Below are 288,358 nucleotides of genomic sequence, written 5' to 3'. Positions count from 1 at the left end.
TGGTCTAACCGAGTAGAACGTTATGAGAATACAAGTCACTCCCGAAAACACCATAGGCGATGTATTCAATATAAAGAATAACTGAAAGTCATGGAAAAAATCTTTTTTTTTTTAAATTAGAGTAATTTATTTGTTGATCGAAGCGTAGTTTTGAATACGGTGAAAATTTCCACGTGGAAAATAATGCGTCGGTGAAATTTTGGCACGTATGAAATCGTGATTGTCATATAATTCCAATTGTTATTCTGTAATTATCTATTTAGCAAGCGACGAATGTGGATTATGTTGACTTACATACTTAGATAATAGATGTACGTAAAGGTTATTTACTGGCGGTGTGTTTAAAAAAAACACGATCGTTCAAGCATTTCTTCTGTTAACTCGCAGAATACGTGATATGCTAGTTTATTCGTATAATGTTTTTTTTCTGTACGTTATTTGTGTGGAGGTATTTTATAAATAAATATAGGATTTCGGTATTTGCAGAACTTAATGCAAGATAACGTATAGAATAAATAAGTTTTTTATTCTCTGAAGACGTTTATATTTTATCTTTTAGATGTAAATATACGTTTATTCATTAAAATTCAGTACGAAGTGATAATGAATTAATACTTGATTTAATTTTGGTTCAATGCCAGATCATTTTATCATGTATCCCATTGATACATGTGCGTGTGTGTATATATATATATATATATATATATATAATTGGAAATGTGATTAACCGATGGGATCTCCCGTGCATTGAACTCAATGCTAGTACTACATGTATAGCACACTACCGGTTTATGAATGTATAAATACTGTTCGTATATAGATATGTTGTCGGTTTTGACCTTTTTGTGTGAAGATACCTTAGTTAACATTGTATCTCTCTAACTGTGGTTGAACAATTTGTCGTGCCAAGATTTTTCTACTTGTTACTGTAGCTAACTTAAACTTTATACGATAACCGGACACCGCGGACAGTTGTGCCAAACATTCAAATCGGTCGGTCATAACTAGTACAAGTTTTTATTTCTCATTATCAACATAGTATATGTTACGTTACGAACAGAAATTTTCGTTCGTTTTAGCGCCGTGTAAATTAATTCGATCGTTTTTGGCCGTTGTATAAATACAATAAGCAAGTACGATTAACAGAGTTTAAATCCGACTGCTTTATGAGATTTGATAATCGAAGTAAAATTTGTAAAAATGTGCTGTCATTAATAGAATATTACAATGCCATTTTTCGGTCATATAAACCGATTAGAATTAAAAAAAGTGAAAAGTTATAATGAAATAAACGATTTCGCTGTTTGATAGCTTACAATTACAATTATTATAAATAATTATTACAATTTGACTGCTAATTCCAATTTTTTGTTTTCCAGACCGATATTCCTTCAAAAAAATAAAATAAAATAAAATATTCATCCTGATAAAAGATCCTGACTTCTTTTGTTACAAATACTTTTATCATCCTGAATGTAGGAAGTTGTGAACAAATTCCCCCTTCTCTTCAGTTTTTCATATCTTACTATAATTAAAATAGCGGTTTTAGATTCGAAACAGAATCTTTGTATACACGTACACAGAATATTTTCAAATTAGTTTTATAAAAGCGACCTTTAATGATGAAAAAAGTAAATAGTTACAGAAATGTTTGGTATGTATAACACCTAATACACTATATCTTCAAATTTCATTTACTAATGTAGATTTTGCCGTGTTTCATTTTACGGTAGTTGTCCTACCTGTAATCAATTTCCTGCCAAATCCTATGAAGCACGTCTTGATCTACGGTGGGAAATGTTTGTGTTTATCCGTTGCCGCAGCTCCGTGTCATATTGCTGGAAAATAAGCTCTGTGCCCATATCCTGTAGTAATTGTGGCGTTAGATTATATTGAAGCATGTCCAGGTACAATACGCCAGTTACAGTTGACTCGGCAAAAAAGAAAGGACCGTAAATTTTGTGACAGCTTATAGCACAAAAAACATTTACCTTAGACTTGTACATGTTGTGTGAAGTGGATTCCTGTTACCCCATATCCGAACATTATGTCGATTCTCTTTACCGCTGATATGGAAGGTTCCTTCGTCACTGAACACAATTTTATTAAGATAATTTATCTTCAGTCTAATTTTGTTTAACATGTTTACGTGAAAGTCGGTTTGTTTTTCTTTATCACCTTCACTTAAAGCTTGTATCGGTTATAATTTATACGGTTTAAATGACAGTCGATTATGCAGTAGCACCCTCCATACTGTAACCCTAAGAATATTCAACTTAATCTAAGTTGGGGTGTTCCGTCGATTACCTGATCTACGAATGAATCTCTGCCGCTTCAGATACTGAAGGTCTGTTCTGACTACGTGTTGCACAACCTGTATCGATGAAACGACTACCGTGCAATAATACCTTTGAGATGGTTGCTTGCGATATTTTGTCATCAATTGTCTCCGAACGTTCTCTGAGCACGTTCTCACCGGTATACGACTCCATGTTGAGTGATGGAATTATTCAATCGTTTTCCTATTATGAAAATTGGTGAAATACAGTTAAAAAATATGAAATAAATCGAAAACGATAGCTCTGTAAATTTAACCGATCGATAATTTTTCAAGAAATTCTCATGCATGAATGATGTGACATCGTAGTATCTTTCTGACAAATCGACATTCGCAATATACAGATTAGATAGCTTGTTTCAGTGTTTCTCTCATTTATTCTGTTGATTACGTACTAAATTATTACTTCTGTACGGAATATAATTAAATTTAGCAAATTAGGAAACATTCTGATTCAGTAATTTAGGAGAGAAAGCTATTATTGAAAATAAGCTGTTATTCCGACCGCGCGATTATTCATAACTGTTGTTTGTAGATCCTCTAGTATACACGAATTTTTTATTCCGTTAAATTTGTGAAAAAATGTACATTTTTATAAAAATAGATTTTTAGTCGCTGTCCATAGTTTTTGCGTTGAATGAAATTACGCTTACCGGGTAACCGGTGTGCGGATTTAAGAGACTAGATAATTCAATTTTGATGTTTTTTTCTCTCCTTTAGTACGACATTGTTCGGGAAATAATAAAATGAAATAAATTATTGTACGTTGTGAAAATTTTTTTAGGAATTCAGCTAAGCAGTAAAAAAAAATTATTTCTCGTATTATAAATTTCCAACACGGGACTACCTTTGAGGGAAACGGGTTTTATCGTAACTCTTTTGTAGAAACTAAGCATATATTCCAAAAAAATTTTCGAAAACGATAGGCTATAAGAAAAATCAAATGACAAAAATTCGTAAATTAAAATTTAAAAGATTTTGTAATTGTCGAACGATGAAAAAATATTGTATGTACAATTTAAATTATTATTGTTATTAAATATTATTTAAATATTGTATACGTATCAACTTCGACCCCTTGACCTTTAAATGTCGTTGTAATGTAATTGAAATGAAGAAAAAACGCAATCTTTATTCAGATAGTGCAGAAAATTACTTAGGAAATGATAAAAATCAAGTAGAAAGTATATTTTTAAGTAAGTTTTTTCTTAATTTATGCTTAGCATGAAATTGCATCAACCACCTTCGGGATCGAGTGAATTGCTTCTAAATATATTCTTTTTTTTTGAAGAAGAAGAAGTTAAAGAATTCAGTAAACTAGGAAACTTTTTGGAAATATTTACATTAATTTAAGTGAAATGTGAAAAACAATTGGTGGTATACGATATTTCGATCTCTGGAATCTTAATCCAGATGCAAAAACGAACTTTATTAAAAAATATTATAAGATTGTAAATGTAAATATTATAATTAATGTAATATAATATTATAATATTATGTAATATTATAATGTAACGGAATTGACAGACTACGTTTTAAGTTATCTTATTTATATAAGTTATCTATTTAGATATGTTAGAAAAAAATAAATTATCTAGTTATCTTATTTAAAATTCTCCTTCATTCTTTATTTTAATTACGTTAAATTTTATGCAGTCATTTAATTTTGTTACGCCGATGCTTCGAGAAAAAGAGCAATTAGAAAACTATTAACTTTTTTAACCGATCTCACTACTACCTATGCGAGCATCGTAATGCTAAGACCGAAAGTTTTTTTCATAAATCGGTAGGTTACGATACAAATGAACTTATCGGTAGAATTTTAAGAAATTATTCTTCGTAATTTCTACATGATATGAGATTCCGGTATCGGCAAACGTGGGCGACTGGAAACGAAAAGTACTCTTACTTGAAACCTTGATATAGATTTACTTTCTTCATTTTTATTAAGTATTTTAGGTATACATATCTTGATTTCATGTACATCATCTTTCGTCCCGGTGTTATAATACAGTTAATACGGTATAACCTTGTAAGCAATTTAAAAATGGATTATACGGGTTTAAGTGCTCACAAAACATTTGTACTATTTATTATACCTTTGAAATGGATACCGGGTGAGAAATTCATCGTCTTTACGACTAAAATTTTATTATAACGGTAGACAAAATTATTTTATTCTTTTAAAGTTTCTTGAGCTCCACGTACATAGATTTTCCCTGGCTGTTCGCAAGCTTTTTCTAAATTGTTTCTTTTTAACTAACATCAATAAAAGCAGATTCTCCAGCAACCAGTATGAATTTTTTCTCGTAATTGCTTAGTATTCGATTATTGGAAAATAATTTTCTTAAATATTCACGTGAGAATTCAAGAAAAATAAATAATCTTTAGCTTATACTAGGTTATAGTTTTATTACGTTTTTTTGTTCGGATTCTTTTATTATCAAGCTGCACGTTTTTTGCCTTCTTTTGAAAACGATTTTCTTTGACGGGGTGAATATTAAACGATTGAAAATAAAACCGTAAAATTAAAAAATATATATATATGATTTTTGTAGTAAACATTTTAACTCGTTATACGGACGTAAGAATTTGTAAAACAATATAGCAAGATAACATCTTGAAGTATAGCGCTAAAAATGTAATAGTTTTTGTGCTGATTATTCTTTAATATATCTGATGGGTATGTTGTCGCGCTTATCATGATCTTTTTTTCAGGTTTACCGACAAAAAGTTAATGAATATTTGAAAACTATAAAATTAAAGCTCTAACAAATAATTATCTTTTCTAAGTAAGTCCACCCGTATTGCACTCGCTGTTAACGCTTATATTTTCGTTGAACTATCGTTACGCGCGCGTTTGTGTTATGTACATGCAACCACATTTCCTTTATTGCATGTATAATTCTAAAGGTTAGCGTGCATTAAATGTTTTTATTTAAGTAATTATTTTGCAATATTTAAATGCGGAAATGATTTTCTTCTTTGTGCTATTAAATTAGTTGTAGTATTAAAAGGTTTCTAAAAAAACCTAAAAAAGAAATGTAAATTTTTATTTATTCTGTCATCTTTTCGTAATATCATTAGTAAAGGACGGGTAAATTTTGGCTCTTTGTAATTTATTTTTTTGTATCGTTCAAGAACTGTGAACTTATATGTTCCCCGATGAAAATTTTTTAAATTAGGTCTAGGCTGATCCTAAAAGAAACGGTTTAAAAGGACATGGAAGTCCTATCTCGCCGATGTTAATTTTCACGAATTCAATGTATCTTTTTACAAGAACTGCAATACATAGGATGATTGTTTTTATTTTATTTTGTAGAATGGTTCTTTCACAACATTTTAATGTACTTTTTTTTTTATGAATTACTTTTAACAATTTTTACAAATTTTTTAGTGGAACCTGAAATTTTTGCAGTTCACTAATTTTATGCAATTACGTTTTTTACATTCCAGATTTGATAATATTGCCGTGTTACATTACGTGCGTATTGCCAATAAATAAAGATGTGTGCAAAAGTTCATCTTCCTAAATTGAATAGATCCAGAGAAAAAGTACATTTTATTAAAAAAAACTCAATTTTTCAGAAAACGAGGTTAAAGATATTTTTTATTTTACTTACTTATATATATGGTTTTTTTAAAATCTAAAACATTCCAGGCCCATATACCACTTTTATCATCACTTAGTGTACCTTCTAGTTTTCTTTTCGCCTGTCTTTTGTTTTTTGGGCTTATTTTTGCAAACTCATTCACCACTAGTTCAGTATTCCTATTACGTTCTTTGTCGACTTCCATCGTTGCTGCTGTCACATGGCAACTAACACTTTTACCTAATTGTTGAAACACTTTACATTTAATTATATTACCTTTATTGTAACACCCAACAGCCTTAAAAACGTTCCATTTCAAGGAATGTGGTCTTTGGCAGCCTTGTCCGCACAACACCGTTTACACTCTGAGTGCACCCATGCAGATATTCTTTTAAAGATTCTTTGTGTGATATATCCTTATATATTGGTTTTATTTCTGTCACAACTGCTGTAGGAACACTGTGTTCATGATTGTAAGTATCTCCAGTAATTTCAGCCTTGTCGTACTTAACAGCAGCTGTCAATGTCGGACGGGCATAGACCATGTGTTGGTCGACTGAAATTGAAAATACATAGCCCAAATGGAATGTTGCATTCTGCGTATAGCCTGTTCATAGTAGGTTTGAATTTTGTCTGTGACTGCATCTGTGAACCGGACAGGTACGTACACTTTTTACATGCCGGGAAATTTTCAAAAACTTCAAATATAATATTTATACCTCATTTCCAAATTCTTCTTTACAACTAAACTTATCATAAATGAAATCTATCATGTAGATTTTTGGAAGAACTTCTGGCAAATAGTGAAGAATTAGTTTGATAGTGACGCCTTAGATTCTAATTTTTCTTGATTAAGTTTTCTTATTTCTACAAATTTTATTTCTTTTGTATGCTCTTGGAGTATTATAACGAGGGATTCAAACTGATTATAAAACTAAATTTCCTTCAGTTTATAAAACAAACTAAAAAACTAAAACAATATCTTTTTTTTGTCTTCAGTCAAACTGGTTTGATGGTGACTGGTTTGATGCAGCTCTCCTAGATTCCCTATCTAGTGCTAGTCATTTCTAGCACAGTTCCCCACGCGCTTCGCGTGGGGAACTCCCACCGTTCCCTGGAACTGGAAAACACGAAACCGGTTTCATACAAATTCCTACATCTTTCATCTTTAAAACAGTAAGCTATTTGTTTTGCTAAAGCTTAATTTTACGTTTAAATTTAAGACCATAGTTTGGTTTTATCGATATTTTGTGCGAATATTTCCACTCTTATTACAATTCATAAGAGGTATTCCCGTCAAAAAATTGATAAAAAATAAAAATAAAAAATAAAATGTTCTAATCTCGAAGATACAATCAACCTTATAAAATGAGATAACGTTAGCTCACATTCGGTAGCAATTATTTAATAGACCTTTTCTTCGTAGTCCTTTTCTTAGTTTTATCAAGACAGGCTTTCTCGGCCTGATTGAATGATTTTTTTTATTCTGGATGTGGATGTTTTAGGATTATTATAATATAATTGCCAATAATTTAGGTAAAGATTTAAACTAAAATGTAGTAATTGCTTCTTTAATTTTGAGTTTAGTTTGTGAAGTCCGCATCACTTAAACGTTAGTGACTCCTGTATATGTTTATTTGTATTTGGCATCGAATTCGCCGAATGTAGAAAAAAGAGTTGAAAACATATTTTTCAATTATATTTTGGGAGTCCATTTTTTTAATAAGTCACTTTAATCTTTTTATAGTCATTTTATTCATCAGTTTGGCAGTTTTTGGGTTTAGCCTTTTTCATTAAGTTTTCATAACGATTTCTACAATGGTGGGCCTTACACTGGATAAGATCAACTTTAATAATCGGGTTTTAATTAGATTGCAGGATGATTTAATAATAATACTGAGATAAAAAATTAATTATTATTTAATTAAGAAAAAATAATTTACATTTGCAAAAATATGTAGTATAATTAGGGAGAAAAACATTTGATGACTCTGATTCGAAAACCGATAGCAGTTGTTATGAAAGTAGTTTCTTTCTTCTTTAGTTTTTATTATTACTTCTATTATATGGGTGAAATATTATCAATTTGCTAGCGTATCTTTAAGGTTAATGCTTTTAAATGCATGGATAATCAGTTTTATACGGATCACATTAATAGCTTGTCTGTCTTTCTTCTGTTAGATCATTTAACAGTGTAGTGTGATTGATATAAGATCATTAGTAAAGTTTTTTTTTACGTCATTGTTTATCAGCTTCCTCCACTGTTATCCTATGTATGACGTTTTACCGTATCTTAGATAAGTGGCTTTAAAGTTTGTTTTTAAATTAGACAAATTCTCTTGTATTATATTCAATTTAAAATTATTAATTTTGTCTGTACGGATATCAACGAAACTTCACTTTTTAATAATCAGGGTTTTTTTTATTTCTAAAGGCGACTCGATATTTTATATATACATATTATTTATTTTATGTCGAATAATTACTTATTCTTGTGTTGTAAATACTAATTACACCGAGGATGAACTTCAGAAGTAACGGTTTACTTTTGAAAAAATTAAATACTTGAATCGATTTACTGTGAAACGTGATTTATTAGCGATCGGAGTGTAACTAAGAAAGTTGGGATTCTATGCACGTATTCTACTTAAACATAAAATACCCGGTGATTAAAAAAGAACGTCATAACTTCAAAAGCATATAAGAATTTATTTAGATTTACAGATTCGGCTCTCCTAGTCATTAGTACCGAATTCGACCACAGCGCTGTTAAAAAAGGGTAAATTTATTGGTGCGGGACGTGCTCGCTATGCGTTTAGTTTCACGATTTGCAGTTAGCGACTATAGTTCAACGCAATTTTCGTACAGAGTACGGTAGCGAGCCTGCTAGTAGGCAATAACTTGTTCTTGGCACCAAACTTTCGTCGAAACATGTTGTATTAAACGTACAAAATCACCAGGACGCCCACGCGTCCCTGAAGCTGTTGTGGGACAACTCGGAGAAAGCTTTGCACGTAGTCCGAAGAAATCGCCTCACTACCGCCTACAAGTCCGAGATTTTCTTGATACTCGATTCCCAGGTCGGTGGATCGATCGTGAAGGTCTAATCGCTTGACCACCTTGCTCCCCAGATTTGACCCCTCTAGATTTTTTCTTGAGGAGTTTCATTGAAGATCGGGTTTACACCACCTTGTCTGCTAATCTGGTTGAACTAAGACTTCGAATTAACCCTGCAGCTGCAAAGATAACGCTCGACTTCCTGGCTAGTCTGAAATGAAATCGACTTCAGGTTTGGTGTATGTCGCATTACAAATGGAAGCCATATCGAATCAAAGTGAATGCTAGGTGACAAATTTGATGTGTTTTTCTATGAATGAGACTTCAATGGAACCTGTAAGTTATTTCAATAAATTTTTATGTAATTTTGAAGTTGTGTTGTTCTTTTGAATCAACCGGTTTATGTACACCAAATCTACCTTCAAAAAATAATGTTAATTTTTTCTTTCGTTTTTCTAAAACGTTTTTTTTTTTAATTTTCGAAAACTAACCGATCTTAGATAATTGTTAAATGCAAACGGTTTATTTGGTAGAATATTAAAATTAACTTGAGATGAAAACAATAGCACAGATAAGACAACTACCCGCATTTCCAGATCTATGAAAACCATCGTACGATTCCAAACCCCTTAATGTTCATCGCATACTTGGTTATGAAACATTTAAACGAAGCGACAACCTTCTCATCCTTATAATAAGAGATAATTGTGTAGCGATGAGTTTTATCGTCTTCTATATTTGCATTTCTTAGAAAAAGTTGTCGATCAGCTATTGGGTTTTAGTTATTGATAACGTTTTCTCTAAGATGTTTTTCCACAACTTACGATTTACTATTTGTTATTTTTCAACATGGACATTTTGTCAAGATATTCTAGAAGCGCCGACTTACATTATTATTTAATTTATTAAATATTAAATTAAATTAACAGCAAGTCCCGTTAACTCTTAAATTGTTTACAGATTTTATCTTTCATTACGTTAAAAAGTTTTTTATATATTGTTAACGTATTCAGCAGCGCAAGATAATTCACGTCGCAAAATTATTATTCACATCTCAAAATTAGACTGTTGATTAGCTGTAACTGCCAACTCAATGAAATTTTTACTTACTAGTACGAAGTAAAGGAAGTATTGTGATTGCGAAAAATTTCGGTCTTCAGATTTCAACGAATATCCATTTTGATCATCCCTGAATCAATTTTGACTAATTTCGGATTATTGTAACATCTAGTCCAAAATTCAAAAAAATTGGTTTTTGGACTTTTCCTTAACTGCAGCAATAAGCCCTCATCGAGAGCTTTTCAATTCTATATGATAAGTGGTATTTAGTTTCATTGTTACCAGAGTTATAAACAAATAAAATTTTAATTAATGAAATATTTTGATCGTACAAGAGGAAGGTACATCGGCTCGAATTCGACTTCATTTCATTTTTTTTAACTTTTTTTTTTAATTTAAATATATTGATTACGGACATTTACATTTTACATGATAAACGTCCATGGTTACATTTACATTTACGGTTACATTTTTACTGATAATAAAATCCGGAATCGGCCCCCTAAAATATTCCTGTGCATTATTGAACCTTCGTACAATAAGGAAAGTAAGGAATGAAGTATTATCTCCTTCGCCGAACCAATTATACTGTTGCGATCATCGAGCCGTGTCCAACGAAATGCAGGTGGTTTTTAACTTCTACTAGCGACCAGCTCCTCCACATTTTTCACCAAATAACTTTTTTACTATGTAGAAGCATTTAATAAGAGCGGCTTTGAGGAAAAAACCCTTTTGTCAAAGTAAATTGTTATTTGGAAGTTTTAATGTAAAAATCAATTCGACATAATTAATTTAATCGATTATTTTAATAAACATAAATACAAATTCAAAACTTTCTTCCTAATTCCCCCGAAACTTCGCAACGATAACTTATGTAACGATCTGCCGACAGCATCTGACCTTTATTATAAATAAAATTCTCAAAAAAATAATTTTTTAAATTACTGGATTAAGAACAATATTTATTTTGACCTATTCGATTAAAGTTTGGTGAATTAGACTATCTTTCTTGCGTACTCTTATTAGCAACCGTATGCAGGAAACACGATTTTCCATCGAAGTGAATAATGGATTATAATACTTTATAAAATTGTAACAGATAAATGTTTTATAACTATTATTGCATTTTATTGTCGTATTAAGCTGAAATTCAACACGTTGAGCTCAGAACAACACAACCGTTAGCATCCAAGTTACGGCTTCTGCTACTGTTTCCATATATATTGACTTATTATTGAAAAGAAACAATACATTTAGTATAATTGTTGCGGTATTTATTTATTTAAATTAATTTTTTTTGTTCAGTATTTATGAATATGATTGTAAATTATAAAAAACAAATTGATGTGGACACCACATCACTTCCTTGTACGCCTATTAAATTACATATACACGTTTTTTAGGTACATAAAATTTTATTTCACTAATAACTTCTGATATTTTCATATTTTATTATTATTATTGTATATTTTTTTTTGTAATTTGTAATTTGTTTAAAATCAGAGGTTAATTTATTAATAAATCAATATACTTGTATTTAAATTAATAAAAAAAAATAAATAAATCTGATGTGGTCATCACATGTCTTCCTGGTACGTCTATTAAATTACAAATACACAATTTTTGCTGCACTTCATTATAATCTTATTTCATTTGAAAGTGAGATACGATCCTCCAATTCTTTAATAAAGTGGACAGTTACAGAATTGCATTGTGGTGGACATCGCATTGCATCAAATTTTTTTGTGGCGTCTGTATCAGCATTTCATATCAGTTTATATATTAATTTCGTTTCACGTCGCTCAATAAGTTATCTGGTGTAACTGAGAACGTGTCAGATCCGTAACCAGGCACACGTCGGTTCGAATTCGACTTCATATACATATTTTTTTTAACCTTTTTTAATTTAAATATATTGATTTATTAATAATTATTAAACTCTGTAAAATTTTTTTTTTTTATTTAAATTGGAAAGTACATAAAATTTTATTACACTAATAACTTCTGATTATTTTTCATAATTTTTTCTCAATCTGAAGTTAATAAATCAATATATTTAAATTAAAGAAAAAATGAGTTAAAAAAAAGAATAAGAAGTCTGATTCGAACCGATGTGCCCTTCCCCTTGTAAGATCCAAATTTTCATTATTTAAAATTTTATTTGGCTATAACTCTGGAACGAAAGAAAATAAGTACCACTTATGATATATCACTGAAAAGCTCTAAATGATGGCTTATTACTACAGTTAAGAAAAAGTCCAGAATCCAAATTTTGTTTGGATTTTAAAATTTTTTGGAAACTTTTGGTCCAGTCGATTGCAATGAAAAGGGAACGTGCATCACTAGATGTTAACAATAGTCCAAAATCCAAAATTTCTACATTTTACGACTAATCGTTTTTGATTTATGCGAGATACATTCACACAGATGTCACGCCAAAAGTAGTCAAAATGGTTTGAGGGATGGTTAAAATGGATATTTCCGTTGATTATAATACTTCGTAAAAATGAAAGTGAGAAATTCTCATATTTTCTTATAATTTAAGTAGATTTTTTGCCAATAAAATTAAATAATAAAAGAGTGTAATAAATAAAAAGAATCCGATGTACAAAATAATGCACTATGCACAACGGTCTCCACTTAGTCCGGGGAGACCGTGAAGATGCTAAATACTAAATAAATAAAAGTATAATAAAAAAGAAAAAAAAAAGAAAGAAAAAATGTTAGCTTCGGCGAATACTATTTTAGCACATCAATATTATTTCGGTGAATATTATTTAGCACATAAATAAAGATGAAAAAAGTTGAGATTTCAAGAATTATTTTTTTTTTTTAAATTAATTTTATCATTTACTGAGCAATAAATATTTTTTCCTGTAAAGGAAAATCAAATAATTTAATTTTAAATAAACCGGCGGGAATATATTTTTTACGCACGGTACGTCTAAATATTATGATACATGAAAATACGTTATTCTTTGTCGTTATAGTAGTTAACAGGTTTACGTAGAAGACATTTGTAACCTTGTATTGGTAAGTTAGAATTTTTTGGTGTATGTTTCATTAATAGGGGCGCCACCCTGACTTGTCAGTATTAATGTTTCTGGATAATTCGTTCAGATTTTTTCAAAGAGTCTCAATAGAAGATTATGCCTTTCAAATAGAAGTATTAAAAACAAAAAAACCGGAATTTTAACAACTTAATCAATAGTTCATTCAAATCAAGACTTCAGATCAATAATTTCATTAAAAAAGAAACAGTCGTAATTCGAAAACATAATGTAACCTATTTATTAAATAACACGTTTTATTGCATATAACATTTTTTATCTAACAACTTCTAAGCAGATGTTATTGTGTAAATGGTATTATATTTACATCGTTGACCATAACTTACTTTTATTCTTTTAAAAAAATAAAGCAAACCGAATAAAAATTAAACAAAATTGCAGATACTCGTTGTCAGATGAAATTAAACTGAATGACCTTCATCTTCATTCATATTATGTAACTTCATCGTGTGCAATATTTCGTAGCAGATTTAATAATGAAACTGATTAACGTGTTTGTTTTTTTGTTTTTTTTAAACATTGTTTTATACTGAATTATTTTTTAGGGTAAAGAATACAATAAAACTAATATTTTATTCGTGCTAAAGATAATAAAATTTAAAAAAAATTATATTCTACCAATACTCGTAAATGTAATATGTGAATTATAAATTTTGTCGAAAAAATAAAACTAAAAACATGCCATCCCGTTTACTGAAACGATTAAGAAAAAAAACAAAAATTATTTATTGCAACAATTTTAACCGTCGAAAAGTGAGATTAAATGATTTTTTTCTTTTGAAATTTAATTTTCTGATTTTTAGATTAATATAATAAAATACATACGCAAAGGGGAAAGAGTTGGACTGTGTACAGAGGGCTTTGTTCTCGTCTGATTATTACGTAGGAGGAAAATTACGTAGAACATCAAGTAAATAATTATGTAAAAAAAAATATTCTGCTCAAAATTTTGAGATAACCGAACTTAAATAGTGTCGATGCCGTACAAAATTTCATAAAAATTTATTAATCCGGTCTGAAAGCCAAATATTATTATTATTATTATCTTCCACTCCGGAATGAAATCTCTCAAATACATAACTACCTTTACATAATAATATAATGGAATCATCTAATTAGTTCAAGAGTGTGGCAAAACGAAAAAACGAAAGTGAGTTCCAGAAACGACAAAAAAGAACTTTTTCTTTTTTGTCGTTGTTAATTAAAACCGTCTATGGCGGTTTTAATTAAACAGAACACCATCAGAAAGTATTTTACTTACCTACGGGGCATTAAATTAAGCGATAAAATTTACCACCTCTCCTTCGAATAAAATTTTAAGATAGTCTAGTAAAAATTCGGCCCCCCTACCTCTATAAGATCCATGGGACCAATAAATCAAACTCCTTATCCATTTATTCTGACCAGTTGCGGCCAGAATAATCGCATAGTGCTTCATATGCAGAAATCACTGAAAATTTAATCCAAATGGGTCAATTTAGACTCATCAAGCAAGAAACCAGTACATAATATGTACATCCTTTCAGAATTTTTCAATTCTAAAATTTTTGTTTATTAGTGGGGGATCATGAAACATCATGATAATTTTATATATAAACTCCAACATCCAAACTAGCGTATTTTCTTTATATTTTTATACCATATATATATAATTATACAGCTGGGAAAGTAAAGATTATATTAAATAAATAAAAATATATTCTTAAAATAACAATTTTACTTCTATGATTTTATACAATAAATAACAACATACTTTATTATTACTGTTATCATTTAATATATTCAACATAAGCGTTACATTTTTCTTATTAATTGTTTGATTTTGAAACATTGATATTTGGCCCGTGCATTTTTTGAAAATTATACTTTGCTAGAAAGATAACAGTGGTGCTTTGTTACAGCACTTCATTATTAGAAAATTTAATTTTGATGGGATATTGTCACCTTATTCAAACACAAAATAAATTGTATTCGTAATATATATATATATATACATATATATACATATATACATATATATATATATGTATTCGTAATATATATATATATATATATATATATATATATATACGTATTTTTTTCGTAAAGCCGTACGCGGAATACCTAACGGTAAATAATATTGTCCTCATGATCGATGTATAGCGCTATAGCAGAGCTATAACTGTAGAATGGAAGTATTTTAATCAGTCCAATTTGAGTATATGTGGTTTTCATCGGATCTTGACGTTATGACACCTAAGGAACCCAAAAACCAAATGGAAATTTTCCGGATTTTCGTATGTACGTGTGTGTGTTTGGTATCACACTCTAGAATCCCTATCTCCAGAACTGCTGGACCGATTTTTACCAAATTTGGTCAGATTATTTCTATATGTGGAGGATTAATGCAATTAAATTTTCAACGTAAAAATCAAGGGGGTGAGTGTGTAGAGCAAGGTCATCCTCAGTATCTCAATATTTCGTCTAATTAAGGTCTTATTTTTCTTAGGCACATTTGTTGTGCAAAAAAATTTGGAAAATCGCACCCCACCAAAAAAAAAAAAATGCTCTAAACTAGTGGCTAAGTGGATACACTATGTCAGTAGTTACCCCTGTCACCACAAGGTGATTTAGTGAAGCACAGCTGCACAAAAATATTATCCTACCCTATTAAAGAGCATTTGTCTGTCTGTCTGTGTGCGCGCGCGTGTGGTTCTGTCCCCCTTATCTTAGCACCGGAAGTACCACCGATCACGAGCGGAAAATCCCGATCGTTAGTACTTGCCTCGTGGAGGTCAGGTGTTTCTTGTTGTATTATTATATATTGATATATATGCCAAATATATATTAATAATATTTTTTTATTTTTGCGATTGATTTTCTTCACAAAATAATGAACTATAACCAAAAAGTAGGCGCAGAATGTATCTACCACTAGCGGAAAATCCTGATTCGTTAGTATCGATTTCTAGAGTTAAATTTATAATTTAACTTATTATATCGATTTTATCATTCAAAAATAAATGAGGTAATCAATTTTGCACACTTAATAATCACATTCCGAGACGCTGCTCGCCAGGAGAACCCGCCCGAAGGGCCTAGCTGCGAAGTAATGTAGCAGTACTTAATTATTTATTGTGCAGCTAGTATTTAAATAAAATAATTATTTTAAATAAGTTATGTAAGGCGTGCATCATAAAAAAGCCCCATGACGGGAAAGTCCCATAAGTGAGTTGTGAATTTTTTTTTGAAGAAAATATTCAGTTAGGAAATGGATTTGATAAATTCAAAGATTGGAATTTTAAAAAAATAAATAAAACCCCATCATTTATTATATTGCATCTTTTGTTTATTAAATGAGATTCTGATGTTTTGTCATTGCTGTTATTCATAAATGTGGTTTATATCACTTATTCATCAATATGGATCACTCTAGGTGGTAATGGTCAACAAGTAGGTTATGCGGTAAACAGTTTGTATAATAACAGATTAGAGCTACATAATGCATTAATGCCATTCCATACATTTTGACTGATACAGTAGTTTCAGTAAAATCTACATCCACGACGCCTCTTCATCATTTTATTTCGATAAAAATCGAAATTCGTAGAAAAATTTATCGAAACGACGGTCAGATTCCGGAATACCCTTTATTTTTACAAAAAAAGTCATGAGGGTTTTAAAAATCGTTTAATAGAATAGGTATTCAAGAGATCAAATCTTTGTTGCTGTTAGTTATTTTTTTATAACCGAATAAATTTTACTTCTCCGAAAAACTGAAAATCAGTAGTTTTGTTTACATTTCACTCAAAAAGAGAACAAAAAACTAAATGGCAAGTGTTGTATCTTTTATTTTTCACAGAAAAGATTAATAATTTTGACGGTGTAGTTAAGTTTTTCGGATATTATTTTTGTTAAAATTACTGTTTTCAAAAAAATAATCCTTTGCCATGTTATATTGCGCTTAGAATAATAAATTCTTCGAAATATTTTCACGCCAGAAAATTGAACTACTATTTTGCTTGGCATTTCTCCTGCCACCACCCCATTTGGGTCGCCCTAAAGCATAAGACCTAATTTCTGTGTCGCAAACAGCTACTGAGCCTTGAAACAGTTTAGCGACCAGCGTCCTAAATAGCTCCTAGAGCTTTCCTGACAGCGTGAACGGACTAAACACGGTGCCAAACATCACCGGCTTACGTGTCCCAACCGCTCACTTGCCATATATTTACTAAAATGGGAGGCGCACCCCGTCAACTACTAAAAATATATATATGACATCTATAAATTAAAATTTACTTTGTTTAGACAGCAATTAGCTGCCACACCTAGGTCGCTGAATGCCAGCAAGTACCTGTTTACCATATTAAAGCGCTTGGAGCCTTAATTGGCTGCTGGTCAGCCATATATATCTCTAGGTTAGCTTCACTGAGCAGTGCGGTAAGAGTCTTTTCCTTTAGGTAAATTACTAATGTAGGTTGAACGTAGCAACCGCATCAAGAAACTCCCACACGGTCCGAAAACGATGCTCTCACCACATTGACTCGCCGCTTGTGAGTGGCCAATTTTCCCCTTGACATCTAAGTTTCAGGGTGGCCCGTTCTCTGACCCCCCCCCCCCCCAAGAGCAGGCCAGTCAAACATCAGGTGTTCATTTGACTGGACCTTCCCGCAGACGCACAGTTCATCAGCTGCCAGGCGGAACCACAAAAGTATTGGTTTAAATTAACATGTTTGGTGAGCACCCGGGCACCCGTTGCCCTTAAAAACGAGCTCACGGCATACCATCCTTCCAGATCCTGTAAAAACTTATACAAGGATCTTTCCTTAGTCTTGGTGTCCGATTCCAGCTGCCATGCTTCCACCGTGAGGCTCTGCAGCCTCTTCCGCAGGCGGGAGATGGGCAACTGAACGAAATTTAGATCCGGTGCACTGTGATCACCCGTTTCGCTCCGGTACTGGCCCGGTTCGAAACCTGCATCCCAAATACCTCGGCCCTTCCGACCTCTTCGCAATCTCCACATGTCTGCTCGAACCTTTACCACTAAATCGATTGGGAGAGCCTTTTCCAATAGCCTCGTAGGAGGTTGTTTTAAAAATACCAGTGTATACAGTTAAGACTCTGCGCTGGGCACTTCTTAAATTTTGAACAAGTGCTCTATTCTTATCCAATCTTTGCACCCTAACGGGCGCCGCGTATGAAGTCTTGCTTTCGAGGACACCTCGTTGAACTATAATCCGGTTTCATGTCGTTGTGCAAATAATCCGATCTTCAAAGAGATACAACAGTCGGGTTTTCTACGCGTATACTATTGGTCATCGCATCAACACGAAACCGCACACGAATGTGATTCCACACGATGTTATATTTGTCATTTTTTTGGATCGTTCGATACTATGAACTAACTTTTCCCCGACAGTTTCTCATCCTTGCAAAGCCGTAATTTAAATAATAATCGACCTTGAAAATGGCAACCCTTTGGATCGCTCGTTTAATGAACCGTTGTCCAACGGTGTGGGGTTACCTTCGTCGATACCGGAAGTCATTCTTTTAAGTTTGTTCCATTTTCCCGTTCCGCCCATCGACTCGCAGATCTTAGCATTTTTATCTCTTATTACGTTGAACATTTACATTTTGTCGGAATGTTATTATTTTAATTGCCGATTAAAAAAAGGACATTAACTATTATACTTATTCATTTAAACTTAATGTTTTATATTAAATTATCCAATTTTTATCTGAAATTAAAACATGATATTTGCATATAAAGCCCGTTTAAAAGTTCACATTCAATGAATTTCTAAAAAAAAATTACACGAATTTACACGTCATAAAATTTAAGATTTACTTTGTTATTAATAAATGTAAAAATGATACAACGTACTGAATTATACGATGGGAAAAAACTGTTCGAATCGAATTATGTGTCCTGCCAAACAAAAATACTCAAGAAAAAAATTTCTTTGTCGTATAATGGTTTCTCATGCAAAATATTCTTTAATTTTGTATATATTATTATTATGTTATTTTGTATATGTATATGGTATTATATTTACATCGTTGACCATAACTTACTTTTATTCTTTTAAAAAAATAAAGCAAACCGAATAAAAATTAAACAAAATTGCAGATACTCGTTGTCAGATGAAATTAAACTGAATGACCTTCATCTTCATTCATATTATGTAACTTCATCGTGTGCAATATTTCGTAGCAGATTTAATAATGAAACTGATTAACGTGTTTGTTTTTTTGTTTTTTTTAAACATTGTTTTATACTGAATTATTTTTTAGGGTAAAGAATACAATAAAACTAATATTTTATTCGTGCTAAAGATAATAAAATTTAAAAAAAATTATATTCTACCAATACTCGTAAATGTAATATGTGAATTATAAATTTTGTCGAAAAAATAAAACTAAAAACATGCCATCCCGTTTACTGAAACGATTAAGAAAAAAAACAAAAATTATTTATTGCAACAATTTTAACCGTCGAAAAGTGAGATTAAATGATTTTTTTCTTTTGAAATTTAATTTTCTGATTTTTAGATTAATATAATAAAATACATACGCAAAGGGGAAAGAGTTGGACTGTGTACAGAGGGCTTTGTTCTCGTCTGATTATTACGTAGGAGGAAAATTACGTAGAACATCAAGTAAATAATTATGTAAAAAAAAATATTCTGCTCAAAATTTTGAGATAACCGAACTTAAATAGTGTCGATGCCGTACAAAATTTCATAAAAATTTATTAATCCGGTCTGAAAGCCAAATATTATTATTATTATTATCTTCCACTCCGGAATGAAATCTCTCAAATACATAACTACCTTTACATAATAATATAATGGAATCATCTAATTAGTTCAAGAGTGTGGCAAAACGAAAAAACGAAAGTGAGTTCCAGAAACGACAAAAAAGAACTTTTTCTTTTTTGTCGTTGTTAATTAAAACCGTCTATGGCGGTTTTAATTAAACAGAACACCATCAGAAAGTATTTTACTTACCTACGGGGCATTAAATTAAGCGATAAAATTTACCACCTCTCCTTCGAATAAAATTTTAAGATAGTCTAGTAAAAATTCGGCCCCCCTACCTCTATAAGATCCATGGGACCAATAAATCAAACTCCTTATCCATTTATTCTGACCAGTTGCGGCCAGAATAATCGCATAGTGCTTCATATGCAGAAATCACTGAAAATTTAATCCAAATGGGTCAATTTAGACTCATCAAGCAAGAAACCAGTACATAATATGTACATCCTTTCAGAATTTTTCAATTCTAAAATTTTTGTTTATTAGTGGGGGATCATGAAACATCATGATAATTTTATATATAAACTCCAACATCCAAACTAGCGTATTTTCTTTATATTTTTATACCATATATATATAATTATACAGCTGGGAAAGTAAAGATTATATTAAATAAATAAAAATATATTCTTAAAATAACAATTTTACTTCTATGATTTTATACAATAAATAACAACATACTTTATTATTACTGTTATCATTTAATATATTCAACATAAGCGTTACATTTTTCTTATTAATTGTTTGATTTTGAAACATTGATATTTGGCCCGTGCATTTTTTGAAAATTATACTTTGCTAGAAAGATAACAGTGGTGCTTTGTTACAGCACTTCATTATTAGAAAATTTAATTTTGATGGGATATTGTCACCTTATTCAAACACAAAATAAATTGTATTCGTAATATATATATATATATACATATATATACATATATACATATATATATATATGTATTCGTAATATATATATATATATATATATATATATATATATATATACGTATTTTTTTCGTAAAGCCGTACGCGGAATACCTAACGGTAAATAATATTGTCCTCATGATCGATGTATAGCGCTATAGCAGAGCTATAACTGTAGAATGGAAGTATTTTAATCAGTCCAATTTGAGTATATGTGGTTTTCATCGGATCTTGACGTTATGACACCTAAGGAACCCAAAAACCAAATGGAAATTTTCCGGATTTTCGTATGTACGTGTGTGTGTTTGGTATCACACTCTAGAATCCCTATCTCCAGAACTGCTGGACCGATTTTTACCAAATTTGGTCAGATTATTTCTATATGTGGAGGATTAATGCAATTAAATTTTCAACGTAAAAATCAAGGGGGTGAGTGTGTAGAGCAAGGTCATCCTCAGTATCTCAATATTTCGTCTAATTAAGGTCTTATTTTTCTTAGGCACATTTGTTGTGCAAAAAAATTTGGAAAATCGCACCCCACCAAAAAAAAAAAAATGCTCTAAACTAGTGGCTAAGTGGATACACTATGTCAGTAGTTACCCCTGTCACCACAAGGTGATTTAGTGAAGCACAGCTGCACAAAAATATTATCCTACCCTATTAAAGAGCATTTGTCTGTCTGTCTGTGTGCGCGCGCGTGTGGTTCTGTCCCCCTTATCTTAGCACCGGAAGTACCACCGATCACGAGCGGAAAATCCCGATCGTTAGTACTTGCCTCGTGGAGGTCAGGTGTTTCTTGTTGTATTATTATATATTGATATATATGCCAAATATATATTAATAATATTTTTTTATTTTTGCGATTGATTTTCTTCACAAAATAATGAACTATAACCAAAAAGTAGGCGCAGAATGTATCTACCACTAGCGGAAAATCCTGATTCGTTAGTATCGATTTCTAGAGTTAAATTTATAATTTAACTTATTATATCGATTTTATCATTCAAAAATAAATGAGGTAATCAATTTTGCACACTTAATAATCACATTCCGAGACGCTGCTCGCCAGGAGAACCCGCCCGAAGGGCCTAGCTGCGAAGTAATGTAGCAGTACTTAATTATTTATTGTGCAGCTAGTATTTAAATAAAATAATTATTTTAAATAAGTTATGTAAGGCGTGCATCATAAAAAAGCCCCATGACGGGAAAGTCCCATAAGTGAGTTGTGAATTTTTTTTTGAAGAAAATATTCAGTTAGGAAATGGATTTGATAAATTCAAAGATTGGAATTTTAAAAAAATAAATAAAACCCCATCATTTATTATATTGCATCTTTTGTTTATTAAATGAGATTCTGATGTTTTGTCATTGCTGTTATTCATAAATGTGGTTTATATCACTTATTCATCAATATGGATCACTCTAGGTGGTAATGGTCAACAAGTAGGTTATGCGGTAAACAGTTTGTATAATAACAGATTAGAGCTACATAATGCATTAATGCCATTCCATACATTTTGACTGATACAGTAGTTTCAGTAAAATCTACATCCACGACGCCTCTTCATCATTTTATTTCGATAAAAATCGAAATTCGTAGAAAAATTTATCGAAACGACGGTCAGATTCCGGAATACCCTTTATTTTTACAAAAAAAGTCATGAGGGTTTTAAAAATCGTTTAATAGAATAGGTATTCAAGAGATCAAATCTTTGTTGCTGTTAGTTATTTTTTTATAACCGAATAAATTTTACTTCTCCGAAAAACTGAAAATCAGTAGTTTTGTTTACATTTCACTCAAAAAGAGAACAAAAAACTAAATGGCAAGTGTTGTATCTTTTATTTTTCACAGAAAAGATTAATAATTTTGACGGTGTAGTTAAGTTTTTCGGATATTATTTTTGTTAAAATTACTGTTTTCAAAAAAATAATCCTTTGCCATGTTATATTGCGCTTAGAATAATAAATTCTTCGAAATATTTTCACGCCAGAAAATTGAACTACTATTTTGCTTGGCATTTCTCCTGCCACCACCCCATTTGGGTCGCCCTAAAGCATAAGACCTAATTTCTGTGTCGCAAACAGCTACTGAGCCTTGAAACAGTTTAGCGACCAGCGTCCTAAATAGCTCCTAGAGCTTTCCTGACAGCGTGAACGGACTAAACACGGTGCCAAACATCACCGGCTTACGTGTCCCAACCGCTCACTTGCCATATATTTACTAAAATGGGAGGCGCACCCCGTCAACTACTAAAAATATATATATGACATCTATAAATTAAAATTTACTTTGTTTAGACAGCAATTAGCTGCCACACCTAGGTCGCTGAATGCCAGCAAGTACCTGTTTACCATATTAAAGCGCTTGGAGCCTTAATTGGCTGCTGGTCAGCCATATATATCTCTAGGTTAGCTTCACTGAGCAGTGCGGTAAGAGTCTTTTCCTTTAGGTAAATTACTAATGTAGGTTGAACGTAGCAACCGCATCAAGAAACTCCCACACGGTCCGAAAACGATGCTCTCACCACATTGACTCGCCGCTTGTGAGTGGCCAATTTTCCCCTTGACATCTAAGTTTCAGGGTGGCCCGTTCTCTGACCCCCCCCCCCCCCCAAGAGCAGGCCAGTCAAACATCAGGTGTTCATTTGACTGGACCTTCCCGCAGACGCACAGTTCATCAGCTGCCAGGCGGAACCACAAAAGTATTGGTTTAAATTAACATGTTTGGTGAGCACCCGGGCACCCGTTGCCCTTAAAAACGAGCTCACGGCATACCATCCTTCCAGATCCTGTAAAAACTTATACAAGGATCTTTCCTTAGTCTTGGTGTCCGATTCCAGCTGCCATGCTTCCACCGTGAGGCTCTGCAGCCTCTTCCGCAGGCGGGAGATGGGCAACTGAACGAAATTTAGATCCGGTGCACTGTGATCACCCGTTTCGCTCCGGTACTGGCCCGGTTCGAAACCTGCATCCCAAATACCTCGGCCCTTCCGACCTCTTCGCAATCTCCACATGTCTGCTCGAACCTTTACCACTAAATCGATTGGGAGAGCCTTTTCCAATAGCCTCGTAGGAGGTTGTTTTAAAAATACCAGTGTATACAGTTAAGACTCTGCGCTGGGCACTTCTTAAATTTTGAACAAGTGCTCTATTCTTATCCAATCTTTGCACCCTAACGGGCGCCGCGTATGAAGTCTTGCTTTCGAGGACACCTCGTTGAACTATAATCCGGTTTCATGTCGTTGTGCAAATAATCCGATCTTCAAAGAGATACAACAGTCGGGTTTTCTACGCGTATACTATTGGTCATCGCATCAACACGAAACCGCACACGAATGTGATTCCACACGATGTTATATTTGTCATTTTTTTGGATCGTTCGATACTATGAACTAACTTTTCCCCGACAGTTTCTCATCCTTGCAAAGCCGTAATTTAAATAATAATCGACCTTGAAAATGGCAACCCTTTGGATCGCTCGTTTAATGAACCGTTGTCCAACGGTGTGGGGTTACCTTCGTCGATACCGGAAGTCATTCTTTTAAGTTTGTTCCATTTTCCCGTTCCGCCCATCGACTCGCAGATCTTAGCATTTTTATCTCTTATTACGTTGAACATTTACATTTTGTCGGAATGTTATTATTTTAATTGCCGATTAAAAAAAGGACATTAACTATTATACTTATTCATTTAAACTTAATGTTTTATATTAAATTATCCAATTTTTATCTGAAATTAAAACATGATATTTGCATATAAAGCCCGTTTAAAAGTTCACATTCAATGAATTTCTAAAAAAAAATTACACGAATTTACACGTCATAAAATTAAGTAAATAATAAAGATAAAATTCTTAACATGCAGCCAGAACTGATAACAGCAAAATATACAGATATAAACAGTGCCTTATACAAAAACCACTACAAAAGAACATTAACAATTAATTTGATGCAGTGTAGTAGTTGATGAATTGTATTTGCTTTTTAAGAATTCCAACCCCGTTTATCTAAAAACATATGTTAAGAGCCGCATTCGGTACGCCAAGACGTTATGCGAGTTATAAAATTTTGATGAATTCAGAGTTTTAACTGTTAAACTCTTATACTCGTATATAAAAAAAAACTAATACATATAAATAAAAATAGAAACCTTTTTACCCGTTATACGGTATTTGCCCGTACAAGTTACGTCTATATTTCATTTAAGCGGTTTCTCGTGCAGATATGTGTGGTTACAGTTCACTTTTAACAGTTACGGAATTAATAAATTTGAAGCCATTTTGTTTTTAATCCACTAATAGAATGTATTTTCTCAGGTTAAGCGGTTAATCTCGCCTCAAATCATTAACCACTGAAACGTCGATAAACTACCTATTATATTTTGCGTCTATTTCTTATCTGTTACTTATTGATAGCGTTCAAACTTATGTTTTGCTGGCAATACTTAAATATTTAAGATTTACTTTGTTATTAATAAATGTAAAAATGATACAACGTACTGAATTATACGATGGGAAAAAACTGTTCGAATCGAATTATGTGTCCTGCCAAACAAAAATACTCAAGAAAAAAATTTCTTTGTCGTATAATGGTTTCTCATGCAAAATATTCTTTAATTTTGTATATGTTAAAGATGAAGCTTTTAATGTTACCGAACGCTGGTAACCTGCATCACATCATGCCTCCGCTTTTTATTGTGGGAACTCTTCTATGACCGTATTATATGTAATTTATATTTAACCTATGGGAAATGTCACTCGATATCGAATAAATACTTAGTGATAAATATATAGTACAAAATTCTATATAAAAGTTATGTTGATTGTATCTTAAAGTATATAAGTAAATAAATAAAGTATATAAATAATTTATTTTCATAAATTATTATAACTCGTTTCCTTTAGTAATAAATTAAAACGTGTAGTTAAAATAGAATCCGATTACAAAATTAATATCGTGCTTATATTAATATTATAAAAGAGAATAATTGTATTTTAATAAGAGTTTACTGTAAATAAATTCAACCTGTAACAACTAATAAGAAACTTCGTCTTTTTCACTCGAATAAAAATAGTCCTTTATTTTACAATGATATTCAGAGATAATTTAATTATATTACAGATTCTAAATTACTAAACGGGGATTACGTATCATTAAACATTTACCGGCATAAAATAATACTCTATGAAAAAGAAAAGAAAAAGGATTGGAATTTTTCCTCGTACTCTGCAAAATACTCGTATTTCCAATGTATAATTAAAATAATAAGATTTTCTTTATTACTTTTTTAATATCTTTGTATTTTAAACACATATAATCTTGATATACGATGAATCACTTACCCCGTAAATTTGCAAAGCAATATCTTTATTTCATACTTTACTAATAATAATCGTTAAAAGATTTTCATCTTGTTAAAGCTACATCTTAAGATAAATCTTAAGTGTTTTTACAAAATATAGGCTTACTAAAATTTCTATTCTTGGTTACGAATTTTATAACTATTAACAACTTTAAAAAGCGATTTCATATTTTTAAATGAACCAAAATTAAAGTGAGTATTTGTAACTTATTGTTATTATTAAAAAGTACAAACACAAACTTTGTTCTCTAGAAAAAATTTCAGGATATTTCATTTTAATTGTTGATCGGCTCAGACCGTGATAACTTCTGGTACAAGAGAGTATAAGCTACGAAGATCGGCTGACATGTATTGCAAGTTGGAACGTAACGGGTGGACAAAATATCGCAGGTGCTGTCATCTAGCAGTTTCATTCCTCGACTATTAATAACATTCTATAACTCGTTACCCGCGCCATCTTATTTTCTGTCAGTCGCTGTTGTTATGGATTCGAGTACAGCTGCTTCATCAACGCGTCTAAAACAACGGGTAGCGACTGACATTTAACAGCGGAAAAAGTGGACGCCAGTGTTACGTCGTCTAAGAACTACGTTTACGGTGATGAAGTTGTCGATCGAAGTACTGCTTGTAGATAAACTATAAAAGTTCGATATTCATCGACGATGAATATCGAAGCGGTTGACCGGTTTCTGCGATCGATGACAAGCACCAAAAGGAGGTGGGTTAATCGATTCAAAAAATGATCGTCGCATCATATAACCAATTCCATTCAGATAAGCGTAACGAAAGAACGAATAGGAAAACTTTATTGCACGGGCCATCGTAAAATCTGTAAAGGGCAAATAACAACGACAGGAAGTATGTGAGAACAAGTTCTGAAACGTTACCGCTCGTATATGACGAGGGAGGGAGATGACTTCCTTTTGATTATTGTGATGGGAACAGAAACTGCGGTGCAGCATTACGATTCGGAAGAAATACGGGAGAGCGTGGAATACCGGTACTTATGATTGGCCACAATAAAAAAAAAAAAATACTTTTCAGCACGCCGGAAGGCGGAGGTAGATTTCACCGATGCTAAGTAGGGGATAAAAAAGATTTCCACCTTAAAGTTAAGAAAAAATTCAAATCTACACAATACAACAATGGTTGCATGTGAAAAAAAGTTTCACATGTTTACGACAAGCCCTATCTTCTAACAATTCCAAAAAATCCCTTGGTTGGTGATCCCTTGGCGTAAGAGTTGGTAATATCAAAACTTGTTTCAGAAAAACGTTTTAGGTAATGTTTAGAGGACTAACGACCACTTTAAACCGATTCGATTGTGCCTATTAAGGGAGGTATGATTTGTTTTGGTCTTCGAAACCCCATTTTTCCACTCCCTGGGCCACGGTTGGTGATATAAAAAAACTTTACTTATATAAGTTTTAGGCCCTTATCCAAAGAATAGTAGGAACTTAAAACGAATTCGATATTTTACTTAATAAGAAGGTTATGGCGATATTTTGTTTTTTCGAAAAAGCTCTCCTCTATTTCCATCCTATGGTCCGATTTTTCCCATTAACGAAATCGATCGAGATTTTGGGTGGTTATTATATTTTATGTATCAATTTGAAAGTGTATATACACAAGAAAGTGTATATATTCATATATATTCATATATACACTTTAGATATGTTTATATATATATATATATATATATATAAACATATCATATATATATGATATGAATAAAACATATATATATATGTTTTGAAATTTTCCGGAAATCGAATCATGGTAGCCATTACAATAGATAGCTTTTCATGAAATCTACCTAAGAATCAAAACGCAACTCTGCAAAAAAAAATCTCTTCACATTGTTCTAAGGTTCCAAACACGTAGTTCTATGCCGCTAACATTTACCCCCTAACGTCAACCCATTTGTATAAATTTTACGTGGTATTAGCGGGGAACAGTTAACGGAAAGTGCCCGAATTGGAAATCGTACTTAAATGTAAAGCAAAGGAAGAAAATCTACAGCTGCAATGTAGAAATTTCATATTTGTGAAAACGAAATGTGGAATACTGTTGAATGAATTGGTGGTTGATTTTTTTTTTTAAGAACTGTTGAACATTATGCTGCCTACTGTAATGAATTAAGAGTTTTCAGGTTTATAACAAAAAATATTTTTTTTTAATCGCACACAAAAACACACACCTGTTTGTAAATTGTATTACAGTTACATGTTGCACATAAAATTGTTACAAAAAAATTCCAATATCGCTAGCCAGCAGCTTATGGATTCGTTGAAGAAATGAACTAACATATTGGTAATTTTTTTGCTTAGCATGCTTCTTCCTATTTTAATTAAGTTTTGTATGATTGACTAAAAACTGTTCTCTAATTTTACACTAATGATCTCCTTGGAATCTTGAGAGAATTAGTTTAAAATAGGTGGTAGTTTTTTCTATTGTAACGCTCACCGAGTTTGCTGATAGCATACGATTACGTAGCGACAAGCAGTCGCACCAAAAATTCTCGCTTTATAGCTCCGCCTTTCTATTATTGTATAATTTTTATAACTACGGTATGCAGGATAGAATTTGAGATTTAAGTTTAAAATCTTAAAATTAAATGTAAAATACATTTTATTATATTTTAATTTAGTCAGATTAATTGTGTATAAAATTATTATTGTTAAGATGTCCGATCCTGATTTTTAACTATATCGTTTTCACTCGCCGTTCAAGTACTCACTCCGTATAAATTAAAAGGTTTTGATGGTATGTTTTTAGTTTTGTTCGGTCCTATTTTATAATAATAATGTTATCGAATTTTAACCGCAGTTTGTCATGGACCACAAAATTTTAGAATTGATTTAACGTTTTTACACTATTTTTTTCATAATTTTCAATTTTATAGGTTGTAAATATTTATTTTTGTATTTCTATTGTCAGCTGCTAATCTTTGGGGCTTATTTAATAAAATAAATTCTTTTTTTTTCACCGATCTAATGGGGTATTGTGATATGATTAATGTGGTTTGAGGAAGTTGCTCAAAACGTACATTTTGTTGTGGATAGATTACGTTACGTAGCTTACTGACAGGCAATTATTTATCTCTCTGGTTCATGAGTTCACGAGTAGAGGAAGGAAAGAGAGAGAGCGAGAGAGAGAGAGAGAGAGCAAGAGAGCGTGCGTGCGTATGTGTGTGTGTGTGTGAGTGTTTACGTGTTTGCGCATGCATTTGTAAATTCATGACAGCTATTGAAGTACAGAATTTGGATTGCTAGCGTACTTATTTTATTTTTTGTAACAAGTATACATTACTCATTAATGAACGTATAACTTTTTTTTAAATTTCTAAATCCCTGTTTCTTTCGGATTCTCTTAAGAACGGCTGGACCGTTATGATAATGAAACTAGTAGTGCTATTTTAATTTTAATTTTATTGGAGACTATAATCGGTGTAATTTTAAGATTTTTTTATTTTATGGGGGCGTTTTTCATCTTAAAATAGTCAGACGAATCCCCAAAGTCCTTGTTCGATTACTGTTTCGCAATTCTGTAGTTGTATTTCACCATTTAATTTTGCACATTTACTACCGAATTGTATCCCGTTCTGATGGTTCTTCATCGTATCATATAGATTCCATTCTCCAAATTCTCTTTTGGTGCAGTTACATAAATTCCCTTCAAGACTGTGACTTACTACTATCCAATGATTGCAAGTTATCAAGTTAAGCTGGCATTCCTAATATATTATGACCTCCGTAGGGGAAGACACCCGACCTGTAACGATCCCGGTCGTCACACCACCCCCTCCGTTCCTTAATAAGTCTCTAATGAAAACATATCCTATTTCTCTCTGCTATGGTCCGCTTTCGGGAGCCAGGTCAATGCCCTGCACCTTCCCACAACCCTACCATACCACAAACCGCAACACAGAATTCTCAACACATCCATTTTATCCTAAAAGCGAATATCTCAGCTAACCAGAGCTCGATGCTAAAACGTCTATCTTGGCGACATAAGCACGCATTCGGCCCGTAGCCACCGTTATTGGTATTGCATCTATACATCTGTAACGGCATCAGACCTCCCCAGCGATCCTCCGTAGGACTATGAATGTAAGGAAGCCTAACTTTTTCCACTAACTATGTTCTATCCCCTTTCGATTTTCCAATTAACTTGCAGATAAGAACCAGAATTCATCCTCGTAAGCTCTGTTAACTACTTTGGTGCATTCAGCTTCGTACCTGGAAAACAGACATATGAGACATGGCGCACGTCATCATTGGCCCGGACACAAGCCTAAATTAATTAAATCAAATCTGGCCAACCTATCTCGAAAAACACCAGGTCCAGAAAGAAGCTGTGTAATATACCGATCGGGTAAGCTATATGATTAGGTTTACTGTACTCCACTCGGCCTGGTTTTTTCAGTTTTCTCGTAAATCAAAGGTCGACCCGATAACATCACCCTGATTCACATCAACGTGAAAGGCGTCATCCAACACCTGACACTGAGGACATAATGCCGAATCCATCAGGCCGAACTGAGCCATCCTGCTCCTAAAAGTAATGAGCCTAGAAAGAAACAGCGTCACTTGGATATTTCCAAGAGGCATCCCGCAAACTTCTAACATGGGGAAGAGACCATGAATATAACGCCCATTTACTGTCTCATCCCATCTGGCCTGCCACAAATGAAAGCCATGTTGTTCGATCTCCCTCATTTTCTCTCCGAAGTCAACTCACCAGACTTCTTAGAAACATAACCCTGCTTTCTCTCAGATGTAAGAACGTCTATTGGTTTCACACCTGCGATTTCCTCACGAAAGATAGTTCGATAATCTCCAATCATTTTCAATAAAAAAAGGCGTTGGGCTCTCGTCAAAATATCCCGATAGCTCATACATTTTAGCTTATCCGGCCACACCGGCGAAGCATACAACATAATTGCCTCACTTACGCCCTTGCAAAGGATACTCATGGTCTTAAAATGAAGACCCCAATCAGGATTGACTGCTCGTCGAATACCAAAGAAAGCAATATAAGCCTTTCCCGCGACGTATTTCAAGCGCTCCTTAAAACAGAAATTCTCATCAAGGTACACCCCGAAGTACTAATGAACCTGAACATATTTTATTCATTGGTCTGACATCGACAAGCGGGCTTGCCGCGTCACAGCCAAACGGCCTAAGAGGAGCAGCATCATCGTAGTCTGTACGGAGTTTTTGTGTTGATAATTCATTTTGTTTTGATAATCACACAACTCGAGTATCTGACACGCTTCATTAGCTCTGAATCCGACCTCCCTCCGCGAACGTCCTTCGAGCAGCAGGAACCCGTTTTCGGCATAAGCCACCACGCAGCACCCGCTAAGCAACATCAGCCGCAGAAGAAAATCGAACTCTATTGCCCACAACAGTGCACCCAACACACAGCCTTGAGGGCAACCCTTCGACATGTAATGTTTTACCCACTTCATGATTTCCTTGCGAAGCAACACATCCCGATGACTGAAGTAACTGCGCAAAACACGCAACTCGCTTTCAGTTCATTGCTCCTTTGCAGTAGATAAATAGCAGAAGGCAACCACAGGTTGTTAAATGCTCCGAAAATGTCAAGGAAAATGCCCAAGACATATTCCGCTTCGCTAGACCCTAAATATCGCATTCTCCATACCCTTACCGGGGCGGAAGCCACGTTCATCCATCAATAACTGATGCAATGCGGAGCCTGGCCGTAAGTAATCCACAAAAACATCTTCCAGTCCGCTCGCATGTGCAGATACTACCCTGTTGAACTGGGAAATTACATTGGTAACAATCACTCAAGCTACCAAGGAACTCAAAAGCAATCAATCGATCAGGATTGAAAATAATCAATCGACTATCACTTGAGCAATCGTCAACCACCTTCCAGCCACAAACACTGGCAGAAAGAAACCTACAGTGGTGACGTCGATGTTAGTTCCGCCAAATAATCGACGACTATCCCCATACCAGCATATGTGGACAGCATTAAAAACATCCAAACCATACTGGGCAATGAACCATTCAATCAACTCACCGCTATCATTGATAAGACAGCTATGCCACAAAAAGGAATTAGCGTTCACAGCTGCACCAATAATAATAGGACTTGAACCAAAGAATATCAGGATCTTGTCCCAAACCTCAAGATGACGGACGATCAGCAGGGTCTCTATACTGAAAATATGAACTTGCAACATACAGGTGCAAATCCCGAACATCCACCCGAACAACCACATGATGATTATCTGACAGCTGCTGCAAGAAGACAGAATCAAACTTCCGTCTTCACAGAACAGCGGAAGCTATCAGTACCGAGATAAAACTTCTTCCAACCAACAAAACCTGGCAGATCAACCGACACAACATAAGGATGCTGTAACAAAACAACATCAAGCGTTTTCTGCAAAACAACTTCACCTAATTTAATCTGAACAATATAGGCACCCTGTGCATTAAGCTGACCAAATCTAACCATCCAGTGAATTAAAATAAATCTCTTCAGTTCTCTGGTAACAACCACAACCTTTATTATCGACAGAGTGCCTGTGATCTAATCTCAGCCTCTTTCAGTTAACAAAAGACGGAACCTCCGACTTCTTCGGTCGGTTCTCGCGCTTATCCCCCTAACCACCACAATGAGCACAAAAAGCCGGCGGATCACAGATTTTGGCCCTATGACCAAACCGTCAACACTTGAAACACCGTTGGACGTCCATGTACTCTACCCTTCAGGATGAAAAGTCCAGAAATAGCCTATCCTCTGCACAAAACTCTTCAGAAGAGTTTAACACCTCAGCGTAACGCTTACGCTGAGGTTGCACTGGCTGAGAAACAACAGCGGGGATAGAAACTACCCGCTATGCGAGTGCGGGTGTCTCCCTCACCACAACCTCTAACCTCCGCGGGCTTGGAAGGAATTGCCTCATAACCCTCAGCCACGGCTGAAACTACTGCCTTAAATTCTTTAAGTCTGGGGATCACCCTACTTTGGACACTCTCGGAAGCGCTTCTGGCGTTCTCCAAAAAAGTCATCAACTGATCGTATTGGTAATTAAATATTCCCAACAGGCGTACAGAACCACCGGCCTTGTCAATAGATTTCACAAATTCACAGTATCTTTACCGTTGCACAATATCTTTACCACCACGAGAAGAGGTCCTGACCTGTGATTCTCTTCCCCAGAAGAGATAGACGAATCACCAAGCCTTAACTCGGGCATTTCGCTAGTCTTAACTCGTTCGGGCTTAATTTTCTTTTTGTCCGATACAGACATCTCGCGACTCGCTCTCTAGGGAACTATCTACCACTTAACAAAATGCGACTACTGCCCGCAGCGAATTACGGACAGCCGGAGGTCTATAAATCCTTCTGTCTTTCGCACCTCTTAGCCGCTGTTGGATCGGCTACGCAAGAACTTGGCCGAGTAAGCAATCGCGCAATACCACTGATTGTAGCACGCACCCAAGGGGTGTAAGCAGACCAACAGTCGTTGACACTCCTTCGCTACGCACCCTTCAGAACCTGAACAACAAATAGCAATTAGCTTGAAGAATTTGCTATTTGCAAATAGCAAATAGCTTGAAGAGTCCTCGATGAGGCGGGTGCACGTCCAAACCTAACCCAAAGACCACAAACCTTATCCGGTTCACAAAGAAGAACAAATGATGAGTCTTGTTCGAACACATAATGCGGATGTTGTAAAAACTTAGCACTGACCAATTTTTTTGACACTAGTGACGGTACACATTCGGCCACTAAATGTAACGACAGTTAGAAAAAGCTCAATACAACTACAAACGCTGGACGCATCAGGAGGAACCAGAGTATTGTCTCGAAGAACGTCTCGATTGCTGAAAACTATATAACACATTCAGCTCATTCTCTGTACAATCACGCTTCTGCATCTGAAATAAGGTAGATGGCCTTTACAAATTATTAAAAACCTAAAAATATACCTGTAGGTCCCAAAAGATAACTTAGTATTAAGAATAGATTCACTGGAAGAAACAATGTTAATAACCTTAAGGGGCATCTTCCCTGCCCCTGCCTGGAAGAAAACCATACTGATCGTCCAATAACAACGTTCTAGAATTCAATCTATTAGTAATACGAAGATACAATACCTTCTCAAAAATCTTTCCAATAACTGGCAGGTTAAAGGCTTGTAAGAGGAGCTTACAGTGGGTACAATATCATTGTACCTGTTTAGAGATAATCTGTTTTATTTGCTGTACCGTATATATTACCGGGCTATATTACCGCATTACGAAGTTAATTCAGCTAATAAATAGTATTCGGTTACATAATGAATTGAGTTGTAAGCGTTCATTCATTTGTTTGCGATTTACCTCATTGTATGCGGGCATTTCTTTTTATTGTATGCATTAAAAGTATATTGCGTTAAATTACTTTGTATCACTGTGCCTTTCTTTCTCCCGCTTTTTACCTCTACCATTTAAAGCAGTGTGCATTTGTGTTAGATCTGTTCTGTTAATACAGAAAAGATTCGGTGTAGATACTTGACTGTATTTATTTCTTCATTTGACATGACTATAAGTCTGTCACCGTCAGTTTATTTATCCGATACTGTCACGGCGAACTGTGATTATTATTGTTAATAATAATAATATTACATCCCTGCCGTTAAGTCACATTAGAGAAAGTACAGTATTTATTATTTCATATTTACTGCGATTATAAATTACATGTATAAGGAAGTAAAGTATCGTATATATAAATGTGTATCGCGTTCACGATTTATGAACAATATCCTCTTAACAGGTTTATTACTTTGATAGGTTGTTTATCTTAAATATAATTGCGAGTTATTTTTTCTCTCTGTAAAGTTTAGCACAAAGAGAGAAAATTGCGATTTTTTAGATAATTAAAATTTAACGACTGCATCGGCCTTGACAAGATGAATGCAAAATGTACAGAATATTTCTTCAGTTTTATAATAATGACAAATTGACAATTTTTAAGTTATTTTGCTTGCTGTTTTGTGTGTAGAAATCTTTTTTTTATTACCCAACATCAAAATAATATATAAGCTTCTCAATTCGACCTGTATGATTTAAGTATAAATACTTGCTAGGCAAAAAAGTCACTTTCCTCAATTTAATAATAAAAAAGGTTCTTTCATTAAACGTCTTTAAACCGCTTTATCCGTAATGACGGTTGCAAAAATAGCCTGTTCGTTGTACGTAGATTTTAAAGTTTCACATTGATAGTGTAATTATAAAACTTTAATCAATCCGTACAGAATTAGACAGCTTTTGTTTTTATTTAGAATCCAATGAAATAAGTAAAACAAGAAATTGTCTGCGAGTAATAACCGATATTACAATATTAAACTCTTACCTACAACCCGTCGTGGCGACAAATGTATCGGATGCTGTCCTTTGAATTTTTGTCATACGTAGTAAGCTATTTTTATTCCGTACGAAAACATTTTAATCTATCATTTTTTAGTCATTTTCGTTGTGTTAGTGACCGTTCAAAAGTTTCGTATGAAGTAGAACTATTGAACGAATGAATAAAAGGAGTCTGCATTCATTCGCTGTTCCACAAACTTTACGTTTTAATGAATACTCAAATGAGCGTGAAACTCGCGCTGTAGGCAGACAATTTGATGTAGTAGAGACCTGCATTCTTTAAGCCGAAAGAAAGAAAAATAATTTCTGGTAGTCGTTGAAAGAGAGCATATAGGCTGAAAAACGCGAAATATTCGCAGATAAAATAAAACCTTTTAGCGCTTATATGAAAGAATACATGCACGTCAGTTTGGATACGCGTTTTGTACAGAAATATGTCAGATGAAATCCCTGGAAATCACCGATGAATTAAATATCGGAGGGACGTATTTATAGCTAGTCGAAACAGAGTTCCCCGATTTCTTTGCCGACGTAGTTTATTCTATTCGAACAAGGATGACGGTAGCACAACGGCCACCATAAACTTACGAAGATCAAGTGACAAAGTTTCAGAGATATTGTATCATAAATTTACAAAAAAGTAAAAATTATTCCTAGATCGAATCGGGAAAGCGGAGCAGATACCTGTGACCTTCAAAATTCCATCGACAGCAATTGAAAGTTAGATGCAAAGAGTATTCAGTTATGAACGGCCAATTATGAAAAATAACGCCCATCTGTGATTCCGACAATACTTTTGGACGGGAAAAATTAGCACGCCCCTCCCCGTATGTTATTTTCAAAATGAAAACATCTACTGAAAGATAAAAAATTTCCACCCGATATTTTCATACGAGCACAAGAATAGGGATGGATGAATTATGAATTGGTACTTGACCGGATTAGTGCGTCGACCAGGAGCTTTATTACCAGAATCTGCTATACTTATAATGAATAGTTTTAGGGGTCATACGACCGACCGATGATGAAAAGGTGGAGACTGAGTGCTATATGTATATAAAACCTGGTGAAATGACTTCTATGCTTCAACCCCCAGATATTTGTGTAAACCAACCATTTAAAACCGAACACCGTAAACACTACACGAATAGGATGATCGACACGACACATGAGATTACATCATCCTGTAAAATAAAGAAACCGATTTGTGAGTGGGGATTACTGCGACGAGGTCAGAAATATCGGTCGAAAAATCGTTCAAGAAATGTATTTTGATCGCTTTTGATGGAAGAAGGACGGTTATTTGTGTTTAAACTGTAATTTTACGGATGACAGAAAATCGATCACCGATGACAATAATTAAGGTAAATATCTACTATAATTTCTACGCTTTTAATTATTTAGTATGGACCGATTTACTGACATTATGCAAATAACAAATATTCAATCTTATATGGTGATTTTTTTTATTGGAATGAAAACAGAATAACAATATTATTTTTACTTTTTTCACTTTTCCAAACCTGGGTGCGCGTGATACGTGGGAGTGGTATATATGGTAATTAAAATCAAAATTAAAAAAATAATATTACCATCTACAGAGTAATAATATTTTTCCAGGAGATTTCGTATACATCGTTAAAGAGCTTTAATCGTTGAAAGAGAGAGAGAGAGTGAGAGCGAGGGATCGAAAGCTTATTGTGAAGCGGTGCATTTTCAACTGCCTCATTCTTTGTTTGGGATTCGTCAATTGATTGACATGTATTTGCATATTGTATTTATGAAACTATGAATTAGTATTGATTTTTGATAAATTACATTTTATAAAAAATTCTATCAAAAAGTTGTATTACTTCTACGGTAAAGTTGTAAAATTTCTATCAAAAGTTGTATCAAAAAAATTTATTTGATATAACTTCAAACAGCCGGTAAGGTTCGATTTTTTCAGTTTTCTAATTATGGCAGACGAATCTCTAGAGGTCGAATCGATGATCACCGTAATACCTTCCTAACTCTTAAATTTCCCTAGATAACTATTCCGAAGGTTATTATGGAATATGCATACGCATATTAAATCGTGTTTTACATCTTACCGTTTTTCAATATTCGACTAAACCTCCGTAGTGTATATAGCTGTGTTGGTGTTTACCGTTTTAATAATGGTTACGTTTCTTTGTTTGTACGATGTTGCTTTCTGGATAAATTATACTTCAGATCATACTCCGTTTTACAGTCTTTTTTCGTGTCTAACCATTTTTAGTGGAATCAGATCTACCTCAATACCGCTTTAATATTTTCATTCTCTTTTTTGTTATGATGTACCTACCTGATTCTCCAATTTCCCTGCACCGGACCGACAATTGAAGATCCCTTAAAAATTAACGGTATTTTTTTTTTTTTGTAAGTAGAGATGATATTATCATTGAAATCATTTAAGTTCCAGGAATTGAAGTTGATGTAGATTCGGTTGTCGTTTACAGGGACATGTTACGAATAGGTTTCGTTGTATGTTGATTGTCTACCTTTATCTCTGTCGTTTAGATTAAAGCACGGATGATAGAAATTAGAATACATTTATTTTCTATTACTTGCTGTAACCGAAACTGTTATAGGTGATCTGAAAGGCGACACGGATAACTCTCGTAATCGCACGGCCATTCCGAAGAAAAACAAGCGTGCCATGTCGAGCATAACGTGGGACTAATGTTGTATACGGTAGTTCGGTATGGATATTTCTGCGTAACGTATACTTGTACAATACATTTCTGTAAAGATTTTCACAGAATTCAGGCGTTAGTTAACGAGCAGCTTTTGGTGTACGGATGTGAGGGCGACACGTGAGAATTATTCTCACTTTAAAATTTTCTCCTGTATAAGCTTCTGCTGTCTTACAACATGTGCAGGCGCGTTGAAATTAACAGATACCCGGAAGGAATCCTTTCCGGCGTATATTCTACAATAATTTATGTGGTAATTAAAATCGATTAAGTAATACTAAACATAGATTAACTTGCGTAAAATAAGTATTAAAACAAATTAAGGATGAATACATCCGTGCTTAATTTAATTCTGAAAGTTACTTTACTCTTCTACACTCAATAAACGGTGTACTCAATAAGTGCGGTGCTGGTGGTAAATTTCCTACGATATTTTAATAACGAACAAAACGACGGGGTGGCTTGTAAATTTTGAGTTTTCGTCAGCGGATGATCCAGTTTAAGTTTGTCCATTAGCAGTCAGTTAAATTTCCTAGGTTCTACCCACCGGGTTGGTCTAGTGGTGAATGCGTCTTCCCAAATCAGATGATTTGGAAGTCGAGAGTTCCAGCGTTCAAGTCCTAGTAAAGACAGTTATTTTATACGGATTTGAATACTAGATCGTAGATACCGGTGTTCTTTGGTCACATCTCAGGAATGGTCGAACTGAGACGATACAAGAATACACATCATTTGTACTTATATATATCATCCTCATTCATCCTCTGAAGTAGAATTACCTGAAATACGGAAATTACCTGAACGGAGGCTAAACAGAAAAATAAAATTTCCTAGGTTCTGTTCTATTTTGACTCTGTTACAGTCACGGCCGAACGCGTTTTCTGTTTTTTTTATGGAATTTTGCACAGATTCTTCTGATTTTATGTGGAAATTTGTAACGATTTTTTATTATAAAATTTCACTTTTATAGTCGAGGTGACTGAACGTAATGAGAGAGGTTTCCCGTCATCAAATCGCGATCCTTTGCACAAGAGCGAATACGCGGTCACTCCTCTATTTCTGATGTCATCCACCATTTCTAACGCCATATTATTCTCAGCGGCTACGCGTTAAATACTTTCCGTCTTCTTCGTGGCAACTTTTCGTAAACATAAAATTTGTCTCCGAGACCGTTCTCCCCGCTACTGTACATTATCGTGCTTTTCCCTGCACGTTATTAAAAATAATTTACCTTACGTTGGTTTACCATCAGTTTATGTTATAGTTTTAACTGGAACATCATAATTTTTTCCAATCTTTGCTTGGAAAAGGGGATGCAGCGGAAGTCTCCATCGATACTTAAGATCGGTCCTGCTCGGAATCCCTGAGATCAGTGATATCGCCAAGGTATAAGATATTTACGGCATCGGTTTTGTTTTTTCTTGCTTGACGTCGACAGTTTAGTTTAGTTTCGTACTCTTTAATTTTATTAATTAAATTTCGTTATAGAGCTGTATTTGTTGAATTCAATATAAAATAAGCGACAGTGTTCTGTCGTTCACAGAATTGCAAATAAAATAAAAAAAACTACCCTAAAAAATCGTAGGAAGGTATTAGAATTTTTTAGTCTTTCAGCAAATATTTTTTTAATTCATTTACTCGATTTTATGAAAGAAATACAAATATGGAAATACAGGTTTCTCGGTGAGTTCATTTGTACGCGCGTGAAATAACGGATGTCTTTCAGATTATTAAATCGACGTTCCATCGGTTACAAATAACGCATTTATCGGTAAAATGACAAGGAATTTATTTCTTTAAAGATGTCAGCATTATTTATAACGTAAATTTTCGACGCCGTATTTGTTTCTTTATGTTTTCAGTATCTTATTGCGAACACGTTTTCAATATCGAATTTTTAGTTTATCGTTTCTGGGACTTACATGTTTAGGAAACGTTGTTGTAACGACTGCCCGTCACTATTCTATAAATCAACAGTCAGTAGATTTCTTTGTTTTTACAATACTTCCTTTATAATTTTTTTGATAAATGAAATAGAATCCGTTCTTTACAAGATAGAATTTTTGTTTGCGTTCTGAGCTTAAAATTGTAAGCTTTTTCAGATTCAATTTTTTTTTTTGAATCGTATGTAAAAAGACTTAACTCTTATTTTTTATTAAAACATAATTTTAGATTACTACTAAAAATTGAAAATTTATTTTTGAATAAACTTGTGACTGAATAATTGTATTACCGTAACAGTATATGATGATGGTGGTCCGGAAGTAGCCGGTTTTGACGGATAGCTATTTATAAATTTGACGTGTTTCATATCGGAATTAATTATTTTTGTATCCGTTTTATTTTTTTTTCAAAATCGTAGTGTAGAGTATATGACATCGCGACAGAGATTCAAACTAGTACCCCACATATTGGCGGTATTTTGCGCGGTAGATGTTAAATAATAACATTTTTGAAATCAATAAAATGTTAGAATATCTTGGAAATTTTGTTTTAATTTTACACAATCTGTTTTCTGTTGTTTTTATTTAATTTATATTTCTGACTAATAGATTTTACTTCTATCACTGTTAATTTATTGCTCTATTTATTCCCCCTTTGTTATTATTGTTGTTTGCCGTCTTAATTTATCTTTTTACTACTTTTCCGCAAAATAGCACGGCGTGTTATGTTCGTATATTTTGGATCAACCTATGTAGTTATATACCTAAAAAAAAAGTTCGATTACAATCAGCACTTTGTAGTAATTAAAGTTATACTACTCTTTTAAACGTGTTTTGGGTCATAGTTACACAGTTGTTAGCAGTAAATTATAGGTTTTATAAAATGTTTTATTTTAATTTAATAATTATCGTTATTATCTTTAGGTCAGTCGTTTATATGTTAATTAGTTTTCTTTATGCTCGTCATATGTAATCATTTTATTTTATATAATATTTAACCGTGCTTGTATTGTGTATTTATTTTACGCTGTACTTAATTTTATATCCGTAGACAGTGTAAATAGATTATGTCGGTGTTATATAAATGCTAATTGGAACAAAGTATCGAACGGCGATTTTGGCCAATTGCCCTGTCGACGAACGTTAAAATTTCACCCTTATCGTTCTATGTTTTACGAATTATTTTATTTTTGTAGTAATAATAGTAATAATAATATTAAATATCCTTCCCCTTTATTAATGTATTTCCAATTGTTCAACGGTTTAATCGTAATTTTTCGCTCTAGATAAATTTTTATTTAATATCGTATCAGATTTTACTTTCCGACCGTTGTAACAAAGGGAAAGTACGATTACCGGTAAACATTACCTTTTTTTAATTTCTCAACGTTTTAAGATTCTCTGATCACAAAATTACAACAAAAAACCCTTCCAAATTTCTTTACGAATGGACTTTCGGGTTAATGAGTGCAGAATTATTTGTAATAAATTCCTGAAAATTAATAGTCTAAAAAGTATTGAGCCTTTTGCATACGAAATAGCATTAGCGTATTCTGGCAAAAGTCGAGGTAGACCGGCATGTAAGCTGCTAATGACCTAAACATTCATTACCAAACAGTTTTAAACCGTTTTAAGAAAGCCGAATACAAAAGAAAAAGCTCGACCGTTGGGTGCCGCATGATCTGACTCAGAAAAAAGTAACGAGATTGAGCCGTTTCTGAAGCGGAGTTGATCACGAGTGATGAAAATCGGATAACCTACAACAGTGTACGTAAAAGTTCGTGGTCGAAGCGAGAAGAAGCCGCACGGTCTGTGGCAAAGCCCACACTAACGCCCAGTAAGGTTGTGCTGTGCGTTTGATGGGATTGGAAGGACATCGTGCATCACGGGCTGCTGTCCGCCTGGTAAAACGATAAACTCAGACCTATACCGTCGACGATCAGCACGGTTGCATCTAGCACTTCAAAAGAAACGGCCTGAACTGGTCCACTGAAAAGATCGTATACCATGCGGAAAACGTCAGACCTCATACATCATGAACTACCCGTCGGAGATCGAGCGAACTTGACTGGGAGGTTTTAATTCATCCACAGTATAGCCTGGACCTCGTACCGGCAGAGAAACATCTGTTTTGGTTTCTGCAGAACTCTCGAAATGGTGCTAAGGTATTTTTAAAATATGCCCATGAAACCACGTTTCACAATTTTTTGACCAGAAACCCAAAAGTTCTATAGAGACGAGATTATGGTGTTGCTGGAAAAATGGCAGAAAGTCATCGAAAAAGATTGTGTATGATGGTCCTCGTTACAGAAGTTATTGCAGCTGTGATTGCAGTTATGGAAAAATCTAGTCCTGCAGCATCTCGAAATAAAAATGTCTTCTTACTGTGTTTATTTAAAAAAAAGAAAGGGCCATAAATCTTTGTAAACGAAACGGGTTTACGAAATGTTTTTTGTACTTCTAAGAACCTATCGTCTTCCATATCGTTGACAAAATCCTAACGTTTTCTTTCGTCACGTTTACCGGTTGTAATCATTATGGCTCAAATGCAAGACATCGTCTAACCTACTCCAAATAGTCATATGAGGGATCACAAGTTTTTGACTAGCGCAACGAGTGTACTTTTCGTGTTTCACTGGAATTCATGAGTTTTTCTCTGAACTGCGTGATCGCCCTCTACTCTTCCTCTTACATAAACACTTGAAGCAGTTGTTTATATATCAGCGACAAATGTTCTTAGTCGATAGTGGATCGACCCTGAAACGCTATCGAAACGCACGCTAAATCTGTATTACCGCCTCTTGTCTTGCTAAATTGTAGAATATAAATGTCTTCTGTTGCGTAGACGTCACGTTTACGACGTACGTTTGAGCGCTAGTATTGCAATCTGGCGGCCGGTATTTTTCTATAATTCTAGGACGCCCACTTTCAAATGGTGCAAATTTTATTCATTAATCATGCGTGGTTTTACAGACGTATAGTTTTGAAATCATGTCATTAGTTTTCACACACGCTGTGTTTTACTCTTCAATAGGAGGTTCTAAGAATTAATTTTGGAAAGAAACGGTTGTAAAAATTCACAAAGCCACTCGCAAACTTTAAATATGACGATTGGTTTTTTTTTAATTGTATGGAATTTTTTAATTTTAAAGTAGTATTAATTAAAAATTGTAAAACATCGTGTTACAGATTGATAATTTTTTTACTGGACTACGGGAAAAAAAGATGATCAAAGATTCCATGCAGCAAAATAGTATACGTAACAGACCTTGAAAATGTCTGTGGATATTTTACGAACAATGTTTCCTGGCGGGTTGAATGTCAGCATTAATAGAACTAAAGATCTTTATAAATTACTTAAGTGTGTGCGATTTCTTTTTGTGGGGGCCATTCAGAAGCAAAAGTTAATGAAAAGAAACCTAGTTTTCGTCGGATTTATTCATTTCGCAGACAGAAATCGAGAAAAAGGTTGAATGTCTTCTTATATACAATGCAAATAACGGTATAAAACGTATTATGAGAAATACAAATACAAAACTTTCGTTTTATATTTACATTTTTCTATTCAAATAATCGTTGAAAATTACAGAATGATTTCTGCTTGATATCTTATGTGCAGACGTATACATACATGCTAGCACACTTATCTTATGTACATTCTTGAAATGTAAATAATAAAAAAACCTTTTCATAAAAAACATCTGAGCGAGAGAGAGTGGGGGAGAGAGAGAATGAGTGAGATGCGAATGAACAGTACCTAGATACAGGTTATCCTGTAAAGAAAGAGATTTGCTTTTGCTCTTTCATTTTGTTTTATTTTAAACCCCCCCCCCCCCACATCACACCGTTTAACTTAATCGACTTTCTTATTTCTTCCTATTCTTAATTCCCTTAGTTTTTTCCCTAAAATTTAATCATTGTTCAGTGAAAGGAGAAAAAGTCAAGCAGAACTGGTAAAGCCCACAAGAATTCCCCATTTTTAAGATGATTTGGCTAGCTTTCTTCTCGTCGAAGAATATATTTTTAAAAATCCGGCAAAAGATTACATAACTCATCCGGTTTAACCCCCTTGACAGATTTTCATTTCAAATATTCCATAGTGTTTTAAGAATTAAAGCAATATTTAGTGTTCAACTGTGAAAAAGTTAAAACTTTTAGAAAAATAAATTTGGGTCTTATTTGATCCCTTGATCAAATTCCGTTTTCACTTTAAAAACTATGCAGTATTAAAAGTATAACTGAGAAAAAAATCAAAATTCTTACTAAGAATGCTTGGGTCCCAGCTATTTCATATAACAGCCGTAGTTTGAAAAACAAAGTATACATTGATACTAGGTTTTTCATTTTTTTAAATTTAAAAAAAAGAATGTAAAAGATTTTTAAATTACGGTCTGTTAGTTCTTTTGTTGTCTTGGGTTTATTTAAGTTGATTTATTGGAATAATTATTTACTTTAGGAATTGGCCTATTCCTATTTGGGTGGTATTCAACGAGATTAACAAAAAAAAAAAAAAAAATGGGTACCTGGTGTTCTCTTAGCCGATGGAAAAGCAGACCGAAATTGGGATATAATGTATATTAAACCAAATTATAATTTTTTTTTGTCGACGGATTTTCAAGATGTCAGGTGGAAACTGTTTAGTAGTAATGTTGAACCCACCGGTTTGGTCTAGTGGTGAACTCCCAAATCAGCTGATTTGGAAGTCAAAAGTTCCAGCGTTCAAGTCCTGGTAAAGGCAGTTACTTTTATGCGGATTTGAATCCTAGATTGTGGATATCAGTGTTCTTTGGTGGTTGGGTTTCAATTAACCACACATCTCAGGAATGCTCGAACTAAGACTGTACTACACTCCATTCATACATATCATCCTCATTCATCCTCTGAATTATTATCCGAACGGCAATTTCTGGAGGCTAAGCAGGAAAAAGAAAAAGTGGTAATGTTGAATATCGTCCTCCCCTAAATCCGATCGACTTAAAACTTTGAAATTTTAAATAACTTAATAAATACATTCTTATATTAAGGCTCAATTTTCTTTGACCACTTAAAAAACGTAAAAAAAAATAAAATATCAGAAACTACTCCTGCCCCTTTTTTTAATTTTTTCCAAAATTTAATGCTGTCAATGCACCATATAAACGTTTTTCGAGCCATTTTCGAAGAACATTTGTTGAGTCAATCCGGATGTATTAATCAAAATGGAGGAAAAACACGTATACATACGTACTTTTCCTTCCGGAAATTTCTGTACATTTTTTTGAACTAAGGTGAGTCTTGAGACGTTCGCAAAAACCGCGATACCCAAAATGTTAACCGAACGTTATACTTTTCTTTTAATCTTCATATGCTGATGATCTGAGGTTTGTATGAAACCTTCGGTGTTAGAGAAAAGCACGGTGATCGCGCTTCCGCGAATCGGTTAATTTGATAATAGAGGGTTGTAAGGTAGGTGGTCGTAGTGGGAAGAGAACACACGAAGGCGCTAGCAGATTCTGTAAATACACTGATGGAATTTGGCCGAGGCATTTGCATCGGTGACATCATGACACAGGCCAAATTGCTGACTGTGCTGTTTTATCAAATTTGAAGGGTCTGAAAGACGACCTCCTGTAAAGCACATCAGGACTATGAACGGAGGGGGTGGTGTGAAGACCAGGATCGCCACAAGGCAGGTGTTTTGTTTTTCCCTAGGGGCTGAGAATTCAGCAGCAGCAGCAATAATAGAGGTATAGCCAGGAATGTATAAAAATACCTTACAATTGATTAAAGCAGATAAGTATTATCTTTTAATTCGATTTTTAAACATTTTGACCAGGAATTCCATGTCTTGTTTTTTCTTTTCTTTCTCACGATGCAAAAACTGCAATAGTTATTTAAAATAACTATTGCAGTCCATATTATTTGTCCTGTTTACCTTTACCTAAATTCGTACCCTATTCTCGTCGGATCTAAATTTAGACTTTTTTGTGTCTGAGATTTAAACTATAACTGAAAATTGATGTTATTTTTGTTAATTATAAGCCGGAAGTTATTAAAACTTGAAACAATAGATTTGCAGTCTACTGTTATTTATTACCTTGATTTCCAGATGCTGTGTACCGCACAAGTGTTGTTTTCTGAAAAATGTGGTATTAGAATTTATTAATTGGTGAGCATGTGGCTCTCTGGTTAAAGAGAATTCAAATTTTATGCGTAAATCGCATAAAGTGGAAGAATCGCATGACAGTGCGCAGGAAGCATTTTGGAGCTGTGGCTCAGAAGGCGCTTCGTCATATGTCAAAAAGAACGTGGAGGCGTACATCTCTGCGTTCAATACGATCTGCACTCGCAGATCCAATGGATATTCCTAAGTACAAATGTATATGTGTTCAAAATTTGTACTACACAATTTGTAGTCCACAAAAAATACATCGTGGGATTACAAATTTGTAGTCCACAGCGTATTTGTCTAGGGGTACGGGAACTTCTCGGGCATTCTGTGGATACAAACGAAAAAGAGAGGAGGCAATTAATGCAAATAGTATAATAAGAAAAATAACTTAATTATATTTATATAATTAAGTTATTTTGACCGGGTATAAATACCCGGTCAAAATTGTGTATTACGTCAGTATTAATCAGTATTACGTCAAAATTGCCGACGAATTGTGTCGGCTGTTTAAAAAAGATTGACGAATTGTACTTTTCTTTTGCTTATGCACTGGCTACCCTATCCAGTTTTAAAAAATATATTAATTCAATCCAAAATATACAGACTTCCTAAGAGATACTGAAATTATAAACATAATTTACTACTACAAATTTATATATTCTCATATTTGAACTCGCTTGAATTTGTTTACTTGTTCATACTTGAATATATTTACTTGATATCTTCTTTACTTGAACATATCAAGTAAAAAACCAGGCCAGCATACGTACTTATATCTTTTCGGAATTTTTCAATGCTAAAATACTTTATATAATATATTGTATTGTTATGCTGTGTAGAGCTATAAACTCGGGAAAATAAAAATGATACTTTTCAATATTTTTTGAATACGTGAAGTTAACGCCATATTTAATTTATATTAGTAATTAATACCCCCTTTGGCTTCTAAAATTAGAAATTTATAGAAAAAATTAATATTTTTTAGGTTTTCCTTCGAGTTTATCCTTTTTTGATTCTTTGTACGAAGTAAAGGAAGAATTGCGATCGAGAAAAATTTCAGATTTTTTATTTTTTATTTTTAAACAGAAATATCCCTTTTCACCATCCCTGAATCCATTTTGACTAGTTTCGGCGTGATGTCTGTACGTATGTATGTATCTCGCATAACTCAACAATTAGCCGTATGGTGTTGAAATTTTGGATTTAGAACTGTTGTAACACCTACTTGTGCACCTTTCCTTTTGATTGCAATCGAATTCACCAAAAAAGTCTAAAAAAAGCTTAAAATCCAAAACATTTGGATTTTGGAGTTTTTTTTTTTAACTGCAGTAATAAGCCCTCATTGAGAGCTTTTCAACGATATATCATAAGTGGTACTTATTTTCATTGGTTCCAGAGTTACAGCCAAATAAAATTTTAATTAATGATATATTTTCTTACAAGGGGAAGCCTTTCTTATACTTTTTCCTTTATACTTTTATACTTTTTTCCTTTTCTTATACTTTCTTAGGAAGGGGAATTCGGTTCGAATTCGACTTCATCTCCTTTTCTTTAACTTAAATATATTGATTTAATTATAATTTAAATATATTGATTTATTTAAATAATTTAAATATATTGATTTATTTAAATAATTTAAATATATTGATTTATTAATAATTATTAATCTCCGATTGTAAAAAAAATTTTACAATAAAACTATTTATTTTTAGCATAAGTTAAAAATAAATTTTATGTTAATCAACAGCGGGTATTTTTTTCAGCTTGTATGTGTTAAAAATAAAATGAACAGTTGAAATCAACATTTGATATCATCGTCGTTTATACTGTAATTTAATAGTCATAAACATGGAACAGTTTAAACGGTGCCAGGTTTAATATGTTTTTTATAAACAATAAACTAACGTTGCGAGAACACATGTATTGTATTCTGGTGATGATTATGCAATGCACATACTGTGTAGATAGGCAAAGATTTTTAAGTACTACTTGTTTGAAGTACATTCTGTATGTGTAAATACTTATTGTGATTGCGAGTGGTATAAAACGAAAATAATAAAACAAGGGAATGTAAAAAAAAAGAACAATCAATATCGGGACTACGTCTCGGCCTTTCATCCTTAGGTCTCGGGTTCGAATCCTGGTTAGGCATGGCATTTTTTCATACGCTAAAAATTTGTTCTAGGCCAACTACCTTAGCAGTTGAATCCGTAATAAAAAAAATTACAACTATAGAATAGCAAATAAAAATTAAAAAATTTATCTTTTTCAATGCGATATGTAATAATAATAATATCAAATAAAAGAAATTAAATTCTATGAACATTTGGTCTCTATTTTCTGTGGGTTTACATTGTGTACGATACGTACAAAACATAAAAGAAAGAATGACGAATACAGTGCCAACAAGTAATGAATGAACTCTTGTAGTAATAGTAAATGTTATTGAAAAGATTTAAATATATTTAAAAATTGTTTTAAGATTTAATTTAGTATATATTTTTCTTTTTTTAATAAATGTCTTGCATTAATTTATGAAATGCAATTTATTAGAATGAATATAAAAATCCTAAGGCACTTGAGTATAAAATGATATATATATGTAATAAAAAAAGAGAGAAGGCCAAAGATAATTTTTTGAAATTGTTATTTTTAGTGCTGGTAGTATATTTTGGAAGTATTAATGTAGTAAGTTTTAAGACAGTGGCCTAATAATGTTATCAGTTATGTATGTGGTGGAAGGGGGAAATAACTATAAACCGCTTTGCCACTGTGCGGTGCAAAATTTCCCTTTTGTTTTAAAAATTTCCCCGTACCTAACTAGGGTTTGCTGTTTGTTTCAGTGCCTGGCAGTGCGCATGGCCACGAGTGGAGAGTGCATCGTAGTGGTGTTGGTGTCTAACACGGCCAGTAATGGGCAAAAAGGGCCGCAAGACTCGATGGCGTCGGTTACCCATAGGCGGTAAGTACAATCGCCCGTGTGTGTTTGTGTTAAAAAAAATTAAATCTTTTAATTTGTGTTACATAAGAAAAAAATATGTCTTTATTTATTACATCTTCGTTTTTCGGTATCGGTGACTGGATATACCATCATTACATGTGTTCGATTTTAATTCGGTTTTGTTATTCTATCGATTACAAATATTAATATCCATAATAAATCGGTCGATTTATGTTTATAAAACAATTTTAAGTGTTGTGGTTTATTATGTGCTTTTTACGTGATTAAAAATATGTATTATGAAATATAATTACGTATACCTGCGTATTTCATTTTATATTAATTGTGCGTTGTATACGATTGTGTTACATACAAACGACTGATAACAGTTGATACATAGGGATTAAAAATCAAGCAACACTTTCTCTACGCGTATCCACACGTTCCTACTTGAATTTTCCTGTAATTTATGAACCTACTGGTTATTATTTATTAATTTTTTTATTAATAAAACATCAATTTCTGCGGTTACACAAATTAACATAGTTTTTTCGTGAGAAGTACTGGCGATAATAATGTACAATGCACTTTTTAGAAGGATTTTAATTACTTGAATTATTTAAAAAAATTTTTTTTTCAAAATTTAGTAATTAAATTTTTAACGCTTTATATACCAAAATAATTTCAACTTTAATTTGTATTATATGTTAATTATTAGCATCTGACTTTTAATTGTAATTAATTATTACAAAAACTCGAGTTTATGTTAAATATTTTGACATGGGTTTATTTTATTTAAAAAACAAATTATAATCCCCTTCTCCTCCCCAAGTCAGGTAATTAAATTATTAATTATGATCGTCTATTAATTATCTTATTGTAATTACCTCTTATTATTATTTAAATATAATTATATTTAAAGCCCGTACATTTCTATGTTCTGTGAGTCGCCTTTCATATAGTAAACTATTATTATTGTTATAATAGTACGAGTAGGAAAGTTAAAATTGTGTTATCAGTATAACTATTGTAAAATTATTCTGTTGTTGAAGGAAATATATATTTCGGATGTGAAATAATAGGAACTTAACAATAATTTATTAATAAAGATAAAATAAAATTTATTACTTCCGTTTTTGTTTTTAGAAAAAAACTTTTAAGCGATTTATCCTCTATATAAGTAATTAACTGTTTTTTTATTTTTTTTTACAATAAAAAATTTTATGTATAAGTATACATAACATTTTAGTAATAAAATAAATATTTAATTTTAAATCTTTAATTTCTGGTCGATTAAAAAATAACTAATTAAAAAGATTTTCCTTGTGTAATTTTTAAATACGAATCTAGTTGGAACAGTCGGATGTCGAAAAAATGAATCGGTCAATCGATAATGAATTACATTTCTCCATTGGTTCAATTGATTTATACTGTATTTTTTATTATTATTTAATATTTAAAAATAAGAAAATAACATTTTTTGATCGTACTGGTACGATGAACGTTTATTTAAGATATCGATTGAAATAAAAGCCCTAGTGCACGTACTTTTGTCGTTTTCATTTTAAATATTTACGGATTAGAATGTATGTTAGGTGCACCTAGTATCAAGCTTCTCCCGCGATTTCTTCGTTCGTAAATTGTATGTACGTAGATTAAAAAAAAAAACATAAAACATTCTTAAAAAATGATTATTTTGGATATTCATGCATCTCAATTTTTATATTGTAACGGTAATTAAATTTTACATGCTAAACTTTCTTACATAATAAATTAATATCAATACTTCAGTTAATTGTAATATTACAATTAATTTTTTTGGGGGAAGAATACTCTCCCTGATATATAAACTATTAAATTATTACGTAATTCCAAAAAAATAACATCGATTTACAAAAAAACTGTTTTTTCCATTTAAACACTTAAAAAGTAAAATTTTCTCATTCGTGACGTAATTTAAAAATTAATTACGCAAAAATGTTAGTTTATTATTATCTCTATCACCGGAGTCTTAATATTTCTATTAATAATTGTTATTTTCTGGAAAACAACTGTTATATTAATGAAATATTGAACCCTCAAATAATTTTTATTTTCAAATTAAAAAAAAAAAATTGCTTCCTGTACTATTAATATTATATCTTTATTTACGTAACAATAATTATATTAGATAATTAAATAAAATATCGATCCGTGTTATCAATTACTTTAAGAGATCGCTAGGTTAAACGTCGATAACGTTTTTAATAAGTACTAACTAACTTTTCGTGATAACTCGGTTCGTAATCTATTAATAACATGTATTATATAAACAGCGATAAAGACAAAATTATGTATCTGCATTTCGTTTTACTGTTAGCTGTAATTAGGAATTCATTTATTTATTTTTATTGTTTGTATTATTTAAGCGGTTATTCATAGCCGAACCGATCTAGTTGTTTATTTTTTAAATTTTATTAAATTGTTTTATTATAAATGCCGGTACATTACTCCTGAATAGATACGGCTAATAATTGCAATACATTTGCATAATACAGTTGTATTTATTATGAAAAATATACCCCTTCTTGCGAGATTTTGTAACTTATAAATTTTTCAATATATAATAAAAAAAGAAATCGGTGAAGTGATTTCGGGTTTACATGTGATGTGGATAGACCATTGTGCATACACCAACGTGCTGCGTTTGCGTTCGCGTAGTATTTGCAGCCTGCAATAAAGCGGGAACATCGTTGTATATAGAGGTGTATAGAGAAACAAGAGGTGGGCGTTGATCCGTTCTGATGAAATGTTGCGTTTTTTGAGCAACATCTAGGGGTTTTTTTTTTTAGTAAATAATTTCCTTAATTCAAATGCAAATTCGTGATTTGTTTTGTTATTAAGGTAGCAATTAGTATTAATAAATTAAATGTGTAAAATTGACTAATATACTACTCCATTATCTCCCCCCCCCCCACCGGTGCGCGAGCATACACATACATACATTAGTAAATTAAGAGATTACGCTTATTTGAAGAACTTTTTATTCTCTTAATAACTTTAAAAATTTTAATCTTGATTCATATTGACATGTATATATATATATATATATATATATATATATATATATATATATATATATATATATATATATATATATATATATAGAGTGTATGGGCACACCCATTTTTATTTGTTGACATTTATTCTTATATCGGTCATTGGTGCTATTAGATTATTATTAAAATTCAATAGAGAGATGGTGTATAAGTAAAACTATGAGAATTGGGAATCATGTTACAGCAGCTTTTATTATCTTACGCTTTTTTATTTTTTAATACATAATTAACAGTATGTTTGTAAGTTTATAAGTAAATAATTTTTTTCCATGAAGACATTACAAAGATAGATTTTAATCTAACCGTGGCCAGAAGAAGAATCTAAAATTTGAGTTATCTTTAACTTTAGTATTTTTAAATATTGGACGGACGGTGTTCACAGTTTCAACAAAAACGATATCTAGGTGTCACATTTTCGCTTTCTTCATTGTTAATTGTTCAGTATTCAGCAGATTATATTAATAGAGATAGCACATTTAATATAAATAAATAATATTGGCAGTGAAAGAAAAAAAAATCTTTCATTAATAGATGAGGGAAGTTTCGGTCAACATTTCGAAAATTAAATTGTTTCATTAAATGCAGTAGAAAATTTAAGATGATTGAATATTTATTAATTATAAATGGATGCTTAAACCTAATGGAACCCAAACAAAATATATGTTTATAGAAATGTGTACTCGAGTATGTGTTTGTGTATGTTTATACAGTGGACCGCGTAGAATAATATGTGGCCCATCTGGGTGCTTTAGGTATAATTCTCATAATATAATAATTCTCATACCAAAAAATAAATAGACCTGAGGTAGAGAAGCATTTGCTAAATTTCATTCTTCTATGTTCAACGGTTAAAAAGTAAAAAGTAATGTAACTGGTCCCGTACTTTAGAACATATATATCTGATAAATAATTTATAACCTGAACATATATATATATATATATATATATATAATTTATAACCTGAAATCCCTGATAATGACTTAATTACCTAAACTATACATACTAGCCTTTAGTTTTTGTGCCATTACTTAATATTGTAAATCGATTTTTACTTCCTTGTACGAAGTAAAGGAAGTATTGTAATCGCGAAAAATTTCGGTTTTCAAATTTCAACAGAAATATCATTTTGACTAGTTTCGGCGTGACGTCTGTACGTACGTATGTATCTCGCATAATTCAAAAACGATTAGCCTAGAATGTTGAAATTTTGGATTTAGGACTGTTGTAGCATCTAGTAGTGCACCTCCCCTTTTAATTGCAATCGATATGACAAAAAATTCCCAAAATCCCCAAAAAATTCGATTTTGGACTTTCTTAACTGCAATAATAAGCTCTCAACAGCTTTTCATTGGTTCCAGAGTTATAGCCAAATAAAATTTTAATTGATGAAATATTTAGATGTTACAAGAGGAAGGCACATCGGTTCGAATCCGACTTCATTTCCTTTTTTTTAATTTAAATATATTGATTTATTAATAATTATTAACCTCTGTAAAAAAAAAAATACAATAAATAATAATTTTTCAATAACAATTAGTGAAATTTTTATGTGAATATCTAATCTGTGAATTACTGTATTATTCAACTTCTCTAAATATAATAAATGTGTTATTGGTATTATATAACAATAGTAGCAGGGTAAATTGAACTTTTTTAAATGTGCAATACCTAATTTGGCCTCGGTTAAATTTGTATATAAAAAAGTCTTTTATATAAAAAAAATTCCCAATAAAATTATTTGACTAAAATCACCATACTTGATTAATAAAAGTGGTGTCTAATGAATTTTTGTTTAAATCTAGACAATCGTATTCTAATGTATAACTGAACGACAATCGGTTACATTATACCAATTTTTGAAATCACCTTGATCAGAAAATATCTGTGACGATTTTTCTCCATCTCGTTTTTTATATTTTGATGTATGTGTTTTTTGCGAATGGGTTTTTTTTCTAAGTAAAACATGGTTATAGTATTTTTAGAAAAAAATATTAAACTGGTGGCGTCTGAAGTCGTGATGGCAAACTAGCATGATAATATGCTCATGTTGAGTTACTATCTTTAAATGTAGAAATCCAATGAAATGTATATAAATAATATATATATGTGTAGAGAAAAGCTATTTTAATATTTTTCTGGTCGATGGCATATCATTTTCAAAAAAAATTTTGATTTTTCGAGTAGAGAGAAATCATTTAAATTTAAAAAAGCAATTTAAAAAATCATAACTTGTTACAAAAAGTGAATATAAAAATTATAAAACGCGTAAACCGAGATCTTTTTAAACTTAAATTTTCGAATTTTTATGAAACGAAAATACATAAAAATTATTATTTATATTTATTTTATTTATAAATAAATAAAAATTGTGTACTATTTAAAAAAAAATATTCTTGGCAATTTTGTTTTCATCGTTTGTTTATAATCTGTGTACTCTTAATGTTGCTCGACCGACTCAACTTACATCTAGAACTTTAATCTCGTTTGTTCCCTTTATCTCATCTGTCTAGCTGTCTAGTGGAAACAATAAATGTTGACTTAGTTACTCGTAATTTGAAGCCGCACTAAGTTCAGTGAATTCTGCATTTTTTCCCTAGTAGTTTAGATTTTCTTGTCTCTAGAGGTAATAGTGATGTCAGCGGATACTTCTTTTCACCGGCGGAGTGATTCCATCTACTGTCCTATTAATAGCCACCGAGAAGAGCGTGACAGATCCCTGCAGAACTTCATTTTTCATTTCAAAGACTAATCAGCCCTAACACGGATCGTCCGTTTTCGCAGAAAATTAGCTGCAAAGTTCAACATAACGCCTGTTAACACCGTTCTATAATAAGACAAAGATTATCCTCTCTTTCCAAACCATTTCGTAAGTCTTTTTAATGTCTTAAGATCATTGCAAGGAAAGGCTCCTTAGAGACAAATGCCTCGCAGACATCCATCTGTATAGATACAAGTTGATCCATGATAGATCTCTTTGTCTGGACCGGTGTTGGTATGGGGAGAACATAATTCCTTCCAGATGCCATTTCAGTTTGCTACTTATCATCTTTTCCATCACCTTAAGACAATTCGACGGTAGTTCTCTGCCGAAATGAAGTCACGGTTGGGCGTAGGCAGAGATGACTACAGCCTCCCTCCAGACATCCGGAAACACTCCTTCCTTCCTTAGAGGCGATGGAGACCTTCATCTGGGAGCTGCCGTATGAAAATATAATATTCCATCAAACCCGGGCTAGAAGACTTTAAATTTGTAAGTACATTCCGTAATTCGTTCAAGATTAGAAGGGAGCATTCACCTCCCGGTTGAGGCTATTATCCCGGTGAAGCATGTACTCATACCTGAATACACCTATGATTTTATGGAATAAATAAAATTCATAATTATTACTGCTACCACCGTTAAATAAATATACTTTTAGATTTTCAAACATTGATATTTGAGTAGTAAACGTTTTCCTTCTCTAGCAAGATGACCGTGTGCATCCCTTATGATTTAAAATATAATTTTGATTGGATATTGTTTCCTTTTGCAAATTATGAAGGAAGAAGTTTGCTATCTTAAAATAAGTGTCTCTCCTATATTGATTTGCGAGTATAATAAACAAAGACATGACGTTCAGCTAGGGTTTACTATTCTTCGAAACTACTGAAAAAAATCTTCCCCAGTTTTGATATTCATATCTTAACAACTGTCCCAACAAATTCTTTTGAGTTTGAACATAAATCTTGAATCTGTGGAAAAAAAAAACATTGTACAACTAACTGTCCTTAAATGTTGCAGTTTTTTATTTGTTTGTTCTCTATTGTGTTAGTTAATGTTTGTTTATGGTTGTTAAAAGGAATTTTGAGCTTTCAAATAATAATCTGTGTCAGTATATAACAAATATAATTTAGAATTTAGTTGTTATTTTGCAGCTTATAGTACAAATGGTATGATGAGGTAATTATTATTTTATTTTTTTCTTGTACAATAGTTGAGTGAGGTTTTAAAGTTAAAATCAGTTATATTAACGTTACGAAACTAACTCTCGGTTATTCTGTTTAAAATTAATTAACTGCATTTAATGAAATAATTTTTTTTGTTGTTTCGTTTGATTCCGTAATTTTCCCCCGGTTTCTTTTTATGTTACATTTATTGTTATTCTCTATTTTTTTTATCGTTGCACCCGAATCGATTAGTTAGCTGTTCTTTTTTATTATAGCGATATTACCCGATCGCCAATTTAAAAGTTGGCATGGCTTAGCCCAACTTCGTTTAACTTTGACGTTCTAACACGATCGGTTTTTGTGCTAGTCGTGGTTTCTGCCGTTGGCAATTTTACTTTTACTTAACTCGGCAACCTTTTATATTTATAGAAGACTCTGTTTTTTGTTGATCGTGTTAGGTGTAGTTTTAGTAAACTTGTTTGAAGACAGTCCTCTTACCGATTAATCATCCTTTTTTAATCTACTTTTTTAAACCTGTTAAATTTAATTTTGTTCTTGTTAGTTTTCGAACCCCTAAAGCCACCGGGTTGGTCTAGTGGTGAACGCGTCTTCCCAAATCAGCTGATTTGGAAATCGAGAGTTCCAGAGTTCAAGTCCTAGTAAGGTCAGTTATTTTTACACGGATTTGAATAGTAGATCGTGGATACCGGTGTTCTTTGGTGGTTGGGTTTCAATTAACCACACATCTCAGAAATGGTCGAACTGAGACTGTACAAGACTACACTTCATTTACACTCATACATATCATCCTCTGAAGTATTATCTGAACGGTAGTTACCGGAGACTAAACAGGAAAAGAGAGAAAAAAAAAGTTTCGAATGCCTAATGTAATGTAATGTTGTAATAATTATGTAAAATGGATAACTGATTGAAATTTATTGACAGTCTAATTAAAAAGATATATGTGTGTGTGTGTGTGAGCGTGTATAATATATATATAGTCGCTTGTTTGCGGCTCGATTAGGATATTCAGAAATTGACAATTAAAAAAAAAAAGTTTATATAATTACAATTTATTAGTTTAAAAACATAAGTAAAACCAGACAGATCAATAATAATAATAATAATAGTACGATAATCATAAAAAGTAATAATCACAACCACAATAATAATCAAAATAATAATGACAAAGCAAGCAAAAATAATAATAATTAACAGTGATTACATTCAAAACAGAATTTAAGTAATCGTCGGGATTTATTTACTAGTAGTTAAGTATAATTCAGTCACATTGACAAAAGATATTAGCATGGACGCTAGTCCTAACACTTTTAACCGCTAGTCTTGTATTAACAATAGTAGTACAGTGTATAAGACAGGTATAAAGTTGTTTTACTGCAAATACCTTTGCTGTTCTCAAATAAAAATACCCTGATAATTTATGAAAGAAATTTAGTTCATTATCTCTTTCATTTACAGTCTAACAGTAACTCACCGAACGATTTTTTATTTTCGTGTACTGTCTGCACGGGACTTACTTGTGACGTCATCTTAATCTCGTCGAATATAATTCACACTAGAGAAAGATTCGCTCCTTCACTGTCCTCCTCGCAGAATACTCTCTGACTGACATCTCGCAGACTCGCATCATGTCGTCTCGCTTAGAGTAATTTCAACTTGTCTTCCCCGGAATATTTGTACTCCTATCCTCTTTCCTGCCGGATCGGACCCAACTCGAAGGGTGAAAATGATCGTCCGACCTCACTCATTCCCATGGAATCCCTACCCTGGACCGATAACTCTTCTCACGGAAAAACATTTGTTTAGGTGTGTCAGCGAGTAGTATTATAAAAGACGATTGTTAAACAGGCTTGTTAGCTTTACTGAAAGGGTTTCGTTTAGCCCCTTTCTGGATTTCTACCATTATTATATTATTTCCTATTACTTTCCTATTAATTGGCAGGAATTCGTTACTAGGTCCGTTACAATCTATATTTGATTTTTTAGATTCTCATTTCGTATTATTCTATCGATCTTTTCAGATTTTTAATGGATCGTACCGATTACTTGTATGTCTTTGCCTACGTGATACAGTATGTTTAATATATTAATTTCCGATAGAGAAGGGAAGTGTTATTTAATGGTTTACACTGTCTGCTTTTTTACGGCTGTGAGGCATATAAAACGCCGGATGTTTAAGAGGCATATATCAGAATCACCTTCTTTGGTAGTAATGATGTTCTTTATCTATTTAATGAATTTTAGTAAAGCTGAATATCCCTTGCGTTTACTAGACTTACAATTTCGATTTGTAACGTTATATTCGGCTCTATAAAGAAACCGCTTTATTCCGCACATGACCCGGTTGGATTAGCACAGTTGTTATTTGGCATTGAATGAATATATCGATTTTTGAAGTAATATTCTCGTGCCAAATCTCCTGTAAGCGGTTAAACAATTTTACAGTGGATTAACCGATACATATTTTGTCGGTTCATTTGTTTATTTACTAATTAAGATTTTTATTAAACTATTATGAAATAAATTTGAAAACAGTATCACGGTCTAGAGCCCTTTACAAAAATTGTATTTAAAATCTAAACCTAGACGGTCCTTTCTATTGTTAAACAACGATTTTCAGTAGACGGTGCGAAAAATGTACACACGTAAATAAAAAAAAAAAAAAAAAAACAATTAAATTAAAACGGAATAAATGATGTTGAAAAAGTATTAATTGAAATTTATTATTAACACGGTGATCCCCGGGTTCGAATTTCCCGCTCAGTTATGGCAATTTTTCATAAACTACAAATTTTGAGAGATTTGAAATCTCTCAAGATCTTCTTTGTTTTTGTAAGCTTCTGTGGTGAATTGATTCATCAATTAAAAATGAATAAATGAAAAAAAATCACTACTTAGGATACAATGTAAAAAAAAAAATATTTCTGTCAAGTGTTATTAAGCTTGTCTTGTTTTCGTTTTTTATTTACGTTTTATTGCGTATAGATGGAAAGTAAATTTTTTTTTCTTATTGAATTAATTCATAACTTCACCGTAGAAGATTTGAAGGTTTTACGTGGGATCATGGAAATGGAATTTTGTTGCTTATGAAAGTTGTCGTGCCTGAACGAGATCGAACCGGCGAGCCCGATTGAAAGGCGCTACTACTCCACCACGGAGAATTTGATCAATTATGCGTCAAACATTAACATCGATTGACATAATGGGAATTAAAATCCACTGATAATTAATATATTTGTTTCGTATCGTGAAATTTTCGGTTGCATGTGATAAAACACATTAAGGGACAAATGCTATATATGAAATCTGTCGTTGTGTAATCGTACTTTTATTAGAAGATAAAACTTTTCGGAACGCGCTGAAGCGAGTTTGATTAATGTTCTAAAGTTACTAGTTAGTTACCCTACGCGGATACCGTCTGTTCCTATTTTTATACTATTTCTTCCTTAAATATAGATTTTGCATATTACTGGGAAAATAAATTTTTGAAAAAAAAACTACAAATGAATCATATAAAAAGTGTTTCTCGTTTTAATTCGGTATTTTCGATTGGATTTATATTAATAAACTTTTAAAACGCCGATCCGCACCGATTACGCATTAAAATTTTACGATGTAGAATAATACTTAGCTTTCTTACGTATTGAATATAATGCATTTAATGAGATGTGCTAAGCCCCAGATGCGAATCGAACCCCCAGCCGAAAGATGTATATGTCACCAATCGATTGCCGGTTTTAAGTGCAGTCTGTATTCCTGTCTAATGGTTTTATCTTGAATTATTTACTACCATATCCTTATTTACACGCTTCACGTATTAAAATTGGTTTTCATTTTCATATTTATCCCTTTTGACATTTAATACTTTAAAATAAGTTCTTCCAACATATATTATTTTATTTTAACAAAAATTAGGTGGGCTTATCTTTTCCCCCGAGGCACTCGAGCTTCAGGTTTATCGAGAAACCACCAGCCACCGGCAAGGAAACGAGATTATCCGGGTAGATAAGGAGTTCTCTTCACCCTTAGTACCGAAAAATGATAAAAAAGAAACGATGAAGGAAAGGGGAAAGACCGATAAAATACTACCGATCCTCTGAGGAATCGTAGAAAAAATTCTTACTAAGATGAGGGCATTTTTCCCAAGGTTTGGGTGCAGTCCATTACCGACCTAAGATTTTGTATCGATCTGCTTAAATATGTTGTACTACAAAAAATATTTTAACATTATAAACTAAAGAGCCACCGAGAACAGATACCAGGATTCGTAAAGGAACGATGTCGCCTATCCTTCGTAATAGTGTATAGTATTTGGAAATATTCGACCGATCTATAACCGTTGTTCACGGATTTTATTCGATCGACTTGAGCCTTTTCATTTCGTATCATTATCGATCGATTTAATCGTTAATTTTCTCCTGTGAAACTAAATTCTGACTCTTTTCTACTTTTCATATATCTTTATTTATCCTCAAATTTTAAAAACGCTACAAATATTTTTTTTTTATAGATTTATTTCTGTTCCTGTTAGTGTACTTATAAATTGTATTGATATGATACATTCTGATGCGATTATTTAACCGATAATTGTTCGATTTATTTTATTTCTGTACAGGAAAATTTCTGTCCGGGCCTGTAGATATTGAAAATTCTATATTTTTTAAATGAAATCCTTTCACTTTCAGATGAATCACTTATAGATACGGTGGAAGAACAGTTTTCATGTTAGCGATCTTTTCATATTCTAGTTTATTCGTCGATGAGCATTCGTTATATCCTTTATGTAGTTTTTAATTTAATAAACAGCTTACGTCGTTTAATAATTTACGTCAGCTTACGTCGAATCCATGTATTTTCATTAATAATTATAAACTTAAACCGGATAACCTTTAATTTAAATTGTACAAATAGAATTTCGATTTCAAAGAAATAAGAATAATCTTATTATTTGATGTAAATAGTTATTTTTAAATATAATGCAAAGTACACGATTATCAGTCGACGATTACTTTTGTTTTGTTGTAATAAATTTGGACGCGTAACTTGAAATTTATCCAAACACGATATATGCATTTGAACGATCTGTGTAACCAGTAGAAATTGTTAGGGAAATGTACCGATCGTGTCCTAATCTAATCAGTATTCCATTCTAATCAGTACACATACATTGATCCTAGTAGCGTATTATATATTACAATCTTTTCTAGTTTTATTATAATTTTATAAATATGTAAAATGTATTTTTGTTTTTTGATTTGGCAGTAATTTTAGAGAAATTTTTTTAAACGTTGCGAAAATCTGACAAGGTTGTAGTATTTTATTGCTGTTTGTTATATTATTTATTCTTATACAGTAGAAGGTGATTTTAAGTGAAAAGTTACCTAAGATTTTTTTTTAATTGGGGTAATTTACGATGAAGTTATATTGTAAAATTATCATTAACCAAAGTTATAAAAATTCAATAATTTTTTTTCTGCTCTCCACCTTCAAAATCAACTTGAAAGAAATTTTTTTATTTATTTTACATTTACTATGTTAAATTGAAGAAACTCTAAACAAAATTCCACGATATAAACTTTATTACTATTAAATAAATCCAAGAAGTCTTGAAAAATTCAAAAAACTATATTTTTAAACTTTTATCGGTCCCCCCCACCCATAGTATTTCTCCCAAAGTAATTTCTTAAGGCATTGCATTACTATTATGTCTAGAATGGTATTAGAAAAAATTTGGTTAAAAATATGCAATAAATAAAAAGGTGGTACCGTTTCCGGCTTGTAAGGAAGGGGACATTTTGGGACATTTTAAAAAATAACATACGCATGCACGCGTATACTAGGTGTAATATAAATTGAGGTTATGTTTGCAAAATTTTGAGAAGCTTGATTCTCAAAACCCCCCTCACCTTCTTACAGATATTCACTCCAAAATTTAAAAATTGACCTTTATACACGAGTCTCTGTACAATATTTCGTAAAAATCGCTTTATTCAGTCGAAAGTTCACAACTCCAACAGCATATCCATAAAACACGCCAACATACGTACGAATATTACGCTCACTTTTTCTGTTTTTTGGGATCTGGGGGTCATGTAAATTCGAGAAATGCAAAAACCCCATACCCAATTTTTTGACCGATCACCGTATTTTGCTTTTTGCGGCACAGCTCTAGAACTATAATGCCGGGAAAGTAAATATTAAGAACATAAATGTTTTCACATCTTTTTGGATTATATTTACATAATTCTATGCGTAAATTTACATGGATTTCATCGATATGTCATCATTTTAAGTATTAGCTGTAATTTTACGGTGAATTTTTAGAATTGAATTTATTCCTAGCCCCTTGAATTTTCTGTAATAATAATAATAGTAATGTATACTGCATGATTCTTTTCCTTGTTAATTTCAGTTAAAGCGATACGTTCAATGTAATAAAAAAAGATATGTTGTGCGCGCGCGTGTGTATATTTACACACGTGCGTGTGCACGCATACTACATACATAGTGCCGTAAATATTTTTAATACTGCAGCTTTGTTTTCCCGGGATCGGTTATTATTAGACAGGTATACCGCTGTTCATCGTTAGCTGTCAGTACGTCATAATACGCACTCCTTACTTTACGGCCGACCTTCCGCCAATTAATCGCTTACTTCACATTACCGTACGCCCAATTGTCTTGTTTTAGGATGTAATTGTTTTGTAAACAGTCCGTATTTTTGTATATCTGCTTATAGATTTTTCTGAATTTCAACTATCGGTGGACATGTTTTTACAAAATAATATCACAGATAATCTTACGTAATTATTTAATAGAGCTAGGTATTTAACGATCTGGGGAGAGCGGGTTTCCCTAAAACCATTTAAACTAACCGATTTGAGTATTAGTACAACAATTTTAAAACTGATATCTCGACATTAAAATAAAGTAAACAAACAGTATTAATACTTCAAAATACTGTTTCATCAGGATCAAGGAATTTTAAAACGATTGTTAGATGATAAAGATAGTTTTGAAAAAAAATGTTACATCTGCGTGGACGTATTGCAAGTGTAACTCAAGTAAGGAATGTTTACTTAGATAATTTGATTTGTGTGTTATTTTCTGCCCTTCCTAGCATTGTCACTACTTTCGAAAGTGATACGTTTCGGATACCTCAATTCTCAAATGTAATACTCTTTTGAGAATAGAGATAACTCCGAAACGCGTCAACTACGAATATTAAAGTGACAATGCTAGGCAGGGCAAAAAATAACACTCAGCTCAATCACGATAGTCCTAGCCGAAATAATAAAATATTGTGAAATTTTTAATTTATTTAAATAATTACAATAGTGTACTAGTACAATAATAACATTTTTGTCAGTCACAAAAAAAGGTAATTTTTTGACTGACAAAAAGCTATAAAAACTACAAAACAAAATTTGATGTGGACACCACATGACTTCCTTATACGCCTATTAAATTATATATACTCATTTTTAAAGGTACATAAGATTTTATTTCATTAATAACTTCTGATATTTTTTCATATCTTTTTTTATTGTTATTATTTATAGTAAAAGTTTTTTATAATCGGAAGTTAATAATTATTAATAAATCAATATATTTAAATTAAAAAAAGAAGATGAAATATGATTAGAACCGAAGTGCCTTCCTCTTGTAATATCCAAATATTTCATTAATTAAAAATTTATTCCGCTATAACTCTGGAACCAATGAAAATAAGTACCACTTATGATATATCGACAAAAAGCTCTCAATGAGGGCTTATTGCTGCTGTTAAGAAAAAGTCCAAATCTTTTGGATTTTGGGCTTTTTTAGATACTTTTGGTCCAGTCGATCGCAATCAAAAGAGGTGTGAGGTGCGCAACTATTGGTACAACAGTCCTAAATCCAAATTTTCAACATCCTACGGCTAATCGTTTTTCAGTTATGCAGGATACATACGTGCGTACAGACGTCACGCTGAAAATAGTCAACATGGATTCAGGGGTGGTCAAAATGGATATTTCTGTTGAAATCTGGAAACCGAAATTTTTCGCTATTATAATACTTCCTTTACTTCGTATAAGGAAGTAAAAAAGATTCTAAACTAATGTATCACGAACTCTCCTGAATTACAACTCTTATATAAGGCAATTCCCACGATCTTAACTATTTATGTATTGTGAAATATCATATACGATAACCCATATATATTTTCTAAGGTTACGAATTTTTTTGCCGATAATATTTCTCTTTTCTTTTGATGGATAATATTTCTTTGGAAAATTGACTGTTTGTTAACATAAATTAGACGAAGACTCATAAAGTTAGGTATCAAATATTTTTATTTTAGCACATCATTTCTTTCTTTTTGGACATTGCGCAGCTGCCGGCATAGATTCCAAATTGACCGTATTTTAGGTGATGATGTGCGCGAAATTAACGAACTTTTTTATTTCGTAAAATCTGTTCTACTTTTGCCCGCATATATTTTTTCATATTTTTAATTAACGATCAATTTTCGTATATAAACAGATTGTATGTGCGCGCTTTTTTTTCTTCCGTTCAGTTTTCTTGGAATTTCATAACTGCTTCGGATTCGGATAAAGACTCAACAATTATTAAAAGAAGGTGCTTTTCATTTTTAAACATACTTTTTTTATCATCGGAAAGTTGAAGAAAAAGCTGATCGAAGTGTAAAAAAGTACGAACAGATTTTTTCGAAATCTAAAAATATTTGATTTCAGATTTTTAAAAATCTTTAAAATAGTAGAATCGACGGGCCCGTCGATTCTTAAAATAGAATCTATAGAATCGACGGGCCTAGTCCTACCTCGTAGGAAAGTATGTAAATATGGGGGTCAAATTTTATGTATGTTTAGTATTAAAATTTTAACTAGTTTTGTTCTAACAACGCATGCTCTTGCCCATTCTCAACTGTTTTTTATTATATTTATTCTCTTGGGCTTTTGTTTTTCAATTTGTATATAAGTCAATTTTCATGTTGTAAAAAGATATTTCTGTAAGGAGTGATTTCGATTTTTCCTAAATTAGCTGGATGTCATTTTATGTGGAACTTAATGAATGTTGTTATTCGTAACTTTAGCTGATAATGACAGACTTGATTGTTTTTTTCTTTTTTTAAGGATAAAGTGGTTTTGCAGATTTACAAGATGCATCGTATAAACAAACAACAAAGAGAATAATCGAGATTTACTGGTAAAGAGGTGAAGAGGAGGGATCTTTTTTAAGTCGAAATCACGTAATTGTATTAAATTTAAATTCACGGCGATGTAGTTAACATTAAAAACAGTTCTTCCATTTTCCTTTAACGAGCAAAGAAACACGAGTACAAAGATAATTTGCTTTCACTACAAATTACTCTTTCAATTATTTTCCCCGTCGAATTTCTATTTTAAATTCGGTTATAAGCGCTTAGTCTGTTCGTGTCAGTTAACGACGAAGGGGGAAGAGAAACTGTTTAGTCGCATTTGCTACGAAATCATTTAATAACGAGCGTATTTGAAATCTTCGTTCCAGAATTAATTTTGTATAAGGTTAAGGTTGTATATTAAAATTCTCATTTTACTCATTCAATCGATTGAAATCGACTGTATTTCTGTTTAGGTTCGGGAAATCCGAAGAATAATATACGCGCTTAAATTATAGGAATCTTATTGTAAGTTCATCGGATTCCTCCTAATGTATTATATCTTCTGTGGTTACAATGTTTTGTGCGATACATCTCTAAGTTTTATTCGAATTTACCGTTTTTATTGTGTATGAGAATAGGTTGTTATTTGTTTTTTTTTTCAAAACTGCTTTGTCTTTTAGGCGTAATTTGCCGATTTGAAAATATCTTAGAAATTTGTAGTGTTTGGTGAGGCTTTCTTTATCATTATCATGAACAATTTTCGTTAAATTATTTTGACCTTTTGATTTTTGTATTATTGTATTTCCAACATTTTTTTTTCTATTGGAATGTTTAAAGTTCTCATCTAATTAAATATTTGATTTTAATTATTTACATCGAGAAAAAAATGTCGACAGTTAAATTAGTTATATAAGTATGACGTCCACGTGATAATGTAATTAGTTGAATGTAGAGTTCAGTTTTTGTTATATTCAATTTTTTCGGTTTTAAAAATATTTTATAATATTTAGATTACAAGTTTCTATATTATAGCTATTTAAATGGTTTTGAGTTAGATTCTGAATAATAATGTTACAAAATAGTGGTGGGTGTTTCTTCCTTACGCTTTTTATACAACAGAATTTTCATATAAAAATTTTTTTTCCTCATAGGAGTGATTCAGATCTTTTTTTTCCTTTATTTAGATATCCGTAATATATAAAACTTATTTTTATTCTAGACCGAGTTAGGAGGATATAACTGTATAAATTCATAGATCTTTATCTCTTTTTTCTTAGAATTATTCATAGAGTTTTATCTCTTTTTTTCTTAGAATTTCTACGGTTGAGTTAAACGTATTTCTGGGAAACCATATAAGAACTTCTTTAGTTTTAATGATCATTTATTGTTTCTAATAGATGTTAAGAGTAAAGATTTATTTTTATCTCCTTAAGAAAATTAAAAAAAATATATATATTTTTTGATCGTCTAAACTTTAAACCTACCGAGTTAATTTGACTTTTGGAATGTAGGGAACAGGTCGATAATTGTATTGAATAAATAAAATACAATAATAAAAAAAAAAGTTTACATTATTTTGTGTATGGGCTTCAAAGGTTTTGCGTTTATATCTTCGGAATAGTTATCTATTTTTGTTAAAATTGATATTTGAAGGATTACTATAGCTACTAATTAAAAAAAAGGATGATGAGGTAGATGCTTTGAAGGGCCCTAGATTATATGAAAATTTTATTTCTGCGTGCTTTTTTCTTATTAAAAAATAAAATTAATTTTTTTTTTAATTTTTATAAAAACATTTTCTTTTCTAATAATTTGGTTTTTCGTAACGTTTTAATATATTTTCTCTAAATGTGCGTTATTCGGGTAGGTGCAGAATTCAGTCATTATGACGAAGTCGAGGAGTTTTGCTGTTTAAATCTAACCATTTGAACATTTTCATTCATTTATTATTTCCTTGTACGAAATAAATGAACTTTTGTGATCGCGAAAAATTTCGGTTTTCAGATTTCAACGGTAATATCCATTTTGACCATCCCTGAATCCACTTTGACTAGTTTTGGCGTGACGTCTGTACGTACGTATGTATCTCGCATAACTCAAAAACGATTAGCCGTTGTATGTTGAAATTTTGGATTTAGGACTGTTGTAACTCTAGTTGTGCACCTCTCCCCTTTTGATTCCAATCGACTGAACCAAAAGTATCCAAAAAGCCCAAAATCCAAACGATTCGGATTTTTAACGTTTTCTGAACTGCTGTAATAAGCCCTCATTGAGAGCTTTTTAACGATATATCATAAGTGGTACTTATTTTTATTGGTTCCAGAGTTATAGCCGAATAAAATTTTAATTAATGAAATATTTGGATCTTAGGGGAAGGCACATCTTCCTGTTTTTTTCTTTTAATTTAAACATATTGATTTATTAATAATTATTAACCTCCGATTGTAAAAAACAACTACGATGAATAATAATTCAATAATAAAAAAAAAAAAATTTAAAAATATCACAAGTTATTAATGAAATAAAATTTTATGTACTTTTCATTTAAAAAAATGTGTATATGCAATTTAATAGTTGTACTAGGAAGTCATATGGTGTCCACATCAGATTTTTATTCTTTGATGAACCGTTTATCGTGATTGTAAATTTTTATTTACATCATGTAAAAAGGTCAAGGGAAATAAATCCCTATCACTACAATAAGAGTTGAATTTTAAAAAGTTTTTAGTTTTAAACTTTTTATTTTTTGGAGGAAGAGATTTTATTATTATTTTTTTATAACTAGTTTAATCGATTTGACATCTTTTTAAAAATATATTTATATTTTTACAAGTAATTCTTCAATAATTTAAATGATATCTATTTTTGTCATATTGTTATTTTTCATCTAAAAAGAAAAGGTGATCTTGTAGTTCAAGGTTAAGGATTTTTACAGTCTTAGTAATACGCGTTCTATTTATAGATTTATAGCTAGCAATAATTTTTCTATTTTAAATCTTATATGCTAAGCATTTATCTTTAACTGCATTATTACTAATAGATTTTGTAACTTAATACTTTTAGCCAAATAATCTTTGATCTAACTTTTTAAAAAAAATTATCATTACATTGTAGTTTCGTATTTGTTTTTTTTCTTGTGTTAAAATATATACTACTTTTTTTGCCTTTTTGTTGGCATCATATAATGATATTTCTCTATAACAAATAAATTGTTGATCTAATTAGCGCATATTTTTGGAATTTTTCGCTCGTTTAGATTTTGAAAACAGATTTCAGTAATGAAATAAAAAATTTCTTCGATTAACGTGTAAATATCGGGGTTATATAAGACGAATGGTTATTTTTATCTTTATTATGAAGGGAACTTATTAAGCTTAAAACTCATCGGCAAAGGTATAAAGCGACTAGTATAATTGATTAAGCTTACGGTTTAAGTTGATTTTATAAAGTTTTAGTGGTAAGATTTATTTTTAAACTTTAGAAATATATATTATTTTTTTACTAAAAACATATTTATGGTAAGACGATACTGAAACTTGGTGTTTTTAATAAAAAAAATATATATTTCAAAATCTAAAAATAAATCTGCCGCAGAAACTTTATAAAACCAATTTAAACCGTACGCCCTTGGTTATAGTAATTTCGTACATGTTTTGCCGCATCAATGTATTAGCATCATCAGGGAATGAAAATTATCCACATTACGTTTCGTCAGTCATACTTACAAAAAACACATATTATCACAATACAATATTATATATTAAAGTATGCATTTACAAGAAGCACGCGAGCAAAATTTCCCTCTTATCCGGTCTAAGTTTGGACTTCAACTGACAGAATTCTATTAAATTTTAATCTTTTTTTGCCAATGCAGAAAACATGTTATCAGATCCAACATTTATTTATTCGTTTGTGTTTTTTGAACCCAGTTTTTTTGTTTTTATTTATTTGTGAACGTTTCTAGCATTCATATTGTGTAACCATTATTACATACTTACGAGTATATTAACTTCATTTCTTGTCAATTGTATTACATTCATATCCGGTGTTCAAAATATGACATGTATAATTTGATTTTCTCAGGCTGATTCAATCTTACAGAAGTTGTTTGTATCTGTTTGTAAAGTTTATTGTTCTGTCAATGTATATACGACACGATTCGCAAGTCATTTTGTATATACCAGAACCGTTATGCTTTTGTGTTAATTTTCATTTCTGAATTATTACTAGTTTTATATGCTATTTGTGTACAAATTCTTTTTCTGAAGAAGTTTGTAATTTTATAAATTTCCGGCCATATATTATTAAATAGCAAATATTTTTTGTCGTTTATATTACTATTCTGCGAACTAATTGTTTATATTTATTTATATGTAATTGATTATTCAATTTATTTTTGTTTGTGCATAGTTTGTGCCTACCCGTGTCTGCATGATAACCATTTAACATTTACTTGCTTTATATATTTAAATTCAAATTCAAAATTTGTCCTGTGTTATTGGTAATTTCAGTGCTCGAATATAATGCATGCATATTCTGTTCATTCAAAATACATCTTTAAACGTTACCTACAATCTGTTTAATAACATAAAATATATATGTGTTTGCGTGCATTCGAATATTATTCATTTAATAACGCATGTTATATCAAAATAAGTTTCTTGAAAGTCACGCACAAGTTTAGCGTGTCAAGTTCATCTAACATAATCACGCAAAAGTTTGAAATTACTTTTTTGAAACTATCCGTGGCTTAGTAGATAGTATCTCGGGAATTCGTGTGGAGGTCCCGGGTTCAAATCCCGGTTTCCACCGTGATTAGATTATTTATAATAATTATTTAATAGATTTTTTCACCTTTATACTATTAAATATGGATTTAAACAAAAGAAAATACAATGATGAATATATTTGTTTTTTGCATATGTTAAATAAATTTTCTTTTTCAAACTGCGACTAATTTAAGAAATTTTGTATGTAGTTTTTTTATTTACTAATAAAATTCAGAATTTATTTGTTGGGGAAACCTTTTTTTTTAAAGAAAATAGATATTTTTTTATGGTATTTTAACTGTAGTTGGCTGATATAAATGTATCTTTTTTTTTGTGAATGCGATATCTTTAATCTTATTTGCTCATTTATTTGGTTTGTGCCTTTCCAATTGTTGAGCTAATTTAAAATGTAATAAATAGATTCTATTTAGCGTAAAATGTTTTGTTCGCGTAATAAAAACACACAACTAACTTTTTTCGGTTGTAATGTTTGATTTTCTCTCAACTTGTTACTTTCAATTAACAAATTTTTTTAGTCGTGTATGTACTTTTGTTCAATAAATTCTTTTAAAGAATTTAATTTGACAATGATTTGGCCGGTCTATGTAACGACATGATATATACGGTATGTTTGAATACTTGTAGAAAAATTCAGATCGAATTTTACGAAAAGTAGTTTTTTAATTCAGCGAAAGTAATTAAATTTGTATGATTTTTGTCATTCGTGACTGTATGTACAATATAGAATTTTTTTTGAATCTTTTACTATATAGTTTATTTTTAATTAAACGTTATTAAAACTTTACTTTTCTCTGAGAAAGGTTTCATTCGATGTCATGTTTTTCAGAGATTTCTTTTTCTTTTACCCGAAGTCACGTAAAGGTAGGTGTTATAAATTTTACATAAAAATAAAGTGTATTTCCTTTATATCACATCCTTTATATATAAAGGATGTGTAAACCTGCCAGACCTAGTTACTGTTTTACAGTTTAAATATTATTAATTTATTTAATTCTATCGACTTAACAGCATCCTATACGACAACAGCATTTTTTTGGGGTGGTGGTGCGATTTTTCAAAAATTTATTTTTTGCAAATATTGTTATTTTTTAATTGTTAGCAAATGTACCTAAGAAAAATATGACCTTAATTAGGCGAAATCTTGAGATACTGTGGTGACCTTGCTGTACTGTCTCACTCCCTTGACCTTTTAAGTTGAAAATTTAATGGCACCAATACCCCATATATAGAAGTAATCTGACCAGGTTTGGTCAAAATCGGGCCAGTAGTTCTGGAATATAAGGTGATTTAGAGGTCAACATCGAACACACACTCCTACATACGAACCTTAAAATCCCGTTTGCGTTTTTTTTTTTTGGGGGGATTGCTTAGATGTCAAGATTCGGTGAAAACCGCATATGCCCAAATTGGACCGATAACTATACTTTCCCTTCTAAATTTATATCGATGTCTAGATGGGAAAGTAATTAAAAATTAACAACTATTCTATGTTATTAAATAATTTCGTTTCAAAAAAATTGAGTTAGAGAGCTGGACAAACCGTTCGTTTTCTGTTCTCGATCCTTTTGGTATAATCTGCCTCTATAGCCTGTAGTTTTTTAATGAAAAAATCTTATGATTTAGCTTTTCTTTTGTGTAAGAAAATAAATATAATCTACTTTTATATTTTACTATAGGATAATTCATTTATTTTATTCTTTTATTTATTTTTTATTCATATTAATTATCGAAAAATATGTTATTTTTATTAATGAGTTATCCTTCCTCTTCAGTAAGTAATAAAGGGTGTGGCATTGATTATTTTTCACCTTGACCTTTTTTTACAACTTTCCGAACGAGTAAAACTTTTAAAAGTTTTAATTAGAAGCGTTATTTAGAAGTGTTATATTGGTAAAGTTTTGTGTGAACAATTTAAGGGTTGTATTTCAGTTTTTCTTTCTTTTTAATTTTTAAATACCAGAAAGATTTATTATTAAGTTGTAGGTATGTTAATAAAGTGAGACGTGTATATATATATATATATATATATATATATATATATATATATATATATATATACTAGTTTATACATGTTTTATGATAATAAAAATACATTTAACGACTTTTATTTTAAGTTAACGATTTTATTGTCGGGCTTGTTTTAAATATTTGCATATTTTTGATAAATAAATGATTGATATTTGTTATAAAGATTTTATGTTCTGTAGGAGTAATAAATTTACTCGTTAACAAGTTGACGTGTTTTTTATAAACGATCATTATTAATTAGAGCAATTATTACAGCCCTGTAAATTTGTGAATTTATTTATTGAGAGTCGAAAACACATAAAACCTTAGCGTACAGTAAACTTGTTGTTAGCCAGACAGTAACAGACACTTTAAATTTTGTCGAAGGTGATAACTGATTTATGAAGAATGAATTGGATATTTTAGTTCTAATTTTAGTTTGGTGTTGTAGTAGTACTAGTTATACATTAGCTATTTTTAAACCTAGTTATAAAAAAGGATTTCATCAATAGTAATTTTCGAACTATAATTTTACATTTGGATAAAGAAATTAAAAGGAAAAACCGGCCGTATTATATGGGGTTTTCCTTTTATAACACATAATTTAATTCATAGTTCTATTATGATAGGAATTATTAAAATTCTTTTTGTACATCGAATGTTTATTTACGAATTGTTGATAAAGCTGAAATTTATATCTTTATTTTACAGACTTTTTTATAGCATAAAATTTAACTCTTATCGGTAAAGAATAAGTTAACGTTTTATTTTATGTATACGACCTTACTTTTTTCTTATTTAATGAAAAATAATAAAATATCCCAGATCGATCGTCATGTTAAACCAGAAAAATTTGTAAAAGATTCAAATTTACTGTAATTTATTCCGTAGTAAAATAAATTTATTTATAAATACCTTATTTAGGTCTCCTACATTACTTATTGTTACTCCCTAGTCCTCATCCTCGTAATAATGATTTAACAAGTTTATTCCACCTTTAGATAAAAATAATAAAAATTTCTAGTCATTAATTTTAATGTCAGATTTTAGAAAAATAAATAAAATTTCTGGTTTTTTTGGGAAGGGATACTTTTAAAATAGCTCATCGGTAAAATATTTTACTTTCAACCCTCTCTTCAGATGTAATAATTCTAATATTTATTTACTACTCTTTAGTGTTGTTTCTTTATTCTTTCGTCTCTTAGTACATTTATTTTGCTTAACCTATCATATTAAATATTTAAAAAAAATCATTTTATACTATGTTTAATTGTCGTTCGGCATATTTTGTGTACGGATGATAATGTATCTCCCCTGTTTTTTCTCCTTCGAAAATTTCCAAACTTTCATCCGTTTTTTAAAAGACAGAATCCCCCCCTAAAACACAATTTACCACTCAAAAGTGATTATTGGGTAGCCTATTCCTGATGCATGTACTATAATTATATGTGTCATATAATGACACAAACATATGACATATAATTCGCAGACTTATTCATAAATATATAATTTTGTAACCGTGATATAATATATTTTTGAACTTAGGGACTGCCAAACATGAGCATACTGCCTACATACATAGCATAACGTTGGGTTAAATAAAAAAAAAAAAAAATTAAATAATTGTGAATTTTGAAAACAATAAGTTTACTAAACTTTAATATTATTTATAATCGGCTCTTTATTTTACTTTCTCGTCTCTAGCTGTATCGCTGCTCTTCAGCAGCCTAGTTTTAAACTAATGATTCTCAAACTTATTTACCCACCGCTCATATTGAGAATAAAAAATTTTCTAGCGCCCCCTAACATTTTTAAAATTACCATCTGTTAAAGATAATAATCGCAATTATTGTTTTTAAATGTGGCGTATCCTATTTGTGAGTTGAAACTTACATTTTACATTACATTTTAGTTTGAAATATCACGAAAACATAATTTTGGCCTTTTTTTTAACCAGTCATCGCCTTCCTAGATCGCCTGTACGCCCCCAATTTTCTGTGGGCCTTCTACCACCCTCCCCTGAAGGCCTCCAGCGCCCACAAGGGGGCGTTATTGTCCACTTTGAGAATGAATGGTTTAAAGGGACAGACAGTACAGCTATCGGCCAAAATCTATATATTAGGATTTTTGCAATCTTAGACGTCTGAAAGATACGTACGAAGGTATATTTGCCTGTATTTTGGGTATACTTACCATAAATTGGCTTAACATAAATTCTACACAAATGGCTCAACAAATTTTCTATACATTTGACATTGATGTCATTAAATTTTGGGCAAAATTGAAAAGGTATAGGAGTAGTTTTCGTCTTTTTTTAAATTTATTACTTAGTTATAAAGTAATTTTTAATTCCAATATCGATAGGATTTAGTGGTCGGAGGATATTCAACATTATTTCTAAGCATTTTTTTCTGTATACCTCAAAAATCCGTTCACCAAAAAGTTGAAATTTGGAACAGATATTTTTAAAATAAATATCCCAACTTTTTGGCCTGAATTTTTGATCCCATCGGTAACGGCATCTTTTTTTTTTTTAGTAAAACATATTTTTTTAAGCTTTTTGATGAATTTGTTTGAATTAGCTGATCAAAAACGTTTTTTTCTAATTTAATTCCTTAAATTAACTTATTTAGTAAAATAATATATCTGCAATTAAAATTTTTTTTTGGAATAGTAATCTTTGGCATTTTCAGGTTTCTGTCTGAATTTAGGTAGGAGTTAAATAAAATCTACGGGACCTTTAATAGTAACATCGGGAATTGGATTTTCTAGGTCAAAAATATAAAGAATTATGACTTTCATTTTGTTGATCCACGCGTTGTTTTTTCTGGTAACATAAAAGTTTCTTAAAAGACTGATAAATTATCATTTATTTGTTCCTTAAATAAGTTACGTGTTTTGTTTCTTTTGTTTTGATATTTACCCGATATTTTTTATAGTTTCTTTTATTGTTAATATAAATCTTTTAATGACCGGCCTTTTTTTATTATAGCTATTACATTTACTTTTATTGTTGTCTCGGCTTTGTAAATCGATCGCATAAATTTTACTTATAAGATTTTGTTTTTTAGTTTTAAATCGAAGAATAAAAAATCTTTTTACCAGTCTATGTAAGTTTGCTTTATTTTATAACTGTTTTAATAAAACGGCAATCGATTTTATTTTAATTTTCATTGATATTGATTTGTTTTCATAAGGTACGTTTTTTTATATCCGCAGAGATCTTAACGTACGCCCAAACAGCGTGAAAACACTTACTTTCCTTTCCTACTTCTTTTACTAGAATATCGTTTATAATGGAATGTTAAATGCTGGCGGGTAGTTTAATGTATATCTTCTTTTATACCTATCTCGTTATAGATCGGATAGCCAGACATAATTATTAATTAGAAGCTATCTACAATATATTTAGCCTCAGACAAAACATACTTATCAGAACGTCCTTGAACTACCTATTTTTTGATACTGACATGCAAGTGTGATAAATAGTGCGTGTCTTATACTACGTATGACAAATGAATTTTATTACAAAAATTTCGCTTGTTGCGAAATTCATATTAAGCAATAACAGTGACTATTGATCGAATAATTGACTGAAAATTCACGTCGTGAATTTACGACTGTACAATTTTTTGTTATCTATATAAAAATTAATAAATAAAATAGCTTTAAGTACGATATGCAAACTTTTTGTATGTAAACTTAATAAAAATCAATATTTTTTGTAGTGTTTTGTCAGATTTATTATTGTTAAATACATTAACTGTTGTTTGTAATATATTATTATTTTATAATTAACGTTATACTTATCTAATACAGAACAATTGGATAAGTTATCTATATTTAGTTTAGTTTAATTTAGTTAAACGTGAAAGATAAAGTCAGGAGAATATGATATTTAATTTATTGTTCTCGCGTGTAATAAAAATTAATTCGTTTTTAATGTGTCGTTAACTCCTAGATTTATTAATAATATACTTAATTTTGTTTTTTTACGATGGAAAATTCTTTATTTGAATTACCGTAATTATTGTTGTTGTTAATAATAAAAATTGTTAATTACATCAGTTTCTATTTAACTGTACATTTACTTTTTTTTGTTTAACTTCCGGGACTACCGTTAGATCTTGCTTCAGAGGATGAAATGAATCAGAAGTAGGTGTGAAAATACCATGCCTGACCGGGATTCGAACCCGGGACCTCCGGATGAAACGCCGAGACGCTAACACTCGCGCCACGGAGGCCCGCACTTTTTAGTATTTACTGTAATTATTTCCGATCCCTTATTTAATATAATTTATTGACTTTACAATCATTATTCTTTTTAATTATTTACTTTTTTATTAGTTACTTTATCGAGTTTATTAATATACTTATATTCTTTGGTAACGTTTTTATGCGTTGCATAAAGCGCCACATATCAGGACTTGGAATGGTGCTGACAGTTGGACTGTGGGGTTAACTATCACGACTCATCGCAAAACATTAACGATCTGTAAACTGTGTTCGTAGTAGTGCTCGCTGTCGGTATGACGATGTTACAGAAAAAAATAATATAACTGGACTCTTCGTTATAGGTGTGTGTGAATTTGTTGTAGAGGTGGGCATTTCTATTTTTTCTGCCAAACGTAAACGAACTGTTCGTTGAGAAAAAACAACTGTTTACACAAACTGTTGGGAAAAAACCGGTTGAATTATTATTCTGTTAATGTTGACTTATGTTTCCATTACGTTGCTAAACAGCTTGTTTTTTGCGTTTAGAAACAACAGTTTCATAGAGCTGATCGCAAACCACAGTAAGTTTGTCCTTGAACCGTATCCATAGAAACACATTTTCGGCGGTGGGGGTATGCATTTGTTCAGCTGTGCTTCTTCGCTGTCGTAGTTTGTTTGTATGAGTTTATGTATGTGTGTGTGTATTATGTTAGTTTTGTGAAAATATCGGGTTGTGTTTTGTTAACACATTATCGGCATCGTTACAATTTTTTTAATTTTACATTTTGTGTTGGAAATGGATTTTGTTTCTTTAGTTTACAATAACTTTGTAGATTAGTATTATAATTCCACTATACAAGAAAAGAATTGCGGGGGCGTAAACTTATCCGTAGCCAGACGAGAGAAGCCGTGTTTAATGTTTTTAACTTACGACAAAATAGGCATAAGGTGAACCGATTCTTGTTAAACAAGTTCAGAAACGTGTCGCCGCGCCGAAGCTACGGGAATTTTTCTCGGTAGTGTTAAAAAAATCGTTACGCTAAAAAAACCAAATCGTCCTGGATAATTTCCATAAAAGTGGCATGCGTGAAACGATTTATAATTTTCACACTGATAAAGGTGAACGCGTTACTTTTCGATTGCTACTACCGGTCGTAGAAGAGAAAACTAATTCTCAAGTTAGTCTTTGGTCTTTGTGGGGCGCTATCAAAAACATCGGATTCAATAGGAAAAAAACCATAGATAATAGAAAAAAATTGGTAGAAAAGTTTGAAAATCGGGAACTGAGGCTACTTTACTTATGGGATATTAAAGAGTACCGTAACCAAAACAGACCTATAGTTTTATATGGACGAATCCTGTGTACATGCCAGTCATACCAAACCAACATCGTGGAGTGACAGTTCTGACCGCACGCAACCTTGCTGCTCCGATTTCTAAAACAAGCGAGTTTGGATTATTCATGCCGGTTCCGAAAATGGTTTTGCCAAGATCGCGCTTCTTATACTCGTATTTAAATCCGGTACCAAAGCAGGTGATTACCATGACGATATGAATCGTTTTAAGTATGAGAGGTTGGTAGAACAACAATTAATTCCTAATCATCCCTCTAACTCAGTCATCGTCACAGAATACTTCGTACCAAAACGTGCATCTGAACCGCGCTCCGAAATTCGAACACGCGAAAAGCAGACATGAGCGATTGGCTTATACAAAATTACCTGTCATTTACGAGTACAATGTTGAAACCGGAACTGTGCAGTTTAATGAAACTGCATAAGCTGCCGCATGTTACGTTATTTGAAATCGATTCAGTTTTAGCCAAGGTCATAGTGTTTTGAGATCACCTCCTTATTCTGCGGAATTAAATCCGTTTGAAAAACGGATTGTCGCGAAAGAAAATGTTAATTTTAAATTAGATGATGCTATTGCATTATTTGAAGAACGAGCAAATTCAGTTACGAATGCCGAATGGAAATCAAGGTGCGACTGTTGCAAGAAAATAGAAACATTTAATTTACCTCTGGACCCTTTAATTGATAATGCCATTGGAAATGTCGTTATTAATGTAAATGGTGATAGCGATGATAGAATGATTGAGTGATGATTGTGATTTAAATATTAGCGGTGACGATATAAGCGATAACTCAACATCGCTTTATGATTTTATTTGGTAAGTAACAGTTCAGATCAATGTTCGTACGTAGGATAGCATACTTTCCGCGTCATTTCTCCTTGTTCGCCAGTTACGTCTCCTTCAAACTTATTGTGATTTATAACAAGCTCTATCATTATAGAATTGAAATCATCTTGTGGGTATATTTTTCAGTGCATTAGTGCAAGATTATTCGGTTGACGCCAGAAAATTCCATAAATCATTTAATCCCTAGATTTGACAGTCTTGTTATCCTTTTACACATTTCTTCAATATTACAGTATTTTCATGAAAAAATGTATTTATTTTGTTTTTGAAACCTTTCGATCGTAGCAGTTAGCTTACAGCATATTTGATACTGATAAAATAACAGTTTTCCGGGCTAATGACCTGCTCTCAAAAAACGGCAACCAGTAGTTTATTCATTTTTCATTTTTATTTCGTAGCGTAGCGTTTGATAAAGCGAGTTGATTGCTCTGTTTTGTGATCAGCCGCCCACTTGCTATGCAGTACTATTAAACGGGGAAAAATAGTCTGTACCGAAGCGAAACAACAGTTTTCTGAGAAACAGATTTAGTCAAACCGTTTGATATTTTACAAAGCATCACTAGATAAAACACACCCTGTTCGAAATGTTATTTTTATTGCACGTCTTATATCATCACATAAATCTTATTCTTCCTTTCCCAGCAACCAGTAAGCGATACAGCATGTTTACAGTTACCTTCAGAATTAAATCGAGCGCAGATTTGTTTTCGTTATTGTTTTCTTAATTCTGGTATAGCATTAATATTTATTTAATTTTGTTAAGCGTGTTTATTTCGCTTTAAAAAACATATTAATGGAACAAGAACAACACATGGCCGCTTTCTGCTGTAGATTTCTTGTAAGATTTTTATAATGTCAGAGATTACTGTATTTATAGATTAACGTAACAATTTATCGGGTTTAAAATTAAACCGACATACTTTTAAAATACTTTCTACAGAGCGAGCAGTACGGTCTGTATTGAACGGAAACAGCTGTCAATAGCATTCTAATTTTAATAATTCTGCGACTGCATTTGATGATATTAAAAAAAAAATTATTTTGAATTTTTCTTTTTTTTTTAATAAAAAAATGTTTAAACTGCGAGTTATGACTTTCAAGGGGTATTAAATGATCCGGCAAAAATGACTATTATTACTATTCCTTCTGTATCATTTTACAGTTAACAAATGATTTTTCAATGTTTATAGTTATTAAACAAATGAAAGATATATGAACAGGAAATGTAAATTACGATATCACACATTTTTACTTTTCTTCTTATTGTGTGCATTGACGTATTGCTCTTTTAAAGGTCCTTAAAGTTGGAAATATAATTTTTTATAACATTTTTGTTGCGAATTTGTTTACATTTCGGTTTGTGCGTATTGTATCTATACGATAAGGTACTATTGTAGAAACCCATCGCGTTGGTCTAGTGGTGAACGCGTCCTCGCAAATCAGCCGATTTCGAAGTCGAGAGTTCCAACCTTCAAATCCTAGTAAAGGCAGTTACTTTTATACGGATTTGAATACTAAATCGTGAATACCGGTGTTCTTTAGTGGTTGTGTTTCAATTAACCACACGTCTCAGAAACCGTCGACCTTAGCCTGTCCAAGATTACACTTCACTTACAACATACATATCATCCTCATTCATCCTCTGAAGTAATATCTGACGGTGATTTCCGAAGGCTAAATAGGAAAAAAGTACTGTTGTAGAATCCACTGGATGGGCCGCAAATCAGCTGATTTCGAAGTCGAGAGTTCTAAGTTATTATAGACCGTAATAGAGGTGTGTTTCGGCTTATTGAATAACTTTATATTACCGTAATTAAGAAAAATTAATAATATTTGTACGTATTATGTGCGTAGTTATAAAAAATGATAGAAGTAATTTATGCGGCATAATTTAAAATAAAAAGGTTACAAGGTTTAAAAAAGAAGTGTCTCATGTTAATAATAAAGAATAGGGTATAATAGTCCAGGCAGCTTCCGACAAGTTCAGAAAGAGGGGCATATTTCATTTTACGGGCTTGGTCGACGCACAACTCTACTAACAAGAATTCACCACTTATTTGATTTAGGAACTTTTCCGTTTTCTTCCTCTTTATATACATATTTTTATCCTTGTGTTCTACTTCATAAAGTGTTTTCAGTTTTAAAAGAGAAAAGCAGCGTTTTTTTTTAATCAAATTTTCTACTGATTTTTATAATAAAAATCTGCAAATTTAATACCAATCTACAGCATATAAAACGAATTATACATTCAAAATAATTCTGATTCTTTTGATATTTTTAGTGTTATAAAAATAAATAGATAAAAGTTATCATATTTTTTATTTACTTTTACAATTCTTCTGTTGTTTTCCTCCTAGATCCTCCTTATGTGAGGTAATAATTCTTCAGATTTTCTTTGTTATTTTAACAATTTTCGGATTTTTGTGTCTATTAAAGTTACTTAGTCTAATTAACTGAAGGAGGAAGATAGATATTCGAATTAGAGTCGTACTTTAAACAAAAAAAATATAACGTTAAAGGTTGTTCTATTTTATACTATTTTATCAAGAACTTATATTTATTCAAAACAATAAATTAAAAACTTTTTACTCAAACGAAAAGAAAAGGCGTCGTATATTTTAATTAATAAGGGAAACACGATTTTTATGCTAATTTTTTATGTACGCAACTTCTGGGTCGTATAAATAGTGAAAACAAAAATAAACTTGTAAAAACAATTTAATTCTTAAAAAAAGTATTTATTTACATTTTAAAACCCTTTATTTTAATATCTATTCATTTGTGTTAAATATTTCTATAATAAATTATTATAACTAATACATCTCTATAATAGACGATTCTACGTAAATGTAAAGTTTGTTAGTACTAGAAAATGTTAGTTGAATATGTGTATAATTTTCAGTTAAGAAAAAAAAATCAGTTTCATTTAACAGGTCCGTCCAAACGATAGATCGTCTAGATCCCGATGTATTTATTAGTTGCTGTTAACGTAGTTCCAGAACGTACTCTATTCACTCGCGCGTAAATTATCTACGAAATCCAAACGGAAATTTATTAAATACCTGTACGTTTCTGTTAAATAATCTATTTTTAATCGTTAACAATCATTTTGAAAGAATTAGTGGAAGTAGGATTTATTGTAACCGCTCTCTATATCCGAATTATAATTAACGAAACGACTTGAAATTTGGCGAGGTTAAAGATCAAATTAATATTTATATTGTTTTGGCAGACGTTATTTAAAAATTTTTTACTTATTACATCGAAGTTATAAGAGTCTGAAATTGCATTTTACTTAAAAATGTATAAAGCCTTACTTTTCCATGCTTTCCTTTCGATTTAAAGGGAAAGTATCTCGCTTTTTAAACGAGTTCTTAAAAAAAAAAAAAAAAGTAAAAAAGTCTTTTATTTAGTAATTAAATAGTAATGTTTATAGAACTTTTTCATAGTGTGTTAATAAAATACGGAAACTCTTAAATAACTTATCAACCGTTAAACGTTAAAAAAATTTAATTTAGAAAATGGCTACCTGGAAGAGATCTATTTTTTCTATATTCACCGCATCCTAAGCTCCGTAAAGGACAACTCAAAAAAGGTTTACTAAAACACTAGGTCGGTGAGATCATCTTTAAGGCCGTTGAAAAACAAAAATTGTGAACTAAAAAAAAATCTTGTGGTAACGAACGACTACTCAAACCGAAATGGCGGCCATTAATATTTTTAATAACCAATTTCAAAAGTGAACACAGCTGATACCGAAAAAATAATCTTTTTAAGAGTATTTACTGATTTTCTTTTATAGCACTTTTATTTTTGAAAATTAGCTGTGAAATCATTACTATGACCGCCATTTTGGTTAGGATTGTCGTAGCGCGAAGATTTGTACGTAAAAACTTTTAATTTTCAATGTCTTTTAAAATACTGCACAGTTCTACCATTTAAAATTTTTCAATTTCCCCCTCTCACAAGGCCTTAGGATTTTTGGAAAGTGGTATTCTCACACCGAAAAATTAACCGATTTGAGTTATGAGATTTGTTAAATTTAATTTTTTTTTTTTTGTTTAACGATTGGGTTGCAATACTTTATTAACTATTGTATTTACACTATAATTGTATTATTATTACTATTATTGTATTACACTATAATCGGCTGTTCCACAGGTTTACGTTTCAGTTCATTTCCTCGTAACGTAACTTATGTTTTTAAACATAAGTTTTATAACGATGTTTTTCCTAAAACACTTTTTAAAACGTTTTTTCTTTTTCTGTTTAGTCTCCGAAACCACCGTAATGCACTACTTCAGAGGATGAATGAAGATGATATGTATGAATGTAAATGAGGTGTAGTCTTCTACAGTCTTAGGTCGACCGTTCCTGAGATGTGTGGTTAAATGAAACCCAACCATCAAAGAACACCGGTATCCGCGATTTAGTATTCAAACCCGTATAAACGGTTGTTTTCCTAACTCTAGAATTTGAAATCAGTTGATTTACGAACCTTTTTTAAACTAACTTTTACTACTTTTTAGCAATTCATTTTAACGTCGTCAACAGTCTCGTCTACTAATAATTCCGTCTCCTTGAACATTATTAAAAAATATATTTTTGAAATTGCTTTCCTCTTAAATTCATTACCAATCTTCAATCTCCCTTACTATTTTTGCACTAACGATACTTAATTGCACCCGCTCTCCTAAAACCTATTTGTACAAGTTACACGTAATTTATGTTCATTATGACAGTTTCCATTTTCCAAGGTCATAGATTTCGTGTGGCTTCATTTTTCTTTCTTTGTTCAAGTAATGCCAGAACCTTAACCCCATTTTTTGGTTTGTCTCGATACGTTTCGTTACCGTAGGCCTTGTAAATTTTTAAAATTTATTTTGTAAATAATTTTGAGAATAATATTTACCGCAACATCTACGATATTATTGCTATATTATATATTTTTGTCTAATTGAAGTAATTATTATTATTATTACGGTTAATAATAATGAATTTAAATTCATTCTTTTTGCCTTGTATTTTTATTTATTAAGGTACCCGGTTACTGATCCATTTATTTCCACAACTAATTAATTTTTAATTTATTAATGTTTTACCTTATTTTTTTAATGGATATTGAATTTGTATTCATTTTTTGGTTTTCATATAACAAATTTATAATTATAAATCTTCGGTTTCAGTATTTTTTTCCTATTATTTTAACAATTACGGTCAAATTGTCCTATTTAATTAGCCTTGTCTTATTTGTCGACTTGTGTACTATTGTTGTTATTATTATTATTTATTTATGTTTTTCTCTTATCTGTTGTAACAGATTATTTTTGTGTACTTATTACGTCTTATAGTTTGTGCAGTTCTGTAAGCCATTGATTTATGATAATTACAGGTTTTTTTTATAAATGGTATCGGCTGCTAACGGAATTATTAACCGTTTTTACTTGCCGTTTTCCTTAACTTAACTTAAAGTTATTTAAGTTTATGTACACACCGGTTCATGGTGTGCACGGCGACTTCGTTGTACGGGACATTAATGCTGTTTAAAATTTAAAGTCTGGGTCTTAAAAGAGGGAAGTAATAGAATGGAGTGAGGAGTCGTATCTGGAATTTTTAACAACGATGTTGACGATTTTTTTAAAAATTCCAGGTTCTTGTTATTGTGTCTTATTCAAATTCTTCCTCGATTTGGTGAATTGCATTTTTTAAGGTTTTTCTTTTTGGCTTTTTTTTAGATATTAAAACTTATGGAATTTTTATTTAATGATTTTCTCATAGATTAATTTTACTTTCCCTCCAGCGCTGTAGCTCTACAAGGAAAAAATTGTAATCGATCCGATTTGCGGTTTTCACCGGATCTTGACGTTTTGACACCTAATGAACCCAAAAAACAAAATAACCGGATGGAAATTTTCCGGATGTTCGTGTGTGTGTGTTCGGTGTCGAACTCTAAAATAACCGCATACCTCTAGAACTGCTGAACCGATTTTGTCCAAACTTGGTCAGATTATTTCTGTATATGAGGCATTGGTGCCATTAAATTTTCAACTCCAAAGGTCAAGGGGGCGAGGCTGTAGATCAAGGTCGCCGTTAGTATCTCGAGAGTTCGTCTAATTGAGGTCTTATCTTTCTCAGGCGCATTTGTTAACAATTAAAAAGTACTATTTGCAAAAAAATTTTCAAAATTGCACTCTCATCCCAAAAAAATCCTTTAAACTACTGGTTAACTGGGTATACTGCGATAGTAGGTACCCCCTATCTCCACAAGGAGCGCTAGTGTAGCACTAACTTAAAGCTGTTGTAAAAAAATATTATATTTAAATAAAATTATAAATATTTTAAATTAAGTTGTGTGTATCAGAAAAAAACGTCGTGCGTCAGAAAAAACCGCGTGACGAGAAAATCCTACAACTGCATTGTCAGTCTTTTTTTATCGTTTCCCGTTTCTTCACTCGAGATATTGACGATCTTTTGTCTGTTTTTGATAAAAAAAATTTCTTTTACTTAAATTAGAAAACGGGTCTAAAGTAAATTGTACCTATAAAAAGAATGTTTAAAAATCATACACGGTTTTTAAACGCTTTTGTCTATATAATAATTGGGAAATTTGTAACTAAATTTATTGATATTATGTCGACAATATCATTGTCGATCAGCTGTTATTATTATAACTTATTTACGATAGTGAAGGACGCCGGATGATCAGTTGTAGGTGACTACATTTAACGGATCTGATTGCCTTTATTTCAAAAGATCGGTCGCTAGGATTGAATTCGTTTCAATATATCGTTACAAGACGGGAATATATCAGTCGCATAACAAATCTTATCGTTTGTTATGCGGTGTTGTAATCTGGAAAAAAGCTGCTATTATAATTACTGTTAATTTAAACATTTATGCTGATTAATTCTTCTTAGACTGCTATGTGCAACTGTGTACTTTTTAATCTTTCGAGCTGCACCGGATTTATTAATATAAGTTAATTTATTTTTTTTATTTACTTAAAATCGCCTTTAGATTATTCTTTATAGATCGTCTGGTAATATTAAATGTACATGTTTATTACTTTACTGACTGTTATAGAATATAATAAGGAAAAGTATTGTTATCGTGTCAAAAACGACCCGTTCTCCAGTTATTTTTACACGGATTTGAATACTAGATCGTGGACACCGGTGTTCTTTGGTGGTTGGGTTTCAATTAACCACACATCTCAGGAACGGTCGAACTGAGAATGTACAAGACTACACTTCATTTACATTCATACATATCATCCTCATTCATCCTCTGAAGAATTATCTAAACGGTAGTTACCGGAGGCTAAACAGGAAAAAGAAAAAAAACGAATGTAAGTATATTCTGATTGTGAGGAGGACTATGAAAACTTCCAGTTCCGGCAAAGAAACCGCTTGTAAAAGTGTTTGTGTGCGCGTGTACTGGTGACATTTATTTCGGTTAGTATCTGAGGAACGGGTGACATAGAAACTTGCAGTTCGGTAGAACATATGGGGAATTGATTTTACTGAGATGAGATGGTTTAATAAAATCTATTGGTGGTTGAAGAGCTACATAGGTAGAGAGGGTGTCATATCTCGATAAAAATTTCCCAACGATGAATGAATACCTGAATTTTTTTGTTGCCTTTTTTTTATACGAATGGTGTTTTGGAAATAAATTTTTCTAAAACCTCCACCTATTCCCCAAATCTTACAAATTTCAATATCAATAGCTTTCAACAATTATATTATTTGATAATTACTTATCCGGTGTAAAAGGTGTTATAGGAATGTTTGTATTTCGGGTAGACGAATTTTCCAAAAGTTTGGGGGGGGGAAGTTAACGAAATTATATCATTCAGTCTGTCGTGTCTCCTAATTCTCTTAATGTAAACACTTAAATAGAATGGCTTCTATAAATGTGAGGGATTGATGCCAATAAATTCTTAAATTAAAAATAATTTTTTGATGCGGTTGGGAGGTACACTCACAAAGTCGGATTAGTTATGTAACTCACTCCCGCTTTATATACTCGTATATATATTTTATATAATGTGGAATATCGAGGTTGTGATTTATGTAGGGTTTAATCTATCCACGCATGCTGTTTCTTAGTATTATTATTTTTTTAACAAACGATACGACATGTGTTTGTTTTTCTTTTGAAGATTATTAAATTACGCTTTTATATATAGTGTGTAAGCTTCTGTATGTGACGTAACATATGGTGGTAATTAATAAAAGAGATTGTCGGCCAGGAATATTTATCGAGACTGGAAAAAATATAATATCCCTTGCATGAATATTCATTATTTTCTCCTAGTATATACCGTAATAAAGGGAAACGTAAGGTTTCACAAAAATTAATTGGTTTTTCTAAAGTATTACTTAAGTATTGGATTTTGTTCACGAACTTTCTTAAATTATATTTATTTTGTTGGTAGTCGACTTCATAGGATTAAATGAATTATTAGAAAGTTATACCACAAAAATTTTATTTCATTCGGTTAAATTTATTCGATTATATCGAACAACTTTATATGTAACCACAAATATGTTGTCCCTTATTCTTTGTTTTTCAGCCAAAAGTTTAGAAACTTTCGTGTTTAAGCTACGTTGAAAGTTTCGATCGCATGAAAATTTTTATAACTTTTTTTACTTGCGAAGTATTATTTGAGATAATATGCAAAAATAATGGTACGTTTAAAATAAAATGATTCTTTTAGTGACGACGTAAGAAAACAAAAAAAAAACTTTTGTTTAAACCCGGTACATCTGTGTAATCTGTGTAAAGTTTTCTCGATGACAGTATTATAACTTCGTCGATATGCTGTTCATTTAAAATCGCTTTTCACAGATACCGTTTTACCGGTTACTTTTAATTTAATATTCACATTGTATTCTCATTATAATGCAGTATTTATAAACCGTATGGTAATTGTTAAGTTGGAACAATAATCTACTTAACTAAATAGAAACGTCGAAACAAAAGATAAAGAAATAATATTAAAAAAAGTTATCTCTAAGTAATAGCGAATTGTAATGAGATTGAAATAAATAATTTATTATAATTACTGTAATATATATATATATATATTTCTTATTCATAATCTACTTTTATTAATAATAATAATAATAATAGTTATTTATTCAGTAGTGTATCTGTAACTTTTTTATCTGGTTTGCTAAATGAAAACTAGAATTGTTATTTGTAAGCTTTAAAAAAAATGTTGATCTGTTAAAAGTGTTAACGTCTTTTCAACAAAAAAGAATTTTTGCGGTGAAATTTTATCCGAGTGTGAATTTAGATTTTACTATTTTTGTGTCTGGTGTTGTTAAAACTGAAAGTTTTATTTTTCGCGTATTAATATTTATTTTCATCATTCATTCTATCTTTTGCTTTTTTTTATTCTCTCTCTGCTTTTAAGTTAAATATTTATCTTCTAATAAGAATACGTAATGTCATCATAATTTATCCCATTTAAAAAAAAAAAATAGCTTCGAAAATATTTTTGTTAGATTATAATTGCATTCTGCAACTTTAATACTCGTAAATATTTAGCGTTTATGTTAAGAAATCGCTTAATATTTTATCAATATTTGTATAATTGTATTTTTTATATTTTTTACTACTGAGCCGATTTGAAAAATACTTTCGGGACTATTGTTATCAAAATCTTGTTAATTAATAAGCTACATTCCTTTTCTCTTTAGGTCTCTTCCACTTTTCATTTTATCCAAAAAAAAGTAGTTTTTGATAAGCCTATTTCTTATCCTTGTTACATTTTTTTTAAAAGTAGGATGAAAATTTCAGAGTTGAAATTAATAACTATAAAATTATCAAATAGTGCAATCAGTGGAGTTGTATATTTTACATTACTTGTATTTATTTGGTCCGGGGTAAGAAGGCAAATCGCATCCCTAATAATTTTATACTTCTTTAACTCTGCGATCTCTTATTATTATTTTGAAGGTAGAAGGTCGTGAAACGTAAACGTAAATCTTTCGCGACCGAAGATCAGGAATTTTTAACCTGTACCACCGCCAAATTTCCTAATATTGTGGCATAAAGGTATGGAAAATTCATTTTAAATTATTATTTGATTTTCAAGTTTAGAGATAATATTTAATTTTAAATTTATAATTTACTACTTAAGTAAGTAGACTAAAACTGATAAGATAACGGAGATAAAATTTCAAGTTAAATGAATAAAAAATTTTTTTTTAATTTATGTTTGAAGCGCTTAGTTTCTAATTATATTTTCCACAGTTTTGAAATTTTATTATTTGAATTTTATTTATTAAAAAACAGATTTAATGTGCTGAGTAAAATATATGCCTTTTTCTGTTTGTATATGTATATATATATATATATATAAAGTTTTCATATTAGGTACTCTAAAAAATAATAGTCAGGTGAATGGTTAAACTTAAGAAAATAGCAATTAAAAGATTATTTGTTGACGTTTCGTTTACAAGTAACTTTATTATTTTTTTTTTAACCCCCGGGACCTACCGTTAGTTATTGCTTCAGAGGATGAGACGGATGATTTGTAGCGTGTAAAAATGTCATCCCTGACCGGGACCTCGGGATGAAAGGCCGAGATGCTATCATTCCAGTCATGGAGGTCGGCAAATTTCCTCGACTTAAAAATAAACATATTTACTTTAGTAATTTGGAACAACACAAATTTGTTTTTTTTCGTAATGGTAATACTAAACATTGATTTTTGATTAAATTTAGGCCAAAAATGGGTTCGAATTCATTTCCTCGTGTGGCCCGTTACACGCTAATTAGCACCCGGCTTCCGATCGTGTTTTAATAAAGAGCCAGTGGTTCAATCCATTGCATTGATGACGCTTGCACGCGTAGATGACCGATAAGTAAGTAAAGGCTGATTACAGTTTATATTTCAGAGAGTTATAAAATACATCCTAAAATATTTTGCGAAATTATAAACCTTTATCTTTTTTAAACCTTACGGTATTTGTTTACTTTATCCTCATTCACCGTGATCGAAAACAACAGTCGGAAGTTAAACCTTATAAAATTCATAACGTGCCTGTTTTATATAAATTATCTGTAAAATACTGGCCGTATTCACACATGTTAGCGAGTGTTGATGAAAAATGTTGAACGCTATAAAATTTGAAACAGTTTTCGTTTACATTTAATTTTAGTGGAAATTATAACCGCTAAACCTCGCACATCCTTGTTTTGTGGATTTATTTATTGGTAATTATTTTTGCTTACTTTTAAATTTAATTGAAGATTTATTCACGTGCTTATGCACAGTATGTTAAAATGTCCATCTTAAAGACATTTTTGTAATAAGAAAATGTTCAGTAGGTGTTTGTTTTGAACGTTTTTCTTGTAAGGTATATATTTATGTCTATTAAATAAATGTACAGTCGATTCGATAACTCCCGGCTCCGAATGCAGCCGGGAGTTATCACGATTCTATAATACGATTACAGATATTTTTCAATTACTCATAAACTCTGTTTAAATTATGATTTTTGTAAAGTCAGTCCTTTATGGATGCATATTTAGTAAATGAAACACGTTTAAGTGTAACCTGTTTGAAATTTCCTTTTTTAAAATGATGAACAAAAGGTTGAAATAGAAGAAAAATAATTTTGTTAAAAAGTTAGGCAAACAAGTAATTTAAAGAAGAAATTTACATAAACAGATTTAACCAGTAATACAAGGTTACCCGTTCTTATACCCGTAAGACGCTTATTACTTGTAAGACGGTAAAAAAAAAGAAAAAAAGTTGTGAACATAACAGAATTCGAATATTAGAAACTAAACAAGATCTAGTTAAAACACAGAACCAGCGAAACTGGTCTGCTTAACAAGCGGTGTTTGCTCTGATTTTAAAAGGTCTATAATCTAATGAAACGTTGTTTTTACTTTTTTTCATTCATCTTATTTTATTTTAACGCACATTAAATAAAAATTAACAATTTCTTATTATCAACACGTTAAATAAAAGTAGAAGAAAGTTGCCGTTTTGAGAATTATTGGCGATTGTTTACAAATTTCGTTCGTTAAATTATCTCGATTTACTCTAGTTATCAGTTCGTAGATAATTGGTACGGGCGGATAATTATATTTGAAAAGGGTTAACGGTTTCTCCAAGCGTTGTTATTCTCGTGGGAAATTCATTTTCTGCCTGCAGTTAAACCATGAACTTAGATACTTTCCTATATCTCACCTTGTTTACGCGGTAAAATTTGACCGGTATTTTTTTTTTCAGTTCATTGATAACAGCTGCACTCGCACCTGCTTTCTGTGGACATCAACGTATATGTTATATTTTAGGAGGTATGGCTTTACCCGATAGACTATCAAGCCTTTTAATCGGTTTTTTAATCATCGGACAGAAAAGGGAAGTTCTTGATTCGGCCCGCAGGTTAAATAAAAGCAAGAATCCACTAACTTTACGAATCTCGTCGTGCATGGAACACTCAGCAGGCGCAGATATTGTATATAAACCCTTATTATTTACATCGAAGAAAAAGAAGGGTTCAAGGGTAAGAAATCGGGATAAGTCGTGAAAAAGCACTCTCTATCCTCTGAGGAATATGAGATCGTAACCTCTATAGCTTTTGCGAGGTGTGATATTCTATCATCGTATTCCATACAGTTTGAAAAATACCGCTATAAACTCTTTTTTTCCATCCCTACGAATTATTGTTATTCCAATTTTCTTGTAGTCGAGCTTTCAGCTAGACGTTACCATTTCTTCTCTCTCTCAATTCTTCCGTCATTACTCCTTTAGTTTTTGTTTATTCATCGATCTTTCTCACTCTTATTTAATCTTTGTATTTCTTTAGTCGAATTCTTTTTTTACCCGTTCATTAAGGTGGACCACCAAACTATCGTAGTTAATGTTATCATTCCGATTTTCCTTAGCAGCATTATATTTTGTATTCTTTGTTAAATTACGTTCTACTTATTAATTTATCATAGTCCCATAGCGTTAAAAAAAATCACAATTGTAAGCTTTTATTGTTTCATACGCCTTATCGGCTTATCTATTCGCGCTTTTGTTATATTTGTTCTATCATCTGTAAAATAAGGTTAAAAAACTTAAAAACAGAGAAACTTAGTACAGATGAAGAAAGAAAGAGATATTTAGATTGCTACTTCTTCTCTCATAGATAACATTGAAATCGGAAGATTTACGGGTATTGCATTTATATTACGTAATCTTTTTCTTTTAAATATCTGCCCAACGAGAATTTTCCAAAAACTTTGATTCTTTGGGGAAGTTTTAAAGTCAGTTAACGGCTTCCAATGTTTAATAATTTCAGTTCTGATAGAATCTTGGAAACTTTACTAGATTAAATTTTTCTTTCTTTTTTTTAGAGTAAATTATTTAAAAAAAAAAAAAATGTTACAAACTTCAGTAGTTAAAAGCTCCTAATAAAATATTAAAAAAAAAAAAAAAAATAGAAAAGATATTTTCTTGGGTAGTCAGTGAGAAAAAATGGAATACTGATTATTGGTTTTCTTCATAGATTAACGTGTTTCAGATATGTATTTGTATAGATTCGTTTTATGTATTAGTATTGAAGTTTTAGTGCTAAGCTATTTTTATTATTATTTTAGGAGATTATTTCACCGGAATTTTTATTTTATAATTTCTTATAAGAAAATAACTATGGATTTTTTCTAACAACCTGTACGTAGAATATTAAAAAAACTCTGTTGAATATTTCAGTGACGTGTGTTCTCGAAACACCGGGTTTTTAGGAATTTTCTGCCGTAATTTTATAGGCGAATTTCTATTATTAAAATAATGAAAAAGGTTTACGAAACAAAAGTCTGGAAAAATTTGTTTCCGATTTATAGCTAGCGAAAGATTTTCTGGTCTTAAGGTCAGTCTATGCTACACTATATACGGACAAAGATTATTCAGCAAAATTAATGTTTTATATACAATTTTATAATGGAAAAAATGAGTCTTAGAACTTCACCTCCAATAGTTTGCGAGAGAATTTAAAACCTGAAAGGTCGCTTTTTTAGGTTTGGCGTAAATTTGGTAGAATTCAATTCTGAGATAATTGACGGTATTGGTCTGGTGTAATTGACGCTCAAAATGTCCACTTTCATTTCCAATATACGTTTTAGGTCGTCTTATTTATTTTGATTTAGAAAAATTAAATAATGGTATTACTTTGCTATATACTTTTGTAATTTACTCAACGACCTTTTCTGTTCATTAAATAAAATTATTTTTGTAATTTTCCGTTCGTTAAGTCATATTAACTTTTTATCTAGTCCTTTCAACAATAGTAGGATTTTTTCTAGTTTGTATATATTTAAATTCAGTTTGATGCTCAGAAGAATTTTAATAGGTTCATAATTAATTATTACTGAACGCGCTATATATAGAAATCAAATTTTTTACAAATAAAATTTGAAGATTTTTATCGGGAAAGCAACTGAATTTTTAAAATTCGTCGAGAAAGATACGAACTTTTTTTTCGTGTTTAATTTTTAACATTATATTGTTGTAACCTTTTTCAATAACTACGAATTACTTCTATTATTTACAATATTTATCGATTCAATCGTTTGAAATTGAATGTCATATGAATTTCGGAATGATGGGTGGATTACGTAATGTATATTTTATTAATTCTTATTATTATTTTTAGAAGATTTCGTTGAATCTTTTAATGATTTATCCGACAAAATTGAGAGGTAAAAAGAATATGTAATTGTTTTCCTGTCCTATAATTTGCATTTATTTGTCAAAATTAACAGATATAGTGGGATAGAATTTATTTTTGATACGTGGCAGTATACATCCGTAATAAATGCTTAGTAGATAACAGTTTTTGATAACCGCGCTGATTGAAGGCGCATCGAATAAATTGGAAAAGGGCTCTTAGCTTTATATCTATAGCTATATATATAATTATTTTTTGAGGGAAAGAATTATTATTATAAATATAATTTAAAGTAAAAAAATACAGAAAGAAGTAGGTGCGAACAAAGTTCCGTAATAAAAATTTTCAGAATATAAACTTTGTTACATTTGGAGCTATTCAACCGTTCTTAATTTATATGCGATAAAAAAGTCTTTCCTGAACGGTGTAGTAAGATTAATAAAAAAATATTTATGAAATGAACAAATAATGTTATATAACGGTTATTAATGAATAAACGAATTATAAAACCTTTGAATACAATTGTTTTATCGATAAATATTTTCCATTTTTTTTTCTCCATTGCTACGTATAACATATGAGATTCATTTAGGGAATAATACGCTAAAAAAACCGCGTGAAACATTCTGCTCTTAACTTTTTCCCACGTGACTTTTTTTTTATAGCCGTGCTACTGAGCATTGTGATAATAATAATGCACAAACAAAAGCATTATGCCATAGCGTAAACATGTTAGTCCCTACAGAGGCGTAATTCTTGTCTTCCGGGACCCCTCGCTAGAGCTGTTATGTTATTGTTATTGTTGCAGTTTCACTCATTCATATGCACGATGATATTTCCGTTTATTCATTTTATATATAAACACACTCGCTAAACAGTCTGTAAGCTTACTTTTTTAAATATAATTTTCTCTATATTTCATAGTTTTATATTATTCTGTTGTAGTCTTTAAGAATATTGTTTCACACATATAAAATCTTTAATTATTTGTTTCATATGCAATAAAAGGGCACTAACGGTAAGCGGTGAAAAAAGTGAAAGTAAAAAAGAATTAATATAGTTTTGTAAAAATAATTTTAAAACGTTGAAAACGTAACAATTTATTTAAAATCTGTATTTAATTTATGTATCGTTTTGTAGCAAACAAATATATATATTTTTTCATATAGTTTATTGCTTCGATGCAGTATCAAACATTATTGATGATATCGTATACATTACACGTGAAATTTACATCTTGTAGACTTGATTCAGCATATACTCAATAAATTAAATTACTTCGTCCAGTTGTGATAACATTACATTCAGCTTTTATTTTAACTTACGGCGGAATGTTCGCTTAATCTGTAATTAAATAAAAAAAGGAATGTTAGAATAATGTTAAATTTGGGGAACTACTGTGACCATGAAATCTGTCACGCTTGACAAACTCATTGCCTTAGGAAACGTTTATGAGTTTGGTGGTTTTTCCTAGAAATAAAAGCGTGTATTGTCTGGCCTTCTTAATGTAATTGTGAAACTAGAAACGATTAAGCTTATCCGAATATACTATACCGTCGATAGTATTTTTAAAAAAACACAGTTTGGGTCGTAGTCTTATTTTAATAAAGGGCGAATCTATTAACTACACTGTTAAGAAAGTTTTTTTTTGGATTCTCGTTGAGATCTTTAAGAGTTACTCGGTTCCACTGCACTACTTCCTGCAACCTTACCGCTGTCGTAGAGTATCGCTAGATAATTAAAGATTACGTTTATGTGGAATATTCTATATAGAAATTTCGTTTATAGAATTTAAATCGTACGATGTAAGGTTTTACTTTTCTATTTTCTATATTAAATTCATAACGAGCCACCTTTTCTCCTTCAGTAGTTATATACGTAATGTTAAGTCCTTGTAGTATTGCGATACTTGTGATGTAAGCGCTGGTATGATGTACGGCGCCCAGTAGTCGAGGAGTTCGTAGAGTTGGCGGCTGAAAGAGTGATCACCAAGATGCTCGAGTCGGAGGCTGTGTGGAAAGCCGTAGCTGCCGTGGTGGCGGCCACTGTTCACGGTAGGGAAGCGGACGAGGGTGAGTAGAGGTTGTCTGATCCCTGTTAGTCCCCCTGTATATTTCCTTGTGGACCATAGGGGCTCCTCTACATAAACTGATGTAATCGACTTAAGGGTGTTATCGTTTGATTAAATCTTCTGCTTCTCGTTCTTTATTACTCCATGAAAAGTACTGCGATACTGAGGAACCGTATTCTTTTATTGAATTTGCTAAAAAATGATGAATTATATTTCTCCTTTTAATAAATATACACAGATGTAATGTCTTTATCGAAAAACCCTACAATATACTGACCGCGTGGATCTAAAATCTGTGGGAAAAAATCGCCGATGGTATTGCAAAATGTTTTTGATAACGATTATAATCGGGATCGTTAACCCCGCTACATCTCTCCACTGCAATAGCATCAATGTTCCACACACGAAAATCACCGTGCCAAATTTGACGCTTTTTGATTTAACAAATTTTCAAACAATTTTTTAACAAAACATTCCCGACCCAGATGGCTAATACGTACGCATGTAAAGGTAGTGTTTGACGCCGTTACCGTACTTTACTGATGTTTTATTACAAACTAGTTTATTTTCAACAACTTCTGTTGGGAAAGTAAGAATTTATCTTCTTTTTTTATGAGACAATTAAGTAATTTTTCAGAAATGTCTACAGAATACTGTTCACGGTTGTCTATATGAAAATTGTTTTTAATCGGTTGGAATCGGATTTATAGGTATGCTGTACGGCAATGGATGTTATAAAACGGTAATTATTTGCCGTAGGATATTTCCTGTCGAGTTAAAAGATAATGCATTTTTAATTTAACTGTAGCGTAATATAATCTATTCACATATTCAATTAAGATTGGTAATCATCGATCAGTGCCATTGATAACGCTGTTATTAGTTCTTATTTTGTCTTATTAGACTGTCCATTATACTTTGTTATGTAACTGCAGTTATTATTATTATTATTATTATTATTATTCCAATACTCTAGTAATTAAGGCGAACAGATAAGGTTAAGATAAGAGGAATCAGTTATATTTATTATCTTTATTATATCATGTATATAATTTAATTTATTCTCTATTATTATTTACTGCACAGTGTTTTTTTGTGTATGTTAAAGAATTTGTTGTCTGAAGAAATAAATTTAATTGTTAACATGATGGCTTTTTCATTTGACGGATTTTAACATTGATTTCTTGTATCGTGATTCAATCTACCGGCTACAAGCCGAATTAATAAATAACAGATTTATTCCTGACCAAGAGCGTGAGTATAGCGAGCGGTCCGTTTTAATCATTATAAGTTTGGATCAAGGCTTAATATATCTGTTTATAGATACTAATAACATTTAAATTTGTAGTGACTTGTTCTTATAAAAAAAATAAATTAAATTAAAAAATATATATATATATAATTAAGTTTCGAACAATTTCCGGTTTTCTTAATTTCAAAAAACGATTTTCCTTTTTGAACTGAAAAAATGATGAAACGATGATAAATTGGGAAGTTTTAAAAATACATTTGGAAATACTTTGGGAAATCTCAGCGATTCTTCAGAACCTTTTTTTGAAAGGAACAAGCCCTCGAGTTTCATTCTTCAATGGAGTTTAAAGATGTACAGCCGAGTCGAATACTTCCTTATGCCAGATAATTCCGAACGAGGTTATCTACGAATTCTGTAGCCGTTTATTAGTGGCTTCTCTTTTAACTCCTGAAGGATATTACATTGCTTCCAACCGGATAAAAATGCCCGGATCTTCAGTCGGATTTCAGCAGAACGGGCGATTGCTTCTCGATTTCTTCTTGTTTGTTTTGTGCTACGATTCCGTAGTCCGTCGATTGTCCTTTATCACAATCTATTTCCCTTTATCTTATTCTCGATCTTACCGTCCCGGGTTGTCGGCTCTTTAGGTTAAGATTGAATCCTGGTAGATTCTCTATGCCAGACTCACCGAGTTGGTCTGATGGTTAACTCGTCGTCACAAATCAGCTGATTTCGAAGTCGAGAGTTCTAAGGTTCAAATCCTAGTAGGCAGTTATTTTTGTACTGATTTGAATAGTAGATCGTGGATACCGATCTTCTTTGCTGGTGGGTTCAATTAATCACACATCTCGGGAACGGTCGACCTGAGACTGAACAAAACTACACTTCATTACATTCATACATATCATCCTCATTGATTCTCTGAAGCAATGCCTTACGTTCTGGAGGATAAGAAAGATTCTATTTGTCAAGGATTCGGGACTAGTAGAGCTCGAGGTGTTGTGTGATTGAGGACTACCTAATTCTGTTTTCTGTTCGATGGATACACAATAAGCTTAATTGTTGATGTTCTTGCCAGGTAAAAGCTAATATCTCCTACTGCAAATGCCTCCCGTTACTAAAAATTTACGGTTTCTGGTGTTCTATGAGTATAATGAATGAAGGCTTTAAAATTATTTACATACGAATATTATAAATCTAAATTTAAAATTGAATCGCTTTTCCGATATAAATATTTAATTGTATTTTTAATTATGGCTGGACAAACATTTTTCTTTCATATCTCTATGCATTTTCTCCCTCGCTTAGTTATTCGTAAAAATTAATTTATACTTACTTCTTGAAATATTATTTATTATGAGCACGTATAAGAACTTTTAGCATAAATTAAAATTTACACCGTAATATTTTTCCTTGTTTTAGGTTAACTTAAATTTTTGATCAATCCGGCCATTTAAATTTCATTATAATGACCAGATTTTGAATTGCAAATCTAGCTGTAATAGTAGACCGGATCGGGTTCAATGCATGATTGCCTTTCACCCCTTTACTTTTAACTTCTCCCGTTTCGTTTTTTACTTCTTTTTATTTTACATCCTTTTCATTTCGCTCCATTTTTTCTTACTCTTTTCATTGCTACTTCTTATCGTGCAACTTAATGGTCGATCTTGAAACGAATCGTATTATAGTAGATTTGTATGAAAGGGTGCTTTTTTAACATATCGTATAATATTTATGTATATCATGACCTGGTTTTATTATCATAAAATTTTATTTTGTACTTGTTTCATTTCATTTCTCTTTGTTTCGTCTGATTTCTTGATATTTTCGCAATTTTCATTTGAAAAAGGTCGGTTGTTTCGAATGAGGGGACTCGCGGCTCCATCCTGAATTCTTAATTGAATTTTTATCCCTTTCAGTTTCTACAACTGACTTACATTTATTTGTTTATTGTTATAAATAAACTTATGAATAATCCTAACAAAAAGAAGGATTTTTTCAGTTATTCTTATTTTGCGTCGGTGCGCGCTTTTATGCTGCTCAGTTTCTAGAAATACTGGCTGAAATAGAATAAATTGAAAAGTCTATTATCTTTACGATTTAAGTACTTTTTCTTTAATAATCTTAGTTTTAAGTAACATATATCGTCTACAAGTTTTTAAATTTTCAATATCCCCTTTTCATTAAAATTAATTTATTATTAAAAAAAGAAAAAAACTAAATAAAGACATAATGAATAAAGCTGCCTAATCTGTAAAATGCAAAATGTAGTACTTATAATATAAAATCTGTGATGAAGAAAAACATTGATGTGAAGAACCTTTCTTGTACGCCTATTAAATTACATTACACATTTTTTTTAAATGAAAAGTACATAAAATTTTATTTCATAAAAAACTTCTGATATTTTTTTTTTGTGTTACTCAATTATTATTTTTCGTGAAACCTTTTTTTTTGCAATGAGAGATTAATTAATAAATCAATACATTTAAATTAAAAAAAAAAAAAGTTAAAAAAAGAAGATGAAGTCTGATTCGAACCAATGTGCCTTCCCCTAGATCCAAATATTTCATTAATTAAAATTTATTTGGCTATAACTCTGGAAAACCAATGAAAATAAGTACAACTTATGATATATCGTTAAAAAGCTCTCAATGAGAGCTTATTACTGCAGTTAAGAAAAAGTCCAAAATCTAAATATTTTTTTTTGATTTGGGCTTTTTTTGACACGTTTGGTTCAGTCTATTGGAATCAATAGGGGAGGTGCACAACTAGATGTTACAACGGTCCTAAATCCAAAATTTCAACAACCTACGGCTAATCGTTATTGTGTTATGCGAGATAAATACGTACATACAAACATACGTGCGTACAGACGTCACGCGGAAACTAGTCAAAATGGATTCAGGGATTGTCAAAATGGATATTTCAGTTGACATCTGGAAATCGAAATTTTTCGCGATGAGAATAGATCCTCTATTTCGTACAAGCAAGTAAAAAACAAGCGACAATAGATCGCTAATGAAATGTAGTAAGGAAAAATACTGCCTTTTGTATGTATAGTAGGAATTTAAAGATATTTACATTGTTTAAAGTTTATCTTTAAAAAAGCGGTTTTGTTTTTTTTTCTTTATTTTTTATAATTCTGGAACAGATATTTAAAGATACAATAGTGATAATCCTACGATGGTTTTCATAGATCTTGAGTTGTGGGTCTTATCAGTGCTTATTGTTTTCATCTCAAGTTAATTTTAATATTCTATCACATAAACCCGCGTACAAGTGTACAGTTAACAGTTATCTAAGATCTGTTGACGTGTACACAAAACAAGAGACTTTATAACTGACATTTTTTCGAAAATTTCAAAAATAACTTATTTCGAAGGTAGTTTATTGGTGTGTGTGTATGTGTGTATTTTTTTAGATTTGCTCCTTCCAGTTAACTGAAATTATAAGTAATATTTTATTGTAGTTTTGAAATGTTTTCACGTAATATTATGACATTAACATTTTTTATATCTCTGTGGACCCAAACTTATATTTCGGTAACAAACAAATTTTTTAATATTTCGTACAAAAATTTGAAAAAAAAGAAAATGCTCAAATACCGTTTATAAAGATCTTTTACTTATAAGTCTAAAACTAATAGACTGTCATTTCTGTTAGAATTGACGGAATAGTGTCTATCAAGGAAAAATAAATTATAATAACAAATATTAATTGAAAAATAAACAACACTGATGAAATACTGTGAGTGTTTCCAACAGTGCTTTTATTAAGAATAAAACGTGCAAACGATTTTTTATAATTTCAGGCGATCTCATACGAAAGTGTAAATTAGCTTAAAGACACTTAAGGCACTGAAACGGTCCAGTTCGGATTTCTCTTATCTCTAGGTTGACTAAGTTACTTGAAGATATAACAAGTATGCATCAGCTGATGGTGGGCAGTCCTTGAGTAGGTCGTTTTGGTAGTTTAGATGCTTATTAATAAAATTTACTCACGTTTGGGGTCGCCTGAAACGATAATAGCTGTATTTTTATTTTTATCTTAAAAGTCTCGATAGAAATAGTTATGTTGTTTTTACTGTTTTGTGGTTATCGTTTATTTTTTAATTATTTTTGTAGTTTTATTAATTTCATCACTATCGATGTGATCTTCTAGTTTTAAAAATTTTTGACAGACTTTTTTAACGGGCATTATATACATTTTTTTCGCTAACATCAACGCTCTTTTTATATTGTATTTGTTACATAAGATTTGCTAAACGTATAAATTTTTCCAAAAAGGTTTGTGAATCAAATTGCGGAAAATATTTTGTACTTTTTCAGATCTTTTTTGGTAAATGTAGTTTTTCATATCCGCTTTTTTGAATATATAAACAAACTAAAATTTTCGTTACTTTTTCAAATAAAAAAGTAGTTTGGATACGAAAAATATATTTTCTTTTATATTATTTATTAAATGCCCTTTGGAAGTGTTTAATTAAAATATTTTTAGACTTCCTCGGATTTAAGAAACGAACTCATTAATAAAGTTAAATTACGGCCTAAACAATTAATTAAATATTTTCTTTGTAGGTTGGTTGTATTAATTATTCAAATAATACATCGATTACTTAATTCATCGATTCAGTTTATTACCTTTAATTTCACCTTGGTTTAGTTTATATGTTATTCTTTGTTACAATAAATCTTTTACGACGCAAATTAATTTATAGTCCTGATTTAAAAGTTCACGTATTTGTTGTTTACGTATAAGAACACCATGGATACGTGTTTCTCTCGTATGAAAATGAATATTATGGAGGGAGGTTGCAATTGATTTATTAAGGTATTATACTCTAAGCACAGGGTTTGAGAGTGAAAGTTATGAAGACAATCTGAAGTACTATTATAACGCGAAGTTTGCGTTCGACAGCGATAGATTTCACATGTACAACCTTTTTTTACTTAATTCTATTAAAAAATATTATTACGTGCATTGTAAAGCGATTATAAACCCCCCCCCCCAAAAAAAAAACAGTTATTTAAAAGGATCAATTTTTATAGGCTTGAAATTTTAAATTGAAAATAAAAATGATTAATTTAAATAATTGCGTTTTACCGATTGACAGCGTGATTAATTAATGTTTAGAGGCCGGTTCACTGTTTCTATGAATATAAATGATAAGTATCGGAGCCGATTTTCAAATGACGGTAATATCTTGGCTATCGGTAGGGAATTTGAAAGATAAATGGCAGTTGTTCCTTAAAACAAAGTAATGGAGGTTGAATCGAAAAATATCCTGTGCAGAAACTATCGTAAAATAACAAAAGAACCGATTTATCCGCTAAGGAAGCTATCCAGTCACCCGGCCTTCGTAAAGTATAATTTTTATTCAGATATGCGTGCTAGATAATGACGGAAAACGTTGCGTGACGATGTTCTCGGCGTAACAAACGGTTGAATGTCGTAGACGATAAGTTAGGTCGAGATAAAAGTATTGAATCGCCGTGAAAGCGACCGGTGCCAGTCGGCCTTCGTGAAAAGGTTGTTCGTAAGTCAGTGTCCGGGACACATCGAATTAACGTATCGATTTCTATCATCCCGCTTATGTTTTTATATGCCTGTCTGATATCGGTTTATCAGATTCTGGTTGATTTTATATATGGCGCAGATTTAAAATTGCAAAGATAATCGTCGATATTTTGAGTGACCAAAATTTACTCGCTAAATTTCTAGAATTTGCCTGACTTTTGGTTGTAATCTATCGTTTATCATCCGCTTTTAGTCAGTGTAGGAGCATTTTACTGCTCCCATACCTCACTCGTGTAATTATGTGTGTGCGCATGCTTGTGTTTGTGTTGAATATTTAAATAAATATTTTTTTTGGTGTTTATTTATTAATTTTTCTGATTGATGTATTACTCTTGTCTTGATTTACTTCATTTTTTCTGTGGGTGTCTTTTAAATTACGAATCCTATCCGTATGTACTGAGTTGGACATAAAAAAAAATTATATGTTTTCGATTACTTCTAATTTGTTTTATCTTTTTTACGAAATTTTTCTGTTAAAATTTATCATTTACTGTGGGATTTCTATATACTGTGACTTTTAGGCGATGGTGACCTATCCGGTCGTTTATCCCTATAAAAAAAAATCATACTGTAATACTGTCGTAATTTTCATATGTATCTCAGATCGACTGGTTTCAGGTCATATACAGGGCGAGCAACAGAAAACCGAACCCATAATGAAACCGCTACCCAACGCTATTTATGGAAGACTCGCACAACTAGCGCGACTAGTAGGTGTTTATTTTACTACTGATTGTTGCTACCGTTTGTCAGGTGGCTACGTGTCAGTGCAGTAAACGTTTTTTGCAATACAGCATTGTGAGTGTACTTGCGTTTGTGTAAATGCCTTACTCAATCCAGGAGAGGATAGCTATAGTCGAGGCTTATATTCGTTCTGGATAGTTTAAAGAATCACGTCAAGTATACGTAAAAAATCTCCGAATGCCTGTATCCCAGCGAAGAGTAGCATACACGAATTAGTTAAAACATTTCGTACAATTGGATCGGTTTCAAATGCAACCCAAACGAAAAAGACAACCTTCCGTTAGGCTTACACAGGACATTGCCGATATTAAAAGGAGAATTATTGCCAGTCGAAAAAAAATCACTACGCAGGTTATCCCAACAATCTGGTGTTAAATACGCATTGTCGTAAAATTCTTCATTCATTAAAATTGAAATCATAGCGTGCTACAACTGTCACAACCAGAAACGACTTTATTATTGGAACTGGTTTCTCGAAAACATTGTTGGTGGACAGATAGATCGATGTCGTATTTCAAGTCAGACGAGGCACGGTTTCATTTATCCGGCCTTGTTAATTCGCAGAATACCAGGAATTGGATGGCGACGAATCCTCACGAGATATTCTAGCGTACACTTCACTATGAGAATATTGGTGTTTGGTGTATTACTTCCGGTAATCGTATAGTGGGACCAATATTTTTTGACCGGACTATCAATACACAAGTTTACCTCACAATTTTCGAAAAATTCTACGCGCAATTAACCGAAAATGAAAAAGAATACAGCTTCTACTAACAAGACGGAGCAACGTATCCGCACATCAAATGTTTCACCGAATCGCGTTCATGCAAGTTTCACAAATAAACGAGCTGTCAGCAGAGGACGGTGGCCTCCACGTTCCCCAGAGCTGTCTACTTGCAAATGTTTTCTTTCAGGCTACATAAAGGAGAGAGTTTATGCATCTAATCCCCACAATATTGATGAACTGAAGATGAACACTCACCAGAAATCAGGTCAGTTGACAACATCGTTTTGCGTCAGATGACTCTCAATATGATCTGTCGAGCACACAAGTGCATCGATGCCCAGGGTGCTCATTTTGAACATCTTTTCTAATAATAAAGTAAATAAATGCAACATTTAAATTAGTTTTATGTTTCTCTTATTTAATTTATCCGTATCATTTATAAAATTTCATTCCAACATAACCTACCGATTCTGCAGCGATTACGTTATGGGTTCGGTTTTATGTTGCTCACTCTTTTTAAAATGTTAATCGTAGATTTTTTTCATAAATTTTGCCAATGGCCTGATGATCCTACCCTCCTTCTCTTCACTCTTTAACTGTGTAGAGAGCGATTAATCCTTCAGCAACTCTTTCCTTGAACAGAACCTGAAAATATTTGTCTTTTCGTCATAATCTGAAAGAGGTACGTGGATAGATGTATTTATTTGGCAGTAATTTACAAGCTCTCAGTCAAATTTTATAAAAATCTATCTAATTTTCTAATGCATAAAAATATCTATCATTCTATTCTATTTTGATTTCTTTATTAACTACATTTTATTGTGTCCATGTCATCCCTAGTACTTGGTAACACGAATTATTAATTACTAGCCCTCTTCTTTGTAAAAATATTTTTTTCTAAAATGTCGTTAAATTTATGTTAATTGCTTTTCATTTAATTTGAATTAAAAATTGGTGACGTAAGACAACGAAACAGAATGTTTCGTGAACAGAATGGTCGTGATAGTGTACAATTTATTTTATGAGTACGTTTATCTTATGTTACTTATTTTCATATAAGTACTTTTTTTTTTTACAAGTGCCGTTCGGTTATGTCTGTACATGTTATCGATAAATAATTAATCGTGACATGTGTTTCTTGTTGTTTACATTGCACTCGATAATTTAAAAAATCATTAATACTGTAATTATTATTATTATTATTATTATTATTATTTAACTGAATTATTGCAATTCATGTACAAAATATTCTCTCCACTTTAATGAACTAAATTGAAGTGTTATTATGTAGAAATTAAGGTTATCGGTTTAACTTTAAATTTTGTCGTGTAATAGTATTAGCGACCGTCTGTTTTTATTGCAATGCTGAGAAACTGAAAATAAACGGACAAAAAAATCTTGATTTTGACTTGTCGGCAAGCGAATCCGATAAGTTCAAGTTGCTACTACGAAGTACAGTGATGTAGGGATTATATCCATTTTCTCACAAATTGGTGTCGTTCTGGCAGTTTCGTTTGCGCTTTCATTTCATGAGATACCAGCATGCCCTATAGAGTCCGTACAAATACATATCGCTATCCCATTTGGTTTAATACCTAGAGAATTGGCAGGATGTTTGCAGTAAGGACATCCTCAATGTTCATGTTCCGAATAGCAGTTAGTGCTTTAAGATTCGGAACATATTAGCGATTTCTCTTGGCAGAAATTTTCTGTGTATCTTATTGTACAGCAGTGGGCTGTGCCTTGTAAACCATATTCGGCCATGTTTGGCAGTTTCCACGAATATTACCGTCATCATTTTTGACCATTTACTCGTGTCCATATAGAGCATCTAACATCATGTTCAATTTTAGAACCATCAGTATAATTTTTATACATCCTTCATAGCTACTGATGATCCAAAATTTCTGTTGGATGATTACTGCCGGCTTCTCTTTTATTTTTCCATAAAAGAGATCAAATTTGGTGCTTACAGTTTGTGAAAGCCATGGAGGTATTTCTCGTAGAAATTGCTAATGTATTCGGTAAGGCAATTCCGAGTTTTGTTGAACTCGCGATGCAGCCAAAGGATTGTTATTAGAGGTTTTACAATTTATATGGGTAGGAAAGGCCCATACATTTTCTATATTTGTTAATAGTAAGATCTTTCTTCTGTAATGTTACGGCATTATGCCGGCTTCAGACATTAAACTAGTCACCGGACTTGTACGGAAAGCGCCTGTGGCATATCTGATACGGTTATGTATGTGTAACTTAGATGCGACTTTCTAGCGGATGAATATACAATACACGCGTAATAGATTTTCAGTTGAATGACTGATTTATACAACCGCAGTAATGTCTCTTTTTCCGAGTCCCAAGTGATATTCGAAAAACGTTTAATAATGTTAATTGCTTTCTTGCATCTAACTCTAGTCCCCTAGTAAGGGATTTATCTAATCACAAGCCTAGAAAGCGTACAATATCTTTGTACTTAATTAGATGGTCAAAACAGGACTACAATTCTTAGATATGTAAATAGCATGCTGAAAATTTGAACACGTCATTCTTTGCAACTTTGTTGAGAGCGTTTTCGCTCGTTGCAGTTTATTGTTCACCGTAACTGTATTGTTACTGGCATATATGATTGTCAGACCATGACGTAAACGCTTTTGCTAGTGTCTCGTGGAATAGAGCTAATATCATTTTATTATTGATGGCGATCGTAAACAAGATACTGCTCAAAAACTAGCCTTGAGGTATACCATTTTGTAAACATTTTTCTGACGAGTGCGAATTTTAAAACCCATACTTGAAAAGTACGGTCGTCCATGTAGTTGCCGCCAAGTAATATCAGTAAAATGCCGTGAATGCTCCGTGCATGTCGTTAAAGCATTATTCCATGACGCCGTCATATCAAAAGCCTTCTGCAGATAATAAGACTACGATACTGTGTTTCTTAGTGTTGAAATTCTTGTGCATAGTATATTCTAAATTTATCATTTGGTCAGTAGTTGAATGGTACTGTCGAAATCCTGCATGATTCTAGAATAAAAAAAACTTTCTTTCTAATATCCAAACGAGTTGATTATTTCATTTTTTCTAAGGGGTTTTTCAATAGAACACTTCAGAAAAATATGACGTTAACTATTTGTTTGTCAGATTTTTACCTTTTTTTTTTTGTAATTGGAACAATGTGTATGCTTTCTCCCACTGCCGCGGGTACATTCCATCCCGCCATATCTTATTATATAATTGTAGCAATCGTAAGTTTTGCAGCGGCGCTTAGCTGTCTGATCATGACGTTATGCGTATCGTCTGGACCAAATGCTGTTTTGCCCGTTTTTTGCAACGCTTTTACAAGTTTGTATATTTTGAAAGGTACATTGTATGAAAAAATCATTTTGGTTTCAAAATTTAGGTGACCCTCAAGGATTTTGACTTTTGAAGTATTCGTTATGATTAGCCATTTACTGATTATTAATCAATCGATTAGTTAATGAATAATACAGCAATTTCATTTGGTGTATCTATTAGACCATCTTTGTATAGAAGGAAAATTATGGGAGTAAAATTTGTACGCCCACAGATAGCCTTCACCTTCTTCCATACGTCTGCTGCAGTCGTATTTCTACTAATAGATGGTATATTGTTGCCAGGATCGTACGTCTTTTTGCATGTGCCCTGCTTTTAAAAGGCAATTAAATTTTCTTATGTTGGACGTTTCTTGAAGGCGTTTATGCTGCTTTTTTCTTCCTTTTTATCGCTTCATCTATTACCACGAAAGGGATGGCTTCTTTAGTTTCCCGGGTGTTTTGGGAATATATCTTTTGCCGAATCAGATGTAGCCTCGACATTTTCGTTAACGATTTTTCAACTCTTTCTTCAAGATTTACACTGTTCGATCCACTTAATTTGCACGGTTAATACCCTTTTTGCAGTACTATTTCAACATGCTGAACTTAATTTCGACCTGTTCTGAAAAGTGCAGCCTGTAAGGAAAGTTTATACTACCTCTCCATTCAAATATTAATCGTACAAATAATTATTACCTATAATCATTACTATTGACCGATTAAATCAAAACTGCTGTTGAAAACTAGTATTATGTAGTATAAAAATTACACGATTAGACATATAACATTATTGTTATTATGTGTATTTCTGTCGGAGGTAAAGAACGTCATGTAATGTCATCTAATAATAGCGAAGAGAAAAAAATTCACAATCAAATTTCAATTAGAAAACCGATCGATCTGTTTGTTCGTTAATGTTTACTTCAGTTTCTTTCGAGTACATTAAAAAAAAAAAAAATAAAGTAAATTTTCTATATTAAGTAATTTCTTTCTATTGTTTCCGTTTTTTTTGCATTCATTAATCGCTTTCGCCAAGGTATTTTAATTTTCGAAATTTAGTTTAAATATATCACTTGGAAAAATTGTTTTTTAATATTTTATAAGATTAGATTAAAATTTTTTATTACTTCGTTATAAATAGACGAGAACAATTTTAAATTGTGAAAGATAATTATTTCAAACAAAAAATATTTATATTTTTCTTATCTCTTTCGTTTAGTGATATTTTTTAAGCCGTTATTTATAATTGTATCTTAGGATTGATGTAATGTCACTTTCTGTTGAATACCTTTTATTTGATCGATCGGTGAATGAAATACCCGAAATTTACACTATCTGTCTCGTGTTATATAACATATTTGACGACTTTTTAATATAAAATGTTTTACGTGACCATTATATATAAGTAAATAAAAGACACATTAGATATACGTACATATTACACGATATATCATTATGTACGGAAGACTTGTTTCATTTAAGATGAGAGACGTAATCTTTCAAGATAAAAATGAAATTTGCACCCGCCAACCCCCTTAAGCTCTTAATCATTGTTGTATATATCTTTCTATGTTTCATCTTTATATATACAGAAATACAAACCCTCTTGTTCTACATAACTACTCTTCCCCTTTTCTGTTTTACTTCAGTTTATCTTTTCAAATACAAAATGTATTTCAAAAAGGATACCTAAAATAAATACAAATGTATTGATTTTTTCCCCGCTTTCTCGATGAGTGTTAGTTTTTTTAAATTAATAATAATAATTATTATTATTATTATAATGCGGAGCCTATAAAATTTTACATTGAATCTCGAAGTTTATAAATCCCAGAATTAAATGAGTTGTACGAGATGAAATTTATAAAAACCGTATATTTATAGTTTTAAATCAATTTTATCTTTGATATATAAAAAATAATCCATGATAATATGCCAAAATATTGATGAAACCGTGAAGAAAATAAAAAAATAACACAAGCGGCGTCGTACTGCAGTTGAGATCCATTACTCGAGGACTTTTAGTATCGGGTGAAATTTGAGGTTCCGTTTACGCGTTAGGCACATAATCTTAAGGTATATTGTGCGGTCATCGGACAAGCAGAACGCGGTTCAAACAGTTACACCTTGGACGCACCAATTATCATCTCGCATTGACTTTGCGACCGAGCTCGAGTTTTGACAACCGACAGTGTATACTAGGTTGCGAATACCAGGTTTACCAGCGGGTACCAGGTTTGCGGGTGGGTATTGTAGGATTTTGATAAAACAATCTCGTCCAGAGATAGCTTTAAATTCCTGTCCGGGAATCTTTTTTCCTGTAATGGAACAATTTATTGACGATTAACCGGCTTAAATATACACAGATATAAATTTTATCTTCTAGGAATACTGTAGAGCCTTCCGTCTACAAGCTTTGTGAAGGAATTATCTAACCGGTTTTTAAACTGTGTGCAGCTTCTGGTAGTATCGGTCTGAATTACTTTGTTTTGTTTGGCTTAAAAATTAAAATATTAAAACAAATATACATTATTTGTTAAGAAAGGTGTGCGTGTATTATAACTTTCACTCTCTCACTCACTCTCTCACACACACACACACGCACTCTCTCTCTCTCTCTCTCTCTCTCTCTCTCTCTCTCTCTCTGTGTGTGTGTCTGTGTCTATCTGTGTGTGTTGTGTGTGTGTGTGTGTGAGAGACACACACACACACACACACTTATAGGCTTATTGACCCTTTCATTATTTATTTTAATTATCAAGGAGATAAGTTTTAAGTCGTGCAAGCCGGTGTTTTCCCCTTAAAGATGAATAAAATTGGTGTAAATAATAGCGGTGAGGACAAAGGTTATAATAAACCACGAATGCGGTATATAAATTGAGATAGGTCGGTCGATTATAATAGAATACAAATATTACGGTGTCTTAAGTAGCGATTTAAGTGGTTTTTTGTTTCTCCAATCATTTCTTCGGTGTTTCCGTGGTGGCTGGTGAGATCGACAGTCTTTTACGGCATTGTTTTTATTTTTAGATTTTGGTAGTAATTTATTGTAACATAATATAGCCCGAATTGACCCCAATATGACGAATTAACAGCTAAGTGTAGACTGGCGCCCAATTAGGTTCGTAACTGCTCTTATTTGGTATATGTGTGAGAGAGAGAAAGCAAAATTAATATATGCATATTAATTTATGCATATAAAATTAATATTGTATGTATGTTAATGTATTGCATAAATTAATATATGGATATCAAATTCATCATTCATTAAAATGTATTAAAAGCCCCAGGAATCTGTTCGAGTCTAAAAATTGCTGTGTTTATACTAAAATCTGCTATGCTTGTACTCTTTTATATTTCTAGCCGTAAAATTTGGCTTTTGTTCAAGATTTTCTTATTGCAAATTGATTAGACATTTTTACGAAAAATTTATTCTGGAAAAAACGTCTTACCGATAGAATTAATAACTTTATAAATCGTAACATGCATTAACGATACAATCAAATTTTCATTGATTTAGAAAGTATTCAATTAATTTAAGAAATTTTTACGTAATATACCAATTAAAAAATCTGATGTGTTCGCCACATGACTTCCTTGTACGCCTATTAAATTATACATACACATTTGTAAAAGTACATAAAATATTATTAATAACTTCTGATATTTTTCATATTTTTTATTGCTATTATTGAATTATTATTTATTGTAAACATTTGTTTGCCATGAAGGTTAGTAATTATTAATAATCAATATGTTTAAATAAAAAAAAAAATTAAAAAAAAGGAATTGAAGCCTGATTCATTTCCTTCGGAGGCACTCGCCGGTGTGCCTACTCCTTTGTAAAATCCAAATATTTCATTAATTAAAATTTTATTTGGCTATAACTCTGGAACCAATGAACATCAGTAACACTTATGATACATCGTTGAAAAGCTCTCAATGAGGACTTATTACTGTACTTCAGAAAAAAGTTCAAAATCCAAAAATTTAAGAAAAAGTCCAAAAGGTTTTTTGGATTTTGCGCTTTTTTGGACACTTTTAGTCCAGTCGATTGCAATCAAATAAAATGTGCACAACTAGATGTTACAATAGCCCTAAATCCAAAATTTCAACATTCTACGGCTAATTGTTTTTGAGTTATGCGAGATACATAGGGACGCACATACATCGTACGTCACCCGAAACTAGTCAAAATGGATATTTCTGTTGAAATCTGGAAACCGAAATTTTTCGCGATCATAATGCTTCGTACAAGGAAGTAAAAAGATTGGTTAGTTATTTTTTTTATTGATAATTACCGTCTATTATGTTTACAAGAGTATATGAATAGTATAGTAGTATTGTAGTTGCATCGTATGTAAAGTATTATGTATATTTAGAAGTATACATAATACTTGCATGGCATACATAGTATTATGTATACTTACAAGTATTTGATTTTTTTTTACGTGTTCAATCAAAACAAATTAAAATTTTATGATTATATATTTAAAAACGATAAATTTTATAGTTTTTTTTCATTTTAATGTTCTTTTTTTATTTCCTTTAATCGATGAAAATAAAAGAGTAATCCTAAAATATGATTTAAGTTTATGTTGTGAATCGATAAAGATCTTTTTTCAAGGTTTTGATAATAAACTGTGTGTTTTCTTTTCCTCCTCATTTTTGTTCATAAAAATACGTATTTTTTATATATCCATTTTCTAATTGAAAAACTGTGTACTTCGTTCCAGGATTCTTTTGATAAAATACTCTAATTATTAATATGAAGACGTATAACGATTGCGGTGTCGGTTAAAAATAATAAAAAATAGAACATGTTGGGTTGGCGCAACCGTTATTTATGATTGCTTGTATAACGATAAAGTGTTGTTGATGGTGCGAGAAAAATGTTTTCTATTACAGAAAATGTTATTCAACTTATTAAAAATAATTTTTCATCGTAATTTTTGCTGTATTTCATCCATTTGTTACTGTTTTGACGGGAATATAATTTATTTTCCATTCTAATGTATAGGCGTTTGGTAGGCTGTTCTAAATTTGTATCGCCGATGGCAATTCAATTTTCCAACTTTATATTAAACGCTTCAAATTAGAATTTTTTCTTTTTTCAATTTGGTCAGTGTTCAATGACTTTAGATAACTTCTGTATTTTATCAGTGCCATAAGGCATTTACGTTGGGAGGGAAGATACTAACGATATTCTACTGTTTACTGTTAAAAGATTTTTTCCTGCAGAAAAGTAAATTGTATTAAGTTTTTTCGTCAGTAAAATAATACTTTCGCTTAAAGAAAGAGATTCGAGCGTGTAGATGGTGATTTTATAATCTGCGTATAACATCTATTAAAAAAAATTACTATAAATTATCTAAAAAGAAAAAACTTAGGTAGAAAACCTTGTTTATAATATTTACGACAAATCATTTTCTTAATTGAAAATTTAACAAATCATATTTCGTTTATCACGAGAGGATGCTTAATCGTATCTGTTGATCATTATATAGGCCCGTTAACACCCAAAATGCATATAGTGTCTTTGCCGTCTACATGCATAACGTAAATGTTGATATTTTTTCACGAATATTACTCGAAGGGAGGTTAAATCGACTAAAAATTTTTAATTAAAAATGCATCATAAATGCGTAATCTTTTTCTCTCCTCATTTTAATGTTAAAGGAAGACTTTGTCGTTTTTTTCTTACTGTCTTTCTGCAGAATTGAACTGAAAAGTGAATTTTATAAGGTGTAATAATTTAATTTTATGATCGATTCGTTTTTAAAATTAATTTGCAGCCTTTCTTTCTATGACTTTTCGAAGCTGAATTATCAGCACTTTCCTTAGTTAAATTTTTTTTACGAATAATGATAACCTAGGAGATTATTTGTTGTGTTACTTTAACGATTTTTTTATAGTTTATAATCATTCAAATTACATTGTACGAAAAGTAATATTTGGTTATCATTGTTAATTTAGTAATACGGGTCACTTGTAGTAGGGTGATGAATTTTTCCGTTATCTTTAAGTTTATTATGTGTTATTATGAAAATTGTATCATTGGGTTATCTCTTTTTTTAAATTTATTTTTAAAAAAACACGATTTGATTTGTTTAAATAATTTATAAGTAAATAAATATTCTGTATATTTTTTTAAAAAACTGGCAAATACCTTGACAAAGTCCCCCAGACCAGATTTCGCCAAATTTTTTTTATGATCCTAGATATGTCATCAGTGGTCGCCTGACTCTTCCGCCCCTCATATTTTCGGGAGATGTAGTAAAAACACAACTTCATACATTTGTTTTCGGAAAATCAATGTAAAACCTTTACAGAGTCGATAGAGTAATAAATTACACAAAAAATTAATCTAGTTCAGAAAGAAGTTCTCCCACCCCCGGCAAGCCAGCACCTCACGAACGAAAAAGGCGACGAACAATCTAGCGAAGCGAGATCTAGTGCTAGCGCTGCTTAGCAGTGCGTCAAGCGCTAGTTTGTAAGAAAATAAAAGAGGAGGAAAAAATTAAAAAGTATTGCTTGTAAAAATCTTTTTAAAATTTTTATTTATAAATTCATAATTGAATTTTATTTTAATATTTTGTTAGATAAATTAGTGAAGTCTATTACTTTTTAATAATAGACTAACAAGTATAATAATAATTTTAATTATATTATTGTGATATTTGTACGATAACAGATAGAGTAAACTTTTAAAAGTTCATTTTGGCTTTCAACACGATTGAAAGCCAAAATATCAGCTTATTAAATAATATCAATATTATTTATAACGATTTAAATGCGTTATGTAAAAAACTCCGTAAGGAATTTAATAATAATAAAAAAATAAATAAATAAAAAAAATTTATGTAGGGATAAAAAAATTTGGATATCGGTGTTAGCCACATTTCTCGGGAACGGTCGACCTGAGACTGTACAACACTATACTTCATTTACATTCATTCATATCATCCTCTGAAGTAATACCCTACGGTGGTTCCGGAGGCTAAACAGAAAAAAAAGAAGGGTTAAATAAATAGAAATATGTTCTGTAACATATCGCATTACAGCAATAAAGGATTGTTTATACTATTTTGGATTGATTTTTAATATAGATGGATTTTTTTTCTAATAAAAGAAACAGTTTTTCTCTATACCGAAACCGACTCCACGTGGTTTATTTCGGTAACAATCACACTGTTTCTTTGAACCGTACGGACAGCTGATGTCGGAGTCGGTCAGACAATTCTTAAGCCTTAGAATTTGATCGTAGCCGATTGATTATTTGTTTTTGGTAAATAAATCCGGTGATGGAGCGTTTTTTTATCTAATGCATTATTATAATTATTTTTTTTTAATGTAAAGATGATCGTAAATTCTTCTCAGATGGTTTGATGTATACGTTGCCATCGATTTGGCTGGTAAAGAGGGTGTAGGACGTTCGGCAAGTCAATCGTGGATTATTCTTAAAGTTTTTGTTTTTACATTAAGCTGATAATTTTTCAAAGGGCGAATCCTTTAGTTATCCTTTTAGTTATCGAGAGATTTTTAAAGCTATTTAGTATTACATTAATTGTATTACAGTTTCTTTGGTGCTTAGTTTATTAAAAATAAAGAAAAAGAAGTATATTCGGCTAAGTACAAAGAAAATATTAAACTTTTTTTGATAGCAACGAGTTAAAAATGATGAATTTAGCCTAAATTCTACGTTATGTTGTATGCCAAGAATGACAAACTATTTAAAGGAGTTTGAAAGCTGGCAGCTATACAATGTCGAGCGATTTGTTTTTAATGTTTCTTTGTAATAGTAGTGATAAAAATAATAATAATATCCTTTCTTTTCTTTCTTGAAAAATATTTCAGTCTGCATTTCACCAGTGGCTGAATAAGTTTATTGTAATAATTGTGTTGTTCGTATTAGTTTCGCTTTGTATCTTAAGAATTTATAAATTTATAGAAAAAATGTTATTACTGTAAGTTTTTATGGTTTTATTTTTTAATTTAGAACCGATGTTAAGTTTATTTATTTGTTGAAATTTATAAAATTAATTTTTTACCGTATTTTGCTTTTATTCAAAATTCTAGAATTAAAAAAAATCGATAAAAATGATACCTTTGAATTGATGCTAAATAATTGTGGTGGCTAAATAATTGTTGTACAACATAATTTGATTTTTTTATTATTAGTGTGTAATGAACAAAAAATATACGCTTTCCTTCGGTTGCTGTTTCATTTTGAAGAAATAAGAAAGCGTTCGTGTTATCCCATTACTATGTATAACTCGTATACTAACCGTACGAGTTGTGCTATGTAGTCCTTTAAATAACGGTTATGGTAGTATTGATTACTCTTAAACGAAGTCGGGTTGATAATTGTACTGTAAATCGGTTCAAAAATTTTATTAAATGACTGCTCAACAATCATCATATGTAAAAAATTTTTTTTTTTTTTTTACATATATCTATCTATCTTACATTCTTAGTTTATCTACTGTTGATTAAAGATTGTTCAAGATTTAAATTCCTGATCAAGATTTTCACATTTTACATAAACTTACTCGAGTGCTTAATATTTAAAATTATAATAAATAATTGCTAATTTACGAGATCGTCAGACAATTTACATTTGTTAATTTATTTAGGGAATACATTCTTGTATGAATCGTTATTTTATTTAAATTAAAAAGAAAATTTTAATTTTTAGTAAATATATATATATATATATATATATATATATATCAGCCGACATTCAAAACAGCCTTACAATTATGTGAATAGTATGTACATAATTCCCTATTTTTATTGCGTAATTGTTGATGTAAAATATAAAAATTGATTTCTTAGATTGTTTCGCAACAAGATTTATTATATATATATATATATATTTATTGCAGCGTCAGAATTGCATATAATTAATGGAAAAATGTCTGTCGTGCATTCGATTATAATGATATAGGTTGTTATAAAATAATCATGGTAATAATGATTTTGTATGAATTCTTTACTTGCACCCCCGCTCGCGCTTCATATTCAGACTTAACAACTCTTGAACTTTTTAATAATCAGAACTTAGCACTTTTAACAGATACGTTATTAATCCGGTTTACCCTACAAAATACAAAGGTTTGAAAATTTTACCTTTGAATATTCCAAAATAACGGCCATTTAAATTGTTAAGTCATCCATAGTTATTAGATTAATGGAAATATGTTTTATTAAATAAAGCGTGTTAATCCTTTGATTATTAAAATAATTACATCTCATATATTTAAATCGGTTGATAAAAACAATTAGATATGGGTGAAATTGTTTAAGTGGATCGCAAAAATTCTGTTTGAAAACAGGCAAAAAATTAGACTACAATTTATATACGATACTCGTGTATCATATAGTGTATATACACTAGCATCTCTGTCGCGGTAAGAGGATGATAAGCCGATCAGGGCTCGCTCCGCTAGCTGTTTCCGTCTAAGCAGGAGCTCTGTCGCTTGTGTTAATTAAATTGCTTCTTAACAATGATAAACAAAACTTAAAGCTCGGCTAATATACAGCGTGAGCAACATACCCATAATCCATAACGTAATCGCTGCAGAATCGGTTGGTTATGTCGGAATGAAATTTTATGAATGATACGGATAAATTAAATAAGAAAAACATAAAACCTAATTTATACGTTGCATTTATTTAACTTACTGTTAAAAAAGATGTTTAAAATGATCATCCTGGATATCGATGCACTTTTGAGAGTCGTCTGACGCAAAACATTGTTGTCAATCGCGTTGATTTCTCGTTGAATGTTCACCAATATTGTAGGGATTAGATGCATAAACTCTCTCCTTTATGTAGCCTGAAAGAAAAGTAGACAGCTCTGGGGAACGTGGAGGCCACCGTCCTCTGCTGACAGCTCGTTTATTTGTGAAACTTGCATGAACGCGATTCAGTGAAACATTTGATGTGCGGATACGTTGCTCCGTCTTGTTAGTAGAAGCTGTATTCTTTTTCATTTTCGGTTAATTGCGCGTAGAATTTTTCGAAAATTGTGAGGTAAACTTGTGTATTGATAGTCCGGTCAAAAAATATGGTCCCACTATACGATTACCGGAAGTGGTACACCAAACACCAATTTTCTTATCGTGAAGTGGACACTCGAATATCTCGTGAGGATTCCTCGCCGTCCAGTACCCGGTGTTCTGCGAATTAACATGGCCGGAAAAATAAAACCCTGCCTCGTCTGACATGAAATACGACATCGGGTCTATCTGTCCACCAACAATGTTTTCGAGAAGCCAGATAATCAAGTTGTTTCGGGTTTTGTTGTTTCCTTCAATTGTTGAACAGTTGTAACGCGGTATTGTTTCAATTTTAAATAATGAACAATTTTACGACAAGATACGGTGTGTTTAATACCAGATTGTTGGGATAACTTAGTGAATTTTTGGACTGGCAGTAATTCTCCTTTCAATATCGGCAATGTCCTGTGGACCTCCTAACGGAAGTTTGCCTTTTTCGTTTTGCATTTGAAACCGAACGTGTTGTACGCAATTTTTTAACTAAATCAGTTATGCTACTCTTCGCTGGGATACAGGCATTCGGAGTTTTTTCTACGTATACTTGACGTGATTCTTCAAACTATCCAGAACGAATATAGGCCTTAACTATAGCTATCCTCTCCTGGATTCAATAATGCATTTTATACAAACACAACTGCACTCACAATACTGCACTGCAGCAAAACGTATACCCCACTGACACGTGATTAAATGAAAAACGGCAGCAACAATCAGTAGTAACATATACATCCACTAGTCGCGCTAGTTGTGTGTGAGTCTTTCATAAATAGTGTTGGATAGCGGTTTCATTATCGATTCGGTTTTATGTTGCTTAGTCTGTATAAAAAGTATTTCAGAACGGAAACCTCCACAAAACGGAACCTCAAAAAAACGGAAACCTCCTTAAAACGTACGGTTTATCAAGTCGCGATATATTTTTATAGAAATTAATCTCTTCAAGACGGAAATCTCCGCAATACGGAAACTGAAAGGAAAGTTAGATTTTACTTTTAATTTTACATATTAATCTTGCCCCGTAAGATGGAAAGGAAATTAAAAACAAAATTTACATTCCCACGATTTGCAAATTATAAATGCAGTAGATTATTATTATAATACAGTACTGTAACTGTAGTTTATCTAATTATACACCGTCACAATCGTGGCTCAAACTCCAAACAAGAAGAGGACACAGAAATCAAAATTAACAGTTTCGGAAAAGCATTGGGTTTGGTCGCACAGTTGGAAGAATTCGCGATTCGTATAAACAGCGATGATTTGCGACGGAATATTTTAACCGCTAGAAATATTATTGAAAACGAAAGTTCCAGTAATAAATTATTGAAACAGAACACTGTACTTGACTATTTTAGAAAATGATTTTTATTTTAGAATTAGTGTTAGATCGTGTTATGTTATAATTTTTGAAAATTGGTGGTTAATGTTCTCTATCTGCAGTATAATTTCCGGATTATTTCAGACGTTTATTCTTGTCTAACTTCATTTTACACTTGTGTAATTCATAGCACAGGAACTCACGATAAATTAGCTCGATTTTTAAAAACTCTGCAAGACGAAAACCTCCTCAAAACGGAATTTTTACTCGGTCCCGTCAGATTCCGTTTTTGGAAGGTTTTACTGTAGTGTATTGCAATCTTTTCAGAGCTACAGTTTGGTCAGTACAGGACGCACTAGTTGGTTTTTAGATATATCGTCGTGGCTTCGTTTGCGAAATACACAATCAAAATTACAAACGTAAATTGCCATCTCAATGTTACCAAATCTCATAAAAAACCGATTCAATAGCGGTAGCATAAAATGGAAAAAATATATATATATTTTAGGTAGAGAAAATAATAAAATTCAATAAACCCGAAAATGATCTTTTTTATTTATTTGAAGAGTATTTTCAAGCCCAGATCGAGGGAATATGTCGTTTTTAGTATAATCTTAAATGAGAAAAATTTGCAATCATCATCCGAAATATTTTTTTTTACCTTCTCTACACCTCTTTCAAGGTCAAATTTCAAAAAGATTTATTAATTGGTTTTTAGGTATTCACATGAAGATTACACACACTAAAAATCAAAGTTATTTCATTTGTTACCGAAAAATTAAAAAAAATTAAATAATTTCATTGTTACTCCATTTTAACTCTTTAAACTCGGAATTTCAAAAACATCTTTCTTATTGTGGACCGTAAGAATAAGGTGCATACAAATTTTCATCAATTTATCTTTATTAGTTTTTGCGAGTAGTTTATTATGAATCGCTCACGACGTATGTATAGATGTGAGTCAAAGTAATGTCGATCAGTCAAGTTGTCATCTATCAAGTTGTAGTCAAAACTCGACGTTTCACACCCTAAGGAATCCATTGGTGTGTGTGTGTGTGAAAAAGCTTTCTCATCTAAGGAATGTAGCGCTTAGGTATTATAAGAGAATAAACGTTCAGTAAAAATAAAAACAAAAAAAAAACAAAAACTACACTTTAACTCTTGAAAGTTGTAAGTGTACGATTTTTTTTTTAGAATATTCCAGATAATACGTTAAAAATAATTATACAGATGTCATAGACGATTGTTAATTTTTTCTTTTCAGAAAACATCCATAATTAGCAAATATTATAAAATGAATTTAAGCAAAGTTTTAAAATTGCATAAAACAATTTTTATCGGCCTGTAATATAACTTATAATTTTATTTTAAATTAGAATTTAATAAAATTAAAAATAAAAGAAATTATTTTTGTTAAAAAATGGTTTAAATGAATACAGCTGTGAGAAAATATAATGGAACGCTCGAATTTTCGAAATACAACTTCAGTTTCCCAATACCGGGAAGGCATTGCGCTTTATTTGGAGAAATTATGATGTAGTGACCATATCGGATGCGTGTTTATGTTCATTTTAAAATAACTATTTGTGTATTTAATTTATGTATTCCACGTGATTTAGCGGTCGAAAGGTTTTTTTTTATTTTTTCCTTAATTGATGAAGAGTTAAATAGTGAAGTTAAGAAATATTTACGATAACGATTTATAAGTATAATTAGTAGGGTGAATGACCTGCTCCTTTCTCTTTCGTGATAGTTTTGTATATGCTGCTTTTGTATATGTCCTTGTAACGATTATTTTGATCAATTTAATAATAATATCTTATACTTTAGTATTACTTCAAGGTCGACAGATCTGAGGTACTTAATTCATTCGAAATAAATTAAATTAATTCGTATAGTAAAACATTTCCAATAAGGAATTTTAAATGACTGCCTCGCATATGCCGATCACAAGATTTATATGTCGCTCACATTTTCAGCGGTTTGTACTTTGTAAATTTCTCTCAATTCCCGTTCGGTAGAGAAAAATTTTATTCTGTGCGTATTTTTTCCCACTGCATCAATTATACGTTATGCTAAATTAAAGTACTAAATAATAACATTTTTTTTTTAACGAACGGTTTTTTCAAACAACCCAAACTTTTTACGTAAGAATACCTTGTAGAAATTTTGTTATCGAACCTGATGTGAAACCCTGGACATCCAAGATGAAATACTGAGTTCCTGGTAAAGAGGTCGGCGGTGGTATTAGAATACGTTTGGTAGTCAGGATAGTAGTAGAATACTATTATTCTGATTCAAGGGTTCCTGTTTTGAATACGAATGGTTAAAATTCGTAATTTATGTGACTTTCCCGTTCAAATCTACTATCGCTCATTAAAATAAAGGTGGCATAGTAAGCCGGTCGCCGGTACAATAATCTATTCTCAACCTGTGTGTCAACTGAGCTTTTTAAACTTTGACCAATAATATTTCTAATTTTCTTGGTGGTTAAACCTTTTAATTTAGAGAAGTTGCATACGGCGGTATGTAATCGAGATAACCGCACGAGTAATTTATGTAACGTGAAATTAAAGCCTGACTTACACGGGATTATTGTAATTGTAGTAGATGAACGATTTTACAAACGATGACCTTACAGATTAGATGCGCCTAGGTAGAAATGAGTATTGTTTTTAAATAATGCAATTAATTTAGCTTTTTGGTCGACGTAGATTATTTTTAAGAGATATAAATTTTTAGCGTAAAAACTGTCGACAGGATTCGAACCCGGAGTCTTCTGGATGAAAGGTGTGGAGACGTTATTATTACAATAATATTTCAGCTTATTTTATCGTGCAAATTTGTTCGACTAAAGCGACGAGCATTAGAACGATATTTAAATTTATAAACGTGATAAAAGTCTCTTGTTCAATTCTCAATTCTTAATTCATCATCTTCCGTATGTGCTAATAGTATATATTAAATTTATAATTTTTATAGCTATTCTTAAAGTTATTTTTATATATTAAATTTGTGCTAATATATATTAGTAAGTACGGAAGATAAACGAATTAAGAATTGAACAAGAGAGTTTTTTCCCGTTTATAAATTTAATTACTTTTTTTGTTCCAGTGTTCCTGGCTGTAGTATAAATAATTTTTATTAACTAGAATGTATATCCGAATTAAAAAAAATATTTTAATGAATTGAAATCGACTTAATTTTTATACAATGAGAGTGCAACACTGGGCGAACGATTTTAAAATAATTTGTTCACTCTATAGTGAAAAATTAAAAATGTGGAACGTAGTAGACATGTATTATATTAAATTAATAGCAGTAAACAAAAACAGCAGTAAATAGCAGTAAATTAATCAAATGAGATAAGAGAAAGAAAAGAAAATATTTTGATTATTTGTTTATAATTCTATTAGAATTGTACTGTTAATTTTAATGCCCGGAACCTTTACACCGTTGCGTAATTTTTTCTTTTTATTTCCTAATTACTAAAATTAATGTTACCTAGACGTAAACGTACAGTTTTATATGATACATTTAATCGTTATTTTTTTATAGATAATTAATTTATGATGGCAAATCTGTCGGCGAGGGATTGTAAAATTTCACTCGTTTGACGAGCCCTATTTTAAACGTCCAGTATTTTGGATGATACCTACTAGCTTTTGCAGGTATAATTTTATAACTTAAAGACTAAAAGGACTTTAGTTTTCAGTTGAGTAAAACGGGTTAGGCATGAAAATTAATATAAATTTACATTTCCGGTATGTATATTAAATTTATTGAATATTTACTTACATAACTAAAATACCATATTTAAACATTTTGTAGTTTATAATATTGATTATTTTTTTTTAATTTGGAATGAAATGCATTAAATTTGTATCCAGCGAGTAATGTTAGGAATAAATTTGTTTGTGTGTGTGTGTGTGTGTGTGTGTGTGTGTGTATATATATATATATATATATACACTCGCTATTATGTAGTATACAGCCAACGCTTTTTGTTAAGTGGTTATATAAATGTAGCCTATATATTATATATTTATATATATAAACCCTATGTACAGACTTTGGTATTAGAATCGCGTGATTAGATTTTATAGTTGAACCGACTAAAACTAGCTCGATTTCCACTTCTTGACAATAGTATAAATTATCCCTTCCCCCTTATTTTATAATAACTTATTATTATTATTGTTGTTAAATTAAAACCCACTATATTGGAGTGAGTGAAAGCAGCGCACACAGTAACCAGCTGTTTGCCGTTTTAAATTTAAATTTGTTTTCAGTGGACCACTTTAAAAAAAAATATAAACTGTAATTTACGTTGTATTATACTCGAAGCAGTTTAACGGGATTTAGCTGTGTTATGTATTAAGTTTATTATACTTGCTGTTTCGTTATATAAACTTAAACGATTAGTATTGTTAATTGTTATCGTAAGTTTTATTTCCTATAGATGGCCTTTGATTTATGTTAAATATACACGGTTATTTCGCGGTATCCTTAATTTTTTTTATCCCTGTCATTTTTGTTTTTAGATTTAAATGTATTATTTCAATCCTTAGAAATTTCTAGGGGTAATCTAATCTAGGTCTAGTGGTGAACTCATCATCGCAAATCTGCTTATTTCGAAGTTGAGATTTCTAAGGATCAAATAATTGTAAAGATAATTACTTTTATACGGATTTGAATACTAAATCGTGGATACCGGTGTTCTTTAGCGGTCGGGTTTCAGTTAACCACACATCTAAGGAACGGTCGACCTGGGACTGTACAAGACTACAGTTCATTCAAATTCATACATATCATCCTCTGAAGTAATATCTTACGGTGGTTCCGGAGGCTAAACAGAAAAATTAAGTCATAATCATTCAAAATTATTATAAATCGTTTAATTCAGAATTTACCGAAAATAAACTTAATTGAAACGGTCAGTTGCCACGCGTGATCGGAATTCGTTTCCTGAACTTGTACATGTATCAACAACCTTTTAGACAATTTCGAAGTGCGTGCGCACGAACACACACAGATACACACATACCAATAACCGATTACTTAAGCATTAAATAGATTTTATTTTTGAGAGTGTATATTAATACATTTTTTTGAAAAGTGTAAAATTATATACTGTATGAAAGATTAAAATTTTATCAAAATCATACAAAAGCTTTGTGTCTGATCTCACTTCCTTCGCTAATAATAATAATTTTTATTATTTGTAATAATAGAACAGGCACAAAATATTCAAACTGCATACTTTTATCGATCCATTTGGAGGTAACAATTTACTCCATATCTCATCTGTTTTATCATCAGATTTGAATTGACAAGGTCGTTTAGTTAATAATAAAAAGCTTACTTATTTTTCTTTTAAAACATAGATAAAACCTAATATTTACGGAACTATTGATGAATAAAAAATTTGAGTGCCATCTTAGAATCTTCAAAGGTAATATTTTCAAAGTTATTTATTTTGGAGATCTTAATTTTTAAAATTAATTAAAATATCTCAATAGGTTCTTAAAATATACATTTTTATTGAAAAAATACAAATTGGCGGGAGAGAGAGTTTCCTTGAACCTCTTTGCTTATTTTGATGTTCTGAATCGGTCGTTGAGTTCGACCAACATTTCCTAGCATATTCTGTATAACCCGGCGCACTATTTCTTCGGAAAAATAATATTTTAATACGTAAAACATGTTTTTCTCTAAACTTTTAAGAAAGCCTAAGGTATGAAGTTTTCCGTAATTTGAAAAATGTTCATTTTGGAAAGTCGGATAATATACTAAGGAAATAATTGTTGTCTCTTGTATACTGAATGTGAATATAGCGGCGATCCCCGTTTGAATTTATGGTAGTGAATTAATACTCATTAATGCCGCAGAGAGCCCGCGATCACCCCACTGTAAATAGTCTCTGTAATTGAGGAAATATCTTTTAATTGATGTCTTCTCAGTTGTTTTGTACTATTTTAGGTTTCAGTGTTTTAATTAGTATTAAGTAAATATTTGTCCATTTATGTTCGAGTATATTTAACGTCTAGAATACTTGTTAGTATTTAATAGCCCCTTTTACACTGTTAAATTTATTACCCCCGATTCATAATTGCTGATTTAACAGATTATTTTGACTTTATCTTTGTACACGGGATTATTTTAGTGTGTAATTATAATAAGAAAAGTTATTTGTGTATATTTAAAATTTATTTTTATTGAAACTTTATTTTACGTAAATACTCTTACAATTTTTTTATGTAAAAAAAAAAAATTGTAAATTGCATCTTAGTGTTAGAATATAATTATTTTATTAAAAATTAGTTTTTTTGTGTTTTCTTTTATTATTTAACGGCTTTTATTCCCTATCTTTGTTTTAAGTGTATTACAAAGATTGTTTTATCAGAACGGTTTTTTTTTAAATAAAAAATTATTATAAGCGTAATTAAAAACATAAAAATTAGAGATAAATGTTTACTTCCGCGATCATTTAGAATCAAATTGTTTTCAGCTGAGAATAGTACTTTAATCTACCATCGAGATCGTAAATGTAATTATATCTTTGTAGTTTCAAATTTGTTTTTGATAATTTAAAAAAAAAAAATGATTCTGAATAAACAGATTTATCGGAACAGTACTTAATGAAGATAATGAATGAAAATAAGATATAAAATTAATTTTTAATAAACTAATCCGCCATTTCAGTAGTTTAATTCTTTATATTAACTTCCTTTCTATCGCATTTACCATCTTTTCACCGTATTTATTTTCAAACTTACATTTCTCTGCTAGAAATAAATTAATTTTTTGTTTTAAAAATTAATTAATTAACTTTCTGATCGTTTTTTTAGTTTCTTTCATCGAAGAATTAACAATTTTTTTATGATTCTCAGTTAATATCTCAACATTTGCCCTTTCTTCTTCAGAAGTAGAGACCTTACTTTCTTTTTCCTGTTTAGCCTCCGGTAACTACCGTTTAGATAATTCTTCAGAGGATGAATGAGGATGATATGTATGAGTGTAAATGAAGTGTAGTCTTGTACATTACATTCTCAGTTCGACCGTTCCTGAGATGTGTTGTTAATTGAAACCCAACCACCAAAGAACACCGGTATCCACGATCTAGTATTCAAATCCATGTAAAAATATCTGGCTTTACTAGGACTTGAACCCTGTAACTCTCGACTTCCGAATCAGCTGATTTGAGAAGACGCGTTAACCACTAGACCAACCCGGTGGGTTCAGAAGTAGAGACCTAATATCCAACAACCAATCGGTTTTATCTATTGCGTTTATTTTTTGTTATCGACTGAATTTTTTTAATGCACAGATAAGGTACAAGGAAAAAGCCTTGGAATTAATTTTAATATTTGTTCATATCTCGTATTTTTTTATTAACTAGGTGTGTTCAGTTGTCGAATGTACTTTATTAAGCACAATAAGGAAACCCTTACCTTCGAATTCTTTATATTTGTATTAAAACGTTGTTCTTTTTCTTTTAACTAACAGTAACTTTTTGTCGTAAATTGTACTTCAATTTCTTTGTAAATATTTTAGTATACATATATGTAGTTTTTTCCCGCATTAAACGTGTGGGAATGTTCATATGAAAAGGATTTTTTTTCTTTAGTAATTGTAATATTATACGAGTTACAATTTTGTCTGATTTATGTTTTAAAATTTTATTAATATTCTCTTTAATAAATAAGCACAACCTGTTGTACAGTTCAATTCTAAAAGTATTATATACGCGTTAGGAATAATCAGCTGATTTTAATGAGACAACTTGTGTCTATATCGTGTAACCGGATTTGTAATGTCGAAGTAGAAGCCAACTACTTACGTGCACCTACCTTTAGAATCGGTTTCCTCGTTAATTTATTAATTAATTTTTCCTCGTTGGGCTTTGGCTTCCTCTGTGACTCTTTTCTTAGCCTAAACGTTAATCTTTTCCATCTGTTTCTGTCCTTCCGAGTCGGTGGTTTGGGTTTTATTTTATTACGTTGATTCTTGTTTAATAGTATTATTTAAAAATCGTCGGCCCCGCTTCCATGTTCCTGCATAGGAGGACCAAGAACTCTTCTGCACGATCACCAGTAACTCGGCCGAAAAATCTTCATTTTAACACGCCGAATACCCTTTTTGCACGCCTGCTGAACTATCAGAGATTTTTTTTTAAGGAAGTCGTAGTTGCTGCCGCCGTTCGGAGAGGGGTCTGGGAATTTGCGAAACATTCCAGACGCCGACCACTGTCTGGGTGGCGAGGCGATTGACGGCCCGAACGGACGATGAAAACGTCGGTTTTGCGACACATCGTTGTACAGGGATTTTAAAAAAACTAGCGGTCTCCTTTACGATATCGCACTTACGGAGGACCAACACGTACCTGGTATTACCTCGCTAGTCCAGAATCTAGTCCGCCTACCGCGATACCGCATTACGATTGAGAACGCAGGTGGATATAGATGCACCGAGGTGCGACAATCCCGCAAAGACCCTGCCGAGGACAGGGTAGGACTAAGATTGGACGCTTCGGAATCTAGAATGACGCATGATAGTAGAACTTTCTGATTTCGAGTTTACGGTGGTTCCTTCTCATTCGGCGGTAACCGTATCGGAATCATAATTCAACAGTTACATTAAATTATAACTATTTTTTTTTTTTTTTAATTTTTATCGATCTTAATTTACAGTCGTGCTATTAATTTGTAACTAAGTTTCGTGTAAGAACTTAAAATAACCGTAATTTTTTTCAAAATGAAAATTTATTATTAATCTTAATATTTATACAAGATTTAGAAACTTGTTTACTTTTCACACGCTTATATTGTCGTAATTTTAGTTGTATATTCGTGTACACTTAATGACCGTCAACTGCGCTCGATATAATTACCGAAACAATAAATGCCGATATAGCTTGGTACCAGTTTAACATATTTTTTTGCCATTTACAGTACTTCTCTTTAGATTTTGCTAAAAATCTTACTAAAGTTTATATTCATTTCGTTTTTGAAAATGCGTTCAGATAATTTGAACATTTATATAAATATTTCTTAAATTCGTTAATTCAGGTTAATTTTTAAGTACAAAATAGGGCGACTAAAACCTATCGCAGTAAGTAATTGTATCGGTCCGTATTGTTCTGCTGATTTAATTGTGGGAAATTAAGGCCTTATTTTTAAACAAGTTTTTTCCATCTTTCTCCCGGTGTAATTTTTAATTTCTGGATAAATAATATGTAATCGGTTGTCAGTATTTTTTCCCCGATAGAACTGTTTACGGTAAAACTATCTTTTTATAAACAAACAGCTGTTTATTCTTCCGCTGAAAATTATTGCTCTTCTTAATCTTGTCGAAGTTGTGCGTAAGGAAACCCAATTTTCGGTTTATTTTTTTTCACAATTTAAATCTACGCGATCAAGCTACCGATTAATCTCTTAAAAATTATTAAATAAATTAATTTACATTTTATTTTACAGCGCTTAAAAGATGTTATGATGTAATCAATTTAATATTGAATTTTCCTCCCGATGATATTTTTATGTTAAATGATTCGATAAGGTTTCTTATTGTCATCGTCTTAATTAATTTTTCTCTTTATTAGCATCGATGATTTTTCCTAATGCGTTTCTTTTGTTATTGGTTATCGCGGTTAAAATAACAGGCTTTGTACGAATATCACACGTGTAAGCATTTATTATTACACAAATGTTTATTATTTATGTAGGTCTTCTATACTTTGATTAATAGATATTATTACTTTAGTTTATTTAATAGAAAAGGCAAGTCTGAATTATTAAACTTTTTAATTTTTTTTTTATAACAGTTCTTATTGATCGGATATATTTTTTTTCAATAAGCACTTCATGTTTTACAACTTACTTTCTTATAAAAATCATTTATTGTAGTTTGTTTTAATGTTTTAAGTTGCGATTTAATAACTTTTATATTCAGATTTTTCTATGACTATGTAATGTTTCTGCTTAACAGCCGGTTCTGTTTTTATAACGATTGAGCTAAATATCTTAACATTTTGTCTAGGAGCTCCTTTATTGTTCCCTGTTTCTGTTAAAAATATTATTTTTCAACATTTTCCTGACGTTATTAAAACGTATTCTAAATCTTAAGTCGCTTTAAAATGCTACTGCAATGTAAAACGGTTTACTTAAATCAAGATTCGTGTGATCATAAGCCAATTTTTCCGTTTTTCAGTGTTTGCTTATTCGAAAAACTTCACTATTTCAATTTAAAATTGTTGCGATCTATCTAAAAGTTATGTACCAGTTGGAGATAGAGCTCTATCTTATTATCTTTCCCTCTTGCCCATCACGTAGACCGTACCTGTTTGTAAAATCACTAACTTGTGGAAGTATGTCGCCTAAGCAGGCATCCTCTTGTTTAAAGCTTTTAAGCAGATCTTTGTTTGGCACATTACTAAAATTGCGTTCCGATTCAAATGATATGTAGAATACTGACGTATTCCGACTTCCCCGTATCGCTGTGATATCTCATTCATTTTCTCACGGTGAGCACGTACGTCTCGCACAAGTTCCTATGTCATTGTGACGACGCCTACGGCGAGTAACAGTCGTATGTGAGCGACGATTTAAAATTGTTATGCCCGGTCGAGAGGTAGTGGTGATTTTTTACGAGTACGACCGATGCCGACGAAGCTTAGTTCTCTCTCAAAAAAGCTTTAACGCAAAATTTTGAAAAATACGGAGGAATGAGGTGTGGACATCGGTAAACCGCTATTTATTTTTCGTGTAATTATTGATAAAAACGATTCGTATGCGACAATCAACAACCGACATGTGTACCGAATCGAATAAAAACCACCGTGTACTTATCGCGAGTTGAAGTTTATGTACTAACCCACCGGGTTGGTCTAGTGGTGAACGCGTCTTACCAAATCGCATGATTTGGAAGTCGAAAGTTCCAGCGTTCAAGTCCTGGTATAGACAGTTACTTTTATACGGATTTGAATACTAGATCGTGGATACCGGTGTTATTTAGCGGTCGGGTTTCAATTAATCACTCATCTCTCGAATGGTCGATATGGGACTGTACAAGAGTACAATTCATTTGCACTCATACATATCATCCTCATTCATCCTCTGGAATGATACCTGAACGGTAATTCCCGGAAGATAAACAGGAAAAGAAAGAGTTTATGTAATAATAATAATGTATAACTTTTCTCCTAAATTAATAAAAACAGAAACGGTCTGAAAACGAACAATGAAGAGAAAGCCAAAAATCGTGCGCTTTTTGTCCGTACAGTTTTTAATCACCGTGTTTATAAGTATTTATCTGGAAGTATTTATACAACAGGCGCGACGATGTTGGATAGGTGTTCGAAAAAATGTAATTTATTTAATTTGTTGTGTTGAGAGTAGATTGACTAAATTTATAATTGTTTCAAGATAAAAAATAATTTCAATAAAGTAGTAATAATGTTTTCTCTCTGAGTTATCGATAGGCTGATAAAATGTCAAGAGAGGATTAAGTAACTGTACGATATCTGTACGGAATCTATAAAACAAAACCTGATATTATATATAATGTAGTATTTTACCGAATTAACTAAATTTTTATTACTAGCTGTTTTGTACAGGCTTTTTGACCTACATATTATCTTATTATTATTATTATTATTAAATTATTGCTTGTTTAAATTTATTTATTATGATAAGTTGTGATTTATTACGACTTCTAATCTTTATAAATGCGTTTTTTAGCGTTAAAATACGTTTTTAATTTACGTAATTTAATTTTTCTGTTATTCTTTATGATAAAGGGATTGAAAAGTAAATAGATACGGAGGAGAAATTAAATTTAATCATATTTACAGACTGTACTTTATAAGATAGCTTTGTGCACCGTTAAAATTTTCATAACTTTAGAATTACAGGTTTGTTTTATATCCTCGTGAGGACATACCTGTACACGGTATAACGTTTTAATTCTATATTTAATTTGTAAAAATACTTAATGCTAAAATATAGCAGTAATTTATCCACGTTATTTCTAAGGGAGGTGTAACGGTGTAATAGACACCTACTTTTTTTGTCTAATTTCTTGCAAGTTTTTTTTTAATTAAAGGACATAAACCTTATTCGTTGGCAAATTTTTTCTTTAAAACAGTATTTTTGGAAGAGCTGCTTTTGGATATTTAACGAATAAATTTCTGTAATAATTTTTCTTTATTTCGTAGCAGAATTAATAAATTATTGATGTTATATAGGTTTGGTTTTTCTAAATAAGCAACTACTGGCGGCTGACAATATAAAACAGTCAGTTTAGTACTCAGACGGACAACTGTCTATTGATCTACGAATGTTGACTCGTTAATAGCCTAACCGAATGTAAAATTTACTTTTGTATGACAGGCAGATCGATTACTTTTAATATATTATATCGTAAAGAAATTTATTTTTTTATTTAAAAAATTGGAAAATATATTTTATTTTTTTAATAAAATTTTTGTGCTGGAACTAAATCAACATTTTTCATAAATAATTTCATAATTTCAATGTTGAATTTCGCATAATGGATATCTTCTGAAAAAAGTTAAATTTTTGTTTATGATTTTTAGTACCTTTTTTTTCCTGTTTAGCCTCCGGTAACTACCGTTAAGATAATTCTTCAGAGGATGAATGAGGATGATACGTATTACTCAATGAAGTGTAGTCTTGTACATTCTACATTCGACCTTTGCTGAGATGTGTGGTTAATTGAAACCCGACCACCAAAGAACACTGGTATCCACGATCTAGTATTCAAATCCGCGTAAAAATATCTGGCTTTACTAGGACTTGAACGCTGGAACTTTCGACTTCCAAATCAGCTGATTTGGGAAGACGCGTTTACCACTAGACCAACCCGGTAGGTTATGATTTTTAGTACCTGTAGATAATTTTCAAAATTATTCTAAAATAGAAGCTCTCTTTTCGAATCGTTAACGTAATTTTCCTTTATCCAATCGTTATCGGGTCTGTTTACGTTTTCCTTTACGCAGTTTACACTTCTCTTTTACACTTTTTTTTTTTTAAATTGTGTTTAAAGGGATTTTCGATGTTCTAAAAATTATGAATCTCTTTCAGTCGGGCCTGAAATTGTAAAATTCAACATTATTAGTAATTAATATCTTTTATTCACTTCAAAAACTATATGGTCGGCACAAAGAAGTAATCTTTTTCTTTTTGAATTTTGATCATTCATTGGCCTTTCTTTTTTTCTCCCCAATGTACGTTGCAATCTGTTTAGTCTACTGGGCTGGTCTAGCGGTTAATTCGTCGCAAATCAGTTGTTTAATAGCTGTTTTTCGAAGTCGAAGGTACTGAGACTTATATAAGTACGCGCACGCGCGCACAATATATATATATATACACACACACACACACACACTAGCTGACCGGGCAATGCTTTGCTATTGTTAGATGTGCTTATATATATATATATATATATGTATATTGATTAAATGAACGCAATTCAAAGTTTGATAATCCATTAAAAAACTGAACATTACGAAACTTTACAAAATTTAACCTTTGACTTTTAAAAAGACAGAATGTAAATAAATCCAATTCTCAAAACAACAGCACTACATATCGGATTTAATTCAAACTACTCTCTAAACACAGTAGTCTGTTCAAAATACCCTTCACTTTCTTTCTACTGGTCAGATGGTGGACTTCAATAGCTTTAAACCTTTTCCGGACAACGCAGACCATTTTGTAAAAAACTGTAAAAACTGTAAACACATACGAACATTTTCTTTTATATATATATATATATATATATAGATTATTGATAAATAATAAAACGGTTTATATTGTTTTTTTTAAATGCTTTTTTTTCAGATGTAAAATGTTTTCAGTTGGATGTCGTTCAATGATTTATTTTTTTTTTAAACTAAAGATTGCATATGTATATTCTTTTAAAAAAATAATAAATTGGTCGGATACGAATAAATCGTCTTTCATATTTTGAAATTTACTAACGACTCGTTATCTTGAAAGTACTTGCGAGTTTTATCTGGATATCCAGAACGTAATACTACAGGCATAATGATGACGATTAAGAAAGGTATTAATGATGACTGTTCTTATGAAAGGATACGACTTTTCGTTCGCTAAAAAATCATATACCAACATGATAACGGGTAATATCGCTTTGTTATCCGTTTTCTTCGTATAAAAAATATTTGCGCAATTAAATATTCATCATTTGACACGTTAACATATTTTTACTCTTTTTTTATCACGCAAAATGAATCCGCCATTTTTAATCTTCTCCGACAGCAAGCCGACTTACGTTGGTTTTATAAAAAATAAATTATGTTTCGTCTAGATTCAATCAGACGGCACAGGCTACAATCTCATCAAGGAAAATAGAAGCCTTCCTTTTTTCGTGTATATCGTCAGATGGTGAAAACTATCAGGGTTCAGAAAATACTAGGATATATTCAAAGGTTATGAAAAAAACTTTTAATACATATAAATATAATAGAATAGGAATTAAAAATGTTAAATTAAATATATATATATATATATATATATATATATATATATATATATATATATATAGTAATTAGAATTAATGAATAGTTATTATTAACAAAAAAAGCAATAAAGGTCATATTTTTTGTGTATTATTATGATAAAGGGTAAATACAGTAAAATTACTGCTTAATTACCATCGGCTGGTCTGTAATAAGGTAATTACCAGTTAAATTGAAATAATACACATATGATATTTATTATTAGTAAATAATTACTAATAAATAATACACGTACATGAAATAAGTGCTTTTGCCAGGAAAATCGTCAATTACAATTAAAGAAAAAATTGTTTTTTTTATTTTATGTCATAATACACAGAATTACGAAACATATTATAACTAAAATAACTGATAGTCACAACCACCAAAAAAACAATTTCATTGTAAAAAAATATTAGTGAATCTCGTTATTACAAAAACATAATGATATAAAATGCTATAATAATCCAAACCCCGAAAAACATTTGTGAAGGTGTCGCTGAAAAAAATAATTGTTCTTTCTGAATCTGAAAAAATTTATATGTTTAAAATTACAAAAGGTTGCCACGGGGTTGTGTCTGAAAATATAACAAACGACTACCAATCTTTAACAGTAACGCGCATTTAGAATAATATTATTCTGTTTATTATTTTATAATTTAAATAACCTCGTGGCGAGTGAATTTAATTTTAAAAACAACAATTTTTTGTGATTTTTTTTTTTTTGGACAAAGACTTCTCTTTTGAGGAATAAAACACTTTAAGTATTTTTCGGAGGTTTGTATTATTCACCATTTCTTTAATTTCATAAATATTTTGTCCAAGTTGTTCTCATTAACACTTTTACAATGAAGTAGTTTTTTCGATGGTTGTATTTCATTCTAATCGACTTTCAGATTGATAAAAATTTAAATTCTAATCAATTTAAATTTTACTCGTATTTATTAAAAAAATAGTAATTTTTTTCAGCGTCATTGTAGCTGTCTTTCAAAAGGTATCTATTTAAACTTAACAGAAAGTCAATTAACGTTAGTCAGTTTAAACGATACTTTATCCTTTTTATAAAACGTTTTTTTCAAATCGTGGCAGGGTTACATCACACAAAGTTTCCTTTTGCGTAATATTTATTATAGTTTATTTATGAATATTGTTTTTTTTTAAAAAGCTGTTTGTAAACAGATTTCATAAGATTATTAAAAAAAAAAAAACGATAAAAGTAAGTCATTAAGTTTTAGAATGAACAGTAGTTATGTATTATCTTCCTAAATTAAGTCCGGTTAGAATTACGTATTCCTTTTTTATTTGATAAAATTAAACGTAGTAAAATAATGAAATGTTAAACATTTATTTATCTAGACACCTTCAAAATTAACTGCGCGGTAGATAATTGATATTTATATGTAAAACTTTCGGTGTTGTAAAATTTTAATAATTGGTCAATCGATAATATATATATATATATTGTTAACAGATAAAATATATATATATATATATATATATATATATATATATTTTATCAGTTAATCAGCTCTTTACGTTGAACAAATTTATATTAATATGTATAAAAAAAAATAATGTAGATGTTATTTGTTTATGTATTAATGGAATATTATTCATTATTATGTAATAAAAATGTTCTGAAAATGACGTACTTTTAAATTGATGCGTGTGGGACAAAACGCGTGTAGCACAAAACGTGAGACAACTCATTATTCTAGTTATTGTATAAAACTTTCATAGTTTTGTATTTTTTATGCACATTAACGTAATTTGAAAATTTTATAAAAGCGCTTTTCAGGCATTTTTTGGAGAGTTTTTCTATTTTAAACCGTTTGAATCCAAGAAAAGTTAATTTAAATGAATTTTGGAATTTAGGGCATTCTTCGTTTAAGTACTTAATATTTGATAGGTTTCTGTATATTTGTAATCTGGTTTTCACTGTATAGGTTTTAATTCATATCGGGCGGTTAGATTTTGGTCAGTAAATATTATAATAGTTGTCCTGTGCCGGTCCTGTTAATTTACGTTGTAAACTAATTAACAAGTTTAGTAAAATCTCTATTCATCTCCTTCATCAGGAATTATTTTATCTTCCGCATTCCCCGATCGGTCGGCCCAGTAAAATATGTGTACCGTAACTGTAATCGGCTTTCATGTAATCGGTCGAGTTAGCAGATTTACTGTCTATCAGATTCCTTAAAGAGTATTTCCTTACACGCCCTGAAATAATGTTCAGTTCAGTGCTCCTTGCATCACCTTGGTATTGGGGTAGAACTGCCGGAACACATTCTGCAATCAAATCTTACCATTAAAATAAACTGAACTCCGGAAAACCCCTTTTTCAAATTACTCTCTTTATAAATATGATAAAAATTAAAATATATATTTGTAATTTTTTTTTTGTTAAATTTTAACCGATATTATTTATTATTTTCCGTTGGCCGGAACTGTACATTTTTATGTTTCATTTCAGACCATACAGAAAAAATAAGTTGAGAATAGAATAGTCCGACTTTTAGACTCATCATTTGATCTTGTAATTGACAGTCGGTTATGCTTTATATTTTTTTTCGAGAGCCTTGAACTTTACGTATATATATATATATATATATATATATATGTTCACACATATGTGAAAGTACTTACCCTCACTTCTCCAATGGTTCTCCAACTTTTTCTGAACACACAGAATGCTGAATTTTGGAACAGTTATATAATTGACTTTATGCTAAGTTTTCCTGTTAAGGAATTATAATTTTTTTTTTTTATTTGTAATCAACCTTATTAATCCATAATTTATACGATTATAAATTATACTTTAAAGTTATAATTATACCTTTTAAAAGGGTTAATATTTAAGGAGTTGAAAAGGTATGAAATTCTGAATAACACCATTAAAGGAGTTAAATCTAAATGTAGACGTAATTTGTTTTCGATCGCATTTATTTTGTGCGCCAGACTTCTGCGTAGTTTATTTAAAAGAAAGACAATTAATAAATATTGAAGTAAAGGTTCGGACGGCCTAATTGATAAAACTAACAGATTTCAAGCACAAATAAAAAATATCATTCTGAATTAAAAAAATCTGATGTGGACACCACAAGAATTCCTTGTACGCCTTTTAAATTACATTTACACATTTTTAAAAGTACATAAAATAATTTTATTTCACCAATAACTTATCGAATAACCTATAATTTATTGAATAACTTATTGTTATTATTGAATTATTATTTATTTTAAACATTTTTTTTACCACCACAAGTTAATAATAAATCATTATTATAAATTAATAAATCAATATATTAAAATTAAAAAAAAAAGTTAAAAAACAGGAAATGTCGAATTCGAACCAATGAGCCTTCCCCTTGTAAGTTCCAAATATTTCATTAATTAAAATTGTATTTGGCTATAACTCTGGAACCAATGAAAATAAGTACCACTTACGATATATCGTTGAAAAGCTCTCATTTACTGTAGTTGAGGAAAAGTTTAAAATTAAAATGTTTTGGATTTTGGACATTTTTGGACACTTTTGGTTCAAAATCGGCTTTGGGCTTTTTTAATTGCAATCAAAAGGGGAAGTACATAAATCAAAAATTTAATGATTCTATCGGTAATCGTCTTTGAGTTACGCGAGATACACACCTATGTACAGACGTCACGCCGAAACTAGTCAAAATGGATTCAGGGATGGTCAAAATGGATATTTCCGTTAAAATCTGTAAACCGAAATTTTTGGCGATCACAGTAGTACTACTTCCTTTATTTCGTACAAGGAAGTAAAAAAGGAGAGAAAAGTATTTCTAAGGGGTACATATTCTTACAATACATATTAAGTTCATATAGAGTACATCCCCTAGAGGTAAAGAACGGGTCCATCTACAAACTACGCTGATCCTCAGCGTTTACCTTTGAACGTAATATCTAGTCTGAAAAATCGGTTGTCAAAATTTTACATTTAAACTCTGACAGATGACATTAAAAGCATTAGGTTTATTCGGATGAGGACTACCGATGGTTTAATTTCTTCTTTTCTTAAGATTAGAAGAAATTAACTACGTGTTTTTTTTAGTGGTAGCAGGTACATTAGATTACGTTAAAAAAAATTACATTAAGAAATGTCAGTATTCATTTAATTAAAATTTTTGTTCTCTTTTAGCAGTTATTATATGGCAAAACACATAAATAACGAAATAAATGGATTTTACTTCTTTACAGACCATAACCTTTGTTTTCTGTATTTTAATTATTATAATTCACTTACACTAAAACAATCGTACATTTAAACAACGCCAGGGGTATATTGGCCCTGTGGGATTTTTAAAAGTTCTTACCGTTACTATAAATTACGGTTAATATTTTATTGAAAACCAATAATACTGTACTGTACATTTTTTTTTGTTGTAACATTTTATTTAAAAAAAAGAAAAGAAAACAATTTAATTGGTCATATTTTTTTGGAGTTTTTTCTGTGAGAACGTTTACGTAGTTTTTGTTTTGTTTATAAACTTGTGTTCTGTAATTATTTATGTATATCAGTAGGGAAAACCTGTTAGATTACTGTTTTTTTTTTATTTACTTTTTTGTTGTTGATTATTTAATTAAATTGCCTAACTTAAAATCAAGAAGTATTATACGCTTTTATAGCAATTGTAGTGATCCTAGGTGGTTTTGCTTTAATTTAATTTACGTTTGTGTAAAATGAATGATTATAATTTTATATGAAACATAAAAAGTGTTTTACTTTTTTCTCTGAACAGGGTGTATAACCTTATTATGTTAATTGTTAATTTTTTTTTTAATTCCGTGAATTATTTCATGCAGTTATATGTGTGGGAATGTATTTATATATTTTTATTAGTCGATTGTTATTAATAATTATTATCTGATAAAGAAAATCTTCATTATACAAATAATAATTTTTATGTTTTATTTTATTATATTCTATTGTAATTTTTTTTTATTTATTTTTAAAAAAATATTAAACAGATGTCTTTTTCGTTCTTATATCCCGTGCGACTTTTTTTTGTTTCCGTGATTTCTTTTTGTGACTATAATATATGATAATATAATAATGACAGTGCGTTAATTTATTATATATTTCGTAATATTCAAGTTATATTGATTAAGACATTCAAATTATTTATTAATTACGTCATTATTTTTTTTAACAGAAAAATTAGAAAAAATTTAAATATTAAAATTTTCTGTAAGGTAGATTTTTACGTCGGGTTTTTTAAAAATAAAAAAAAATCTGATGGAGACAGCATATGACCTCGTTATACACCATACACATTTTGTAACTTCTTTATCAGGAAATAACTCAAAATAGCGGGAAATATTGATATTAACAACAACCAGGTTGGGTTAAACCCGATATAACATAGCCGATGATAACTCTATATAAAGAAGTTACATTATACGCCAATTACACATTTTTTTAAAATGAAAATTACATAAAATTTTATTTCATTAATAACGTCTGATATTTTTTCATTTTTTTTCTATTGTTATTATAGAGAGGTTAATAATTATTAATAAATAAATATATTTAAATTAAAAGAAGAAAAATTAAAAAGAAAGGAGACGAAGTCCGATTCGAACCGATGTGCCTTGTAAGATCCAAATATTTAATTAATTAAACTTTATTTGGTTATTACTCTGGAACCAATGAAAGTAAGTACCACTTATTATGATATATTGTTGAAAAGCTTTCAATGACGGCTTATTACTGCAGTTAAGAAAAAGTCCAAAATCCAAATTGTTTGTACGCAAAATGTTCTAAAAACGTTGTCGTGTTCAAAATGTTTAGTTACTTAGATGTGTTTCACAATAACCATTTCTAAAAGCGCTGTTCAAATTCATATTTTGGTTTACGATAATCAATTTTAAAAGCAGGTATTGAAAAACATACGTGTTCATTATTATGCTTTAAATTTATGTGTACAGCGATCGATTCCCCGTAGCATTCACACGTTTCTATATTTTTAATAGTAGGTTTTTAAAAATAGTAGGAACTCGGTCCTTTTTTGTTTCTTCGCTTCCCCGAAAAGTTTGCAAGTGTTTCACCTGGAAATAACTCAAAATAGCAGGAAATATTAACAATAATCAGCTTTCAGAAATAATCCGATAACACACTAACATACTGTTTTATACCGGTCATTTTAAACATCTCCATATTAACATGTTTTACATATTAAAAATATAAGCGTTATTGCTTATAATTATAAATATAATCAACCAAACTTAACGTACTCTCGCATCGCTCGCTAATCTCGACTAATTTAACGGTAATGTTTTGATTATTTAAATAATAAATAATTGCAATAATTATTGAATTTATTATTTAAATACTCAAAACATTACTGTTAATTAGTCAAGAATAGCGAGCAAAACGAGCGCAGGTTAGGTTTGGTTAAAAAATAAATAAATATAAATGGTTATATCGGGTTATTTATCCAACTTGGTTGTTAATATCAATATTTCCCGTTATTTTGAGTTATTTCCTGATAAAGAAGTTCCAAGCGTTATGGCTGTGGGGGGGGGGGTGGATACGAAAAAGTACCCAGAACTCATACCTTAATATTTATCGGTAAATAAGATGCGTGATATATTCATTTATTAATGCAATATCCCCTTTGATATGCTGACCGTAATTCTTTTTATTTTATGCCTATTTCAGTTGAATCGCTAGAAAATAACATGTTAAAATGTAGTTTGAATGCTCACTCGCCCTTGTTAAATAGTAGTGCCCTCTAGCGCCAGCCGCAAAACTTGTCGATAATAGAGTGACCTTAACCGCCGGTTATTCATAAGAGTCATTCTAAAAAAAGATTACGGCAAGTTGTTTTACGGTCGGCTGAGTTGATTATCTTTATTTCTTTATTAGAAATAAAAAAAAGCAATTTTGGTTTGACATTCTTTTCTTTTCTACGTGGAGTGAACAGATTTAATTTACATAATAGTATTTTTTAAATTTTAATTCTTATTACATTTTAGTTTGATTACGAGGTATTTAAAAAAATTATTAAAATGTGCATAATTAAATTAAAACGATGTTACGTGAGTTAATTATTACATTAGCTCGTGAACCAACGTTCACTTTAAATTGTTTTAATATGTTGAGAGTTGTATCCAATCAATTTAAAACAGATTTTTATGTATTAATAGTATTTCCGTCACGGCTTCGTCCGCGCTATATGGTTACATATGATTAATTATATCGACCAATATTTTGTCGTTTTGACCAAATCGGACCGTAAAAATTTTTTTTGAAATATCTGGACCCCAGCGCCACCTAGCGAGTCCAAAAAAATACAGAAATTTTCGCGGGCGTGTGCACAACTCACCAAAGTAATTAAATTATTATTAATTTTTTTTTCTAATTTCGTATTAGATCTAATTCATTATTTTATTTTTTGTTACGATATTAATTATGCCTATTTAAAATAATCTGTATAGGATGATACCGAAGACGAAATCTGTAGACCGGCGCTGTATGTACGGTTTGACCCAGCTTAAAATCGATATAGGCGTGTGCTGTTGTAGTCCTATCTTCCAAGAATACCCGTAAGTAATACAAGAAAGAGTTAAACCGTGCGTGTTATGTCACTAGAACACACGTTTACAGAATTTCTTTACTTTGGAGAATTATATATTTACCTCTATATAACATCTTTACTAATATTGTAATCACATTAGAATAAGCAGCCTATACTTTCTCTTAGTGTTTACTAGGATACGGAAATGACCGACTTTAAATTTTAAATACAGCCTTCATCAGTTTTTGAAAGTATTTGATCCGATTTTTTTTAAGCTATATTTTTATTAATTAAAAGCTGAACTACGCGATGTTTCCCCACTATCGAGTACCTCTTCTTATTTATTACCCGGATGGCAATCCTCGGTCAAAATTATTAAAAAAATATTCCCGTTCTGTTTAAACAAGTTAAACCGATAAAAAATTTCGTTTGAATCTCAAAAACGTTTGTGTATTCTTTCGCTTTAAATTTCTAATTTTTAAGTATTTTGTTAAAATACATTCTGACTAAATAATTTACCAAGAGAACAGCAGGTTTCGGTTTTTTAACTCATTTCGGTTTACTTTCCCGGCTGTATAGATATAATGTATGATACAGTATGCTATATAAGGGAATATGTGCTGAACGAATTAAATTTCGGATGTCGCGATTTTTGCAGATCTTGACAATTCATGGTTTCTACAAACCACCAAAAAACATTACTTTAGCACTGGCGAATTCCAGAAAAGAATGCATGTACGTACGTGTTTCTTACATATGAATGAAATTCGGTCTTTTTTTTCATTGCTGTCTAATATAGGATAATTAAAGAGCGTGTGGGTGACAATTTTGTATAAAGTATTTGTGTGTAGTATAATTTTTTTTTAATTTATTTAAACATATATATATATATATATATATATATATATATAGAGCCTGTGACACTCCCGGTAACGTAAGGATTCCAGCGCGGGATCATACATACACTCTAAATACATTACACTCCTTTTAGGGGAAAAAAATATTTCAATGTTTTATTAATGGAATTAACATAAACGAAAATATGCATAAGTAAAAAATGTAACAATTTAAAAAATGTGTAAATCATACCATGCGACTCGATTGAAGAATATCATTTAAATCTGTGTTTATAATTTGCTGAATTACGTTTATTTTGTCTTCACTAAATCTATGTATACAGTTTTATATAAAAATATGATTTCGTATTAATTTCTAATAATCGATGTAGCTTTGTACACAGCACATTCGTCTACTATATAGCGTTAAATAAGGTACACTTCTGAGTATATCATTTAATTTTGTTTTGATTTGATTCGGTCGTGATTTTGTATTATACTAACAAATACCCAGTTTCAATCTTGAAAATAGGAAGATCGATTGCGAAGATATAACAACGTTTCCGAATAACCGATCTGTAGATCTTCAACCTACTAACAAATATCTCGCTTGAATTTTGAAAATCGGACGATTGTTTCTCGAGATATTATAAGAGCACACCATTGCACCTCCCAAAACAGCGCCCCAAGCATATTCCGTTTGTTACCAGTTAATGTTGGTGATCGGTCTAGCCTCGTACGAGGTGCTCGTATCTCATCACCACTCTACCCATAAACGCAATCCCCACGGAAGTCCACTATTACGAGGGTTATTTTTTTTCAAGTTCCGATCGGTCACGAAATTAAAACCACAGTGAAAATAAAAAAAAATTTATTTGTAACAAGTACTTACATAGTTAAGCTATTTCTCTACATAGTCGCCACTCCGATTTAGACATTTGTCGTAGTGCGGTACCAACTTTCCAATACCCTCGTCATAGAACGCTACAGGAGCTTCTTTGTTACAGCGCAGTGTGCGAATTTCATTCGGGATGATGATGATGATAAGAATTACACTCACCTTATGATTGGTTAAAAAACAACGAATAAGATTGGTTGGAATTTTGTGTCTGGTAATGATAAGAATTACTCTCACCTTATGATTGGTTAAAAAAGAAAGAATACGAGAATACAGCGTGCGGCCGAGCATTGTCATGGAGAAAGACAATTCCTGATGACAACATTCCTCTCCGCTTATTCTTATTCACCCACCGTATAGCCCGGACTTGGCTCCATCCGATTTTCCTCTCTTTGCTCACATGAAACGCTGGCTAGGAGGATAACATTTTGGCACAGACATCGATCTGCAGACCAACGTAGAAACATGGCTGAAAACACAGGCGGCTCCGTTCTATGACAAGGGTATTGGAAAGTTGGTACCGCGCTACGACAAATGTCTAAATCGGAGTGGCGACGACGTAGAGAAATAGCGTAACGATGTAAGTACTTGTTACAAATAAAAAAAATTTTATTTTCACTGTGGTTTTAATTTCATGTCCGCTCGGACCTTGAAAAAAAATAACCCACGTACTAAACAATAATTAAAATTTTTTTTTTTTTTTTTTTATTTAACGTAAATTTAATTCTATTATTTTTGTAATATTATTTATTCGATTGATTTGAATCGTTCAGTTCAAACCCAACTCACACAGCGATAGGGGCTCACGGTTCAGTAATTCAATTCATTAAAGCATGTACTCTACATATATCCTATGACACACCCGGTAACGTAAGGATTCCAATGCGGACATATATCTTTATCGGTTCAGCCGTTGATCTGCTACGGTGGAAAATACATACGTACATACTAAACATATATTCCAAATACAATTATATTTCGTTTTGGGCAATCGTGTAATAACAGCACCATTGAGCGCAAATGATTTTATATCTTGTAATTAAAAGCCTATTACAGTCTTTTTTACTAAAGTATTTATTTATCTAATTACTCGTTTAGGACAGATAGATTTTCTGTTAAACAATATTTAATAAAACATTTAAAGAACATATTTTCTATTAAATCTTGTAAGTAATTTGACCGGCTTTGATTATTGAAATACAAAAACTAATTTCAGATACGGTAATCAGACGCGATTCAATATATTATTAGACGAAAAGTTACAGTATAAAATACGACATGCTCCCTCTTTAAGCTTTACTGGTATGTCCAACAATAGTGACATTCCGATAAATTTACTCCAAAAATCATCACATTTTAATAAAAATGTCGGGAAAAGATACAATAAGATCGATCTAGCAATTATTGATTAAGCGAACGAACACACACACACACACATATGTATATGTATATATATATATATATATATATATATATATATATATATATAGAGAGAGAGAGAGAGAGAGAGAGAGAGAGAGAGAGAGAGCGAGATTGAGAGGGGGGATGGATAGAGCGCACACACACAATGCATTAAATTAACCAAAAGAGCTATTAACCTAAACTATATATTATTTAAGAACATGCGGGAGTTGATAAAGTATACTGCTATTTCGTGGAATCGCCCTTACCGACATCGCTGCTATAAAAAACATAAAAACAAGGTTTATATTGCCAAAACTTAATACAGAACTTTGTTATTAAATAATTAAAATATTAATGAAACAGAAGTTTAAGTGTCTGATTAGTGGGAGTGACTTTTCGTTAGAAATTTTTATTTAGTAATTGTTTAACAAATTAAATGACGTTTGTTGAAACTATTTTATAGTGGTAGTATTTTTTTTATAATTCTTTTAGTGCTTCTTTTAAATTAAAAAACGTACATCCGAAGAAGAATGAGATGAACATCTTTAATTTGTTTTAATTTTAGAATTCATTTAAATATTTCGTCTTGTTTTATTTTGTAAATGTAACTTTATTATTGTTTATTAACTACAAGGCGCGACAGCCAGACTTTCTACATTTAACATAATAAGGCTTCATTGCGTCCTAAATAAAACAGTGTATGAAGGAAAGAAAAAGATTGTTAAAAACAATATTGCGGTAAAGAAATAGCGAACTCTGTTAGTTTACTTATTATACCCGATCGGGAATACAGGAATAGTGGAGTGAGATTACCTATGGTTTTTTTAAAACATTTTTGCTTTTTTATTGTGTGGTAATGTCTTTAGTCATAGCATAAGAACTTTGTTCGATTGGTTAGAAAAAATAATATTATAATAAAAAACCAACCACTCGACTCAGTTCGTATGCGGTGGAAAAAATAAACAAATATATACTAAAAGGTTTTCTTTCTCTTTTGTTGTTACATCGTAGTTTTACTTTATTTCTAGTTTTCCATTTTTCAGTTTAGTTAGTTTTCTTTTATTATTTATTTCTTTTATGTTAAAAATTTTAGAATTTTACTAGCTGCAGAGCGTACCTACGGCACACCTCCGTAGCTAGACACTCCGGGCGGCGCCTCGGAATAGGATTATTAGGTGTCCAAAATTGACTACCTCTTGTGTAAAAATATTTTTTTTGAATGATGAAAATTTATATAAAGAAAGTTAAATTAGAAATTTAACTCTAGAGAAATTGATACCAACGAATCGGGATTTTCCGCTAGTGATCGGTACATTCCGGTGCTTACATTTTGGTTATAGTTCATTATTTTATGAAAAAAATCAGTCTCGTAAATAAATAAAAGATGTGTAATAAAATGTTTGAAATACTATTCTTAAATTAAACTAAAAGATAAAAAATAATTTTAGGACGGTATCTCAGAATGGATTTGATAACATGCTTTGATGGTATATAAGACTATGTAAAAGACATACATATATATTTAGCAGACATATATATTTCACATTTTTGTGGACACGTTAACTACCGTGATTTTACGTCAATCACTTTCAAATTGATACATAAAATATAACGACCCAAAATCTCGGTCAAGTTCGTTAATGACAAAATCGGACTTTGGGGATAAAAAGGTGGTAGATGGCTTTTTAGAAGAAACAAAATATCACTATAACGTTTTTATTAAATAAAATATCGAATTCGTTTAAAGTTCCTACTATATTCTTTGTATAAGGGCCTAAAACTTAAGTAAGGTTTTTTAATGTCATCAACCATTGGCCCACGGAGTGGAAAAAATTGGGTTTCGAAGACAAAAAATCATACCTTCCTTAATAGGCACAGCATTGAGTCGGTTTAAAGTAGTCGTTAGTTCTCTAAACATTATCTAAAACATTTGTCTGTAACAATTTTTGATATGACCAACCCTTACGGTAAGGGATGACCAAAATGTTGCTGGAATTGTAAGATGGGGCTTGTAGTATGCTAAACACTTGAAACGTTTTTAACATGTAACCATTGTCGAATCGAGTAGCGCTGGTGAAATCTTACTTCCTTCCGGCGTGCCGAAAGGGATTTTTCTTTCTTGTGCGTATTTGCACCCCACTCTTTAGGCCTCTCATCACACATATGAAAAAATTGGCAAAAACAACAAATTTTTAATTTGAATCTATGATAAAATCTTGCACATCACCATCAAAACTTGTTGTCAAATCCATTCTGAGATACCTTCCTAAAATTATTTTTTACATTTTAGTGCGTTTAATTAAGTGGTTTAATTTTTTATTTATTTTTTTTTCTATTTTTTAGTAATATGAGTGGTTTTAAAAAAAAGTTTTTATATATTTTTTATTTTGTACTTAGTCTTCATAGGTTTATATTTTACAGCTGCGCTAGCGCACAGGTATTTACCGAAAGCTGGCAACGGCTCGTTTTACGGTGGATGAGTGCAATCAAAACAGGGCTAAACGATTTAATTTCTGGATAACCAAGATCCGGTCGATCAAGAGTGTACCCGATGTGTTAAACAGTTAGCGCTTGACCTGCTGATTTATACGCCCATTGAATTGTGAAAATTGGACTATTGGTTGCCGAGCTATTACGGTGGTACCCCGTTGCAACCCTCCACAATTCCGAACGGCGCCCCGGGGAACTTGAAAATATTATCATCTGACGGGTATCACTGGGAGCAGATGGAGTCTCGTTTTGACTCTGAAAAAGAAATTTTCAGAGCGGAAGGACCGACCGTTTTCGAGACATTTGCGAATGTCGTCCAAAAATTCGGATTCGGTTAAAAAGTACTACATTTTCCCAAAACTTCAAGATATATATATCGATATATGTGCAAAAAATATATCGATATATAATTATATAATAAGTATACACCTGACCACCACGAGACATGTACTAACGAATCGGATTTTCCGCTAGTGATCGGTACATTCCGATGCTAAGCTAAGGGGGACGCACACACAGACACACATACAAATTCCGTTTAGTAGGGGTAATATAAGACTATTACGAATCGCTTAGTAATATCTATTTGTTAACGTAGAAAATGTTGTATTTATATAAAAACAGTTTTTTTAACTTTGTTGTTAGATGAACAAATGTAGTTGTGTAGGCTATATCCCAAAGAAAAAGAAGTATTATTTATTTTTTAATAAATTTATTTTTATATTTCTTTTTATTATTTATTGACGCCCCTGTTGGTTGTTGAAAGATTAATGCCGTTGAAATAGCCGAATGCAAAATACAATCCTATGTTAAAACTCTGTATAACATTTCGTAAATTTGACATATATTAAAAATTTTGAAAAAACTAAAATAATGATAAAAAAGGCTTAGTAATATCATTTAAATATTATAGATGACAGTAATATTTTCATTAGCTTATAAAGCTTAGTTTTGCAGGTGAATTTTGTGATTTTAAAGGAAAAAAGATGGGTTCTCAGTTATACGATGGTGTAGTTAAATTACACGATTGCTTTATAGTTAAATGTATGCTTAAATGTATGTTAACAAATGCTAAAAGCGTGTATGAAGTAAAAAAAAACCTCTTTACTTGAAGAAAAATTTTCTTTTCATGAAAATTTAATCTTTGAGAAAAAAATCTTATTCACGTTTGTTTTCTAACAAATTACATTTTTAAATACTATGATGGTGCAGTGTAATTAAAAACAAAAAAATGTCTTGCTTAATCTATGAAAAAAATTATATTGCACATTTTATACATTTAATTACTTAAAAACACAATTATTTATAAACAGTTATGTTACTTTTATTAATAGCTCTCTACTAAAAACGGTTAGAAAGACAAATATAAAAAAGAAAAATAGATGAACGTTCCATTCTGAAGGTGGCTACCGTATTTCGATTCATACATTCTTCTCTATGTTTTGGATAAGGTATGATGTACGATGTAAAGATTTTTTCTTGTGAGTTTTTCATTATTTCGTGGGAGGTGGATCATTGAATTTCTATTCTTCAGATAACCGAACAAGAAAGATCGCATATTATGAGATCCTGCGATCTCGCTTTCCACGTTTGAAACATTTGTTTGTGTTTATCCATCGCCTAGCAATGTTAGCGATCTTTCTATTCTGTTGAAACGGTATTTCGGGAACGATTTCAAGTTTCTTCGTTATTTAAAGAGAAAAATTTTCGACGATTCGGACATAATCACTCCAATGTGTGGATAACAGCATATCCGTCGTTGTCCATAAAGAAATAAAGACCGATTATTCCAGAGGATGCCATTGTACACCATTTTCAGCGGTTTTTATCGTCGATACCTGAAGTTTTGTTTACTCACATATCTACATAAATGACAATGTAGAAATGCGATTCGTCACTAGTTACAGAAGTAGAAAAGATACAAAAGTCGGTGGCGTAAAGTCATGCTAATTACTTGATCGACGTATCAAGTAAATCATTTAATGCCCGGTCTGCTTGTTTTTTATGGTTACATACAAGGTGCCCTGGGTGGCGGCGGCAAAACTTTAGGGATTGATTCGAAAAATCAAAATAAACAAAAAGATTCTCTCTCTCTCTCTCTCCACCATTTTATGTTGTTTTTAATAAAAATATTTATTTTAAGAACCGATTGTGATGTTTTCATGAAATTTAATGTTTTTGTACCCGAGAAGATATTTTGTATCTGCAAAATAAATTTCTATTCTTCAAAATGATTAACTATTCAAAGAAAAGAAACGATAACTTCGGCCACATTTTTTCGATCTACTTTAACAATTTCAGCTATATCTCAGTTTTTTATGATTTGAATAAATGAGGTGCCACTTTATTCACAATAAAAGAACGTAACATTTTATCTAATAATATCAGTTCGATACAACTAATTTTTACAAAGCTATTAATAATTAAAATACTTTTTAATACTTTTTTTAATTTTTCATTTGGAATTTTAAAATATTCCATTTTTTAATATTTTTTTTAATTTTAAGTTTTCAAACTTATTTATCTTGTAGAAAATATTGTCTGTTACATGTACACAAAATTTCTTCAAATTTTTCAATCGTTCTCAAGATATAAATTTTATTGAAAAAACAAAACGGGGAAAGTTTAATTTTTTCGTGAAATTTTTTGTTTATTCTGTGTATTGAATCAGTCCCTTAAGTTGGACCGATTCACAGCTCCGAGAATATTTGTGTAAATTAATCGTTAAGAAAAATCCGTCGAATACCGGTGTTCGACAAGCCGAAGCCCGTATGGGGCTTCGTAGCATCGCAGTTGTTTGTTTTTTAGCAGTACGTATACGTTTCTTTATCAGGAGGCTTATTTTAAACGCCGAATTTCAACGTTTTCTTCAAAATTTTGCATCCTGGCCTTACGGAATAGTCTGACGATACTGTATCTATTACGATGGATATTGAACCGGCATCGAAACAAATGTCATGCAGTCGTAAAAATATCACCAGTTTTGTAGAATGCTTTAATCGCAAACATATAATACTTAAAATCGATTTAATTCATAGATATTTTACGCCCCTTCCAACGCCCAGTCCATTAAATTTTATGAAGAATCCGCTGTTAAAAAAACAATATAATTCTATCTTTGTTAAAAGAAAAATTTTGAATTTAAAAAAAATCTCGCCGTAACCTACCATATAAAAATTAAAACGGGTAAAAACGTGGTATTTTTTTATACGTAATTCGTATTCTTTCGTGTTCTTTTAACTCATCTACTGCATTAACGCAGGAAAATTTTCCGCCATCACATTTTTCTGTCCGACAACTGTTTCGTGACGCGTATCAGAACACTGTATATATCAATTTAGTTTAATGGTCGACGAGTTATTTACAGCGGTGTTGTGATTATCTGCTTTACATCAAAATATTTATGTGGCGGCGGTATTTACTGCGTAATTTATATTTTTATACGCCATGCTCGCTTCAGAGTTGCTTTTCACTTTCATCAGTCGCAATTTATAATTTTTATTCTACGTTTGCTTTCCTTCTTTTTACATAAACATACATATTTGCATCTTGTTTCTTCATGTAGTGTTTTACTGGTTCGGACTGTTGGATGAATCCTTTTAGTGGTACTTAGCATCTTATAAGTAAAACTTAATTTACCCTACTTCAAACCAACCGGGTTGGTTTAGTGGTGAACGCGTCTTTCCAGATCAGCTTATTTGGAAGTCGAGAGTTCCAGCGTTCAAGTCCTATTAAAGGCGGTTGTTACTTTTATACGGATTTGAATACTAGAATCGCGGATACCGGTGTTCTTTGGTGGTTAGGTTTCAATTAACCACACATCTCAGGAACGGTCGAACTTAGACTGTAGATTACACTTCATTTACACTGTTATATATCATCCTCATTCATCCTCTGAAGAATTATCTAAACGGTAATTCCCAGAGGTTAAAAAGGAAAAAGAAAGGAAGAATGTATCCTACTTCAACTACTTGGCTTTTTCTGTCAGATTTATTGTTGGTTTTCCGATTCACATCATCGAATACATTTTTCCCTAATATTCTTGTCGAATTTTTTAATATAATTATTGTAAAAAGAGTGTTGAAGATAGAAGATGAGGAATTTTTTTAAATTGATATTTTTTCGTAGTACCAGTTTTGAATGTTAAATGATAAGTTTAGTATAAGTATATTTTTAACGGCTGTAAACGGACGTGAACAAATTTTAGGTTTTTCATTGATGTTGACTTTTATCCTTAATTAAAGTTTTTAACTTTTAAGTATTTAAAAACCGTATAAAAGTTGTTTTTTTTAATTAGTAAAGCGTTCAAAAAAAAAAATCATTCTTTGTGTAATTTGATTCGAATTAGGAATAAAAGGAATATTTTTATATTTTTTGAAAAGTTCATGATATGATCGACCTGTTTGTCCACTGCAAACGAATGTATATTTAGTTTTTAATGAATTTCATGAACTTGGATCATTGACTTAAGTTCTGCGGTTTGGAGAAAAAAATTTATATATTATGGATGCTCGATAAAAAGTAAGTTGAATTTTATGTAACGAAAATATTTGTATTTTTTTTTAATTTGGAACTTATCTAAACAAAATTTGACAATATTAATGATAATGGAGGTGTAAAAATACCAAAATTTTCCGGTAAGTTGTTGTTTGACGCTCTTATTGAAATGAGGGTTTCTTCTGTTTTTAAATAAACTTGTTGTCACCAATTCTTTTTAATTATCCTAGAAAAGGTAACCGGCGAATGGCAAAAGAGATTAAAGGAATTAATTTACATGAAAATATTAAAGAATAAAGTACCGGAAGCGGTCTATAGTGCTGAAAATTTACATAGCTTCTATAGTATAAATATAAGTAAGGAAGAAAAAAAAATATTAAGAAAAATTCATGACCCGATCTATGAAAATTGAGTATATAAATTAAGAAAAACAATCTAAATTTATAAAGAATTTGAAAAAAATAGAAAACACAATTAGAAACGACATTTGTATATAATGAATGAAGATAGGCTAAAAAAGCAAATATTTAACTTTTTGAGAATAAGAAAACCAAAAGCAGATAATTCCAGTAAGTTGAAAAAGATTAAAAGTTTGTCAACATCCCTAAAAAATTAATTAAAGGTTGGACGAAATTTAAAAAAACAGTTGGCGAGACAAACTTTCCAGAAATTATCAAAACCAGGAAAAACACCACCTGGACATATAAAGAGCATTTTGGGAAAGGAAAAGTACGAGAAATTGATAATATATATAAATCGTAATCTTTAATTGGTCTAATGCTAAAAAAACCTTATAAAAACAGTAAATTGTTCTTTAAACATTTGTAGAAAACATCGGTAAATAAAAAAAATTGCGAATACGTAAAAATATCGTGATCATTTTTATGATTATTTATTTGAATTATAACTAAATATTATATTCTATTTTCATTCAGAGAATCAAAAATTATATAATCTATTTTATTCAGTAAAAGTATCAAAAAATTATTTTTTTTTTTTTTTTTTTAAAAAGAGTCGAAAAGATTTTTTCTTTATTTTGAACTTTTATATAAGTCTAATATACGATGTTTTTAATTAAAGTTGTTGTAATTGGTTATACAAATTTATTTTATATATCTACAAGAAGAAGATCTGTTATATAAAACTTATAATAATGTATAACATTAATAATTTCAGATATCTCAATAATGAACCAATGAATTTTATTGAAGTTTAATATTCATTAGTTCACTATTACGTAAATTTAATAATTTTATTAAATGTTTACAATTTTTTTTTGAATTAAACGAAAAAAACAATGAGATATAAATTTATTTACGTGTCTTTGTGTTTTTATTGAAATTAATTGTAATTAATCTAATAATTTATTAATTCTACAACGAAAACGTTTTTTGTTAGCATTTGGATCGTTTCCAGATGTTAGAGAAAGTTGAAATAGAAAATAAATTGTATCATCAATTTTAATCTTTAAGATAACCTTATATTTTGAAGTTTTACCGGATAATGTTATACATATGGGTTATTTTTTTCAGTTCTTTACGTTATACGGTAATCATTTTTCTTACTGTTCAATTTAAATAGACTTAGATATAAATATCATGGGAGAAATCCGTAATGAAAAATCTGGGGTAATTTATTTTAAAATTCGTAGTTTACTGCAGTATGTTAAGTTCGCTGAAGGTATAAATTGCCAATTTAATACGATTAATAAATTATGTAAAGTTTTTTATGATGTTGCGATCGTTTAATTTTTTATCGCAGATGATCGGCAATTAACAATCCCGTTTTAGATTTTCTATGATTTGTTTAGCTGCGGGGAAACCATCACCGACTCAAGTTTTCTTTATTTCTTAAATTATATGCGACGAATTAAAATAAGGAAGTATTTAAATAAATAATTATTTAATCTTAACGCATCCTTTCATGCGAATTGATATTAACTGTACGTTGAATAATTCAATTCTGTATTTTATTTTATTATTTTTATCTGTAAGAAAAAAAGACATTTAAGCGATAAGTATATGCATTCTGTGTTATTAAAATATTACTTTATAAGATAAACACTGAATATGTGACTAATAGAGTTGTCTTGTGTATTGTTTAACATCCTTTTTAAACGTATGTAATAATGATATTACATAGTCAGTAGTAGCTAGCGAGTGGCGAGTGGTCACGGCCAGTTTGAACCGGCCGGTTGAGTTAATGCCCATCCCAGTTAGTGTCAATTATAATCATATCCCTCGTACATTGTCTCTCTCTCTCTCTCTCTCTCTCTCTCTCTCTCTCTCTCTCTCTCTCTCTCTCTGTGAATATACATGTCTATGTTTTTTTATTCTTTGGCTAACTTATTCTTTTTTTCAGTTTTGTCATTTATTGGTCAAGGATTTTTCGTTTTCAACTATTATTACCGTTAATTTACTTAAAAGCATGCACTTTGTTCTAATGTTTAGTTACGTTTTTTTTGTAAATATTCATGTTTGTACTTTTACTGTTTGTTTAGTTTTTTACAAAAGAAAACTATTCTGTACTACAAATTAAACCAAAACTATACTATACTTATTTATAGTATTTTTTATCTATACATAAACAGTAAAAGAAACAGTGACCAAAGAATTCACGGCAAGTAACGATCTCATAACAGATTTAAAATACAATAATTAACAAGTACTTATTTTTTAACCCTCGAGCATATCCGTTTATTTTAATTATCTTTCAGTCATTTTAAAGGATATTTCCATTTATTTAGTAATAAAATAAACAAACTTGACTTAAAGGTAGTCGATAGTAATATAAACAGACAATGATATATCAATTCTTCTTATATTTCACTTTCAGAATTGGTGCCAAATTAAAACCTTACAGATTCCTATAATTTACTGACTTGATTATTAGCGCTACATTTTAAAAGTCGAAATTTAAAGAATTTAAAAAGAAAATTATATTTTTAGTTTGCTGAAATTACTTCAATAATTTATTTTGCTTTCAGTTTTATAATTTTATTCTCGGTTAACATTTCGATGGACTTGCGAAAACACTTGCAAATAATGAGAAGCTGAAAAACACTAAGAATTATAAAATAAAAAATGGAATGCGGAAAAACGACATAAATTGAGTGATAATGAACGTAATTTTGTCTGGAATGTGGGAATATGTGTTATTTACTTAAGCTTTCCTTTAATTTTCTCGCTTGAAAATATTTTAATGCTAGAAAGACATCATACTATTTATTATAACGCTATAATAATTGAACTCTAATAATTTTACTCGGGGAAAAAGAAAATATTTTCTGGTCGCCTCTGTAGACAATATAAGTATTTATTTGGAAAATTTTCGGTTAAGTTATATATAACAAATATACCGACAGAGGGACTGTCGAACTGAGATCCTCGTTCTTTTATTGAATTATTAAAATATAATTATTATTCCCCTTTAAAGCATTCATAAAACGTATTTTTAAATGAACGTCAGAAGGTTCTCAATTCGATCCATATCTAGTTTTATGTGGTATAATACCGAGTTCAGATATATCATGAGTTTGTGTGTGTGTGTGTTTTATTTTTACTGTTTTAATTCAGTGAAAGTTTTTTTTTCTGTTGGTCCTGTAGTAAACTAGTTTCTTCCAAATAACGTAAAAGAAAATTTTTTCTCGAAAAGTTACTTTGTTACGTATATGATATTTTGTTACGTAGATAATTGAAGATATTTTTTGTCTATTATTATAATTATGTTGTGTCGGTTTATTATATTGAGTGATTGACGAAGATGTATCCTTTGTTTCGTTTAATACATAATTAAAATCTGCCACATTTTGATATTTCTTGTTTTTAATAAACTTCGAAATTTTTAAATGTATTTATATAGTTTTCAATTGAGGTTTTTTATACCATTTTACTTAGAATCAAATTCTCTACAAGTTTTTTTTAAAAATTTAACATGTTTATTACTAATTTAACAAAACTATTTTACGCCAAACATAAAATAGTGTGTTTTCGATGCCAGTCTTTTGTCTTGCCCCAAATTTCTTGAAAGCTACGAAAAAATAACGTTGTAGGACATATTTAAAAAAGTCTTCAGGTTAAATTTCATATAAACCACTTAAATTGGGTCCCAAGAAAAACAGTCCGGCTTAATTTTACCTAAGGCGGAAAACTCAGGGCGAAATCTTTTGCCGGTCGACAATCGCTATCGAAACGTTTCCGGATCTTTGTTTATCTGGCCTTTTTTCTTTATTTTCACCAATAGAACATGTCTGAAAATTGGTTAGATTATTCGTGAATTATCTGTATTGTGTAGTCATATAAGCCACATTGTAAATCGTACCGCTACATCATTTTGGATATTATGTTGCGGTATAGTCATTATGATATTTTCACAATACTAAAATTCAATCAGATAATACACCTATACGTGAATTACAGAAATATTTGTTAGTAGATACTTAGCCGCCATTTTCTTATTTGTATCTACCAGATGTTAGCGTTAGCCTACAATGCCCCGTATCGGGTGAGATGAACATACAGAATAATTCCCCTAAAAGGGTGAAGTAGACTCTCTTAAATGAGCCTCTACCCGAGCATCCTAGTGACGTGCCGGACGAGCGTCGCCCCAAGCAAAACCACTACTTAAGGATTTACTACCACTACTTCCCGGGCGACAGGTATACTCAAGGTATGAGCCACAGACAACCCTATCGTGTCTGGCCTGGCGCCCACCACGTCCGGCAGGGCATTTACCTAAAACGTGAGCCAAGGTCACGTTTTTGCATCAGATCTGCCAGCCGAGGGACCCCGAGGCCACCGTAGATACGCTGGGAGTACAAGAGACCATTAGACGTGCTCGAGGGAAGATGGTAGAACCCTTTAACGGCTCGACGTACTGTGGCATCCAAACGCTTAAACTGGTTCATGGACGGCAGCTGCAGAATGAAAAGATAGTAATAAACAGGCAGAACGTAGTACAGGAGAAGGTCTAATTTCTGGCGCGGCTTTAGGGCGAGCCGCTGGACGCGGTCGCAGGCCAAAACTATCTCGCGGAAGTTTCCTGAATTAAAGATCCTGGCGGCCAAAGTGAAGTGTGCGCCCAGGTAGGGAACCTCAACGGACACCCCAATACAACGAATGCCTTTCTTATGAAATGTGTTTTTTTATTTGTCTCCTGCCTTTTTGAAAGAAATAGAAATGAGCTTGTAACTTTGTAGTAAAAAATATGATGTGGACATCACATGAACTTCCTTGTACGCTTATTAAATTACATATACAGATTTTTTTTTAACATGAAAAGTAAAATTTTATTTCATTATAATTTCTGATATCTTTTCATACTTTTTTTTTATTGTTATTATTGAAAAATATTTTTACAATCAGAGGTTAATAATTATTAATAAATCAATATATTTAAATTAAATAAAAAGTTAAAAAAAGGAGATGAAGTCAGATTCGAACCGATGTGCCCCTTCCCCGTGTAAGATCAAAATATTTCATTAATTAAAATTTTATTTTGGAACCAATGAAAATAAGAACCTCTTGTGACATATCGTTGAAAAGCTTTCAATAAGGGCTTGAATAAAAGTACAAAATCCAAACTTTTGGATTTTGAGCTATTTTTGAACACTTTTGGTCCAGTTGATTGCAATAAAAATGAGAGATGCGCAACTAGATGTTGTTACAACAGCCCTAAATCCAAAATTTCAACATTCTACCGCTAATCTTTTTTTAGTTATGCGAGATACATACGTACATACATCGTACGTACGTAGGCGGTCACGCCGAAACTAGTCAAAATGGATATTTCCATTGAAATTTGAAAACCGAAATTTTTCACGATTTCATTATTTCCTCGTAAAGTAAAAAGGGATTTAGGTTGTGGTGTTTGGCCAAAGACATCATTTCCTCCTTTTCTGTTTGTTTAATTTAATTCTTATTTCTTTTTCTGTTCAGCCTCCGAAACCACCTTAATGTATTATTTCAGACGATGAATGAGGATGTTATGTATGAATGTAAATGAAGTGTAGACGTCTCAGGTCTACCATTCATGAGATGTGTGGTTAATTGAAACCCAACCACTAAAGAATACCGGTATCCTCGATCTAGTATTCACATCCGTATAAAAGTATCTTCCTTTAATTCTTATTACGTTTCGTTAAAAACACAATTAGAATTTATATATATATATATATATATATATATATATACACACACCACATTAAAAAACCTATCGTTTAAGATTGGATTAATTCGTACAAAAATAAAAATAAAAAAGAATACTTTTCATTTATTATCTAAGAACTTGATTTTTTTGGAAGTTTACGAATTAATAGTAATTTATTATTACCGTTTTATAAGTTTAGTTAAATTGAATAAAAAAAACGTAATTTTTGTAATTTGTAATTAGTACAAAATGAATAATAACTATTAAATATTTACCTTAGTTGCTCCGTTAGTAAAATGTTAAATTTAAATTAATTATATGCGTAATTATGTAATTAGATAATGCAATATTATGATTATTATCGACCGTTTTATTTTATCCAAACATTAATATATACATATATATATGTGAACATAATTTGAATTTTATTTTTGTCTCAACTGATTTACATCGCACGATTATTAAATTAGATTTTACTTTATGCCAGTAGCAAATTTTTAATTTATACGAACATATTCATTATTGATTTTCTTTGTTATTATTTGATCGTAATTAATAGAAAAAGAAAAACTCATTACCTATGGTTTTTTTTTTAATGGAAACCAATAATGAAATTATTACATCAATATTATCTATTATCTTGTATTATACTGTTATAATTTATTGATTTTATTATTTAAAACTTTTGAATTTAGCTTATTATCGGCGAGAGGAAAAAAGTGGATAGAAGCGGACGTTTTTCCTTTTTTTTTTTTGAGAACAAAAATAACAAGATTTTTAGTAAGCAATGTGCTTTGAAGGGGGAAGTTTTGTATACGCTGTTAATTATACATTATATTTTACTTTTTATATGGATGTAAGTTACGGGTATTATCCATATTATTACCCCCCTTGGCAGCCTTCTCTCGTTAATTACTGCTTTGATCTTTGTCAGTATAATAATAATAACACAAATCCGGTTATCTTACCAAACGAATTTTATAATATTATAAATAGCATGAATCCTGATGTGTTACAGTTTATACCGACGGCTCTAGAAACATTAATTCTGTTGATTGTGTTTTTGTGGTTGGCAACAGAACATATATGTTTGGCTCTCCCAGCTTCACCGGTATTTTCGTTGCAGAAATCATGCCATTAATAAGGCTTTACACACAATTAGCCAAAAATTTCAACATTTTACTTGTTTGCTCAGATTTTTTGAGTGCCTTACAGGCGATTAATCATGTGTACTCCAGACAGCCCGTTTCCTGTAAGATTCATCGTATCATTTTGCAAATGAATCACTATAATACAACAGTGAGCTTTTGCTGCCGTATCTCCAGCCATATTGGGATTTTAGGCTACGAGCGCGTTGTTGTTGCGGCAGAGGAGGCTTGTTTCCAGCTTCCTTCCACCAATCGCGTCGCTTCAAACGATCTTGTGTGTTTCCTGAATAGGTTTGGATCATGATGAATGGCAAAATGAATGGAATGCTACCGTCAACAATAAACTTCATCCTATTGAGAACACAGCAGAAATAACCGTCGAGAGGAGGTTATTGTCTGGCGTTTGCGAATAAGTCACACAAGGCTCACTCATAGATGTCAGATGCAGTTTGTGCTCGCTGCGACTGCTAATTATAAGTACACCACAACTTTGTGGATTGCATCTGTTAGGCGCCACTGCGTCGCAAGTTTAAACTAGGGCTAACATGCCAACTGTTCTAGGTGATAGTAAATGTTATCTTTTACGATTTCTTCCGGCTGTCCGTTTATATTGAAATAACGTAAATTACTGCAGTGTGTTTCAACTTTTCATGCCGTAAAGCAGATGGTAATTTTATTTTAATTAATTAATTTTAATAATAAAATTTTTATTTTAAAATTATTTTAATTTAAAATTTTTTTTATTTTAATTGAGATATATAATGCAATTTCGCCTTCAGCATGCGTTTCAGGCTTTTTAATTTGAAGATGTATTTCTACATTTTTGGGTTTTTAGTTTTTATTTATTTTTTAATGTCCATTTTTAAAATTTTTTTACAAAAGAGATGTATCGTGTCCATGCGATGATAACATGAAAGTGTTTTTCGCTGATACAAAAAAAAAAAATTAATTTTTTTTACCTCTCCAATATTCTGTTTCAGCCGACTACATTATTTCTGATTGTAGCTTTTCTGATTATTTTTTTAAATTTTAATCGACTGAAAGTATAGATTTTGGATTTTATTTATTTTTATCGATTGTTTAACGCTCGATAACAAATTATAACTCGTTCTAACGATAACGTACTCAAGCGGTATCGATAAACGCTACTTCGGTTAACTTTTTATTTTCCCTTATATAATCACCGCCGAAATGCGCAAGCGCTCGGCGGCGTTTAAATCATATGTTTTATTACATTAATGTTTTCGTTCACTGTCATTAGTAAAGGGTATCGTCGATATTAATTTTGTACTTATCGATAGAATAATAGCGAGATGACGAGCGGTATTGTTTCTCGAATTGTTCAACGGTTCATTTAAATTAAAACAGTGATTTCGCTTGCTGCAGCCGTTAATGGACAATTCTCTCCTTTCGTGTCGAATATTTTTGTCTATCTATATATTGATCTTTAATAGCTAATTATTTTTCTTTTCTTTTAAGAATCCGTAAATATTTTAAAGATAATTACTGCATTATCTTGAAAGATGCATAATTCTGTAAGGGAAAAAGAGTAAAATTTAAGTTTCATTAGGGAAAACTCAATCGCTGAAATGATTCCAAAAAATAATAGTGTGTAATTATTTTACTTCTGCATTTCTTATTTTCTACAAAGTGAAAGTATTGTAGTCGCTCAAAGTAATTCCGTTATGAAGTACATAATGGTAGATTAATTTCCTCCCGGTACCCATTGTTCCGTCGTTGTAAGTTCATTATCTACCGCTCCTGAAATGGTAAGTGTTGTAGTCGTCGTACTGCGCGTCAATCGATTATAAAATAAAGTTAAAAATAATTTTGCGCGAACGTTTGTAACAATCTTTTTTAACTCGTTAGGCCGAGATATTGTAGATTTATCTTTTGTAGATTAATAAACAAAAGCGCGAATATACGGATCCTGGATTCAAGTTCCCAAAACTGATCGGTCTTCTTATGTTAAATACTTAACTGAAGTAATATGCGTATACGATGATTGCGTCTTAAAAAATAATTGCATATAGAAAGGTTGTAGGGGACCTGATTTAAAACAATTCGCTGCTGAAATCGGCATTCCGTTTTCTAGAATTCAGAGCGTTCATATATGGCGATTACCCACTAAACTAGTTTAAATTGTATAATTTTAAAAAAATATGCTTGAGATTTTGCCGAATAAAAGACATAATTTGACTAGATCCGAGCTGCACGTCTTTTGGGTAAAATTCAAAACGTAAAGGATTTAGAATTTTGAAAAGTTAAATATACTAATTTCGTTGATAATTTTCGATTAAACACGTATATACGTATATTTATTAACATAGCACTTCCCCCATACGTTTGATTTATTAATTTCTGTTTTAAACTACGATATTATTTTTTATAGGATATTAAGATTTTAGTTAAATGCCTGAAGATAAAAGAAATTTTAATTGATAACATTAAATTGAGATTTAAAAATGTTTGTCTTAAATATTTTCGTTATGATTTAAAGTAACGTTTTATTTTTTATTCCTCTGTGTGTGTGTGTGTGTCGTCTTCTAAAATTTAAACCTCTTGATAGTTTAATTAATTATAAGAATACTTTATTTTATTACATTTGGTGAAATTGTATGAATAGAAATATTTTTTTTTTAACAAAAAAATAATTAGTTATAGTGGAGGCCGTAAATTTTTTTTCTGTCTGTTCTTTTACGGTGTTGGATTCTGTCCCGATTTTATCCTTCCGACGTACTCTATTTTTGTACCTTAGTCTCCTTCCCTTCTGTTTCGTACTTGTTACAAATAGATTGAAGGTACTCGTACTTTAGTAGTGTTTTTGTTTCATTTTTTTTTTACTTCAAATTAGCGTATCTGTGTTTTGCCTTATTTGTTTTTTATAATGGTATTACTCATAAAGGATTTTTATTTTAAATGTGACTTCTTCGTTGTTTATTTTTACATTTTACCTAAACTACTTACGATAATAAAATTAATAAATGAATGTAAAAAAAAAATTACTTTAATATACTTGTTCAGGAGTCGCGTGATTAATCAAAAATTGAAGACAAGAAATATTTTTTTTTGATCTAGCTGAAGGCGATGTGGTTATTTATATACATAATTATATACTTTTCTATTCTTCTTTTAAAATAATCATTACTTCTTAACCCTCTGAAATCAAAGCGTGATAATAAACTCGTATATTCTGTAATGTTTTTTTATTTCCTTGTACGAAGTAAAGGAAGTACTGTGATCGCGAAAGATTTCGGTTTTCAGATTTCAACGGAAATATCCATTTTAACTAGTTTCAGCGTGACGTCTGAACGTACGTATGTATCTCGCATAACTCAAAAACGACTAGCCGTAGAGTGTTGAAATCTTGGATTTAGGACTGTTGTAACATCATCTAGTTGTGCATCTTCCCTTTTGATTGCAATAGATTTCACCAAAATTGTTCAAAAAAGCCGAAAATCCAAAAAGATTTGGAAAAATCTTGTTCAAAAAAATCCAAAATCCTTTGGATTTTGGACTTTTTCTTAACTACAGTAATCATCTCTCATTGAGAGGTTTTCAACGATATTTCATAACTGGTACTTATTTTCATTGGTTCCGGAGTTATTGCCAAATAAAATTTTAATTAATGAAATATTTTGATTATTTTTAGAGAATTATCGATTTATTTTGTTTTCGTTTAAGGTTATTCACAATGATCTTGAAATACTAGGCGGTACCGGGAGAGTAGTTTCGCATTCCAGACAGCGTTAGCTTACGCTCGGAAGTAATCTTTAGTAATTTCTCTGAATTCATTCTATAGTTGCGGTTCCCAACATATGAAGAAATATATATAATTTAAACATTTTATATTTTTATTAATTTTGTTATTATTTTCATCCAAGCTTTTTTTTATAAGAAATTTAAACTTATTTATTTCTAAAGTAATTCAGAATGACCCGGTCTGACTGTTACACCGCTATCAAACCATGTAAAGCAAAACTATGAACATTTCACAATGAAATTACATGTCAGATCTCTGTGAGTAATGTGTATAGTTTTATATGTTTTAAAAATATAATGTGTTAACTATCGTGAGAAAGTAAAAGTCGTACAAAATTATGTTAATACATTTTTGCATGTTAGTCATCAATTGGCCAGTAAAAATGATTTCTTTTACTGTAATATTTAGACATTTTATAATTAAAAAGAAAGCAAATAAGTAATCGTTGTGCTTATTATTAAGCAGATAGTTTTTTTTAGGGATAAAAAATAAATTTACGAATACTGTGAACAGGCTATATACACTTCATAGAAATATTTTAATTACGCACTTAGAATTATTGATGGCATATTAACTAGATGATTAATTAATAAATTTGTCGAAGTTGTCTAATAATAGTTATTAAAATATTTTTAGCCGATTAAAAACGATCGTTTAAAAACTGATTGATGGGCACTTAAAAAATTTAAGTTATTTGATTTCAACGTACTTTGTTTATTAATGTTCTAACGGAGTGAAAAAAGGGACCGTCCGTTGTCAGTCCGTCGGACACATTTTAAAGAGATCATTCACAATCGACTTGCGTTTGTCAGTCAGTCTAACTACACTTTCGTTCCTTGTAAAAACAAATGCGATCAATATCGTTAATAAAAGGTTCATATTAACAAAATATATAGATTAAAAACCCTGAGATGATTTAAAAATAATTGTTCTTTAATTAGCTATTTAAAATATTTATTTTTATTTTGGAGAAGAAAACATCTGGTTATTAAATTGTAAATTTTTCTACATAACTTAAGCGGTCGATTTAAAAAAAATTAATTATCGATTCTTCTTTTAAGCGCCTTCTCTTGTTGAAGTTTAGGGGTCGACGTACGTTCAGAGGAGCTGGTTCCTCCGAACGTACTTTGAACAGAGCTATGCCATGTGAATTCAAATCGATATCTTTTAGGCTCTTTAATGCAATGGTTTCCCGTTGCCTTCTGCATCCTAATGTCGTTGACCTATTTTGGCTCCTCTGGCTTTTGTGGCCGTTTTCTGCCTCAAGAAGAATAGAGTTCCCTAACCGCTACCCGCTCATCCGCTCTTAAAGAGGCTGTTGGCATTTGGTAGAGGGGATAGATATTCTTATCCCGGAAGATACTCTGTCCCTTCATTCGTTAGCCGCCTGCATATAATAACATGCTATATAGCTGTTGCTCCCTCTCTGCCACGGGGAGGTGAATGTCAGGATTTCACCGTCATTGAAACTGAGACCGTAAAGGCATTTCTCAGCTTCTCTGGATCTCTAAAGAAGTTATCGATTAATGTGTTTATCAAATTATTGAATGACCTATTTAGCGATTAACTTAAATTAGTGAATTATATTGATGTTTGACTCTTAATTTATACGAGTAGTTCCATGTCGTTCTTATATTCGTCTTACAAAAATTCAAGAAAATTATACGGGTAAAAAAAATCCACTTGTTTGCTACATTTTTCTGTATAGTTTTCTATTTTTTCGTTTCTGTGTATTATTTTAATGAAGATACACACATTTCTTTCTTGCAAACGCCTTTATTTCATGCTGTAAAGAATATCTTTGTAAATTTTTCTTTAAATTTCTATATTTTGAATTGGAGCCAAATTAAGGATTAATAAGTTTGTATTTGGTCTTTATTTCACGCCTATTTCAAACATTGTTTTAAATAATTAAGTATTATTTTTCGTTATTTTATTTAGAAAGTTTTTATTTTTTATTTTCTTACAACCGACAAGTTTTATACTCTTATCTTTATAGATAAGTTTTTTGAATGATATTGTAAAAAAAAAAATTAACTTTAACCATTGCGTTTATAATTTACCTGTTCTATGTACGCGAGTTCAGCGTGATGTATTATATATTGGCAATACATATAGCACGTGTTTAATGCATGTTACAAGATGCAGTATGAGCTCTTCTTAACTACGTTATTTGCATTCTGTTTAAATTTACTTTCTTTCATGACCGGTTAGGTTATTGTTGTAATATTCAAGGTCGTTTGGATTGCATTGTGAATAATCGTTCGTAGGAGATTACGAATAAATACTAAATGAATACTGTGTTTTTCTTCTTCATCTTAATAACTCGTTTCAAGGGTAAAAAAATTGTGGATATTCATTTTCAGTTATTTTACTTCACAATCAATGTTCATTTAACTTCCATGGTTTTTTTATTGTAGGTAACACCCATAATCTTAACTGTAGATTCTTTCTAATTTAACTGGAATTTATACCGACGTGAAACGTGCAAAAAATCTAAAATGATGTCTTGTTAACTGCGCATCAGGTGACTTTTCTTATTATAATCGCTCTATTAGCCGGTTTTGAACCGATAATTTCCATTGAAAAATAGTTAGAAAAACGGATAATTTGAGCGCGATAATTTTATAGATCATTTTTTTTTAGAAGAAAAAATCAATTTGAAGTGCAAATTGTTATTTTTAAAACTTAAAGATTATTTATAAACGTTAGTTTTGAAAATGTACGTAAGAATATTTTTGTAGTAATAAAATGTAACTATTATTACATCACGGTAATATAAAGTGGTATTTGTAAATGGAAATTCTGTTAAATATTTTACGCTAGAGGAGGTGATGTGTAGTAAGTTGCAATTCAACTAAAAAAAATGATAAAAACCTGTGGTTTTTCGAATGAGCAGCGGTTAAACAAATCTGTTTCAAAAGAAATGATACTTTACATTAAACCATCAACTGCAAAGAGGAATGAAATGTAACAAGCAAGTTACATTTAGCCCTTCAGAGCTAGGAACGGAGTGGGTGGTGTGGCGACCGGAATCGCCACAAGGTCTTCCCCTATAGAGTTGGGATGTGCTACGTTGATACATATCACGAACACGATCGATTTGTTCTTCTGAAACAGGTCACTTTTTTTTCTTTTTACACAGAAACCCGTGTTTTGTTAATGTGTATTTCAGTCGTAGACTGATTTTCTTGTTAGTGGTTATTTACCATATATTTGGTTCTGAAACTTCGGTGCACGACAGTAACCGAGTTTGTTTTGGGTAATCCGAGCACACAAAAAGCTTTCTCTACTGTAGTATCGGTCATCTTGCCAGATTAGTACATAACACATCAATCAGTGACATAAGCAGCATTGCAGATATACCAACATAAACTTTAAAAAAATTCCCTGTAAAACTATATCATTTACTGTATTCACATACACCAGTTAATATTTTATAAGCTATCGAAAGCGTGTATTTCATTTGTAATCAACCTGTGAATTTCATTCCTCTTCGCAGTAGATGGTTTAACGTTATGTATCAGTCTTTTAAAACATTTCCTTCTTTATGTATATTTCCATTCCTAGCAATAGTTAATGGAAAAGAGATTCGGGAATAAACGGAGACCGCTCTCTATCGTTATTTTGAGATGTAATGCGCCAATTATTTTCCTACGCTACACGGTTAATGATATTTTTTTGTTCGTTTACATAATACTATAATTTATTAAAGTAATGATAACATTCATTAGAATTTTATTATAGTATTTTTGAATTCGGTTTCGCGTTTGTTTTTATTTTTGCCTTCTAATTGCAGTTAATTTTATTATTTCGATCGTTCAAATCGTTAATGTAAAATGAAGCGGTTGGACGGTTACTCTGTTTTGGATTCTACCAGAAAAGGATACTTTTTGATGTGCCGGAAATTTTTGAAGTCGCTAAAATAAGATAACCAACAATTGTTTTATTTATTATTTTTTTAATTAAGAACGTCTATTAAAAAAAATCGTTATGGACCAGGCTTATCATAAATTTAAGCTATCATTTTAGAGATAATCGTTCGGTTTTATCTCGCTGTGTGCCGCTGGATGTGATAAAGCCTGTATCACTGAAACTATCCCCGGCTGGCTACCTAACGTTCGGTTCGGGGGATAAAGTGCCTTAGAATAATACATATTTTTCTTTATTGTCTATTACATGGCCATCATGATTACGTTTCACAAAAACCGTAGAATTGTCTTAATTTTTGATTCGGTTGATTTTTTCATGTTCAACATGTATACATTTTTTAAAAATCTTTGTTCTTTTAGCCGATTCGAAATTACGTTTGCTTCATTTTATTTTACTTTCGTTTATAATTTAAAAATAGGAATTATACATAGGTGTTATCTAAGTAACGGTATTAAATGAAATGTTACTAAAGTTAAAGAATAGCCAAAAAGTTTCTTGGTTCCATTTTTCTCTCTTTATTATTTTTTTTTTTTTAACTGGCATTAGTTTTGTCAATTCTTGTGTTGAGTTTAAATTCCTGTTTCAGTCGAAATAAGCTTAGAAGGTGGTTGCTTATGTACGAGAGAAAAAATAGAGAGAGTGAATTGGTGTACAGCCAAAATTTAACGCTTAATGGAAGGCGAGGAGATGGTCTGTTTGGTTAGGTGAATGACGGGCTAAAAGTTATAGTTGGAGAAAATAATAATAAAAATAATAAAAAGAGAAAAAATTACGACAGCTGCCTGATGTTTGACTTAAATGCTTTTTGTATAATGTCATTAGTTATTGCTGATACATCTATTCATTTTTAATACCGTAATTCTATTTTTTTTACGTTTTTCTCTTTTTATGTGATGTCGGTAATTTTAACCTTAAAAAAAGATAAATAAAGCGAAAACTGTGTTTATTGAGGTGTATCTTATATAATTATTTTAATGAACGTTTTATGTTAGTGTTACACCAATTATTACTAGTTTATCAAATTTGTATATTTTGTTAAACAAATATTTTTTTTTTTTTTATAATTTGTTGATATAAAAAAAGTATTATATACATTTTTTGCGATTACTACTTTTCAACCGTTGTTTTCTATTCCCGATTTCCAGAACAATTTTCCTATTTTTTACGCACTGAAAATGATGTTTTCGTCGGTCTGTATTTAAATTGCGAACTTTACATAAAAATATTGACTTACGTCTTAACTCGAAATAGCAAATATTTTCTTTTATTATTTCAATGCGGTTCGATTTGAAATTGGACGAAACTAAATTTGAGAAATTATTTTTGTTTCGTAAGATGACGTAAGGTGATGTGATCCCGAGCGCTTTTCCGTTAGAAGCAAATGTGTAATTTTCTTCGTAATTTGAATTAATCGTAAATTCAAAAGGTGTTTAATTTTTAACAAAATTTGATCTTATGTACTCTTCCATCTTTTTTCAGTTTCCAGTATTTATTTTTTCAACTACCCTTGAATTAATGAATAAATATCTGATCTATAAATAATAATTACACATAAATTACATCACAAACGGATAGATGTGCTACTTCTTGGATAAGAAAAAGTAACTTCCTCTGGATTTTCTTCGTCTGATCGAAGAAAACTGCGGTTAAATCTTGATCGTAATAACGTCACAAAATATACAATTAGATTACAATATACAATTAGATTACAATATACAATTAGATTACAATTACAAAATAAGATATCAGATATCAAATCGTATCAGATATCAAATCGTAACTACTGGCGGCATGACGTCGGACAAATTCACTCAAAAATAAATAAATAAACGGCACGACCATTCCTGAGAATAACAAACATCCCGTGCAAGGCTTAAAGAAAGTGGAGAATGAAGTGTTTTCCCGTTGCTTTCTTTACTGATCCGATTATATTGTTACATATAGGGATATTGAGCCCGTTAAAATGCAGATGATATTTGGTCCTATGAGTAACAGTTTTACTTTGTTCTCCACAGAGACTGACCGTGTGATGAACATCATTACTATCAGAAAAAGAGAAATCGTGATTATTGTCCACGGTACCTCGGACGCTCTATTTGAATCAGTCGTAAGAAAGTCTGTAACGGTTTGTAAAGAAAAAAATAATCCCACTTACTTCTATGAGAAATATAAATTATACATATTATCTCTACTCGGTGAGAGATTTAGTCTATAGTATACTTAAAAATAATGAACATATATGAAATAATAGTAAAGGAAATAAGTGAAGATACCAAAAAAAAATAAATCAATGTTTGTTTGGTGGTGTAAATGAAATTATCTGAGAAAATTTAATGAAATTACAGAAAAAATTTAAGGAATTTTTTTCTTCAGATTATTATTTAAAACCTTATCGAAGTATGGTAATTCATATTCATAAATGTTAATTTAAATAAATTCGATGGACTAAATTTATTAAAACAGCAAAAAAAAAAGAAAAAAATAGCATAATGAGGCACACACAACGGTATCCCGAGTTAGACGAAAATAGTCTACTGGTTTTTTCGTTTTTTTACGCATGACGGGTAAATAATATCTAACTTACTAGTTATTGGTTTATAGTAGTCAATTTTTTATTGTTTCTTAGAATTTAATTTCAGTATTTCATGTAGAATTATATATATTTCGGTATTTAAATTAAAATTGAAAACTACATGCTACATGAAATTTTGTGTTGTGGAAAAACCTGTTTAAAATACTTTATTAGTATTTTTAAGTCTGATTTTAGAAACTCGTTTGTTTTTCATTGTTACAACTGTTTGGGTCGTGATCAATTTTCTACTACTAGAAAATATTTTCTGACCAGTGACCGTGCCTTTCTGGCACGGTCACTGGTCAGAATATATGGATTCTATGTAGAAGCTACATTCTTAATTATACTATTTTATGAATTATAAGCTTTGATTCTCTATGTTTAAATGTACGTGTGTAAAACACAAAATTAACAATTAATATTTTATGTTAAAAATTAACGTAAAATATGTTAATAAAATTAACATAAAATGTTGTGTTATGTAAAACATAACATTATTGTAATTTTACTATAATGAATATTTAATAACATTTTTTCTGATTTATACAAACTTATTAATAATAACTTTCTATTATCTATTTACTTATCGCTAATTATTAAATAAATAACAACTAGTAAAATGATTGAAAGAATTTTGTTAAGGGTCGATGCAAAGATTACTGTGTGAACAAAGTTTACATGTTTTAGGTCGTGGTGCATTTTCTGGTATATATTATCCTATGTTTTTATATACATATTTCATGAATGAATTATAGAGCATTCAACTCTGGTAGCTTTCAATTATGTTGTCAGAATTTTAATTTATCACTTTCACCGTTATTTTAAATTTACCCTTAAGTGAAGTGAAGTATTTTATATATATATATGTTTGCGTGTGTGCTTTTTTTTATGTAACACTTTCTATTGAGATTATATGTGTTGTTAAACTCGTGCGCTTCGAATTGGATACGCCTTTTTTTTTTTTTTTTTTGCTGAAATCATATGCAGAGATTGATGGCATATATATATATATATATATATATATATATATATATATATATATATATATATATATATACACAAATGTCGCTTTGTATGTTGGAAAAAACAGAGCATCATAATATTATGATTTTTTTTGATTTTTTCAGTAAATACATAAGTTGTTAAATTGTGTAAATGAAATATAAAACTGTTCTGTTTTCAGTTAAGAAGGATGAATGTTGTAGAAGAGATGGTATAACATTATTGTAACGATAAATAATTATTATTTGTTATATTTTTTGTAAGACAACGATGTACATTGGGAAACTGTCCTGGGTTTATGGTGGGGATTATTTTAATATTAGATGTTAACTCTTCCGTTTAAACTCGTGGTTATCGCTATCCACGTCTTGTTTTCAGTAATCTTTATTTTTAATTTCATACTAGATATGTTGATTTTCTCGACGTTTCTGGGTTTGATCTCTTTTTCATTATTGTTCAAATGTTTAAATCGGTGTATTTAATCAGATTATTTAACGTTTATCGTATTATTTAAATTTTATAGATGATGCAGTTATTCACAATATTTAGTAATTTTTCAACGATAATTCCTTATGCCGTACATTATTCTGATCATTACGTAATTTTATTCATTTATTTATATTTAACAAATGTTTAATATCATTTTCATTTAATATAAACTAGTTTAGAAAATATACTGCGGTAAAAATATACCGGTTTAACTAGCGGTGGAAAGTCGTACGGCTGTTCTGTAGAATATATTCTATTAATAAATTATATTCATATCCATTAGGATTCTAATCTGATCGTTGAATACTTTCGCAATCCGTTTAATTCTGAAATCGGGTGAAGTGTCGTGTATTGAAGCCGGTCGACACAAATTCATCGATCGATAATGGATTACTTTCTTGTTAGAAAGGTCCCCCCCATATTCCGAGAGATTATCAGGGGTCGGGCTCCCGATGTCTATCGGGTACTTTTCAGTTTTTGATCGAATTACGGTCGTTTGTCTCGGACTGCTGGTTCCCCTGAGGCTAAAATCATCCGTTCACATTTTCTCCTTATCATCTTACTCCTTTTCCTGGTTTTTCGGTCTGATGGGTAAATAGGTCTGTTCCTAATAATTCAGTTCTAAGGATGTCCAGGACGTGTGAAACCGGTGAAGCATCTTGATATGATCTAATGGTGGTAGGGGGTTGCCTATAGACCGACTACGAACTCTTGTTTCTAGTATGGTGGCCGTTCGATAAATATAAATATATTTACATTGTAGGTATATGTTAAAATTTTGATGCTTACGTAATAAAAATAATAAATAAAATATTATACGTGGAAAATGTATATATATATATATATATATATATATATATATATATATAAATTATTTAATTATATATATTAATTGACGTAACAGAATACGATTTTGACCACCCAGTGCTTTATCTGCTTAAAGCTGATAATGTAAGGAGACAATTTAAATTTAAAGAGAGCCTGTCTGTTTTAAAACTATACTTTTATGTACACTCGGATGGGAGTATATGTAAAATTTTGATGAATTTTACTGCCAAAGAAAGTCAATTCATAGAATGAAGATAACTGAAAATAGTAACTTTAAGTCATTAGTCGGCTTATAAAATAATATTTTTGCGTCTATGGATTTTTGCGTCTATTAGGATTTCTTTTTGTAGAAACGAATTCAGAAGGAAAGATATTGATTAGTAAAGATAGCTGGTTTTCTCTCTCTTTTTACGTTATACTTTTTAATCTACGGAGAATATGCTGAAAGTCGTATAATTTTTGTATGCCGTTTATTATCGCAGACCAGACGGAGAGAGTTCTTTTGATAAAAATTTTCTGATGTACAGAAGTTTTAAAATAGAAGGGGAAAATTCCTCAGTTTTATATTTTTTTACTTCGCCGGTCTTTTTATGCCCTGGACCACAATAATTTGTACGAAATTTTTGAAATTAGTCTGTGTATGTAAATTAGTCTTTACATTGTAAAATTTTTATTTTAACGTTCAGGAAATGAAGAAAACATTAGTAATAAGGAAAACAGTTTTATTTATTAAAAAAAAAAATACAAAATTATTTGTAATCTCATTTCTTCAGTACTGTTCATAATTCATATCTGTAGATACCGTCTGCTAATGGAATCTGGTAATTAGTTATATTTTTAGGTAGTTTCTTCTTTTTTATGGAGGAAAAGTTAAGATAAATAATAAGGAAAAATAATCTGTTTAATTTAATCTGTGTGTATGATAATAAGTTACTTTTAATGAAAATAACGAATTAAACGCTAATTACATAAACGGTTATGTAATAATGGAGTACTTAAATATGTTATTGGAATATAGCCAGAACTATCCGGTAATAGCAGGCGGGCTAAACAAACTGGTGGGTGGTGAATATTTTTATACTTTTGTTGTGTATTTAGATTATTTATGAAAGCGTTTGATAGTAGGTTTTTTATTCATCGGGAACTATTCATGTAATTTTAATTTGCATGAATTTACTTGATTTTTGTGTCGTAAGAAAAATTAAATCGGTAGTATAACTCTCCTTGTCTTTAAAAATGTAATCAAACGCTGCCTTTTTTTTCGGTGACTCGAAAGTGGATACCAAAATCTAGAATTAAATTTTTTTTAGGATCCAGATTATTCAAATTTTTATTGCCGATTTAATATTTTACTTTGTTGTTCAGCAAAGGAACCGTTTCCCAAAAATTTATTTATTAGATTTTATAACAAAAATAAATTAACTTAAATAAATCAAAATCACAGTATAAGGGAAATAAGTTAGGAAAACTGTTCTTTCGGTAGCTTTTAAAAACGGTATGATTTTAAAGCCATTTTTCCATCCAAACTGTAAATGACAAATTTAACACAGTCGTCAATACAATAAAATTTGAGATAAACGTCATTTGATTAAACGCTAATTAAACAAATTTGATTAAACGCTAATAAATGTTAAAAGAATGCTGGACCTGTCCGAGGGAATAACACACATCCAGATTTTTTTTTTATCAGCTTAGGTGTTCGTACTCGAAATTTATTTGTAAAATGTAGCTTCGGTGACTTTTCTTTTAAATATCACGAACCGTGTTAATAAAACGTACTTTATGATATCCCAGAATGAGCGTTTATTTCTGGAGATATTTATTTTTGGACGGACCAACAAATATGGTTTCATGTAGAAGTCTGAAAACTGACACAGTTGTAAAATCAAGTTACGTGAAATTTTGAATATTTACTACTGCTATGATCATTAGATATACTTAAAAATGTAAACAGCGGGGCGATGAACTGAAGTTATGTTAATTTCGGTGATCTACGGACGACCGGGTCGTTGAACGTAAAAATGAAGAGCTGGATTGTAAAAAAAAAATTGTGTAGATAGGAATTTGGGAGAAAAATTTAAAGCTTGTTTCGCGTTTTTTGACAATACTCATTCTGGTAAGAATATCGTATATTTTTATGTCGTATGTTTATACTTTTCAGCGGTTAAAAGTTTCTCTACTAATGTAGTCTTTTATTGTAATTGTCTTTTACGTTTTGTAAGATATTCGTAAATTTAATCGGTAAGAGATTATTCAGTTTCTTTATTATTCATTATTGGAGCAGGTCTAGTTTATACTATGTGTAATAATCGAGATGCCGAGTGGAATAATCTGTACGCATTTCATTGCGTTTATTAAAGAAATCTATTAAAACGTTCGTAAAATAACGTTTTACGTTGTGATATATTTATATAAACTTAATATATAATTCAACGCACGGTTTTAAAAGCTTTGTATTATTATTAAATCGGAATTATTATTTATTCATTTACCGTCACTATAAGAAAAAAACAATCTACTTTTAACTTTAATATTTATTCTGACGTAAAATAAGATCTATTTTAACTATTCTTTAATTTGTAGAAATTATCTTTTCAATATTATTACATTGTTTTAAGCAAAAAAGTTATTCCCATTTATTATAACACGTAGGGTTTGCTTGCCTAAGCGCTATATACAGTTGTCCGACACAGCTGTTTACTACGTTGATTCATTGTGTTCTTACATCACCGTTACTGGCCCGGTGTAAAATACCGGTAATCTTTTTACTTTCTTGTACGAAGTAAAGGAAGTATTGCGATCGCGAAAAATTTCGGTTTTCAGATTTCAACGGAAATATCCATTTTGACCATCCCTGAATCAATTTTTCCGTGACGTCTGTACGCACGTATGTCGCATAACTCAAAAACGATTAGCCGTAGGATGTTGAAATTTTGAATTTAGGACTCTTGTAACATCTAGTTGTGCACCTCTTCTTTTTTTTTGCAATCAACTGAACCAAAAGTGTCCAAATAAGCGCAAAATCCAAAAAATTTGGGTTTTGAACTTTAACTGCAGTAATAAGCTCTTATCGAGAGTATTTCAACGATAAGTGATTTGTTTTCATTGGTTTCGGAGTTATAGCCAAATAAAATTTTAATTAATGAAATATTTTGATCTTAAAAGATAAAAATCTTAAAAGATTTGAACACATCGGTTCAAATCTGACTTCATCTCCTTTTTTTACCATTTTTTGCCATTTATTAATAATTAAATTATTAACCTCTCATTGTAAAACAATTTTTAAAGTAAAAAATAATAATTCAGTAATAACAGTAAAAAAATGAAAAAATATCAGAAGTTTTTAATGGAATTAAATTTTACGTACTTTTCATTTTAAATAAATGTGTAGATGTAATTTAATAGGCGTACAAGGAAGTCGTGTGGTGTCCACATCAGATTTTTGATTAAACGCTTTTGGTTTTTATTTAATTTAAATAAGAAACAGAATATATAAAGACTATTGTGGTCATTGTGAGACGTGTTCTCGATTTCGTTAAATGGTTTGTAATTACATAAAACAAAATTATGTTTGTAATTAATAATATTCGTGTCGGTGAGCATTTATTGATTTTCTCAAATTTGTTGTTGGCCTGTTTTATGAAGGTTTGTCCGTTTCAGATGTATGGAAAAAAATTATTTTTAATCTTTTCTTGGCGTTACATCTAAAAATGCTAATTACATTTAACCGTTAATTAATTACATTTTAGTATATTAAACAGTTATTTACCATCGGTTGTGTATTTTCTTAATAAATCTCTTTAACATGGAGATAATAACGTTACTGGGCTTGTCACTTTCGATTAACATTTTTTTTTTACATTACTTTTATCGGTTATATTAGATTCTCTATAAAAAAAAACTCTTTTCAATTTTTATTTTTTTTTTACTCTCGATACATGAAAAGACGTGCCCCCGTTTTCCTATGTTTTGAATAAATTACGCTTTATATTCCGATATTCCAACGAAAGCTTTTGTAAGAAAATATTTTTGGATCAATAAACATCTTATACATTCGGGTCAAAAGCTTTTATCGATAACAATTGAATTGAAAACGATTTGATCGACATTCACTTTTTTTTCTATTTTTAACTCAATACATTTTATAAAAACGCCATCCTTTTGGTAAAGTTTTAGAAAAATTACGGTCATTTCTAAGGGATGTTGTGTAGTCATCGTTTTATATTACGAGAAAAAATCTTATTGAAAGGTTTTCGTTCGAAATTGATGATTTTTACTAACTCTTAACGCTTATTTAAAAGACCTAAAAGAAAGGGATAAAATGATGCTTAGTGGGAATTGAATGTTAACAATGTGTTAATTTAGATATCCTTATACTAATTTATTCTCGTCCGACTTTTAAATAAAATATTACTAACGGAATTTTTTTAAATTTTCAATCATTTGATTAGTTTGATATTCTCCATTATTTTCTTTTTGTGCCAATCTATTTGTCTTTGTATACCTCTTACATCTTATTTCCTCAATCATATATCTCGTACGTTCTAATCTGTCTTCCTTTACAGTTTTTCTGCTATGAATTTCCTTCTAGAATTAAATTCACTCATTTCCTGTACAACAGCTCCACATTTCGAAAACTCTTCTTATTCATTTTTTGTTTTTCTGGCTTCTCCGTTCGCTATCTTTTCATCGTCATATACGGTTTTCTTTTCAGTACAAATGTTTAAAAATATTTATTTTATTAGTTTAATATAAGGTTTTCAGGCTTTTATATAAATGTATTTGCAAACTAATCGGGAAAATTCTTCTATTTTAATAGATTGTGTTTTTCTGTTTTGTATTTAACTCTTCATTATCCTTTTTCCCAATAGAGTTTTACCACCTTGGTTTTGTTTGCTTTAAAATTTAATTTATGCTTCAAAATGCTGATACCTTCAAAAATCTTTTCCTGACGTTTAAATTAATTTTTGATGTAAACAAATTATATTTCTCTATTTATTTTTTTCCCTTTTTTTTGAAGGCTCGTTTCGCCTTTGCTATTCGGCATTTTATATCGCTCCTGCTTCGTCCATCTTTAGTAATTCTACTTCCCAAATAGGAAAATACTTCTACCTCCGTAATCTTTTCTCTTTCTATTTTTGTATTCAGTGGACCATCTTCGTTGTTTCTACTACATTCCATTACTTTCGTTTTGTTCTTGTTTATGTTCATGCGGTAGTTCTTGCGTAGGACTTCATCCATACCGTTCATTGTTCCTTCTAAATCATTTTTACTTTCGGCTAGAATACTATATCATCAGCAAATCGTAGCAACTTTATCTTTTCATCTTGTGCTGTTACTCCGGATCTAAATTGTTCTTTAACATCTTTAACTCCTTGTTTTATGTAAAGATTAAATAGTAACTGGGATAGGGAACATCCTTATCGGACTCCCTTTCTTATTACGGCTTCTTTCTTATGTTCTTCGATTATTACTGTTGCTGTTTGGTTCATGTAAATGTTAGCAATCGTTCTTCTATCTCTGTATTTGAACTCTAATTTTTTTAAAAAGTGTATTTATAAAAATAATATTAATTTATTACAATTTACTGGATATTAAAACTCTTAAAATAACTCTTAAAACTCTTAAAATAAATTTTAATTTAATTTCAAGAAATCCAACTCGTTAGTTCGGATCATAATTGAGATCGCATTTCTTTTTTAATTCCGAATTATACGATTTTACCGTATCAAAATTTTGTTTTCTTTAAAACGAATAAAAATAATATTTGTTTTAAAATGTAGAACTTTCTACACTATCTTGTTTTTCGGTAAGTGATACGCAAAATTAATGGTGTAATTATTAAAAATTACTGTAATATTTTCTTTATATTATTATTTTTTTGTTTGTTTTTTTCTGTAGCCAAGTCACGGTCGAGATACAGCCTTCATATGTTATCCTATCAAATAATTCTATTCTCCCACAATAATTTATACACGCGCGGGTTAAGGTCGTCTTATACAGAATTTAATTACGAGTAATATTTTATTGTGTAAATAGTTTTTAATTTTTTCTCTTGAATGAATGAACGTTGTATTTTTCGTAAAGAAGAATTAATGAATGAAATTAATATTTATCCGTTTATCCATTCCTTTTCTTATCTCCTTTTTTCTTTTCTTGTATTACTTTAGTAACTATTATAATTTTTGTGTTATTTTTTCGTTACGCTAGATGCTATGTTTACATTTATTTAATCTTAAAGGTCGAACCAACTATTTAATTAAAATGTTAAATAACATCCCTACAGTTCTGATACGAGATGAGCGATACATTTATCTATTTGCACCTTAATGTGTACTGCGTTCTTTATTGCTTACATTTACTCATCTTATAGCCTTAAAATGGAGTGGAGAAAAGTAGTTTTATTAGGAACGTGATCGGTCGCATTACGCGGAATGTCTTTGAAGCACTCATTTTTGAGTGTTATTGTTCGTGTCCTGTTTCTGAACAGTTCGTTCCTTTTTTACTGTCCGCTATTTCAGTTCCTTATTCTTATCGTTGTTTTCTGGGTTTTGGCTAGTCGCTCGGTGGTTCGTGCCGAATAGTGAGCAACTGTAGAGTTATTCCGACCTTACTGTTGTTAGTTATTCAAAAAGCATAACCGGGAAACAGAGGTTCCTTATTGGGTAAATCCCTTTAACGTATTCTTATAATACTTTACAACGGTGTATTCAAATCGGTTAAAAGTTAGTGTTCCTGAAAACGTTTTTCAAAGGTTGAGTAAATTATCCCTATGTAAAGTTTTTTCTTAATTTTGCATCATATTTTATTCTATATTCACGTCCCTTGTGACTTTTTTGAGCGATGAATCGGTGGACTGTTCCATGAAATTCTCCATAACTTCCTGTTCTGTGGTATGGTATGGCATTTTCACAAGCTACAAAATTGTCATTTCATCTCATCCTCTGAAGTAGTACCTAACTGTAGTCCCGGAGGCTAAAAAAAAGAAAACAACTTGGGATTAATACACTCTGCATACCGATCTAATATTTGCTTGTACAATATTCTCCCACAAAAATCTCTGCTGCCCTTTTCTGCTCATCTTATAAGTCCTCTTCAAATCGTACTTCGTCGACCCGTCTAATTTCAAAATACTCCTGCAACATTGTATTTCAGATATCTGTATTTTGCCTTTTCTCCTTTTGCCTTTTTGGCAAAACGGAAGAACGCTCATGTTATGCACGCTTCACGTAAATAGTTTCAAGGATTCTTTCTAATTCTTAGATCTGTATACGGCTCTAGCAAATTTTTTCCTGCTTAAAAGCTCTCTACTTGTTTGTGTCGCACTGCTTGTGATCTATGACTTATTTCGTACAGCTTTTGTAATTTTTTCTTCATAAATAGGAAACATTTTATAATTTCCGACATGTTAATGTTTATCAATCATAGGATAATCCCTCATTATCATCCTCCTTTTTGTAACGATTCATTATATTTGTTTTATTCATATTTTTTTAAAACTAATCCCTTTCTTTGCTATAATTATGTCAATCGGTGTTTCTTCTAAATTATTTCTGGTTTTGCTGATATAACAGTGTTTAATGTATTATTTTTATTACTTATTTTAACGCAATGTACTTGTTTTGCTCTGTATTGATCATAATTCCTGTAAAAATTAATTACCGTACCATTGATTGATGTTCTAATGGATTATTGAATTAGATTCAATAACTTGCGGTTTAACAAGTTTTTATCGTAAAACAAACCATTTCTTTTGGATTCCCATTATTAATTATTTTGTTTTGTCAGATATTATTACTTGTATTGATAATTAAATAATTCCCCTAGCTTTATAAGTTGATTGAACGGAAAAGAATGTACTATTATTATTATTATTATTATTACGTTGTTTCATATTGCGTTAACAGTTAACGTCCGGTTTTTTTTTTTACCCAGGTGTTTGTTGATTGACATATTGTGTCGTCAGGATTCCGTGCGATCCTTGTTCATCGTATTGTGGTATTTCATCCCCTGCCAACGTCTATTTTTAATTCGAGTACTCCCTTATTAGGTCCTCTGTCCAAAGAGCATGTTATATTTTTCAACTCTCCTTTTCAAATCATTTTTGCCACGTGTACAAATTATGGCGCTGTAATACAATATGAGTATATATATATATATATATATATATATATATATATATATATATGGTATTTATTCAAAACGACGACCCGTTCAAAAAAAAAAAAAAAAACAAATAGACGTCAAGCCTCAATCTCTTTAAATAATACATAATATTAAAATAATGATTAAAATCGAAAAAATAACTGAAAATGAAGGACTAATTTATTTAAAGTATAAATAAAAATTTCTAAACACAAAATCACTGCTCTCTGCTCTTTTAGAATTAATCTATTATATGTGGAAAATTCAGATGTCTATAAGTAATTAGAAAATTAATCTTGTTCTCGGAAAACATTGTATGAGACTCTTTACGGCAATCTCAAACTGCAATAAATCTTTTCAGAAAATACCCTTCTCCACAATTAATCCGCGTTGACGGCTATTCGTGGAGGTTCCTAACTATATAAATAACACGAAGTTCGAAGTAGTAAACTTAATAAATAGTGATGTCTTAATTGAAATTCTTGATTTTAATTTAATTATTTGAATTTACCTCTCTCGTATTTACTCATTCTCTTGTTAGAACAGCGAATAAAATTATTTTGATTATTCTAAATTTTTCCTTTTGTTTTGTGATTGATCTGGGTAAAATAATTAAATTATCATTTTTCTTTATTTTGAGAGGGGGTAAATTACTAAATATATTTATTTAATAATTTCACCGGCTGAAAGTAATTGTTAAAATTCATTTAGTCTCGACCTTTTTATTATAAAATGTCAGTTAAAATGTTTTATTCTCGGACTAGAGATAACACTTGTGATGACCTAGAAAAATTATTCTCTACGTAAACGTCATCATCGTTAAAGCGAAAATAAATGTAATTTTATAAATAAAATAAATATTTATAATTTAAATACAACTTATTTTGCATTCCATTGTAATTCAGATTTTCGAATTTATTATTATTCTCGGAGTCGCCGTCCTCCTATCGCTCGTTGGGTACGCTTAATACACCTAGGAATTATTGGAGAAACTCTTAAGGGAGAGACTGGTTGCGGCGATGAAACGGGCAGTAGGCGTTTGTCCTGCCGGAACCAGGGTTCCGGCTGGGTCGGTCGACCCTAGATGCAGTCCAAGAGGTTTTTGAGGAGGTAGTGCGGCGAGCAGAGGACTGCAATCATTTTTTGTGCCTTTTGGTTTCGTTACGTTGGACGTGAAAAACGCTTTCGATTGCACGGCGAGCGATAACTTTTCGTGCGTTCTACGTACTTCGATATCTCCGAATATATCTCCTATCTCCTATATCTCGATATCTCCTATCGTACTTCGATAATGGTGGGCGCATACCTGAGGAACCGCAATCTCATCTACGAGACTGCGGCAGAGTGGTGTAGAACCACGATCAAGTCGGGGGCGCCGCAAGAGTCGATCCTCGGTCCCGACCTTTGGAACGCCGCCTAAGACGGCTTCCTGAGGCTGGAGATGCCGGAAAAGTCGGCCTTGGTTGGGTACGCTTACGACGTTGCGCTACTTGTTGCAGATCGCGACGTGGAGCGCGCTCGACTGAGGCTCAACCGAACGACGCACAGGGTCAGGACCTGGCTTAACAACTATGTGCTGTCTCTAGCTCTCAACAAGACGGAGGCCGTGATTCTAACAAAGAAACGTATTGACATTTTCCTTTCAAAAAGCAGCTGGGAGAGTGTTATAGTGTAATTGGCAAAGGAAAGCCTTGCTGAGGGGATATAGGGCGCTGCTTGGATTTTTCTTGTATTCTGTTTTTGTTTTATAAATTATGTTTTTATCCTTTGTTTTGTTTCAATGTTACTGTGTTTTTATTGTTTTGTGTAATACTGTTATGTTTCGTATTGTGTGTTGAACTCACTTTTGCCTTCTACGAATGGGTAGATAAGTTTCCTTGTTTAGTTAAGTTCTTTCAGTCTTTCTTAAGACTCTGTAAAAAGTGTTTTGTTTTGAGTTCACTAAATAGTAGTCGCTGATAAGAATTTCACTCGTGGCATTCGCATCGGTGGCATCCTGGCTGAGGTGGACTGGAATATATCAAAAGCCGAGGTTTCGAAGATGACCTCCGGTAAAGCCCATAAGAGCTATGAACGGAGGGGGTGGCGAGGGTGTCTTTCCCTACGGTGGTTAGGATGGGAGAGTTTGTCATGATTCGTCGGGGGCATTCTCAGGACCAAGAAGGGCGACTTGGATAGTTGAGCCAGGTGAAAACTAGGTAGCGGCCTTCTCAGACTAGGATAGGAGGATTTGACCTGAAGAAGAATACAAATCGGTTCCAGGTCGAGTCCTGGTAGAAAGGGTTTTGCCGGTAGTCTACTGATGGAGGTATGATAAGACCACCAGTGGAAGCCCGACAGTCCGTGCGTAAATGCATTTCCACCTCAATACCACCACAAAAAAAAAAAAAAAATTATGTGTAAAATTAATTTAGTTTACATATATTTAATTTCACTTAATATTGCTATCGTTATTAACTATGTATTTCTTGTTGGGTAAATGACCTTTAAAAGTCATACGGAATACAGAACGAAAAATGTATGATGATTTATTCAATATAGAATATTGTAAAATACAGTATTAATTGAAAATATAAGTCAAGAAGGCAGATATCGATTATCAATTATGTCTGTTGATGTTATTTATGATTGAAATATTGCTGCAGTAGAAAATAGTAGTCTATTTTTATAAAATTACTTATAACTTCCGAAATGTCCTATTAAATTGTTAAAATTGTTCCACATTTTGACCTAAAGGAGTCAATATATATATATATATATATATATATATATATATATATATATATAGATATTGATTTTTTATAATCCATTTGATAACAGTTTCAGCTTAATATTACACGTTAAAGATGTATCAGATACATGAAAATAATTAATTTTGATAAAAAAAATTATCAGTTTCTGGAACGTATAAATTTCTTCTTTCAACAGGGTACTGCTGCACCGATTTCGAAGAATCTTTCTTTCTTTCTTTTATACAAGGAACTTCTTTTTTATAAGGTACATTGTTACTTGTTCGCGTACAAACCCGCAGGTCATTGCTAGCTTCTTAATATATTCAGAAATTAAAAAAAATTCAATTAGACAAAATTATTTATTCTGTATCTGCTATCGATTCGTTATAAAAAAAAGGTAACTTACTACTAATTTATAGTACTAGTAGATTTATAAGAATGCGCACATATTTTCAAATGCAGAAAGGATTCTTTTTTCTGTACGAATGATTAATTAATTAATTAGGATATGTTTAAATAAATTTTATATGTAATTACTGTTTTACTTTACGACATGAAGTCTTCAATGTGTACTGCACATAAATGTATCATTAGGGTCCTAGTGTAAAATTCCACGTAGATATTGATCTATTAGGACTTTAATCGACATAAAATTTTGTCAAATAAGATTTTAGTTGGTCACAATTGTTATTGTTCATCAATTACGGAGGTTTTTACCGTTTATCATTTCGTGTATTTTTTTTTTTTTTTTTGTTTTGCTATATTAATAATAATGTTTATTAGGTACAGAAAGAAAAATAATACCATTTTCTATCTATTTTTCGTCTGTCGCCATACTTCTTAATTTGGGTCCCAAAAATTACAGTAGTTTCTTTTTATTAGAAGAGCTGAAATCCGAGCGAAATCTTTCGCTAGCCGTATCGAAGACAAAGCGTTTTCAAACCTATGTTATATGAACTTTTTTCATTGTTTTCATCAGTAGAACATGCCCTGAAAATTTCTTCGTGAACACCTGTTTGTATACACACACGCGCGCGCGTGTATATACATACTATTAGTAACTGAATAGCAATAGTTATACAGTGCATTCGCTCGACTATTTAGAAATAAGCGTTTTATTATATTTTCTTAGGACAGAAGAAATACTGTTTCTAATGTTCAGCCTCTATATTCTAGAATGATCTTTCTCGATTTCTCTCTCATAGATATTTATTTCATTTGAACTTTTCATGTCGCCAATTTAACCTTTAGAGAAGGAGATTGCATATTAAACAATAACTATTAGTTTGATAGCACAAATTAATTAGTTATTGTGATTGAATTGTTTACGGGGAGATAATTAATTACTGCTGTTATTACAGGCGTAATTTTCCGATATATATATATATATATATATATATATATATATAATATGTATATACCCGATGAAGTTGACTGAATATACAATCAGTTAATCAATTGGCGGTAAAAATTAATTATTCTCTGAAATAACACATAGTGTTTCCAGAAGTAATATGACATTTTTTTAAAGTGATGTTTTATCCTAGATCATTCGTTTATATATTTAGATATATAAATTCGTATGCATGCGAGTACAAATACTGAAGTGTGAGTTATTGAACATTTAGCTTCTCGTTTGGATCACAGCCAAATAATGTAGTCAGTGTGTAACAACAGCAACAATAATAACGATATTTTAATAATAATAATAACAATAATCTGAATATATTCAAATACAGTGTGTTAAGTTTATTATTGCTTGCAATACATAGTTCAAGATCTGTGCTACAAATCGATTTTCATTGACAACAAACGTAATTTCATTTGTTACTTTGTTATTTATTTATTTATTAATTACAATTTTAAATCGATTACTTTTATTCTTAATAGTTGAGGTGATCACACACACACACACACACACACACACACACACACACACACACATATATATATATATATATACACACACACACATTTACAGTGGGACGCTGATTATTTGGATTGACTTCTGCAAAGCCGAATCTGGATTATTGGGAAATTAAAAAAGGTTTACCTATCATGTGTAATGGATATATTTCTTATGTGAAATGGTTATTCACACTTAATTAAAAGACGAATATATAAAAAATAAGTGTATTTCAGTAAAATTAAAAATATACTGGATACGTGCAATCTAATAAAAAAAAAAAAACAGATTAAGTCCTAAATGTTACAAAAATCCAAACAGTAAAAATTTTCTAATAAAAAGTTAGAATTTATATCTTACTATTTTATTAAAAAAAAATCATTTAAAAAACTGAGTTGTTGCTGTTTGTTATAAAAAATATTATTTCTTAAAAATTACATTATTCCTAATAGAATACAACTTAGTGTCTGTTATTAATCAAAACATACCTTTAAAAATGTTATTTCTTCATAAAAAAATAAGTAATCTGTACTCGCCTTAATGTTTCATATTCGTCTATGAGCTGTAAGATCAAGTAATCGATTTAAACAAAGAAGCTTTGTAGATTTGCATTCATTTTGTCGCTCCAACCAGTCCAAAGCGATAGGCAAACATTCATGAGCTTTTTCGTGTGACGGCTCTGAATGCAAGTCATTACATCATTTCTTCAAAGATCAGCCTTAATTTTATATCAAAGTTAATTTTATAGTTAGTTTAACGGAAGCTTAAATTTACGTATGTTTGTGCTATACGAATTGAAAAAAAAATCAGTTAAGAACCCAGTAAAAATAAATAGTCGATAGAAATACATTTCCCATTAAAACGAAGGTTTATTTGAATAGTATTTTAGATTTTTTAAATAGTGTATTCATTTTTTTTAATTGTCCAGAGCGAATGTATGCAGTCCGGATGGAATGGGTATACGAAAAATCGACATGCCACGATTACATATATATATATACTCATCCATACCTTTGGTTGGCATTAACAAAAGGTACCCTTAAGTAACCTTTTTAAACAGCAAAACAAACGGCTAGTTTCAAAAATGGTAGACAGAACATCCCCTGCCCCCAAAGTAATGATCTCATACTTTAATAGATCTTTTTGAGGTAGGAGCATTTGCTAATTTTTTCACTGTTGACCGGCTAAAATTGTACATAAAAATAAAAAAATTAAGCCGTAAACGAACCGATGAATGTATTTTTACGTAATAAAAATTTTAAAAAAGTTTTTGACTTAATTATTTTAATCGCTGGATTCTGGGTTGCCAAAATGATTTGCTACAAGGAGATTAAGTTTAAAGAGATCCCATCTCTTTAGTCTATAAATAATTTGGCAAGTTTAGTCTTTAAATAATATGGCAAGCATTTACATAATAATTTGTAAAAGTTGTTGAAAATTATGTCCATCTACTTCTATGCGCTTTTCAACACGTTTGACCATGTTTCTGGCTACTCTTGTTTGTTGTACCCTGTCTATTTCCTACTTGGCGTTAGTAATATTTGTCTTCAATTCCTGCAGGTTGTATGGATCGGTCCTATGAAAAATTTCTTTTAAGTAACCTCACAGAAAGAAGTCTGGAGTCAGATCAGGAGTTCTTGGCGGTTGCAATTCTTTAAAAGTGATTCTCCCATCGGTAAAATCCTGTAGCATCTTCATAGTGGAGAGGTATATGGCAAATGGCGCTATCCTGTTGCAACTAGTAGTCAGTCACATCCATCATCTTGCAATAAGGTGCTATGTATGAACTGTTGGATAATTTCTTGGTAGACGGCAGCATCCACAGTTTTTTTCAAAAAACAAGGGTCCTTTTATTCGTCGCTTTGAAACCGCACATCATACGTCTACATTTTATGGGTCTAGAGAAGATTCAAAGAAAACGTGCGGGTGTTTGGTACTCCATGTCTGATAGTTATAACTATTAACATATTCACCAAGATGAAACCTTGCTTCATCTGTGAAAAATACTCGATCTAAAATGCCAATGTTGCCTCTAATGAAGTTCTTAAACCGTTGACAGTAGCAAACGCTTTTAGTATTATCAGCATTAGTTAACCAACGGAAAACCCGGATTCGATAAGAATAACATTTCAGTATTCTCCTCATCAACGGGCTGAATCTAGTGAAATATTCTTTTGCCGGTTTAATCTCCGCAAACATTTACGAGGAGATCTTGTAACTGCCGCTTTAATGCCCTATACGATATATGTCGGGCACGTTTCTGGTCTTACACCGAATCTATTTCGCGAAATTTTTTAACTAACTTATGAATAACACTTTTCACTTATTGTTCAAATTTCTCCCTGAACTTTCACCGACACACAGCCAGATGAGATTTAGTCTCTAAATAAGTCTTCATCATGAATACAAGTTCTTCCGCGGTTAACAGGATTTTAACAAACAATATATCACACGATTACGTAACCGTATTCAAAAACCAATGCGCGACACAGACTCGCAGCCGTCAAGTGTGCAGGCAATAAACAGTTTTCTCCACTCCAGCTGGAGTCGTACAACCATTTTCTGCATTATTTTACCCACCTCATACCAATATTGCATTTTAACAAAGACATATATTTAGTATACCCGACTGAGTGAGTGATGAGCCTTTTTTTAAGTTGAAAATTCTGTATTTGGTGATAATAGATATCAAAGTCTGTTTTAATTGTGAATTGTGTAAGCAAATTCAGGCCATTGTATAGTTTCTGAATTAATTAAACAGTTGTGAAACTAGTTGTTAAAAGAGTGGTGTTCCATTTTTATAATTATATAAAGATAAAATATCCTGATACATTAATTTACATTATTTCATAACTGCCAATAAAGTGTTACAAAAAACATGTACACGTGTCTGCATGTTTTATTTAAATATTATATTAAAATAATATATAAAATTATATAATATATATATTTATTAGATTTGCTGTATCATGTGTTATTTTTATTATGTAGATGGTTGATAATTTTTTCATTACATTAAATCGCTTTAAATTATATATTTTTTTTAAATGTTGTAAATCTATACCCCATTATGCTGTATAAGACGTAAAATACAAATACTAATTTTACTAACGTTAAACTAAAAAAAAAGATGTAAGAAATACTTTTTGTTTTTATCATCATGCAACTTTTGTTTTGTTTTCTTCGTGAGAACATAGACCGAAAAATAAAGTTTGAGCTGAGATCGCTTGAAAGCTCCAAATTCGCGTCCCTACTTCTCAATAAGTTCCTGATGACATATCTCAAAAAATTTTTTTTTAACGAACACCCGACTTATTCTCAGCTAATTTTATACCATCCATTTATGTTTCGGCATAATGATAAATTTTTCTGCTTTATTTTCGCAGAGGTTATTTTTAGTTTATTGATCGTTAAATATCATATTTTCGTATATATTGATCGTTAACGTCATGATATTTTAAAAATGGATAATCCATCAACAAATTTTCAGGGTAATAAGTATATTTAAATATAAGCCCTACCCGTTGTGGAAGGTAATTTTAAGTAAATTCTCATTTATTTTTAATTTATGTTTCCGATAATCCCTTCTCATTTAACATACCGTAACGCAATAACAATTATTTTCATTATTTTCTTGTGTAAATTTAAAAAAATCTGATGTGGACACCACATGTCTTCCTTTTGTACCCTTATTAAATCAAATTAGTAACTTCTGATATTTTTTTCATTTTTTTGTTTATTGAATTATTATTCATCGTAAAACTTTTTTACAGAGGTTAGTAATTATTAATAATTCAATATATTTAAATTAGAAGTAAGAAAAGTTAAAAAAGAGATGAAATCTGATTCGAACCGCTATGGCTTCACCTTGTAAGATCCGAATATTTCATTAATTAAAATTTTATTTTGCTGTAACTCTGGAACAGGTGAAAATAAACACCATGATATATAGTTGAAAAGCACTCTGTGAGATCCTATTACTGCAGTTAAGAAAAAGAAACCTTTTTTGGATTTTGGGATTTTTTGGACACTTATAGTTCAGTCGATTGCAATCAAAAGGGAAGGTCTACAATTAGATGTTACAACAGCCAAAGTCCAAAATTTCAACATCCTATGGCTAATCGTTTTTGATTACGAATACATACGTACAGACATCACGCCGAAGCTAGTCAGAATAGATTCAGGGATGGTCATAATGGATATTTCCATTGAAATCTGAAAACCGAAATTTTTCTCGATCACAATACTTCCTTTACTTCGTACAAGGAAGTAAAAAAAAAAGATTATAACTTTCTTTTTCTTTTTCAAGTTCAAATCGTTTCAAAGAATTTAAATAAAATTATTAAATGTGAGATTGTTGTTTACATATTTGAAGTAAACCATTATTATTTAAAAAGTTTTTTTTTACTGTTGTAATTTTGATAAGATTTATTAATTGATTAGTTTTAGTTTAATGCTTTTTCTAGGTTTACTAGAGTTTTAATTATTAGTTGGCTAACTATTTATGTTGATGCTAAGATTACGTGTCGATCATGCTATTTACTATTTTTTTATACAGTTGATAATGTAACGTTTACTCTATGTAAGAGTATATATATATATATTCCTTCATTTAAAACAAAAGATAAATTATGATTTTGGAATCACAAATTCGTGTGAATTCATACAAATTTGATTAATTGTAAAAATTATCGTTTCACTTTCTGGGATACATTGTGAAAGTTCAAACGTCATTATTGTGTTAAGACTCGCCTAGGTGAATATTGATTGAAAAAATAAAACTTTCATACAATTTTTACAGCAGGTTAAAAAAAACTGCGCTAAGAAACAGATATTTATTCCTTTTTAAATTTTTTTTTAAATTTTCGAGTTTTAGTAATTGACAGCAAATTAATTAAAGTTGAAATTTAGCAAATAACTGATTACGGATTATTTTTTAATTTTCAAGTTTTTTTTTAAAATCATTTCTTCTAAGTTTATTATATTTAAAATATTTCAGTTTAATTTGTATTTAAAATAGATATAGGCTAAAAATAAATTGTTGCCTGAATGTAAAAAAAAAAACTAACAACTGCGGGTTGTTTCTGATGCACGGCTTACTCACTCACACACACACACACACACACACACACACACACACACATATATATATATATATATATATATATATATATATATATATATACATACACACACACACACACACATATATATATATATATATATACATACATACACACACACACACACACACACACACACACAGACTTAATTAAAAATATTTATAATTTTATTTATATAATATTTTTCTCGTTTACTTAATTCAATGATTCTAACTAAAGCGCGCGCGAATACCGTATTTAATTCGCGCGGGTGTGGCGGTACTGGCGGCGACGGTCGGCAAAAACTAAACTAATGTAATTTCACGACTTGCATAGAACAAATTTCGCTCGTTCGGTCGGCAGACTGGTATGGTCGCGAGGCTTAACACGCACCAGGTACCGAGTCAACCCGGTGATCGAGTTCGAGACCCAGCCAGACGGGTGAATTTTTTCACTTTAAATATTATTAATTTACTTAATTCTACCGTTCACCTGTGATGTAACAACGTAGCAGACGGCTACAACAGAATTTTTTTGGGGTGGGGATGCGATATTGCAAAGAAATTTTTTTTTAAATTATGTTATTAGATTTGTCTAAGAAAAATATGACCTTAATTAGGTGAAATTTCGAGATACTGAGGGTGACCTTGATTATTGCCTTATCCCCTTGACCTTTTAAGTTAAATTTTATGGCATCAATGTCCCATATACGTGTAGAAGTAACCTGACCAGTAAAATACCAAATCTGACCAGTAAAAAATCGGTCCAGTAGCTCTGGAGATATAAGGTGATTTTTAGAGGCCGCACCGAACACACACATGTACAGGAACATTAACATCCGGAAAATTTCCATCCAGTTTTTTGGGTTCTTTAGGTGTCAAAACGAAAAGATCCGGGGAAAACCGCTTATGCCCAAACTGAAACTATTACATTACTTTCCGTTGTAGAACTTTAGCGCTACCTAGACGGGAAAGTAAAAGATGTCCACAAGAAACGCAAAACACCAGATATCTGTGTCTTGATGAAAATAAGATTAGAAATTTAATGTTGAGAAATGGTCGCTAATTAGCGTGAGTCTAATGACTCTCTGGTATGTGATAGTACGTATCTTTAACCCGAGTTTTTCAATCGATTTTCATGTGAAAATACTTGAAATATCTGAATAGCATCACGGTATTTATCTTAAATTTCCATATCCTCCGATTTTATCGTATCACAAAAATAACAAATGATAAATCATTTCGATGCACGTAATCGGGTGAAAGAAAGTAAATAATTTAGGTGTAATCGCATGGCGCTTGTTCTTTAGTACACAGGACCGGGACCGTCTATTATAGTTCGGTTGGCTCGGTACGATACTAAGATCTTTTTATCTCGCGATATTTTATTCAGTTGAATTTATCATTAATTCATAATTCTAATAATATAAAAATATATTTATTGTACGCTGTATCTTTTTGAAAGATATAATAACGAACGCAAATATTCTAAATAGATGTAGCGTAGAATACATTTTGTTGTTATAGATGAAAGACTAAAATAAATTAATCGTTTCCGTTTGTATCACCAACGGCGGGCCGTTATACGTCTTCTTGTATCTGATTAATTAGTAAAGAATCTATTTTTATAACATATTCGATAAAAATATTGTATTCACTAAAAATCTTTCACGTATTAGAGGTATATCGCTCAAGTGTCTCGGGAATGAAAATAATGATTTTTTTCTGGACCCCTGAAATACAACATATATTTGTGAGAATATTCTTCGAAGAGAAATTTTTTTATATTTTATAAACACGCTTATGTGGTTTTACAAGTTCACCTAATTGACCGATGATTAAGTCACCTAATTGACTTAAATCATCGGGGGTTCGTTTCATTTTTCTTCAAAATTAATTATAAAATTGTGTAATAATTTTTATAAGCGTATTAATATAAAAAAATAATAAAACTTTAAAATAAGTCGCAAAATATTTATGAATTTGTACAGACTATACACATCTATTAGCCGGGAAGTTTACAGTCTATAGTAGGATATAATAATAAAAAACAGTAATACGATTGCTTTAAGCTTTTAACTTATAATTATGTTCGTGATGATTACGTAGGTTTTGAATCGGTCTGATTTTTGTTATATAATTTTATAAGTGTATCATTTACATAAATAGAATGCATACTTTTTTATACATTCACATTATTGTGTAATTTTCATCTTGTTTATTAGTGTAGTTAAAGTAATTAGTCGAAAAGCTATACGTAAAATGTATAATTTGTGTTATGCTTATTGTATATTTCGTTACTCTTTTGTTAAAATAGCGCGATTTTACGTTCTCACTCTTTTTGTTGCATAACGGCTTAGTCCAGAAGATCGGTCTGCAGTGGGTGGTTCAAATATTAGTGCTTCAATACGTTTTATAATTTTTTGTCTATGCAGATAGTCTCCTTATTTCTAAACTTCCATGTAAATAGATTTTCTGTACGTCTCCTAAAGCGGGTGAATGGTAGTCGTGCTATACAATAGTATCTTAATTTTTATTAATGAAGTTATCTGTAGACATTGGCAGTATTTAATATTTTTCTAGAAAAATTAAAATTGTATGTAGCATAATTATATGTAGTAAAATTATATACTACTTAAATTTATATGGAAAGAGGCTAGACCGTTCCTTCCAAAGCCGAGCGTTGGTGGCCGGATTAACACCTACCAGCTACTATGCCTTCTGAACAACATGGATAGGGCCGTTGAGCACATGCTGGCCATGAGGCTTGTTGATGAACGCCGGCCCCGGACTACATCGGAATCAGTTCGGTTGGCGAACGAGAGACTGCAAATGCTACTTACATTGGATGTCTGCAATGATTTTGACTCGGTCCCATGGGACGCCATTCGTGACGCTGTGCGACAGAAAGAGTCAGCTCCTATCTATTACAGCAAATTTGCGATTATTTTCGAGAGAGATGGTTCTCTGTTGAGACCTACGCTTTCGGATGTCAGGTGGGTCTTCCAGGGCTCTATGCTTGGCCCCCTTCTCTGGCACGTGTGTTCGATGGAGTTCTCAGTCTTCACCTTCCGGAACAATCGGAGGCGATTGCTTACGCTAATCACTTGGCTATTCTCGTTAGCGGTAAGACCGATCAGGACCTCCAGGACCGGGCAACGGGGACCTTACCGGTACAGAGAGATGGTTGACGGTACACGGACTACTTTTATCACCGTAACAGAGTGAATATATCATTCTAGCCGGTGGGAGGAAGGTGGGCCGGATAGACCTACGCATCGGAGAACATCTGATCCCATCCAAAGCCACTGTCCGATATCTCGGGGTGACTATTGACGTCTTGTAGATGTGTCGAGTGTCGAAACGGAAGGTTATCATGTATACCGTTACATTCATCATTCTATATGCAGCTCCGGTTTGGAGCTTAACATTACAGATTAAAAGAAACCTCGCTAGATTTCAGAGCCTGCAAAGACGATTGCTGCTGAGAATCATTGCAACATATAGTACCTAGGACCTTATCATATGACGATGCCTGCGTGTTATCTGGTGTCCCATCCGTTGGAATATCGGCTGACTTGGTTCGGGATGTGACCTATAATGTTTGGGAAGATAGACGGCTGGCTGGGGAGACGGCGCATTTTCGTGGCGAAGGAACCATGAGCTGATCACTTTGGCTCATTTTTTCACGTGACCGTCGTAAAACGGTCACGTGAAAGTACTTTATAGTACGTACGGTTTACTGTTTCACCTAGGGGGAAAGAATTTAAACGCACGATTACATTAAAATCGAAAAAACAAAGAGCATCTCTTTGTTATTGGCTCGAGACTGACGTGCTGTCTTGACGTACTTTTGTCTCGATGTTGCAGCCGTAAACCCGGCTTTCGTCTCCCGTTATGATCCTTTGTATGAATGTTTCATGGTCATCGGCTTGTTCAAGAAGTCGTCGACGAACATCCACTCGATGTTCTTACTGCTGTTCGGTCATCGATCGAGAAACGAAATTTTGCTGCGACTCGATGCACGTTCAATTTTTCAGTCAAAATGTCACGGGACGATCCGATCGATATGCTGACCTCTTCTGTATGTTTTCTGACAGTCTGTCGTCGATTTGCACCCACCAGATCTGATTTTCTGAACGCGAGTGTCATCAGTTGAAGTTGAAGCCCTTCCCTGGACGAGGGTTATCTTCGATCGATTAACGACCACTTTTAAATCGTGAAATCCGTTCGTAACATTGCGTACGACCCAAAGCATCATTCCATTATTTAATTATTTAATTCCATTATTTTCCCAAAGCATTTATTATTATTTAGTATAATCCGTAATCATAATTAACTTCTGAATTTTTTTAATTAGGTAAGTTAAAAATAATTACTATTATTTTCTGTTCATTACACATGTAGTGTACATTACACTTTTAAGAGATTTGTTTTTCATATATTATTTTGTTTAAATCAAATCTAATGGAAATAATGGCAGTAAAAAGTTTTTTTTTTTTAAATAGTTAAAAGTAACCAGTGTGTTTCTTATTTTCCCTTTTACGATTTTACAGTAAGTGATAAAAATATTTATTATAAATAGAACTTTATTTTGATCGGAACGTAAAATAGTAGATTCCGTATATCACGTCAGTATAAGATGTAGATACAGTAAAAACAAGTTATAAGATAAAAAATGATGTATTTCAAAGTTCATATAGATTATCTAAATACAAACCGGTGAAATAATGTTAATTTAAAAATACATTAAATATCAAAAATTACTACAAAATAATTCACAATTCAGAAGTCGGTATTGAAAATTATTTTTAGCAGATATTTACCAAGTTGAACGGGATTTCTCGTAAATCGTAAAAATAGTAAAGAAAGGGGATAAGGCTCTTTCCTGTAAATATTGCGTTGAGTAATACGAAAACAGTTCCGTTGTCTAGTTTGGTAAAGGTGGATATTGTTATTTTCTAAAAATAAATAATAATTCCTTTTAGCAAACGTTGCAAAAATAAACTTTTTTTTTTCAAATATAGATCTACTTAGATTTACGTGTTTCATATTCATATATTATTATACATGTATATTTGCATTGTAAAATTAATTATTAATATCTGTTTTACGCTTAATGAGACATATCGGTTTGTAATTGTTTTAAATATGTAGTAAAACACTGAAAGTTTAAATGTTCTAGTAACTAGGCGTTGTTATTGTTTGAAGTCATCGATCCATTTAACCGGTTTAATGCTATTTTCGTCCATTCCTATCTGTTCTATGCAGATTTTTTAACCTCACCAAATATTACTCTTTCATCGTATTTATTACCTTTTTCTATAAATTTCATTTGTTTCTCTTTTGCACTGACCTCCTTACCAAATAAAGCATATCTTTGTACATGGACCATAAACTTAGTTCTTTTTTGGGAAATTCTATCGCAATTTTATCACCACTCCAAAAGTCGTATTAGGATCTCTTAATTTCAAATTTGATCGATCCTCATAACTTTCAATATCATCCTGTAATATCACCCCTCTCAAAAGCCTGTATTCTTTTCTTTATATATTTCACGTTCATAAATTAAAAAAAAAATTCTTTGTAATTCTTGGATTCATATTTATCGAAAGCAAATTTCTTTTTTGCATGAATCTGTCCTCGCTTGTGCGAAATCCGCTTTTGTTGATCAGTCAAGCGTAAACAAGACTTATTTTTCATCCGTTTTAAGTATGGTTCCGGCGTGGTTTTTGGATGTATATATATATATATATATATATATATATATATATACACAATTTTTTTTTCTTTGCATAATGTTGCAATCTAGTAACAACTATGTTTGCGTACCGAATATATAGTAATTTATTGATCATTCACCTGATGCACAGAAACTCTAGTTGACCTTGATCGGGGGTGCGCCGATGACGTAATTTTACGCATGCGCTGTTAGCTGTCGTGTAGTAGCCGGGTTTAGCTATTTCTGTTACGCTTTCGTACCGCGCGCTATCTTTCGTGGTTCTCATCTATCACTTTTGCCAGTTCTTCTTCTTCTAATTATTATTATTTATATTGTATTTGGATTTATTTGTATTAAATTTATTTGTAATATAATTTTTTTTGTAGATTTAATTTTTATAGTGTCTTTGTTTGTTTGGTGCGCATACATGTTTTTTCGTGTTCATATTTATATTTCTGCATGAATTCGTGTAACATAATTGTTATTTTTTGTTTGATATTTGTGTAGTATAGCCAGTGTATTAGTTAGTTTTACCTCACACGTTTTGTAACACTCGTATGATCGTCGCCTAGTCGTGTTCGCGCGTGTATATGTGTGTGTGTGTGTGTGTGTGTGTGTGTGTGTGTGTGTGCGCGCGCGCGGGCATGTGTGTATTATTGTGCGGGCTACAGCAGGTTCCCTGTCTGGACTATTATTAGTTGTTAATATACGAGTATATACTTATATAGCAGATATATATATATATATACTATATAAGTATATGTGTATATTAGACTACCAGTTTTATAAATAACCTACTGTCCGTCCATTAATTATGTTTTTAACGTTATATAACCGCTTTTGCTCTAATTTCATAAAACAATGTTATTTATTATTAACTATTGTATAATTTGTGTATGTGTTTGTTTGTTTTGAGTTGTACAGAATTTGATTTTTATATCTTTTTTTTACGTAACTCATTTATAATATAATAGAGTAAGTTTCATTCATGTTTGATTTATTCATTCATTTTATCGCACTTTTACTGTTGCATGTATTTTTCTTTCTAAAATTAATCAATTCATGCTTTTTTGTAGTGCGTAACTGACGAAGTGAATGGATAAAATGAATAGTATAATTGATTACACATTTATTATTTCTTCGCTGTGAGCTGCCGGCAAATTTTAATCATATTAAAATGTTTTCATTTTTAATTTTAAAATTAAAAAAAAATTGATGCGGAATGTTTGTATTCCTGTTTTTTGTGTTTTGTTTTCTGGCATAATTAATTAATTACTACTTACCACTACACTACTCATACCGTACACCCTCGTTAAATATGGTGTAATGATGTCTTTGTAATATCTGTCACTTTGTGTGCTATATTCTGTTTCCAAAGACATTCTAACGTTTTATGCAAAGTAAGGCGGCTGCTTTATTATTGTTCTTATTAATACTACATTTTTTTACTTTGCTGATTAATGAGTTTTTGGTTTTTTATGCAAAAAACCTAGTTAAATAAGTTACAGGTTTTTTTGTACGTAAATATTAACTGATACTTACGATGTAATATGATGTAAAAAAAATACGTAATAAAAATCAAGCAAACGAAGATTAATTAATTTTCACGAGACAGAAAAATTATTATTCTACATCTAATCTGCGCATTATTTATTTAGATTTAGCTTCTGGAATATATATATATATATATATATATATATATATATATATATATATATATATATTATACCTAAAGAACGCTTAATATTTACATTTTTTAACGCGTTAAGTCACGGTTTTCTCTCTCCTGCAGTCATTTCATAAACTAATCTCTTTCCTTCAGAGTGACAGTTACCTCATGAGGTGTTGATGTTTTTCTTGTTTAATAAGTGTACGCTTTTGTACTTATGTATAATTTTTATTTTGCTAGTCACCAATATCGTAACGATTTTTTGAGCTTTGACATGTGATATAGACGGATGGAAAATGCCGGGGTTATTAAAAAAAAAATGAGGAGTGGAGTGATTTAGCCTTTTTCCTTTAGTAATTTAGCCGTGTATATTATTGCATATTACCGCGCCGATCCGATTAAATTGTAGGGCATAATTCACCCTTACTTTGATTACTCTTAGAAAAAGCAACTGTGAGTCCATTTGCCTTTTTATACTTTAGGTTTTATAAATTAAATATCTCAACAACAAAACACAAGTCTGATATTTAATCTAAAGCGATCAAAATAATGAACCCTTTTATGTTATAAAACAACGCCTCGATTATATGTCGCATATTAAAAAATTAAAATTTCCAAATAATTCTATTTCTTTTGTATTGTAATAATATTTTTTCACATTAGCTTTTATATTTGTATTTTTATCTTTTAAATTTGTATTTATTTTTAAAATTATTAAAGTATTAGTTTGAATAATTTTTTCGTACTGTTTGTTTCCTTATTCAGGCGGTGTATTGGTGGAAGACATGTGAAACTACATGTGTGTCGTGTAAAATAGTTGCAGTATTAAGCCTTCTTAAATAAAATATGACCTGTGAATGAACATTTTTGTTACGTGTTTTTGTGTGTTGTGTAAATGTAATTATTGACATCTAAATATATAGTTTATTGAATGTGGGTTTTTTGTATTTCTGTTTAAGTTTGTGACACTGTGTTTTGGTTGTGATTTTTATATAAATCGGACATTTTGTAATCTAAACTGTATCGAGACTGATTTCTCTGAATCAAAATATTTTGTAAAGCATTCTTTTTAAAAGTTAGAAATAAAATATATGTGAGATGCAGTGGAAAAAACGAAGGAGATTAATATGTGTTATCGGTTCCGCCAATCATCCCCTACTTTTGAGGCAATATAGACTATCATCTTCATCTTCTCTTATTTCTTCTGATGCAGGGCCGGAGTCAACTGCGTCATCACCAGTTGAAGAACAAGAGGCGGTCGTTACTCCCTCTCCAGAGCATCGCGTCACATTCAACGAAGGTATGTTAACTTCTTTTTTTTCTTTCAATTTATTTTTCGATTGTTAACGAGTGATAATTTTATTCCATAGAGGAAGATTTTATTTTATAAAAATGAAATAAAACATTAGTAGTAATATTTATGATTTAGTACACGTTTTCAAAATCGATTTCATAAAATTTTATTTCAAAATTCGATTTCAATTTGTGAATCTGTTGTTTAAGTATTCTACACTCGGAGCCCTTATAAAATATAGGGCATCATTATTATTATTATTATTATTATGTGCCCGTTATTTGTGTTTTATCATTGTGATAGTAGTTTCGAAACTATTAAGAATATTTTGTATTAAATCTAGATTTATTGTGTCTATTACAAACGTCTCTGTTTGTAACTATTATTAACAACAGGTTAGTGCCACACTGAAAAATGCAACATTTCCAAGGCTGCTGTACTTACATTGCTAAAAATATCCATCAGTGCTGCCATTGTCTTATTTGTTCAATTTAATTGAAGGTTTTGTTACCCTATTAATAATTTTTGATACAATTTCAGTTTGAAACTTTACTTTTTGAAATATCCAAAAATAAAGTTGAGACATCAGTTTATGTCTCATAGCAACCGTGGATAACGAGACACCAATTGATGTCTCGGAATGTTTAATATATTTTAATTGAATTAATATCTTTTACTTACTCACAACTGATTGTATTTATTATTAATTCTACGACTCCAGAATTGTCTGAATAGTATTTTTATTAATCGCTAAACTTTTTTTAACATAAATTACTAACGGTCACTCTCTTCTGAAATAAAATTACATCTTACTAATAATTATACTTCGAATTGAGATTTTTAAAGTAAAATTTAGGAGTACTTGGTATTAAAATATAATTAAACTTTGTTAGTAAACGACTAAAATTCACATGTTATTACAACACTTTTCAGTTATGTTTATTTTGCTTTTATTTGGTAATTAAAAAAAAAAAAACATTTTTTTAATTTCTGATTTAAAAAAAAGTCTATTATTCAGAAAACAGTTTAAATAAAAGTTGTTTTACTTTACTACTTCATATAAATTAAATCGTATTCCCGTCGTTCCGTGATTAATAGTTTAGATCGAACAATTAATTATAAATTGCCATTACATCTAACTGCCATAAATAGTAATAGTGTGTGCTAACCACAAAAAGTTTGTTTTTGAAGCGTTACCATAGATAACACATTTTTGGCGGTGGGGATGTGTTCAGTTGCTTCTTCGATGTCGTAGCGTGTTTGTTACTATGTCTACGAGTGTGTATCTGTGTGAGAGTATTATATTAGTTTAGTGAAAACATCGTGTTGTGTTTTTTCTACGAAAATTATCGGCGTCGTTACAATTGTTTAATTTTTACATTTTCTGTTAACGGATTCTGTTTCTTTAGATTACCATAAATTTAACTAGGATAGTACTATAATTCCATTTCATTATCATTAAAGGTGAAAGTAGTGGGGTATACAAGAAAAAGAATTATTCATAGAAAAAGAACTTATTCATAGCCAGACGAGAAAATTCGGACCCACCGGGTTGGTCTAGTGGTTAACGCGTCTTCCCAAATCAGCTGATTTGGAAGTCGAGAGTTCCAGTGTTCAAGTCCTAGTAAAGCCAGCTGTTTTTACACGGACTTGAATACTACATCGTGGATACCGGTGTTCTTTGGTGGTCGGGTTTCAATTAACCACACATCTCAGGAACGGTCGAACTGAGAATGTACAAGACTACACTTCATTTACACTCATACATATCATCCTCATTCATCCTCTGAAGAATTATCTAAACGGTAGTTACCGGAGGCTAAACAGGAAAAAGAAAGAAAGACGAGAAAATTCGTGTTTAATAATGTTTTTAACTTATGATAAAGGAGGCATAAGGTGTACCGATTCTTCTTAACAAGTTCAGTAACGTGTGTCCTCCAAACTACTGGAATTTCATTCAGTAATCTTCAGAAAATGTTAAATGAAGCAAAGACTAATTCAGATAAAAACCGTTTTTTAGCTCAAAAAAAAAAAATCGTAACGCTAAAAAACCAAACTTCCATATTTAACTTCACAATTAAAAGTGTCATTCGTGGAACGATTTATAATTTTTACATTGGTAAAGGTGAACGAGTTGCTCTACGATCGCTACTACGGTCGTAAAAGAAAAAATCAATTTTCAAGGAAGTCTTTTGGCCTTTATCAAAGACATTTTTTCAATTAATATTTTCAAAGCAATTTTTCAATTATATAAGTGGCTGATTTCCACAAAAATGATGTTCACTAATATTTTATGTATATTAATTAAGTTCGATAAACGGACTGAGTCGGTACTTAACTAAAATATAATTTTTGCTGCTGGTGCCGGTTTTAATAAAAGCGAGACATTTTTTTAAATAGATATCTAGTATCGATTAATATAATTAAAATATTTATAATTTAATTTTTGTTATTGTTTTTTATAAATGTAAAAAATCTGATGTGGAAAACATGATTTCCTTGTACACCTATTAAATTACATGTACACATTTTTTTTTTTTTTAAATGAAAAGTACATAAAATTTTATTTCTTTAAAAACTTTTGATATTTTTTCATTTTTTTTTTTTTGTTATTGAATTATTATTCATCGTAAAACTTTTTTACTATGAGAGGTTAATAAATCAATATATTTAAATAAAATTTAAAAAAGTTAAAAAAAAGGAGATTAAGTCTGATTCGAACCGATGTGCCTTGCCGTAAGATCCAAATATTTCATTAGGTAAAGTTTTATTTGGCTATACCTCTAGAACCAATAAAAATAATTACTACTTATGATGTATCGTTGAAAAGCTCTCGATGAGGGCTTATTACTACAGTTAAGAAAGAGACAAAAATCCCCCAAAAATTGGCTTTTGGACACTTTTTTTCAATGAATTGTAATCAAAACGGTCGAGGGGGGGTTGCACAACTAGATGTTACAACAATCCCAAATCGAAAATTTCAACATCCTACGGCTAATCGTTGTGCAAGATACATACATACATATATACGTACAGAGGTCACGTCGACACTAGTCAAAGTGGATTTAGGGATGGTCAAAATGGATATTTCCGTTGAAATCTGGAAACCGGACATTTTTCTCGATTACAATACTTCTTTCACTTCGTACAAGGAAGTAGAAAACAGTCATAAACTGAGATAAACTTCTTTATTAAAAATTAGTTTTACTAAAACTATTTGGTTTTTCCATCGCTGTAGCTATGTTATGTATGACACTGTAACGAAAAAATTAGTTCAAAAGGAATAATAGGTTTAAGTAAACGACGATAGTGCCACAGTCAGGTCATAAGCGTGAAATACGGTCGTGTGTCGCATTGTTAGGAGCTTCTTTAACACTACTATCGGTCATCTGTTTTGCGTATTATATTACAAAGATATGCTGTTGAAAAAAAATTTCATTTTAGCCTTCGAACGACGACGTCTTTTTTGTTAATATGTCTTATAAAATCTTTTGCATATCAGTTTTTGATGCTGAAGGTTTTAACAGAGTTATTAGTATAACTAAATGTTGAAAGCGAGCTTCGAGTTTTTTGTTATTAATAATTTCGAAAGTTCGTGTATTTTTTCTTATTACCACTTAGAATTCTTTATCCGCCTTAAATTAATAGTTTAAAGAAATGCATCCTAGCAGCAACATATATATTGATTTATTAAAATGAATTAAACATTTTTGCACGTACCATACTGCTTTTTCTTATTTTTGTGAGTACGTCTCCATTTTTTTCGCAGAGTTGGTAGTAATTTAATTAAAAAACATCATTAATTTTCTTTTTTAAATGTAGACAGGAGATATATATTCAGAATTTCACTCGTTGAAATAACACCCGTTTTTTTCTGTCTCTATTTAACGATAAAAATCTAAATAAATTAATAACAATAATTCGAATTATAATAAAAACAGCCGAAATATGTCTAATAGATTATAGAGAAAAATTATTACCTTTTTTTTTTAGAAATTGGGAAAAAAAAACGTTTTCCAGAACATTCACTCACTAGTGTATAAATATAATAATACAAATCTAATTCATCTGGAGGATAATAAACATATATTTTCAAATATACACAACAAAATATTTCAATAAATAAATAAACAAATAATCTAAAATTTTAATTTTACAAAATCAAAAAAAAAAAAAAATACACTTAAGTTACACAGAATAAAGAGAAATATAATCAACGAACGAGTAAAATTTGAATAATGATTATCTATTTAGGGAAACAATAAATCTAATTTAAAGTATTCAAAGTTCATTTATTACATTTAAAGTTTTACCTAAATACCGTACTGAAACAGTTATTTCGTTTATCTACTAGCAAGTTGGTTAGCTTTTACTAACTCAGTACAATCCTTCAGTGGATATCGAATTAAGTGAATAGTACCAGGCTGTTCTGAAAAAGCTGGAACCGCTGTTAAAATTAAAAATGGACGCGCGCGCACACACACACACACACACACACACACACACACACACACACACACACATACACACACACATTGTAAATGGGAAGGTGTTTAATAAATTAATTAGGATTCATTGACAATCTTTTTTATTTGGCACATGATGATATACCGGTTATTTACTGCAAAAAAAATTCACTTTGTTTTTTCTTCCTTGTATTTACTGTGAGCACGTTTCACAATAAATACACATCATTATCTTCTCGTTGCTCGTTTCACATTATTCATCTGTTATCTTTTAACTTCATGTTATTTAAAATAAAGGTATATTGTATTTAATATTTAGAAATTGGATAAAATCTTTTATAGGATGTATTCTTCAGATTTAAAAAAAAGAAGAAGCTAAAGATGACGATTTCTTCGGCTTATTTTGTTTTATGCCTTAAAGTTTGATGTACGACCAATAGAGTTTGCATGTATAGTTTTTAGTTGTTTTTATAATATAATAAAAATTAAAAAAAAATATATAATAAATATAAATATATATAATATTTTTATTTCTATTTCGGTTTTCTTTGCCTTGAAGTGTATAATAAGAAATTGGAATCAAATAATTTAGAATATACCATCCGCCTTACTCGGACCAATGATAATGGAGATCGGGCTGATGGGATGAACTATTTATATGATATTCTGTATTCAATGCCATCTGTACGGTTCGGCTGTTCATTGGCTCCCACGTCCAGTAGTTCGGCCCACCGCTGTATGTTGTCACGTCGTTCCGACGTGACGTATCGCAAAGAGATCCCTATGATGTTTACACGATCTTCGTATCGTGTAAATTTGTAAATATTTGTTTTCGTATCGTGAAAGGAGCAGTTTTTCGAAGCGCATCGGATTAAATCTCGGGAAACATAGTGACCGTGATATCCGGAGTTTGCCGAAAATCAGAATGAGTGTTATTTTTTATTATTTCAGGAGTCTGATCTAACCGATGAAGACTAAGAAATAGAATAGACGTGGATAACGTTTTAAATCAATAGCTTATAAAATTTGGTCTAAAATTTCATCTGATGATAGAGACGCAGTAAGATTGGTGTTTAGTTTAGAATAAATACGATCCTGATACGCGACAGAGGACAAAAATATATACAAATATTTATCGATGACGACCTCGTTACTACCATTCTAAAAAATGTCGGGACTTATGAAAAAACTACTCCGAAGCTTACACTGCATTTAAGTATCGTGTGTTGTGTGAAGTTCTGTCAGACCACACAGCTCGGATAAGTGCCCTAGTCCGCCTGAATAATTAGAGCTAAAAAAAACTGCAGTGGGAAATTTATAGAGACTAATTCATTTTATTTTAAGCGAAATAAGAATTTGACGAAATCTTGTGTGTTTATTTGATAACAGAATGTTGTGATTCTTAGTATGCATTTGGTAAGTATTTTTTAAGAACGAATTGTTCGTAGACGTTAAATGACTTTTAACAGAAAGTTATGAGAAAGTTAACAGAAAAAATGAGATCTTGTATCTCATTTTTTAAACGGAAAATCTGTTTTCTGGATTATCCTTTCATTTTCAAATCTCTCTATTTTCCCGCGTAGTACGGCCTTTTCGGCACTCAGGAATCCCTGCAATTACGGTGTAGGTCGAGCTATTAAGATTGTTCTTTACGCGATTTAATTGTGTTAAATTGAAAACGCTATGGAATCGATATAATAAAATGTGTTTTATTGTTGTAATCCTATTGTAAACGAATATATTTTTATAAACTGCGTATAATGTGAATAAATAAGGAAAAAATGAAGTAACAGGAGAATTGTAAGGTGTTGTTTACAGGAAATAAGAGTCGACTTAGCATTTTATTACAAACTTAATTAAAAAGAGGAGGTTCTCAATTCCACGCGTTTGGCTTTTTTGTTTGTTTGTTTTTTCAAGCCTTACTCTTCGTCATTTCTACGAAATGATGAAGGTTACATCCAATTTGGTATTTCCATCTTAATTTTTATCGGATAATTTAAGCGTCAATTTTTTTAATTAGAAATTAAATCGTCTATCTGTAAGATTGTTAATATTTTTTATTCGCTAAATATTGGATTCTAGAATAGTGATTAAGCGTGTTATTATTCAGAAGAATTTTCAGGGAAAATTCAAGAAAATAGTCACGAAGGCAGTTAAATTTAGATTAATAACGAATAAAGAGATAGGAAATACTTCAGTTTTACAGCCGACCTTAGCTCACACTGGCTAGGTAATTAATTAGATATCGAAACGAAACATTGTCATTTTTCCGTTTCTTTTGATTGGTTTTTTCCACACGGCAGTATTTAAATAAAACGAATAATGAAACCTAATTAAAAAAACTTTCAGTGAAAAAAACAAAAAAAAAAAAAAACACAAAGTAATAGTTTTTATTCTTCCTTAAATTTTTACTTTTAGAAATCATCACCAAATTAGGAGATAGTAAATTGTTATTACAAGCCGTCAGTTTCAAAAAATCGTAATTTAAAAAAAAATATGCTCTATTTCCGATAGGATTATTTATTAATTCTACCCTACTAAAGGAAATTTTTATTTGTGTCTGTATGTCTGTCTGTGTCCATCTCCCTTAGCTTAGCACCGGAATGTAACGATCACTAGCGGAAAATTCCGATTCATTAGTACATGTCTGTGGTGGTCAGGTGTGTATACTTGTTATATTATTATATATTTATTACTTCGTACAAGGAAGTATTGTAATCGCGAAAAATTTCGGTTTTGCGATTTCAACGGAAATATCAATTTTTACCATTCCTGAATCCATTTTGACTAGTTTCGGCGTGACGTCTTTACGGTACGTATATATGTGCGTACGTATGTATCTCGCACAACTCGAAAACGATCAGGGTGTTGAAATTTTGGATTTAGGACTGCTGTAACATCTAGTTGTGCACACCTCCCCTTTTCATTGCAATCGAGTGAACCAAAATATCCAAAAAAGCCCAAAATCCAAAAAGATTTGGATTTTGGACTTTTTCTTTACTGCAATACTAAGCTCTTATTGAAAAGTTTTCAACGATATATCATAAGTGGTACTTATTTTCATTGGTTCTAGAGTTATAGCCAAATAAAACTTTAATTAATGAAATATCTGGATGTAGGGTAAGGGGCACATCGACTCGAATCAGACTTCATCTCCTTTTTTTTTAATTTAAATATATTGATATATTAATAATTATTAACCTCTGATAGTAAAAAAGAACAATAAATAATAATTCAATAATAACAAAACAAATGAAAAAATTAAATAAAAAATATATAATTAATATACTTAATTTAATAGGCGTACAAGAAAGTCATGTGCCCACATCAAATTTTATTATTATATATCGATATATATGCGAATTATTGATGAATAATATATTTTTTTATTTATGTGATTGTTTTTCTTCATAAAATAATGAATTATAACCGAAAAGTAGGCATCCAAATGTACCGATCACTAGCGGAAAATCCCGATTCGTTATTATCAATTTCTAGAGTTAAATTTCTTATTTAACTTTCGTTGTATCAATTTTAATCATTCAAAAAAAAAATTTTTACACAAGAGGTAATCAATTTTGGACACCTTGATAATCTCTTTCCGAGACGCCCCCGCAGAGCCTAGCTGCGAAGGGCGTGCCTGCGGCACGTTTCTGCAGCTTGTAAAATACTATCGGGTCTAATAATGGGTATGTGCGTGCGAGCAAATTCGTCTGTGGGTTTATGATTTGAACGTACAAACTTGTAGAAATCCATTCGTATTAATAAAATTATTTTACTATCGAGTAAAATTTGCATGTTATCATTATAACAGTTTTGGGTTTTTTCTGTTTTTCCTCCACAATGTTTTTTTACGTTGTGTATTACGTATTTGTATTACGTATTTTTAACTATTTGCGGAGAAATTATATAAATATAATCTAAACTAACTTAATTTACGCTTGCTTCGCTCGGTAGTCAATGTTAGCAAGCATAGGTTAAGTTTGGTTATATTATACTTTTATTTTCTCCGCAAATGACTTAAATACCCACTGATTTGGAAGAAAAAATATAAAATATAATAGGTAATTTAAAAAAAAAAAAAAAAAAAACTACGGAGGAAAAATTTTGCACGGGATCGTCGCACTGTGTACGAAATATTACATTTTTTTTATCACGGTCAAGTTTATTTCTTATCGAACGACTGAGGATCGTTTAATATTCTAGCATCGTAGTGTTATGATTCAGCCATTTTTTTCCAAGTCTGTAATTTACACCGAGTGCTGCAGATTGTGCAAGTCATTCGAAATTTATTGCGTTAAATTGCTCAGTTTTATTTATATTTTATCTTAATATTTCTTTGATAGCTGTATTACAGAGTTAATGATGCTGTCGTTGAGGGTCATTGCTTGTGTTAAAGCAAGTACTTGAGAAAAATAAAAATAAACGCTGCAACTGTAATGTCGTACACCTAACGTAACATTTTAATTAATTGTTTTTTGAAATGTTTTCCCTTGGAATCTATTAATAATTGAAATCTAAATATATTCGATCGAAAAAGGGTTAAGTGAAATTTCGTTCGTATCATTCAGTTTTAACTACAGAACGAAGTAAAGCCTGTATATTTTATACAACTTGATGACATCGTTTTCCAATCTAAATTTTTCTCCACCCCCTATTATTTTATACGTGCTTTGCTTTCTTTATGCTACGTTTATATTTATCGCGTTTTGTTTATCGCTCGATTTTCCACGTGTATCTTCAGTGTAATTAGAGAAACAGAACTACTTCACACCTATATAAGCGTTACGAATTTATTGTATAATCTTCACTCGCGCTTAAGTGATTTCTTTTATGAATATGAATTGTTTTACTGTTCGTATATTTTTTTTCTAAAAGATTAATTTTTAATACGAGAGTATGTTTTTACACGGATTTTAATGAAAATATATAAATTTAAACGTTAGATGAATTACTGTTTACGCATTAGCGCATCAAAATACATAATCTGTTCACATTAATCCAGGAAAATTAAATCTGCGTGACATTTACATAATATTTTATTCGGTTAATGCAAGATGAGAATTTTAGCGATTTATATCCGGAGAATGGCCCGTGGCCAACCGCCAAGAAAAAAAGATCGTGATTTTCATTAAAATTGCTTGGAGTCTGGACTTCTATTACAAAAAGTCGCTTTATTAATTGCTGGTTTTTTTTTTTAACGTATTACGTGTATTTGCATGTATCGATAGTGAAATTCGGATTTTTTTGTTATCCTGTTACGTTAAAGATTGTGAATCCGCTTGACTGTTCGTCGGTCTCTACCGACGTGAATTTACGAACCTGACCGATGTCTTGAGATATTCATTTTGTACCGTTGTAGAACGAATGGACCGATGCCATTCTTGAGTTTTCTGCAGTTCAAGCGATCATCTAGGTATCCGCATTGAATGGGAATTTGAGGAAATCCTGTTTCTTTTGTCGTTATCCCATAAAGATTTGTTCTCGAAATTTTTGGAACTTAATTTAAAAGTTCTGAATTTGTAAACCTAGTTTATCGAGCACCATCATTTGTTCTGCTTTTTCAACCGATATAATATTTATTCTCGTCTTTTCATCCGTTACGAGTGTTGCGTAGTTTCTCTCGTCGTACAGAACTGCGTCCCTCTCCGTGTATGCAATAATCTCTCACAGCGATCTCCATTCGTTCATTACCGTTGTTAGTTTAAATATCGCCTTATCAGAAATCAACTTAATTACCGAAAAGTATGCGCACTTTGGATTCCACGAATGCTAACGGACGAACACAAGCGGACACGTCTGCAAGTGGCTCACATATTATGTGCACAATATGAAGAAAAGGGAAGACAATGAATTTTTACAGCCTATTATCACTATTGATGAGTGCACTATTTTACTCCAGAAAACAAAACAAGATCGATACAACGGCGGCCATCCTTCATCTTCGAAACCAGAAAAAACAAAAACTGCTTTTTCAGCAGGAAAAATTATGGTTTCATTCTTTTGGATAGGCGGGATATTCTACACGTCGATTTCCTAACAGAGCAGCTCCCTAGAGAGCAAGAGTATTATTCAAATTTATTGAAGGGGTCCGGTAAAAACAGCCATCAAAGACAACATTTCGTCTGTTTTTTTACAGGGTATGCGCGCCTTGGTGTGGCCGATCAATACTACGGCTACAGTCCGTGAATTAAGTGCAATATTCTGCAACATCCCTCCTACAGTATGGACCTTCCTCCCACTGACTTCCGTCCTTATAAAAGGACGGACTCTTAAAAGAAGCTATAGGCGGTACAAAAATTCTTCCGATAAAGAAGTCATTGAAGCTGTTTGAAAGTTTGAAACCACAGGAATGCGGAAGCTACCCGAAGATGGCTCCTGAGTATTGAAAAAAAGGGAGGCTAATGTTGAAAAATAACAGTATGTAGTTTTATTTGTTTTACATTACTTTTTGAATAACTAATATATTATAATTTAAATTTGAACGTTTCTATTATTACAAAATATTACAAATACACATTATAAAATGACGTAAAATGTTATTTCACTAATAACTTCTGATTTTTTTCATATTTTCTTAATTGTTATTATTGAATTATTATTTATTGTAATTTTTTTTTACAATCGGAAGTTAATAAATCAATATATTTTTTTAAAAAAAGTTAAAAAAAAAAGGAAAATGAAAAAAGGAAGAAAATGTTGCAGAAAAAGAAAGAATAAAAAGATTAAGGAAGGTGATAAAGAGGAAGAAAACGTTAAAACCAAGGAAAAAATAAAAAGATTTAAGAGAGGATGATGAATATAAAGAGAGAGAAAATTTGAAAACTAGAGAACGTGTACACAAATTAAGATCAGAAGAATTATATCAAAGCAAAGAGCGATTAAATGATTGGCAATAAAAAACAAATAAACGAAATCACGATCAACTCAGACTTAGAATATTGTCCGACAATATCAGAGAATTAATGAACTAAAAGATAGAATTTTTTGAAATTTATTGAAAATCGGACATGTATGTCTCAGTGTATATCTTTTTCTTGTGAGGGTGTATTTTTCAGTCGCTCTGTAGTAAACTTTAATGTAAATAAAATTAAACAGAAATTCTCGAATAATTAAATAAAATTAAACAGAAATTAGACTAGAAAATACAAAGTAATACGATTTTAATTATAATTTTCAATTAATAATAAATAATCAGATGTTTCACCAAATATATTAAATATACACGTATGTAATGCATGTTAAATTACATTTACACATTTTTAAAAGTACATAAAATTTGAATTCACTAATAATTTTTTTTTTCATTTTTTTATCATTGAATAATTATTTATTGTAAAATTTTGTTTACAATCAGGGGTTAATAATTATTAAATCAATATATTTAAATTAAAAAAAAATAATTTAAGTTAAACAAATAAATTTAAAAAAAAAGGAAATGAAGTCCGATTCGAACCGATGTGCCTTCCCCTTGTAAAATCCAAATAATTCATTAATTAAATTTTTATTTGGTTATAATTGTGGAACCAATGAAAATAACCACTTATGATATATCGTTGAAAAGCTCTCGATGAAGCCTTATTACTGCAGTTAAAAAAAAAGTTCAAAGACCAAATCTGTTTGGATTTTGGGCTTTTTTGGACACTTTTGGTTCAGTCGATTGCAATCAAAAGGGGAGGTGGAAAACTAGATGTTACGGCAGTCCTAAATCCAAAATTTCAACATCCTACGGCTAATCGTTTTTGAGTTATGCGAGATACGTACGTACAGACGTCACGCCGAAACTAGTTAATAGATATTTCCGTTGAAATTTGAAAACCGAGAGTTTTTCCAATCGCAATACTTCCTTTACTTCGTAGAAGGAAGTAAAAACGACCGAAATCCATCATATCCATCGTCGTAAAGAAAAACACAATCTTATAAAATGCTGGACTGCACCTTGTTATAAATTTATTTATCTTTCGATCTGAAAAAAAATAATAAGCTCCCCAATAACTGTAAAACATAATAAACTAGTTATATTTTCCCTAATTTTGAGAGCGACTGACTTATGATCGTCTGTTGAAAATATACCGGTTGTCGCTTAGCTCGGCAAAAGCGCAGCTGCTACCAGGAACATTGCAATCTTATTACACGACGTCACCTATATCGTTTTTGCTAATGCTGGTATAAGTGGTCGATAACAACAGGACGAACCTGTTCATCTACTGTGAAGTTCGTGGAACGATTCATTATTTGTAAGCGGATTGGAAATACGTCCGCCAAGATTCATTGACGATCATTTTGAATAAGTATGTTAACCCTGTCGCCAATTTCTTTATCGATTTTTCCGATGGCGTGGATATGGTTCATTCTCTACACCTTTTTTTTTTTTTTTTACTATCTTTAAAAGGTTTACTACATTTCATATTTGTTAACGTTTCCTCACCAAAATTTCATATTTTCTTTTGTAAGAAATTTTATAATAATATGCTGTTCCGCGCTTGGATGCATCTCTTTAACTTATATTTGTAAATAAGTAGTATGAAACAGCTGATTGCTGAATGACTGGAATATGTTAGTGCTTGTTTCCAAACAACTACTATAAAACTGATAGTTAGCTAACTGATATCTATAAAACTGATTAGGGGATCCTTATGGCGTAAAATACAATTTACTGTTCAATGTGAAGCATTGCAGAATGAGATGTTGGGAACTGTATAAAACCGTTGTGTGCTTGCGCGACTATAATCATGATGGTAGGGATGTTTATTTTACTCAAGTCAAATAACCAAAAGAATGGTCATTTTCGCAACACAAGCAGAAATTTACAGACAGTTGTAGAAAATTTCAGAATTTTTTTAAGTAAGGAAATAGCTAATATTTATACAGAGCTAATATATGAACAATTTTCTAAGCCAATTTGAGCGACCAAAATATAATAAAAGATATTCAATTTTTCCAACTGATTTCTCGCTACATATTTTGAACCAATTTCAAAAAATAAGTTTTCAGTGTAGTTTATGTACTAACAATTGTTAAGACCTACATTAAATCTTGCAATAGATTGATTAGTATCAAGCCTGTTCATCATTCAAGCGACCAAGGTTCAAGCGTTCCTCTAAGTACTTTTTTTACTCTATTATTAGGGTTGATATCGGTTTTAATTGAACTGGACAATAGTAATTATAACTGCTGTATATATTTCAAGAATATTTTTATTATTTATGAAAACAACTTATTATGAATTCACATTAATTATGCAAGTTTTGCAATTCTTACATTGTTATAACCTCAAATCTTACTTTATACTTACTTAAAGATGCATTGTTCAGTTTTGTATCTTTTGTTTTACAAAACAAACTTCTACATGATTTTTACTCACAAATCTATTTTCAGTTTGTAAGTATTCACAATCACAATCAGTAGTTTTTGAATGCAATAAATAAATATAGCTCACTTTATTCAAAATACAAAATCAGAACACTTCTACTGCATCAGTTTAAATTTAAAACATGGTTTTATCCCTACTCTTACACATACCTTTGCGCATGTGTATTTGATTTTATTAAGTTCTACTGGTTCTACCACTTATTTAGTGGCTAGTTTATGCTTTAAATTTTACCAATTCCATTACATGGGATTCCCTGTCCAGTTATATAGAGATCGGTGTGTTTACATCCACCAAAACAGTGCTACCAACTTTTGACATCAGTTTCTTCTATTTGATACAAAGTTCTAAATTTGAACAATTCCAAAAATAATGTTATTCCCTCACTTTTTTGTACATAAATCACGTAACAGACAATTTTGAAAACTCAAAACTGTTTTTTATTTTGATTTAAAGTAAGTACATATTCTCATAAATAATTTTTCCCATGTTTTATAAATATATCACAAGGTTATTAATAGAAATTATAAACATGGGCACAGACCTTGTCAAGAAATTTAAACCGTACTGATATTATTTAGTTATTCATTTTTGTCCTTCTACCTATTCTCAAAACAATTGTTTATAATTTTCGATTTATATCGCCAAATCTTTAACAGATAAAAGTGTTATCTTTGATATGTGGACCCATTCCAAAATTGTGAATTATAGATAATTTAGTTCAGAGAGAGAGTTAAAAGTTATAGTGTAGTGGTTTTATAATAGTTTGTAATTTAAATTAAAAATAAATTTAAAATATAATTAAATTTAAATCATCGACTTCCTAAATTTAAATCATCGACTTCCTTGCTGCAAGGAAAACCTAAAAGTTAGCCCTTATTACAATAGTATCTTGGTAAAGTAGATCTTGCCTTGAAAAGATTTATGACTGCAAGTTTTGGCTTAGATAAGTTAATAAAATCAGTCGTGCATGATAGAATTCTTTTTTATGTTGACAGATTGTTTTTAGATTTATAAGTACTAAGATTTTTCCTTTTGATTACATTTTATTTATTATGTACAAAGGTAATTGTGCAGTTAGTTTTACTAGCTCACTTAATAAATTAGTTTTTTTATTTTAATCTGTTCTGGTTTCAAATATTTCTGATATCTTTTCAAACAAGTTTTTTTTTTTGTAATAATACTTTAGACGTCCCATTGTAGATGTTTTAAATATTTTTATTTAAACCATCTTTAATGCTTTTATTTTTATGTCTTTTATTTTCATTATGTATATGTAAGATGCCTTACTCCTCACACTGTGACATTTTTGATCGGGCAGGTACATTTAATACCTAACAGATCAGAATATTACTTGTAGTACCATGAATCTTCAAACACCAGAAACCATACTGAAGGATCGTATAGGATAGAAGGATATTAATACTTTAGGATCATGTATCATCTGAGATGATTTCAAAAGGAAATTTTTTGAAGAGAAGAAAGTAAGCAAGTACTTGAAATTAAATCAAAAACTTCTCTTTTGGTGCTTTGCAGAAAGAAAGTCTATATGGATCTGAATATGTAGAAGTGTATGTCTGCTTGTGTAACACTTTTAAACCAAATTTTGATTTTTTTTTCTATCTTGCAAAAAGTCTACATTTTAACATGAAAAACGTAACAAAAAATCAGTAATTTTGTGTATATTACTGTTATGTAACTTTATACAATGTTATTTTAGCTTAAAATGTCAATATTCTGTGAAAAAGTAATCATTAAACTTTAGGCAAAAAATCACAACAATTCTATTAAATATTTTCCATCAAACTTGTACTTACTTTCTAGAAAAAGTAGTATTTTTGTATCGTGTTTTTACGGATAATTTAATTTTTGTTTGTTCCTTTTCTTTACTAGTTTTAGGAACCTCATTTTAGTTACAATAGACAGGTAATTGAAAAATATTCAAAATATATAAATATTCAAAAATATATAATAATATATTACATAGAATTTAAAATATGTCTCTTGGCTTTATGTAAATATAACAAATACTAAATTGTGGATACTGGAGTTCTTTGGTGGTTGGTTTTCAATTAACTATACATTTCAGGAATGGTGACCCAAGATCGTACAAAAGTACACTTCATTTTTGTTCACACAACATCCTCAGTCATCTTCTGAAGTAATACCTTATGGTGGTTCCGAAGGCTAAACAGAAAAAGAAAAAGATACAAGAAATTAATGTTTTACTCTAGGGTATCATTGAATTTTCTTCTTGAAAATGCATTATTTTAAACAATTGACTTTACTAAATTAGTTCACTGTCCTTATTTTGTGAAATATTTGTTGTGAGGATGAGTAAAATAAGTTTTTATTTTCAGCCATTATCTGCTAACAAATTTTTATATTCAGATACAAGAATTTAGATGTTTGCTTCATGGTGGATAGAATGTTGAAGCACTCATTTTTAAGAACTTAAAGTAATTGATAAAGCGTAATGGGTTAATTATTGCAAGAAATTTGTCATTTAATAAATGTATGCATATAATATTTATTTTAAAATGTTGATCCACCTAAGCAGTTCTGGTAACACAAAAAATAATTGTATTTATATGTGTAAATCCACAAGTTTCAATATAGTTTTGCCGTAATGAAAAAATTGGAATTCGGTTTACTGTTTCTCAGATAAAAATAATTGGACTGATAGAAGACCGGCATTATAAAATAAGACTGAAAAAAGTAAAAGTAATCAATTATAAAATGTATCCACAATAAAAGCTGTGTAGCAAAACTGAATGTAAACAGTTTGAATTATTATTGTAAAATTCTCCCATAAAATGTAATGTTATAAAATGAAATATCGTTAAATGCATGATTTAATATTTATTTTTATTCATTGATTTTTTAAAAGTAGTTTTTGAGATGTGACTTTTGGAGCTGAGCTCTGGTATAGTATTATAATTTTTCAAAGTGTATATGTAGAAAAAGTTGTTTCAGAATAAATAATTTATAACCATTTTTATTATTATTATATTTTTCTTTAATTTCAAGTTTACTTCTATCATAACTAACATTAATTTTTTTTATTTCTTTAAAATGTGATGTAAATTTTATTTACGAGTTTATTTGATCAAAAGTTTTTTTGGTTTGGTATTTCAGTAATCTATTTCATGATTAACTATTTGATATCACAACATTGCATCATGTTATGATGTAACATCATGTACTTAATCAGTTTTATGACTGAATAATTTTAAAAATAGTTTACTTTCATATATTTTTCAATGGAGCTGTGACATTTCAGTCTTTTCTCTTGAATTATAAAAAAAGTAGATATTAAAAGGAAGACAAAAAAATAGTGGTTCTGGAATTTAATTCGGCCTAGTTTTAGAGATGACAAGGTATGTGTTTGTGGAGGGTGGAATAGTACGGGGCACTGAGATGCATTCGGGGTGATATTGATTCTGGCAGTGTGCCAACTTATAAAGGGTTGGGTTGAGAAGTGGCTTTGAAAAGGTCAATGTAAGATATACTCTACTCTAAAAATTTCTGTTTTTTCTTTAAACTTAAAATTTTATGTATTTTTCTATTGCTTTCTTTTTAACTAAAACAATAATAAATAAATATTATATTAATCGTACTTGAAATGAAAAATGTGAATTAAACTATCTAAAAAAAGCTGAACATTTTTTTAAAAATTCTTTAAAATTTTAAGTAGCTCTGTTATTAATTATGAAAAATATATCATCAGTGGTGTCCTACAGTTACACAATTTTTTTTTATTCAATATATGCAACCTTATTTATACTTTTTATTTTTATTAGATATCATAATCTAATGTTGACAATCTAATTTTGCTATTAATAAAAATAAAATCTCCTATGTCGGTCGTAATAGAGAAAGTAAAGTATGAAGTTGTTTCCTATTATTTTGGTGAGAAGAATATATTGTATGAGAACATTAGATGCCAACCCCTTGAAAATTTAGATTCAGTTCTAAAAATTACGCTTTCAATTTTATTCACATCAGGAATTGTTATTTTGTGGTGTACATTACTCTCAAAGAAAGCAACTCAGATGGTTTATATGCATTTTAGCTATAACAACAATGGATGTATGTAAAGTAACAAATTTTATATAATGAAATGTATCATTACTCGGTAATTAATGTTTTGTAAAATTAAAAACATTTTCTTTAATCTACTTTTCAATTCTTGGGTACATACATCTATCCAGTGGATGAAAGCTTTGTAACGTAGCAGATTGGTATGCTGATGGGATTAAGGTTTAATCTTGTCTTTGAGATCATTGTATTCTATTGTTCTTAATAGAAATTTATTATTATTTATTTATTTTTATTTTTGGTTATATACACTAACTCCTATTTTTATATTCTATGGTTTTTTCTCACTTTAACAAAATTTTTTCTTGTATGAAACATGGTGCAATTTTTTGTGCTTGTTCAGTTACATTTTTATTTATTCCAATGCATTTCATATTCTCTGTTGCTTATGTTTATGGCATGTCACAATATAAAATTCAAAATTTGACGTAAATTTTTTTTTTTTAAACCGTTTTACCGTTATGTATTGCTTCAGAGGATGAGATGAATGATTTTTAGTGAGTGTGAAAGTGCCATGCCTGACTGAGATTCGAAACCGGGACCTCTGGATGAAAGGCCGAGACGCTACCACTCGCGCCACGGAGGCCAGCTGCACATGAAATTTAGTGGTGTTTAGTTACTGATGTGGTTAAAATAGAAAATTATTTAAATTGTTAAATATGGCCATTACTAATACTTTTATGACCTAAAAATCATCAAAAATGGGACTTTTATGAAAATTACTTGTATTAAAAAAAAAATATTACTGTGAGGTAGCTGTGAATGTAGAAGTATAGTATGCGTTTGTTCATGTAAATTAGTTTTTCTCTTTTATAATTGCAGTTAGAACTTGAAATTACATCAGATGATATTTCTAATTGCTCTACAAGAGTTAAATATTAAAAATTAAAAAAACACAACTGCCAAAAAATCATTGCTCTTTAATATAGGACAATTAAAGAGTGTGCAGGTGAAAAACCATTTAGTTATTGAACTTCTGTAGTGGAAAAACATACAGGCAGCCTAAATACATTGTACTGTTTTTGGACAGTCATCTAAAAATACTAGTAAGACAATAACTTCACATGTATGAGATACGAGGTATCTGAATCGTTCTGAATGAAGCATTGAGATGCGAGTTATTCAAAAACGTCTCATTCATCTGATAGATTTTTTAAATATATATATATATATAGTCTATGAAGTCTATGACACTCCTGGTAATGTTAAGGATTCCAACGTCAAGGGTCATACATCTAAATCGGTTCAGACGTTGAGCTGCTGCGGTGGAACAAATATACATTCATATACGTACTTACATACATACATAGACCCTAAATACATTACACTCCTTTTTGGGCAGTCAATGGTTAATAAAACCAAACAAAACTTAAAATCCAAATTAACTACTTAAAAATTTAATCTATTTCCTGGCAGGAAACTGATGTGAAGTGTCTGTCTGTCCTCTTCCTATTTGTAATTGTATATTGTACTTTTTTGTAGATAAAAGATTTTCAAAAGTCATCACTGATAGAAATATTATAATTTGGAAATATCATGTTCAAAAATTGACCGACCAATTCATTCCATATTTTTTTTAATTTCTATTACCACAGATAACATCAATTGAAACTCAGTTGACTGTACACTTATGTTTATCTATATCCAGTCCTCCTGTTGTACAGTATTGTAATTTGGAATTATTTGTATGCAATTGTTCTTAGAAAAACTCAAAAGAAGTGATTAAAAAATCAGATTGTGTTAGTTTCAGGGTTTACATGTTCACATTTCAGTGTTCACAGTTTACATTAGTTCTATAAAACATACATATTAAAAAATAAAAAAAAATTAACTATTTTCTTTTTAGAAATTATGGAAGTGCTAATCCTAGTACATTCATGCTGTACTATTAGAAATATATTTTCAAATACAATTTTAATACATGTTATGTGAACTGTTTCAGATTTATTATCTGCTTTGGTTTTGTGACATTCCCTATTTAGCTCTCAATCCCTGATCAAAATGCTAATCTAAGAAGGCATATTGTAAGTGAATTTCTTGATGACCTCTTAATAAAATGAATTTCAATCTGTTGAACAATTTCTCTCCCTTCGTGAAAAAAAAAAATTGTATATTACTACTCTGTAAAACAGGTAACCATACCTGTTTTTGATACTAGTCGTCTTATTCTTACTATCGCATTGACTTTTTCATTCTTTTCTTTCTTTCTTTTTCCTGTTTAGCCTCCGGTAACTACCGTTTTAGATAATACTTCAGAGGATGAATGAGGATGATATGTATGAGTGTGAATGAAGTGTAGTCTTGTACATTCTCAGTTCGACCATACCTGAGATGTGTGGTTAATTGAAACCCAACCACCAAAGATGACTTTTTCATTCTAATCTGTTTAAACATCATAAGGTTTTTATAGCTGTTGTTAATGTGATATTAATGTCCTGGCACAGCCAGGAAAGTTACATAATTCATTGTCAGCTCAATTTTTCAGTGATTTTACAAAATTATTTTTACCAGTATAACAATAAAATAAAGGTGTTAATTTTTGCATTCAACTTAGACCGGTTTGTGTTATTTTGAAAGCCTTTAAGTATAAAAAATATAAACAAATAATTTTATGATTGATACGTGTAATGTAGTAAAATTTTTTTTAAATCCATTCGATTGATATATGAATTCTTGGTTAATATAAGTTGTGTAATTTGTTAATATTAGTAAAATGTTTGTGATTATTATATATTTATTCTAATTTAAAATTTATTAACCAGAAATAAATGAACTGATAATATAGAATGGAATATAAAATGATGTAACGGCAAATTTATATTTTCACAAGAAAACTCAAAAACATTCAATATGGATTAAAACACACATTCTCTCTCTCTCTATACACACACACACACACACACACACACACACACACACACACACATTTTATTATATTCTTGTTCAATTCTTTCACATACTAAATGTTCTAAATTATTTTTTAATCACTATTTTTTAAGTGCTGAATTCAGTAAATAAAAATTTGGGGAGTATTCTACACCTGATTTAATCATGGAACTTCATTGATGTTAGCTAGTTGAGACTTTTTGTTCCTTTTATCTTTTATTCTTCATTCTTTCTTTCTATTTTTCCATTCTTAATTTTTTCCTGTGAGTTATTTAACGACCTAATTTTTGTTTTTATATTTGTTAATAAAATTTAGCCAATAACCTAAAGTAATTTTATTCTTTGTATAAGTTCCATTGACCACAGCAGAAGCTGTTACAGGTTGTGATTTGATGTAGGTTATCTTAGTACCTTTTAAATTGTTTAATAAAAAAGTTTGTATTTGTAACTTGCATTTATAGAATGGAAAATAAACTCCTTCCCAAAATGGAAGCTTATCCATTTAGGTGAGTAATTTCCTTTCTGTAGTTAGTATTACAAACATGTTTGTTTTGTAATTATACATGAAAGATAAAATTCTGATTTTAATATGAGTGGAAAAAAATAATTCTCCTCAATTTTTTTCTGTATTTATGAAGTGAGTTTATTGAGCTTCAACTCATTGTCTAAGTGCATCTAGTAAGGGAAATTAATTTTCCAGTGTGTGATAGCTCAAAGTTATCATGTTACAAATAAATCAGGGCATTTTGTTTGGCTGTTGTGGTTAACACAGGTTAAATTTTAAGTGAGGTTTTACTGTACTTATCTTTCTATTATATTTTTGTTCTTATTTTTTTACTCTTTATTATTTTCTGTTAAATTTATTGTGTAACAATAATTATTCTTCTTTTTGTGTTAAAAAAAAACCTGTTGTCGGGCCAGATTTAATTCTTTACATAAATAAAAGTTTATTATTAGCTTTTAGGATCTTACTTGATTTTATAGTATTTTCTGTTACGTTTAAAAGTAATTTTTTCTGACGTTTTATTTATTATCTTAAAAAATTAAATTTGTGTCTGTTTTATTATTGCTTTTATATAAGAAATAAGACAAGAAAAAATTTATTATCATTTGTTTGTTTAGGTTTTAATACTCTTGACAGTTGGCAGTGTTGCATTAAAACTATATAACCATTCATTTTACGCATTTTATGGGGCATAACAATTCCAGTTCAAAAATAATTTATTGCTGTACAAGTGGTTTTTCAGATTAGTTTTTTTTTTTATATAATTTATGTGATACGTATATATTTAGTAAAAGTATTTAAAAAATTATATTTTTATTATATTTATTTATAAAAATTAGCTTGTTCATGCTAAATAAAAGACATTTTTTAATATAAATTGTAGGATTTATTACTTCTCTTGATACATTTGATTGTACTTGTATGATTTCTTTTTTTATCTTGTGTTGTCATTCTCTAAGTGATAAAGAGTATTTTGCAGTTATTGCATTTTTTTTTTGGTTTGTCATCAACACACATACACATACACACACACACACACACACACACACACACATACATATACACACACACACACACACACACACACACACACACACACACATACATACATACATACATACACACACACACACATACATACACACACACACACACATACACACACACACACACACACACACACACACACACACACATACATACATACATACATACATACATACATACATACATACATACATACATACATACATACATACATACATACATACATACATACATACATACATACACCCACACACATGCACATACACATACACACACACACACACACATACACACATACACACACACACACACACACACACACACACACATATATATATATATATATATATATATATATATATATATATAAAACTTAATTAATAGTAATTATTACTTTAAAATTTAAGTGTTTTAGATGGCATTTAGTGAAAAAAAATTTTGGTAGAAAAAAGTTTCTTAGCACACTTGGTACTTAAAATTTAACTTTTTATTTATATATCATTTATTATTCTATATATCATTTATTATCATTAAAATTCTTCTGATCTCTCCCAGCTTAGAGACTCTTGCATTATTATTTTTACAAAGTAGAATGTACAATATTGTTTAATTCAATTTTACTTTTAGGCATTGTTGCTTATATATATTTGCATGAAATATGTTCTGTTCGGGTTTTTTTTCATACTCAGCGAGTCAGGGTTCAGATGATTGACCCTGATATATATTGATTAATAAATAAATCAACATTCAAACGTAAAACAACTACTCTTTTTTTCTGGGACTTTTATCTGGCACCTACTGCATTACTAAACATTTGTTGAATAGCTGATAGCTTTGTTAAATGTTTGATGCTAACCTAACTAGGAGGTGAAAAAAAATCAACATATTTCTGCTGAGGTCGTTATATATATTTTGTTTAACCTTTTCTGTGGATCTATTATCATATTATTTTTTTTAGGATGACATTGCATATATTTGGAGATTAATTAATTTATTCTTTCTCATAGATTTGAAGAAAAAACAGCTCGGTCACCAGACTGGAAAAAACAAAGCAGTCCGATAATTCTTTAAATACACGTTACGAGTGAAAATTATGTAACCATTTTTAAAAAGCAATAAATGCCTTATATTAACCTGTTGAAATAAATTTTTTTCCTGAAATCATGTTTAGGCAATTTCTTAAGAGTCAAAACTATGTATATAAAGCTTTGTTTCGTAACTGTGGATTTTAGTGTAGGAGGTTTTGTGGCAGATTGATAAAGGAAAATTGTTTGGCTGCTACTGCAATAGCGAAAGCTTTTTGTGTGTTCGAATTACCTAAAACAAACTCTGTTACTGTCGTGCAGCGACATTTCAGAACAAAATGTGGTAAATCGCCAAGAACAAGAAAATCAATCCACGGAATAACAGCTTCAAAACACAGAGTGTGTGTAAAAAGAAAAGTGCTGGAATACCTGTTTCATAAGAACAAATCGATCGTGTTCGTGACATGTATCAACGTAGCCCATCCTGACCCATAGGGAAGACACCTTCCATGTGACGGTTTCGGTCGCCACACCACCCTCTCCGTACCTAGCCCTTATGGGCGTTACCGGAGGTCATCTTTAGTACCTCGGCAATGACATCTTTCAGTCTAGCCTCGCCCAGAATGCTACCGATGCGAATGCCGCAAGCGACATTCCCATTGGCGTACTGCTAACATAAATTCCACATAAAACACCTAGTCAAGTCTCAAACAAGATTGAATGGCTTTCTAAGAACGAAGGAACTGAACTCTACCTAAAAGAAAGGTAAAAATGAGTTCGACATAAAACGCAACACAAAAACAATAACAAAACATAACAACAACAATAAGTAATGGAACTTAATAGTAACATAAAACATAACTAACGAAAAACAAATCTATAACCAAACAGAAACATAAATTGTTTTATGGTTTTAGCAAACCATAAAACAAAATAACGATTAAACCAAACATAAACACAAAGAAGGAAAGTCAAAGCGGAACATCACATCCGCGACGTATTGAAGGTGCTTCTTACTGCAATTTCTCATCAAGAAACACCCCGAGGTACTTTTCAACCTGAACATATCCAATACGTTGGCCTGACATCGATATGCGGACTCGCTGCTTCACAGCCAAACGGCCTTTGAGGATCATCATCGTGGTCTTCTTCGGGCTAAACGTCATCTTATATTGATGACCCGATAGCTCGGGTATCCTGCATGCTTGAGTGGCTCGAAATTCAACCTCCCTCCGCGAACCTCCTTCGACCAGCAGGAGGCAGCGTCAGCATAAGCCACGATGCAACACCCGCTGGACAACGTCAACTGCAGAAGTTAATCAAACTCCCATCACCTGCAATAAGGGACCCAACACTCTGCCCTGTGGACGACTCTTGGACAGTGTCTTTCTCACTTCATGGTTGCCTTCGTGGAGCAGCACATTTCGATGACTGAAGTAACTTTGCATAACCTGCAACTCACTCACAGTACAATCTCTCTTCTGTAATTGATATATAGCAGAAGGCTATTAAATGTCCTAGAGATGTTCAGGAAAATTCCTAGGACATATTCCTTCCGACTGGAGGTTACCACACTCATCAAACGAAGTATGGCATCCTCAGTATCCTTTCCAGGATGAAACCCGTACTGGTTATCCATTAGTAAACCGCGCGAGGTCAACCTCTCATTTATACGAAGGTACAGAACCTTTTCAAAGACCTTACTAGTAACCGGCAGTAACGTCAAGGCCCTATATGACGAACTAACAGCGGAAACCTTGTCGCCACCTTTTAACAGTGAAACAGTAACACTGTTCCGCTGTTAAAATGATAATATTCTGTAGTGGACTTCTAAATAATTACATAATTTATTTATTTTTAGTGTGTAATCATAGGTACAATTTTTCCTGTAAGATAATTTTAGGTAACAACGAGCGTGAATCAAATTTAAACGGTAGTTTTGCTAATCTACTCAGCAAGCAGTTCCGAGTTGGGTGGCAGAGTGGGGAGTTAATGTTCGGTGTATTAGAGAGGGGGAACCAGCTTTATTAGCTCCTCCGTTCTGTTGTGTCATCAGTACAGTCATAAGTGAGCAAGAGATTGACCCGTGGAAATTTTAACTTTTTTAAAGGTACAGTTTGGGAACCCTGCACTGTCCCAGAACTGAGTGTATACGTGGGTCAGACAATTTAAGTGCGGGCGAGAAAGTATAGAAGATAAAAGTCATGATCGATGCTCAAGATCAAGTCTCACAGCTAATAACATCCGTGCCGTATGAGAGCTTACCGAAGATGATTTCTTCGCCATTCACTGTTGAAGAACTCACATCAGAAGTGGGTATCAGCTATGGGAGTGCTCAATCCATTATCACTCATCATCTTGGCTTTAGGAAAATTAGTGATCGATGGGTTCCAAGGAGGTTGTTGATCAAAAATCAAAAACAGGTCATGTTGGAAATCTGTGAGAGATTTCGGTAAGAAGGGGACGATTTTTTTAGGCGCATCGTCTCTTTTGATGAGACATAGGTCCATCCTTACATTCTGGAGTCAAAAATTGTGAGTAAATACTGGTGAAGGGAGGATGAGGGCTGCCCAGTGAAAGCCAAAACCCGTCTATCAACTGGAAAGGTTCTTGCATTTTTTTGACTCAAGGGGAGTTTAACTTATTGATTTTCTCCACAATCAACGAGTGGTGAATGCGGCTTACTACTGCCAGCTGTTAAAGTCAACGAAAGCTGCCTACTGAAACAAAAGACGGGGTATGCCTATCAGAGTTGTCATCCTTCTCCATGACAACGCCAGGTCGCACACTGTGATTTTGACAAGAGATAAATTGGGAAAAATGCACTGGGAAACCCTCAACCATCCTCCCTACAATCCAAATTTGTCCCCTTTTAACTAATTTTTTTTGTGTGTCCTTGAAAGAATCACTGGGAGGGGATCAATTCGAAAACAATGAAGGCGTTAAAGAGGGCATGCACAATTGTTTGACGACTCGTCCTCAAACTTTTTGAGAACAAGGAATATATTCAAGCTTCCAAATCATTGGCAAAAGTGTGTAGATAGTGCAGGAGACAATACTGAGAAATGATGAAGGTATGAATTCTGTGTATAGTATTAATCAATAAATTTACAAAAAAAAATGTATCATTTATATTTGATTCACCTTTGTATCTTTGTACCATTGTTTTATGAGTGTCATTTAAAATAGAAGTAAATTTGAGGTATCATGTAATAAGTGCAGCATTGGTATATATGCATTCTAGAAATAAAAAAAAATTGATAAATCGAAACAGTTCAAAAATTTTTGTTTTGTATTTCTGTAATCAGTCTGTTTTTTTAAATTTATAATAGTCTCTATTTACAATAATAATTAATGTTTTCCTTATTTACATTTTTTCAGTGAACTTGATTTTTGGGGAGATGGTGGTTTTGTGTTAATTATTTTGAATTTGCTTTATTAATATTACTGACATGTATGTTACAGATGAATATACAAAAATTACGACACCACGACAAGATGTCCTATTCAAAAAAGGTTATTTGGGCCGCAGGCGGACCAATAATACAACAGATGCTCAAGAAATACACAGTGCTGGTAAGTAATATCTAGTTAAAACATGCGTTATTTTGTTTAATTTTTTTAAATAAAGTTTTTTTGGTATATTATTTATACTGTTAAGATAAGCACAGAAAGTTGTAGCATTGCTACATTTTCTCTATTTTATATACCCTAAAACCTCTCAACTCTATTGTTTCTGAGAAGCTGAGATTTTGCAAACATATCTAAAATGATAGGTGTGCAGAATCACTTTAAAACATAATAACAATAGACAGAATATTATTTTCTGTCTCTACATAGAGAACACAATGTAGTCTAAACTACATATTCATGTAGTGCTTCTGTTTTATGGTCAGAACATATTTTTAAATACTTTTACCATTCTGATTCTTGTATACAGCTAAAATAGAAATAATTTCTTAATTTGTAAAATAATTTTCTTAATAAAAAAGCATTTTGTAAGTTTCTGGTAAGTTTCTGGTTGTATAATTTTCTGATTATGGAAAAAGAAGCTTTTAATTAAACATTCAAGATTAAAAAACTATTATTATTATTATTATAATAAAAAATTCTTTTGAGGTAAATTAGTTCTGGTAGTATGCAATAGAGCAATTAATATATCTTCAAAACAATTTTGTGAGTGGTGAAAGTTAAATATAACTTATCGATTTTAAATTTAAACTCCCTTTGTTGTCAAAATATAAAACTAAGTTTCATTGTAAAGATTAATTTTTTATTCAATAAAAATTGACTGTATGAAAACAATATCATTATTTTCTGAAATTGCATTGACATACTATATCAGTCCAAAATAATTTATATGAAAAATTTAGATGTTTAAATTAAAATCTTTTAATTATTGCGTTTTTCTTTCACCAAAAATTTAGACTTTTACAAATAAATTAAAAACAGAAATTTGAAGTAAAATTTCATCAAGTTGCAGTACAGAGGAAGTTCCAATCGTGTCATTACAATCTTTTGATAAAGACAGTTCAAATTCATTAGTGCATAAATTCCTGGAATCAGTGCTGTGCAAAAAGAAAGGAAATAATAGAATTGTGTGCAGATTCAAATATGCAAAAGCATCATAATGAAAGCATATAACGTTTGCATATCAGGCAAATGAGAGCATACTGAAAGTATAACGATAAGCCAATGAAATGAAGGCTTACACAAAAGAAGGAGGAATTGAACAGGTAAAATACTGCAGATATTTAGATACAATGTTAACAGAAACTTGTAATAGTGAAAATGAAATAAAAATTAAAATAATAATGGCCGAGGAGGTATTTAACAAAAAGAAATATAACATATTGCTTGACTTGAAAAAGTTATTTTGTAGCAGACTTCTGTATATGTGTGATATGTTAGCATTAAGAAACAAGGAAAAAGAGAACTGGAAGCATCTGAAATGTAGGCTTAAAGGGAAATGAAGAAAAGAAAATTGAGACAATGTGAAAGATGAGGAAGTAATGGTGAAAGTTAATGAGAGTAGAAGCTTAATCAAAATAATTCAGAATATAAAATCCAACCAGCCGGGGCAAATCTTGAGAGGAGAAGGATCAAAAACATTGCTAGAAGGTGCAAAGAAGATAGGGTGGAACAAATTATAAAATTAGAGCAAAAGGAAATGGGAGCAATCAAGAACTCAAAAGGTTAACCGGAAGAGAATGGAAATTGACATTGTTTCAGTTAAGGGATCAGCATCAGAGTAGATGTGGAATACAAACATGATTCAATTGTTTTTTATAAGTTGGATTATATTTCAGAGAATGATGAAAATTTCACTCATAGTTTTTTTCCAAATGCTTTAAAATTTTTGTATTACTACCATTTACCTTAGTTCTTTTTTTACTAGTACAGTGGCCTCTCTCGTAACAAACTTGGATGGGACCAAATTGTGGTCGGATAACTGTAAAATCAGTTAATAGAATTTTAGTTGATTTGCAATCCCATAGAACTAAGAATTGATTATATGTACTGAATTTGTGTTATAACCCAATTTGAATCATGAAATTAAGCATATATTGTAATATTAAATATAAAATTATAATTATAAGATTATGCAAGTTTCATATCTAATAAAATTATGTGTAACATTGCTGTAAATAATTTGTACTGTGTAATAATAACATGCACTGTAAATATTGTAGTGTAAGTTTTGCTTTTACCATATCGATAAGTAAATGAGGTAAAATTTTGCAGTGTGTAAGTTATGCACAGTACATTACATATTTACTGTATTAAAACAACACATTTTATATTATACACTACTGTAAAACTAAACACAGTACTGTATAAAGTACAGTTCAAAGTTACTCTTATGTTCAAAACCCTGTTAGCTTGAAAAAAATCTGTCATTCTTTTTTGTCGTACTCTTTTGTCGGCTGCATAATCCAGCCACCTTTTCAGAACATTGACTGGAGTGTAAGTAGGCTGCTGTTAAACATCACAGGGCCATTTTTAGCATATCTTACCATGAGAAATTTTTTGTTGTTTCATTTTGTTCTTCAACTTTCAGAACTGTAGCAGTAGTAAATTCATCCTTGTCCACTTCTTTTTCCACATTTTTTCATTTAACCACTCAATTAAGTCTTGTTTGTCAGTAGCTTTGCACCCTCATAGTTTTTGTACTAATGAAGAGTCAAGAGTTTGTCTTCCCCAGTGCTGGGTGTAACATCGTCTGTGACTAATGAAGGCCAAATTTTTTTGCCAAGATCTTTTCAGTGTGGTTTCGATGTTTTATACCATATGCCTGCTATAATGCAGACATATTGCTATAACGCATTGCTTAAAACAAAATACAAATTTTATGTTAATTTGATGTTTTTGTTTTAAAGCTTATTTTATAAAAATTACTGCCATCAGAAGAAATGAAGTTTTATAGTCTTTTCATTCAGGCTGTAACACCTTGATCCATCACTTTTATTAAACTTGTATCATTTGCTGGTACAAATGTGGCTTTAATTTTATTGCATTTGATTACAGTTTTCCCCCCCTGTTAATCACTCTGTTTTTAATCAATCCTTCCCCTCAAATGACAGTTCTATCCAGTTTCCTTATTCTGAATTTTTCATTTTTCACTTTGTCTGTCTCCTTTCAGTGATACTAAGTTTCCTCCATAACTACATTTTAAATGGCTGCAGCCTTTTTTTACCGATCTGTGTTTTACATCAATGTTGTAATAATTCTATGTAAGACTTCACAAGATACTTTTCTAACTCCATTTTACTAGATAATAATTATACCTTTCTGTAATTCCTTAGTCGTTGCAGTTCTTGTTTTTATTTCATAAATATTTAAAAAATGAACTATTTGTATTCTTTATTTCATAAAGTATATAAAAATATTACATTGCATCTATTTGAAAGAAGTTTTTTCTCTGGTATCCTGTTGGAGTTTAATGAAAAGTTATGTTGTAAAACATAATTTAAAGATATTTTTATTTATTATTGTAACATTTAATATAATATCTTGTTTTGATAATCATGATAATTATTTTCTTGCAAAAAATTAAAATAAAATATGTTATTTTGAATTGTAAAAGTATTACTTTCCTGATTATAGCTCTAATGCTATTCTTAGAATAACAATAAAGAGAAAGTTATAATATATATTAAAAATTTTTGGTATCTGTTTCTTCAAATGTTAAAACTCCCTTACTATAAAAAATACAAAAAAGTTATAGAAATATCTGGATGTACATTCGTACATTGGCCTGAATTTTAATTAATTTCTCTGTACTAGGTCTTCATAAAGTACCAAAAATTGCTCATAAAATTTAACCCGACCTCTTACCACAGTAAGAGGTCGGGTTAGTTTTCACCATTTTTTAATTATTCTTAGTAATCATAGGAAATTGATCTTTTTGTAATATGAAATTACTTATTAAATTGTTTAAAATTCCAAAATTTCAAGTTGGTGTTGTAGGTGGGGGATATTAACATTTGTTACCTCATACCTTGAAAAATCTGTTGACATTGAAATTTGGCTATGTATGTTATATTTAACCCAACTTTTACCTGATTATTTTCTTCTTCCATTGGACAATAACAATACTCTTTATTATTCTTTTTATACCAATAAATAAATTTTTAAGCCCAATAAACGTAACATTAAACATTGAGATTTCAGCTGTATTTAACATCACTATAGTTAACACAGAAATTATTTTAAAAAAGTGGGTCTCGTGGATCTGATTTAAAAATGTTTTGTTTTTTGGAGTTGTAGCAGTTATTAAAAACATTATCAGAAGTACCGTTGAGCAAGGAGTTAAATGGGACCAAAATTATTTTACTAAATATATAGATTTTTTTTTTATAATTGTACTCATAATAATTATGAGTACTGTACTCATAATAATTATGAGTACAGTATAAATTTTGATGATGAACAAGCCACTCAATCAAGAAGATCATATGACCTAAAACTTTTTACTATTTTGATTTTTTTTTTTAATTATACTTTTAATAATGCATAATTTTAAAGGTAAAACCTTTATTTGATCAACGGGGTCAAATTGGACCCAAAAATTTTAATCAACATTTTAATTTTAAGTACTGTATAGTCAAGTCATTAATATTAAAACCCATATGGTGTTTTTTCAAATAAAAATATGCCAAGGGCAAAGCCAGGAAAGTTATTCCACGTTTATTAAACAAATACGTGATTAAATTTTTTCTCTTTTTGATTTTTTAAAAATGTTAATAGTTTTTTGTTAACATATTACTCATTTTCTAACTTTCAGTTTTCTTAATTTATATTGATAAATGTATTTTAACTCATATATCTAGCTGAATACGTTTTGTAATGTGAAAACATTTGGCTTACCTAACAGTATTTCTTAAATGCCATTCATGTAGATGCCAACAATCCTAACTTAAGAGTAGTTACAGATCAGCCAAATATCTAATTATTGTTTAACCTTTACTTAGTGCGAACTTAATTTGGAAAATTTATTTTAATCTCTTTTACTAAAATCTGTTTTATCTAGCTTTTATTAATTAATTCAAATGTTCCTATTTCAATTTTAAATTCTTTTGCTTAAAAGTTTGATTAAAAACTAGTACTTAACTAAAAGAGATAAAAATTTTTCTTAATTTATTATAATCTTACTGTTTTTTTTAATCTTATTTTAGAGGCTTATTTTTTAATTTTACTTTTTATTATGATGTATTTTATTTATAAAATTTACATTCTGCTGTTAGTAAATGATTAATGATATTATTTTCCATCAATAGGTTTTTAAATAATTTTATTTATAACAAGGTCAATTAATCAAATGATAAAATGTTTTTAAAATAATTTATGTATTGTTTCTACTGAATTATATTAACATTTTTTTTCAGTACAGACTGGCCACAAATTTGCTATATTTCTTATATCCTCAGTTATCTGTTTTATACAGCCCATTCTTTGTCTTCCTCCATAGTTTTTACCAACTTAACTTATTTCTTACCTATCAACTTAATTCATTTCTTTGCAACGTTTCTGTCACAAATTTCTTTTTTCTTCTATTATTATTTATGTTATACTTTCATTTAAAATTTTATTGATTCACTTAATTTTCTTCATCTTCCGAATACCATATTCCAAATTATTTTCCTTTTTGTTCTTACTGTCATCCATTTCTCACACTCCAAACAAATATTCTCTAGAATTTCTTTCTAATTGTTAATCTTAATTTCATGCTATCAGCTTTCTTTCATAAAAACTCTCCTTGGCTCTGCCAGTCTGTTTTTTATGTCTATGTTATTTCATTCGTCCTTTGTAATTGTACTTTCTGAATAACAGAATTCTCTCGCTTCTGGAATGTATCTCATTATCATCATCGGTATTAATAAATGAACCACCTAATAGAATAAAGCAGAACTCACTGTTAGAGCAGTCTGTTTAGACATATTACATGCCTGAATGCATTGTGTGAAAACTGAATTTTTGTTGTATATAGAAATATTTATTGATACTGTGTCTATACGATCTGTATAAAAATTGATAAAAAGACTGTGTGTATTTTGATTTTCTGTTTTAATAGGAAACATTATATAAAGTAAAAATCTTTACTGAATCATGTAATTGTTTAGATTGTGTATATATGTATTCAACGGATTTAATTTGGTTTATGAATTGATTAGCTTGGTAATTATTTATTTTTTATTTCATAGTTTGTAACATGCATTTCTGAAATGAATTCAGAAATTTCATATTTCTGAACATTTTGATTTAATGTATCAAACTTGTATAAGAATTTAAATGGTCAAAAAATTTTGTGTGCCATATCATATCTCCAATTAACAGTGAATTACATTTTTTTGTGGTTTCATGAAAATTTACCATAATTATTATTAATGCTTCAAAATCTGCCAGTGTCATAAGTATGAATTTTCATAACCTCTGCCCGTCATTTAATTAAAGGCTATTAAAGGCTTCATTTAAGGCTATTTGTATAACCTCATAACCTATGCGTTATAAAAATATTTGTCATCACTGATGGTTTTTTTATTCTAATTAGGCAGTATATATTATTTAAAAAGTATAAAGCTTACAATAGTTTATACTGAAAAAGAATATAACTATGTAATGTTTTTTAGTAGTTTTATGATTCTGTGTAACTTGTCCACGAGAAGTTTACACTGTTAATTATTTTAAAAAGTAAAATGGTAATCGTATTTTACCATTTGATTAATGAAAGCTGTTATAAATATAATTAATTATTAAAAAAACTTAAGAGAAAATTTTGAACTAATTCATCCAGTAAAATATCTTTAGTTGTAATGCCTAGCGGTTGAAAGAGTTGTGTATAATACAAGTAAAGATACTATGTAATCTTTTCTGTCAAGATGTTTTGTCAAATTGCCACATTTGATTTTCTATTTCTTTGAACCTTTATTGACTCACAGTGAGTTATTTTTTCTGGTATGCATAGGGATATAATGGGTAAGGATCAGGCAGTTCTTGAACATATCCCTACAATTGTTGCATGCACCAAGACCTGTCATTACGTTTAAGAGCAGGTTTCTCCTGCAGTTTAAGAACACAGATTACTTGTGAAGCAACTCCCGTATATATATATATATTTGGCAATATATATGTAATAAATCAGTAATAATATGCAAAAGAGTAAGATAGATGACCACAGATATGGTTTTTAAATGTTATATCAATCAAATAAAAAAAAAGATAAATGAAATTAAAAACAAAATAAAAAAGTAAATTAGTTACTTTTGCTGACAGTTGTATTGCGCTTTGAGTGATAGAAAATGCTTCCTGTTAATAGAAAAAATTCAAAAACATTTATTTATTTTTATATCCATATGTTAGTATTTTGATGTAAAGACTAAAAATTTTTATAACATTAAGTTTGTTACAAATTACTCGTTAAGGTTTTACTTTAGTCATGTAAAATATGTAAATTGTTAATTTTTTTAATTTCAGACTCTGTGGAAAGTGAATATGTTCCAGAAGAGCAGCCACAGTTTACATACGTTTCCCCTACAGGTTACATAGACCATACTGGAGTCTTTTATGTAAATAGTAAGTAAATAAAAGTATTTTAGTTATCTAGTAATTTTAGTATTTTAAAACTATTATTACTAAATAATACTTTATTAATATAAAAACCTAATCGTCTAGATGACGATATTTGTAAAATGAAATTTGCAGTCTGATTTTTTACATAGCTACTGATATTTTGAAATTATCTTCTATGATATTAAGTGCTTGATTATTCAGATTATTAGCATAAATTAAGTACTGGTTTTACACCTATGAAACCTCCCTTTCAAAAAAGAGATTGTCATAAGCTCTACTTCTATGAGTCGGGAGGTGGTAGGTTGATTTTCTGTTTTACACACTATCACACTATTATGGTTTTGATTTTCATTTCTATATAACTGTAGATTTTTCTTTACCACTCAATAGGCAAGAAGTTATTTTAATTTTATATATGAGGGTCATTCAGAAAGTTTTAGGTCTGACATAGAGGTAGCGCAAATATGACTAAATGACTATGATATTTGTCAAGTATGATCTTGCACAACTCTGGTTGCTGCTGCAAAATTCCACGAGCTACACTTCAAGAGCATCGATATGAGCCAGATCGGCTCCCTGTGATTAATGCCAATTCCCAAACCTGAAGAAATGGTTCACGGGATGACTATTCACTTCAAATAATGAGGTCAAAACTGACAGTCTCTTATTTTTGAGAGTCATGCAGTATACTGAGGGCATTAAAAATATGGGAAGTCATTTGTCTTAACTGTATTAAATGTAAGGTGAAAAATTATGTTGAAAAATAAGAAAAAATTCTGAAAAATCCTGTGTTTTCTTTGTCAGGCCAAGAATTTTTTATCAGTCTTCTAATGAATTTGAACCGCCAAAATCCATCGGTTAGAAAATAAGTTTTCTTGTTTTGACTCATTCCTGCTTTTCATTTTTATAATCTTAAATGCACTACAATAGAATACTAAGAATTTTTTTAAAAAGTTTTACAAGGTTTAAATTAGATGTATGTTTATGATGAGAAAGTTAATTGGATTTGTGTCTAAAATTTTTCAAATAAAATAAAATAACTCTTAATTTACTTAGTTTGTTTCATTCTGATGTAATAATTTTTATGTGCAGATAGAAAACTTCAATTACTGGAGGTCTAGATAACATTGTGTTGTTTTTTTATAAACTACAAAATCTTGTTAATAAATATAAGCATATGACCCACGTATTTGTATGTCAGCAAGATTTACAATTAACATTATCACAAAATCATCATTTACACAATAAAAAAAATGTTAAAAAAAGCTGTTGTTAGTTTCAAATTTTTTTTTGTGTGTGATAGTATAGTGTAAAAGCTTTTGAAGTTTGTACATGACAATATGAAATGGATAATTTGTAACGAAAAATGTTACAAGTAACCAGGAATTCAAACCCAGGACCTTCCGGGTAAAAGCCTGGGATTCTATTACTCTGATATAGAGGTCATAGTTATTATCAGTAAAAACACAAACTTGATCACTGTCGTACATTGCGGCTGCAAAAAAACAGTAGTCCAAAGAGAATAAAGCATTTATACAGTTGAATTAATTGCCAGGAAAAGGAAAATACAATAATTTTATACCCTGGTATAAGATTTACTGTATGGCCTCCTGTGGGCAGTTTTTAATTAAAGTTCACTTTCAAATCTATATGATCAGATGTACCCAGCTTTACATTTCTAACGCAAAATTACCCCAACAAAAATACAAACAGTTAATGCTTCAATAAATTATCAACACACCTATCAGTGTTGCTAAGTTAGCAATTTGATCAGTGAAACCCATAATGTAATAATTATACATAAATGAGGTTGAAAAACATAATATCGTCATTATAATAATGTTTTCTTTTATATTCGTAAACCTTCAGCAAATGGTTAGCTTCCATCCTGTATACACCTATAACCGATTAGCTTCCTCAGCCATAGCAATCATGTACTTGAACTGAGTTCTTTTGTAAATTAATTTTCAAGTTCAGACCTTAATTATTAAATTTATTTTGCTTCAGTATAATGAATAAAACACTATGAAAATTCATGAAGTTTGGCTTTATGACTTTGATATCTCTTTTTTAATTTTATTAAATGTATTGCAGAAAAAATCGTTCAGTTTTAATTTTAATTTAGAATTAATTATTTATTAAAAAAAAAAAAGAAAAAAAAATTATTTATTTTATAGTATTGTGAAATTACTATATTTTCTTGTTACTCATTTTTATGTTTTGTTTTATTTTAACGCTGCAAATAGAGTTTCCAATTCTGTTGGCATAATACAGAAATCTGTTGTTTTTTGTTGCATTACCAATAATGCAGATCATGTATTTTTACCACACTGCAAAGAAAGGTGTTTGACCCATTCATTGTTTATGTGTGTGCATGTTTGTGTTCAGGTTTTACTGTGCTCAAATGGGTGATTATTTCTAAATACTGCCAAAAGTGTTTTATCACATCATAATAGTTTATTTATTGTGAACTAGTCTAATTCCTTCTATGTTTCGTGACATTTTTTTTTTTTATTCATACCTTCATGAGTGTTGTTTTATTGTCTGTTTATTTAAAATCTTCTCTCTGATCAGTTTAATCTTTTTTTCATTTTTATAAGGAATTGTTTTCCTCCCTTGTGAATAAGATTCAATATATGTTGGTTGAATGTAATGGAAAAATTATCAACGTACAGTAAAAACCAATGAGTTGCAAAAATGATATTGTAACATGAAAATTGGGGTTGAAAATTAAAATTGCTGTGGGTGTGTTACATAAATTTTTATGAGAGTTGCCAACTATTATGATCATAAAAGAAAATGCTTGTCTTAGAAGTTATATTGTATGAAACCCCTTATGAGAATAGTTTAGTTCTATATCACATTCAAACATGATGTTCTTTTTGTGAATGGTGAGTTGAAATTTATTTGCAAAAAGTCTGAAAGATTATGCATAGAAAGATGGTTATTTTTCATTTGTTTTCCCTGTATTTGTTATTTTTACTTCATTAACAGATAATACACCAAATTAATATTTAAGTACACACATTTATTTATCTATCTGTTTTTTAAGTATTTAAAAATACTTTTAATTATCTATTTCAATATGACGACCAACTCATGCTTGTTAAGTGCAGAGACCTGTAGACCTCCTATCTCTGTGCCAGATTGCAACTAATGTACTAATGAACAAATACATCACTATGTATTTGTTACTTTGGCAAAATAAATCTATGTCATCATCTTGCTAATAACACTGGGACTGCTTCTGCCTTATTTAAACACCACATTAATGTTCTGTTAAAAAACAAATAAAATTTACTAGGCTTGAGGATTGTAGGAAAAATTCAGAACATTATGTTTAGGATGAACAAAACTATTCAAACTCTTAGTAACTTACATGCTGTGCTTGAGGGATGTGTGCTCTGTCAGTTTTCAGGGGAAAATTCATAACATATTCTTTGGGATCTCCTTTAAGCTAAGATATTAATATTATTGTAGGTAGTATTTTTTGTAAATTACAAAAAATAACTACAAAATAAGGTCAAATTCATTCAAATTGCCATATTTGCATGTATATATGTCAAATTTTTCCTGAAAAAAAAAAAAGCTAATCTAAAAACAATAGAAGCATATATAAACTGGCCAAAATTATGTAGTGTAACTTTAGAAAATTACCTGAAAGTTATTTATTATTTTATATTATTAATGCTTTGCTTATCATTTGATCAGCAGTTTCATACACAACATTTAATTATAGATTTAAAGAAATGTGCACTTACATGACAGGTGCATTCATTTATTACATTTTTAAACAATACTCTGTATTCAAGTGAGTGATGAACATTTCGTTATTGTGAGGGAAAAGAGTATGTCTTACAGAATGGGTACTTAGAAGTTAAGAGCCGTTAATTACACACTAGAACTTTGCAGTTGCATAGCAGAAATAAGGTTTGGTATCTAGATTAAATAAAAAAATAAACATAATAGACAAGAAAAAACTTCAACAAAAGTTTTCTCTTGAAAGATAATTTAAATTTTTGTGAGTAAACCAAAGCACTAAAAAATTAAAGAAAAAGAAATTTAAAAAAATTGATTTTTAAAGAATGGATATGATGAAATATTTATCTCAGTTATAATTAAAAGTGGTATGCAATTAGGATAAAAAAAGATGACTTCATTAGTTCAACATCATAATGCACGTGACACCAATAGTGATGTGTGAATCCTTTATGAAACATAAAGGATTATTGAAACAACATGGTCTCTCAATATGTGATTTGCAGTTAATTTTTTCTTTTTAATAGTTTGGTTTTTATTGTTTATAGATTATTTTATCCACCTTGAAAATGTAAGCCTTAAAGTGGGTTGCATCTGATATATACTGATGCATTTAGGTTGCTCCATCCTGCATACTGTAAATACTAGAGATGAATTAATCTGTATTTAAGGTGAAATTATAAATTATTGTGAAAATTTTCTATAGAAATAATAAATTTTGACAATTGTGAAGGAAGGTTACGAGTTACAATTCTGTTATTTACAATTATATATTTATTTATAAATTGATTTAAAAAAAAAATTTGTATATATTTTTTTGCAGGTGGTACCTATGAATTGTATGACCCTTACAGCGGCAATGTAACTGTGGTAGTGGGTCCAGCACCTCAATACCCACCTCAACCCGTCCTGGCAGCTATGCCATGTCAACCCGTCCCTCTGACTCCCCTTGAATGGTTCAACCCACCCACTCCTTGGGTCTGTCCTTACAACAACCGGAGAAAGCGATATTCCACTGACTCTCAGGTATAGTCTTATGTTTATAATTTTTTTTGTTAATTAGTGGCTTTTTATGGGTAATAAAAAAAAGAATCCTTTGCAAAATATTTAACTGAAAAATGCAGTAGTAGAATATTGTATTACTTTTGAGTAGCAGATATTATTAAAAATATTAAATAAAATAATTAATTCCTACTTTAATAGACAGATGTTATAATGTTTTGTTATTTTTCTTTTCTTTTAATCTAATTTTATTTATATTTTATGATATTATTGGGCACTAAAATTTATTTTAAAGGATTTTTTTTTGAAAATGAACATTTATTTTGAAACAAAGAGATAAGTACATGTAAGCTATCAAAGTGTTGTCCATTGTTGGCTGCAAATTTACAACTTTTTTCCATATTTCTGGTAAAAGATAGGTGCCTCGTTGGAAGAAAGACTTTTGAGGCTATCCATGAACCGAGCCATTTTTAGATATTTTCAGAAGAACTGAAGTGCTGGTCAGACAGGTGGTTCTGCATGGATCAAAAAATGTGAAAATCAGAAGGAGCAGCGTATGGTGAATATGGCATATTCACCGTAGAACATCTATCTACCTCATCTATCTGAGCAGTTCTATCAGTTTCCTTGAGTTCTAACAACAATGTGGCTGAACACTGTCATGTTGGAAATCACTTGGTCACGTCTTTTGCTGTATTCTCGTCATTTCTCTTTTAATTCTCTGTTTAATTGCACTAGTTATTGTTGGTAATTGTCCCTAGTAATGGTTTTTCTAGATTTTAGCAGCTCAAAATAGACCACATCCTTGTGATCTCACCAAATACACAGTAATACCTTCAACTGATGGATACTTGACTTTCCTGTTGATGTTGATGGTTGGCCAGGCTTGCAGCATGATTTTTTGCACTTGGGATTATCTTTATGTATCTATTTTTCATTGCTAGTGACAAAATGATGCAAAAAACTCTTCCTTATTTACTATTGAGGCAGCAGTTCACACGTGAGAACTGACATTTGATGTTCCATCATGGAACAGCAGTCAGGTGCATGTTATACTTTCTGTATCATTTTATAAAAATTATTTTTTTGATATGCTCTGCGACAACTGTACAAAGATTATTTTGCAATCTGTTCAATATTCTGCATCATGGGCAGGTACCACCTGTTCATGCGATTAACGTACAAGTTAAAAGGTTTCAGGAATCTGGGTCCAAAATTAGATTAAAAACATAAAAGAGCAACAAAAAGTGTTAGAACCCCAAAAATATTGATTTATATAGTTTGAACTTCTGAAACACGCAATTCAAAAATTCAAAACATTCTGCATACCATTAGCACTGAACATCAGTGAACCACCAGTCTGTTGAATCTTACATAGGTTTTTCTACAAAATTCAAATTGGAATTTAAAGATTTGGTAGCTTGCATGAATTTTTGTCAAGAAATTTTGTAGCTTGTGGATGGTGACGAAAACTTAATCCACCATTTGTTTGTGTCAGAATAGTTGAGAATAGTAGAATATAAAAAATATTTATATAAAATATTAATAGAGTAGTTTATATTGGAATGCTGAAAACCCATTTCAGTTATATGAGAAACCGTCGCTTAGTCCACTATTCGTTAGATCACAGTGTGGTGTCCACGTTTATTTTCTAGCATTATTGGACCATTCTTTTTTCAAAACAACTGAGGAAGCGCTACAACCGTTAGTGCAGTGCAGTGCATTACACAAGTTTAGTCCCAAAAGTTTTGAGGCAAGAATTAGTTTGATTTCCACAAATTATGTGGTTCCAGTAATAAGTCAAACTTGTTCTTTGCTACAAGTAATACTGATCTTGTGTCTATTACTATTTTTAAGAGATTTCTTTTGAACCATGTCATATCCAAAAATAGAATCACTGTTTGGCTGGCCAGATCCCCTGATTTGTCCACTTTTTTTTGTCTGACTTTTTTCTTTAGGGTTTGTTTGAGAGCAGCAAGGTGTATGTTGAGTGACCACAAAAATTAGCGGAACAAACATGAAAAATTTTAAAAGAAGTTGCTCACATTACACTGGCCATGTTACGACTAATAATAGAGAATTTCTGATAAAGGCTACAAGAATACGTAGATTGTAATGGTGATCCATATCAAGTGATACGGAACAAAAATTAAAGTGACATGTCTTAACAGAAAACTGTAAAAAGCATACCTTTAAAATAAAAACTTATTTAAATACAGAAGTTTTAATTTTCCTGCTTCACTGGATGATGAACCCTGTAGTAAATATTTATTTCTTCTTCAATCATTGAAACCAGTAACTAATGTGTTAAAAAAAAGTTTTTTTTTTTTACAGAACTGCAGTGCACAGAGTTCAGAATCTACCGGTCCTCCTGGTAGTCCTCAGGAGCCCTTGGATGAAGGTGCAGGTGCAATGTTCCCCCCACAACCTCCTCCATACGTTTATCCTGGATATATGTTTGGTGCTCCAGTTTACAATATGAATGGTAAGGTTTATTATATAATAAATAATTTTTTTTTGTGGAATTTAGACTAGACTTTAATACTTTTGTGAACTGGTAAATTAAGGTGAAGAAATATATATTTTTATTACATTTATATCTATTATATATATATATAATAATTTTTCTAAAGTCAATTCTTTTAAGAATCACATTCCTCTGTACTAAATTTAAGAACTTGATCAACCTCAGTACAGGACAATAAATAAAGTAGTTTGACACTTGTTTTATTTTGTCATGTATACAAAAACATTTTCATGAATTTCTCGCATCCTCTATTGTAACCCATTTTTCTTTGTTCATGTCAAATTACATATTAAACAAGAATAATAAAAATGTTTGTCTATTTTTTTAAATGCTATAAAAACCTTGTTTAATTTTTTTTTAAATATAAATTATAAAAATCAGTAATTTAAAGTTAAAATTTGAAATTAAAATGAAATATTTTTTAACGTTTAAAATCAAAAATTAAAAGTTAAAAATCAAAAATTACATGAATAGAAATATAAATTAATTGATAAAAATATTAAAATTAAAAATTAATCTAATAATAAATAAATAAGTTAAAATAGAATAAAGGTACGTGTGGTCTGGCTAGCCAATGTTACATTACTAGTAATACATTTACTAGTGTTGTTACTACAGCAACACTAGTAAATACTTGTAGGACTAATAGATTACTTGTGTAATACATTGTAATACATTACTAGTGTTAGATTACTAGTACATTATTTAGGTTAATCAAGTTGTTTAAATTTATATAATAACTGTATAAAAATATATTTTGTTTGGTTATTTATTTTTATAAAATTGATAGTCTGGATATATATAATCAGTATTTTGACATGATACATGAGATTTATTTTTATATTCCCTGAAAGTATTCTATTGTTATTTGCAAGTCAGTTTATTCTTTGTTTTTACTATTCATTAAATGTCTTATTTTATATTTGAATAGTTGTTTTTTTATTGTATTGGATATAAACCTCATTCACTATAAAATAGAGCATTGCTTATACAAAATGGTTGGTACAAAATGGGAAAAAATTATGTATTATTTATTAGCAGTAGTTAACCATTTAAAAAAAATATTGACATTAATAAATTCATTAAAATAAATACGTATATTGTTGTCATGCTAACACCTGAGTTATTTCCTGTGGTGGAGTGGTAACATTCTGGCTTTCATCTTGAGGATAAAGATTTGAGTCTCAATCAGGCACTTCTTATATGTAACAAAAATTCATTATTATCCATCAGTAACTGTTATGGATCATTGACCATTAAGCCATTAAGCCACTAAGTTGTTGCTGTGTAAGGAAATAAGTAAATTATTATCTTAAAATAGTTTTACTGAGGATTAATGAAGACCATCAGATTAGTTGTTCAGGTTATAGAATTTAAAGGTTTTCATCACACAAAACAACCACTTTTACTTATGTAAATAACTTATAACCTGATCTTATAATAACTTATAAAATGTAAAATATCTGATGGTAAATAAAATTTAGTAAATGTAAAAAAATCCTTAACTATACTATGCATACAACAGTTGACTGAAGTTAGATTCGGTAGTTGTGAAGTTGCTACTTATACTGTTTCTGACAATCTTAATATAACATAATAAAAAGAGATGATCAGCATCTGTTCCATGCTATGAATAACATAATAGAGCATAGACTAATACAACTAAAAAATTATAAATTGTAAAACTCTACACAATCTGCTGTGGATTGATAAAAGTATATGATTATTTTTTGTGGATGCAGCCATCTGTAAATTATAATTATGGATTTTGTACTTCTTCAAGTAAATAATAACATATATATGTTTTTTTTTTTTTGTTTAATGAAATAGGAAAGGCATGAAAACTATGTGCCAGTATATTTGAGGTGGGATTTTAAGTGTGAAAATGGTATTTTTTTTTAAATAGACTGTGCTCATGACCTGTAGTACGAGGCTCGGTTAATAAATTTTGCACACTATTGTGCTACATTGAGACAAAAGGTACTATTGAGTTGGGTGTGGCAGCACATGGTAGCCAAAATCCCCCTCTACAAACCTGCGATAATGCATTGAGATCTGTTTACTGGTTTGCTTTCAGTAGCAGTTAATATGGAATCGAGTACGGCCAATATGTCAACATGGTTAAAACAACGCACAGTGATTGACTTTTAAACAGCAGAAAATGTGAATCCTACAAATATTTTTTATTGTTTAAAAGCGGTTTACGTTAATGAAACCGTTGACAGGAGCACTGTGAATAGGTGGGTGTTGATATTTCACAAATGTGGTAAAGCGACAATTGAGGGTGCATCTCACAGTGGACAACCAGTTTTTGTGAACGATGAGAAACATCGAAAGGAGGTGGACGATTTGCTTAAAAGTGACTGGTGAATCACCCAGCAACATATCGCTATTCAGTTAAGCAAATCTAAAGAACGAGTAGGCCCTATTATCGAGCAATTGGGTTTCCGTAAAATCTGTGCATGATGGGTACCGTGCAAACTCTCTTGATGGCTCTTTGCAAGCCTAAGTTAGAGCCTATTCTGCATTTGCCATACTTGTCAGATTTGGCTCCATGCGACTTCCACTTTTTCCCTCATCTCAAAAGGGATCTCAAAGGTAATCATTACACTACCAATGATAAGGTGAAGGAAGCTGTGGTTTCTTGGATCTGAGAAAGACTGCCAGAATTTTTCAGTGATGGAATGCAAAAACTTGTCACATGGGAAAAGTATTATTTTGTATGCATTTGTATCTAAGGTATTGTACTTTTATTAATTTTTTATTTCATTCCAATATTTCTTTCCATTTCCGTGCTATGCATATACATGCAAAATTTATCAGCCAAGACTCGTATTATTACTTTTATTTAAACTATTAAAATTCTTAAGTGTCTGAAATTTTTTAAATTAATATGGAGCATAAATCATTTATTTATTTGTTAATATAAATGTTAAAATATAGCAACTTATTATTTTTTTCAGCATTATGCACCGAGTTAATACATCCCTGGTAGAAACTGAATATGTTATCTGATTTTATTTGTAAAAATTGAATCAAATGAATGATTTTTAACAATTTTTTTGTTTCTGTAACATATATATTTTTTTTAAATGTATATTTTTATTTTATAATTAGAAATTTATTATAATATTTTATAAAAGTCATGATATTTTTATTCTATTTTTACTTAAAATGTATAGGTACAAATTTTATCAGGAATCTTAAATAAACAGATTTTAGACTTCTCTCTTGTGTGTAAGATTTTGTTTCCCTGTTTATGTGTAAATAATTGGTGGTATAGTCATTTGTCATAGATATATTTCAAGAAAAAACCAAAAATATCAAGTTTTTGATAGAATCTATTCACCAAGAATGTATTAATATCTCAAGAAGCTGATATAATCTTCTCCAAAAACTTTTATTTTGATCTACTTCTTTGGTGCTTCTTTTATCAAAACTTGTGGGTAAATTATTGTGAAATAAAATAAAAATTGCTGATAATAATTGATGATTATTGATTAAAGTAATCAAACTTGAGCTCTCTTTTCATTTCTTTTATTTAACTATTAATTTTCTTGTGCTAGAGTGGCAGTATGACAACACTCTTGTTTGACGTTTTCAGCAACAATGTATGCATCAAGAATTCTGTATTGTATTTTTATGAGGAGGAAATGGAATGTTGCCAGTCATATGACAAAAGGGCATCCATCCATTAGCCAATCTGTAACTATTAGATGTTCATGACAGATGTCGATGCAAAAAGCAGTTAGTTCTTGACAAGTTCTATTTGTCTGCACTTACTTTGTACTTTTCACAATTTTTTTTAATATTTAACTAAAAATATTTATACTTGGCCTAAAAAATCATAGAAATTTTTTTTATTTATTGTGTTGTTGACAATTAAATATTTCTTTAAATGTCTGACATTAACAATATAGAAATATAAATTTCAAATTTTTTCCATGTCTGTGAATAAATAACTTTAAACAAACTGTTACACATAATGTAAAAACTTATTTACTGATCTTCGATCTACTTTTTAAAATATTGGGATGAATTATTCACAGTGAGAATTGAAAATTAAGTACATTTTATTTTTTAAAAGTTAAGTCGTATTCTTTCTTTCCAGGTCCAGAATTTTATAATCTTATATAATTTTCATGCTGACTTTCAAGGATTGGTACCTTTCTTTAATTATTCTCCATTTTTTTCAAATGGATTGACGTAAGCAGGAAGATGGTAGCCCTTAAAATATTAAGAGTTCAACAAGGTGTTTGCTATGCTATTGTTAAGTTTGTGCACAATTTTTCAACAATTTGTTTATGTTAGTCAGATGTATTGTCCCAACAAAATTTTCAGCATGATTACTGTACATTCTTTTGATGTCTTCTTATGATTATGTATGCATTCGTCAGTTATCAAACACTATTATTGCTCGTAGGGCTATATCATAGCTAATAATCAGCATTAAATTATCATGACTATGATTTGGATCTGCTAAACACTTTTTCGCTTGGGACCTTCTTATTCTGCTGAGCATCTGTTGCTCAACCAGTAACCTCCTGACATTATATTTTCTTTTCACAAGTAATGATTCATCAATTACAAGTTAGATGTTGTTGACAACTTCTCCCATAACCACAGGATCCAGTAATAATTTAAACACAAAAACCTCATAAATAATTGTTCTGATTTATATTGTCTTTTTGACAAAAGTTTTCAGTTTGAAAGGCTGTGTACATATATAAATTTTAAAATTATAGAATATTACAATCTAGACCCTTATGATCAATTTGAATACAATTGCACATCAATACAGTACATTTTTGATGTCTCCAAATTCTCTCACTTCTTTTATAGCTAAGGACATTCATTGCATTTCTTTGTTTGTAATAAGATACTGAACTGCTGCAAAAATCTATAGAATTAGTTGTGTTGTGGTCTAAATTGTGAAGTTTAAATATTGACTGAAAATTCATTGTTATTACTTGTATAAAAGTAACTACAAAAAATTACGACTTGTAAATGGTGTGTAATTTACTTATCTAACTGAATAAAGTGGGGCTTCTAAATTTGTTTTCCATTTAAATAGATAAGTATTGCGAAGAGTAAAATATAACGTTGAAATCTCTTATATTACTTGAAATCTCTTGTCTAATATCAGCTCCCCTAAGTAATTGTATATAATAGTATTAAATATCTAAGCAATTTAAAACTTTTGTGATAAAACTAATAAAGAGAAATATAAATAAAACAGTTTATTTTAAAACACTTAAAAAAATTATTTACTTTTAAACTACTCTAAAACTTCACTCATTGAAGTTTTCATAGTGGGTGACAATTAATGGAAAAATACCACATGGACAATAAAATTGCAATCTTTCTATTATATTTACATTTGTTCATTTAAAGGTGTGAATGTACAAGGTGTGGTACCACAAACCCCAGTTCCAGTGACTGCTGATTTCACCATGACAAAAAGAAGGAAGAAGAGAAGGAGAAGGCGAAGAGGAGGAGTGAGTTTTTATAATGACATTATCCATTTTTTTATTGTTTTAATCCCTTTACTATAACTGTATTCCATTAAATAATGGAATATATATATATATATATTTTTTTTTTTTATATATTTATATTATTTATATATTTATATATATATATATTTTTTTTTTTATCATATAAAATATTATATATGTTTTTAAAGTAGGGTTTGTTTTTAAATAAAAACAAGTTTAAAAAAATGTTATATTACTCAGGCATAAAAACTACACTTACTTTACTACTTTCCTACATAGCTGCCTTCAATTTCAACATATTTTTCATAGTATTTCACTAGTTTCTTCTTTCCCTCTTCAAGAAATTCTGCTGCCAGTAACTTAAACCACGCAGAAATGTAATTTTTCAGTTCATCGGCATTGTCAGACCTTTGTGATGCAAGCCACTGTTTAAGGTGAAGAAATGAAAGTAATTGATGGGAGCAAGTCTCAGGGCTGCAGAATGGATGATTGAAGATTTTCCTGCAAAGTTTTTCTGATCGCCTCTGTGATTTGTGTTGTGTATAGCCGGGCATTGTCATGAAAAAACTAAAAAACTGCATGATAGCATTCCAACGTTTTTGTTTTTATAGTTCTAAGATTTTTTAGCTTTTTGGAATACATATTAGCATTGACAATATTTCCACAATCACAAAACTTGAAAAGCAAGACACCATTTTTGTCCCAAAAAATAGTAGCCCTAAGCTTCTTTACCAAACAATTTGTTTGAACTTCTTTGGTCTAGGAGATGATGAATGCCACCATCATATTGATGAAGGTTTCATCTCCAGTAAAAATGTGATCAAACAATTCACATCTCCTTCATTTTTGTAGTTCTGCAAAAATCCATGCGCTGCTGGAAGACTGTTTTTCTTATTAATGTCTATTACTATCTTCATTACCTAATATTTTGGCACAATTTTTTTTTTATAGTTCAATTTTTCAGTCAAACTTCATAAATTAAAGATCGTGAACATTGAAGAATTATCAAAGACAATTATTGTGACATTGTGAAGTACCACCTTTTTTTCAAATTTTTTTGATGAATTCATATGTTATCACTGACAGGTCAGCTGGTACGATCTTCATCATCTTTGTTTGTTTTCCCGTCTTGTAATAAACAGCACCACTGTCTTACTTTAGAGCCATGTTTTGATAATATTCAGCCCATAAATTTCTCAAATTTGCCTGTGAATTTCAGCTGCAGAATAGTTATTTGCCATCAAAAATCTTATTACTCATTGTACTTCACATTCAGTGGGATCAGAATTGTAGCACTCATTATAAAGGGAAGAATGTAAACGATTAACAACAAAATGATTAAACTATTGTTGCTAACTGGCTGTAGATTGAAATAAATGAGTTATACAAGCGCCATTTGTTTACATTGCATATGTAGACAGCAAATTCAAAATGGACTTTCTATAAAAACATGCTTTGTATATACCAGGAGAGTAAATATGAAACTGAATTTTTGTATAGAAAATACACGTTTATTGTATGAAAATGATAAAAAATATTTTATTCAGAATATTGTCACAATCGGTATCTATACATTTTTCCCATCTCTCTGACAATTTATGAATGTCACGTCAAAAAAACTGTTGCTCTTGTGAGGCCAACCAATCATCGAGCCATTTTCTTACATTTTCATAAGAAGTGAAGCGCTGTTCAGCAAGTGTATGTCCCATTGATGCAAATAAATAGTAGTTGGACGGAGACAAGTCTGGTGAGTAAGCAGAAGTATTTCAATCGTTTCCTTGACTGGTTTTGCTATGTGTGAATGTGCATTATCATGAAGCAAAATCACTTTGTGTTGCCTTTTTGATATTCTGGTCGTTTTTCACGCAATGCTTGATTTAAATCTGTCATTTGTTATCAGCAGCGTTCAGTATTAATGGTTTCACCAGGTTTTAGCAGCTCATAATAGATCACACCTTTCTGATCCCACCAAACACAGAACATTGTCTTCTTTCCATAGTGATTTGGCCTTGAAGTTGTTGTTGATGGTTCACCTAGAGTTACCCATGATCTTTTACGCTTAGGAATCTCGAAATATATCCACTCTTCATCACCTGTCACAATTCGATGAAGAAATGATTTTCTTTTGTACCTGGTGAGCAGCATTTTGCAAGTGGTTTTTCGGTTTTCTTGTTGTCTTTCATTTAGTTCATGTGGAACCAATTTTCCCATCTTCTGGATTTTTCCCATGACTTTCAAATATATGGAGATGGCTTCTTGTGTTACATTTAATTGATCCATGAGTTATTGTTGCATTTGAGCGTTTGTTTGTAAATGAGTAAAAATGTTTATGAAGAAAAAGCAAGTGTCACTGACGTTGAGAGATCAGGGCAGATATTAACAAAATGATGAAAAATTACAAAAGTTTATGCTGAAGTGTTACTGAAATGTAATGTTGCCAGAATATGTGAAAATTGTTGAGGTACAATTTGAAATATAACAGCTGAGTGAAATTTTCAGAGAAATAGTCTTGAATTCTGTTGATTTGAAATAAAGATTAATAGTTTATTAATCTTTAAACTGAAGGAAAGTATATGGTAAGTGTGTTAGAATGCTGATAATTAAGCAAAAGCAAAGCTCCAGTATTTTTAATTCTAAAATGTTTTAAAACATGACCACTGTTTGAAGTGGGTACATTTTAATGTTTTATCATGATTAATGTGGTTACATATTGCATGCGGTACAATTATGCCAAGCTATATGGTTTCAGGTTTGTATAAACAAAATATGTATGTTACAGCTAACCATTCACTGAAGTATGGTTATGGAAAATAATTTTTTATTATTCATAGTTATTACTATAGCCATGGAATAACTACTGAATTTACTTTAGATATATAGTAATCGTAAAAAAAAACCAGTAATTTCTAGTAGGAGAGGTTTAATGCAATTACATACCAAAATGTAGGTCATATTTATTTTCCAAACAGATTCTTTTGAAAGGATTGCAGTTTGAGACAATTGAAAATATTACAGAAAAGTCACCTCCATGCATTTCAAGGATGCCTAAATACGAGTATTAAAAAAAAAAATTAAAAGTTAAGTTTTCAAGTAAAAGTCATGTTTGAAAATTTTTTTCTTATATTGTGTACACTATGGAGACAAAGTTTTGGGGATAATTAAATATCAAACTAAAAAGGCAGTTAGTTACCTATGTAATCGTTAGTGCCTTTTTTCTATAAGTCCATGGTGCAGGTGACTTTCTTTGGTGATTTAACATATGATGGAAAAGTGCATGGTGTTGTTAAATGGGAATCATACTTTAAAGCATGATATTTTTTTTTATACATCATATTTTAAAAATACTAAATGAGTAAACCTTATTTTCTTGTCAAACATAATAAGTATGAGGCTGTGATAAAAAAGTAATTTTAATTTTTATCTAAAAAAATTTACTTAATTCTTCTGTACCGACATTGTTCCCTAAAAGTAGTTACCCAGAGTTGTGACAATCATACAAGTGTTTCTTCCAGTTTCTTTCCAGTTCAAAACAATTGTGGAAGATATTTTTTAGTATAGCCTTAAGTTCACTTAGTGATATTTTCTTTATTTCATTTATTCTTGCAAATCATTATCCTTTTAATATTATCTTAATGGAAACAAGGAAAAGTTGCTGGGTGCCATATCTGGAGAATATGAAGGCTATGGCATTAGTATGGTGTTATTTTTGACTACATAATCATGAATTAATAGTGAAGTGCAAGCTGGAGGTTCAGTTTCATGTAGATGGTGTAAAACTGCTTCATTGTCTGTACAACTTCTTGTAAGAATTTGTAGTGGATTATAATATCATTGTTATTGAAAAAACAGTAAAGAGAACCTTAATGCTCTATTAAACTCTTCTTTTTTTTTGTTTTTGATTCTTTAGGAAACTTCAATCAGAGTAACTGAACCTTTATCAATACTGTAAATCCATGTTCATCCATGTAAATCCAAACCTGCTATGACATGTTTGAGTAATTCTGAATCATCAACAATGTCAGCTGGCAGTTGTTCTGTTATGTTAGTTGTAAGAGATTCCCACCTTTGCAGGAGCTTCTTTAATAATGTTTCAACAAATAGCAATGTTATTTATTTTGTCAATATTTTCATCCGTTATTGATGTATTACATTGCCCAACCCTTTTTTCCATCTTCAAAATCTTCATGGCCTTCTTGAAACCATTTGTTGTACAGTTATAAACTCTTGATGTCAACATGACATCCTTGTCAAAGCCCTTCTTAATATCTTCCTTGCACTTCATTCTACTTTTAATGCAAAATGTAATGCAAATCTTTGATGTTCTTTCATTTTCAAATAAATCACCACTTGTAATAAAATACAGCCTATTTACTCAGCTGCCAAATTTTAACTATGTGTTTAATATGGTTGAACCTATTGATATATATTATAGACAGCGGTCATTGTTTGGAAAAAATACAAACTTAGTCGAAAATACATTTACGCAGAATTAAAAACTTATTAATTTTTGTTCTACCTCACATGTTAAGAATTCAAAATAATAAGAAGAGAAGACTGGAGTAAACTTGTGTGTGGTCTCTGGTGTTTCTTATGTATTACACACATAATATAAATCTAATTATTTTACTTATTTATAGTAAGAAACAACTATTCTTTGAAAAAAAAGTAATGCCCTAAAAATCTCTTTTGGTCAATACAATCACTTTTATGGTTCCAGTATTAAAATCAAAACATAACTCTATTTGAGATTATGACTGTTCCTATTTTATTGTAATTTAAAATTAGATTCAATTACATTTTTTTGTTCTTAGGTAACTGATGAAGGTTCAGAGTCAAGTTGTGAAGAAGTTATTGGCTGTGATGCAGGAGTTTGCAGTCAGTCAGGAGCAAGCAGTGATGCTGGCCAGGGATCCAGCTGTTCTAAAACAAATTCTGATTCGGGAATTAATACAGAACCAACCCCAGATAGTGGTTCCAATACACCTCCACTTATGCCTCCTGTAGATTTATCAAGTGCTCAAAATTTTGAAAAATCTGAACCGGTTGAAGACTGCATACAACCACCATCTGATTTAGAAAATGAAGCCGAACTTGAACCAATTTCCAGTAGTGTTTCTACTCCTGAAGCGCTCAAACATACTCTTGAATCTCTTCCTTCCGAGGATGGTGAGACACTGCAGGAGTTAAGTTGCAGCTCTGAATTAAATGAATCCAAACTAACTTCCTGTAGTTCTGAATTAATTTCCTGTAATTCAGAACATAGCAATGCCAAACCTATACCTTGTTCAACTTTAGAAAGTAATGAAAATGATATTAAATGTGAACTAAAACAAAGCAAGACTGAACTCGACTCGTGCGATTCAAAAACGAGTGAGAATCCAGTTGATTTGTGTATTTCTGAACAAATAGAGCCTGAATCGATATCTTGTTGTTCACAATTTAGCGACTCCTTATCAGTTGTAAACGATGTTCCTTCAAATGAAGAAAATGATGAAAATCATGAATCTGTTGATGAAAAGACATCATCATTTAACGAAATTTCTAGTGACATTAACTATACAAATGGCGATTTAGAGAATGAAAGTGTGGAGCTAGAAGAAGTGGAAGACCAAAAAGAAAATGAAAATGAAAATGAAGGTAATAAGGAAATTAAAGAGGAAATCGTAGAAATTGTTGAGGAAGCAAAAGAAAGAGAAATAAAGTTTGATTTACAAGGAATAGAGAATGAAGATAAAGAACTAGAGGTTATCGATAATGAATTATTGTTTAATGAAGATAGTTTAAAAGGAGCGATTGAAAACGAGGAATTAAATTCTAATAAAGCATTATTAGATGAAATTTCAGAAGATATAAATGAAGAAATCAAGTTACCTGAAGTTACTATGCCGATCACTAATACTCTATCACACAATCTTAATCAGTTTTCTTCATGTCATGAAGTACATGTTCCTATACCACCTCCAAGAAGAAGGCGCTCACTTTATAGAGCGGCTGAAAAAGTGGCAAAGAAAGTTGTAGATGAGGTGATAAATGAAGGAATTAAGGAAGCCACATGTGTAAAATGTCAACACTCTTTACCGATCACGGAAGCAGTTACTCGTTGGCTTCAAAGCCAAGGACCCGCTGTTCTTTCTCCTGCTGATTCGGATGATGATAAAGACGAAGGTATAGAAGAAGGTGAAGGCTCAACGAACCAAAAAAACGTAGAAGGCAACCCTTTCCTTGCGCCATATCTTAGTGGTTCAAGGAAAAGGGTTGCCGATTCAGATGATTGTGGGAGTTTAGTATCAAGTGCGGGAGAATGGGACATGTATGATCATGAAAGTCATACCCGAGCAATATGCGATCCGGCTACGTCTGTCGACAAATACTACCGCCTTGGTACTGAGGATCTCGACGATAAAATGGCCTCCTCTCCTTCAGTGATCAAGACTGCTGTTCACATTCGCCGTGCTGGGCCATTCCCATGCGGTGTGTGTTGCATCATCCAATAAACCAAACTGTACAAACTGATAGAAGTTTGCCCCTTTATACACAGAGTTCCAGTCAATGAAGTTATGTTTTAGTGTAATCTACGATGAGACTCTTTAATATGTTATTATATATTGTTAAAAAGTATTTTTAAGATTATTTAAGTACATTTGTCGGTTGTGTTTTATATTTTTAATAAGCTTAAAAGTTTAAAACAAATAGAATACGATGGATCGATATGAAGGTCTGAGAAGAAGAACAGTAAAAGCTTTGACTGAGAAGACTGAACCATTGTGCCAATTTAAGTTCAGAATCAAATTTTCTGCATTTTGTTGTTGATTTTCTATCTAACTGTCTATTTCAGCACAACATCCTAATTTATAAATGCAGTCACCAGGTCAAAGTCTAAGTCAAATATATTGATGGACTCTGTGGACAAGGGCGCATGTGAAATTGGAATTATGTATGCTTGCAATTATATTGTATGTATGCAAATGTTTTCTTGTTATACTGTATCTGTTTTTATTATTAATTACTATTATTATTTTTGATTTGTTTTGTTCGTGTTGTTACTGTTAATTGTTTGTAAAAAAAAATCTTAATTTCAGTTTTTTTTTGAGCTCATCACAAGTATTATTGATAAGATATTTTGTTTTGAGGATTTAAAAAATATATTGTTCAAGAGTTAAAAGACTGTTTAAACGATTTTTCTTGCAGCTCTTCAAAGATTCTTGTGTGAAAAATTTAAATTCGTATGGAGTCTTCCGAGATAACAATAATGTAAAAAATTATATTTTATTTACTTAATACATTTATTTTTCCGTCTGTTTAATTTAATTACTCGTAGCATTAAATGAACTTCTTCATTATCCATTGAATATTCATTGTAAATATTTGTAATAAAAATAAATATTACAAATTTATATTATTGAAATTATAACAGGTTAAGAATTGATTAAAAATATTGTGTAAAACTAAAATCTGTATGTTGGAATAAAAGTATTTATTGATGTGTTATTTAGGATCACACTTAAATATTATGCTCTTTTATAAAATAAGGATGTAATGATCCCATAATTTTATTTTTATTTATTTATTGTTCCAATTATTTTTTACATTCTTTTTGGCAGATCTGATATTTTAAATCGTAATGCTAACATAATTAACATAAGCTGCATAATTAATGAGAAATATTTATACTCTTTTAATTGCTCAACAATATCTTTAATGATTAAACACTATATTAATTATGATTTTAAAAGTATTATCATGCTTTGGTTTATTTCTGTGTGGTAATGTTTAACATCCTAGTTTTTTTAAAATTCTGAATCCTACTTGTAATATCGCTACCTACCTGTAAAATTTTTTGATATTGCAGAGAAGAAAACGTTATTTTATTTATTGTTTTAAGTAATAAACATTAAAATTGAATTTATTTCTTTGATATTTTGTTCATTAATAAATAGTTAAATTATTAGAAATAATGTGTGATTTTTTTTTTTTTTATATTTTCTCCATACAAAAGTTTTATTTTTTGTCAATTTTTTTAACTGCTCATATAAATTTGAATTTATTTTCTTAACAAAACACAAAATCATAATTTGTTGATACTGTATTGTTTGTTAGTCTGAAAGTTATAGAAAATTATATGGCGATTGTGTTTTTCTTGGTACAGTACTTCGTAATACTAATTATTGGTGTTAATATAATTAATTCTTTTTTTTTATTACAAAAAAAAATCATAAATTTGTTCAATTGTGTTTGTAAAATTGTAGAAAATTTTTCATAAAAGATATTTAACTCTTTGCCCTATAAATATTTTTCTGTTATGTAATTATGCATCTTAAAATTTTTATTTCAAAAGTCAGTAGTAATCAGATAAATGAACATCGATCAAAAATTTTTGTGATTTTATTTTTAATTTTTAAAAGTAGATAACATTAAATTTTTTATTAGTAAAGTTATTAAAAAATAAAAGTTAATTATAACTAAAAAATTTAGTCTTGTTTTATTTGTAATTCTGTTTTGTTGTTAGTTTTGTTTTCGGAAATGTAATGAAGAAACATAGTTTGTTATTATTGCTTATTTTGTTAAAATAAATTACTATATTATATGACATATTCTATATTTTTATTCGTCAAATATTTAATTTCTACCGTTTAAAAAACAAAATTGATCAAATTTATTCATTTAATACCTTAAAAGTAATTAAGATTTTGACTTAATTAAAAGAAAAATATAGTATTCTTAATGTAATAAAATTTGAATAGACTTCAATTTGAAACAGCAGATAAGTTACACGTGTTATTTATTTAAATTTGTATTTATTTAATTTTTTGCTGAAGGGATATAAATTATTTTTTCCTTTTAAATAAATATTTGAGTTTCACTGTTACCTTATTTTAATCCAATTTTTAATTTTTTTTCAATTAAAAGATAAATTAATTAAATGGTTGTGGTGGTTATTTTAAAAGAATTTATGTTGATATTTGTGATAAAATGACAAATAAATAAATTATGGAAGAAGTGTATATAAAACATATTTGTCTTTCCAAAACATATAAATTATGAATTACAATTTTTAAGTGTGTAAAAATTTTGTTTCTTTTTTTTTGATAATTGAATAGAAAATATTTATTTTGTAGAATTCTTTGATAAGCTGCGACTGAAATAAGGAAAAAAGAATAATGAATATTGTCATCTTTATAATTTTTATTTTTAAATAATATACGGGAAGTTTTTTCATAAGTTATGTTCTTATTTTATATTATATTATAATTAAAAATGAAACATATTTATTATACACAAAGGGCCTAATAAACAAGTAATAAATAAGAATAAATATTTTGGCTCGCTAAAAATAACAATACTTATTCTTTTTGTAGTTGTTAAGATTAATAGCTGAAAAAAGTAAAAAAAAAACAAAAAAAAACATTACAATACCTTTGTTTAGTTCACTTTTTTGTATCGTAACAGTGTCAGTATAAAATAATGTTGTTTCATTTTTATTCCAAGCATTTATTTATTTTTATTTTTTTGTGTTTTATTTACCGTAATATATTTATTATTATTATTGAATATATTATCGGTATTATTATTTTTATTATTATCATTATAATAATAGTAGATTTTCAATAAAGTTAAGTAACATAAAAGTAGTGAGGCTAATGGATTGAATTATTCATAAATAGTATTTGTACGCATTGTCTGATTAGCATCTGGTTAATTTGTAGTGCAGCCAGTGTTATGCACTACACAGTATAATATATAATTACTGTAGAAAACTATTAAGTTATATCTATTGTTATTGATCATATGATAGTTTATTCATTACTATAATGTAGGTTTTTATGCTAAATTTAGATAAAATTATATTATACATAAAGATAATTATTTACTGAAAAAATTGACAAAAAAACAAATGTATTTATTCTGCACTGCCAGTAAATTTAGTTTATGATTAATTTTATTTTTCAATTACAGTAATTCATTAAAATTTATGATTTAAAAAAACAATTGTAGGTCTTTTAATTCAGTATGAAAGGCTGAAAAACTGACCAAAAGTAAAAAAAATAACATTAATATTTTTTTTCATTTTGATCTTACCTTAATATTTTTTGAATCTACAATTTATTAGATTTCCTTTTAAGTCTGTAGTAATTATTTTTCTTTTTTTCATGACGTTAAAATTATATTATTTATAAAATAAACTACAACAAAATTCTTTATAAAAAGAATTACATTTTTTTTCTTGAAACTTCATTTTGGTAAAAAAGGAAGCAAACTTTTTTTTTATAGAATAGTATTTTTTTAATTTTCTGCGGTATATTTTTACCATATGACAAAAAAGAAACTTGAAACTTTATTACTGAATAATTTGTTTCCATCTGCCAGGAAGAAATGCGTAATGAAAGCCCCATTGAACTGTTTATGATTAAGTAGATACAAAAAATGATCATGTGGAATATGCAAATGCAAGTTAAATTTTTTTACATTGAATTCATAAATATTGTTGATAAAAATATAGTAATCATTATTGTTATTATTATTTAATAATTTGGCATAACACTGGTGTTTTAATAATAATAATAATAATAATAATAATAAAATAAAAATAATAATAAAATAAAAATAATAATAACAATATAAATTAAAAGGCTATTATATATTGATAGTGTTATTTATATGGACTCAATATGTATGTTACCTAGAGTTTAATAATAGCATTTTTTTCATAGTTGTATAATGAGTATGAAAAATTAAAATAGAATAAAAAAATTATACAGATTTATAATTACATGTAATAAATTAATATAAGTGCAATAATATTAAAAAAAGTGTGGTATTACTTGTTTTTTTATTTCTTTTAAAAATTATAAATTTGTTTCATGTTGCCAAAGACTCACTTTATTATTATTATTATTATTATTATTATTATTGTTGTTGTTTATATTATCATAAAAGAAATAAATGGTTGGTTTTGGTTAGTTTTGCTATAAATATGTGTGTGTAGGTTTTTGTTTCTGGTAATTGCTTTTTTTGCATTATTTGATAAATCTTACTATTAAAAATTTCAAATTTTTTCTTTTTTATTAAAAATATTCATTGTTTGGTGTTTTTTTTTTAATAAAGGAATAATTCAGTTTGCTATTAATATGATTATGCCAATTTTTTTTTTTTTTTTCATTGTCGGTGAAGGTTGTTCTTTTTTTTTAATTATTTATAAATGTTTTATTTTATGAAAATTGAAACTAATATAAATTATATTCTAATGTAAAAATTAAAAATATATATTAAATATATCCTTAAAAAACTTTTTATGTTTGTTCTTTTTTTTAATTTATTAAATCGTGTTGGGATAGAATGTTGTTAATATATATATATTTTTTTTTCAATGATTTTTTTTTAATAATAATTTTGATGTTTGAATTAAGTCAAACAACTATTTAAATTTATTAATTAAAAAAAATATATTTAAAACTTATTTTTACTGTATTATTATTTTTATTATTATTAATATGGATTAATTAATTAGTTGAAAATGTGTTCTTCAGTACGTATGTGTATAAGAATAAGTTAAGTTGTATAAAATAAATACAATTCCCATTTTAAGTGAACAGTTAAAGTGCTTTTCCGCTTTATATAAGTATCATAATTAAGTAAATATCGTTATATTAAGTAAGTGGCGAATGGAGAGTAATTAATGAATAATAATAATATTATATGTTATGTCTCCATAATAGTATAATGTGCTATATGCATTTTGTTGGAGTATGTTTTTTACACTGTTTCAGCTATTTAATGTGCCTTAGGTATGTCTCAACTTATCATGGTTATTTTTTTAATTAAAGAAAAGGAATAAAAAACTTATTTCACAGGGGGTTAGGTTCTATAAATAATTTATCTTCATATGAATCGTCCCATGGCATAATAATACATATTTATTTACATGAAATACTTTTATTACAGTTTGAGTAAATTATTAGTGTAATTCTTATCAATTTGCAATAGAATACTTAAGATATTATTTGATGCTCAGCATTTGATTAGTATTTGCTAATGAATGTCTTGTCATTGAAATGGAAAGACTGGTTATTTTGACATACATGGATTGATTGATAGCATCTGATATTGGACTATAATTGTAATGGGTTACTAGAAATTTTTTAATGCAGTATGCAAGAACCATCATGAGTTTTAGATGACTATAACAGATGTTTTAAACAAAATTTTAAGTCGATACTTTAGATAGATTATTGGTTAAAATTTTACTTTTAACCAAACCTGTTTATAATTTACATACATTCATTAAAAATTTTATTCAGCATAGTCATCAGGCCTGATTTTGAAAATTACTTAAAACATAAGATATAGAATGCAATTTAAGTAAGTAAAACGTTTGGTAAAATATTAATGAAAATAGTGACTTTTTAAACATTCTTTAACTTTTTCTAAAATTTGAAACTAATTTATAACATAAAACAGAACTACTTTTCCAGTAGCAGAAAGCAATACTATAGTGATAAAAAACTAGCAAAAATGTATCATTTTATTTTTTTACTGTATTTTGCTATATTTTTGTTGTTGTGCATCCAGTAGTTAACTAGTAAAGTGAAGTTAGATAATTTACAACCGAGTCAACTAGAAATATAAAATAATTATATGACCTATGGAGAGTAAGTCAGTTGATCATTTTAATCAACTGACTTCCGCCACTCTTCCTAAATTAATTGTCTTAACTAGAAATCAAAAATCAAGCGTTAGATATTATGAGTATTGTAACTGAGAATTCTACAAAATTATTATTGTCGAAACTGTCAGTTGCTTGTCATAACCTTTTTTTTCATTCACATTCTACCTTGATGGTTCATTAAAGAGGGTGTTTAAATTAATTTAAACACCCATTTTTTATTTAATTTTAAATCTTGAGTTATGTTTTTTTTTTTATATCAAGTTAAGAATCCTTTCCATAACTTCCAAAAGGTAAAAAATTATGTATAATATGACTTCTTTTTCTAAATTTTTTCATAGTTTTGAGAATTTCATAAAATGGTAACTGCTGTATGATGTATTTCAGGTATATATTTACCATTTTAAAAATGATGAAAAATTGATGTGTATGTGTTTGCACACGCGTGTGTTGTTGATATGATTATTAAATAAAATAAAGAAAGCTGAAAGAGAAGTAAAATAATATTTTACCTTCATTAAAAATTAAAATATTTTATTAATAAACAGTTCATAGTGTCTGTTAATTGCTGACAGTTTTTTTAGTATATTTTAGTTAGTCATTGGGTTACCACCATATAATTTAATTACAAGATGCTCTAAAATTGTAAGATATATATGAATTTTATTAAGAATTTTTATTAGTAACAGATTATATAACATAGTGTTTAATTATGATTAATAGTTTTCATATTTTTTTTTTAATTTTCAGAAATGTAATGGTTATAATACCCTTTGTGCAGTGAGCACTGATTCACCACTTTTATTACTGTTACTTCAGAAAATAATCATGGTTTTCTTTTTTTTTATTAACCATACAAAGCAGGCTGTTAAATTTAATTTAAATTAGGCACTGTGTGTGAAATATATTTTAATTGCTTAATAGTAAAGAACCGTGGTTAATTAGAAATAAAATTCATAATTAAGTATCATATTGGTTATTAAAAATTTTACATATATTAATAATTTATTTACCTACTTTCCACATTTTTATTGATGATAGATTTTTAAGTATGACAACACTACTCTGCTTAATTTTAAAACGTATGATATGATGTTAAAAGCTGAAACTTTTAAAATAAGTAAATCTTAAATGTGAAAATAGTTAAGTTATAATATTTTTATATTAATATTTTAGATCATGGTTATACTATATATACTGTCAAGGAAAATCTGATGCATTAACTCTGTTACTATTGATTGAGTTTTTCAGTTATTTTTTTAGATTAGTTTTTCTAACGGTTTACAATATCTGTTCCGAGTATAAATTATTAGTACTTATTAATAATTAACAGGAACTGCTCTTAATTTTAATGATTTATATAAATAAAAGAAACTTATCCTTGAGTAATACAGACTGGTAGAGGAAGGAGTTACACTAAACGTTTAAATTTTGAATGATATAATATTAATTCTTTCAAATTCTAAAATGTCATGGGCCATCAGTGGAGAAAACCCTTTTTCTTTTCTTTTTTTCAAACTAATTTGGTTAAAACATATAAGTTTTAAAAGTTAAAAAATTATACCAATTGAAGCAAGTGAAATACTGTATTTCACTTATTGACAAAATATTTGATCGTTAATGTGGTTAATTTGTAAGGTACGTCGGTAAAAGTTTATATTCTAAATCGTATTGAGTTACCTTGGTTGTAAAATTTTATTAATTTGTTGCTACCGTTTCTATACCTATATTTTTGATACTATGTACTGCAGGACAATTATTTAATTATTGTTATAAAATAATGTTAATGAAAAAGCTTGTTAATTATTAACGTTAAAATAATCATATTTTTTATGTGTGAATTGATTATACCGCACTTTGTAAAATTTTTAATTATTTTTATATGCCGAGTACAAAGTTTTTCTTTGCATTTCAAAGTGTAAATATATCTACATTTTGTTCTAATGTTATCATCAAATTGTCTATGAAAAGTTTGATGTTATATTTTATTAGTTATTTATTAATATAATTATACAAAAGTAAAAAAATATTTGAAATATTTGTGATCATTCTACCGTATTCATAAATATTGTTAATGTAATAATGAAACACTATTAAATTATTATTGTTATATTATCGGATATCAGTTTATTTTCTTTGATAATATCAACTAGATTATTTTGTACCATTGAATAATATTTAAAATGTATTTTAATTTTTAAGAAAAGTACAATAAAAATGTTAAGTATAATTTGAGAATATCCTCTGTCCTATTTAATTTAAATTTGGGACCATTATGGTAAAAAGAACTTAAACCCTGAATTGTGAATATTAAGGCACTTTATCATTAATTAACTTGTTATTTTCAGATATAATTTTTGTTATATTCCGAGAAATTATTACTGCTTTTTTTATTCAGTCTCTAAGTAAAAAAGAAAAATGTTACATTATAGTACTTTTTTTTTTATTTATAATTAATGTGTAATTATAATGATAAATAATCATGGTTTAATATTATTGTAATATGTTAAAAAAAAAATTACAACCTGTGATTGTTATCAAATGTTTTTTGTTTAATCAATCCTTTGTTCAGTACACTTGAGTTATTTATTATTCATTTTTCATACAATATACAAACAATGTAATTTTATGATGAATGACTGAAATGTAATTCACAGTCGCTCATTACTTGCAAATGAAAAGAAATAGTCAAATGAAACAAATACAGCATAAAAGTTCATTTTATTCGCTACAAAAACTTAAATTTATCTTTCCACAGTCATCATTTACAGCTACACATTTCTCCTGCCTGAACAACTTTTCTTATTTCGTCTGTGAAGAATGCCTGGTGGTCTTTCCTTGACCTATGACCTCATTGCATCCTTCAGTTCCATGGTGAAACACATACCCTTTTAATTTCAGAACTAAAAAATATTGCAGAGTGATAAATCTGGTAAGTATGTGGAATAGATCTAAATTTCCACTCTACAAAAACTTTGCTGGTTGCATGCAATATTAGTGAATCAGTTTAAAAATGGCCCGTACAGGTCGGATAGAATTTATTGTTTATTTGTCTCATTCATTCGTAATTGTGAATTAAAAATTTAATGTGTATCATTAAATACTAATTTCTCTTTCACAATAATGAGAGAAATTATTTAAGTGTAACATTAAAATAAAAAGCTATGCAAAACATTTATTGAAATAATTTGAAAACAAGATTACACATAAACCATTTACAAAAAATTTACTTAACAGTTATTCTTGTTATAATTGTTGAGATAAGAATAATTATGGTACACTTTGCAACAAAAAATTGTCAATTTTTTCACTTCTGACTTTACATACTTCAACCCAGTAGCCCTTCCTTTGCTGAAAGTATTCCTGAAAGTCCTTTTTTAGTAAAGCTACAGTTGTATTCACACTTTCTTATCTATACCCTCTTCTGTTTTGATAGAGCCCCTTTTGGGTTCAACCAAACAACCAAAAATTATGCAGGGTCATGTATAGAGAGTATAGTATAGTTTAGTAAACCTGGTAAATCCAGTATTCTGCCAAGAAATCCTGCATCATATGTGAAAATCAGACAGTGGAACTGGCATGATGCATTTGCCAATCCATTTGACTTCTACACGTGACCCACCTCTTACACTGAAATACATCTGAAAATTTATTAATAAAACAGCATTCTGTTTGATAACAATATTGACAGCTGTCCATTTTGATACAAAACAGCCGTGACTGTTTTGATATCCACATTCTTCTTGTTGAAAGCCTACTGGTCACTGTCTGTTGAAGTTTGGCCATTTTTAAATTAGTTATGCATTTTAATAATTTGTATATCCCTCATAATGTCATTGCCAAAAGCTTTCAGAACCGTACAAATTGTTTTGATTCTCCACCAGATTTTTTACAAAGCTTGATGCAGTAGTGTTGTTCAGTGCATTTTAATGATGCACAAAAGTAAAAGTGAGATAAACAACTGTTACATAAGTTCTTGAATTCAGCTTAACTGAGATCAATTAAACAATTATGCCTTAACTCACAGCTGTACGAGAAGTGGCTATAAAATAACAAGACTAATGCTGTAAAATATTTTAAGTTATACATATTTAGTTATTTATCCCCTTCAATATACACCCCTCCTCTATCCGTACAACACTCAATGTGTATTTCCCATTGTTTGAAACAGTGCTGGAAGTCTTCTTCTGTGAGCTCGGTACTTACGTATTAACACCACCGCAGCTACAGCTTTATTTAAAAACAAAGTAGTCAATCGGATTTTGGTGGAAAATGAACAGTCTCTTTATTAATTTTAATAAATGGTTATTTATATTTATTTATTTTACAAATATAATTTAACCAAACTTAACCTACGCTCGCTTCGCTCGCTAACCTTGACTAATTAATACCGTAATTTTTTGAGTATTTTTTAATAAATTTATTGCAATTATTTATTATTTAAATAATCAAAACACTCCTGTTAATTAGTCAAGGTTAGCGAGCGTAGGTTAAGTTTGGTTAAATTATATTTATAAAATAAATAAATATAAATAACCATTTATTAAAATTAATAAAGAGATTGATTTTGAATCTATGTTAAACTCTATATTGGCCCATTTTCCACCGAAATGCGATTGACTACTTTATTTTTAAATAAAGCTGTAGCTGCGGTGGCGTAATTTTCTCAATTGAGCTATTTTAGCTCTCTGTGAAGTTAGGGCCTTCGAATGTGTGGATTGACGCTTAGTTTCTGGGCCATAAGTGAAAAATCAAGATTCAGCACATGTTACCACTCTTGTGAAGAAGTTTGGGTCTTTTTCAATGGCATTCAGTGTCAGAACAAACATTTTCACTAGCTTAATTTTGTTCGATTGTGAGAATTTTAGGCACCATTTTCACACACACTTTTTGCATGTTACAATTGCTTTATCAATTTCTACAGTTTCAGCTCATACAAATAGTTAACCGACAGTCAGATCAGATCAGATTACCAATTTTTTCAATTTTTTTTTCCGTTTTTGATGTGGAAAGGCAACCTGGGGTGAACATCATCTTTAGCATTTTCTCGGCCATCTTGGAAACGCTTAAACCTCTCAAAAACCCATGCACATGATAAACATTCATTGCCATATACTTTTTCTTAATAAAAGATAAGTTTCAGTAGCGGTTTTACAAAGTTTCATATGAAATTTCATGACAGTTCTTTGCTCTAATAAAACAATCATTTTTTTGACAAAACAAAAAAATAGATGTTATCCAAATGAAGATCACGGCCAAATTAAAATGTCTGCAGAAATTGGAGTGGCAACAATTGAAAGAGAAGGTTTACATTACACAGCTGTCGGTTGCACGAATTTGGCGTGTGTGCAGTAATTTGCAGCAGCATTAGTCTTTTTATTTAACAGCACAGTCTTTTTATTTGTATGTCGGACCAAAATTGATATCTAAATTTTTTCTCTATCTAACTTTTCTAAAAGAGTTATAATCATCAGTGTGACAAAAAGGGTTTGAAATTGGTCATATGTAACAATAGGGATTAATACTCTATCCTAAGACTTAATTTTCTTCTTTAGAATGAAAAGAATTTCATACTTAGATGAACACCCAAATATAAATTTTATGTAAGTAGATTTGAAGCAGTGGAGGAGAATGGTATTCTTATTGCATAATTTGAGATACACTTAACCAATTTATATAAAAAAATGATAACTCAAGATAATTTGTTTCATAAAAAAAATCTGTTCTTACTTCCTTCTTATTTATTATTAAAATACTGATGAAACTATTTTACTTTATTAGTATTGGAAAGAATAGGTTTAAATCTAACATTTCTTAATTTTTGCTTTATTTAATAATTTATTGAATAAAAATTAGTTAAAAATTGCATAGAAATATATTCAGTAGAAGGGATTTTAATGTTATTTTAATTAATGTTGATGTCACAAATAGAATAATACATAAAAAGTCTGTAAAAAATCGCTATTAACTAGATGTCCAGTAGCCTGTACTGCTGGGTGTGTGGGGTTTCCTGCTGAAGCAGGGACCCACTAAAAACTTCTCACACAACAAGGTGGCAGAACCACTCAAGATATAGCATCGCCACCACGTGCGTCTGCAGACCTACCAGTGCTGTCCTTTTGTGAGAGCTCCAGTGTTCCCAGCAACGGTGATCCAGTTGGACCCTTACCGCCCATCCCTGGGAGCTGGCCTTCACCCCCACTTCCAGACCAACCACCACCCATGCTCTAGCTTTCTCTTCTAACTTTTTAGCAAGCACTTTTTGAAACCAGCTAGTGCATTGTCTACAGCCTGCGTCTGAACCCATCATAATTGTCATCACCTCTTTGGTGTGACCTGCCAATCCAACGGTCTTTTGGCATCTCATCTATCCGCAAATCCCTCTAGAGTGAAGGTAGACACCGAACAATCCATGACCCGTAAACCACAGGACCGTCTATAAGTCCACCTCCCCATGTCTTCTGCCAATCCATGTTTTAATAAGTGGAATCAAACTGAGTCCACCTACCAGTCTCTGCAGCATCCCACCTTTCTTGCCACTTGTTCAATAGGACACTTCTCGCTTCTGAGGATCCTGACATTTGCCATTAATCTGACCACCAGTGAGGTAAACCTCTCCGCCTTCTTGCAGACTTCTCAACGTGGGCGGTGACCCCCCTCGTCCGATCGAGCCAGACATCCGGCCCTCCTACAGGGGGTCATCTCCACTCCCTCCAATGCCACTGTAATTGTCGGTAAGTGCCTTCTGCCAGCCATTAATATAATTTCCGATTTATGGGGAGACACTACCAAACGTTTGTACGCCATCGCTCTTACCAGAGAGCCGAAGGCATCTTCCGCCAAATGCTTGACCTCCTCCACAGTCCGTGCACTGACAACAATGGCAAGGTCGTCAGTCCACTCCCCATGGCATCCTTGTTCTCAGAACGTCGTCGTAGGCCACGTTCCAGAGCAGAGGGCCCAGTATTGACTCCTGGGGTACTCCCCGATCCATAGCCACGATGGCCTTTTCTCCCTGTCTTGATACCACCTGCATTTCTCTCCTCGTCAAGTATTGTTGCACCATCCTTACGAGGCAGATGGTACCTTTTTCTAACCAGCGAATCCAAGATTGCACCTTAAGAGGTGCTGTTAAATGTAATGCGTATTTCTACCTTAATTATCAGCAGAATTTCTCTACTGTGTCGGCCGCTGCTGCATTTACCTGCTCCATAACTCTTGTTATCGCGTAAACCGCAGATCGCTGCTTTCTGATTCCGTACTGTTCTCCGGATAAGCTTCACCTATCAATTACTTATTGACCTCTTTTTTAATAAGCACCAGACGTGCCAGTTTCCAATCTTTTGAAACATCTCTTTAAAGATTACATTATTAACAACATCAAGTATCGTCAAGGGTATCGTTAGGCTCGTCAAGTATCGCTGCAGTTATGAGGTGTCCACAAGAAGTTCTGAACATAGTTGATGGCTCTTCCTCTCGGGGGACGAATTACTCCCAGAGGTAAGGTCTGAGGCTGTAGGCAAAATAACTGAGTCGTATACAAGGATTAGTGAGTGGATGGCTGGGGTAGGACTGGAGTTGGCTCCTGAAAAGACGGAGATGGTGGTGATCTCTGCCGCCAGGAGGAGGCCAACTCTGATGCTTGATAGTAGAGAAATTGTCTCAGGTGGCTATAAAATACTTGGGAATCTGGGTTGACTCCAGACTAAGATTTAGTACTCACGTACTCCGGACTTGTGAGAAGGCGGAGAAAACGAGGAGGCTTATTGGTAGCATACTCCCAAAAACAAGAGGGCCCTCCCAACATAGGAGGCAATTGCTTACTGGTGTGGTCTATTCAATCCTGCTATATGGCACTGAGTTGTGGGCGGTCGTTGTTAGATTTGTCAAGTACAGGGGTAAATTGGAATCCATCCATAGGAGGTGTTGCATAAGAGTAGCGGCCGCCTAGGACGGTGTCAGGGAGGCAGTTGAGGTGATTGCTGGATTCCCTCCTGTAGACTTGATGATAATGCGACGTAGCAGAACTAGGGAACTGAGAACACTTCCATTAGAGGAAAGGAAGCGTTTTGTTGAAGAATTAGAAGAAGAAATCGCACAAACATGGCAGGAGCGATGGGATCGGGCCACGAAGGGTAGGTGGACCCACCTATCCTACGAAGGGTAGGTGGACATCAGGGCGTGGTGCCCCAGGACCCATGGCACGCTGAGTTTTGAGTTAACGCAATTCCTAGCGGCTCATGGGGGATTTAGGTCGTATTTGTATTGATTTGGGCTCGATCAATTTGAAAATTGTCCGGATTGCGAGGTGGAAGAGAACCCCCAACATGTTTTCTTATTGTGTCCGCGATTCGCCACAGAGCGTAGAGAGATGCTCGGTAACCTGAGACGTGAGTACATGTTTCGTCCTGAAGGTATCCTACGAGTCCTTATTACAAGGTGAGGCACAGTGGAAGACTGTGGACTGACGGTCATGAGGAAACTCCAATTATATAAGGAGTCCCGCAGAGGAGAATGGCGTCGGAGGGCGCAGGGGCGGACAGGTCCTCGGGTGAGTGCCTAGGGAGCCCCCCGTACGTGTGGGGGTTGCCTGGGTACGATGAGGCTGGAGACACTCTGCTCGTGCGTCTGATGATGGCTACTGATAAGTGGTGTGACTATTTAAGATTTCTGTCTTAACGGCTGCGTGGGAGTGTAACCGAAGTAAAATAAATTAAACAAGTACATTTTGAGTCGTTTTGGTTGACCCAAATCAAAAGGTGAACCACCTAAAAACACGTCTGAGGAGAAATAACTTGTCTATCGTTTTAATAGCTTGCTTTAACAGTAACAGTTTCTAATTAGGATACACTATATAAAAAGAAATAAAATATCGGTTAATTAAATTTTCTCTTTTCATTGAAAATAACGTAATTCATCTGAAATACTTTGTACATATTTCACCTAAATAATTGTAGCTTAATCTAATAGTTTCATTAGGATATTAAATTCTAATAGTTGACAGAAAATGTTTTGAAGGCGATTCAAATATTATTTCAATCAAGATAAGGAGTCAATGTACGGCCACGGGTGAAACTGAAACTGACCTTTTTGCTCTTAAATCAACATTGTAAATCTTATCCAAGAGATATTATAATAAATTAAAACCCCGATATTCTTTTTAGTATACCCGGTATTTCATGAATTATTTTGTAGTTATTTATTTATGTTTAATATCTTGAACGTATTTACCTTAGCATTATTTCATGTGTTTATATTTTTAAATAATATGGAGTATAATCGCATTTATTTTTTACTTTATAGTTAACTATGCATCGATATCTATATATCGTTATCGTTATATATCGTTAACTATTTTGTGATGCCACTCTAGTAGTTAACACTCATTGAGGTGTTGATTTACCGATTTCCTTGGCAAAGTGGTATTGTCTCGACCTTCCATTGAAAAGCGGTGAATGATAAGTTTATTCTCTGATAGTGAAGTATGAACGTGTGTTTGTCATTGGTTTAATTTTCATTGGCTTTCGTATTCTCATTTTATAGTAACTGAAATAATTAGCGAATGCTGAGAATGATAAGTATAATCTTCGATATTTATGAGTGAACCTGTATTGGTCATTGGTTTTAATTGTCTTTCGTATTCGAATTTTATAGTATTTGAAATAATCTTAGAATAGGCCGAATGATAAGACGGTGAATGTTTAAATATCTGAGATAGTTAAGAGTTGGTGGTCATTGCTTTAATTTTTATCGTATTATAATGATTGCTTTAATGGTTTCGTATTCTAATTCGATAGTTACTGAAATTATCTGCGAAGGCGTTGAATGTTAAGCATATCTATGATACTTAAGAATGAACTTGTGTTGATCGATTGTTAAATTTTTATCGACTTTCGTATTCCAATTTGATAGTTACTGTAATAATCTGCGAAGGCGGTTTATGATAAGTGAATTGTGTGATAGTGAAGCGTGAATTTGTGATTTCATTGCTTTAATTTTTATCGCCTTTCGAATTCTGATTTGATAGTTACTGAAATAATCGCCAAAGGCGGTGAATGGTAAGTGTATACTCTGATAGTGAAGTATGAACGTGAGTTGGTCATTGGTTTAATTTTAATCGGCTTTCGTATTCCTATTTTATAGTAACTGAAATAATTGACGAATGCGTAGAATGATAAGTATAATCTTCGATATTTATGAGTGAACCTGTATTGGTCATTGGTTTTTATCGGCTTTCGTATTCGGATTTTATAGTATTTGAAATGATCTTAGAATAGGGCGAATGCTAAGACGGTGAATGGTAAAATATCTGTTATATTTAATAGATGGTGGTCATCGCTTTAATTTTTATCATATTATAATGATTACGTTTAATGATCGCTTTAATCCTTTCGTTTTCTAATTCGATAGTTACTGAAATTATCTGCGAAGGCTTTGAATGTTAAGCATATTTATGATACTTAAGAGTGAACTTGTGTTGATCGATTGTTTAATTTTTATCGACTTTCGTATTCCTATTTGATAGTTACTGTAATAATCTGCGAAGGACGTATATGATAATTGAAATCTGTGATAGTGAAGTGTGGAAAATTTCACCGTCTTCGCAAATTACTTCATTAACTATCAAATAAGAATAGGAAAGGCGATACAAATTAAATCACTGACCAACAAACGTTCACTTTTAATATCGATGATTATACTTACCTTTCACTGCATTCACTGATTATATCAATTACTATCAAATCATAATACAAAACTCGATAAAAATTACACCGTAGAAAACACGATCAGAGAACGCTTCACTATCAGCGAATTCACTTACCATTCACCGTCTTAGCAGATTTCTTCAAATACCATAAAATCTGAATACGAAAGCGGATAAAAATTAAACCAATGACCAACACACGTTCAATCTTCAGTATCGCAGATTATACATATCTTTCCCTGGCTTTGCGAATTACTTCAGTAACTATCAAATCAGAATACGAAATCCAGTAAAATTTAAACCAATATAAAGACACATTCACACTTTTTAAGGTGATCGCCTGGACACGATGAAACCATGGACAGTCTGTCACCTTGTCTGATGATTGCATCACAGTATTACAGTTTTTTTTTGCTTGCTTTATGATTTTTGTGTATTATGTTATTACTGTTTATTTCACTGTACTTGTAGTATTGTATTCATTAAGTTTTGCTACTGTATCTAATTGTATCATTATGTTCTCTTGTTAGATATAAATTGTGCACAAGGGTGCCTGATCATGACTGCTTTATATGTATTGATGCTGTAAGAATGTACTTTGTTATATGATCAATGGTGTATATTATGATATATTATATTGTTGATTTTATTACTATTATTGATGTTTGTATATAGTGTGTATTAATGCTGCCGGTCTTTGCTGCTTCCTGTTGTAAATACGTATGTATTTACAGCATCAACTATGGTGTTTATTGTTTTGATGTTTTATATTACAATGATTGAAGTTATTTCCTGTTGATATTATTGTTTGAGTATAGTGTACATTGATGCTATAGGTCTTCGCTGCTTCTTGTTGTAAGTATGTATGATCCTAGGTGTATATTATGATGTATTGTATTTTGTGTTATAGCTACTTTGGAGTATAACTGTGGGTTTGGACGATTTCCCCGTTCCTGAAGTAATGCTTCTTTAAGCTATGCCAGGGAGGCGGATAGCCAGGGGTGGAGGTTTAGTCGGTAGTGTGCAGGAACATATATGCACTTATTAACATCTTGTGGAACCTGCTAGCGAGCCCGACACTGCTTAGGCTCCTGTAAATGTAGTTCCTCCACCTTGTAAAAAAATATGTTTAGATATTGAGTAATTTTTTTTGAGCTCTTCAATTGAAATGAAATTTTCATAAAAATACTGCATGTTAAGCTATCCACTTAGTTAAACCTGTGTAAAAAGACAATTTTTTTTCTAAAATGGTTCAAAAACTAGATGGCAATAAAAAAAACAATTTGTTCTTAGATTTTTTTTTTTAAACTAGCACCTTAATGTTAAATAATTAATAAGACATTACTTTTACTACAGCTATCCTATTACAACTGCACTTATTAAGTGTTTAATTGCATTATTGATACTGAAATCTGGAACAAACTTCAAAAATCAACATATAACCTAGTAAAGTGACAATTACATAAAATTAAAAAAACAGTGGAAAAGGTCTTCAGGTTAATTTAAATCCCAAAACTTACAGCTAGAAATAACAGTAGATTCAAAATAATCAAGAATTTTTTATTATAAATTAAAAAAAACTTAAGAAAACATAAATAACAGAAAACAAACTACTCAAAAATAATGAAAATTTTCTTTTCTTATTCATCTTTATATTAATACATGCATGTTATTATTATACCTTACTTTATACGTATAATCAATTTTTGGTAAGCTAAAAACCATAAGTTAAATATGAATTTATTATCTATTAACATAAATAATTTTTCATACAGTTATTTTTTATGTAATTTTTTCATTACATTAAAGTATTAAATTTTAGTGTTTCTTTTCAAATGAAACACTTTTCACAATATTTTTAATTTTCAGTAAATTATAATAATAGGAACTACAAATATAACTATACATTAATTATCAAATTTATTTCTGATAAAATATAGCCTTTCATCTATTACTAAAAAAAAAAAAAATTATTAGTGAGTAAATTGAATAAAAAAATATATATTCAGTGACCTGCTAAACACATAAAACCCTGACATTTTTAAACTACGGTCAAATGCGTTGTTAACTCTTTAATAAAAGTATGTGGTGAAAAAAAATTAATTAATCTTTTTTTATTGTAAATAAATGAGGTAATAATTTAACAATATACGTACGATTTCACTGTATCATGTGCGTGGATGTATACAAATTAAAGAAAAATTCAGTTCTTCGGATTATTTAAACACAAATTAAAAGACCCGTAATTAAAGTATAATGGTAAGTCATATTGTAAATTTTAATTTTTCACAAGAAGTACATTGAATAAAAGAACACCGTATCCATGATCTAGTATTCAAATCCGTATAAAATTAACAGTCTTTACTAGGCATTGAACCTTAGAACTCTCGACTTCAGAACCAGCTGATTTGTGATGAGTTCACCACTAGATCAATCCAGCGGATTTGAACACATGAATATTAATTCTACTAGCACACTCCACAGGTGAATAAAAAAATTAATATTTATAAGTAACTGTTCTGCTTGGTTCATAAATAGACTATACTTTGTACATAAATTCTATATACATTTTTCAGAATAATTTTATATTAGTTATTACAGTAGGTGAAAAATAATGAATATAGTAGAGATTTCTTCATGTAAAATCAAATAATTAAAATAAACTTAAAAAATAAAATAAAACATACAAATGCATTTAAAAAATGTATTAAAAAAATAAATGTTAATTCTTTCCAATTTTTCATTAAATTTCAAATTTTTAAAGTTGGCAACAAATTAAAATTATAACTAAATTTGGCATCAACTTCAAAAAAGTGAAATTTAAAATAGAATTTGAAAATAATTATTTTTTTATTTTTTGTAAATTTTATTTTAAGTTTTTAGTTTATTTTTTATCTTAAATATTGATAGGCTTGCAAAAAATGTTGCCGATAAGAAAAACCATTTGCAATTGGTACAAAAGAACAAAAGGGATGAAGAAAAATTATGTAAAGAGACTTTTGTCAAGATATAAGTAAGACTTTCTGGAATGCGGGAGTGTGGAATATGTGCTATTTCTTTACATTAACTTTTCAATTAATTTCCATGAATTTTGTATAGAAATATCTTGAATACCAAAATAACATATAACCAAAACATTACACTAAAACCTATTAATAATAAACAAACAATTAAAAATCTTTTCTTATTTTAAACCCAATAGGAATTCCAATAATAATAATTCTTAAATTAAATTAAAACACAAGAAGAATTTAAGTTAAAAAACTATTAACCTTCAAAGTTAAAATTATTATTGTAAATAAGCCTACGAGTGAAGGGAATTTTTAATTTTCCATCATAAATTATTTATAAAATACTTATATTGGGACCACCAGAGAAGTTTCCTTAACAAAATAAAGAAATATTCATCAAAATCTGACCATTTTGTAAGAGTAAGGCTTTAAGACATGTAAAAAAAGGTAAGTCAATTTAAGAATCTCCTCCTTTTTTTGAAATTAGTTAAAAATTCAATCAATGTATCAATATTTATGCACTGGTGTTTATGAGATATTGTTTAAATACAATAATTGTTAATCAAATATTATTTAAAAAAATTAAAACAGAACTAGAGTATAGTAAATTATCGTTTTACAATAAAATTATTACCTCATTCAGTGATACAGACCTGTTTTTCAATAACAAATAATTCTGTTTACAGATTACAAGTAATACTGATAAAACAATTTAATAAATATTTAGTATATTAAATTAATATGTGCATAGTATTTAAAGAAAATTTGTTCAAATAACAATAATAATATAATTCTGAGAAAAAACATAATAAACAGTGTTATTAATTACAAATGTGTAAAGTTCTAGATTTAAATTTCTTCTATTTATTAAACAATATGTGACAAAAAGTAACATTATTACTATTTTTTTTTAATACTTTTAATTATAGTCGCATCAACAATTAAAGTTATAAACAACTTATCACTGTAATGTAACTGTACCAGTAAACATGCAGTCTTGAACAAACTCAAGCTGAACATTCCTGAGGCATGTAGTTAATTGAAACCAATCGCCAAAGAACTCTGATATCCAATTTCTACGATCTAGTATTCAAATCTGAATAAAAGCAACTAAATTTACTAGGATTTGAACCCGAGTTAATTTTATACGGATTTGAATACTAGATCATGGACACCGGTGTTCTTTGGTGGATGGACTTCAATTAATCACGTATCTCAGAATGGTCGACCTGAGACTGTAAAAGTCTACACTTCACTTACACTCATACATATCATCCTCATTCATCCTCTGAAGTAATACCTGAAGGTGATTCCTGGAGGCTAAACAGGAAAAAAGGAAGGAACCTGAGAACTTTGACTTCGAAATCAGCTGATTTACAATGATGAGTTTACCAGTAGACCAGCCCAGTTGTTTTTTGTATTAACTTATCAAAAAAACAGAAAATTTATTTAAAATGAATAAAAAATACTTGACTATAAACGGTATAATAAAAAGAGATAGATAAACAAAATTCCTGAATTTGGCAGTTTAGTTACGATATTATATTGATACCAATATTGTTAAGAGGAATTGAAGTGCTATATTAAAACTGAATTTATATTCAAATAAATATAACGCTTTGAGCAACTGTATAAAAATATATATTTAGAATATATGTATAATGGTATAAAAACTGTTTAATGTACTGGTAGAATCGCAAATAAATGGCTTCTAAAAAACTTCTTTACAATCAGTTCATGATAATATATTTAGATAATCCTAAACGATATCTTCCTTTTTTTGAGGAAGATATAAGATCTTTTATTATTTAAAAAAATAAAAATATACTTAACAAGAAGGGCAAAAAGTAAAAATCCCTCTAAAAAACGATCCAATGCATCCAAGGATATAAAATAACTGAATATTTAAACAAAAAAGAAATGATTTAAATTCTGATTAGAATCTTGGATACTTTTGTTTTTATATTTTTCAATAAATCAAAATTTTTTTACATAATTTTGTTAGCAAAGTTTTTGTTTTGTACAAATAAAAGAACAATTGAGTTAAAAATTTAATTAATTAAACAGTAAATTTAATCTCAATAAATATTTTATTTTTAAATTATGTAATAAAAATAAGTCTACCTGTATTAAAAAATCAAATGATTTGGAATGAAGCTGTGTTTCAATAAAATATCTGGAAGGTTTATAATTACAGGACTTTTTCTTATGGAGGACTGAAATTTAAAAATAAGAAAATCACACAAACATAAGCCACCTTTAGATCATAAAAATGCCCAAATAGCAACAATTACTCTTAAATCCCATTAGGAAGTGAACATTAGAAAATCCCATTTTCTACATTAAACACATGTGAAATTATATATCATTGAAAATCTTACTTTTAAAATTTCTTTAAGATGTTCCTCTTTAAAAATAGTCATCCTCAAATTCATACCAATGCCTGTTATTGGACTTATGTTTAAAATGGTAGGTTAAATGGCTTCAAACAGTGGTGTCATATCTTTAATACACACTTTAATTTTAAAACTGCTATTCTTTATTCAAATCAGTAGATTTTTTGATTTTTTTATATTAGAAAATTATTTATGAGTTGTTCCAAGCATTACAGAAATAAGAGATCAAAAAGGTGCAATTATCCAAAATCATATGAACTACTCAAACAAAATGAACGTGGTATACATTTTATTTGAAAATGATTCGATTCCAGAAACTTTTATTTTTGAATTAGATAAAACAAAGTCTCAGAATTTTGTTTCACAGTACTTATAGTGAAGCTAACAAATAATAAGGTAATTTCAATTTTTCAAACATTGGGGAGAATCCTTTATAAAGGATAAGAACAAAAGATAAATTGCTTTTATAAATGCATTATATGATTATATAATTCATTTTGTTTATTTTTATTAAAATTTCTGTTTTTCATTTTAACTACTGACTAACAAGTTTGGTCATGTGAACTGGTACACAGGATGACCAACAATGAAACTTTTTAATAAAACCATTAACCATTTAACATTAAAATAAAAATACCATTTAACAATAAAATAAAAAAAAAAAATTAATAACTCATTCTAACCAAAGTACATCAAACAAAAAATGAAAAAAATACTAAGTAAAAAAAATAATGAAGTCAAAGATGTAATACTATATACAACATATATATATATATATATATATATATATATATATACTAATCAAAAATTATATTTTATGTTAATGCAGATATTTTTATAAATTAACAACATATTAATAAGTAATCATATACTATTAATCTATACAGACATACAAAATAATTGTACCAGCCATAAGTAATATTAATAAATATACCATCTATTAATTATAACATATAAAAAAATTATTTGTTTTATCTGTAAATAATGGAAATGACTTATGAATCTAATAATAAATACCATAAAATTGAAATAAACAATAAAATAACTTAATCTGTTAACAACTAATAATAAATAATAAAACTAACAACTATATTGATTTCAAATCAACTAAAATAATTTCAAAAATTGAAATTATTTTAATACCCATATAAGTGAATAACTTACATGGAAGGGCAGGCTTTCCTGTAGATTTTTTAAGATTTTTTACACATAGTGTGAACAAATCAGAAATTAAATTAATTTCTTATATATTATAATATGCAAACCTGTGACTTTCATGTAGATTTTATAAATGAAAAAATATCTTAAAATTTACTTAGTTTTTTATTTAAAAATAACTGCCGCATATAAAATTATAGTTAATTTCTATTTTTTATATATGCCAAATAAATTTTCTAAAGAGTTAAAAATGCCATGCCTGATAAGGTTTGAAACCCAGAACTTTTCGGGTAAAAGCCAGAGAAAACACTATACCCACAAAAATTGACGAGAACACTTATAGAGGTTTCAGGTAATATTTTGTAAAAAAAAAAAAAAAAAAAAGAAAAAAGATTAATATTAAAAAGCAGACAACTCATATAAGACCAGTTTCAGTCACAGCCTAATAAGGCCTTGATCAGAGCTTTGAACCATAAAACCCCCTATTGTTAATACATTACTGTGGTTTCAAGATGTGTTCTTTTTTCTGTACATCTATGTTAAAATGTATATCTAAATATACAACTTATAATGAAATTAAGAAAAATATTAGACTACACAAAATATCAACAAGCTAGTTATAACACTATAATCACCCTTAGTTTTATTATCTTAAAACAAATGAAAATAAAATAAGTTGCAGTATGCAAGATAAGAGCTGGGTCCAGGAACAGCAAATCAACTGCTACAAATTCATGGGTAAACCTCTGACAACAATAATATTAAAAAATAAATGTAATTAATGGTAAGAATATCATTATAATGACAACAAAAAATTAATAATGATTAAAGTAAGTGCAGATGTTTATATACATAAATGCTAATAAAAATATTATAATTTACACAATCAGGAAATATAACTAACCATTACAACACACATGTGCATTTAACATAAAAAAACAAAAATTTATCAACTTACACTCAATAGTAATATATTATGAATATTAAAAATATTAACACCAAAACCATTTCTCTTCAAATGAAATACAAAGCTAAATACATCACAAAATTGTAAGCTTCCCTGGGTTGAAAAACTTTAATAGTGGTATATTATAATAATAAATAATACTCTTTTAATAAATTTTATTTCAGTTATTTAAGTCAAAAAAGGCATTTATAACAGAATCTAGTTAATATTATAAATATTAATTTATTAATTAAAAATCATTACCGAGCATTATATTTTTTACTTTTAAATATAACTACTATAACGAATGATTATTATAATGTTCGTAATTACAATTTTTACATAATTATAATGAATAAATTAACAGTTTCAGAAATATTCTTATATAAAACATTATATCTCTTTAAAAATAACATTCCTCTTTCATAACTTTAATTTTATAAATTTCTATAAAGGCTATTAATTGCATTCTATAATAAATAATAAAAGAAAATATCTTTATTATTAAATTAAACATGATTATTACAATTATAAGATGGTAAGAAATCTTTCTAATTAATAAATAATATTACCATGTAATTAATTTGTCATACATTAATATGAAAATAATTTAATGATCTATCATGATTTACTTTAACAATATTTAATACCTTACGAATTAGGAACTTATCTAGAATGCAGATGCCATGTCAGTTATTTATTTATTATTATTGGTTTTTTTTTTTAATATGGGTTTAAAGCAACTCTATGGGTTTAAAGTAAATATGGGTTTAAGGTAAATAATTATATTAGTCCGATCTACCTAAGTACAGAATAACAAAATAAAATAGGATGACACCTACCTTATTCCATAATGCAAGCAAGAGCGCTTTTGCAAGTCCCTTACATCATCAGTTGGTCTATATAATTTTTCAAATCACTTGTACCAAATTACACATTAAAATTGTTAAAAGATCTTTACCAAATTAAAATCAAAACAGAAATTAAAATTAAAAATTTTTTAATCAAAATTTGTTTTAAATTAAATTAAAATTAAAAATAGCATATATATAAAAAATATGAAGTCGTTTAATAAAATTAAATTAAAAAGTCAAAATTAAAATCAATAATAAAAACAATTTGATTCTCAAAAGGATTGATTTTAGAAAAATAATATAAATAAATAGTAAAAATTAACACAAGAAAAGATTTTAAAAAGATTTATTGTATTTGACTGATGGCTTCCTATCATATATTTTCCAGGTACACAAAGCTTGATCTAATATAGTAGATGGGTATCAGATATTGTTTTTTCTATTAAATGTATGTTGAATTGATGGGAACAATTCAAAAATTTGTAAATTTGATTCGTTGGAGAATTAGTCATAATTATATGAAAGATTAAACAATCTACCATAGCTGGTTCAATTTCTTAAATAAGTCTGGTAAGTCTAAGTTTAAATAAGGTCTGGTAAATTAACATCTAGTAATCAAGAGTTAGAATAAATTTATTCAACTTTATTTTTTTAAACAAACTTTGCTTTTTAGAAAAATAGAATTAATTTAATTTAATTTATCTCACTGTCTTAAGATTATATTAATGACCATCAATTTCTTTAAAACAATAACATGTTTCTCTCATATTAAAAAAATATTGAAAATTCCTGTGTTTCACCAGCATCACCATTGCTGATGCTGGTATCTTGGTATCAAATTAACAAACCTTAATTTGTTTAAAAAGTAAAGTAAACAAATAGCACAATTTTAATAATAGGTAAAAAAAACTTACCTTTTCCAGCGCATACCTTTTCTGGAAAATTCTGGTTACTGAGGGCTTTGTTAATGACAGAATACAATAAAAGGAGGTAGGCCTAACACAATAGTTTACCCATTAATGAAACTGCTCAAATAAATAACCAAAGTGACCTACTAATATAATGAGATCAGTATATAATTAGAACAAGAATGTGCCTGAGTCCAGAAAGACAAAACAAGAAAAGTGTTTTTTTCTCCATCCCATGGACAAATATCAGCTGAAGGTATCTTAACTACCTAAGAGGCATTAATTATGTGTAACCTTAAAGTAAAATTTTGGCATATGATCCCTTGACTGCTGCTTGCAGTCTGATTATTAACTTGTTTCTTGATTACTACCTAAGATCTGAATCTGTACTTTTATCCAGATATCATGTCATTAGCCCTAACTTAAAAAAAAGTTACAAAAAAAAGAAGTAAATTACAGGGTCTGTTTATGTTAAAAAAATAATAAATCTCTGTGTTCTAGTTTGAATGGCTAATTGATTACCAAGTGACATTGATTACCAGACATTTTAGTTATTTTAAATGATCTTGCCCAATTCAATATCAGGGTAGTGAATCCTTAATTAATCAAAAATTTTTAACTAAAGTAAATTTACATATAAGACTGATTTTCCAACTATCTAATTCTCAAAATTTCAAAAGTGGTCTTGATAACATCATGTTGCTGAAAATGTCTATCATATACAGTAATGTTGTACGTCTACCGCAATTAAGAAAGTAATTTCTACAAACAGTGATGCACTATTTGTTGAATGTGGGGGAGGGGGCATCCAAATGTAAATTTAGTACCTTAATCAGTAAACTTTTATACATACAGGTAGGTGTAGAAAATATCTTGTATAATGTTCATGTTCATTGTAATATATGTGTAACAATTTAATTCCCGAACTAGACATGTAGTATCATCTGTTTGGTGATTTGATAGGAATCCCATCAGTAATATAACATATGCATGTTTTAATTAATGTATGCATAAACTGATAAAACCACTTATTACCATATTCTGAAAACAATACAGATGTGCATATAATCTTTAATATAAAAATAAATTATAAAAATTGAGAGCAGTACATTAACATGACATTTTGCGAGAAAAATCAACAAAACTGAAATGTTGTAACTGTTAAAAGCAGCATAACAGATACAAAGATAACTGAGAAGATGTGAATAATATCACCAGAGGTGAGCAAACAAAAATGAAAAATGCAATTACTGATAGTATGCGAGGTTGGTAAGGTCTGATAAATATAATTAAGTGTGTGTGTACATGTGGTTGATTAAGATAAAAAGATTAATAATGCTGAGAATATTATGAGAATTTGTTCTTAAGAAAAGGACTAATTTATGGCGTGACAAGTGGATAATTCATCATAAGAATGATCAAGTCATGGTGAGCTCCTAACGAGAGAGTTTCTGGGAAAAAACTGAATAATTAGGTCATCCCTCTTATTTGCCCGACTGAGCCTAATGAGATTTCTGGCATTTCTCAAAATTAAAGATTGTGCTAAATGAATGAAAATTTTATAACATCACTAATATGAAGCATAATGCAACTCCAATGCAGTAAAGCTTTTGTAAAAGATAGGGTTCAACTTCCAGTTGATAAATTTATGCACTATGTTAACAGATTTATTTTCTTTAAAAGAAAAAAATGAACATTAAAGATACCAAAATAAACATTTTCCTAAAACATTCATGTGGTATTCATAAAGTATAATACAAAAAATAATGGAAATAAATTAGGTTAATCATAAATCTATTATTAATTTATTTTAAAATATTGTCGCCAAATTTTAATAATTAAATTTAACATAACCTGCATTTTTCAAACTTAAATATATAAAAAGGCTTAAAAATATATTTTACATACAACTATGTTACTTAGAAAATACATGCAATTATAAGATAATAAATAATTTTGAAAAAAATTAAAAAGTAAGTATTAAAAATTCTTTTTATCTATAAAGTTTATTATTGCTTATTAACATACAATATTTACTGAAGTAACATAGAAATTCAATGCACAATTAAATTACTCAGTGATTACCTAAATGTATATTTATATATATGATATTTTTATAGTATGTTCATACACAAATTTTTTTTAGCATAATACAGGAAAATAAATATTAAATCAACAGCTACACTGTGTTAATTCAACATTCATACATGCATTTGTACAATATTTTCTTATAAAAAACATACTACTTTAATCATCTATTAATCTATCTATAAAAAATCTGATGTCAACTCTACATGACTTCCGTGTATGCCTATTAAATTGCATGTACACATTTTTTTAAAATGAAAAGTATATGAAATTTTATTTCAATACTAACTTGTTATTATTGAATTATTATTTATTGTAATTTTTTCTTTTAATGAGAAAAATTATTAATAAATCACTATATTTATATTAAAAAAAAGTTAAAAAAAGGAGATGAAGTTGGACTGAACCAATGTGTCTTCCCCTTCATAGATCAAAATATTTCATTAATTAAAATTTTATTTGGCTATAACTCTGGAACCAATGAAAATAAATGATATATTGTTGGAAATCTCTCATGAGAGCTTATTACTGCAGTTAAGAAAAATTACAAATTTTCAGTTAAAAAAAAATCCAAATTTTTTGGATTTTGGATACTTTTGGTCTAGTCGATTGCAATCAAAAACAGAGGTGCACAACTATATGTTACAGTCCTAAATCCAATATTTCAACATCCTACGGCTAATCGTCTGAGTTATGCAAGATACATATGTACAAACATCAGGCCAAAACTAGTCAAAATGGATTGGAAATGGTGGTCAAAATGGATATTTCCATTGAAATCTGAAAACCAAAGTTTTTCACGATCATAATATTTCCTTTACTTCGTACAAGGATGTAAAAATATGGATTAATTTTGGTACTAATATATTTTTTTTTCCTATTTGAGAGTAGAAATAGATTACAATAATAATTTTATGTTACACCATAAAAAATAAATCTCTTCTAAATCATTATAATTTTATTATGAAATTTTTATTTAAAATATTTTATTTTCTTACACAGAGAGTAAAAAAAAAAAAAACAAATTTATTACACGTATTTGGATAAATCTAATCAATTTTTTTTTTCTAAATTTACAATAAGATAAAAAATGGCAATAATGAATGATGCAAAATAAAATTATTAATGAAACTTATATAAAACTTATATAAAAACTTATATAAAAAAAATCAATAATTAAAGAATTAGAAATAATCTGCCTAGCATTTGCAGATGATTTTACCATACTTTCTGAAAATTTAACAGATGCAGCATTACAAATTAATCTTTTACAAGTGGCTAGTAAAACAGGTTTAAGAATTTCTGTAGAAAAAAATAAATTCTTATCAAATATTAAGAGAGCACAAAGATTTTTGTTAACAAATATTGATCACATAGAAAAGGTTAAAAAATTTTAATATCTAGCAGAGACAATCGTAGAAAATGAATTAGAGAAATCTGCCATAGATGACAGATTTCAAAGAATTCTGACTAAGAATGTCTATAACAAAAAATCAAAAATAATGCATTATAACATTATAATTAAAGCAGAATGTAATGACAACAAGTTAATGAAACAAATTTTCAAGTACTTTTGGGAAAAAAGTTAACAAGCTGGATCCAAGAAATCGAAAAAGATCTAGAAAGAAATAACATGGTGAAAAGATGAAAGAATACTAGAAGATAAGGAAACAATAAGGAGAAGGAAATTAAATTGTTACATGGTCTTTAGGCAGCCATAATGAAAGAAGAAAAGAATTAGAAAGATAAATATTATGATACTGTATATTAATAAGAGATATTTATGGTGGTGAACAAAAAATTAGCAGAGAAGATTGTAAAGAATAAACGTAAATAACATCATATAATGAAGATAAATAAAACAAATTTAAATGGAAACAGTAATTTTCTTAAAAGCATCTAATCTCCAAGGGCTTTTAGAACCATTGCCAATGGTGCCAAAACACTGTCTGTGTGTCAATGGATGATTTTCACCATCAACATGGATCGATGGTGAATTACAATTCATGTAATGTTTCGAGTTCCTTTCTGAAACATATATCTAAACAACTGAGAATATCTTTTTCGATACATACTTTATAATTATGTTTGGAAGTTTTCCTGATGGAAATGTCAACAAATAGAGATTAAATATATCTTTAATAGAATTCATTGCTTAAAAGTCTACTTAATCTGTTAGTACTGAACAAACTTAACTGATTTAGGCGCTCTGATACAAGACTTGAGTCTCCCTGAAAATGAAACAGCTGACTTCAGAAACAATAAATATCTCTCAATGGGCCTACTATGTAAAGAAAGAAGTAGGTCCAAAAAAGTATTTCTTTCCCATTTCTTTCTTTACTGAGCCTAATATACTGTTATAGATCAATATACAGAGTCTAAAGAAATGGAAATGATAGGATGTAAGAAATGGAGGTCTAAAGAATTAATTCAATATACCTATAATGGACTGTATCACCATAACTAGACCAGTGGTACAATGAATATTATTGAGAAAGTAACTTTGATCTTTTAGACTTCAGCTTTTCACATGGATCATACATACAAGAAAAATTGGAATAAATTGTGTAAAGCAGCTAATTAATTAATTAATCATGTAATACATGTGTTGCCTACGAAAGAAATTTATATATATAAATACAAATATGTAAATCTAAAGTTTGAAGTTTTCTGTAGGTAGAATATTTATACAGGAAGCTTGAAATTGAGAATATAAATTTGAATTTGATGACGGATTGAAAAATTTTATCTGAATTTGTATATAATGACATAGTTTAATAAAACATTAGTAATAATTCAATAAAAACTCATGAAATGGTAGAATGTAGCCAAATATATTTCAAAAGTATGCTTAATTAGCAGACATTTTAATACTTCTTCGATTACAATGGAGCATATATTAAGGTAAATAATTTAATGAAATTCATGCTTATTCGAATTGCTTGGTAAAAAGCCATTTTAAATGTTAAAAACATAGTAAAAGGTCATTAAATAAAATAAAGCCATTAGTAAAAGGCTGTTTTAAATGAATGAACTTAGTAGCACTTCAGCTTACTGTTCCATTTTCACAGCCATGTAATGGCTAAGCTGATGCTGGCTATTGCGATATTGGGTTTTTGACATGTACTGACAACTGAAAAATTCTGATCGTGTTCTTAGTATTCTTAAATTTAATTACACCAGTTTCAGATTAGCAAATGTTGATGGTTTGTCAAAAATGGCTTATGATAGACTAAATGTAGTCATACCTGAAAACTAAATTGAAAAAAAATGGAATAAGAATAATATGGAAAGAGGAGAAGCAAAGATTAATATAATTCAGAATCAACAGTAGAAGTAATTAACTTTATCTTTGTTATAAGATACACGTCTACTATATGTTTTATCATATTAAGGTAGCATTTATAATATTTGTAACTTTTATATTAGATTATTCAAATGTATCATTTAGAAATTAATCTAAAACAAGGATATATAACAATATATTAAAAAATAAAAAAAAAAACACAAAGAAAATATTTCCTTGTCATTCAAATATAAAATATTAATGTATAAAACATGGAAAAATAAAATCTTTTTCTGTGAAATATTACACCATGTTTCTTTATTGTATTAGATAATTTATATTCAATTCAAAAATCAGATTGCCAAGAAACTGTATAATTAATAATAAATAAGTTACAAATATAAATAAAAAAATAATTAATAAATATATAAATAAAATATATATAAAACTTATTTCTTGAATAATATCAATCAAATGTCTGTCAGATGGCATACACTGTTAAGAGCTAGCATATGTATTTGTGTAATGTAACGTAGATATATAAATATATACAATATAAATCAACTTACCCAAGTACAGAAATAAGAAAACTCTTACCTTATTTTTTATTTATTTTTATTTTCCTTTTCTTTATAATTTTTATTGTAGTGCTTTCACGGGATCCCGCATCATCAGTCATACATAAAATTTGTATACAATTACATATTAAACACAAAAGATTAAAATTACATTTACATATATATATTGCAAAGGTGTATGAAGTCATTAAATAAAATAAAATAAAAAAACATATAATAACCCCTATGTGGCTAGCAAAAGAACTATTGTAGAAATTATAAAGAAAAGGAAAATAAAAATAATAAATAGAAAATAAGGTAACAGTTTTCTTATTTCTGTACTTGGGTGGATTAAGTTGGTTTATATTATATATTTAAATTATTAGTGCAGAGGTAACCTAACCTAACCTAATATTTAATTACTTAAGTCGTTAAAAGTAACAATTTACTCAATGTTCATTGATATTTCTGTAATATACCAACCTTTGTAAAATTAAAGTTAATTAAAAAATAACCAACAAAATAAAAAAATGAATGCATCATTAATCATTCAGCAAGTACAGTTATCTGCTAATTAAATATCATTTTAAGTTCTCTAATAAATGTATCATATGGTTTTAAAAGTATTAATCCTATTATAACAATTTATTGAAAAATTCCTTCTTTGCAATGCAAAAATTCTTACTTGATAGCATGACACTATGAAGGGTAAATCATTTTTATTTTTAGTGCTAATAGATATGAAAACTGCTATTCAACTATCAATTGGACCCTAATTTTAACCACATTATTAACAGAAAAAAATTTATAACATTGATTAGTCGATTAAAAGACTTATAATTAGTTTAATGTATTTAAAAATTTTATTTAAATATGCTTTCATCAAATATCATTGTTTAACATGTTTTATTTTTTAATGCATGTCATTTTTTGCGTGTTTCAGATCCCGTATGTCTGTTACTTCCACTGTCTTACTTGTGACACCTGTACTTCAAAGCTTTCATCTTTTCTAATGATCTCTGTCAGTTACTGATAGAACTATTTGTGATAGTTAGCAATGTTATGAATTGTGTAGCTGTCTATTAATTTAGGCTTCAACCATACCAACCATATGCATCTGGTATCACAAACAAGTGATGGTAAATTTTATCTTTTTTACCAGCTATATTAACCTTTCTATCACACACAAGAAAAATCAAAGAGAGAATAAATAGGCCTCATTGTAAATACTCATATCAGATATAATTTTTCCCAAATAGACCTATACTTTTACTTTAGGTAAGTAATTTCTGTACACATTTTCTTCAAAGAATGTCATATTTACCTTTGGTACCATATATGCATTCTTTATTAATATTTTATGGTAAATATGATTCAGAGATTCTTTAGCGTTAATAAAATTACTTGACTGAATCTTAAGATTTTGATGAGTTTGTTTGGAAGTTAAAAAACTTAATAACAGGTTATCAAATTAACCCACTGGGTTGGTATAGTGGTGAATGCATCTTCCCAAATCAGCTGATTTGGAAGTTGAGAGTTCCAGCGTTCAAGTCCTGGTACAGTTACTATACGAATTTGAATACTAGATTGTGGACACTGGTGTTCTTTGGTGGTTGGGTTTCAATTAACCACACATCTCAGCAATGGTTGAACTGAGACTGTACAAGACTACACTTCATTTACATTCATACATATCATTCTCATTCATCCTCTCAAGTAATACCTGAATGGTAATTCCCAGAGGCTAAACAAAAAGGTAGAAAAAGGTACAAAAAATTGTGAAGAAATCACACTGTAAGGGTAATGTCATACTCAGGTGTTTCAACTGAAGCATTTGTTGTGTCACTACTAGCATTTGTATAGCAGTGGTAAATTTATTGTTAATAATTACATTTAACATGTCAGATTTCAGTGATAATCTGATCATGGAAGAAAGTGATGTTGAAATTTGGAAAAAATGTGTGACAATAAAAAGTTAAAATGTTTCTATTATCATTACTGGAAAAAATAAAAAAACAATGACATATACAGGGGGTACACCCAATTGTGGAAATAAAATCAAAGAAAGGAAGAAAAGTAATTTTTATGTTCTATTCTCAAAAAAAAGGTAAGACAAAGAAGTATGTTATAAATTTACTCTGTTGTTAACAATTACTTTCCACAAATTACTCATGATTATTACAAATGATTTTACTGATTAATTCTCTTCATTAATTTTTTCATTTTTTCAATGATATTTAAATTTAATTAACAAAAAATACTCTCCAATTTTGTAAAAAGATATAAATCAAAGAAATAACAATAAATGATAGAGGATACAAAAATTAAAAAAAAAAAACAGTAAAAGCTAAAGTGTTTGACGGAACAAATCTATAATAATGCTTAAAATACTGGCACCCAACTTGGGCAGTCATCTTTTCCATCCATCAAGTTGGTTAGAAAACTGGTAGATGGTGCTCACCACTGTATGCATCTTGGTAAATGCATTAACTGTTTTATTGTATCACAGGACAACTGAATGATGTATACTTGATTATCAATTTGATAAACATTCCAATCAAAGCAGCTGTGGGTACCATTAACACAAGGCAGGCTGCCTGTACCTGAAAATCTATATGTAGAACAACAATCCTTATTATAATCCATATAATTTTTTTTTTTTGTTAACATGTTTCGTTCAGCCATCGTAACAGTTTGGTTACTAAAGGTTAGATTTTCAGCAGTATCATAAAAAAGAGCACCTTTACCACATGATTTGTAGTTAATCTGATCAGAACCATTTAACAGCTATTAGCAGGACTGCATTAATATTTTCAAGATATGAGACAGAACTTCAAAAAAATTAAATTCTGGTAATGTTGAGAAATCTTCTGATATTAAATTATTTTGTCATTATTATTGTTATTAAAAACATGAGTACTTTTCAAATTTTTTCTTACTTTTTATTTTTACAACTTTTTTCATTTTCTTATTTTTTCTGCGGTTTTTTCAATAAATTATTTGTTTAAAAATTGTTGAACCAATAAAGCATTCTGCGATTTGATTTTATTTTTCAGAATTTATTCTGATTTTATATACAAGCTAGTCCTAGAATTTGTTTAAAAATTAAGTTAAAATAGATTAATCTTCAAAATGTTTAAATTAATAATGTAGAACAATAATATTCCTTTCTATAGCCTCACTTGAAAGTCATTATCCTAATATTTCTTATCAGTTTAGATACACTAAAACATTAAGACTAGTTACTTTTAGATATATTTAAATTTTTTATTTATTTTCCTAATGTGCACTCTTGTGTTGCAATCTGTTTAACTGGTGAACAGTAATGTAATGTAACAGTAAAATCCTGGCCCAATGAGATCAGGATGATATGTAAATGAGGTATAGTCTTTAACTACATCTTTATTTTTAATTTTTTAGCAAAGCAATTTCTACAATCAGAACAGTGGCATAAATTGTTGTTACATCAATATATATATATTTGTATTTTATTCAAAATTGCTGGTCGATCAATAAAAATAAATTATGGTTCATAAAAATGTTTAATGATAAATTAATATTTTTAAACAAATATAATTAGAAGCAGCAAGTTGCAAACAAAAAGATTCTCAAAAAATTAAAAGAGAGATTTATGAAATAATTTGGTTAATCAGTTTACGGTAGGAAATATTTCTTGAATCAGATCTTTAATCAATTTCATGTCTTTGTTGAGATAAATTATCTCATACAAACCTATATAATGGATGTATATTAATTATTTCATAGCGGACAATCTGAGTCCTAAAGTTCAAGGGTTTAGACTCAAAATATCTTTCTGCTTTCAACTGGGACAGCCTTAGTCAATAGCTGTTTTTAATTCTGAGAAACAGAAGGAATTTTATTTCTATTTCATTCAAAGAACAGTTTCTTTGACAACAGAAATAACAGCATGATACAATAGCATCAATTTAGTTAAATTAAAAAAAAATTAATTAATTATATTCAAGGAAAATATCTAGAGGTTTAATCTTTTCATGATTATGATTACTAATGTCTTTTACTTAGAAGGTTAACTTTTTTTTGGGTGTCAGCCTGCAGCTGTATTCATAATAGCTTCCTCATTAAAATAGATCCAGAATCATGCTCAGTCATATTAAGTTGGAATTGTAATTAAAATTAACTTTTCGTTTTAGTAGTCATTATTAAGACTGAATACAACTAATAAATTCCAACTATATCAAATACCACTAAGAAACTGAGAATATTCTCACAATGAATGAATAAACCCTCAAAATGATAATGAATTTAAAAAATATATTTAAATTAAATTAATTAATAAAGAACAAAATACTCCACCTGGGTTATTATCTTTGATTCCTATTATATTAGAGAAAAAATAGCTATTGATAAACCATATTTAATGACAGATGCTTTTCAGTAACAGAAATCTGAATAAAAATAAAAGAAAGCTTTACTAATTTCACTCGTTTAGTTCAAAATGAACTAAACAGAAAGTAAACTTACACTCCGTAAAATTCCTGATTATCAAAAATTATGATTAAATGTTAGATTAAATTAAAATTCTTATTAAAAAAATTTCTTTTTATGAATTCAATTGAGATTATTTTTATGAGCAAAAAATATAAAAAGAGTAATCTAAATTAATTTCACAGAAAATTTAAGCATTAACATAATAGCAATAATAACAATAAATTTAAGTGTGAAACATATTTTTTAAAAACCAAAGCACTTTGTATTCTTTTTGCTCATGTAATCTCTTGTGAAATTCACATTCAAATTTACTTCAATGATTTATTTAAAAATGTATTTCAGAAATCTTATTTGGTGTTGTGGTCAGCTATTCATAAAAATTAGATGTAAGATTTAATTTTTATTAAATCTTACATCTAAGATCTTACATCTTTTTATTTCTCTCTTCAATCTTTTTAGATTGAGGAGAGAAATCAAAATAACAATTCCAAGAAACTGACAACAATAATGTGGTAGTGACTGTTATAATTAATATTTGCAAAGTAAAATGTTACCCTTAATAATTGTTATATTTCAATTCAGACCAGATATAGAAAAAAACTAGGAGGGTAAGCTGGAATTATAAGTTTACGGGTAAAAAATATTTTAAATTATATTTCTGATACAGAATCTAATCTTATATGTCAGGATATAGTATTATAATAATAAAAGAAATCATTCCTTGGAACCTGTTGCTGAACAGTTTTGTCAGCACAATTAGTTTTGTTTGCTTTGTAGAACTTCTAATTATTTTTAAAACTGGAATATTTTAAACTGATTCCATATAGCTTTGAAAAAGAAGAAATTCAAATCTGATAGAAAGC

The 288,358-nt window shown here is 30.2% G+C and overlaps 1 protein-coding gene across 1 annotated transcript; it reads left to right on the top strand.

The window, feature by feature from the left end:
- The first annotated feature begins 49,268 nt into the window (after positions 1–49,268).
- Positions 49,269–255,910, top strand: LOC142329347 (uncharacterized). The gene is made up of 8 exons (XM_075373843.1): positions 49,269–49,374; positions 197,119–197,205; positions 224,065–224,175; positions 231,574–231,672; positions 236,252–236,454; positions 238,765–238,915; positions 244,352–244,455; positions 249,267–255,910. Exons 1-8 carry the CDS (start codon positions 49,326–49,328, stop codon positions 250,947–250,949), a joined length of 2,487 nt encoding a protein of 828 aa, XP_075229958.1. The 5' UTR covers positions 49,269–49,325; the 3' UTR covers positions 250,950–255,910.
- The last annotated feature ends 32,448 nt before the right edge of the window (positions 255,911–288,358 follow it).

Source organism: Lycorma delicatula, chromosome 8 (genome assembly GCF_047948215.1).
Source record: "Lycorma delicatula isolate Av1 chromosome 8, ASM4794821v1, whole genome shotgun sequence".
Classification (NCBI taxonomy): Eukaryota; Metazoa; Arthropoda; class Insecta; order Hemiptera; family Fulgoridae; genus Lycorma; species Lycorma delicatula.
Note: the sequence above shows the minus strand (reverse complement) of the source record. Positions and strands in the feature narration are given on the sequence as shown.

Coding starts and splice junctions, on each gene's coding strand:
- LOC142329347 (XM_075373843.1), top strand. CDS start 49,326: ATGGGCAAAAAGGGCCGCAAGACTCGATGGCGTCGGTTACCCATAGGC. Junction 224,176..231,573: donor TCAAGAAATACACAGTGCTG/GTAAGTAATATC, acceptor TTTTAATTTCAG/ACTCTGTGGAAAGTGAATAT. Junction 231,673..236,251: donor TGGAGTCTTTTATGTAAATA/GTAAGTAAATAA, acceptor ATTTTTTTGCAG/GTGGTACCTATGAATTGTAT.